Source organism: Anopheles moucheti, chromosome 3 (genome assembly GCF_943734755.1).
Source record: "Anopheles moucheti chromosome 3, idAnoMoucSN_F20_07, whole genome shotgun sequence".
In the NCBI taxonomy this organism is placed as follows: domain Eukaryota; kingdom Metazoa; phylum Arthropoda; class Insecta; order Diptera; family Culicidae; genus Anopheles; species Anopheles moucheti.
In genome coordinates, this window is record NC_069141.1 from 57,088,176 (window position 1) to 57,376,533 (window position 288,358).

The 288,358-nt window shown below is 42.1% G+C and overlaps 1 protein-coding gene across 5 annotated transcripts; it reads right to left on the reverse strand.

The window, feature by feature from the left end:
* Nucleotides 1-11,814: 11,814 nt before the first annotated feature.
* LOC128305629 (collagen alpha-1(XVIII) chain) lies at nt 11,815-226,993 on the reverse strand. Of its 5 annotated transcripts, XM_053043173.1 has the most exons (24): nt 226,968-226,993; nt 169,726-169,817; nt 168,037-168,578; nt 95,311-95,385; nt 85,338-85,403; nt 64,182-64,415; nt 64,032-64,046; nt 63,234-63,395; nt 62,957-63,148; nt 62,676-62,705; nt 60,127-60,291; nt 57,969-58,376; nt 56,480-56,593; nt 56,265-56,333; nt 49,930-50,179; nt 49,582-49,659; nt 46,123-46,262; nt 43,537-43,629; nt 37,611-37,736; nt 34,404-34,430; nt 29,478-29,608; nt 19,138-19,317; nt 14,243-14,470; nt 11,815-14,084 (listed from the first exon to the last, which is right to left on the reverse strand). In XM_053043173.1, the coding sequence occupies exons 1-24, from the start codon at nt 226,970-226,972 to the stop codon at nt 14,021-14,023; spliced, it is 3,486 nt and encodes a 1,161-aa protein (XP_052899133.1). In that variant the 5' UTR covers nt 226,973-226,993; the 3' UTR covers nt 11,815-14,020. The 5 variants fall into 5 exon arrangements, with proteins under 5 accessions (XP_052899133.1, XP_052899135.1, XP_052899134.1 ...); XM_053043175.1 differs by lacking the exons at nt 85,338-85,403; nt 95,311-95,385; nt 168,037-168,578; nt 169,726-169,817; nt 226,968-226,993 and adding an exon at nt 153,424-153,570 and having other exon boundaries at nt 49,582-49,656; XM_053043174.1 differs by lacking the exons at nt 85,338-85,403; nt 95,311-95,385; nt 168,037-168,578; nt 169,726-169,817; nt 226,968-226,993 and adding an exon at nt 153,424-153,570.
* Nucleotides 226,994-288,358: the final 61,365 nt, after the last annotated feature.

Consider the following 288,358-nt stretch of genomic DNA (forward strand, 5'->3'; position numbering starts at 1 on the left):
AAGCAGTGTTTCGGTGGTTTTCGAGCAAAATTGCTGTACTAGGTGCTACCTCTTCCATGGTATGCTCTCCTGGTACTAAACATTCGAAAACTGGTAGTTTTTGAAGCAGTTTTTCGGTGGTTTTCGAGCAAAATTGCTGTACTAGGTGTTACCTCTTCCATGGTACGCTCTCCTGGTACTTCCATTCAAAAACTGGTAGTTTTTGAAGCAGTTTTTCGGTGGTTTTCGAGCACAATTGCTGTACTAGGTACTACCTCTTCCGTGGTATGCTCTCCTGGTACTAAACATTCGAAAACTGGTAGTTTTTGAAGCAGTTTTTCGGTGGTTTTCGAGCAAAATTGCTGTACTAGGTGTTACCTCTTCCGTGGTATGTTCTCCTGGTACTAAACATTCGAAAACTGGTAGTTTTTGAAGCAGTTTTTCGGTGGTTTTCGAGCAAAATTGCTGTACTAGGTGCTACCTCTTCCGTGGTATGCTCTCCTGGTACTTCCATTCAAAAACTGGTAGTTTTTGAAGCAGTTTTTCGGTGGTTTTCGAGCACAATTGCTGTACTAGGTACTACCTCTTCCGTGGTATGCTCTCCTGGTACTAAACATTCGAAAACTGGTAGTTTTTGAAGCAGTTTTTCGGTGGTTTTCGAGCAAAATTGCTGTACTAGGTGTTACCTCTTCCGTGGTATGTTCTCCTGGTACTAAACATTCGAAAACTGGTAGTTTTTGAAGCAGTTTTTCGGTGGTTTTCGAGCAAAATTGCTGTACTAGGTGCTACCTCTTCCGTGGTATGCTCTCCTGGTACTTCCATTCAAAAACTGGTAGTTTTTGAAGCAGTTTTTCGGTGGTTTTCGAGCACAATTGCTGTACTAGGTACTACCTCTTCCGTGGTATGCTCTCCTGGTACTAAACATTCGAAAACTGGTAGTTTTTGAAGCAGTTTTTCGGTGGTTTTCGAGCAAAATTGCTGTACTAGGTGCTACCTCTTCCATGGTATGCTCTCCTGGTACTAAACATTCGAAAACTGGTAGTTTTTGAAGCAGTTTTTCGGTGGTTTTCGAGCAAAATTGCTGTACTAGGTGTTACCTCTTCCATGGTATGCTCTCCTGGTACTATCCATTCGAAAACTGGTAGTTTTTGAATCAGTTTTTCGGTGGTTTTCGAGCAAAATTGCTGTACTAGGTGTTACCTCTTCCGTGGTATGCTCTCCTGGTACTAAACATTCGAAAACTGGTAGTTTTTGAAGCAGTTTTTCGGTGGTTTTCGAGCAAAATTGCTGTACTAGATGTTACCTCTTCCGTGGTATGCTCTCCTGGTACTAAACATTCGAAAACTGGTAGTTTTTGAAGCAGTTTTTCGGTGGTTTTCGAGCAAAATTGCTGTACTAGGTGTTACCTCTTCCGTGGTATGTTCTCCTGGTACTAAACATTCGAAAACTGGTAGTTTTTGAAGCAGTTTTTCGGTGGTTTTCGAGCAAAATTGCTGTACTAGGTGTTACCTCTTCCATGGTATGCTCTCCTGGTACTAAACATTCGACAACTGGTAGTTTTTGAATCACTTTTTCGGTGGTTTTCGAGCAAAATTGCTGTACTAGGTGTTACTTCTTCCATGGTATGCTCTCCTGGTACTATCCATTCGAAAACTGGTAGTTTTTGAATCAGTTTTTTGGTGGTTTTCGAGCAAAATTGCTGTACTAGGTGCTACCTCTTCCATGGTATGCTCTCCTGGTACTAAACATTCAAAAACTGGTAGTTTATGAAGCAGTTTTTCGGTGGTTTTCGAGCAAAATTGCTGTACTAGGTGTTACCTCTTCCATGGTATGCTCTCCTGGTACTATCCATTCGAAAACTGGTAGTTTTTGAAGCAGTTTTTCGGTGGTTTTCGAGCAAAATTGCTGTACTAGGTGTTACCTCTTTCATGGTATGCTCTCCTGGTACTATCCATTCGAAAACTGGTTGTTTTTGAATCAGTTTTTTGGTGGTTTTCGAGCAAAATTGCTGTACTAGGTGCTACCTCTTCCGTGGTATGCTCTCCTGGTACTAAACATTCGAAAACTGGTAGTTTTTGAAGCAGTTTTTCGGTGGTTTTCGAGCAAAATTGCTGTACTAGATGTTACCTCTTCCGTGGTATGCTCTCCTGGTACTAAACATTCGAAAACTGGTAGTTTTTGAAGCAGTTTTTCGGTGGTTTTCGAGCAAAATTGCTGTACTAGGTGTTACCTCTTCCATGGTATGCTCTCCTGGTACTAAACATTCGACAACTGGTAGTTTTTGAAGCAGTTTTTCGGTGGTTTTCGAGCAAAATTGCTGTACTAGGTGTTACCTCTTCCATGGTATGCTCTCCTGGTACTATCCATTCGAAAACTGGTAGTTTTTGAATCAGTTTTTCGGTGGTTTTCGAGCAAAATTGCTGTACTAGGTGTTACCTCTTCCGTGGTATGCTCTCCTGGTACTAAACATTCGAAAACTGGTAGTTTATGAAGCAGTGTTTCGGTGGTTTTCGAGCAAAATTGCTGTACTAGGTGCTACCTCTTCCATGGTATGCTCTCCTGGTACTAAACATTCGAAAACTGGTAGTTTTTGAAGCAGTTTTTCGGTGGTTTTCGAGCAAAATTGCTGTACTAGGTGTTACCTCTTCCATGGTATGCTCTCCTGGTACTATCCATTCGAAAACTGGTAGTTTTTGAAGCAGTTTTTCGGTGGTTTTCGAGCACAATTGCTGTACTAGGTGCTACCTCTTCCGTGGTATGCTCTCCTGGTACTAAACATTCGAAAACTGGTAGTTTTTGAAGCAGTGTTTCGGTGGTTTTCGAGCAAAATTGCTGTACTAGGTGCTACCTCTTCCATGGTATGCTCTCCTGGTACTAAACATTCGAAAACTGGTAGTTTATGAAGCAGTTTTTCGGTGGTTTTCGAGCAAAATTGCTGTACTAGGTGTTACCTCTTCCATGGTATGCTCTCCTGGTACTAAACATTCGAAAACTGGTAGTTTTTGAAGCAGTTTTTCGGTGGTTTTCGAGCAAAATTGCTGTACTAGGTGTTACCTCTTCCGTGGTATGCTCTCCTGGTACTAAACATTCGAAAACTGGTAGTTTTTGAAGCAGTTTATCGGTGGTTTTCGAGCAAAATTGCTATATTAGGTGCTACCTCTTCCGTGGTATGCTCTCCTGGTACTAAACATTCGAAAACTGGTAGTTTTTGAAGCAGTTTTTCGGTGGTTTTTGAGCAAAATTGCTGTACTAGGTGTTACCTCTTCCGTGGTATGCTCTCCTGGTACTATCCATTCGAAAACTGGTAGTTTTTGAAGCAGTTTTTCGGTGGTTTTCGAGCAAAATTGCTGTACTAGATGTTACCTCTTCCGTGGTATGCTCTCCTGGTACTAAACATTCGAAAACTGGTAGTTTATGAAGCAGTTTTTCGGTGGTTTTCGAGCAAAATTGCTGTACTAGGTGTTACCTCTTCCATGGTATGCTCTCCTGGTACTAAACATTCGACAACTGGTAGTTTTTGAATCACTTTTTCGGTGGTTTTCGAGCAAAATTGCTGTACTAGGTGTTACTTCTTCCATGGTATGCTCTCCTGGTACTATCCATTCGAAAACTGGTTGTTTTTGAATCAGTTTTTTGGTGGTTTTCGAGCAAAATTGCTGTACTAGGTACTACCTCTTCCGTGGTATGCTCTCCTGGTACTAAACATTCGAAAACTGGTAGTTTATGAAGCAGTTTTTCGGTGGTTTTCGAGCAAAATTGCTGTACTAGGTGTTACCTCTTCCATGGTATGCTCTCCTGGTACTATCCATTCGAAAACTGGTAGTTTTTGAAGCAGTTTTTCGGTGGTTTTCGAGCACAATTGCTGTACTAGGTGCTACCTCTTCCGTGGTATGCTCTCCTGGTACTAAACATTCGAAAACTGGTAGTTTATGAAGCAGTGTTTCGGTGGTTTTCGAGCAAAATTGCTGTACTAGGTGCTACCTCTTCCATGGTATGCTCTCCTGGTACTAAACATTCGAAAACTGGTAGTTTTTGAAGCAGTTTTTCGGTGGTTTTCGAGCAAAATTGCTGTACTAGGTGTTACCTCTTCCATGGTATGCTCTCCTGGTACTATCCATTCGAAAACTGGTAGTTTTTGAAGCAGTTTTTCGGTGGTTTTCGAGCACAATTGCTGTACTAGGTGCTACCTCTTCCGTGGTATGCTCTCCTGGTACTAAACATTCGAAAACTGGTAGTTTATGAAGCAGTGTTTCGGTGGTTTTCGAGCAAAATTGCTGTACTAGGTGCTACCTCTTCCATGGTATGCTCTCCTGGTACTAAACATTCGAAAACTGGTAGTTTATGAAGCAGTTTTTCGGTGGTTTTCGAGCAAAATTGCTGTACTAGGTGTTACCTCTTCCATGGTATGCTCTCCTGGTACTATCCATTCGAAAACTGGTAGTTTTTGAAGCAGTTTTTCGGTGGTTTTCGAGCAAAATTGCTGTACTAGGTGTTACCTCTTCCGTGGTATGCTCTCCTGGTACTATCCATTCGAAAACTGGTAGTTTATGAAGCAGTTTTTCGGTGGTTTTCGAGCAAAATTGCTGTACTAGGTGTTACCTCTTCCGTGGTATGCTCTCCTGGTACTAAACATTCGAAAACTGGTAGTTTTTGAAGCAGTTTTTCGGTGGTTTTCGAGCAAAATTGCTGTACTAGGTGCTACCTCTTCCGTGGTATGCTCTCCTGGTACTAAACATTCGAAAACTGGTAGTTTTTGAAGCAGTTTTTCGGTGGTTTTCGAGCAAAATTGCTGTACTAGGTGCTACCTCTTTCGTGGTATGCTCTCCTGGTACTAAACATTCGAAAACTGGTAGTTTTTGAAGCAGTTTTTCGGTGGGTTTCGAGCAAAATTGCTGTACTAGGTGCTACCTCTTCCGTGGTATGCTCTCCTGGTACTAAACATTCGAAAACTGGTAGTTTTTGAAGCAGTTTTTCGGTGGTTTTTGAGCAAAATTGCTGTACTAGGTGTTACCTCTTCCGTGGTATGCTCTCCTGGTACTAAACATTCGAAAACTGGTAGTTTTTGAAGCAGTTTTTCGGTGGTTTTCGAGCAAAATTGCTGTACTAGATGTTACCTCTTCCGTGGTATGCTCTCCTGGTACTAAACATTCGAAAACTGGTAGTTTATGAAGCAGTTTTTCGGTGGTTTTCGAGCAAAATTGCTGTACTAGATGTTACCTCTTCCATGGTATGCTCTCCTGGTACTATCCATTCGAAAACTGGTAGTTTTTGAAGCAGTTTTTCGGTGGTTTTCGAGCAAAATTGCTGTACTAGGTGTTACCTCTTCCATGGTACGCTCTCCTGGTACTATCCATTCGAAAACTGGTAGTTTATGAAGCAGTTTTTCGGTGGTTTTCGAGCAAAATTGCTGTACTAGATGTTACCTCTTCCGTGGTATGCTCTCCTGGTACTAAACATTCGAAAACTGGTAGTTTTTGAAGCAGTTTTTCGGTGGTTTTCGAGCAAAATCGCTGTACTAGATGTTACCTCTTCCGTGGTATGCTCTCCTGGTACTAAACATTCGAAAACTGGTAGTTTATGAAGCAGTGTTTCGGTGGTTTTCGAGCAAAATTGCTGTACTAGGTGCTACCTCTTCCGTGGTATGCTCTCCTGGTACTTCCATTCAAAAACTGGTAGTTTTTGAAGCAGTTTTTCGGTGGTTTTCGAGCACAATTGCTGTACTAGGTACTACCTCTTCCGTGGTATGCTCTCCTGGTACTAAACATTCGAAAACTGGTAGTTTTTGAAGCAGTTTTTCGGTGGTTTTCGAGCAAAATTGCTGTACTAGGTGCTACCTCTTCCGTGGTATGCTCTCCTGGTACTAAACATTCGAAAACTGGTAGTTTATGAAGCAGTGTTTCGGTGGTTTTCGAGCAAAATTGCTGTACTAGGTGCTACCTCTTCCATGGTATGCTCTCCTGGTACTAAACATTCGAAAAGTGGTAGTTTTTGAAGCAGTTTTTCGGTGGTTTTCGAGCAAAATTGCTGTACTAGGTGTTACCTCTTCCATGGTATGCTCTCCTGGTACTATCCATTCGAAAACTGGTAGTTTTTGAATCAGTTTTTCGGTGGTTTTCGAGCAAAATTGCTGTACTAGGTGTTACCTCTTCCGTGGTATGCTCTCCTGGTACTAAACATTCGAAAACTGGTAGTTTTTGAAGCAGTTTTTCGGTGGTTTTCGAGCAAAATTGCTGTACTAGATGTTACCTCTTCCGTGGTATGCTCTCCTGGTACTAAACATTCGAAAACTGGTAGTTTATGAAGCAGTTTTTCGGTGGTTTTTGAGCAAAATTGCTGTACTAGGTGTTACCTCTTCCATGGTATGCTCTCCTGGTACTATCCATTCGAAAACTGGTAGTTTTTCAAGCAGTTTTTCGGTGGTTTTCGAGCAAAATTGCTGTACTAGGTGTTACCTCTTCCATGGTACGCTCTCCTGGTACTATCCATTCGAAAACTGGTAGTTTTTGAAGCAGTTTTTCGGTGGTTTTCGAGCAAAATTGCTGTACTAGATGTTACTTCTTCCGTGGTATGCTCTCCTGGTACTAAACATTCGAAAACTGGTAGTTTTTGAAGCAGTTTTTCGGTGGTTTTCGAGCAAAATTGCTGTACTAGGTGCTACCTCTTCCGTGGTATGCTCTCCTGGTACTTCCATTCAAAAACTGGTAGTTTTTGAAGCAGTTTTTCGGTGGTTTTCGAGCACAATTGCTGTACTAGGTACTACCTCTTCCGTGGTATGCTCTCCTGGTACTAAACATTCGAAAACTGGTAGTTTTTGAAGCAGTTTTTCGGTGGTTTTCGAGCAAAATTGCTGTACTAGGTGCTACCTCTTCCGTGGTATGCTCTCCTGGTACTAAACATTCGAAAACTGGTAGTTTATGAAGCAGTGTTTCGGTGGTTTTCGAGCAAAATTGCTGTACTAGGTGTTACCTCTTCCATGGTATGCTCTCCTGGTACTATCCATTCGAAAACTGGTAGTTTTTGAATCAGTTTTTCGGTGGTTTTCGAGCAAAATTGCTGTACTAGGTGTTACCTCTTCCATGGTATGCTCTCCTGGTACTAAACATTCGAAAACTGGTAGTTTATGAAGCAGTGTTTCGGTGGTTTTCGAGCAAAATTGCTGTACTAGGTGTTACCTCTTCCATGGTATGCTCTCCTGGTACTATCCATTCGAAAACTGGTAGTTTTTGAAGCAGTTTTTCGGTGGTTTTCGAGCAAAATTGCTGTACTAGGTGCTACCTCTTCCATGGTATGCTCTCCTGGTACTAAACATTCGAAAACTGGTAGTTTTTGAAGCAGTTTTTCGGTGGTTTTCGAGCAAAATTGCTGTACTAGGTGTTACCTCTTCCATGGTATGCTCTCCTGGTACTATCCATTCGAAAACTGGTAGTTTTTGAATCAGTTTTTCGGTGGTTTTCGAGCAAAATTGCTGTACTAGGTGTTACCTCTTCCATGGTATGCTCTCCTGGTACTAAACATTCGAAAACTGGTAGTTTATGAAGCAGTGTTTCGGTGGTTTTCGAGCAAAATTGCTGTACTAGGTGTTACCTCTTCCATGGTATGCTCTCCTGGTACTTCCATTCAAAAACTGGTAGTTTTTGAAGCAGTTTTTCGGTGGTTTTCGAGCACAATTGCTGTACTAGGTACTACCTCTTCCGTGGTATGCTCTCCTGGTACTAAACATTCGAAAACTGGTAGTTTTTGAAGCAGTTTTTCGGTGGTTTTCGAGCAAAATTGCTGTACTAGGTGCTACCTCTTCCGTGGTATGCTCTTCTGGTACTAAACATTCGAAAACTGGTAGTTTATGAAGCAGTGTTTCGGTGGTTTTCGAGCAAAATTGCTGTACTAGGTGTTACCTCTTCCATGGTATGCTCTCCTGGTACTATCCATTCGAAAACTGGTAGTTTTTGAATCAGTTTTTCGGTGGTTTTCGAGCAAAATTGCTGTACTAGGTGTTACCTCTTCCATGGTATGCTCTCCTGGTACTAAACATTCGAAAACTGGTAGTTTATGAAGCAGTGTTTCGGTGGTTTTCGAGCAAAATTGCTGTACTAGGTGTTACCTCTTCCATGGTATGCTCTCCTGGTACTATCCATTCGAAAACTGGTAGTTTTTGAAGCAGTTTTTCGGTGGTTTTCGAGCACAATTGCTGTACTAGGTGCTACCTCTTCCATGGTATGCTCTCCTGGTACTAAACATTCGAAAACTGGTAGTTTTTGAAGCAGTTTTTCGGTGGTTTTCGAGCAAAATTGCTGTACTAGGTGTTACCTCTTCCATGGTGTGCTCTCCTGGTACTATCCATTCGAAAACTGGTAGTTTTTGAATCAGTTTTTCGGTGGTTTTCGAGCAAAATTGCTGTACTAGGTGTTACCTCTTCCGTGGTATGCTCTCCTGGTACTAAACATTCGAAAACTGGTAGTTTTTGAAGCAGTTTTTCGGTGGTTTTCGAGCAAAATTGCTGTACTAGGTGCTACCTCTTCCGTGGTATGCTCTCCTGGTACTAAACATTCAAAAACTGGTAGTTTTTGAAGCAGTTTTTCGGTGGTTTTCGAGCACAATTGCTGTACTAGGTACTACCTCTTCCGTGGTATGCTCTCCTGGTACTAAACATTCGAAAACTGGTAGTTTTTGAAGCAGTTTTTCGGTGGTTTTCGAGCAAAATTGCTGTACTAGGTGCTACCTCTTCCGTGGTATGCTCTCCTGGTACTAAACATTCGAAAACTGGTAGTTTATGAAGCAGTGTTTCGGTGGTTTTCGAGCAAAATTGCTGTACTAGGTGTTACCTCTTCCATGGTATGCTCTCCTGGTACTATCCATTCGAAAACTGGTAGTTTTTGAAGCAGTTTTTCGGTGGTTTTCGAGCAAAATTGCTGTACTAGGTGTTACCTCTTCCATGGTATGCTCTCCTGGTACTATCCATTCGAAAACTGGTAGTTTTTGAAGCAGTTTTTCGGTGGTTTTCGAGCAAAATTGCTGTACTAGATGTTACTTCTTCCGTGGTATGCTCTCCTGGTACTAAACATTCGAAAACTGGTAGTTTTTGAAGCAGTTTTTCGGTGGTTTTCGAGCAAAATTGCTGTACTAGGTGCTACCTCTTCCGTGGTATGCTCTCCTGGTACTTCCATTCAAAAACTGGTAGTTTTTGAAGCAGTTTTTCGGTGGTTTTCGAGCACAATTGCTGTACTAGGTACTACCTCTTCCGTGGTATGCTCTCCTGGTACTAAACATTCGAAAACTGGTAGTTTTTGAAGCAGTTTTTCGGTGGTTTTCGAGCAAAATTGCTGTACTAGGTGCTACCTCTTCCGTGGTATGCTCTCCTGGTACTAAACATTCGAAAACTGGTAGTTTATGAAGCAGTGTTTCGGTGGTTTTCGAGCAAAATTGCTGTACTAGGTGTTACCTCTTCCATGGTATGCTCTCCTGGTACTATCCATTCGAAAACTGGTAGTTTTTGAATCAGTTTTTCGGTGGTTTTCGAGCAAAATTGCTGTACTAGGTGTTACCTCTTCCATGGTATGCTCTCCTGGTACTAAACATTCGAAAACTGGTAGTTTATGAAGCAGTGTTTCGGTGGTTTTCGAGCAAAATTGCTGTACTAGGTGTTACCTCTTCCATGGTATGCTCTCCTGGTACTATCCATTCGAAAACTGGTAGTTTTTGAAGCAGTTTTTCGGTGGTTTTCGAGCAAAATTGCTGTACTAGGTGCTACCTCTTCCATGGTATGCTCTCCTGGTACTAAACATTCGAAAACTGGTAGTTTTTGAAGCAGTTTTTCGGTGGTTTTCGAGCAAAATTGCTGTACTAGGTGTTACCTCTTCCATGGTATGCTCTCCTGGTACTATCCATTCGAAAACTGGTAGTTTTTGAATCAGTTTTTCGGTGGTTTTCGAGCAAAATTGCTGTACTAGGTGTTACCTCTTCCATGGTATGCTCTCCTGGTACTAAACATTCGAAAACTGGTAGTTTTTGAAGCAGTTTTTCGGTGGTTTTCGAGCAAAATTGCTGTACTAGGTGTTACCTCTTCCATGGTATGCTCTCCTGGTACTTCCATTCAAAAACTGGTAGTTTTTGAAGCAGTTTTTCGGTGGTTTTCGAGCACAATTGCTGTACTAGGTACTACCTCTTCCGTGGTATGCTCTCCTGGTACTAAACATTCGAAAACTGGTAGTTTTTGAAGCAGTTTTTCGGTGGTTTTCGAGCAAAATTGCTGTACTAGGTGCTACCTCTTCCGTGGTATGCTCTCCTGGTACTAAACATTCGAAAACTGGTAGTTTATGAAGCAGTGTTTCGGTGGTTTTCGAGCAAAATTGCTGTACTAGGTGTTACCTCTTCCATGGTATGCTCTCCTGGTACTATCCATTCGAAAACTGGTAGTTTTTGAATCAGTTTTTCGGTGGTTTTCGAGCAAAATTGCTGTACTAGGTGTTACCTCTTCCATGGTATGCTCTCCTGGTACTAAACATTCGAAAACTGGTAGTTTATGAAGCAGTGTTTCGGTGGTTTTCGAGCAAAATTGCTGTACTAGGTGTTACCTCTTCCATGGTATGCTCTCCTGGTACTATCCATTCGAAAACTGGTAGTTTTTGAAGCAGTTTTTCGGTGGTTTTCGAGCAAAATTGCTGTACTAGGTGCTACCTCTTCCATGGTATGCTCTCCTGGTACTAAACATTCGAAAACTGGTAGTTTTTGAAGCAGTTTTTCGGTGGTTTTCGAGCAAAATTGCTGTACTAGGTGTTACCTCTTCCATGGTATGCTCTCCTGGTACTATCCATTCGAAAACTGGTAGTTTTTGAATCAGTTTTTCGGTGGTTTTCGAGCAAAATTGCTGTACTAGGTGTTACCTCTTCCATGGTATGCTCTCCTGGTACTAAACATTCGAAAACTGGTAGTTTTTGAAGCAGTTTTTCGGTGGTTTTCGAGCAAAATTGCTGTACTAGGTGCTACCTCTTCCGTGGTATGCTCTCCTGGTACTTCCATTCAAAAACTGGTAGTTTTTGAAGCAGTTTTTCGGTGGTTTTCGAGCAAAATTGCTGTACTAGGTACTACCTCTTCCGTGGTATGCTCTCCTGGTACTAAACATTCGAAAACTGGTAGTTTTTGAAGCAGTTTTTCGGTGGTTTTCGAGCAAAATTGCTGTACTAGGTGTTACCTCTTCCGTGGTATGTTCTCCTGGTACTATCCATTCGAAAACTGGTAGTTTTTGAAGCAGTTTTTCGGTGGTTTTCGAGCAAAATTGCTGTACTAGGTGCTACCTCTTCCGTGTTATGCTCTCCTGGTACTATCCATTCGAAAACTGGTAGTTTTTGAAGCAGTTTTTCGGTGGTTTTCGAGCAAAATTGCTGTACTAGGTGCTACCTCTTCCGTGGTATGCTCTCCTGGTACTATACATTCGAAAACTGGTAGTTTTTGAAGAAATTTTTCTCGATTTACGGGAAAATTAGTGTCCTGGTCCTGGTTCAATTTCGTTTATTCTTTAAAGTCACAAAGTCGATATTCTTCTTTGCATTAAACATAGCAACAAATTATTTTGATAACGGAGGAAGATATTTTTGTTTCATTTTTTTACCTTATTAATAATTTTTTTTGCTTATAATTAATCTTGCTGTTAAATTCGCAAAATTCGCACAATCGGCACAAATTGTTTGGGGCCCCCATCACGGCGAGGCCCTAGGCGACCGCCTACTCCGCTTACCGTTTGATTCGCCGCTGCATCGAAGTGTTTTATTATTAACACCAAACTGTGATATACACAGCATTTCACACTCGAAAAACTTTTCATTCCATTTTCTTCTGGTTGAATTTCATTTTTATTACAGCAAGTCAAATTTTCCGCTTTTGTTTTGTCCCCGAATCCAATTTGTAATTCCCCTCCCAAGATAACAGCTTCTTACACCCAGAACGCCTGTGGTTCTCATATACTTCACACAGTTAGCTGTGTGGAAAAGATCTTCCTTCCCTCTCGTACCACTGATATTGACAAAAAACGCACTTTGAAAAACAATAGTTAAACTCATTACCTACGTAATTTGCAGAAAAATGGATCTCTTTCTGTGTTTTTGTTTTTGTTATCCTTGTGTTGGGTTTTGTTTCATTTCCCTCTCCCGTTGGCTTTTAATAGTTACCGTTGTTAGTTAAATAGCTTATTATCTATCGACTTTTGTTTTTAAACCATCGCTACCGTCACGTAACACACGCGCCTGTTTGCTGCGCGTGTGCACCTTCCTTAAGACTACAGGTAATTACTTATCTTATTACATTATTCTGTCCGCCTGCTCACCGCTGTACTCATTGTAAATGACACAAACGTCTCTGGCCTTGATGGTATTTCATCAGTTGCATTGAAATTCGTTCACTCCGTGTAGATTTGCAATGGTTTGCTGTCAGGAGCGCGCGCGTTAATCAATGTAATAATTGTAACAAATCGAGATTGCAACAATTCTACTACGGAACAATGTGGGGATCAGGGTGGAAAGGATCATTTGTGAACTCTGGTGGGATGTGATAGAGAGAGTTGGGTAGGGTGTGTGTTTACAAGTACGGTAAGACGTATTTCTTTCCCCAGAATGGTTCGTGTATGTGTTGTTGTGGCGCTGTACACAAGTGAGTCTGCTGTAACGCTGTGATTGAAGGTATTTCATTTACATATCTAAAAAAAATCCGACTAAAAACCACACACTGGACAGTGCTTTGTTCAATGTGGTCTTTACAGATCGCCTACCGAATCGCTGTAGCACTGGTCACATACTATTCACAACACGCGGTTTTTGTCGTCGTCAAGGTAACACTAGTGTGCTCCATTTTGGTATTAAGTTTACGTTTTGCTTGCGCTTGGGACTTTGTCATCGAGTTGTGGCACAGTGCACTAGAGTAGAGTTAGTGATGATGATAGGTAGTAGAAGTAGTAGTAGTGGTAGTGGTAGTAGTAGTAGTAGTAAAGACAGTAACAGGACAAAAGAAAACACAACGTTGGTCTAGAGATTGGTAAAGGGAACGCGAGTTCTCATCCATTACGTTATCTACCAGAAGACAAAAGACAGCATGGCATTTGCACATCCCCTCACACAGGACTGCCATTAACCTAAGACAGATCCACTAAGAGCGGTAGTAGATGATCAGCACAACAGTGATGCAAACTGATCGGCATTGAGGCAATGATTAATTTGACTATCAACATGACGAGAGTTCGGTCGGGCCGTGTACAGCCCACAATTTGACTCATACTTTCTGTGACATATGGCTAATATGGTAGTTTGTTTTGTTTGTTCTGCAACTGTTTTTTCATGTGTTGCGTTAATTGAATCTTGTTACCTGTCACTGCTATCGTCCACTTAAATGCTAACCACATGACGCTTCATGTTGTACCTTTGCTTACGAGCTAACGAGTTTTGTGTGTGTTCTCATATTGTTTTACATTAGTCACTCGGGTCATTCGCACACACTCCATCTTTTACCGTATGTTACAATTGCTAAACAACGAAAGTAAAGGTAAGGGTAAGTAAACAAATTAAACAATTCGTTAAAGAAAAGCGTAACTACTCCGTCGGACTGTCTGCTGTTAAAATTACTTATTATCATTATTTCATTAATTCAGTTGCAGCGCTGTGGCTCTCCGTCTCGTTGCCCGATTAGGGACATCTGTTTTGTTTTTGTTTTTAATCTTTTATCTTATTTCTTTTCTCTGTTTTTCACCTTTTTCTCGTTTTCTTCTTTCCTTTTCACATTGTGTTTTCATGCTTTGTTCCAAATCTATTCTTCAGCGTTTTTTTGTTCTTGTTTTTTCTTATCTATTCTTTAGTTCCTATCTTATTTATCATTTGCATTGTGTCTGTGTGTTTTTTTTGTTTGGGATCAATGGTTTCGGATATTTCGCCGAAGTTGTCGATGAAGATGATGATATCTATCGAACGGTAGTACGATGGGAAGATGCTATTTATGCGATGTTCTGAGTATTGTGTGGTACGGGAGACTTCGGGTCTACTCCTATGATGCGCGTTTGCGAGTTTCTTTACAGTGCACTGATACTTTGCAAATATTGGCTGTACTCCTTCTCGTTGGCAAACTCGTGTTGGCTGGAATGGTAGAATAAAGTATACGGATTAGTATCACGTCCGTATATCATCTCCGGTGAGGGAAATGAATCCTTGTGGAACTAATCTTGTTTTAAATAATTTTGTTAGTTGTTCACTTATTAGTCTTATAGGTTTTTAAGGAACAAACTAAGACTCACCTTCGGGTGTCTCTTCGCTTTCGTCTTCGGTCCTGCGGGACCGCTTCGACGCAGAGTACCACGAACCGATTATCACAGGAGTACCGTTCCTGGTCTAGCAGTTTGTTACCGAGTAAACTGCTGGCCAGACCGACCTTGTCCGGCATTAACGAGTGCCAGGCATCGCAGTACGTGTCTATCGCACGCTCACCGTGCGCACTGGAACCGTGCCACACCAGTTTCTGGGGCCTGCGGAAAACAAGAATAAAACGAAGGCAAATATTAGCGACAATGAACTGTTGGGAGACAAAAAAGGAATGCTTAGTTTACGAAGAATCTTTCAAGAATTTAGAATATTTACGGGTAAAGCAATTGTGTTGCCAATTCTTAGATGTCACTGTGTTATTCTCACAATCTTATGGCGCCTCGTTGGTCCAACAGACTCAAGAGACCAGAAAGCCGCGAAACCTTGAAGAGTGATATCATACTTGTCCGAATGTTGAGGACTAAAGTCATCCTAATCTCGGATTGTTGAGTACTTGCCATAATAATATAGGAGGTATGAAAACAAGGACATAACAACTACTGGTGTGTGGGGCTGACCAACAACACAATCGATTTACCAAGAGAGACCAACAAATCAATGACTACTACGATTAAAAACCACGCACTAAATCGCAGTTTTCCGTTGTGAAATGATGAAGTATTGCGCTCTTTCGTTACCGTTCCGTTCCACTGCTACAGTTATAAACGGATTTGCTGTTGAATAAATATTCCATGTTCGCAGAAATGAAGATGGACCACCAGCGTGCAATATTACAGCAACTGAAACCTTAATAAATACCGCCAGTATTATGCCTGGAATTCTTCAAAACTGACCTTCGAAATTTGATTGCAGCATTGATCGTACGGATGGAATAATAATGCAAAATTAATCTCTTCTCTTCATGTTCCGTTCCCTGTTTCTCGGCAGTGCGAGTCCCGGACCCCGGAGTGGTCCACTGGCTGGCTGTTAAATACGCAACCCGATTGGGATTGGGATGTTCAAAAATGCCGAAATGCGTCCCGAAATTGGAAGGATATTGAATTTTCATTACCCATCGTTACCGTAAAACCTCTTAACAAGATTTCATTCCCAGATCAGCCCCCCGGTGGCCAGCATAAATTGATCCATTATTTATTGCATGCTTGCATGTGCTGCGTCTGGGATTCCCTTTTGTGGCACACCCGTGCCATATCCCGTCGTCGTGCTCGACCTCCAAACTGTGAGGTGCAGATATATGCGGGACGTTCATTATTTGACTGGAACGAAATGGAACGAAAGTATCGTACCTTATCCTTATCCTCTTTCCTATCTCACCATACACCTCCCCCCGCTATTCTTCGTTCGCCCCAAGGCTTGTGAAGGATGTCCCGTTATCAAACATTTCGATCCAATTTTCGGTGAATCGGTGAATTCTTGATCCTTCATACCACAAACGTAAACTCGCTGAATGGTCCTGACCGACAAGCCGGCCACTGATGTGTAATAATATTTTCTTCCATCCCATATTTTGCGTACCATTCATGGACAGGTGAGTGTCGCTGCGACAAACGGTATAAATTTAGCATTTTTTTTTTCTTGGGAAACTGATAAATATTGGACCATTTTGTGTCAAGGGAAAGAAAGGATTGACTGTTGAGAAAGAGATGGATTCCCCTGAAATGCAAAATGATGGAATTCTACTTAAGAAGAAAATTGAACAAGTAAAATAAAAGAGAGAGAGAGAAAAAGACGAAGGAATTGAAAATAAAATTCCGATTTGAGTCGACACAAAGCGGCGACGGTTGTATGAGAAAAGCGTGATTGACGGGAAAGCATATTGAGTAGAAAAATAAACCTGTCACACAAGTCAGCTTTTTCTTTGAGGGTTTTCCGCCCCTGTCTCTCCCCCCCCCTCCCTCACTCGTACAACCCTTTGCTGATCAATAGCCCCGGGTTCGGTGTCTTCTGGAGTTGAATTTGGTTTTGCGGATCTACGTGTCACTTGCGAGGTTTGATTGATAAATTTGATTTGACACATATTTTATTCCATGTCCATGTCCGTGTGTGAGTGTCTGTATACTCGGACGAATACTACACGCACTTCCGCTGTGGCAAGGAAACCATTTAAAAGGGAAGAGAATCCGATCGGCATTCATTTTGACGCCGGAAGGTTATGTTATGATTGATACAATCTGGCCCCAAAATTGGATAGATATGACCTTTCGGTCGATACCTGTTTGAGTATGTGATATGCCGTAGACATTTAATTGGATTCTAGGGGCAAACGATGCTCGGTACATACCCGGCACCCTGGGAACTGAATGTTGTGCCCTGAACAACAAAAAAAACCCCTGACCAGATGCACAAGAAGGCATGTTTATTGCATTTGCTTGCCGGCCAAAGAAGCCGAACAACGTTACGGATGCTGTCGTTTGGGATTTTCGATGTGATTTTTCTTCCAGTTTCATGACGTTCTGTTGAGGCTCCCGGCTTCTCCCCATCAAAAAGGAAAAAAGCTTGCCATTTGAGAAAAGACTGACCAAACATCTTTCCGGGCACCACCCGGGGCGAATAAATTATGGGCATTGATGTGATAAATTGCAAATTATCATGAGAGTCATTTACGGCCTTCCAACGATAATGGACGTTTGTGTCGGCAAGGATGCACTTTTACCCAGGGGTATCGTTGATTTTGCAATTCGAAGCACCGGCCCCAATGTTGCTAGCAGCCCCTTCCCTCACACATTCCAACATACAGACAGACAGCTTTGCTAGTAATGAGCGACTGTGCCACTTGTCGGTGCCCCAAAAGAATGAAGAGACGTGCAGCAAATCGGAATGGGACGCATGGCATGCGAAACATCACCATCAAACAGCAAACCCCAATCAAAAATTAGAAATTGATTGAATCGTTTCGATGAGCCGGGTATGTGCAAACAACAACTTGGCCACCATCGACCAGGAGCAACAGGAGCGCCCGGGTCTTAAATCATTTTAATCATCCAAAAAAAAAGGGAACAGGATGAATAAATTGTGTTTCTGTTGCACGGGCCCCCAAAAAACCCCACCGACCGTGGCACATCGTTGGGATCGTTATTTTGTGCACCTGCATGGAATAATTCTGAAGGTTCCGTTTTCCACCCTTTTCACCCTCTTAGAAGAAACAATCGATCTTAGTTGGCTGCTGATGCGGGTTGCATATTTAACAGTTTTTATGCCACCTTCGGTAGATGATTATTTCGATAATAATGCTTTCAACGGCCAGTGGTTGTTCCAATTCTCCTCTGGGAGGGAGGTTTTTATTTCGCAGTGTGTGCTCTGCGTATACACAGCACACATTTTCACACTTCACCGAAGATGTGGTGAACACGTTAAAAACTAATCCATGTAGCCTCATTATATTTTGACACTAATGCCTTCTTAATTGGGTCAACGGTCACTGGACGGGTACGACTGGATGGCCGGTATCAGGCACATCACGATAGTACGCCCTGTGTCTGATCTGTGGCGAACTGTCCATAACTACCCACCGTCCCGCTTCTCCGCCTAGCTCCCTTTGGGGAATAAGAGAGTGTGCCGGGCCGTGCCGTGTGCCTTAAGCCGATGACAAAGTGACATCTTTGCGGAGGCTGTGCCCGTTCTTTGACGTCATATCTGGGGGAGGGATCATATATTTCTGTGTATGTTGGTCGCCATTTTCCTCGCTAATACCTTTTGTGTCTAATGGTACTGACGCGTGATGTATTGTGTGTGATGAAAGCGAAACTACATTAGTGGTGCGGTACCATCGGCACATATAAGCCCGAAGAAATATATGCGTTATCCACCCTGCATCATACACACCGCAAAATGTGTTTGCTCCCGTAAGCACAGTGTGTCACACGCGAGCATGGACATGGTTTGGTTTTGAGTTTTAATAATTATATTTTATTTTTGTATTTTGCTGTTGTGGTTTTAAAATTAAGTCGACTAAGTCGACAATAGGCTTGGGAGGAATAGGAGGCTATGGAATTTATTAAGTGAAAAATATTTAATTTGTGTCGCATTAACTTGTTCCGAAAAAGGTATAACAAGTTTTACTACTTTCATTAAATTCAACAACAAGAAACAAGGCGACGCTCATTAAACTATGCTTTTGGGTGTGGTATAAAGCTACGGAAATTAATTGTGTAAATATCTTTTTGAATGATAACTTTGCTTGCTGATCCGTTTTTGCGTCATTTCGAGTGTAATTTAATTAAAAAGGGCTTAACATATTGTACAGTCATTTCCCAAGTTACGCGTGTCACATAATTTCGCGTAATTTGATTTTTCGCGTAAAAATAAAAAAACTACTAGAAAAAAAATTACCCGCAAACAATGTACATAATAATAATGTACAAATATAATTGTGAGATGAGTTCAAAACGCCCGAAGGTATGCAAACTGAGGCTTAAAAGTACCGTATAAAAACCTTCAAAGATACCAGTCAAATAGTATAGTTAGTAATGCATAATTGTAAAACAAGCTCGCATTGAGTGACGAACCATACATTAAATGGTCGAAAACGTTCAAACATTTGACGAGTTACTGAAAGACAATCTTTGAGAGCAGCAATCGTTAGTAATCGTATCGTAAAGAAGAATAAATTTCCCAATTTGCATACATTTAGGCGCATGTCAGCTATTGTTCTCGAACACATTGGTGAATATTTTTCTTTCTTTCCACATACCGTGTGACTGCCCATAGTCTACTTCGATTCGTTAATACAACAAAGAAAAAAAGAAATGGATGCCAATATTTTGTCGGCTTTCGGTTGACATAAAGTTACGCGTTCGTTGTAATGCGTCTGCGAACACGTACGTAACGTTTCTTTTCTGTGTGTGTTTTTTTTCGCTTTATCTCTACTTACCACGCCATATCGGTGAGCACATTTTTCCCACTGAAGCTGTATATCCGCGGTGCTTGCGAGAAGAATCCACCCTGTCCATTGAAGATGCCGTTCCACGAATTGAACAGGACGTCACCGCGGGTATTCACGACCGGCAGTTCACGATCCGCTATCCGTACGATCGAGTCTAGATTTTGTATTCTGTAAAGCAGATAGAGAGAGAGAGAGAGAGTGAATGAGAACAAACAAGAAAAAAACGAAGGTGGTACTAATAAAATACAATTTACACCCGCTGATGAGTTCATTAATGGGCGGAAAATCATTTCAATTCAATAACATTTCACCCAATTCGGCGGTACGCTTTCGGAGACCGTTACGAAGATAGTACGCGATTTTTGCACGCACGGAAACTCCCATGTGCCGGAAGTTTACCACCTTTACGCCGATAGGGCATCGGTATGGTACCGGGTGCCCGTTAATAAGCAGGTCGCAAAACTTTGTCGTTAAACTTTGTGCACACGCACTGGGTCGCGTGGTGCGTGCGCGAGAAGTTGGAATGTAGTAAAATGTTTGCAAAGTAGCAACCATAAAGAGCATAAAATGTGTCAGGAAACACATCACTGGCACGCATACGGTGGGCACGTGGGCCGCACCGTGAGTGTTGTAGAAAGTTTTTGGTTGAAAAGTGCAAAAAAAAAAACAGGAGGAAGAAAATAAATACCGTTCAACAAAACGTCCTTATGCTATGCACATTGCCTACCTTTAGGCGCTCATTTTTATGTTCACTTTTAATTAGCCCTATTGTGACCTCGCCAGTCTCAGATTTCGCTCAAGAAAGATATGCGACTATAAAAGTCATGTTGCCCTAAACCCCCCACCCCCCCTTACCTCGTGTAGGGGAAACTCGTGGGTATGCTTAGTCTAAATTGGTTCATTTTTGGGATTATATTCGGATTAACGTTAGCACTGGTATTAAGTTTGACGGTTTCAAAAATGTAGCACCGTGCGAGTGGTTGTAGGGCGGGGTCGTAGTGCCAATTAACAGTGCTCCTTTCCGAGTACTTCCGGTCATTTCGTTTGGATGATGTGTGTGTGCGTGTGTGTGTGTGTTGATTTTGGAAACCAAGCAGAAAGCTATGAGGTGAAGTAGCAGCAGACAAGGACGGTGTTAGCATTTTATGCTCGGTACTATGTATCTGAGAGGTATGTGAAAATTGAGTAATAAAACCTCCCCTGTCGTAGGGTGGAAAAACGTCCATCCCCATGCACCTTACCACGATAAGGGGTTTTGGGTTCTAGTTTGTATGAACTATGCTCCATTTTTTGCCCCGTTGCTGATGCTTTGCCTATTGCGAGCCGCGACGCGCGGAACAGCCAGCTATGAATAATGAAATGTTTCAAATGCATTGCTGAAATATTAAAATTGGGTCGAGTTTTGCTTCCAACATGTATGACCCTTCCGTACCATGCCGGCACACCTTGCCCCACAACAGCCAGTATTTAGCACAGCTCAGAAGACCGCGTAACCATTGCATAATGCATACACGGTCGTACCGAACGTGACCCCAGTGCAAGAGTGGAAGAGTGAGAGAGAGAGAGAGAGAGCGAGTGAAAGAAAGAAAGGAAAAAAAAACACAGATTAGACCTCCCGGTTTTCCCGGTTGGAAATTCGAAATAGTTGTATTCGGTAGCGTTTTGCCACACACGAAGCGAGACCCATGGTACCTGGTGTCTGACTGCTTTGGAATGTTTTCAGGAACAGTACACCACACGGCCTGCTACGATCTGAACTTGCCTAGTGCAGACAGTTGCATAGCAGCATTTTTTTTAGTTGTTGTTACTTCTTCTTCCTCTATCTTTGCAATACAATTTTCTCCTCCGCCTTCGGCTCCCCGTTTTCCGTCTGACCTCGTTTTTCACACACATGGCACAGCGGGTCAACGCGGCATAAGCCCACCATAACACCTGAGGCGGCGCGAACGGATGTCGAAGATCGGCTTGAGCTTGTTGGCCGTCGGCGTACGGTCAACCACTTGGTAGAAATGCAAAATGCAAAAGTGCATTCCGTGCTTTTGCCGGCAGTTTAATTTTCTCCCCGGACAACCTGTCGTGGCAGTGTGGTTCTGTGTGTTTGTGTCTTATTTTTTTGTTGGAAGAGCGTTAAGAATACCGGAACAGTTGGATGTGAGGAATGGAATTCGTTGCTGGGATGATATGTACATGGAGCTTGTGAAATGCCTAAGATTACATCCATTCAGGTCCGTTTAGAATGTCCTGTTGGTTCGCTCAGTGTCAGGAGATATTTTTAATTCGTCGTTGATTGGAATTGAAGGACTTAGCTTTCCGCATAGATTGTGCTGAGGAATTTGTGTCAAGATTGAAGATTGACCTGAAATACCTGGGATAGTGAAGATATATTACACCATGAACTTATTGGTATTGTTTGAAGTTGATTATCAACTAATACGGCCTGTTCGCTCTTCGTGAATTGAAACATAGTTGATAAGTCAACAAATTTTCCACTGAAATTGATTCCGATTGACTCTCGTTGTCTCTCGAATGAGGTGAATTATGGGAAATACAGGCCTTCGTTATAATTGAGGACTTGCTTGTCTCTAAATATCTTTATATATTCATACCGTTTATAGAACTTTTATTTAAATTATTTGGTATATAACTCGCATGTCACGCCTGAGGTGAAGAACATCCTCACGACGAACATCCTCAAACAGTGTCGATTCTAAACACTTATCAATTCAAAGCAGAGAAACCGCGGTCGGAAGAATCACGCTCGTGGGATGGGTTTTATCGCGAGACAAAACCGCTACCGGTACCGGAGCAGGTCGGTCTATCGGTCGGTTGGCCAGATAATTTGCATTTTCATCTTTCACAGCCGTAGCTGCAGTTCTCACGGCGAAGAGCATGCACCTCGATGTCCTTTTACTTCCCGCCTTGCGAGTTCCTACTCCAGTTACTCCTACTCCTGCTTCTTCCCAATTTTCCAATAAACTGAGTGTTTGGTTTAATTTTGTGGTCGCTTTTTCCCTGTACGTCAATCGATTTCTCCTGTGCGGCATCTTCCAGGGACATTCGAACCGCGCGTGTTTCTTGTGGCGTTGGCCCATCCTTGAAGCGAGGGAATGAAATGGGCAGAAATGGCAGTTGTGTTTTGTCGCAATAGATCCGATACTAGGCCAAAGCATTTACCGATCGTTACTGACGGGCAGTAGTAGCAGTAGCAGTAGCAGTAAGTGGTTCGACGTTCGATGCCCAAAATTGCATCCTAATTGGATTGACGTTGAGTGGGACTTTGGGTTCGGTTTCCGGTTGCCGTGAAACACATGAAAGCACACACACACACACACACACACACCAGTGGGTAGAGAAAGGCATGTTTCGTGCAATGGAAGACCCCTGTGGTTAGTGTTAATTTTATTATGGTCAGTCAGTTTTTGCAGATAAAATACGGCCTTGTCGATAGTGCGGTAGCGGGCACAATCGCTCCCCGTACGGTCATATATAGGGCGATGCCCTGCAGCCTAACGGCCCCCGATACTTATTTACTCTTCACACCTCGTTGGGAATGAAGTGCTGCATCCCTTTGGGGTGTTGCTTTGGGTTTGGTTTGGAAATCGAATCGATCGTACGCAGCTGAAAGATGGTACCGCCGTACGCAGCCCAATCGATGTTGGGCTTGGCAAGAGGTTGCCATGGAAATGCGCATTTTCCAGACGTAGTGCAAATTGAAGAGGATCAGTTTTAATTATTTTCCCATGGATCGTTTGGGTCGTTTGTTTACGAAAAGTGTGTCGGCATAACCATTTGTGTGCATTTTATCGATGTAAGCTACCGATTTGTGATGAATTTCATACGTGGCAACGGACACGACACGACTGACAGTGAGAGAATACTGTGATTTTGTGTATTTATGCTGAACATATTAGGGATATTGTGTCGAACAGTGTGACAGTTGAATAGTTGTGTATAATTTAAGGCAATCCAATTTAGATGTATGGCCTGGTCGTTCTAACGATAATAAAAAAAAGAAATCCAATTTGTACATCATGGCATACTTTATGCACTGCTTTTGTGAAAGTTAATTAAATGGTTGTCATTTTTTTCATTTTTTTTAAAGGCACAAGAAATAAATATTTTCTTACATAATTCGTTTAGTTTTGTCGCAAACAAGCCACGCTGAGTTAATGAAGACAACGTGGAGTAAAAAGTCGAGAAGGAAGTTTCATTCCCTATCCTTTGTTATTCGTTGTGTGGTCCTGTTTTAGCTAGAGCTATTTTGAAGCCGTTGAGGAAACGATCTCCTTTGACAGGACAGCATCAAAGCCGTAACAATAGCACCAACACACAATCACAGCCGAGCATGTCCGGGATAAGGCAAAGCACAAGGAGGAAATGCATTGAGAAATTTGTACTCTCCTCATCCAATATATGGTTAATAATACGGCAATGAGCCGTTAAAATGTTAAAATGTATAATAAATAAAAAACCTCGCTTAAGTTAAATCGACTGTTCGATTATTTTTATACGATATAAAAATCATATTGAATATATATTGCATCACCGCTGGAGCACGGTACTGTATTTGGAAGCGACGCTGGTCTCACCAGGTAGGAATAGCGATGGGAGATCCTGAGTTGATTCTCTGACTCAGATGTCTGGAATAAGCAGATTCAATTCCGAAAAAAATGAGTTCGGATATGATAGTATAGTTCGGAGTTGACTTCGGAATACGGTTAGCTCCGGTGCTTAGTCCGGCGTTAGCTTTGTTCGGAGTATTGCTGATACTCTAATTAGGAGTGCATTCCGTAATCAACGGTGAAGTTAGTTCCAGCCTTGACACCGTTTTTTATCAGCAGTGTTTAAAAAAAAAAAAAAACAATCAAATGAGCCTTTTTGAATGAGTGTTCCATAGTTGTTTCTAGTAGATTTCCTATGATTTGTGTACCGATGTTCCATATACTTTTGCATAGCATTGCAACGCAAGTTTGTGCAAGTTTTTTTTGTAATCTTCTTCGTATTTTTGTGAGTACAGTTTTAGAATTTTAGATGTCTTGTTTGTGTTAGTTTCACAAGATTATTGGTTGCATTTCTTTACGGTCCTGGTGGTTCATCCTGAACTATTATCCAGGAAAAAGGCAAAATAAGTTAACGAATATCAGAAATCGTAGCCATAAACCCTGCCAAGAGGTCGACACACAGTTATTAAAAATAATATGACTTTAAAAGTAAAAAAAAGTAAAGTAGAGTAAAAAAACTTTAACAAACAACTCAAAGTTTATTACTGCTACTTTTTTTTCTAAGCAATCAAGCTGTGCAATGAGAAAAATAAATAAAAATTTAAACGTTCAAATAGCATATTTGACCCTCACACAAGTTTTACGCCTAGATGTAAACAACAACCCGAACCAGGGGGTTTTTTTAAATTTTATCGAAATCTAAATTATACCATGCACGTAAAAATAACTTAAAAATAAAAAAGTGAAGTTAAGTTAAAAAAATCTTAAAAACTCACAACAGTTAAAGTTAAGATAAACATCATTATGCAGATGGCAATTTGGAATCAATAGACAAACAAACACTCATGGGCAATGAGAAAGGTGTCTGAAAACGGTTCCCTCAAACGTGCGTGCTGTATGTGTAATAAATGTTCCGCTCCAATGGTCGGACAAAAAAAAACAAATGGTTCCTTGTCGCTGAGAAAAGAATTACTTCCCTTCAAGTGACTTAGCACAAAAGGAATAATTTTAGCTCCACCAAAAACCACACTCAATAGGTGTGGCCGGTGTTTTTAGCAGGTGCCACAATTTCCACGCTATAATATTTTGCACCAACCGTTGTCGGTGTCCTCCCTCCCTAAAATGTCGCCCACATTTATTGTATCGTATTGCATCGTTTTTACCTTAAAGCTTCAAAAGCACGTCTTGGCAGGATGGCGAACATTTGTCACGAATTGATATTTCGTTTTCTGATGCGGTTTGATTCATTCCAGCCATGCAATAAGCGACCGCATTTGTGCAGACCGTCCCGTCACAGGCGCTACAGCCAGAGCCAACCCGAAACTTAATGAAGCCATCCGGTGTGGTTCGACGCTACGGTGCGGAAAGCGTACCCGAGGACAGTTTCGTCGTACGCGCCGTCATTCCTCATTTGCGCGTACACTGCTGATCGGTGCGCGCTCTGGTGCAGGATGAAGTTTTCCCCGGGTGTTTGTGGGATGGGCAAAACAATTCATCTCCCGTCCGGTTGTGTGTGTGTGTTTGGTGGGTGTGGGAATTTTGTCTATAAATTCAAACTGTTTCTCCTTTTGTGGGATGAAAATAATAATAATAGCAAAAAAAAAAAACCCGTCGAAACCAACCAACCAACCCAGCCCAGTTTGGTGTTTTGCTCACATTCGACGGATAATCTGTTCTGTTCGCTTGCTGCCTTGGACCGTTTGTTGTTTGGGGACGATCGTCCACGGCATCCGTTTGTGCTGGCTGGGTGTACCGGGGCTGGTTGTGTTGTTGCAAAATAGCTTATCCGTCTGGTAAACGTATGCTGAACGAGCAGTAACGAGCCTGGCCCGGCTGGGGGTTTTGTGTGCACGTGTGTATGTTTTTCGGGGGGCGGTATTTAAATCTGTTTTTCCCACCATTTCCCAGCGAGCAACCAAACTAAACGTGACACTGTGGGCTGTCGTCCCACACGGAACGAACGTTTCTGCTTCGGCAATGCAAAATATTCGCTAATTTTAGCGTAAGTTTCTCGCGCGAACGCTTTGAGACGATGCGAGATCCGGTCGGTACGCCGTGGGCGGGCGGGGTCCCTTATCTCACGTTTTCAATTTTCCGAAAAATGCTTCACGAAGGAAAGGGGGCGGAATTGGAGGAATTTACATTCGACAGTAGTTGGGTGTGGTGCGGTGGCGGAAATGGTGCCGATTTTGTTTCCCCGACCCAACGAGTCGAGTGATTAACATTTTGTTGCAGTGAAAGTTTATTGTTGTGCGTCGCATGGGAAAACAGCGTTCAAATAATGTGGTCTGTTTAGGGGAAAGTTAAATCTAACTGTGAGCGCGAGCAGAGAACGGGGCGTCTAACTAGACGAAAATGGATGACATTAGCAATGAGATTCGAAGGCAGTGGGAAATGGTAAATGAGTTTAATTGAAATTTCACACAAATGTTGCAAATTTTAAAACGAAATTGAATAGCTTGCGAGTTGAAGCTACCGCACCGCAGCTATTCGGTGGGCGAATGTAACTTTCGCAACGAAAGTTAGCTGATCATTTTTTTCGCTAGGAGAAAAAAAACTACCCATCGGACTACGGCAGTAACCGTACCCCAAAACCGGTCCGTTGATTAATTAGGTGCCGGGTTTTGGTTCGGTCGACAGGGAAATCTCATCCTTTCCCGTACTCGTCCTCGTCCTGCGCTGATCGTTTTTGCCTCTGTTTTGCACTTGTAGCTGTCGAAAAACGACCTACGGGAGTGCGATGGAAAAGGATTCCAGTGGGGTAGGTTTGGAAAAAGTTGAACTCGCTTTTTTCTTGCCGGCTTAATATGTATTCCCCATCCGGTCCGGGAGGGGAAAAGTATGGGCTTGAGCTTGATCGACATCATGCAGCTGATGGTAACACCAACAATGCGTTGAAGTTTAATTAGAAGAATGAGTTTTCCCGGTTCATTTTCCTGGCTTACTCTCCCACCGCTACCTTTCGCTGCCCACTTCGCAAGGGAAAGTGGGTGAGCAGGAAAAAAAACAAGCCGTAAATTGGTGAAGGATTAAAATACATTTACGGCTCGCATCGTAGCGCATTACGGTGGGATTATCATCCGTAGCAGGAAAAAAGAAATTAGCCGGTTATTGATATTGTGCGCTGTGTGTTAATCTAGTTAATTTCCACAATTTAACTGTGGTTACCGTGGCGTAGAATGTGTGTGGCGCTGTTTGGTACGGTTTTTTTTACGCTGGAATGTCTACATTTGGATAGCAATAGTGAGCAATTTGAATGAAATGTTTAATTTTTTGTGTAGGATGCGTTTTTCGTTTCGCAAAATGTAGAGGATTCTGCATCGTTGTTCATACATAGTTGCAAAAGGTTTTTATCAGGCGAGGGTTTTCCTGAGAAGCTTAAAATAAGTTATCTATTGTGCTGTATAAAAGAACTATTATCAAATTGGCAGATGAGAGAAAAAATATAATTTAAAAATTTAAAAGTTAATGTTTTATAAGCGTGGTTCAAAATCTTCTTTTTGTGATGCAGTTAATGCGAATGATAATTTAGTAAAAGTAATCAAATGAAGATGATACTGCTTCAGTTAAAAAATTTAATATATCGTGCGTTGAACAGGAATATTTCAAAGTAAATGTAGATAATCATAAATAGTTTAATTTCATCAAGTGTTATTCATTTTTGTATAAAATTGTTAAGTCACAGAATTTTATGAACTTCTGGGTACTGATTTGTCTTTAAAGTTGTGATTTATCCTGGTGGTGTTACGCTGGTTCCAATTGACAAAAACCAAAACTAAAACTAAAACTCCAAATGACAAGTACCAAAACTTGTGGCTGTCTATTCAGCTACAGGTAAATGAAGTAAAAAAAGCAAAAAATGGCAGGTTTATGACTGTTTATTCAGCTACAGGTAAATGAAGTAAAAAAAGCAAAAAATGGCAGGTTTATGACTGTTTAGCTTGTAGTGTTACTAATGAGTCCGATTTAAACATGTGCCTGTTCACAAGAGGAAAAGTTTACTTGTTTGGTCGTACTAATTTGTTGATGAGTAGTACGCTGATAGTACGCTACAATTGTCTCATTTGAAAAGAGTACTGTAATTTTTAAATGTAACATATTTCCAGGTACAGAAAATACGGCATTGCCGTCATAATATAAATTAAATAAATATTTCCAGGTACAATTAACAAATGGGTTATAGCCACATAATTTGAAGAAAACAGGAGAAAATAAAGTTGAAAATAATAAAAAATGCAAAGGAGGAAATGCCTTATACAAATTCTGCACTATCGTTGTTAAAAATACGAAAAATGCCGTCGGGGTGGAAAATGACCAAAATTTAAAATATTAAAAAAACCTATGCAATAAGTTTCTTACATTTTTCTCTTGGTTTTTATTAACGACAATTTGAATTGCAATATGAATGGAGACGCCTGGTTATTTACAATTATTTTTGACAATTTAATGGAGACGCCTGGTACTTGACAGTTGGAAGAAGGAGTGTCGTTATCATATTTAAGTTTGTAAAGTGTTTGTTTTTCTACTTTTTTTAATTAAAAGGTATCTAAATTTATAAGAGTGTCACAGTTTTTCTCAATTCGTTCCAAATGAATCGGTATTGTGAAGTAGTATTAATAAAACCTTCGTGTTTTTTTGGTGATGGAACATTTTTAAAAACCTCCGATGTTGATGGAAATGGAAATTTGTTTGCTAATTAACAACCAATATAGCACGACAGAACTTTATTTATTGTTGCGCCTGAAGAATTTGACACGCTGGTATGCGATTGATTAACGAAATGCCTTTGTAGGCGTTAGTTCTGTAGAATCGTTTTACTTGGTGAGAATAAAGCGAACTAAATTATTTCCAGCCGAACGGAAATGTCAAACCATTGCAGCTATTAATGTTGGTAGGCTTTTACAATGGCAGTCGGCATGTGGATAATTGCGATGGGTCTGCCGTCCAAGGTGAGGAATGTTTTAGACTGCTTCACGCTTCTTGAACATTGTGTTGTTTCAACCCTCGCGCATACCGATACACAAACGATGGTGATTCTTAACAATGGTATTTTTCCCTGTCCTTACAATGAGCAAAAAGTGGAATAAAATCATACACACAAAAACAGCCATGGCACACTTGATTTGCGGCATTAAGCTATGAAGTGGTGTTTAAATTTAGCCACGTTGAGCTTTCGAGTTAGAAAATAGCGATTGAACAGATGTGAACGAAGGGAAACAAATAGACTGATAGAAACACTTTGAAAATAAAAGACATTCGGCTAAAATCGCCCGCACAGACATTCCAACTGGCTGGCGTACGGATTTTATTTGATTTACGTGATTTAGCGTCCAGCAGGGAGAATCCGCCCCCGGGCGGTAAGAAAGCCCACCCAGGGATTTCGATGCTCTCGATGTGATTGCGTTAGAAGTTTCTGTGGCGATTTTGGAGCAGATCCAAATCCAACACAGATTGGCGAACGAATTTAGTTTTCGCGCGATGGAAAAACAAACACCCCGGCGTCGAGGGAGTGCGAGGAGGCATTTCTTAAACGTTCTGTCCGAACTGTACGGTGTGTGGGACGTGTGAATAAGGATGGTTGGTGCGCAAGGAAATGGACACACTTACCTCGACGAAAGGAAAGCCCTAAACGTTCCCAGGAGACCGGCTCGGCGCGCTTGTCGATAGCAGGCGAAGTCCGCGCCACGGATGCCCTGCATGTCGCCCGGGTACGGTTCGTTAAGTGCTGCCATCCGCAACTGAAACGTGGTGAATGGGAAAGAGAGAAGGAATTAGAAGAAAAAGTCCACACACAAACACACAGGGTCGCAAGTACACAGAAATTGACCGACCGAAAGGCCAGAAAATTAAGTCAGAAAACGCGATTGCAACGCAGCGAATAGTAGTAGACAAATAAAGCGTACACTCCAACGTGAAGACGCAGAAAACGGACGATTTAAGAAGTTGCTATCGAGGTGGCTCTTGAGCTGTAGCTGTATGTGCCTGGACAGTGTGCAAGAAGCACACTTGGAATAGGCAATCATTCGCTTACTGGGAAGAATGCGGCACAGTTGTAGGACGAAAGTGGGAACCGGAATCAAGGACTCAGAAATGCAAATAAAACGAAAATGGGAGATAGGAATGAAAGACTTTTTTCTCCTTGAAACGGAATAGAATTCCGTTCCACTTTACTTTCCCTGCCTTCCCGTGCTCCCAGAACAAGTTTCAAGGAAATAATCAAATTATCATAAAAATAAAGATTTTAAAACGAACGTCAGGGTAAAGCTTGACAACTCGGACCTGGGGGCGATACGAAACGAAGAAAAAAGGGCAAGACGAGGCCGAAAACAAATAGCATCCACCCGCTGTCCACGTTTTTCCACTGTCAGAGCTGGATGAAAATTGACCGAACCGTTCTGGGTGGATAAGAGCAATCAGCATTTCAGCCAATTCAATCGATCCGAACGTTTTGCAGCTTCAATCATAATGGGACCCCGCGGCTGGTCTCATCACTTAGTCTGACCTAAGCAAAAGAGCGTGCAGTTGGTACCGGAGCACCGTCAAAATTAGGAACCGATTCTGTTTCGGTTGGTGAGATGAAAAATGTAGCAACGGTAGCAAATTGTTGTTTTACACGATCGAAGATGGCGATGGATCGGTATGGTAGGATCCGGGGTTATGAACATTTTGTTAAGGATTGGAACGTTTTTAACGATGCTCTATTGTGAGCACTTTGATTTGGATTATAATTTAATTACAGTCCGTTATATAAAATCATCATTACGATTTGATTTTGAGGTTCATGTAAAGGTTAAGTCAAGATTGTAATTGCGATGCGAAGCAAATTTGTTTTTATATCAGTAATTTTAGCAAACCTTTCAGATTTTGATGAAACAATCCAATGATGCAGCGATTACTATAATCGCGATTTAAATAATTACAACTTTGTACTGAGAACTACATAATTGTTTTCAATGATTTTAATTAATTGTAACAATAATTTAATTATTTAACAATTGACATTAATTTATAAATTGACATATTAATTAGAATACATAATTGTTAAACGTATCGGGGTTATTTAGTATTTTCAAAGGGATTATAATGTACTTGATAGTTGTTAATTTCATAATTTAATAATAATTTTATTTACAGATTGTAATTGTTCTAGTTTAACGATGAATTCATTGTGATTGTGATGTGAAATAGTGTGATTTTCTTATGCTATAAAGGCAGGAATGATAATAAGTCGGAAAAGGGAATAGGAAAACGATGACAGACGATCTACGATAGAATGAGCTAGAAATAAAATTAGTGGGTAGTATCGATTTGATCCTCAAAAAATGAACATCGAATCTTTTATTGTTACATAAATATGCAACGTAAATAGCTTTTGTTAAGCGTTTTGCATCATTGACTGTGCCTACAACAAGTAAAAACTATGAAATATTTTTAAGGTTAAAAGGGAATAAGCCCTAGTTTTAATTCGAACATTAGAAGTTACTGTAACACATTGAACGCGGAATGTAGTAATACTTTGACGTGAAATATACTGTCCTAATATAAGATTGTAATGTATCTAGATTCGCTTAAACGAATTCTTTAGCACAAGAAATTTAAAATAGGCAATTAATACCTCGTTTTACTTTTTAAGAAACATGGGCCGAACGTTCTTATGGAAATAAAAATAATTAAATCTTGTTCACAGTTCTGATAGTAAAAATTTTCTTGACACCAAAGGAAACATCCGCGTAGATCAATGACGGAAATTCAGACGCCTCCATCTGTCTTGCAATTTTTCTTTAAATTTATTTTATTCGTATTTATTGTAAATAAATAGAGGTTTTCTTGAGCAAATATCGCTTAACAAAAATACCCAAGACGATGGTGGATAGATTGATTGGATGACAAGGACAATGGGGAGTGCGCAATGCAATGCGTATCTAATGCAGTACTGCTGCACGTTCGTATAAATCCTTAGAATGGCAACAAGTTTGATTTTTTTTTCAAAACTAATGTAGTAGGTTTTGTTCGCGAATAAATAAGCTAAAATTTTGGTAAAAAGAAATCTCAAATGCTCAGTTTTTTCGATTCAGAACTTACACGATTTGGCCATGAAAAAAGTGCCCAAAATATGAGAGAAGGTAAATAATTATGCAATTACCTAACTAACAATCCACAGTATATCAACTGTGGTGAGGTTTGATAAAATTATCTCTCATTAAATAATCGTGTATTTGACTTGCAGAACCACTGGTATTCGTCCACTACCCTTTGGGGATCCCATTACCCTTTTGTCAAAGGGTAAGGTTGCTCTTTCGTTCGCGACAGTCAAACATTGCGAACGGGTTAATGATGTTTGTCACCGGGAATTGAAAATTGAGAACACAATTCCACAATGGCAAGGTTGAGTTCAGTAATGAAATCGCATTTAATTAAAATTGAATGAAAATTACATCCATTCTTGTAGGGCGGTGGTGCAAAGGGTTTCGAATCTGGGTTGCAAGTAAGAACAAAAAAAACCGGTCCACCACTCGTTCCACTGCGCGTGTCAATGGGTAATTGCTCATTTTCAATTATGCGCCAAGCACAGTTGAATCAGTACGAGAACCTCGGGGGTGGACGGTTGCCCCGTCTTTAATAATGTCGCATTGTGGATTGCTTTTGAATGCAATGAAATGTGTAAAAGGAATAACAGTAATCGATGAGCACATTATTTAACACAAAACACACATACATACGAACGGTTGTTTTGCCGTGCGGTTAAACGCTGCATTGCGTTGTAATCATCCGCTCTCGTCTGGTGGAAAAGGTAATCATCTCCCGGTACTTTATCTGTTTCGTAGAAAGGGAGAAAATAAATCATCCCTTAATCGCCTATCATCGTCAGCAACAGCATCCCGGAACGATGTGAACGTCCAACTGTGGCGGAACGTACTACCTCTCGGTCGAAGTAGTCTTTGGGTTTTCGAAAAATTGTACACCACCACTCCGAACTGGAGCCACTCGTGGTGAAGCATCGCGTAAAGCAATACGAAATACGGCACACGATTTCGGTTATAAAATTACGATTATTATCATAAATTACGATGGTAATAAATGTTGCGGGCTGTGCAGGGAGGAAGGATACCGCCCGTACAGATCGTTGCCGGGCAAGTGGAGTATGCTAGCCATTTTTCTGCCCAATATCATTCCGCACTCGACCCAAAGCACGCTGCTGGCTCAGTGCTCCAGATCGTGTGCCTGGAGGTAGCGAAATGATCGTTGCCCTGCACTGATTGTCTTTCAGTGGTGGACGCGCTAGACTACTTCCAAAGAGGATGTTTGCAATCAACCGAATCCCGTTGAAGCACGGAAAGGAAATGGAACAATGACGCACAAGAAATGGCAAACGAAATGAATCCACCAGCTACAGGTCAGCATTAGCTGCCGGGATTTCTGTAGAGGGTTTGTTTTTGTCTCTTTAGTTTTGTGTGTTTGTGTTTGCTTTTTTGCGGTTTGTTTGCTTGTTTTTTTTGCTCGTCTTCTTAATCCACCTAATGGGGGTACACACTTGCGCGGATTTATCGACTTGTGCATTGCTGGAAATGCTTAAGCCAACCTCACCGGTTGGCCCTAACAAATACGCGAACATGAAGCATTCAACTATTCTAATAATCCCGAACGAAGTGAAGATTTGTTTAAAGCTAATTTAAGTGCGCGGAATTCTTCTCCCGCCCTTTTGCCCTGAGGATGGAAAGTTGGAAATGCATTTTGCATGGAGCCGCCCGGTCGCTGGTAGAAATGAAGTACTGGGCGCCTCCATTTCTCGTCCGTTGATGTATCGGGTATATTTCATTAAATATTTGCGCAAAGTTTATCGAAGGGTAAGAAATGTTTTGTGCAGCAAGCGTGGTCGAAACTAACTTTCCTCGCGCACGTTGGCCGTTGGAAAGCGTGTAAATCGTGCTGCTGTTAGGGGTCGGAAGGTACAGCACAGCGCATGAGGCAAGCCCGTGCAAACTAATCAAACAGAAAGCGAACGGCAATAATCACGACCACCAGGGGGCATAATGCTATTATTCGGCATGGAGCAAAAGAAAGAACGTCCGAACGCTTTCGCGAGCGGCAGTAGGACAAAGGCAAAAACAACGAGCAGCAAAATGGAGGCGCCTGGTTGTTCATCGTCGTACGCTGGTGAGATAATATCGAAAAATGGATGCTTGAATAAATAAAGCCAAGTCAAGACGGCCAAGAAGCGAACGGAAAGCTCTGCTGGATGGTGTAGCTCCACGGAGGAAACATTAGAATGAAGAAACAAAGAAAAAAACCAGTAGAGTAATGGTACGAAATCGACAAGTAATCGGTGAACAAGTCACAGTCTGGATGAGCAAAATAGAGAAACAAAATGGGGAGGAAAATATTTTGCGAACACTTGAGGTTCTCCTGTTTGCAAGATAAATTTTGGTGGAAGCGAGTAGCAAAGGGGTGGAACACAACGAAGGAACAGAAGATACCGAGCATAGCACACGCAAAACCCCGGAAAAAAGGGAATCATCTTGGGAAAATATTTACCGACTCATACTCCGGCGTGGCGGTGAACTGTGGTACCAGCGCGGAAGCAACGATGAGCGATGACAGCCAACGGAGCCGACGATGTTGTTGAAGGTGAAGGTTTTTATTTCCATCGTATACATCCATGCAGTTAGTTAGTTGTTGTTAGAGGTATGCCGTTGAAGTGAAGTCGTTGTTTTATTCGCAGCGTTTGCCATGATGGGTTTCGTTGTCGGGCGTTAGGTTACCGCGTTCGTTAGTTAGAACCATTTTCGTTTATGGTTAGGATGCGTCACGGATGGATGGGTTAGTGATACGATTACGAAGATGGTGTAAGCCGAGGCCACATGGAAGAAGAGTAAAGAAATGAAAGTGGGTAAAGTATTAGTTAAAAAGGTCCAAGTCGATCAAGTTCAGATTGTCCGGGGTTTTAAAGGATTGGACGAAAGTATGATATAGTATTATTACATTTGTCTTGGTAAAGAAATTTAGTACGAAACAGGATCATCTATTTAGTCGCGAACGGACGGGAAGCTTTTACCCCTCCCAGGAGGGAGGTTATGTTGAGGTTTTCTTGTTTATGTGGGCAGAATTCATACGCAACAGAGTAAGGCATGCCGGAGAAACACTCACAACATGCGAAATATACGAGCCGAAAATATAAAAATATGATACCAGCTTATCGGTTGTGTGTGCGAGTTTGGCACACACACACACACACACGCATACACATAAGCATGAGCAAGAGCGATGGTGTCCGCTGAAGGATGTCTCTCGGTCACGATCACCATGGGAAGGAATAGGGGCAAATTGTACAAAGCAATTGCTGTGCTTTGCATTTGAACGAAACGAATGGGCACTCGAAGGGAAGAGAATGTAATTTTTATTTACAAACTGCTCAACAAGGCAGAGCTTAATGGTACCGGTGAGCGTCTTGTCTAGCAGCGCACTTGGGTAGTTTGTTTATATCATTTTGGCGATGGTTTAAATCAGGGGTGAACAACTGGACTTTTGAGTGTTTTGATAAATTTTAAATATGTGAATATCTTAATATGAATCTTCAATGAATATCTTCATATTTATAGTATGAAATCTAACTTTTTTTTTTAAAAAGCTTCATATAATAAAGCGTTAAACGGAAGCTCTTTAAATAAACAACATTATGCAACACGTAATGTTGCCTATCCCTGATAGACGGCTTTTCTACTGTTCCGTCAGCGAGAGTGAAACAATCATGGTGGTTCTAACCAACTTGATAATAGAAAAAAAATCGGCGAATATACAATGAATAAATAAACCAAACAAAGACCAGCTCTATTCCATCTCTTTATCGCTCCCATTCCCCAACACACAGCGGAGAGAAACACACAAAAGCGCAAGTAACAAATTCAAACGGAGCATTCGCGTGAGAACCATAGTATAATGAAGAGCCGTTTTAAATTATAAATATTGGATTATTATTCCAGCAAAAATGGAACATAAATTCCAATGACAGCGATTGCACAATAAATTTTCCGTTATACTGCCCACCGTAGTCAAACGTGTTTGTGTGTGTGCAGTTATGTGTGAGGACAGTCAGCTTCCGGGACATGCTGAAAATGAATTGTTTTCAGTTCCGTATTTTTGCTTTTGTGCGATGAAACGGTTTTGTGCACACGGTGACACAAATGTTTTGTTTGTGCCAGTTTGATGCGCCTTTTGTTTGATTGTCGAAAACGATGAGCGGTTGCACATAAAGCTCGCACATTTTGAAATTGAACGGCACGGGGGAAACAAAACAGAAAACACGAATGCATTGATCCATTTTGACATGTGTGTGCGGGTGTGTGTGTATGTGTGATTAATCCGTTTTCGTTTATGTGGGAATACTAGCCATAAAGGATACCGTTCATCCAGTTACAAAACCTACTAATAGTACTCACAAAACTGTTTAAAAGCGAAGACTTAAATTCCATTAAGTTTATAAAATTCTGTGTTGTATGAGACCTTAATATGGCGGTTATGTTATTGACAGCTGTCAGATAGGTGTAATGCAACATAAATAAAGGTAGAATGTAGGGCAAATAGACGAATATATCGACGAATATATCGAATAAATATAGATGAATTCATCTATATTAGATTGATTTGTTCGAAATATTGTTTGTCGTACGTGTTTTATGCTGTCTGATGAAGCAACTTGATAAAACTCTACGAATTGGTTCTTTCGTGCGATCTTGTGACTCTGTGCGTTCCATGGACTGAAGCGGTGGTCAAAGGATTGCAAGCAAAAGCTTTGTGTTGTCCACAAAAGTAGGCCAATCTTTTCTGCTCTAAAAAAAACAATTGCTATCTCAGCTTGAATACACCAACACATGCAAAAACAGATTTGCAGAGGGTGAAAAATCGAGCTCGAATGGTATCCAGTGAACGCTCCAAAATTAAGGAGAAAATTTATAAAATTAAAAACACTGTTAATAACTCTAGATTCACTTGTTTTGAAATGGCCGTTGAGGATCCTTAAATAGAATGAAAAACAGAAGTAAAATGTGTTGTTTACAGTAATGATTGAGTTTGTTAAACATTCTAACCGCTAACCTCAGATTTATATGAAGAATATAAAATGTTATAGGTTTTATTTCGGATCCACGACTGTTTGCCATACAAGCAATGCAACTTGCTAAAATCCATCATAGTAGACTGGATTTTCGTAAATTAGCACCAAATGAAGGACACAAAAATGAGTGCCATCGAAGCAAAACTTCCCGGAGCGAACGAGTTGCATGATCGCACTGTTTTTCGTATGTCTTATCCCTGTGGCATAGAACATAGAACACTAAGATACTAAGTTGACCACGGCAATAGTTTTATTAAAGCTTCCTTCATCCTGTCATAATAGATTTTCTTAGAGTCTTCTATTCAAACATTATGAAACAGGTTCTAACTTTATCCGGATTATATTACTAGAATTATCAAATACACAAAGAAAATATTTCTATTTAAAGAGTGCTAACTGACATTCGCTTTTCAGTGTTGCAACCGATGTTATGTTAGACGATTTGATAAAGTTACAAAAAAACGTTTTGTAAATGTTTCTCTAGAAAACCATGTTTTTGTTTGAGTAGTCTCGTAGTCTCGTTACTAGTGTGAGTAATTGTCCTATGATTCAATTAGTAATATTAGTCTATTGGAATGAAATGTTATTTGAAGCTGCTGTAAATAACCATTCTGCAGTACACGAAAACTTACCACTGAGCCATCTCCCGGTTGTGGAAGATTGTGGATGAGATTCGATGCTTGCAGATCGGAACGCTGCGGTGGTACGATGGTGGTGGTGGGCGGTGGAACCGTTGCAATTGGCACCAGCGTTCCTAGCTGCAAATGAAGGAATGAAAGCGTTGTTTATCAATAATATTACCAAGTGAAAACAACCAATCCGTTACATGGGTCAATCAACGCTGATTTGTGGGCATGGGGAAAAACTTTCACGGGGTCGGGCGTAAGGGTGGTTTGGGGGTTGGCAATTCGCTACCATCGGAAATCGAATCAAAACAGTTTATTTATTTATGTAAAATATTTATCGATACGTAACGGGTCAACGGTCGCCCGATCGTAGCCACTTGATTAGAGAACGTTTTGGTCCGCGATGCATTCGCATTCGCAGCGTTAAAAGCGTTGCACGGAAAAGAGTGCCGTAGGTAAGGTAGACCGGGAAGCTGTCATGACTAATATGGTTTCCATGTTGTTTATAGGCGCATGAATTATTCACCAACCGGCAGTAGCAATAATTGGCGTGTTTGTTTGACTTGTGGAAAGTGCAAAGTTTTGCTGTGAATGGTTTTCTGCTATCTCCACGATCAACCACTGCTGCTGCCTGCAATGTGTCAATGTTGTGCTTAAAAGGAAGGTATTGCAAAACCTCCCATCTCGTTTAAAAGTGTGTGCGATTTTCTATTGTTTTGCAACTACCTTTTTGAGAGCGCTAAACAATGTTTAGTGAGTGCAATACTAACAATGTCTGAAGCAGTTGTTTCGATGAGGCAATGACATGAACATGGAAAAGGGTCCCGGAAAGATGTCAATAAATTAACATCTGCATTTTGGTATTTTTAAAGTGGAATTGATTGGCACCTTGGCGATCTTGTCACGTTTTTCACTTTAAACTATCGTGTCTATTAAATATCATGGCACAATTACTAATATATATCCATTCAGAGTCTCATTTGAAAGTGTCACAATTTTGATTAAAGCTTCAAGTCATAGGAGCCATTGGATCTTTATCAGTATAGACACGTCCGATTTGATCAGTTTGTAAAGGTTTAAGGCAGCTTAAAGTACGAAAAGGTACGTTTAAATTGATTTTAGCTAATAATTTCTGAGAATCGATCACTCCTACAATAATTTGTGTAACTAAAGCATTTTCACAAATACAGTTTCCTAAAGTCACCTAAAGCTACATTTGCTCATTTCCTCTTAAAATTCAGCTTTAGGTTTTGGTTTTCGTTTCTTTATACTTTATCGACAATACTTAACCTCTTCATTGCAGTATCGGAATTATTGGAGTAGATACTCTGGTCAGAATTGTTATAGCGTTCTCATAACTTTAGTCGTTCATTCATCTTTCGCGAGAGTGTTCGTCTCTCGTTGGTTCCTCTACGTAATAGGGATAATGGGCCAACACTCGGATAAACTCAGACTTGGATCTTTATGAAGGCCACATTTTCGAAACTTTTAGTTTGATCTTCCCAATCACCGCATGTTCCGATCGAAAGAACATTTTTTTTGCAAAGACTACTATTCACAAAAGTGCTTTGTTATCAACAATGCTAGTTGTATCCTATTGGTGACTATCTGCAATGTAGTAGACTTCCACAGGCACTTGAAATTTGCACTTAATGCCCGTCATGTACAAATTTTACTTCACTTACGTATTGAAAAAATATCTATTTTTTAAATGTTTAAATGTCAAGACTAAAAAAGCGAGAAAAAACAATAACATGGGGATATCATGACGAACCGTTGTCTGCAAATTTTCCATACATGAGAAACCACTTCTGGGAATCGGAATGTCCGTGGACAAATATTTATGGATTCTGTGCTTTGGCTTCTGTGCTTGTGCCACAATTCTTCCGCGAGTTTGCGTTGGAATGAATGTGATTTTAAAGATTATAAAAATAAATTTGCATTCTCTTTCGTCCATTCTATTGTTCTCAGTAAATGGAATATGTAAAATGCGAAAAATAAAACAAAAAAACAGATGTAACTCGAAACTCCGTACATTACCCGTGGCCTGTACCAGCGCCATTTTTCTTGTGCTCTTTGTATTCTTTGGCAATTTTTTGTATTGGTGGAAATGCACATTTACACCCATGAAAGGGGGGTTTTGATGGGGGGGAAAAACGGGAAATCATGCTCCGATGGTTGTACGTTACAAACAGTTTTTCCCTTTGTGCTGCTCTTGGCCATTGCACATGGAAGAAAATTGCTCCGGTTTACGTGCAATCATATTTTTTTGTCTTCCATTAGGGAGGAAAATACCCCGAACGTGTACAAATTGGAGGTTTATGATTTTCTTGTCAGCGAGCGAATTTCCGGCTAGTGAGAAAGATGAGAGTAGGAAAGGCTTAGCCGATCTATAAAAGGAAGCTTTCCCGTTGGGGCGCCCATTGCAAAGAGGATTTTAGATCCATTTGTTTTTGTGCAGCAAGAAGCGTGCACTATACATGCCGTGTTTGGTGAGAGCATGTAATGCAAGTTTCGCTGAATCCATGATGAGAAAAGTGTGTATGGTTGGTACTAGGGGTTTCCATACACCCAAAGGGAAGCGTGCAACGTGATCTTTCATCCGCGAGCACTGTTAATCTTCTGCCGTGCGCATGTATACGGCTGCCAGTGGTTGTTTAATGTGTTGGACCACGGGAAGACCTGTTAATTAGTGTTCTCCGGGCTGCAGACTGAGAGGATTAGTGCCAAAAATATGGCCAACGAATCTGAACGAAGCGGTACCGTTGGCGGAACAAATGTGGCTTTCATCTTCACTGCGAAGTTTGAAGCCTTTTTGAGTTATGCTTTTTTTTCTCGACGGGTACATAAGAGCCATTTGTGCTGTGTGTTATCCACTCTTTTGGGTGTAACTTGGAAGGTGTGATTAGTGTTAAAAGGGATAAAATGGAAGCAATAATGAAATACATAAAAGCTCAGCTTACGAAGATAACGCTAATGGCAAGCCTTGGACAAAAGGAATATTTGATGCGTCAAATGAGAACTAACGTTCAAAAGTGTTCATTTCGTTGGACTTTTGTACTGATTTTAAAATTTTGTTTCATAATAAATCGTAATGATCAACTCATTCTCATCTGCTTGACATTTGCGTTTGACAATAGCTTAATTTCCAAAAACAGGGTTTAATTAAACACTCAATTGTTTAATACTTTTGTAAAGTATATTAAATAAATAAGAGAAAACAATTGTCGGACTTCGGACGATATTTTATTGCACAATTTTAACAAGTCGTGGTTTTTTTTTACACTTGTTGAAATTTATTGCCTCTTAATGTGATCAGACCGTATAACAATCCGTATATTACTCGTAAATATAGATCGCGATCGCTATCGTCCTCTATTGGAACTAACCGCTACTTTCTTGGCATCCAGGGGCGTCAAATTGCATTGACAACAGTTGATGAATACAATGAGTGTATGTTAGGATTTGTTAAGCATTGTTGTTTAAAATATATTAAGCAGTAGAACAAAACAATAGGAAATTGAAAATAAAATTAAACATTTCAATACATAAACTACTTAATTAAAACTATAAACAAAAAATATAAAAACGTAAGACTGAATACGTTTCATGAAACCAAAGTAAGAGCACTTGGCATGTACTCATGTAACGAAATAAGAGTGAAATTAATCAAAATGGTTATAAAAACAAAATGAATTGCATTGAAAAGAGTACTCCGTTGTGCTATTGCTACCGTACTTGAAATATAGTTATTCAATCTTCCGTCGATTGCATGCACGGAGTTATTATGCGTTTGTTTTGCTGCGAGTGGATCCTGCATCGACCCGCACCGAAACCACACGGTAGATGCGTTTTTATTCGATTTTCTACCATTCGCTCCCAATACAGTGCCCCACTTGCAACAAAAAAAAATGTTTTGCAATTGAATTACGTACTTTATTCATGTCAAAACGATGATTCTCCGTCTCGTGGAAGTGCCATCCGGCCAACGCACTTTCGGGTTTCGTGTGCTATTTGTGTATGCTTTGTCAGATTCATTTTCATTTATTTCCAATCCACTCTGTGTGTCGGGGCGTTGCGGGCGGGGGGAAAAAAAGCCACTTCTCGGTTTGCGAAGGCCAGAACCACCTTTACGCAGTTTCCGTTTTGTGATTTTGTGTGACGCCGCGCGGAGAGCCGGCTCTCCGAACCACGAAGTGCAAAGCGTTGACGGGTTTGTGGGATGAGTTATTATTGGTGGTACAATAAAAGCCCATAAGGAAGAGTGAGAAGAAGAACTACAACGAAGCAAAACAAAAAAAAAATCGACAAACTGTCCCAGCCGGTTCCGGTTCGCTCTCAGGTGATGCAAATAAAAGCAAATTTAATTATGCTCCACATTCCAGCATGTGCAAATTATGCGCAAACTGTCCCCCGTCACCGGTAATGCAATGATTAAGCGGTAAGGGTACTTCAACGCTGGTGTCTACGTTTCCGCGAATCATTAAGCGCTAATGGTGTTTCGCTTTCGGTTATTTTGAAACAATATTAAACTTAAATTAACTGTTTAGATCGATTGTTTCACTGCCGGGCATCAATGTTGCAATGTTGGTGTGATGAAGCAGCGTGGTTAGGAGGATGCGGACGAGTGGACGCGGATGTGGTTAAAGTATTGAAAGGAGCAATACAAAATCCATACTGTGACAGACAGGTTTTTTCAATTAAGCTCTCTACATGATCCGGTGTCAGGTTGGCTCATTATGTAGACAAGTATTGATGTGGTATTGTGTGGCCGACCTCAACACTGTCTATTTTGCTGGGTGGCAGCAACAAAACAATAAAAAAAACGCTCATAAAGCCACAAAACCGTCAAAGGAGTGCAACAAACTATTTTGTACTTTTTTGTTTTGGTTTGTATTGTATGCAGGGCACGTAATTGAATGTTTTTTTTCTCCCATCCAACAGGATACAGCGTTTGCATGCGGGTTGCCACAGGTGACGAATAAAATGCGACGATCAACCTGTTAACAAAGTGTCATTGTCATGTACATTGCATAACTTTAGGGCGTATAGAGGATGGGAGTGTATGTAAATAGTACGTAATTTGAGCAGTTGAAGGGTATGTTACAATGTTCGTTTTTAGACCATTTTAATCCTTTAAGATATTTAAATGTTTAGTTATAAAATTTGTATATCACGTGTTGGTTATTCGCTGAGTTGTTTGTATAAGCGCCAGAAGGTATGCAATAGTTGATTTTAATTCTATCAACAAGTTCTTGCAGTATCTCTAGGACTTTGTCGAAAATATATCAAATATTAATTTGACATAATAAAAGCATGATCAAACAATTTTCGCACATGTCTTAAGACACTTTAGTCATCGATGCAAAATTAGCTATGTTACCATCATTAGCAGCTTATGATGATCAATTCATGTAAACCGTCCCCTAGAACGATTCCCATCGGACATGTGAAACTATTTGGAATCACTCCAACGCTACCAAATACAGTCCACTGGCTACGGTGACGAACGGTGGCGAATGGCGAATAATCAGTGTAATTTGTACCACATATAACCCTCACGTTGCGTTTCGAAGTCCACGTGGAGAAGAACGTGTTTGATCGCTTGGTTGGTAGGAATTTGTGTGCAAGGAAAAAAGGGATCTTTTTACGCTCCCCAGGATGGACAGCCCACACGACGGGCCGGTCATTAGGCTAAGGCTCGTAAGACATGGAATTACGAGCTGGTCGGTCGGTGCAGTGACAGACGCGACAGGACAATTGATTTCGGTTCGGTGGCGAAATCGCCTGGGAAGAGGGCTGGTCGGCCCGGTGGAATTACACACTGTGTTTGGTGCGAGTGATGGAAGAGGCTACGTGTTGGGACGTTTGGGACGATGGAACGCTGGAAGATCGTAAGGGCAACATAACAAAAGGGAAATCGTATACTTACTGCAATGTACTGCCAGCCCTTGTTCACTCGTACCAGAAGTGCTTCCTCGTCAATTATGTAAGCGAGCGTACCGACGGGAGTCGTGGAAGACATCTGTGTGAAATAAATTGGAAGGCAAATGAGTATGGGGGTACCGGGGGGGTGGGCTTGCGATCTGCTGCCGCAAGTGTTGGAAAAAAGAAGAATTCAAATGAAAGAAAAAAATACAGTCACACACTAGATTTCTTGCAAAAGTTTCATATCTGTTTTTTTTTTTGCTGCTGGTGCTTTCATTTTCGGGGCCACTTCATCGGTGTCCCTGTGTAGCCAGCCGGAGCAGAGCAATAACGTGGATAACCTAGAATTAAGTATGATGCAGGAGAGATTTCGTGTATCATCTTGTTCGTTTCCTTCCGTGCACTTAACCGTGTCCAGAGTCGGGGCCCGAGTACCGACCATGAGCAGAAAAACTGGCACTGGGAATGGTCCATCACGGGGGCCCATCGGTACTCGATGCAGCACACGAATGGTCCGCACCCTTCAGACCGTGGGGCGGCGTGTGTCTTAGCGTTTATTATTCATGATAAGGTCTTATTTATTTGGGGGTCCTTTGGCTCTGCACTGTACACGCTCCGGTTGCAACCGAAAGCCGAAACGATGGCGCTTATACACGGGGTGGCCCCCGTGTGAAGGACAGCTGCTCATTTTCCCACGAAATTCGGAACGACCAAACTGTGTCGGTTTGCGTGTGTACGGCACGGCAGCGAACAATGCGTTCGGGGTCGTTGTTCTTCCAACATTGTGGCAGGTTCTCTCTCTCTCTCTCTCTCTCTCTCTCTTTCGTTATCATGGGAAAGTGGTTGGTACGAGCATGGCGATAAAAAATTTCCAACATTTTTATGTCCCTTCGTGCATGAAGTGAAGTCTTGATGCAAAAAAGAAGTACAAGGAAAGAAACTAAGCCACCCAGATGAGCAGAAGAAGGACAAGGTACTGTGGTGCATGTAATGCAGTGCGTGGTATAGAGTAACAAATTTGGTCTAGACCTTTTGTTCGAACTGACCTTTCGTAATGTTTCTCACCGGGACTGGGTTTATGAAAAGTGAATAAATTTCCATTTTCGTTTGCTTGCTGATGCAAAGGTTAAATTTTTCTTCCTTTTTTCCTGCACAGCGTTAAATATAGCAAAAGCTGTGTTTTGTTGCTGTGATGAAGCGTCAAATGCATGATACTGTTCAATTAAGAATGTTCAGTTCAGCATGTTAGGAAAAGTGTTATCGATTATTAAGAACAAGATTGATAGCCATTTCAATGTGAGTAATTGATACTTGAACTAATGAACTCATAAAATTAGCCTGAAGGTAGGCAATTCGCTTCACATTTCCTCATTAAATAAGCTTTTTGCAGAAATGTGTTACAGATTATTGCCTATTTCTGAGTCCTCAGTGTGACCCACAACGCTATGGTTACTCTTAATTTAAAAAGAGTCTGTCTTAATAGAATAAAGTTTAAATATTTTGTTATCGTTCAATAACTGTTGTTCTAATTAATGCAATTAAAATGTACAATATTTTTGTCAATGGCTCTTGAGCTACCGGGTGGCTTTCAGCTCGCGGCCTAAATAGTTTGTAGTTAATCGAAAATAATTAAATCATACTAATAATAGAGACTCCCTCCATTAAGTGTAAGACCTCCATTTTCTAATCAATAAAGGTTCTCTATAGATTACACAAATAATTTTCGTACATTTGGACACATACCCACGCAAAGTAAATGTAGCATTATTTAGTTCAATTTACTACAATTTCATTTCACCAGTCATCAACGCATCCATTGCATCGTAGTATGCTACGCCAAAATTAGCTAATCGAGCTTAGCACTCTAGATTCGTTTGACCGAGCAATGCAAAGAACTCCCTTCACCAGACCGGTTCCAGCTTGATGTGAAACCATTATGAAACCGTGGCACTTGAAGTCCCTTTGCCATGTGGCCAAATGGAAGATTGTCGCACCGGGTTTGGAAGTTTGTTGGACAAGTGCAAACAAGTGCAGTCGAGAGCAGCGAGATTAGCATCCTTCAGCATAAAGCGATGAACGTGGAGCGTAGTGCGCGACAACGTCGGTCACGTCGTTTTGCGATGGCGATGGCAAGATTGCCCTCTAGCTTTACCTAAGCTACGCGGGATGTGTATGTAACTCTTCAGTACACAGTGTGAAACGGGTGAAATGACAATGTTGACGATGATGTTGGTGATGATGATGATGACGATGATGTGATGGCAGCTCATCAACTCTATTTGCGTACTCTATTTTTTTTTCGCTTCGAAGTACACGCACAAGAGTGTGGAATTTTTGCAGCGGAGAGAAAAGAAACGTGGTTCGGGGTACATTCCATCTTGCAAGTGATTTGCTACGGTGATACATATGCAATCGACGACACGAACCGTCCAGGCAGGGCGACGAAGTTCGTCGTCTGATGGGCATAAATAATTGATACCGGGCCACTGCGACTGGTAGACGGATTTGTGCCAACCGAGCGACTGCTTCGAGATCTTTTGCATGATGGTATGGCCCAGGTTGCAATGCCCTATGCTCACCCTAACCTTACCTTCGACATCGTTTCTGCATTCTGGAAAGTGACGGCTCCGGGCACGATGCGAACGTTGGCCCCGTAGATGTTCGGAATCTCGTCACTGTCGTGCAGTGGCCGTCCAGCCGGTCCCGGCGGTCCTGGCGGTCCGGGCGGTCCTGCGGGGGGTTGATGTTGACAAATAGAAATAGAGAGCGGCGAAAAAAGAAAGAGCGACACGCGGCACATTAGAGATTGATTACGGTAAGTGGAAAGGATAATTCTTCCCGCTAGTGCTACGCACTCAATCCCCACAGGGGCGATAGGGAAAGTGGCTGAGGACAAATGTACGGTACTGGGTTTCTTGTTGCTCAGAAAATGGAATTGGTGGATTAACGGTTTGGCGAGGGAGCGTACAGGAAGAGCAAAGGGAACGCTGGACGGCGGGGCAATTGTGCAACATAAACCCTGAGTTCGTAACCTTTGCGTGATGCAATTTGGATTTGATGCGAAAGGGTAATGTGACACAGTAAAATATGAGTGGAATGGTTGGGCGAGCAGTGGGAATGGATTATTATTGCGCACAGTAATGGTGCAGATTGTTGGCTGCATGAAACCCCATTAGGGTTAATCTAAACCTTCGCGCATGTTGAAAAGCAGGACAGTGCGAACGTGGTACGTGTTTATAGTAGCGTAATCTAACTACGATAAGTGCTAATGGAAGCATTAAGGCATTGGATTATTACTGAGTTCAAGTGATATGGTGAGTGTTCACGTACTGTTTAATAATTGCGAAGTATAGTTATTAGAGGGACTTATATATTTAATGAAATTTAAATATGAAAACATAATGAAATGCCTTACGCTGTTTTCTGAATTAATTTTAATAAAAGATGAAACGAAACAAACGAAAATAACTTTATGCAATTACTATTGAACGTATCGGGGATTTAATTTTGATTTCAAATTAGAAATCCATACTAAGGCAATGATTTGAAAAATTTGAAATGATGATAAGGGATTTAATAATTGCATCAACATAGAAAATTGTCTTAACACTTTGCGGACGGGCACATCCTTATTCCACAGAACTGAAGGCTGTAATCGTTTACCGTTTTTTGTGCTTTGTCACTTCTAATCTTCCATTCATTCTTTCATTCTAATCATCTAATTGTGAGCAAATGTCAAATTAAACTCAAATTATTTTTTTTTATGTTATGGCATATGTCATGAGTAGAAGCAATAAACGAGCCTGTACAGGAATATGTAATATGTTCGTCATCCGTCAACAGAGTGTTAAAGTTTGACTATGGATATTATTGGGTGGTGCAACATGTTGTACAGATGCCTGAAGTCTGTATAAACATGAACATATTTGAATTTTAGTGATAGTTTAGCAGAATTGCTAAAATTCTCATCTCAAAACTGAATCAAAATGTTGCCATGATGACTGTACTGTTCCTAGTATTTCGCTATAAGTATCCCAACTATTGCTGTACTCTGTCTTCACAGCAAACATTTGATTCGTGCTTTGCAGTTGATAGATGGCTGTTCGGTTAATTATAGCGTTTCCAGTGAAGCAATATATTAGTATCATCTAAACTTCATACCAACGAACCTTATTTCGCGTACTGCCATAATTGTATCTTCGAAATTCAATTGCAACAATTATGAACATACAGGAATAATTCTCTTTTTTCGAAGAAATACTGCAATTTATTTGTGAAGTGGTAAATAATATAATGATTATCGTTTTAGTGTTGTTTTTTTCCCAGCTTGAATAATGATTGCAAGCTCAATAATAGTTTATATTCAACGGTGTTGTTCTTCGCAAAACATAAATAGTTGTCAATCATTCTAACGACAATTTGGCTATTTTACATATGCATGTTTCCAGTTTAGAATTGATTATGCTAAAATGTTAGTACAGGCAGTCCCCGAGATACGCGGTTCCTCTTATACGTGGATTCGGAGATACGAGGTTTTTGGAAATTTGACAGATGAGCTAGTTTATAGCACAAAATCTAAGCAAAAAGATGAAAATTGATCGAAAATACCTCTTTTTTTGTCACATAAAACATTTCTTTCTAACTTATTTTAATGTATTTTTTCTTAAAATCGCCTGATTCGGTGAAAAAATTATGTCCAGAGAAGGAAGTCGACTCTGTGACTTTGAAGTATAAACGAAATTGCACCAGGATTCGACTTACTAGAATTTTTCCTGGATTATAGCTGTCCGCTATAATAGCGTATCTCGGGAACTGCCTGTATATATTAATATTTCCGTAATTTTAGGATACGCATAATTCATTTGAGATCTAATATAAAATCAATTATATCCATCATTAGTAGTAAAACCATAATTTTAGCATCGATTTTGCAGAATAGAACTGATTTCAAACATCATATGCAATGGAAATGTCTATCATTATCGTTATCAAAAATCAATTTAAAACCAATTGAAATCACTGATATATAATTGAATCATTTAAGTGTTATTATTATATAGTATAGGCAGCCCCCGATACACGCTATTACAGCGGACCGCTATAAACCGGGAAAAATCTGCGTATCTCGAAAGTCGATTCCAGGTACAATTTCGTGTATACTTAAAAGTCACAGTGTCGACTTCCTTCTCTGAACTTAATTTCTTAATTTTAACGTTCTTTAAAGATTACATTAACATCAAATATAAACAATTGTTTTATATTAGAGTGGAATGATATTTTCGATTTTTGCATCCATAAATCCGCGTATAAGAGGTACCTCGTATCTCGGGGACTGCCTGTATTATGTAGTTTCTTGACATAAATAAAATCAATATTTTACTGGAATATACCATCAAATTCTAAACCATCATTAAAATAAACGATATCATATCAAATGTCAGCGTTAGTTAGAGATGATTTGTGAACGATTATTTTCCTTTACTTGAGCACCTCTATAAAGCAGAAAGATCAAAAAGAACGTTAAACAATTGGTGTCGTTGGATTGCAATGCTGTTTCTTGACAATTAGTTTCATTTACTTTCCACTTCGAAGCTTTCGATACTGAGTGTCATGCACAGTAAAGGATCGTATATTTTTAACTGGAAGCAAATGTAGCTTTGAACTCAACCGTAAACGTGAACCATATCAGTTGTTTCTCATTAGTGTGGCATATCGAAAATAAAATACAAAAAAAAAACATCTTCATTTTTATGTGCCACAATTGTCACGCAAACAAACGCGTGACTATACAGCACACGTGGTAAAAGGATACGGTACATGTGATGAAAATGGAGATAGAAGGCAAACACGAGCAAAAACGCAAGTCGTCCATTCATCATCAAAGAACGGAAAACACTACCGTGTGGAAGATAAAAGATGAGAAACAGAAAAAAAACGAGTGTGCGAAGAAAAGCTAACCCTAAGGATACTAAGATGGGGAATAGAATGAACCACACCATGGCGAATGAAAGGAAACTGGGAGGAAATCAATTTTCTTGCTTTTCTTTACCGAGCGTGCTGTCTTCGTAATCCTTGTGGTGTTTGAGCTCTCGCAGCGCCTTCAGCTCGTCCAAACTGGACCGACCTCCTTGTGGGCAATCAGGGATAGAAGTAGTAGTGAACGAGATTTAGTGAGACAAGGGGAAGAGCGCGTATGTGTGAGCGCACGCATTTGCGTGTGTGTGTGTGTATGCCATGATGGTTAATTATGGTGTGTCCATGTTGATATGCGATTAGTGTCCCGGGTGTTGAAGATTGGCATGAAAGGATGGTTTGCAATGAGTGGGAAAAAAAAGAAACAGAAACCTAGAGCAAAGTTTGTATACGCAGCGAGTGGTTTGCGAGCGGTGCCACTTACCCGGTCGTCCGTAGTATCCATGCTGGGAATCACTGTAGAAGGGACTGCGCGAATCCATTCCCGGATCACCCTTCTCACCGACGATGGACAGCCCGGGTGGACCGGGTGGTCCCGGTTGTCCCGGTGGTCCCGGTGGGCCCGGCATCGGGATGTACTGTACGCCTCCGTCGCCGGATGCAGCTGGCAGTCCCGGCGGTCCCGGTAGTCCATCACGTCCATTCATGCCACGGTCGCCTTTATCGCCTTTCGACTGGAATGGGTGAGAGTGCGGCAAGAAGATGAAGCGGGAATTAGAAAGTTTTTAATCCTTTAAAACGGGCACAAACACACACAAACACACACATGACGTCACACATTAGTCGCATCTCAGCGCCTCCATCTGGCTGCACTACTTTTCGCACGGGACTCTTACTCTCGGACCAGAAAATACACTTTTCACACAAGGGCACACACCCGCGGAAAAGTTTGACATTGTTTATTCATTCCACTTGTGTCGGGTGTGCCAGCCCGTACCACCGAGACACGGTATTTTCTCAGGACTTGTCCGTGACAGACCGTGGCCGTGGCGAGATGTCTAGGTCGTGGTATTATTTGTAGGGAATGTGTCAACTACAAATGAAGTGGCTTCCCCGATCCACGGTTTTACAGCAGCTTGGGTTCGCTACCTTGCACTGTACGACCGGGCAGCACACAGGACGTCAGGTTGTAAGCCGTTCGCACGAACGCAAGTGGCTGCTTGAGCGTGTGACCCTCGGGAAATCGGGTTGACAAGTGTGTGTCGACTACGGCGACAGAGATTTGCTTCGTTAATTCTGCATAAGAACGAACCGTGTGTCACTGGTGCAAAACGCGAGCCACACACACTCGAGTGCCTTTGCGTCATTCCGGGCACTAGGCAAGTTCAAGTCCAACCGTGAATGGGTCTTCAAATGGCGCCGAAGACGACAACTGTCGCTGGTATGCGCAGTACTGCACCCGTGCAGCCTTTTAGCGCTGGAACTAGGGGCAAACAGTTTTCTGCGAGCATCTCGTAAATGAGCATTCCCAATTTTATGTGATGCATTATTTATGGCAGTACATTAACTTCTTCTTTGGAACAAGTTTTGCCGGAGTTTGACGAGTAGTTAGTGCCTTCCAAGATGCAAAGCATTGTGCGCGGGGTTTTGCTAAACAGTTTTCTTCGTCATGCTGTTGTATTGGGTTGGATTGGAGCTTTGTAGTGTGTAGTGTGTAAAGTTGGAGCGTAGAAGTAGCACAACGAGAAATAAAATTGACGACAAACATTTGACAGTGACAGTGCAGTTGTGCTGGTGGCTTATAGCTTAGATGTACTTTGGGAGAGTTTTAGCGGGTAAAGTGCTGTTCCCTTTTTGAACGAAGTATTAGAATCTGTGCTTTTGAGAATAGTTATCGATTATACTGTTGTTTGAAATAGGGGATAAAGTAAAGTTTTTCCTGTTTTGTCTGTTTCGCAGATTTTTAAAGCAAAATTCACAACAGACTAGAGAATTTAATTTAAAGTAAGTAAGATTTTAAGAAAAATTTCTTCTACCATCTAAGAAAAAATAGCAATCTGCAATTCTAAATCAATTCACTTTAAAATCTTACTAGACGTGAAATAAATCATTAAAATTCAATTACGATTTATTATGAGTTTGTTATGAAAAACTGATTGCTAGTTTTATATTGGTATGTTGTTAAATTACTATTACTACGCGACGGTTGTCGGTTAATCGGATAACACGGATAATAGAGAAATCTCTTTTTATGATAAAAATTAACGTATGTTGTATGTTGTTAACGTACGTATTTTTTCTATGTCTTTAATTGTTTAATAGAAACTTTAGCTATTTTTTTAGAACATTTGCTCTTTTTATGTCATAAATTTGGGACTTTCATTTCTTGCGTCAATGATGTTTCAGGAAATATATGTGAATTATTTTTAAACTGTCATTTCCAAGCTGGATGGATAATCAGACACCCGGAGTTAATCAACGCTCCACTGTTTTTTAATTACTTTATTTCTCCAGGATGACCGCATAATTTACGGCAATAGTTGTTTAATGACGATAGTATATAAGACTGGTATTTATAGTTCGTTTCATGATAAAAAATTAATGTGTAATATTGTTCATTAATGCCCATTTAACGCATTTTAAACAATGGTTATTATCGTTTTATTGTATCTCTTAAACTGGAGGCCACCTCAATTTTTGTATGTCGGTAGCGGCACCAGACTTCCCCCGTATCAAGGACTGACTATGGTATTGATACTGAACCATTTCAAAACCGACAAGGCTATGGGGTAAAAAAAAGTCTAAATAGCAAGATATGGTAGACATGACCTAAAATGGCGTACGAATTATGAGACTAATAAGAAGAAAAGGAAGCAGAATAAAAATAAGAATAAGAAGAAGTACCGAAGTATAAAAACATAAAGCAAAATTAGGCGAAGTAGGCATCGTAAACCCCGAAAGCTGAATGTAAAAGCAAATGTGTTCGTCAAATTCAAAAAAATAAATAGTCTTATATTTATGTTCATCACTGTTCTTCTTCGTAACGTAATGACCTACTAGATCATGTCTGACATTTCTCCCTTACTAGACTTATTTTAAACTCGAGTAATCGGATAATCAATTCTTGCTACGAAGGCACGGTCTGGATAGGGTTTTAATTCGGTCCTGTCGTATGGAACAGTTGACGCTACAAAATACACCACCGGGGAGGACCCCTGTATTACAGACTGTTCTCTCTTTTTTCCACGTTTATTTTTTTTCTAAAATACTTATGGCTAGATTCCATTAATATAATTTATTTTTAGTGATATTTGAATGACTATTGACGACAGGAAGAATTAAATGAATCCAAACACGTCTTTATACTTTTCCAACAACTTGGAAACACTAATGTGAATAGAATAAAAAAAACCGAATTCAAAAGTAAAACTTAAGAACGCTGAGACAGATAATCTTCCACCATGTCTGCGCTTTACCGTGCATCGTATAATTTAATGCTAAATAGAACATGAATTATGTGCGCAACCCAAAAGACAAAGCTCTTTTCATCTTGTCAAAACAAAACTTGCACAAAAAAAACGCAAACCCCCCGCCAAAAAAAAGAAAAACACATCAAAACCCACAACCAAAACCTCAACCTTCGGCCGGGATTGAGGGAGCGTAAAATGTTGCTAAATTTGTAGTGTTTTCATTTCGCCCGTTGCTCAACCCGTTTGCTCTGTCTAGGTGAACTTTAGCGCCGCAGCGAGGAGGAGCAAAAAGAAAATGAAACATTTAGAAGAAGAAAAGTTCCAAACGACACGGGCAAAGTGTGGCACGCAGCACGTAGGAAGGCAAACGGGGCGAAGCAAAACTTCGGACCCCGAAAACGCGGCCAAAGAAAGCGATTCAAATAATCGTCCCATCGCGGGCTAGGATAATGCATCGTATCCCGGTATGGCGGTCCGTCCGGTCGTCTGGTGTGACTCTGCTGGCACCTTGCGTGGACTGGCATTTTAGGAGGGTAAAATTTATGACCTAGAAACGGTAGCGATTTCAGGAATGTAGTCGCTTTGCTGTGCTTTGCAAACGGTACGGTTCCGCGCACAGCGAAAGGTTCCTCGGATGCCTTGTGTCGGTTGCAGCACATTCAGCAGCGAAACAGTCCACCGACCGGCATGTACACGCCGTATAAAGTCACGGGAAAGATTCCGTCCGATGGGAAGAAAAATTATCGCCCTCGAGTTCCCGCGGTGTGGAAACGTTGGGGTGAAAGTTTTTCACTGATTTGCAGCGCATGTCCGTCTGCCTTGGCTGGGTCAGTTTATGCACCGTCAGTCAGGGCTCGGGGAGGGGACGGCGAGTAGCGGGCGGTGATTTTTTCGTGGCGTTCCTGAAACGGTTCCGTTGATTTGTGGGACGTCCTTGGGCGACGGTGTTGAGCGAAAGTTTTGCTCAGTACGAAGGACAAGAAAAAAGAATGCAACAAATATTTTCTTACGCCATAAGAAATGGCCGCAGACGGGATCGATTGTTCGGCATTGTGCTGTTTTTTTTTTCAAATTTAAGTATCATGTAAGATTACATCGTTTCCGTTAGTACATGCTTTTGCAAAATAACTCAACCACACACTGAAATTCCGTGAACACATTAAAGTAAAGCTACTTTGTCCGCGTTTGGGTGGGACGGATAATGAAGTGAGTGTAAAAATCAGACCGAATCCATCCATTACGAGCTGTCAGTGTTGGATGGTGTGAAGAAAAATGGAGATTGGTGTCCTCCTTTGGCGCCGTGAGCGGGGTACCGGTGCCAGTTGTGGGACAACTATAAACTTTCGCTTTAAAATTTACACCATCACCGCGGACAAGGGGTTTTAGCCGGTCATGATTAATTAAGTACTGCACTATGTGGTAAACTTTTTCATTTGAACCGTGCTACAGTTGCAGCTGGCTTACACAACGTGTACCGTCTATGCGTGCTGTTCGAGTAGAGCCTTGGTGCGCAAATGCACACCATCATGATGCAATGAGCTTAAGGTTATTACATTTGCAACTCCTCATGGCTGGTTTTATAGAATTATTAGTATACGGCAGAGAGGGCTTTTCAGAGAGCTCAAGAAAATGAAAAGCTTTTGATGTAATCTTCGCCCTCGACATGTTCTCTATTATCAATGGAATGCAATTAAGAGCATTTCAATGAATACGGTTCAAATGAATGTATGTTATCTTGCATGATCGCTCGATAATAACAGCTTTTGAATGACTATGAAGTGTACTTGGTTTCTTGGCAGCGTTAGGAGCTTTGCAGAATTCTTGCCTTATCAATTAGTCAAATATCAATCTAGGGATAAACAAAGAATTTCCTCAGGGTAAGAGAGGTAAGTTATTTGCACTTCAGAAAGCCACGAGAAGGAAGCGCTTACTTGGTAATTAATGTTGTATATTAAAGATTTATTGAATGCTATAATTGACAGCTTTACGAGAATGAGTTCTCTGTGAAGTATCATACACATAGAATATAGTGTTAATTTGGCGACTTATGCAACTATTCCCTTTTACTTGATATATTGGAGCGGTATTACTTTTTTGTGATAAATCATACCTTACCAAATCTCAATTGAGTTTCTTCCATAAAGTAAACCATGTAGTACTGGTTATGGTACTCTTTACAACAGGGAAATCTAAATTTGGGCGTTCCACGCCTCCTTTGTCCATGTGGACAATCTTAATGGACTTTACGGGCTGGGTCGTCCGGTATCATTCTCATGAACTGAGAAGTACGAATAGAGCTCGTCATTGTAGTGGCCTTCACTGTCCTTTTCGAACGCGGCTCAGAGGGTTTCGTCAGCTTGGGACAACGTCCCTGTCTCAGAGGATTATGTGAGTACTGGCACTATATAAGTTCTATATTGTCCCTGCTTTGTTCGTAAAATTTTGGACGACTTCAAAGGCGCAATAACATATCTTCACATCAGCTTTGCGTAAATTAGGATTTGTTAGCATAGCCTCTGATTGTGCCACCATCAATCCTCAGTTTTTGCCTCGTTAATATCCAACCCGAGGTTTTCTGTCACCAGCTTCATCTTTAGAAAAGCATCCGCTACGTAGGAGAGTCGTAAACCTATGATGTCTATGTCATCCGCCTATGCGGATCCTAGAAGATGGCCCCTGAAGTCTCCACCTCCATGCAGCGGATGGCTTTTTCTAGCTTTGGATTGAAAATTAGACAAGCCAGTTCATCTCCTTGGCGCAGATACTTGATGGTATGGGACTCTCAGGAGGTAGGAGGAAAATTTTCCATCCACTATTACCTGACATTTGACGTTGGTCCTTATTATTCATAGTAATAACGCAGTTACGCATTTATAACATAGTAATGGGTAACGTAATCCAATGCGCATATGAATTAGAGGTCTGGACGACTTTTGTGCCTTATAACAGTGGCGTGATATATCAAAAGCTAATTTTATGCTCAAGTTTCGTTAGTCTTCGGTAGCATGCTAGTATCGAAAACTTCCCTCAGGCAACTAGATCTGTCAATTACTCTCGGTTTGCTACACAAAGACTCAAGAAATGAGGATGCGAGGTCCAGTCTGATATGATGTTGGGCTAAATAGGATCACACTAAAGTAAAGCTCCCAGGACGAAAAAAATTTCCAATCTATCTCACATTTAAAATTTAACTACCTTAAGAACAATCTCAGGGCCAGTTTAAGAAAAATAGTTCTCTACGGGTTCGAACTTACTTTAAGTTATTCAATTCAACCAATTAAATTTTCAATTCGGTTCATTTTAGCATATTTAACTTAACCTATTAAATAATATAACGTACAATACTTACACCTCGCATCGCCATGCTATCTCCTTTCTCTCCTTTCGGTCCCTGATCTCCCTTCGGCCCCGGTCGGCCCTGTAAGGTGACGGGAAAATGGGACATTTAAATAATTATATTTATTACGCACGTGGCGATAGCCAGTACGTGCCACAGTCAATCTGTGGCATTATGTTTATAAGATAAAATGAAATGTAAAAAGCACACAACATATTTCTACTTACTGGCCATGTTTCACCCATACCGCCAGGTTTCCCCGGTGGTCCAATCGGTCCCGGTGGGCCCGTCTTCCCCCGGCGTCCACGCTGGCCACGTTCGCCTTTGTCGCCTCTGTTAGCCTAGGGTTGGAAAGTGAGACACAGCATGAAATGACAGCAGCCGGACGACACGCATGCGAACGCGTACGTATGCAAATGTGAACGTGAAAGATGGGCAGAAAAACATGTGCAAGAATTTTAATCGTCAAATAATTAGTTTTCCCTACGGGGTGCAACCCTACGAGTCCGGGTGGTTTACCATTGTGCTTGAATTCAATTATGCACATTTCTACAGTGCGCATCACGATGCAAAAGCTTTTCCGCGCTCGTTATTCGCTCGGGCGCACGGGCGCAGTGCATCGGTGTAATTCTTCATTCAGCTAATATTTTTTCAACTCGTTTAGCTCGTTTTATGTTACGTATGTTTTTTTTTTGCTTTGCTTTGCTCTCTCCCGTGCATGCTGCCGTGTCTCTCAATGAACCGTTCGAAAGAAAATGTTATGAAATGCTATAAAAGGATGAAATGTGCACGAGGAAGAATGTTGCATATTGTGCGCTGGAGGTTAGCAGGGTTTTTTTTGTTCTCATGCCCCACAAACCCCCATCGGCATGGGAGCATGGGAGACTGCACGGTGCATCGGGTTGCCATCCCCATCTGCGCCTGAATGTATGCATCGCATAGTTTGAAAGGGATCGTTCCCCGGAAGGGAACAATGTTAGGAAGCTAATAAAGTACAAACTGCAACAGCAAACGGTGTCTAGTCCCGTCTTCCGTTGCCACACGCTCGCTCCGGCCATTTACCCACCACCACGTGTCAGTAAAAAATGCATATGAGGAGAAGCGATAGAAAAAAAGGGGGAAAAAAATGGACACGTTGATGTACGCCGGTGCAAGCGTCCAAGCAGCAGAAGTGCAACATCATTTCGTGCCCGGCATCAGTGTGCCCGACCAGACCGGGCATTCGGGGCATCTCTTTTGTTTGAAAAGCAGCTACATATCTTCGCGTCCGTTCGTTCTCGGTTCGCATCTCCCGGCTACAGATGGGAGACAGCACTGCCACAGCCATCCACTTGCATACATTGGGTGACTCGTTTGGATGGTTGGTTCTGAGGGGAATTTTTTTCCGGGTACCACTTGGGTTGGGCTGGAGGGCAGTTGCAATGCTTCCAGATTGTATGTTCCTTTCGGTCTGCATGGGCACATCCACTCCCATTCCAACTGGTACCATCCAGCAAAGTCAAAAGCGGGAATGTGAACGATGTCACATAAATTGTCCAATAAAGTTTGCACCGGAAGCGCAACGGGACGGGCAGGTAGGGTGCGAACCGGTACCGGCGTGTGATGTGATTTACCGGCTGCGTTTTCTTCCAATCGTGCCGGCTTAATGGGTTCCTGTGTGTGTGTGTGTGGGGAAAGGGAGAAGCAGTGTCTTTTGGAAAATGATGAGTTACTTACCCTGGAGGAGTTAAATGCCGCGTTTTCGTTGATGATGAACTCCGGTCCTTTCTCACCCTTCGGACCAGGAAGTCCGCGTTCGCCTTTGTCACCGGGCAGCCCCGGATGTCCGGGAAGTCCGGTTTCACCCGTAAGTCCGGGCGCACCGTCGTATCCGGGTGGGCCACGCAATCCCGCCGGCCCGGGCGGTCCCGGTTGACACTGACACTGATCCTGCGTACCGTTGCGGGTACCCTCGGCATGGATTACCATGCCGGGCGGACCGGGTGGACCGGGTGGGCCGGATTCGCCCGTGTTGCCCTTATCACCCTTCGGTCCCGATGCACCCGTTTGGCCCGGAAGCCCTGGAATGCCGGGTGTGCCCGGAGGTCCTTTCGGTCCCGGTTGTCCGTGCGCTCCTTGGTGGCCCTGGGTGGTGATAATGGATTGTGATTAATTAGTGTGCAATTGACATGTAATTGGATGGATTCCAGAGAGAGCAAGTACAGTTTATTAGTAGTACACGCTGTTTGTTAGACTATGGTTATCACATTGTTAGCGGAATACTAATTCTGATGGTTGTTTATCATACATAAACCTTTTTTCTACATTCTACAAGACAACCAATTGTTTGGTTACTAAAATTACAAAGATATTAGGATTTTGCACGTAAAACTCCTAAATGTATGCTATTTGCAAAACTTAATAATGCTAATAATTCTATTTGGAAGGTAATGAAGCATTTTTTTGTAATAAACTACACTTTAAGAAGCGAAACCAGACATCCTAGTAGTCGTTTTTGTAAGGAGCTTGTGCTGATTACACAAATAACTCATATTCTATAGCTACGGGCCTCAATACGAATACAAAAAAGAAGAAAATAAATAAATACCCTGTAAATGAAAACTTCTTGTAGGAACAGGATGGAAAGCAAAAGTAATAGGTATAGCAAGCAAAGTGCTTAAAAGTAATCGACATGATCTGCTGAAACGTACCCAGTTCTTCAAAGTCAAAATTGATTTAAAATTCATGCATCAAGTTCAAATATGGCAAAATAATAATAACGCTCGTCGGGTGAAGCATACGATCGACGAAAGCAAAGTACTGAGGATGAAACGAGAATGGCAAGGACGAAACCTTAGGGATTACGTATTCGGGGAGATTAGTCTTGTCTTTTTTTTTATTTTTGGCCACGAATTATAAAACTTTATTCTTTCTACCATCCACACAACTTTCGGAAGCTAAATCGCACCCTACAATACCACGGTCATGCTTTACAATCCCGCGGAGGGTGCACATAACGCCCGAAACAACCTCGTTAAAATAAAGCAAAACAACATTTACGAAGCAAAACTTTGGTTTTTTGTTGTCTTCTTGTTCTTGTTTCTTTGCTGCCTTCGTTTCGTTTTCCTTTCTCTTTGGGTGTTGTGATTTTTTTTTCTCACTGTTGTGTTTTATGTTTGCATCCCCTCTCAAGGAAGGTCAAGTAATAGTTTTTGTTTTACCGGTTTGTTGCTTTGCTAATGTTGTTTTGCATTAGCGTGTACGTCTCGTGGGACAGACATGCTTTTTCGGTGACAGTTTACCGTAAAGCGAGAAGGAACGTGTAAAAACCGGAGTCGGTTTGTTTTACCGTTTGCGATGGTTGCGAAGTTTGATGCAAAAAGAAGTAAAAGTGGAGTTCGCTAATGAAGATGTTGTGGGAAAACCCACAGCATGCTGTGCCGGGCGAACTCCTATGGGGTGGTTGTTGTGGAAACCAAGTGCAACTACAGGAAAGGGTCGTCTCCATAGAGACGTATGGAGAATGTTTTGGGAGGTGTTTTTTTTATATTCACTTTAGCACCGCCCAATCGATATAGAGTTAAAAGGAAAAGGTTTTTGGGTGAAATGGAACAGGAAAAAAAACATTGAATATACAGTCAGACGCAAAACCAGTGAAAAAGACATCAATATTCATCAATGCTACTGCTGGCAACTAACTAACAAGCCAATAAAATTAAACTGAAATCTCGCAAATTTGATGGCCTGCACGGGAAGCATAAAATCAACTCTCTACCAAAGAAAAGAAGGGTATTGAAGAGGTACACCACACAAAAAAAGAAAGAAAGAAAAAAACAATCTAACATTTTATTTGTGGGGTTCATTTCTTTGCATAAAACCCCATTTTTTACCGTACCCTTTCACCTTTGGCACCTGTCAGACCCGGATCACCGCGGTCACCTTTGGTGCCGTGTTCGCCCTTTTCGCCCGGGAATCCGATCTCGCCCTTCTCACCCGGTTCACCCTTCAGACCGGGTGACCCGCCACGCATTCCTTGGATCGGTGCACCGAGCATAGATTCCTGTGCCATGGAACCGGACAAGGTGTTCAGAAGGAATAGGAAAGTGGATGGTACAAATTGGTAAGAGAAAAAGGAAAAAGAGAGAGAGAGAGAGAACAAAATGTTCCATTTCGGTTAGAATCGGTGGCGAACTATTGGTAGAAAAACTAAGAAAAAGATAGAACAAAAACAAAATGCACAGAAGATTGTTTCTTGTTCCTTCGTTTCGATGATCAGACGATGAACTTTCCTTCTGGTGCTGCTTGCAGCAACGCTTTTGTCGTAAAGTAACGAAATGGAAATTTACGCTTCCTTTTTTGTCACAATTATCCCATCTTGGTTTTCGTTCAAATGAAAATTGAAACAAAAAAAAATACAACAAAAAAGAAAAAAACATACAATCCCACCCGAAAACCAAAGGGCAGAAAAACGAGCTCGCAGTTGACAAACAGTGGCACAAAGTAAAAACTTTTCTTCACACTATATTTCTGGTCCTCGGAACGCGAAATGTTTCGGTAAGCGCTTTACCGCACCGTGAGGTAAGTTATTTCGTAGTTCCCCCAGGGCATGGTGGATAACAATAAAGCGTGAAACAAAACAGAAAAAAGGCAATAGAAAATCACGTAAAAATGTTGATAACGATGTTTTGGCCGTCATTTGCACACTGTTTTTTTACATTAGTAAGGTACGCTTTTGTTTGCGTTCGCACTGGAATAGTGCGAATAGTGAATAGTTTTCTTGCGCTACCGAGGAGACCGAGCAAATGTTTTTTTTAATTTTGTAAAAAGAAAACTAAAAAAATAATATTCCTTATTAATTAAAATTATCCCTTTTTTGAATGAACTTGTATAGAGTTGTGAGCTATAATTGTATGAGGCTCCAGTTTTGTACTGTTATGATTTTCCTCTCTAGTTGGGAAACATAACGCACATGTGTTTTTTCATCTGTTAGCAAATGTTCAAATAGATACAGCTTTTCTTTTTAACACGAAGAAACACAGAAGAAGCATTATGGCCGATTGTACATTTACACCTTCGGTTGGAAGCGTTTTCCTTCATGTTACATTCTTCCGGCGTAATCATGGCAACCTCATTGAAACGATGGATGATGAACGTGATGTGAGCTTTTTTTCTTTGCCTTTTTTCCACATTTCACAGAAAAAAAATGTTGCACTACATTGTACAACTACAGCAGGTGAGAAGCATGATGTAGTGCCTGCAGTGTCTCCGTTGATTGTGCCGTGTAACCGCTTGCCGTTTCCAAGGCAACCATTTTCCTGCATTCAATTGTACGTTGTCGCTATGCTGTGTTTTTATCACCCGTTCCGCTCTCGAACACCGCTTCGTTGCCCCACAGTTTCGTTTAATAATGTTTTATTGGAAGAGCACACGTAAAACACACCAGAGTTCAGGACGGGCGGGTGTATAAAACACACTCCAGGCTGCTTTGATTGCTGCCTCTACAATGGTCTGGAGTCATTCTACACTGGGTAGGGTGGACAACCAACATTGGTCGGGTTCTTCCACTGCTTGGATTACACAATAACTTTTCTTCATCTGTCAAAAGCTTCAGACCCCCCGGGGCACAACCCCAATCCGCAGGGGGGCAAATAAAATGCACAAATTGAATAAAATTAGATTTGTCATATTGGTAGTTTCTGCTCCATGTGCTTCTGCTGGAAATTTTTCTTTTCCATTTGTACCGTAGCTGGCCGTAAGGGAGACTGTTTGTCTTGCTGCACTCTAACCACTTAATACGTTCGATTAGCTTTTCTCGATTGTTTCGCTGGCAGTGTTTGATGCACTACTGGCCGAGTTTTTGTACTGTCTTATTACAACGCTTAAATTTAATTACCTCAAAACAAGCAGCTAGCAGCATTTTGCTGTTGGACGGTACTTGGTGCACCATTGCACAAAGGGCCGCATTATGGTCCTTTAACCACAAATTAAATTTTATCGAGCAATAAGAAGCTTCAGATGCGTTTACGTTGGACGGGTTAACCATCGTCCGGGGTTTGGAAAGTTTCCATTCGGTCGCAAATTTACACTGGATAGGAAAAGTTTATCGGTTCTACCGGTGCTCCGGTGCTGGGTTCAAAGGAAACTTGGTCTATCCAATTCCGGCTCTTTCTTACTGAAAATTAGTCACATTCACCGGGCAACTCGGCACGGAGACAATTCATTGTTGGTTGGTTAGCCTGGAGTCCGAAAAGTTTCGGACCTTTCGGTAGCATCCAACAAGTGGTCTAAATTTAATTATGGCGCAGATTTAAACCGGGCGCCCGTAACGCACCGGGGAGCAGAAAAGTAAAAGCAAAGCATAAAACATAAAAGCATAATAGAAAAGTACAACCCGTTCGTTCCCCAAATGGTAATACCCCACACGGTCCCATTTTCTCGTTATACCTTGAACATCCGCGACGGATTCCAATTAGTCTAGAAAAAATAGTGGATAAGTTTGGAAAGTGGTTATGATATAAAACACAGAGATACAGAGAACGGATAGAGAAAGAAAGATAGAAACAACTCGTACGTTAGTGATCGCGCTGCAAGGTAAGTTCGGGTTAGTGGCTGATTAGTGGCTTATTAACGGTGTGCGGCACGGACACCACACACCCACTACAAGCAGTGGTCAGTGGCAAATAAGGGCGTTTTTTTTTTTGCTTGATAGCCACTCGATTACTTACATCATAGTTCTCTGGAAGCCCTGGAGGACCCGGCGGTCCGGCGGGGCCCGGTACACCGGGTGCCCCATCCAGACCCGGTTCCCCCTTGCTTCCGTGGAGGCCCTCCGGTCCGGTAGCGCCCTGGTCGCCACGGTCTCCCTTGTCACCCTTAGGGCCGGAAGCACCGCGTTCACCCTGTGGACCAGTGACGCCCTGGTGGAATTGAGAGAGAAGAGAAAGCGAGAGAGGCACATTAAACCCTTAACCGACGGTTCGAGGATGGTATGAATCGGCTTACCGTTAGACCCGGAGAACCGGTCTTTCCCTCTTTGCCGGGCATGCCTTGAGGGCCGCGAAGATACTCGCGCAGTTTGCTGTCCATTTTGAGCTCCTCGATGATAAGGGAGGCATTGCAAAGGCATTGCCCTCCGTGTTTTTTGTTTGGCAGTGTGTCGTAGAGCTGTTGGGGGAGAGAAAGTAGCAGGCGTTGAGAAAATAGCTCCTAGCTGTGTATACTGTCACAGATAAAATGAATCGGCACCATTGTAATGTTTGCTTTTGCGCCTGGTAGGTAGGCACAAATTAATCCGTTTAACTATGATACCGTTTCTAAGGACTCATCTTATTGTTTTAAAATGGTGTGGTTGTATAACTAGAAAATACTGTTTCACAAAAAATTATTCATGAAAATTTTCAACAGTTGTTTGTTTATCGAAGAGAAATTACATAACATCTGATTTTTTGTTATTTTATGTTTGACTTATACTATTTTTTTTAAGATTATCCAACGTCAATATTTCGCATGAAAAAACGCCTAAAGTTATGCAATTTGGAATAAGTTTGATGTTTTAGTATTTGTTTAAAGAACTTTTTCTTTACAAATGGAACGAAGAATTAGTGCTATTTTGTTACTTCAGTTCTTTAAAAATAGCAATACGGCCTGGCCGTTGTTGAATAAATAAAAAAAAAAATCTTTAAAAGTAATGCATATATTTGTTGAATTGAAGCATAAAATTTCTCCTTGCGCGTTGCAAGCAACGTGAATTATTGTGTGTGTCAAGTGATACATGTACAAGTACCCAAAACTCATCCTTACCTGTGATAATCGTTTCTATTGGTATGTGTAAGCCATTTTTGTTAGCACCCCAAAGGAAAGCGTTAGAAAAGAATTAAAGCATGTATCTGATTAGAATTAAATCCATCACCCATTAAGCAGTCGACCATTGCGTGGCTGAAGACAACTTACCATCTCATCACCAGAGCCGTCACCATCGAAGTATCCGCCGCCCTTCGGTCCGACCGCACCCGGTGGTCCTGGCGGACCCGGCGGTCCCTGGGGGCCCGGCGGTCCCGGTGGCCCCCGAATGCTTTCCCCCTTAACGCCCCGTTCACCCTTATCACCCTTCACCCGGTAGCCATACTCGGGCGGTGGTGGTGAAATCATCGGTGGCTCATTGAATCCATCGTCGTCACCACTTTGCTGTGGAAGAAAGAGCGAGAGGCAGAAAGAGCAGAGTGTTAAGATCAAAATGTCGAACTGAGCGGGAAAAGTCAAGCCCAAACCGGGCTGGGATATTAATTTTCACGATCACAACCCCTAAAACAATGGGGCTCCTCGGGGAGTCCTCGGTAGTGATTTTAATCAAAGCATTTTAGGCGGAAAAAAACAAACAAACCAAAAACAAAGAAACAACCACGATAACGATATTGTTTCGCTGCGAAGCGTCTGTCCCTTTGAAGGGTGCGACTTTGAAGCGCGTCATCGTTTTCGGTCGATTGAGCAGATGAGCGGCAGAATTAGCGTGATTAGCCGGCGATATTAATCGTTCGCCGGGTTTTTTTAGGAAGTTTTTCGTTCGTGGGGTTTATGGAGAGCAGAAACAAATCCCGTCAGCTTTGCAGCCAACTCAAGCGAACGTTTTCATTGCAAACGGGAAGGAAACGGTCCGATAATTGCTTTGGAAAAATAAAACCACTGCCGGAACTGCGGAATGCCTGGGCTGGGCCGAACGATGAAAGATTGAACCATCCAAAAAATCATTCAATCGTGGAAATCAATGCTGTTTATTTGTGTGTAAGTATTGCGCGATTTCGTGTGCGTGTGTGTGTATGTTCGTTTGTGTGTGGTTTGGAAGTGGAAACTTTGCCCGTGGCCAAACGAAGGTTCCGCTTAATTTATGCTGATTAGTCCATCATTTTCGGCTGATTGGTTTGCTGTTTGATCCTCATTTCGGGTTCGATTTGGGGGGGGTTGGTACCTTAGAGGCTAATGAAAACGATTTCCCCGCTACGTGCTGATTGAACCGGGGGTGGGGAGGTTTTCCGATTCGCCCAAGACCCCGTTTCCGTTGATTGGTAATGGCCGAATGGGACAGGCCCCCATTCCCCAGCCCCCGAAGTTTGGGTAAGAAAATTACAATTTCCATCCATTTCGGCAGTCATTTGTGGGGATAATGATGATTATGTTTCAATTGCGAATTTCGGTATCGATTGATGAGAGGGGAAACTTTTGTCCCTCGTGGGCAAAATGGTAAAAGCTCTAACGCAGATTTATTGATTTGTGTGTAACGAATTTTTAATAAATAATTACGCACAAACGTGTACGTGGTGCACGATCCCAACACGCTTTGGTAAACGTTGGAAAATTAAATTCCTGTCTTATAAAGGTTTTTTTTGCTCTATGGGTTTCTAGTGTGCTTTTGCATAATCCTCGATATCCTTCTCGGAAGGTGAAGCGGAGCCCCTTAGACGCTTGCAAACAGCCGACCGGAGCAGACGTGTTTTCACCCCGCTCTCGACTTGGTTAGGAGTTCTACGAAGCTTTTTCTACCCTCGGCCTGCCGTCGGTAGAAATTAGTGAAGTGCTCTAAGCAGTGTAAATCATCGACCTGGAAGTGAAGTCAGTGCTTGTGTGTGATCGTGCGTACAACAGTGAAAAGTGCCGAACCGTTTTCATCAATTGTGTATGTGAATGAGCCGGTGCGTGAAGCGTTGTGCGTTGTGATCCAAGTGAGCGTTTATTCTGCCGACTGTGACTGTGATATTGCCTTCTGCATTACGGTGTTTTGCGTGCGCCTTCCGTGTCACGCCGCCGATTTTAATTGCCCTTATAAAGCCGATTGTCTTAAGTTGCCTTCTGCGACGTTCTGCCGACGGCTTTTCATAAATTTTGCTGTAGCTTTCTTCCGTCGGCATATCCTTTTCCGCTCTTGGCTAAATAATAAGTAATAATTAAAATTTGCCGTTTTGTTGTTTCTCCTTCTTTCGGCGGCATTCTAATCGCCTTCTGCGAATAACGGCTAAGCTTCTTAAAACCCAGCGGCAGAATACAGTGATTTTGTTCAGTGCAGTGCAGTGCAAGTGGGAGGTGTCCGCGTTTGTCGATCGCCATTGATTTATTGTCTTCTACAATTAAATACTGGATAATCGACGGACGGCGTAGACACCATAAATTGGTACGGCCTTTTGCTAAACCAGTCCCATTTTAGTGCGTGCTAGTGCCGTGTTTTTGTGTGCGTGTGTGTGCTGCGGAGAGCTGTTTTATACGATCGCGAGAAGATTAATTCATCAAAGCGACGAAGCATCCTCCCAACGCCAACACCTCACCAAACGGCAAACATTTAGATAATAAGAAGTAGAAAATAGCATTAGCTTTCCCACATCCCAAAAAACCCACAGCCCCTTTGTACGCTACCTCCCATTCTTGAGAATATTGTCCCGCTACCGCACAAAACACCCTAAAATAATTACGCCCACCACACCCTCGCTATTTGTTTTAACATACAATTCCATCACAAAAAGGTACATAGAATCCCCACACACCATTCACAAAATTGCGGGCACCCCCCGGGATATTCCCCGTAACCACACAACACACATCGCACAACGTACCTGGCTATCTGCCATTTCCCCTCCATTCACACCTGCACGCACGCAGTACCCGCTACCTGTCGGGATATTCCATACCAACAATAAAGCATTTTCCACTCTTCTACCCCGACCGCTAACGCTTGCGCGATCATAATTCTCCGTTCATACCCACCGGGATATTCCCGCATCCACACACATCCCTAATAATAAACCACACATTTTCCCGCCTTACCCGGCCCCTGATCACACTTTTCATTCATAATAAGTTTTTCCATACCTATCGAGATATTCCCCGCTAAAACACACACCCGGCACACTGTAACAAAACGCACCTGTACATTGGTACCACCTTTACTTACCCCCGTATTAACTATCTTCTCCGTACCCATTGGGATATTCCCCGACACCAGACACAATAGTTACCACCCTCCTCATTCTGTAAAAGTCATACTTCGAGCTTATCCTTCCGTCGGCAACTCAACCCCTTCTTCACCAAATCAACACCTACCTTACTTTCTTCTACTTCCTTTTCCTTATCCGCTATACTTGGCTACTTCTCCTTCTTGTTGGCCAAACTTCATCCCTCCTTCTATCTCTCCACACTATTTACTGCTTCTTCCTTACTTCTTCCAAACCCTAACAAACTAACTAGGCCATGCGCACTCCCCTATTAAGAACCTAGCTTTCTTCCTTCGAAACTAGCTATCTACACCTTCTTCTACTTATTCCATCCTTATCTATTTCATTCTCAAATATCACCTAAGTACGGAACACTGCCGATCTCGTTACTACAATTCCCACTCCCCTCAGGCTCTAATACTTCCTCCCGTTCTCTATCTACCAAATCTCTCCCCTTTCCACAATCAATTCGATACTACACTCTCCTCTCGTTTCAGATTTTAGTTCTCGTTCTTTTCTCCAATCTTCTCCCTTTTATCAAGCTTCAGTTCTCCCGTTCTCCAAACTTCTCCCCTTCCCCCAATCAATCCTGTACTACACTCTCCTTTCGTTTCAGGTTTTAGTTCTTTTTCTGTTCTTTCTCTCCAAATTTTCTCCTTTTCTTTTCAGGATTTAGTTCTTCCTTTCGTACTCTTCTCCAAATTTTTCCCCCTCCTCCCTCATCAACTCGATACTACACTCCCCTTTCATTCCAGGTTTTAGTTTTTTCTCACGTTCCTTTTCTCCAATTTTCTCTTCTTAAGGTTCTAGTTCTCTCTTCCGTCATTTCTCCATAAATCCTCACCTTTCTCCCTCCTCAACTCGATACTACACCCTCCTCTCGTTTCAGATTTTAGTTCTCGTTCTTTTCTCCAATCTTCTCCCTTTTATCAAGCTTCAGTTCTCCCGTTCTCCAAACTTCTCCCCTTCCCCCAATCAATCCTGTACTACACTCTCCTTTCGTTTCAGGTTTTAGTTCTTTTTCTGTTCTTTCTCTCCAAATTTTCTCCTTTTCTTTTCAGGATTTAGTTCTTCCTTTCGTACTCTTCTCCAAATTTTTCCCCCTCCTCCCTCATCAACTCGATACTACACTCCCCTTTCATTCCAGGTTTTAGTTTTTTCTCACGTTCCTTTTCTCCAATTTTCTCTTCTTAAGGTTCTAGTTCTCTCTTCCGTCATTTCTCCATAAATCCTCACCTTTCTCCCTCCTCAACTCGATACTACACCCTCCTCTCGTTTCAGATTTTAGTTCTCGTTCTTTTATCCAATTTTCTCCCTTTTATCAAGCTGCAGTTCTCCCTTTCTCCAAGCTTCTCCCCTTCCCACAATCAATCCGGTACTACACTCCCCTTTCGTTTCAGGTTTTAGTTCTTTTTCAGTTCTTTCTCTCCAAATTCTCTCCTTTTCTTTTCAGGATTTAGTTCTTCCTTTCGTTCTCTTCTCCAGATTTTTCTCCCTCCTCCCGCATCAATTCGATACTACACTCCCCTTTCATTCCAGGTTTTAGTTTTTTTAGTTTTTTTTTCCCACGTTCCTTTTCTCCAATTTTTTCTTCTTAAGGTTCTAGTTCTCTCTTCCGTTATTTTTCTATAAATCCTCACCTTTCTCCCTCCCCAATTCGATACTACACTCTCCTTTCTTTTCAGGCTTTAGTTCTCCGTCTTCTTTCTTTTCTCTAAACAGAATATCCTTCAACCTCCTACAATGCCGACTACGACTAGAAGCACAACCAAGTCCCGACTTACACTGACCACGACCCCCAACCCCCAAAAAACACTGAACCGGAGAACCATTCCGCGCCTTTCAGCTCCCCCGAAGATGACAGCCAGGCAAGAGACCCTGTTCACTCGGCGAATGACACGAGGCTCTTCGTCGACCGCCAACGCCCTTCCAGTAGCGGATTCCACCGCACCTATGGAGAAATCTCCGAAGGTTGGAATGGGCCCAGCTAAGCGGTTGACGATGCAGCCGGTCATCGAAGAGTGCGCGGGCCCGTCGGCTACATCGTCGGTCGAGAGCAACGGAGGAGCCTCTTCGAGCCTGTGCCAGAACGACAATAGACCAGCGGATCCGGCACAAAGGGCAAGCTCGCTGCTAACTGGCCTTGTCCGCACCATTCAGGACGGCCAGAAGGCTAAGGGTTTTGCCACCCTGCCGCGAGACTGGGAGACTGTCTTGGGCTCGGCCATTAAGGCGCTCCAAGAGATTCAGCAGCGACCGGAAAAGCGGAATGCGACAACGCAGACGGAATTTGCCGAGGAAGCACCAACGGGGGCAGAACGCAAACTGGACCTCGCTGCGGCGCTGGTAGTGCGGGGGCGCGAGGGAAACGGTGGGGAGGAGACCGAGTCTACCTTCATGGAAACCCGGTCGCCTTCCGAGCCTCTCACGACGCTTCCACTCCCCAGCGCCACAGTGGAGACGACGGCGAGCGAACTGCAGTTGGCTACCATCCTCATCCAAGCAAACACGGAAATCCTGTCGAAGCTGAAAATCTTCAAACAGGTACAAAAACAACGGAATACGGACGTCCCTAACGACATCACTACCGCCACAACAACAGCAACATCCAATGCTGGAACGGACGCCCCGACCAGCACACCAGACCACCAACACAACACCACAACCGCAATAGTCGAAAACAAACAAACAAACACAAACGAAACCAACAAACGGCGACGGACCAGGAACAAAAATAAGGCAAACGAGAACGGACAACAGGAGGACCATCCAAAAGAACCGGAATCCGGATGGACGAAGGTCCTAAGCAAGCAAGCTAAACGGCGGATGAGGAAGAAGCAGCGGAAGCAGCAGGCAGCGGCAGAAGTTGGTCAACAACATCAGCAGCAGCCGGAGCACCAGCAGCCACCGACGCAGCCCAAGAAACGCGCATATCGAGTCCCGGACGCCCTGGAGTTGGAGGCGATTAACGACACCACGCCGGACGAGATATTGCGCGTAGTAAAGGAGAAGCTTGGCGACGACAGGAAGGTAGTGGAGCGAGTGCGGACCAACTTCCAAGGGAATCTTCTCTTGGAATTGTCCTGCAAGACCCACACCGAAACTCTGGACATGTGGAGAAAGGTGTCCGCGGCGCTCGACGGCAAGGCGAAAGCCCGTCCGCGGACCCCCACTGTTCGGCTCACCTGCACAAACATCCCGCCCAGCTGCTCTAAAGAGGACATCGCCACGGACCTTAGCATCGCCTTGGGAGTAACCATCTACGCGGATCAGGTCACGACCGTAAAGTCGAACTACGGTACGTTGGTCGCGTTCTTCGGTTGCCCAGAGGTGGCCGCGACGGAGGAGGTGCTGCAGACGCAGCACGTCATCGGGCTAAGTCGGTGCTGCAGACTCCGGAAGGTGGAGACGAAGCGCCAGTGCTACCGATGCTATGAGTTTGGCCACATCGCCACCAACTGCCGCGGCAAGGATCGGTCCAGCAGATGCCATCGATGTGCTGAGCCTAAGCACTCTGGACCGTGCACTAAGGAGCGGAAATGTCTCGTCTGCAAGGGCCCGGACGCAATCGGACACTCGTTCGGCCAGCGCAACTGCCGCCAAGTAGGAGGAGGGGTCATCAGCCGGCCCTGCAATGGTTAAGGTACTCCAGCAGAACCTCAACCACAGCCAGCTGGCCCAGGACATGCTGCTGCAAACGGCCCGATCGGAAGGCTGCGACATAGTGCTGATCTCGGACCCATACCGGATCCCCGAGAACAACGGCAACTGGGTTGCGGATCCGACGGGCAACGTGGCAGCAGTATCGACAGGAAGGTACCCCATCCAACGCATTATCGAGAATCGACGGGATCGCTTCGTCGTGGTCGAGATGCGTGGCATCGTTTTCTGCTCCGTGTACCTACCACCAGTGGGTCCCGATTCGACTGTAGAGGATTTCCGGCGCAAATGGACAGAGATTGCGTCGGTGATACCGCGGAACCGGGACACCGTGATTGGCGGCGACGTCAACGCCTGGTCAAGAGCGTGGGGCATGGAACGCAGAAGCAACGATGGAGAGCGGGTGCACAGGGGCGCGGTGGTGATGGACGCAGCGGCGTCGCTGGGACTGGTCCTGTTGAATCGGGGCAACCATCCAACATGGAGCGGTCACAGTGGTCGCAGCTCCATCGTCGACGTATCCTTCTGCAGCCCGTCGCTCATGGGAGACAACGACTGGCGCGTCTGTGACGAAAATCCGAGCGACCACAACACCATCAAGTTCACGGTCGAGCGGACGACGGCACAACAGAACCTGGGACAGAGGGAGCAGCAAACGGCGGAGTGTAGGTGGGCGACCCGATTCTTCAACAAGGACCTCTTCGTTGAAGTCATGGGCTCGCTGGACATCCACAACCACACCCTCTTGGCGGACGAGCTGACGCAGGCCATGACAACCGCCTGCGACGCGACGATGCCGAGATTGCCTGCGGCCCGAGGAAGACGACGATCGGTGTACTGGTGGAACGAGGAGATTGCCCAGCTACGCCGCAACTACATCGGGATGCGGAGACGGCTCAGGAGAGCACGGACGGACGACCAGCGAGAGGAACGACGGCCGGCCTGTACAGCAGCCAGAGCAGCATTGGAGCAAGCGGTCAAGCGAAGCAAGAGGGAATACGGCGAACAGCTACCTGAACAGCTAGGGCCCCACGGATTCGGGCCGGGTTACAAGATCAGGAAGCAGCAGTGGACTGGAGCGCGCGTACCGATGGAACGGGACCCAGCGAAGCTCCAGCACATCGTCGGCGAACTTTTTCCGGAGCGACCGCCCATGGAGTGGCCCACAGCGGCCAGATTGTCAGAAGAGGACATCGACCGGGATCCCGTCACCGAGGGGGAGCTGTTGAGCATTGCAAAATCGCTCAACCCGCAGCGAGCCCCGGGCGACGACAATATCCCGAACGTGGCCCTGATAGCGGCGATGACGGCCTTTCCCGGTGTCTTCAGGAGAACGTTCCAGCACTACATACGGACAGGCTACTTCCCGGACGAATGGAAGAGGCAACGGTTAGTGCTGTTCTCCAAGACGGGGAAACCACCCGGGGAACCGTCGTCGTACCGGCCAATCTGCCTACTGAGCGTCCTCGGGAAAGTACTGGAGCGACTCATTCAGCGCAGACTCACGGAGCATCTTGACGCGACGGGTGGTCTGTCTGACGCCCAGTACGGATTTCGAAAGGGACGCTCTACGATGGACGCCATCGACAGGGTGCTCGCCAACGGAAAGATCGCGCTCGACAAGAAGGGCAAGGGCGACCGACTGTGTGCGATGGTGACAATCGACGTGAAGAACGCCTTCAACACGGCCAACTGGACAGCGATCGGAGAGGCTCTGCAGCGAAGGAACACGCCACCCTACCTCCTGGCGATGCTGCGGAACTACTTCGAGAATCGCACGCTCCACTACGAGACGGACGAAGGATTGGTCTCGCTACCAGTGTCGGCGGGCGTGCCTCAGGGTTCGGTTCTAGGGCCAACACTGTGGAACGTCATGTACGACGACCTTCTCCGTCTGGAGCTGTTCGGGAAGCGTGCGGACATCATCGGGTTTGCTGACGACGTGACGTTCACCCTCGTTGGACGGGACACGCAGGACATCAGCGCCCTTGCTACGAGGAACCTGGAGACGATCGAGCGTTGGATGGGAGGAGTGGGATTGCAGCTGGCCCATCACAAGACCGGCTACATGATCTTCTGCACCCATCACACCCCGCAGATAGGCCAACTACGAGCGGGGACACACACGATCGAATCCACGGAGACGCTCAAGTACCTCGGGGTTGAGCTCTGCCGCAAACAGCACCACGGTCGACATCTAGAGGAGGTTTGCAACAAGGCGACTCGTATCACGAACGTCTTGACCGCCCTGATGCCGAACAAGTGTGGCCCAAAAAGCAGCAGAAGGAGACCCCTGGTGAACGTCGGGAATAGCATTGTCCGCTACGCTGCGCCAGCGTGGGGACGGAAGCTTCTACAGAGGAACACTCACCGCACCACAGTCCAGAGGTCGCATCGCACCGGAGTGCTTCGAGTGGCCAGCGCATTCCAAACGGTTTCATACGACGCCGCCTGCGTGGTTGCAAGCACCATCCCGTTAGTTCTCCTCCTAGAGGAGGACATCCGCTGCCACGACGAAAAGGCAGCGAGGGGAGGTCCAGCACCAGACATACGGAAGCGGCAGCGAGAAGAGACCATGGAGCGCTGGCAACGCCAGTGGACAGCCGGCGCAGAGCAGCAGAGTTCGCCAGGTTTGAAGACAAGGAGGCTGATCCCGAACATCAGTTCATGGGTTGGCCGCAAGCACGGGGAAATAGATTTCTATCTTACCCAAGTCCTAACGGGACACGGGTTCCTGCGGAGCTACTTCGTCAACAAAGGTATCCTGGAGGGCTCGCCTAACTGCCCGGTGTGTGAGCATGACGTGGAAGACGTCGACCACGTGATGTTCCATTGTCCACGGTTCGCCCGAACACAACACGAGATGCAGCAACAGAGCCACACCCGCTTGACGATGGACAACCTTGCCACGGAAATGTGTGCCAGCCGCAGCACATGGGAAGCAGTCCGGACGGCCGCACGGACAATCTTCAAAAGCCTCCAAGTGAGGTGGAATGAGGAGAGTCCGCCGACGGTCAGAAGACGACGGCAGCAGCGACGAAGGAACGCGGATCAACGGAGGCAGCAATAGCGGCTCCCCGCCACCAACAACACCAGGACAACGGAAAACAGAAGCAGCAGCGGTAGCGACGAGTAACCAGAGCAGCAGCAGGAGCTAGGACCCACCCGAGAGTGGCGGCCACGGACGGATGGATTCTGAACAACAGCAGCAGCAGCAGACGGAAGACACGAAGCGGCAGCAGCAGCGAGGACAACCAGGAAGGACGACGCAGCAGTGCGCAACAGCAAGGGTGCTACGCACACACGACCCCGCATGGAGTACTACGCACATCAGCGCATCGGCAGGGTTCGGATCAGGTCGAGGAGTGGTTTAGTGCGGTCGCATCGGTTGCTTGACTCGCTTCACGGGTCAAGCTTCATGATGAATCCCACATAACCCATCTCGAGGGGCGGTGTCTAGCCGCGATATGCCCCTCTAGGTGGGTACCTTTTGAAGGTTCCCTCCCCGTTAACAAAAAAAAAAAAAAAAAAAAAAAAAAAAAAAAAAAAAAAAAAAAAAAAAAAAAAAAAAAAAAAAAGGTGAAGCGGAGCCCAAGCTAATCCGTTCGGTGCACGAAGGTGTGTAAGGTTTCTGCCACGTTAAAAATATCTTAAGTACGTAAAACTCTCATCGCATAAGCTTCTGGTTGAGCTTAGCATTCATTTCTGCCAGGGAAACCATACACTTTCGTATCGAGCGACAAGCGACAATAAAAAAGCAAGTGGATCGCTCGAAAAGAGAAAAAAATCGGATAAAAGGGGCATTTCGGAACCCGATGAATTCTTGTTGTAATCGTGTCGCAACAAGCGTACAGGAGCGGCGCAACATTAACGCTTCAATAAATTTAAATAGCTTACCGAAAGAAACGGAGAAGCACCGAGCTGACGTTAAAAATTGTTGCACCAGCTCTGTGCATGGCGATGGCGGCGAGAACGCGAATATTCTTTGGCAAAAGTGTCCGCATGTTCACGCGTTGCTTTAGTTACCCCACGCTCATTGGTATGCAGCCGCTGCAGATTCAATTCCGTGCGGAATTGTCTTGCCTTTTGCCTTAAACCGTTTTTCGGTTTTTATTGCTACCGGGTTTTTCGCTTGGCTCAGCGCGGAACGCACAGGGAATTATTGGTCTAGAAATGGAGCGCAAAACGTTCACGACGAAAAAGGGGCATTGAAACCGGACACAACGGACAGGACATTGAAGCATCGGAACAGGAATAGTGTCTTTCCGCCAGGACACGTTCATTTGCCGGTACACAACGCGATGGTTGGTTTTGCTATTTTGCTCCGGTTTCTTTCCGACTGCATCCAAAGCAATCGCGGGATTATAAGGTTTAAAGCGCCGTCTCTGGCAATGACAATGACCAGCACGAGAAGAAATTAAGAAAGTGTCTCCGTACACGACCGGAGGTAATAGCATCGTCTCGAACACATTGCCGGAGCAGAAATGGAGCTACGAAACAAATTAAAATCCAAGCTTCCAACAGTGAGTGTTTGGCAGGACAATAGCCAGCGTGTAGTCAGCATGGATTGTCACAAGAATTGGCAATTAAAAAACTCGCTGAACGGCTTCGGTTCGGTTGAAATTGAAAATATCTTCATTGGACGATGCGATGAAGGAAGAAATATATGTTTGATGAACGGGTGTGCAAGTCTCACCCTGGCGAAGGAACGCAATCTGTGGATGGCAATCTGCGCCGGAACAAAGTAAACCTCCCTCCCACGGGCCGGAACAAAAGCTCCCCATCCCGCAAGATCGCTGTGATCGTTCGTCCGTTCATTTTTAATGTTGGTCGGGTTTGGCTTTCAACTTCTGTTCCGGTTGTCCGGATTTGGAAGGTTGAGAGTTGTGAGTGTTCCCGGGCGCCCGTCAAATATTTGCTGAAGAATAATTAAAAGTTTCGTCCAGCAAGAAGAAAAACCAAGCTTTCGTGAAGCTTTCAAGCGAAACGACACTTTCACAAAGGTTTTGGTTTTTGGAGTTTTTTGGGTTTGGAGTATTGAATTTTGGGATGGATTTCGTATATTAAGCAATTTTTGTGCCAACCAACCATTTGACGACCGGCACTCACTCCACGCAGGACACGTTTTCCATAAGGATATTGTGTAATTTAATTCGGAGTAATATTGCTCCATTCTTTAGCTGGGATAGTGGGATATCATTAGCACTGATCGGAGCCTACTGGAACCACGTCCCAGCTCAAATCAGCGTTACTTTGACAGACCCATAACCCGTGGAGACATCTTCGCGCAAATCTTTGCCCAACAGCAGACGCTAACCGGCACCCGTAAGTTGGTGGGCGAAGTCTGGTGTGAGAGCCAATACCGCGTAGTCCGCAACGAATCCTTCCGAGAAACCGGGTCCACGGCACGAACCACGACGCTGCGGTTGTCCGCAAAGCCGCCTTTTCGGTTCGACCGGTCCCAAACACTTGTCAACACTTATGCTAACGTCTTTACCGGCCTCATCGGGTGCATTACGAAGGAACCAGGGGTGTTCCTTTGTGCAGGGGGTGTGGGCCGGTAGTTTGTAAGTGTGTTGAAATAAGTTAATTAAACTCGCCCGCCGCGTGGGACTATAAAGTTGTTAATTTAATTTCTTCCCTTAACCACCTTTTTGGAGAACTTCCGGGCACCGGGAGCTACCGTATTACCGTCTGCTGCTTACGGTTGAGGTTGAGCGGAACCGCACATTTTTCTTCCGAACCGTACGCTTTTTGCTAGTGGTGTGGAAGCGATGTAAAAGGATTATTTTTTTTTCGCTTGTATGCTCACTACACATACCCTCCCACCAATAAAAGGGACAAATGGAGGAAGAAGAACGCTGCTAGGGGGACCGGTACAACTTATTTAATGTATGAAGCACAACTTCCGACCGCATCCATTTATGTCTCGGGTGTCCTACATCTTTTCGAGGACTTCACTGAAAGTGACTGGAGGACGACTGTTCCTGCTCCGCCGGGGGAAAGAATGTGCGCACATGTGTTTTGTGCTTATTCGACGTTAGTAAGTACACCCTCGTGAAACTGTAACGTAGTTCGGGGGTGGGGTTGGGCTCGTACTTCCATACGGTCGGACCGGAAGATGAAGCTCTGGAGTCGAGCTGTCATATTTCTCTGTGCCACTATTCTGTATGTGCCTCCGTAATCCACGGTGTGCATGTGAGGTGTTGAATTTGGGGCTGAGATAGTAGAGAGCGTGGAAAACTGGAGCCAACGCTCGTAATGGTCGTATTTCGTTTTGGACGACAGATATGAGAATGTACTGGAGGCGTACAGGTAGAGCTCACAGATCACTTTTAAAGCAGTTGTCGTTAGCAGTAGCTGTTCATACGACGGGGTTAAGAAATGATAGTACATTTTTAAAGCACTTGCATTATAACTCTTCTTGGTACACTCTCGTTGACAATGCACGTGTCTTTTGCATACTACTGCGAACTTCTTGGTAATGGCGTTGAACTTTAGAATTGCGGTCCGAACTGTCGTTTTTGGATCAAACAGACAATGCAATACATCGAATCGGAATTCTTCATAGTTATTTAACTCATGACTATATTCTTTAGCTATTTTTCATGTTTTAAATAGTATCATGTTAATACAGACACGCATTTCGGTAGACTTAGTATACATCCTGGAAGACTTCAAAGTATATCACATTTTATATCATATCACATGAGCTTATTGAAGTTTGTTAATCATTCTAGAGGTATGGATAGTATATTATGCTAAGAGATTTAATACTTCTGAGGATATTTCTGAGAGATACTTAGTTTGTTGAGGCTTGCTTATCAAGGTATCTGATATTGAAGTGAGTTATACAAAACATGAATTAAATAACAATATCAAACAACAAACTAACTTTTGCCAAGATCTCCACTCATTAGAACAGTTCTTTCATTTCCCATTGTGGTGAAGGACAATAATAGGTATTTCTCTTGACCAATTCTTGCTCTATTTGACATGAAGATTTAAATCAATCTTTGTCTCCAATTCTATGAAAACTACAATAAGATATTTTCAGAATTTGAATATGCACAAATAAGACCACTGTTCCACACGGAAAAGGCAATGATAGTAGATTTAAAAGACGGCCAACGTAAAAGTCACCTGTTTCTACATCACAAAGTACGGGCGATGAGACCTGCTGAATTACCGCTCGAACACGAGACAGTTGATAGCGTTTGGTCCTTGAAACCTATCTTCACTCCCGATAAGGTTCGTTGACAAGCTTTTAGTGTAATGTTTCCCCATCAACGTAAAGCGAAAGGGGTAAAATGAGTACCACGGCAACAGGGTTGTTCTGTGCCACTCTGTCCCACTCGACCGCGCTGCTTGGCTTCCTGTGGGGAAGATCCCTTTTACTGCCTATTATCGAACAGAATGCGATATACTGTGCATGTCGAAGACGGGCAACATTCCAGGCATTGAAGTCTGCGTGAAAGGGTTTGTGGTGGAGGTCGAAGCGAAGAATGCGCTCAACCTTTATCTAGCGGTAGTTTTGTGGTAGCGGTGATAGTCACTTCACCGCACATCATTGGACGGAGGAATGTAATGAAATTTGCCGAAAATTGGCTCTTGCTCATGCTGGCGCTAGTGGTAGTTCTTCCTTTAAAACCCCAAAAACTCGGGGCATGCTCCAGCCGGGTGCGTGGGTGCGTTTCTTCGTAATGGTTATCTCGGGGAAGTGTTGGAGGGGTGGCGAGTGTCGTGTAGATTTTTGCAATCAAAATCTACAACCTCAAATGTCAAACGATCCTATACTGTCGTATCGCTTGTTCCGTCTCGCCGGGCAACCGTGCGTATCGGTTACGTCACGGTTTACGAAAGCTTCTGTCAGCATGTCAGTAGGCTGTGCGACTACTTCTTCGACCCTGTCACAGAAGAGCTGTCAGCTTAGAGAGTGTTTTGGGATCGGCCAAGGTTAAGAAGCCATAACATGGAGCGTGATGTGTGTGAGTGTGTGTGTGTGTGTTTAGTGTTTTGGGATGATTTTGGTTAAAAGTGAGGCTCATCCGCACGTTCCATAGTAACGAAGGTAGCAGACGCCCAGAGCCCGCATATTTGAGACGTGCAAAAGAAGGCTAGGGCGGTGCGGTATCTAAAGTATCAGCTTCCTTTGGAACATCTACGTACTTCTTTGTCTCCTCCGGGAGCACTTATCATTTGATCCGATTTGAAAGTGGCGCTGTGTGAGCGTGTGTTTGGGCGGGTATGTCAAAAGGTAAGAAATTTAATTCAGGTACACTTTTCATGCCTATCTTCACATTTGCAGACAGGAAGCACCATCCCGAAACGGTACGAGCTGACAATGGATGTACGCCGGCGGGTGAAGGTGGCTGCAACTCGTCAAACCACAGCCAGCGTGTTCGTGTATGTGAAGCAAAAACAGAAGAAGAAGAAAAAAAATGGAGCAACGGTTGATAATTTCCGCGAATCATGACGTCCTGCGATCACGCTCACGGTAGCGCTTTTGCAGTGCGGCATCGGCTTGTCGTTTGGACGGAAACCCGGAAGTTGTGCCGACGGTTCGTTTAGGCTGCAGTCATGCGCTGCCCGCGTGTGTATGTGTTTGTGCCGCAGTATCTGTATCTACCCATCGACATCGACATGTACTGCTACTGGGGCCGGCGCAAATGCCGGGCGCTTTTCTGGTGGAAAGGTATAAATTTTATTGCCCAGGTCGTAAATCGAGCATTGCGTGTAGTGAAACCGTCGTACTGACGTAAGCAGCCCAGTACGTACGAACCGTTCGCAAAGTTCAGCCGTAGGTGGGCACGGTGCGAATGATGGTAATTTTTGAGTTTTCTTCGTAACACACGAGAGAGGAAATTGGATCCCTTAAATGGTGCTGTCTAAGCTTCTTTATGTCGCAGCCGTTTGCCGGGCAAGGGCAACGGTGCTGCGAGTGCCTGCAGAACGAACATTGTACCGAGCGTGGTTATATTGCCGGCACGGTTGTACATTGTCTATATAACAAGCGTGCAAGTTCTGCCGGGCATTGGTGCGGTGGAGCTGGTGCGTAGGCTAGGAAGCGAAGGCTAATGAAGCAGGTAAGACAATTTTGAAGAAATTTGTACTAACTTCTTCGCTTACATGGGTTTCGCCTATCGGGGTGGAGCTGAAGATGGCTGTGAGCAAGCACTTCGGACGGCACTTCGGCCGAACGGTATCAGAAACATTATATTCTTTCCGCGCAGAGTTGCAGCTCACGCTCGTGTCAAGCACACCGGCGTATGTGTATTCGTACCGAAAGTTTTAAAGTACGTAGGAAGAGAAATCACGGGTCTGCTGGATTAATTACACCTTTACATAACATTTTACGAGTGCAGTTACGGCCGGTATGTAGATAAGGTAGAATACGGTTGGCAGTTTCTGAAATGGGATAGTAGTTTGCGGTGGACTGCTTGTTTCCCATGTTCGGTTTTTGTTTATTCCAGGCATCGTACAGCGTTTGGTTTTTTCCAGCCGGGAACCAACGCAGTGGGCAATGTGGTCCGGGGCTCATTTGTGAAGTTAAGTGGATCCCGTCATCCTTTTGACCGTAGCTTTATCGTGTGGTACATCACGCATCCGGAAAACGAAGCGAGCTGATCCTTCAATTCCACACCAGTGGGGGGGGGGGGGGGGGGGGGGGGGCGTGGGGTGCTGTGTGTTTGTGTCCGCCTGTCTGGGGGGGTGAATAACAGCAGGGTGGTGGGAGTTATTTTCGGATCCCTGAATCTGTATATTTTCGTGGCGGTAATTGGAGATAATCCGTTGGATTTTTTTTCCTGCCCCTCCCAGGGTTTTGCTGTTTGTTGTGATTTTTGACAGAGCCGGATTTTTTTTATTGTTTTCTTTCTTAATTTATCGTTAACTGCCATGCTTTTTGTTTTTTTCCGGATCCGGTAGATAAACGGAACGCGGTGGGAGCACAATATGGCACTATTTATTTTGAAGGATTTCGGGAGGTAGTTAACTGACTGCCGTGTGTTGTGGTTGGACCGCTTGAAACTCTCAATTGCATGGCTTTTTATTTTGAAGCACGCTTCAGGGGTACTTCATGAAGATTACAAGTGGTACTGTATTTTGATATGGAATTGTTTCACGATAGGGGCATGCTTTCTGGCAGAACCAGTTAATATTGAAATTTGTTAAAAACCTTTGCCACCTTCAACCAGCTCGTTAAGCTCCAATTTAATGAGACACGCTTTACGGCAACAAGAAAAACCAGCCTCCACAAACAGATGGATTGTGTACTTTAATGAAAGGCAAATATAGCTCCGTTTAATCTTCATTATGAATTGTGTCCACTCCTTTTTTGGTTGTTTGTTTGTGCCCGTAACGAACAGCGAAAAGTGTTTTTCCCCCCCTGCCTGACCTTAATCCACCATTCCCAGGGTTGTTGATAGAATTGAAGAAGCAGAAACAAAAGGAATATTACAGAAGGTGAACCATAAAGCGAGCTCGTTACGAAACGTTGGCGAATGGTGATTTCTACCAGCAATTACTTGCTGCCCGCCCTAATCCTTAAGATGGTGCATGACTACGCATCATTCCTTGTGGTGGGTGGGACAAAACCGGGACAGTGAAAAGGGAAATATAAAAACGCAATACAAAAAAAAGGAGGGTGCAATAAAACGGACCAGAGAGCTGGTGCCTTTTTTTTGCTTCGCAGCCATTCCTCGTGCATTCAAATTATCACCCAAAATTCCTTTCCAATCCAACCGTGCGCTTGTGGAAGCCAATGCTGGCCAACTGCCTTGCCCTAGTGGTGTGACGCGTGTGACAGTTGGTGTAAATCGTAGCTTGGAAGCATTTTTGTTTCGCTTCGTAAAGGAAAAGAAGGAAACTCGAAATGAATCGGAAAATGGACGTTTTTCCTTTTTCCACCGATCGTATCGCGTGAACTGTTCGAGCCAGTTCGTAAACAGGTGCTTAAGTCAGGGGAAACCGTTGATGGTTTTTGCCCGTCGCTTCGATCGGAATGTGAATCGTCAAGGGTCAAGGTTGAAGGTGTTTTTTGGATATTTGCTGGGTTTGGCGTTTTTTCCCCGTCTGTATCGTAGCATATTTTCGTACGATGTGAGAGAAAAGTGATCATGGCGTGCCCACCACACAGCTCGCAGGATGGTCACTAAAACCGATCCTAGCGGGATCCCGGGTGATGAAGGTGTGGCAGAGAGAGAGCTGATTTTATTAATTTTTCGTCCTTATTTACGTTCCGATGCGGATGCTTGAGGTTGAGTTTTTTTTTGTTCGCTTCTCTCATTTCCTCCCCCCTGTCGAAGAGGGGGCCCTTTCGCTGAAGGTTTGGTTTTATTTTGGGCACCATCAACACCCAGCAGAGTAGAGAAGGGCTCGGAACATCTACACATTCTGTTTTTTTTTTGTTGTTGCTTCGCTTCTATTTCTTTGCTACAATGACCGATGGGCTGCCTTTTGGTCAGAATGGGGTCTAATATAAAATTGGGAGGAACCTTTTGCAACGAGGGTCTCGCAACCCGTGCCCAGGGCGCGTTGGGTTGTCCTAAACAAATTTAATTAACTTCGCCCATTCGGCGATGGAGCCACCAGCAAGCACAACGGCCCCGAGTGCCGTTCGTACGGTGGGGTCCGCTGCGCTGGCCATTTCGGGTTTGACGAACGAGGTGTACCCACCCCAAAGCTCGTGTACGGACGGAAGTGGATGACCGTGGTATCGGTGGTCAAAATCAACGCACCGTATGCGTGTCCACCGTCGTGGAAAACAGGACCACAGCGGATGCGGTCGAAGTAAAACAAACTGCGCCCGGGCAGCGTAGTGATGAAATACAATGGAATGAAAATGGTCCCAGGAATTATTGAAGGAAGAGAGCAGGAAAGAAAAACCCAACGGCTAGTGGTGTATCCAAATAAATGACAAAAGCAACGCTTTGCGTTAGTGATGCCGTGCGTTTTGTTTACGCACGCAATTGACATGCTGAAGGACACACCGTCGACCGGGGAATGGAAAGGACCGCCGCACAAAGGAAACAATCTGGAAGCTCATAATTTGGAACTGAAACATTTGAGTTGCGATAGGACGGTTGCTGAGGAATTAGTTCGCTAAGAATTATTGCGTTTGATGGAATGAATTTGATAATTTGTACCAATGCGACATTTCAGAATGGAATTCTGCAAATTGGGTAGAAGCGTTGAGGCCCGCCTGAAGTGAGCATATTGTGCGGTGCGGAATTTAATTTGTGGAATGCTACCAGCAAGCTATTATTGTGTACAAGGGAGAAAGTCGTAAAGGGCATCGAATAGATATGGAATGTTTAGTTCAGTAAAACAGTTAGAAGTTGTTCCTATGGTTTACTGATATACGTATCAGCTTGCACATGACAAAACTGGTATTAAAGCTCATCCATACCGCAGAGCCCTAGGGCGTTAGGACAAAGCGTGGGCAATTCTTAAAAGAGGCAATTGAATATCATGGATTATAATATTATAATGTTATATTAATTATATGTGAAAGTCCATTAGACATTCACAACTAATTCTCAATTCCTTGAAGCATAAGTTGTGAGTTGACCAAGTTGAAAACACGACATTTGCGTATGGACAAGTTGCGACATTTAAAAGATCAATTCAATTGAATTATTATGTTTTTCTCACGGAAATAGCATCACATAAGTATCATAGCTTCCAAGGATTTTTTTCAAAGAATTAGTGTGCGTTGGCCACAACCATCTAGCTTGAGGGAAATAAAGTGTGCAAATGCCAGAATTATTAAACCAGCACGTTCTGAGGTTCTAGATTCAAAAAAGAAAAGTTATAGAACAATTGGAGTTATACGATATTCGAAATACAGGATCCTACGATCATGATCATGATCTCATCCTAATATATTTGTTTTGTCAAAGGTTACGTACAGCAACTGTTGGAGATTCTTTACAAGTATTTATTATCGTTATCCATTAAAATGTGTACATTTATTGGTACTGTTATTTATCTTTAAACAAGATAAGACATGGCACATAAATGTCATTTTATATATTTTTAAAATAGTAATATATGTATAATCATCTCCTTTTTATTGTAGATTTTATAGTCAAACAAAGTGATATTTTAATTTTATTGTTTTTTGATGTTTCATTAGTGATAATTTTAATCTTGTGTTTAAACGGTTTACATCTTCCGGACGATAAATATGTGTACCTAATCGACTTTAATTTGCTCAAAATTATCAATTATCAATATCAATGTGTAAAATTAATTCATTTGAAGCTTCGTTGATTTTTTGTAAAGTATCGACAATAATAAATCAACATTAGTTCTGGTCCATAAGCTCCAGTGTAAGCCGCTTACCGACCGTTATCAGTAGCATTGTGCTAGTTTTCCGATTAAATTAGCGTACCGTCATTATTAAAAAAGCGAAAGAATTTTAAATTATTCGCGTGCGAAAAAAAAGGCGACCACGGTAGTTGATTTTTTCCTTCACCGATGTTTCCCGCTACCAGCTTATGATTGAATGGTACCGGTCGATATAATAAACCCTGCTCCATAATTAATTGACACGTTCTGGTGCACGGCAATTGAATGATAACTAAATCGATAAAGTTAACAAACAGGGACCACCCGGCGGTACAATTTAAGTTGAACCTGAGCGTGTTTGCTTTGGCGTGCATTTAATTCGCTGTTTGATAACTGGCGGCGCTGGTATGAAGTTTGCTGCGAAGTGCGTGCTGGCACAATCCATTGCGTTTGATTGCGTGCGATTGATAATGACACGCCTGATGAAGACGATTTCGTCAGTGCCGGTGTGAACACAATTTGATCGATCGATTTAAATAATTGTATCGCTTTGTAAGAGTGTGTGCACCCGTGTGTGTGTTTGGTTTGTTTGCGTGAATATAAGGTCAACTTTGTTTGAAAATGATGAATGCAACTATGTAAATTTCATCAAAAGGGGGAAAAAATGTTAAGCGGAACAATGGTAACTGTTGATTTTGTGGTTGGAAAATTTTCCACCAAAACGCTTTCATTGGAACCATTTGCAGTTATTAGTAATTGCAACAATGCCAATGAATAATAGTTTATCTGCTATTGTTTCTGCGAATTGATAATGTTATTTTGTAGCAATGGTTAAAACTACAGTAATGTTTAATTATAATTATCAGATTGCAACGTTTCATGGTAATGGGATTTTATGCACACAAATGATTCATGTAACAGGAAGCCATCTTGCGCAGAAATGCAGCTGGCCTCTTGAATCTGCTGCTGTTCCATTTAGATAGAATATTTCTGAACGCTTGCCAGCAAGGTTTTCGAAAGCCATTTAAGCTAATTTTAGACTAATGGTTACTGGAACCTAAGCAGCTTCTTCTTTACTCTTTTTACGCATGATTTATTGTTAGTAGTGAAAGGTCAACCGATGAGCAAAAGCCATTAAACGGTCTGCAATGCATCCGTATGTTGCATGCAATTTACTTACGTCATACACCATCTCGGAATTAAAGTCATCACCGAACTCATCCGTCGTTTCAAACTCTTCGTCAACCTTCAGGTATTGTGGTGTGTACATTTATCGTGTGCAACACATTAAACATAAGAGCCATGAAAGAAAAGAAAAAAAAAAGAAAAGTGCAAAAAGAAAAAAAAACGTATAAATAAATGAATAAACAAAAGAGAGAAAACAAAAACATAAAAGACACTAATTACAAAAAGGAAACAATGAATATATTAAAAAAGAAGAATCAAACATTTCACATTAAGTACATTATTGAATGAACTTAGAAATAGATAATAAAAATTATAAATAAGAATTCAAGTACAGCGAAAAGACTGACCAAGATATATCTAAAGCATAATATTATTTAAAATAATCATCTCCATGAGTCTTCCCTTGGTTTGATGCACATATTCTTGCCCTTTCATGTTCGCTTATGCCATTTAGTGTGGGTTTAGTGTAATCGCAAGGATTGGCACTGGCCATTGTCGAAGGCGTAGCACTGCGAATGCAACCGACAGCTGAAACAGGATCGTTTAGCTCATTTGGCTAGAAAATCGTACCAATCGGTGCTTAAGCATAAGCGTGCGGCTTACAGCAGCTTATTCCATCGAATCGAATTAATTGTTCTGCTTCGTTGAGGAAGCTGCGTACTCGAGCCGACTAACGAGGATGGTTGTGTTTTGGCCTACAACTATTCCGACCTCTCTTGCAGGGCCAACGATTGCTGCCGGCGTAGGTCATGCTTGCAGTGTGCATGTGTGTCGCAACTTCGTTTCATCACAGTGTGTTGCAAACTCAAAACCAATACCAAATTTCCCCAGACCTGTAAGGACCTGTATTGGACCGAGTCGGAGGGAAGTGGCCGGGCTAGAAAAGCACTAAGAATTGTTCGTCACAATGGTAGTGTTTTTCATCGTTGGTGTTTTTGTTTCCTTTTCGATCTCAGAACTGCTGATGTAGGACACGATTCCAGCAGCGTACGCTCGAAATCGAAATCGTTCCACACTCGACGCTGATGTGTTCCTGATCACGAGAGCGACCGGAGAAAAGGTCAGCGTCTTGCTGCTGGGTGGGATTATTTTCTGAAGTAAATTTCGAAGAAAAACACACTCTAACCGATAGTTTACAGACGGTAATATTTGTCACGGAACAGAGGATCGAAGAAAGTGTGTGTGAGTGTGGGGTTGAATAATCGCAGCTGCCTGTTCGCCCTCCCGCTTATTCCTTGGCAGGAAACTTGATAGTGGCCGTCCATATATTACACCGATGCTGAACTTAAGTAGAGGTTTGCAGCATGGCTCAAGCAGCACGAAGGATATCATGCGGTATACCCTCAAACGGGGCACTAGTGGTCAAGTCATGGGGCCAATTTTCTTTACTGATGGTTCGGTTCCGATACGGTCGATGCTCGTCCTTGCGGTAGAAAATGAAGTGCAAAAAGTGCCCGACATCCAATCGACGATACCCGGACCACGTAGCAGGTTAATGGGTTCCAGGCCATTGGAAAGAACTTTATCACACTTGCCACAGATGAAATATGTTCCGGTAATGTACGCCCGTGTACCGTGCGGGTGTGAAGGATATCCTTGATCAGTTTAAGCTAGAACTCTGCTAGAACGACGTTCGGTTTTCGGAGGTGCCACTGAGTGGCTCAGAAGGGAGGAAATGAGATGATTTTTAAGAAGGATTTTTAAGAAAGATTTAGTCTCTTTTTTAATTACATTTTTGTAAGTTCATTTGAAAGTTCATTTGAAAGTTCATTTGAAAGTTCATTTGAAGTAAGTTTAGTTGAATAGTTCATTTCTACATATAAAAATCTCAAAAATTAAGTAGTTATAACTTTAAAAGGAGTTAAGTTAAAATAGAATTGCTCCACAATCAATATTACTTGAACGCTTCTATTCTTTATGGATTTCTACGTATGTCGTCCATAAACATAACCTTAGCTTTCCCTAGCGGCAGTAATCTTTGCACCGAAACGATATGCCCAATGCTAGAAGAGAGCATATTTGAATGAACTTGGCCAACTTCAATACCGCAAGTTCGCACACGTTCGTGGGTCTTTCCGGGGTGGAAATTAAAATATACTTCCCAAAACTGCTGAACGCAAGAACGGCACCGGGAAGACAGTGAGGAAGAAAATGTAACCAAGAAAGTTGATTTGCTATCGGGAAGGTTAAGGGTTCAATGAAAACTTCCTTTTGCCTTCCAACGTAAGCACGAATGCAAAGTAGTTCGATTGTACGGAAAACTTACAACCACCCGACTGGGAAGGCAGATGAAAAATTTCACCTTTTCCAACTGCTGCTTGGTTGCCGCTCCATTCGCAATCAGTGCCAGAACTAGCTGCAAAAAGGGGAATTGAAGATATTTTTTTTTTGATTGGGTAGGAAAAGTTGGGCAAAAAATCACTGCCCGGATGGAGTGTGGGGAAATTCGCACAGAAATTCATCTGCAACAACATTTCCGATTCATCACTCTGGGGACCGAGGAAAACGGGGAGGAAGTGGTAAAGGTGCCGAAGCAGGTTTGCTTCGCATCACACGGACACGTTTCCCTGCTCACAACTAGCGATGCGTGTATGACCAGACGGCACATCCGGTTTTATCGCTTCTCGACTACCGGGTTGAGGCCAATGATGGCTACCATCCGGGAAACGGATACAAATGATGATGGAATGGATGAATGATTTTCCTTCACACACACACACAAACATATCATTTCGGTACAAATGAGCAGAGTGCACATGTGAAAAGTTTCGCCTCATGAATAAAAACACTTCCTGCTTCCGCCGGGTCGTGTGGTTTCGCGTCGCATAGCAACGCGTCCAGACACTTACTTAAGGTAAGAAAAACGAGTTAAAAGAACGATTTTTTTTTGGTCGTTCCTCGTTTCGTGTTCCCCTCAAAAGAAAAAAAAAACAAATTATGTACGAGATGAAGGATTTTTTCTCTCCCGTTACCCGTCCTGCTGCTGGAGCGATGGGAAAGCCCCCCCTCGGAAGGGAGTGAAAGTGGAAAGCGGGAAAGCGTAGTGAAATGAAAAGCTCTTGCCGGCACCGCTCAAGTGGCGGGAAGGTATTACAAATCTTTGGCAATAAATTTCACTCCCAAGTTGTGTGCCGGTGGTGTGGTGTTTTTTCTGTGTGTGTGATTTTTCTCTCGCTTGTAGGCGTGTGCTTTCGCGCTTCGTTCGTTTTTTCCTTCTTCTTCTTGTCCTTTCATTTCCCAAGCAGTGATTTGCAAGTGGCAAACATTGCGGGGGTAAAACTGTTCGGCAAGACAAATGGAGTGTGAAGGGCAGATACATAAGTGAAGGATATTTTAATTTGCTACAGTTTCTTTCCTGCTGGCTACTTGGATCGTTGTGAGCCTTTAGATGGTTGGCTAGGGGGTTTGGTTTCCATTACGGTGGATCCAAGCATTAGTCATGTTTGCAGATGATGGAACGACTCAACCAGACCACCACCACCAGGCAGGCAGGCGGGAGGCGTGGGAAGCAAACAACATCAGCTCAATGATCGTTAGCAAAGATGATGATGATGATGATGATGATGAAAGGGGAAATTTTCTTTCATCCGTGAATGATTTAAATCGAGAACCGTTTTGCTAAGCCACTCCGGCATCGGGTGCGGGTTGTGGGTACCACATGAGCCGGAGCTCGCATATGTGTAGCAAGCGCAGCACAAGAAGAGCACGAAAACTGTGAGCAATTTCCACGTTTCCCCTTGAACCCAGACACTTTCCATTTTTCCACAGCAGACAAGCTCTTAAAGCCCCGGTGTGCCACACTTCTGGGTGTGGTGTGTGTGTGTGTGTGGCTGGTGCGGCGGGGAAAACGAAATTGAGAAAAGTCGAGTGTTACAGGGAAAACCACTTCGCGAATTCGCGTGAGATGTTAAATCGCGGGAAAAAAGTACTCCTGTGAGACGATCTCAGCTTCGAGGGGGAGAAGGAGATGTTTTTTTTTTTTGGTTGCTGTTCCTGTCCACCCGTTAGACGTCGTCTTCGATTCATCATCGTGTTTCCAGCTAACTTTGTGTGCCGTTCTGTGCTTCGCGCGAGCCTCACCAACACCGGCGTGCCGGCACTTTTGTTGACTGTATTGCTTTTGATCAAAATTAAATTTCACGTCGTGTGTACAAAGCGTCACCGGTCTGGTAGTGGTATCAGGTATCAGGCATTTTTGTTCCGCGCTCTCGATCTCTCGAGTGGGATGGAGTTGAATTAAATAATATAGATGGCGCATTTGAGATGATGCCCCCCCGGTAACGGGCACGAGTGCAAATATTTTATGCAAACGGAAGCAATGTTCAAAGTTCCTGGCCGGGAAGTTGCTTTGCGACATTGCACACAGCCGTGTGACTTTCTTCACTTCAAACTCACTTCAATCTGCAACGTTCGCTATGGTGAAGGGTATGAGCAAGGAAACACTGTGGGGTTACTGGTGGTCATATTGTGAATCTAAATTTTAATGTCGATTCATTTTTAAGTGATCATAATAACTGAATAAGATGACATTTACCGTATTTTAGCGTGTATAACAAATCCCTTTTAGGTCAAAAATGACCAAATTCTAATTAGGGCTGTCGTTATGCAAGGGTAGAAACTTTTTCGTTCTAACTTTATGAATTAAAGGTTGTTTTGCTTAAATAAAATCTATGGTTATGGTGATACAATCAAATAAAATCTATGCATCTATAGTTTAATAATGTTTGAAACAAGAGACCTGAAGCTCTTATGAAAAATCAGCAATGCTAGTACTGAATGCATTTAGAGGTCATCTACCAGCAGAAGTTAAACAAATTGTTGCTCAAGCAAAACGTTTCTGGGAGTCATTCCTGGAGGTATTTGACTCCTTCAGGAAGAATAAGAAAAACCCACCATTCCAGCGATCTGACAATGGGTCATTACTGCATAGCCAGGAGTCAGCGAAGCAATTGTCGTCAAATCCTTTCAAAAATGCGAAATCAGTAACAATCTTGATGGGACTGAGGATCATGCAAATTATGAAGATAGTGATGACGAGGATGATGACAATGAAAATGTGTTTGAAAACACCAGTGAGGACGATATGAAAGAGTATTTTCAATTTTAATGTTCAAAATAAAATGAAACAATAAATTTTTTCCAATTGTTTAAAAAAAAGAAATCAATTCTTTTTTCCAAAAATTCTTGGATATTTCATCTAGCGGGTCGTTATACAGGGGGGGTGTCGTTATACACGCTAAAATACGGTAATTTAAATGAGAAAATTACGTTTTTTATTTGATAAATATAATGTTTGCTTTTTGTACTACAACAACGTCTATTATTTTGCGCTGTTACAAGAGGTATCAAACAAGAAATCTTATAATCTTCTTATTATTATTATAAAATCAAGTTAAATTTCCTTTCAAACTGTTCGTGTGGAAATGATCAAAAGTTCCAATTTTGTTTAGTAAGTTCAAGTAATTGTCAATATCTTATTCATTTATGCCTAGCAATTTTTCTGCTGTTAAATTCTTTAATTATTCCAATGTTCGATATTGAATTATATTAAAGTGTTATGTTTCTTTAGTCCAAATCAGTATCAAATTTAGTATCATTTAATGTTTTTTGTTTAGCAGATTTTCATGTGAGCAACGTTTTTAATTCAAGTTTTCCAACTGTCATGTGGTATTGAAGTATTACGCCATGAGTTTTGAACCGCCCATTGTTCGCTAGATTGCAGATTTTTTATCTCTTGTTTGACTGCAATCAGCTTTTTTGCTTTTGCTTAGCTTCAAATTGTTCCCGAATCTGTTTGGTGCTGATTTTTTATTTTTCCCCGAGTGTCCTTCATGTCACAAAACAAGCATAAAAGGAAGAAAACATTACCGTTCACTGACAACGGAGGCTGGCACGATTCCACGTTTCCTGTTTCTGAGTGTTCGCTTGTTCGAATGAAGGCTGTCAGAGAACGGAAAACCATTTTCATACTTTCTTTTGCTTCGTTTTTTTTTCTGTTCCGTACGGCTAGGTCTGCCGTGCTGCGTCCAGGAAGGAAGTGAAACCCTCATGGCAAGAAAGGAGTTCATTTTATAAATTCATTATTTTCGCACATCACTTCCTTCGCGCGGGATAACACCGCGTCTTGGGTGAGCACGAGTGACGAGAGGCATAAAACATGGTTCCGCCCGGTGGGCTTGATATCGGAGACCAAGGGATTCGTGATGAGGTTGTGCCACTCGTAGCAGGATTTTTTACCCACGGTCTAATGAGACTGGATGAGATGTCAAGAATCCCGTTAGCAGCTTTCATGCATTTCGTTTCAAATGCATACAAAATGAAAGCCAGTATAATACTGTGCTACTTCGATCACAATGGGTTGCAACAGGACCAAAATAATAAGAATGTACATTGAAGAGTTCCCTTTCATGACATACTTAAATTCGGGATAACGAAGTTCGGACGAAGAATTCGACATTCAATTTATGTTGCAGTGCCAGAACTCATTGCAATAGGCCGGCGCGCCACGGGGCTTGCCAGCAGCGAATGGATGGCGAAATAACACATAGAATTCTCTATGTGTAGAACATAGAACATAGAATTCTCTTCTCCGCAAATCGTCCACGTTTGTGCCATGGCAAAGAAAATACAAAGGTGCGAAAGAAATGGCCGATGCTAAAATGCGAAACTTTCCCATGTTTTTGTTGAATGTTTGCCACATCTGGTGGAAGAGACTTTGGGGACGGGTTTGGCATCAATTCCGCACGACAGCATAAATTTGGCATTTTGCGAGCGGTCTCATTTGCCTTTGCTGGTGTTTGGTTTTCCTCGCTTGTAATTTTCTTTATGATCGAAAATGTTGTAAATACAATTTCACCGATCGGTTGGGCGTTGTGGTGTTGCTGGGGTAGGATAATATTTTGTCACACTTTAGAAACGCTGTCAATGGGATATGATGTGGTGAGGATTAGATTCTGTATATTTTTTAAAAATTAAAGTGTATAAGGATATCATTTTTTTCATCTCTTTCGTTATTTTGCAATAAATTGTTTCCCATTTTTTAACCTTACAGTTTAACAATAGTTTTAGTGAAGGCATTGTTCATGTTCTACTTCCTTCTAGTAGTCAATCCGTTTATGTTGTACATTTGTTGTGAAAAAAACAATTTTGTAGAAAAAAATGTTAAACATATTTTTTGCTAGTCTATTAATAAATCTTCACAAAAGAAAACCAAACCAACACCACCCAATAATATAAACAAGGAAAATGCTACGTTTTTGTAACCCCCGCAAAAGGGGCCCAAAACATGTGCGCGTGTGTATGTAAGTGTGTGTAGGTGCACACACACACACACATACACGCGGGAAATGTAATTAAAAAGTTTAATTAAAAACTTATATTCACTTCCGGTCACCAGCAGTGGCCCCATTTCGGTGCTTCCGCCGACAGAGAGCACATTAATCTCCGCTGCATCGCCCTAATGACCTGCCCGCGCCGAGCAGGTGATTAAGCGAAAGCAGTACCGATGGTTGGGCAAATGCAATGGTGGTACCTTTTACAGTGAAACAAAAAAAAAAGCAGAAGCAAAATTCATTTTTACCCATATGAGTGCTTCTTGTTTTTTAGAACTCTCCATGGATATGATATGATCGGGGGGTGTTTTTTTTCCACATCCTAAAGAGGAAAGTAGAACGTCGGACCGGATGGCTCGATCTAGCTTATGCCGGATGTTGCCTGATTCGAGAAAATCATGCTCCCCGTGCAGCACAGCACACGTCATGGAGGTCATTTTTCACGCACGTTGTGTTAAGAAACAAAACGTGGGAAATTGGATCAGGTGTGGGGAATGGAGGGAATTTAATAATCATCCGCATCCGCCAGAGTTGTGCGCTAGTATCGTTCATGAAAATCGTACTAGAACATTAATAATAAAATCATGATCTACGAATCAGCTGGATAACACGGAATTGAATGTTATCGTTATATTTGTTTTTTTTTTTCGTCGGAAACAACAACCAGCAACCAACTACTTCCCTTTACAACTGTCATTCGTGTAACACGGGTGATTTTGTACGCTGTTCAATCAATTTGCCGTAACGGTTAGGAAGCAAGTAGTAGCGAGAGATTTCGCTACACCATCTGCGCCCCCAGTTCTGGTGCTACAATTGCAATGCACGACATTAGAGCGTCACCGAGCAAAAAACTGCTCGGTGCAAATAAAAATATACAAGTCAGCATTTTCGGATGGCAAGAAAAGTGTCTTCCGAACAGACTCGCGTGCCCGAAAAGACACTTTGGAAGTTACGAATGAGGTGGAAGACAAAAAAAAACCATCAACTCCTATTCGCTTCTCTCGTGAAGTAGTACATTCCTGAACATTCACCGTTCGATGACTTTGTTCAGTTTGGTAAAACACACACACACACCCACCCACCCACTTCCAGTGGACGATGGGTGGAAAGTGATACAATGTGTTTTCCCCAACAGTTTCTGGCAACGAGACATCCGATGCATGAGTGTGCAGATTGTGCTGAAATATTAATTCGGCAGCAGTGGCAGAGATGGTGCGTCTTTAAGAGGTGGAACATAGCTTCTATTTTATCTGTGTGTGTTTGAAGCTGTGTAACATGTCTTAAAGAAATATCGTAAAAACATTGTCCAACACAGCAAACTCTTGTAAGTTTGATAGCAACACCTTGTTTTGTTGCATTATATGTGTTCGTCTACCTATTAATACTAACCAAAATAGCTGTTATAGTTCCGAAAGCCATTCGAGCTTTGCAAATGTTGTTGAGTTAAACAATCATTAAACAACTTCATCATTCAATATGCAGGAGTTGTAATCTCTTTTTGAAACCTTTAAATCGATGCTTTTTAACAGTCTTGGCTTTAAGGTTTGCTTGAAGTCTTCTGCATGGCAAAGGTGGTTATCATGGAACTAACTTCATTGATATGATACTTCATTCAACCATTTTCGGCTAATACTCCCACGATAAAAATAAAATATCAGATTACCGTCTATTATGGTGCGGTGGTAGATCTTCATTTCATCGTGCACTGCTAATAGAACCGTGTTTTGATAGCAGACGAATAGAAGTTGTTTAATTAGGATCACTTTCAAGAGCTCTATACTCCTGTTTTAGAACCGTTTATACAAACTCAAAACAATAACAACGCTTTTAGGAGTTTGCTTTTGCCGATAGCACTACGGTAGTTTTAAAGTACGGTTTGAGGAACTATTGCGTTTCTTTGTGCGAGGATTTTTTGCTTAGTTTTGTGGTACGAATTTAACCGAAGTTTTTTGAAGTCTACAGTTTTGGAAAGTCTCAAAACTTGTCTTTTTTGTGTAAGGGGGTTTAAGAAAAACATTGAACCATTTTAAACTTTCTTTAAATTTTACATCAAAATTATTCGACTACAAAATGTTTAATTATTTTTGATAGCAAATTTTCCAAAACATTGTACGAATTATAAAAACTTTCTATTGCAATATTCTTTTCCATAGTAGTGTGATTACTGGAGATTTTCAGTTAATTCAAGAGCATATAATTTCATGAAATAATAAGAAAAACATTGAACCATTTTAAACCTTCTTTTTAACTAATTTTACATCAAAATTATTCGACTACAAAAAGTTTGATTATTTTTGATAATAAATTTTCCAAAACATGGTACGAATTGTAAAAAGCATGAATTTTCTATTACAATATTATATTCTATAGAGTTATGATTACTGGAGATTTTAAGTGAATGGAACTTCAAGAGCATATAATGTAGCGAAAGGCTCTCAGCTTTGCTTATCATTTAAACTCATTTGAAACTGTCTCAAATCATTTACTTCCACTGGCATTACCATCAGTGGTTTCGCATAACTACGAAACACCCTTTTTGGCATTCCCTAGGAAAAAAGCGAAAAAAGCTTTCACCATCACCACCACCACCACACCACCACTAATAGCACCACACTATTCATTATAATTACTTACGGGTAGCGACGTTCGGTTACAGTGCGTTTTCACGATTTCCGGATAGCCGTAGATCTTCAGGAACAGAAACGTTCCCTGGATGATGAGGAAAATGAAAATTATTTTTGACATTTATTATAGCACGGTGCCGCCCTGCGGTACGGTGGCAACAGTGGCTGTATATATATATATATATATATATATATATATATATATGTGTGTGTGTTGGAGCACTGGAGCCGTTGTCCGGCTGAAGTCATTCCACGCTTATGCTGATCGACACACTGCACACCGTTGCGTGCAGTTCTGCTTTGTTTTTTCCGCTTTTCCGAACACACGGACACACACACTGACACACGCTGAGGGGATTTTACGTGCGAAATGTTTAAATGGGTTTAAAATGTACACTGTAAAGTATTCGCTAGTAGGCTCTGGCGTTGTTCTACATGACGAATCGATATGGTGGAAATAAATATAAATAATATTTAATATGGAAATAAAATAATACATAGATTTTTATATAAATAATATTTTAATCAGCTGATGTTTGAAATAATAATAAAAGAATTAAACATAAATATAAATAAATCCTGGTGGGGTATAATACCATTAATAAATAAATCCGAATATGTTCTTAGACAACGTTTTAGAATATGTTGTGAAGAAACGTTTAGTGTATAATAAATCGTTGGGTATCACAGAAATTTGTTTGAATGCTTAAAGTTGAGTAGTTTAAATAATTTGTTTACGTTCTTTTTTTCGTAAGAAAGGCCTGGCTGTATTAACATATTTTAGCACGTAGCCGGAGAGTCAAGTCCTTGCAATGCGTCCGGATGGGATTTTGGCCACCGAGCCGCCCCGTTTCTTAACGTTTCAAACAAATAGGATTAGTAATAATGTGACTTTAATTAAAAAAAAACTTCCTCTACAGTTTGTTGAGGACATTTTAAATGTTCATCTCACATTCCCACTATCTGTCAAATACACTTCAAATTGTAACCGGCAGTCAATTACGATAATAAGCGCAGAATGTGATCACCTGATGGCAATTAGTTCGTTGATTAATTTATGACCGGAAGCACTATTTTGACTTGTCATTAATCAGAAACTCGAACCATTGCACACTGCTGTTGCATTTTCCTGTTTATGATGTATGGTGGGTATATGAAGGACAACATGTTCAGCGGAAGCAGACAGATGAATGAAAACAGGAGCTCAATGTCAACTAGATTGCATCGTGTGCTGAAGTGCTTGAACCTAGGACAGCTGTATGAATAGTCCGGCAATAATAGAAAACCTGTTTTCCTCCCCCCCCCCCCCCCACCCCCCACACGAACAAGTGTCAGAAAAAGGAGCGAAAATTTGCATAAAATTTCCAACTGTACTTCAGCGCCATTCAACTGTACCTTCATGGCTGGCGCTTATGTTTTATGGCACATGCTGGACATTTTAAAATGGGAGTCCATCAGGGCGTTTGTTGGTTTTTTTTGTTCGTTGTCCTGTGGCTGTGTGGCGTTGAATTGTTTCTCAACTCGGGCACCACATTCCCGAGCGTGGTGAAAACTCATCCCAGTGACCAAACTCACCATTCATCCGGTGGCCGCGTTTCCTGTTGGGGTTTTTTTTTTGCGTTGTGTTGTTTTGTTTTGCGAAACCGTGAATAGATTGAAGTGGTGTAGAAATTCGAATCAGGTGCATTCAGTGCAATTTTTTCCTTTTTGGGTTTTTCGATATGCCTATACTATAACGCTCTTTCCTGGCAGCGGGAACTGACAGAATGCAATTTCACAATGGCATATACCGGCTTCGATACGATCACCCCGATTCCTAGCCCCCTTTCACGGAGGGATCTCATGCGATTGCGGATGTTGGTGGAAACCCGAAGAGAGCGATAAAACTAAGGGCAATAAAACCGCTCCGCAGCACCGTCAGCTGCATTGGTGCGAGTGGGGCGATAAATGTGTAAAATAATGCAAACAACCTAGTCCCCATAATCGTTTCACGATCGTTTCAGTTTGTACAGCGAAGGAAGGATGTTCATGAAATGCACAAAACATATCGGTCGGTCGGTGGGTTGGGTCATGGGTGAAGCGCAAATATTTGTTTCCCTTCGGCAGTGGCAACATAAATTGCAGAAAGCGAAACATGTTTGGCATACGAGGCATGATGATGATGATGCTACTGCTGCTGATGCTTCTGATGATGATGGTGATAGTCAAATAATTAAATGCCAATGTCTTTGTTGATTTTCCTCTCGGCGAGGTGTCGGGGTTTTTCTATGTTACTGTTGTTTGGGAGTGTGAGAATTGGCTATTGGCACAAAGGCATCATATTGAACAGAAAATGGGGAATTTAGCTTCATTCTATGGGGTGTGTGTTTGCGCATTGGGGAAAAAAAATAAAACACAGCGGAAAAAGCGGAAAATAGTTCATTTTTCCGATGCGTGTGTACGGCCGATCCGATTTTACTTTTTAGCGGTTATTTGCATCAATGTGGGCTTGATAAATAAAGGTTGTTTTTAATTTTGATTCCGAGAAAGACAAACAATGAGGTATTTTTAATGAGTTCATGATATTGACAACAGGATTCGGAAAGCTTTACAAAACAGGATATTTTAATGATCTCTGGAATGTAAAGCAGCATTAATTGAACGTTAATTGGATGTGCGGAAAATAAATATTAAATTTCCCTGTAAAACGCACGAGTTTCGAGTACAATTATGCCTCTTTAGCAGAGTATGACTCACTGTCCATCATGGAATAATGCTAACCCGTCTGATGGATTGTACAAATTGATTAAATACTAAGGTGGGTGTAGACCGGGCACAAACAGCATGAACCGGTGAAAATTAGCACATTCTGCACTCGAACGCGCACGTAACCGGTTCTTGGCAAAACTCGTATTTTGGTCCAACCTGTCACATTTCGCACTTGATTGCGAGATTGGGCTGTCTTCCCTTCGGTGCGCTCGTGAAACTCAATCATTGTCACTGCCGAAAGCTTCATTTGTCATACGCACACGCACACGCGGTAATGGAATGAGCGAAGAAGACCTTCAATAACATATTCATAATCTCTCGGCCATCACATTGCCCCCCCCCCCCCCCCCTCCCCCCACCATCACGATAATGTATGCCCCAAAGTTCCAGAAACAATGTCACTAATTTCGGTGCTTCCTGAACAGGGAACGAAAGCAGAACAGCTGCATAACTCGGGAAATGCAAATTGCTGGCTGCATCGTTGTTTTAATGGGTGTCACACATACACAAACACACAAACACACACAATCACACATGTGCACAAACATTTGCTTAATGTGACAGCTTCGTCCTTCGTCCATTTCGCTTCAATCGGCCAGACGGAGCCCTGCGTCCGGTGGTGGAAATTCGGGAAAATTAATTTTCAATCCAACCACCGAAACCGTACGTCCGAGGTTTTATGGCACTGAACGCACTTATATGCACACACTACGCGTTGGGGATGTTCACCGGCGCACACGGCCGTTCGGTCTGTGGGATTGAGTGTGTGTCCGCACTGGTTGACCGCGACCAACTGGTTTTGATCGGTCGTCGAATCGGTCCGATGTTGGCTTCCTGACGTCACACGTTGTGTTGGGGGAGTCTAGCAGGACTGTTTCAAAAGCCGGCAACCGCACCGCAGTGTTCAAGTGTTCAAAAACAATTGAAACCCCTACCCGGGAACAACGACAACAACAAAAAAACACACACACGCATCCCACTAGTGCGATGCAATGCGGACAAGACGTGCGGTGTAGACGTCAGCTGTCGGTTGTCGGGCCATTTCTTTCCGAGAAGAAGGGATAAATTGTGTCTACACGATGTCTACACATCAAACAACAGGGCCCAACAGAAGTATTGCGGCAATTGCTCGAAACGCATGTGATTCTTCCCGCTGGAGATATGTTTATGCGTTGATTAAAGTGCGTGTCAATGGTACACAACAAGGGCGCGGCCAGATTGTACGGTGCCAGAACGGGGGATAGGGGACGACATCTTTAAGCGAGATGGCGAGAGAGGCGTCACACGGTGTGTACGAACGAAGCGCAAACAAACCGTTTCGTTTGGATAATCAATTCGATTGCATTCGGGCATTAGGCTGCCGGTTGGCAGTGGAGTGTATGATCGTTTTCGTGTGCGTGAACTGTTGGGTAACGGACCGTCCAAAAGTCCACGGCCACCAACGGCAAACACCAAACACGGGGGGCACGGTGCATTGCAGGGCGCGTATAAATAGACATCTTCGCCTCAAGGAATGCTTCCGTACGGGTTGTCCAACGCACGGGAGTGGTGCTTCGCCATTGTTCAACAACTATCGCGATAGTTTATGAGATGAAGGATCGCAACAATATGGTTGGTTTGGTGGTTTGCTCTCAAAATTCAATGGAGTGGCATCAATAGCCAGGTTGAAGACGTTACTTTAACCAAAAGTCGGCAGTCGGGTTGGTGGAAATGATGTTGTCAGTTCTATTCGCTTCACTGGCTACAGATATCGGTAAGGTAGGTACGCAACGGCACGGAATATTATTGAGTATTCAATTAAATTTACTACCCCAACCATACCACTTTCCCATACTCCGAGCCAATATCCGTCTTCTTAAGCGCCCGATGAATAATCAACGCAGAGTTCAAGATCCAGAAATCTTCTGCACATCAATTAAAACCGAACCATGTATCGTACCGTTCGTTTGTCAACTCTTGCTGCTGATTGATACAAATCGTACGTAGTTTGTGCCGTCCCCCATACCATAAAGCTGTGTAAAGCTGATATATTAAATGAAATCATCAAGTAGTCTGCGAAGCGAAACTGACACTGACGTTCGCAGTGAAAGTGGATCAGTCAGAAGACAGATGGGGGGTGGGTGGGTCTCTGTCGTCTGTTTAACCGCAAGTCAGCAGTAGTTGGGCATGGTTAGGTCTCGGTCTTGGGTAAGTCATAATCAATCGACTACCGTCTTCGGGTACCCCGGTCGACTCGGGACATACTTGCTGGTGGTGTAATTCTATAGTGTGTACACACGGTAGCTGTCTTGTCTGTCCTCCAGCTTGGCTGCACGCGCAAAAGAGGGAAAGTCAAATACAAGCCCACAACAGAGATATTTCCCGACGTGCCCTTTCCGGCACGATGCAGATATGGTATTGGGAGATACTAGGGCCACCATCCCGGACATCCCGGGTTCTTCCTCCGTAGCGCTAGGGATGCGTGCGAGCGTACTCGTTAGCATTAATTTACTATCATCATCACTGAACTATGGCGGGCGGCAGAACCGAAAGGGGCCAACGGTGAATCAATTGAGGTTAGGAGCGATGTTATCGACAGCGCATGAGAGGCGCAAGGATTTCTGGAACTCCTTCCAGTGTGAGCGAGGGATGGGTGATGTGATAGGGGGAAGAGAATAGAGAACCCTTAGAACCACACCGGAGAACCTTGGATTTTGCAGCGTCAAGTTCGGAACTCGATGCGAATGGTTAAACCATTTGACCATGTCGGTTTGCTAGTAGCAGTGGGATCAGCTTATCGTCCGGCCGGTTTGTTTGTGCATTTCAATTTACCAAATCAGATTACACACACGCAAAACCGTGCCTCGGAAGCGACCATTATGCCCTGGCCGTGCGTGCAGAAAATGCTTCACTGCGAGCTGGTGGGCTCGGCGTTTTGGTCGTCTAGTCTACTCGCTGGAAGTTGGAGAATTGATTTATTCCCGTTCGTTGATTTCTTAAGCGCTGTGAGAGTACGTATACACGTACGAAAAGTGCACGCACCGACGACGACGACGAACGAACGAATAAATCTTTTCTCCAGGAATGCGGGCGAATCGAGGAAATTCCATTTCTGTCGCATTCTGTCTCTGCATCCCACAGCCATTCCGTTTGTGTGCGAAAGCTTTTCTCATCCCGCACTCCGCCCTGACTCGAACGTCGAAACGTGACCGAAGGCGTTTGCAAAGGATGAGTTTGTTTTAGAATTATGGCAGAGGGCAGGATAATAGAAAATGATCGATCTGATAGCGCGCCATAGGAATGGAGATGTATATATGATACAGCTTCAAAGATGGTGGTTCGCTCGGCTAGACAGTCGATTGTTTGTTGCTATCGGTAATGACAGGGATCGCCTTTGACAGCGCTGGAACGCCCAACGGCTAATGAGAATCATATCATCGAATAATCATAATTGATGGACAATGGGTTTTGTTGGCTTTAGGGCAGACTTATGGTCTTTTGTCTTGACGTTTTGTGTAATACTTGTGCAATGCTGTCTTAAATGAAGCATTCCGATTCCGAATGTTGCATCATGCGAAATAGCTTATTTTGTCCTTTATTTAGACTCTTAATGGCTAAATAAGTATTAAAGGTAATAGGAAATGATTTCTAGCTTAATTTGTTATCCTTTTCTATTCTCTTTCTACTTAATTTTGTTATATTCTACTAATCTGTAAGTTTTAGTGTTGGATGAATCCGAATGAATCTTTCAACTGAAGGAATGAAACTGAAATGAATTCATGGTTTCTCAGCGATCGAAGGATCCTTTGAGATGAATCAATTGCACCTGAAACATGATTATGGGAATATTTGTTTCGTTTTGCTACTAAAACGGAATTGATTTTTACGGATGAAAAAAATATAAGTTTAGGTGTATAGATTAAATATGTTGTTAAAATTTCAATATGCGTAATAATTTGCAGTAATATGGTTTTGAAAAATATTGCATTAATATTATTGAGAGTTTAAAATGTTTGAAATATGATATACGCAAGTTAAATTCATCGTTGTTAATATTTCAATATTTATAGTTTATATTTATAGAGTCTTTTAATTGCCCCAAGAGTAATCGCTGTTTTGTCGAACTTAATATAACGCTTTCAGGGTTCATGAATCCTTTATTAATTGAAAACGTTATTATTAAAGTTAGTAATTTAAACACGTAGTTAATCATTTGTTGAGACACCTCTAATGTTTATAAAATTGGTGCACGCAGCATGTGCTTTATGGAAAACAAATATGCTTCCCAAGCTATCCTTTGTTCGCCCCTTTTAAAAAAAAGCTGTCGAAAAAGTTAATCCCACAAGTTGTGTCTATTCTGGCCTACCCCCAAACGTGGAAACACTCAGTGGACTACAACGGTAGACCTAAAACACTCACCACTCACACATTTTTGTATTACCAAAAACCCTTGGCCGAAGCTTCAACCCCGTGTGCCATTAGTGACCATCAGAGCCCACGACCGCGCGCTGCCCGAAGTTGGACAGCCAACGTTGTTTGTCAACGTGGTTGACACGTGCCAACGTGCGCATGAACGGTTTTTTTCCCGGAGCCCGTGAACGTCATCTCCGCCGCCGTCCGGTTTGGGGTTGATTGCGAAAAAATCAACCATCCGTTTTGTTGGCTGGGGGTCTTTGTGTGTGTGTGTGTGTGAGTAGAAGCGACAACAACAAGAAAATGTAGACGAAGTTTATCCCAAGCGACCGTACTTAATACGCAACTGGCAGCGCATACACTCGGTTGTTCGGCCCGTTGTTCATCTTGATGGAACGAAAGGGACGGCCACACGGTTCGGTCGTTGTGGTCAGCGAGATGAAAACCGGGAACCCCTCGGTGATGGGGTCAGCACAACCTTGCTTCAAGTGCTTTGTAAATATGGTTGGCCTGATGGAATTATGCTTCCCTCTCCGCCCGGTGTGTGTGTGTGTCGTCGGAAGTAACCAAAAAAGAAAAAAGGTACCGTCAGTATCTTCCCGGTGCAAAGATGTGTTTCTTTAATGCCTTCGGGGCATTCGACACCGGCGGGTCGGGTGTTGAGTGGATGGATGGGTCAAAAGGCTCGTCAGGAAAACATTACACACGGGTTCGGGTGCGTTTTACTGGGGGACAAGGGGGACAAGGGAATGAACTTTTCTGGCGTGGTTTTTGCCCGTAACTGGAGCGACATAAGTTTTATCTCCCGGCGGTCTTTCGAGTCCCGGGGCACTTCTTTAGCAGGTAGGTGGTGAACCTGGTGAGTGACAGTAATGCCAGAATTCCCATTTTGTTCCCGAAGTTCATGCGGCTCACACAAGTCCATTCGTTCCGGGATGTTGACCATTTACAAGATAATTTTACGGAAGTCAATCAAACGACACGCAACTGTTACTCAAAATGTTTGCAAGCGAAGGGTAAGAGGTTTTTCCCCGAGTAGCGATCGATATATTATCACGTATAGCGCGAAGCAACCAAAATGTGTAGCCACCAGCTGGTGACTGCTCATCTTCAGAAAAAAAGCGAAACAACACCGTGCTGCAATCATTTAAGCAGCCCGAAAACTCCACCGAATAAAGTTGTCACAGAGCGCAATTGAATAGTAGCGGCTCGTACGCTACGATCGTACGAATTGAAAATTGTTGTAGCTCATAAAACCCGGAAGCTGCTCACAAAGCAGAACAGGGGCGGAGCGCAAGCGGAAGCTTACTTTCTCAATTGCAATAAATGCCTCCAAAAAAACGATGGCATCGTAATAACAATCGGCTGATAATATTTATTTTCCAGACGACGGTTTGTTTTGCCACTTCTTTATGCTGTTCCGCGCCAAACGCTGAATAGCGCAGCTGGTGTTACGTCGTAAAAGTTTTTTTTTGCTTCCCTCTCGCGCAAAGCACCGACTGAAAAGAAGTGAACGAAAAAAAAGCTCTTTTCCCAAAGCAAGTTTTCATGGCAAGTTCACGGAGTATGCTTTGTTTTTTTTGTTCTGTTTGAGTTTGTTAAAAATTTGTCCAATCCCTTTTTCTCCTAACGCCTCACTCATTTCTGATTGAGGCTGTGAGGCTCTCTTGCTTGCGGCCGCACAGTATGGTACCGGATTTCGTAGAAAGGAATCTCGTTTTGTTTCTCCTTCCCCACCGGAGGATATGTACATGGACCGGTCTGTTCGCTTGAGACATTTTCGTTCCGTTTCGAGCCATGCATTTTGATGCGATTTCGATTCGCACATATGCGACGAATGGTTCGGCCATTGCCGGAACCGGATATGTGTCACAGTGAGAGAGACAGAGTGTGTTCAAGCACGTAAGTGTTGCTTCGGGGTTCGGTGAAGTTCGCTGTCACCGGATACATTACACTGCAGCACGGGTGTCCGGAGAGGGGAGGGTCCGAGTTGCGATCCGGTTGAGTATTAAATTTTTAACCCATCGCGATGGCAGTTGGGCCGAACTGGTGAACCGTTCCAAACGAATTTCCGATCTCCGACCCGTCGCAGCAATGTTTGAAAACTAAACCGGAGTACCATTAGGATAAGTTTTCGGTTCGTTGTACCCTGTTGCCCGCTGAATTCCCAAACATCTCACCGAATGTCTACACGTACTGTCCCCTGCCGTGGGTAGGCCAGCCACATACGGCCAGCAGCAGCAAAGTGTCGTATTTCGATGAGCTTCACAGCGCGGCGATGGTTTCCGAACCGAACACCCGGGCCCGAAAGGTCAAGATGTAACGCTGTACCGCTTTGCGACATGGAACCCGGTGTCGGGGATCTAAGCCTGAAGCAGCCAGACACTTTTTGCCCGACCAGAACGCAGACAAGATAAGGCGACATGAGTCGTCAGTATGGAAGAGCCACCGTCTCGTTTGAACCATTTTTCCATTCAAGTTTTCTGGATTAGTAAAACGGAGGCGAGGACAAACAGAAAAAAAGGGGGGAAGTAGAGTAAATAGGGGAAAAAGAACACATAACGACACAAAAGGACACAAAATGGAGCAAAAGATAAGTTTGTCCGTTGTGCTTGTGCTACCGTTTACATTTCCTTCTTCGCTGTCTGCCCTCGAAGCTTTCGTTCGTATGCGATACGCCACTTCGGGACTTTCATGGCATGGATTTGAAATTTGTATCCAATCGACTTTGGGGCCGGTAATGTGCCATCGGCCGAGCTTATCGATTCGTCGTGACAGACGGCACTGTTTGCCCCGGTCGAGCACCGGTGCCGGTGGTTTGGCTTTTGGGAAGAGACAATTTTGATGAGCCGTTTCGTTATTATGCAAAACGATGTTTTATTCAAACCGATGGTGCCGTGTGAATGATGATTCGTTAAGAGATGGAATCGCTTTTGTCGAACCGATCGGGGTTTTGCAATTTCGATGGGAAAAAAGAACGAATTCACTTCTGCACGGGAAAGTTCCGAAAACACATCAGAACTGAGGCGAGCTTTTGTTTTCTTTTGTAGGACATTTCTGTTTTGATGGGTTTTGGGGTGAAATTATGCATTTGATTCGTGCATCGTGCCGCAAGATCGATGGGTGGCTAGGAGAATGAATGATAATGGAGGGCAATTTGGCATACAATGTATTGTTTTATCGAACGATCTCTTGGAATTGTAACTGTTTTGTGATTGGTTATAGGTTTTTGGAATTTGTTCTACATTGTTCAATAATGAAATGAATTTTTTTTAGTAAGAGATCTTACATGCATTTCAAAATGCCCCTAGCTATGGATGCTGGAACAATAATCGGTGGATTCATATGCGTACATGGAATTATGTTATTTTTCTGCTAGTACATTTTGTTTAATTTTACAAAAATGAAACCGTACACGTTTCGATCGGTACAGTATTCCAAGAAGCCAATAAAATATCATGAGCTATGGGAAAACTGTTGAATCTATAATACGCCTCTCTTGTATAAAAGGTCTTTTTGTGGCATTCATTGAATCTGTATTGCTACATTTAATAAAAAAGTTACTCATATTATTATCTAGTTGCCCCTTGGCTAATGTGGGTTGTGTGGTTACATGTAGCTGTAGCTGTAACTGAATAAAATTCGTGTTACAGCATGTTGAGCGACATAACAAAACGCCAAAATTGATGCAATCCGCATTACAAACTATCCGTTTGCCTTTTCCTATTAACTTGTTCCTTGTTCTAACAGCAAATTTTATTTTATTCGTGAGTTTTGCATGAATTATTTTGCATGATTTATTAAATCAAATAATTGTGTGCAATTAAGGAAAATTCAAGTAAAGTTGCATGAAGCTATTTTTTGAAAGAGCAACTTTCCTAAATGTTTAATTCATACTGTTTTTTACATAAAAGTGCAAAGTGCGAGTAATCGCATACACGTACACGAAAAGTATGTGTAAAAACGTAACGTCAAAAACGTAAAATTTTCATGAAAGTAAGTTTCATGAAATTATTTATATGCTTTTGTTAACACATTAAACTGAAGGAAACAAATGTTGATGTTTTTGTTCCTCAAGGACGACTTGATCGTGTTGCTAAAATGGTAGAAGCTTAAGCTGCCACATATTTCAAAGGTGACAGGTTTTGAAAAAAATATCCATTTTCTCTGTTTTTTTACATACTGGATGAAAATTTATTTTTAAAATTAGGAATGAAAGAGTTTTTACAAATGTCTGAAGTCATAAGTTCACCATAAGTAAAGCACGAATCAGAGGGTTCAATCAATTAGATTCAGAAACAAAAGTGAAGTGTTTTAATTTCCTTTAAAATGTGGTTAGGAAAAATTGTAGTGAAGTGATTTCGATAAAGAATTTTCGCTGCATGAATATATCTGCCTTGGATATTACTTGTATCGAAGCTGTGTTCTTCACGTATCGTTTAATTACACATAAGGAACAACTTGAACGATTTTTAATTAGAAGCAGCATGAAAGGCCTTCTAGTTAGTCGAAATTTACCTCTTTGGCTGTGTTTGACGTACATTTTCCAAATCGATTTCAACAACCATTACAACACACTTGGTATTGAATGAAAAATCAATACCTTTGCCCATTTTACCTTCACTTGCATGGTAATCTTCTAAACCAAAATGTACCAAAGCATTGATTGTGCCCCAAATTGGCGTCCAGCTTGCCCTTCGCACCCTTTTTGCTCCCTGTCGATGAATAATAATTAGTAATCAGAAAGCTTCCATGCTCTGTTCTACCACACCCATTGCCAGCACCATTCTTGTGCCGGGCTTTCGAGCTGGTTGGAAAATAATCAGAACTACTAAAAAAGCGGACCGGAAATGGGATTATACGTTCGGTTAATTGAGCCCGTTCTGGTGCGTGCGGCAGTGGCAGAAGATGAGCGGATGCCACCACCCGTTCGCTCCGAATTACATCTGATTTCGCTATCCATTGTGGTATCGGCGCGGGGGCTGTCTGTTTGTTCCGGGTTTTGCCGTCCGTGCCGAGTGCCGAGTTGGTGACTCGCCGCCGTACGACGTGTTTGTCTAACATGGATGATAGTGTGTGGTGTGGTGCGCTTGTGTAAGCAATGTCGAGCTGCTTAGCAAAGGAAACGGAAAGAAGCGCCTGATGGGCGCCAAACAAAACAATAGGCACTCTCCGGTGTGTGAAATCAACGGTCCTGTTCCCCGCCCGCTGTAACCCACGGTACGGAAAGGATCGCCAATCGAGCCGTGTACCATTTTCCGGCGCTTCCGGTGACGGTGTTCCTTTCTGCGTGGCCCGCACACGGACACACGGTAATTGATACGATCTTGTCCGAGGTTGTTGCTCGGTTGGATTAGGTTAATGACGATGATAATGCCCTTTAGTGGGTGGTGCGTTCCGTAATCAACTGCATGTTGGTGTACGGGGGACACTGGTTTTCTGCTTGTGCTTTCGGGCGAGTTCGAACATGAGGCTTACTATTGATTTTGGGTGCTTGGTGTAACTAGGAGGAAAATTCCAAAAACTATTAGGTGGGTATGTAAGTTACAAAAGGTTTGGAAGTCGATAGGACTATCCGAATTGTGCGCTTTCGTTTAGAAAAAAAACCGTATCAAAATATTTGTTTTTTTGATAATTGCATTAGATGATTTGATACATAACACAACGCCAGAATTGATGCAATCCGCATTACAAACTATCCGTTTTCCTTTTTCTATGAACTTGTTCCTTTGCTCTAACAGCAAATTTCAATTGACTTTTGCGTTTGCATTCATTTAATAAATCAAATAAGTGTGATGATGCTCATCACCACATCATATCAAAACATCACCAAAATCAATAAGTAAGATTGACCTGATCTATCACCAAAGCTAGTAGGATATTAGGATACATTAATCATATCTACTAGTGTGAGCCTATGTGTTTCAAATCCTTTGTCGTCTTGTGCGTCTAATGGTTGAATACTACCAGAATTATTAGGTTTGAAAGACATCAGATAACTGCTAGGTCTTGACACACTTGAATGCCGAAGGAAGCAATGGATCTTGTCGGTATCAAATAGTTGATTAGACTCATCGACGCTCCTGATTTTTTGTGTTCGTTAAACATTTATGCACCAAGTATAGTTTTAAGATCTCTACCATTTTTAAATCATTACTTTGTAACGACTGATTCACTGTTGCTAATATCTAATACCTACTTTAATGTTATCGATTTGTTCATTCTTCACAATTTAAGTGAGCATCATGTTACGTTTAGAGGGATTTGGGGTAAGTTTTAGTTATTAGGCTTTGTATAATTGCTACAGAAGTAGGACGTAGTAAAATACAATGATAATAGTAGTAGTAATAATAATAAAATCATGAATCGGGTCTGTAATGTATTGTAGTATACATTACTAGTACGCATACTAATCTTAATAGTAAGAAATACGGTATTCACTAACAGCACAATACCATTTGTATTATAAAAGGTGCTCTCGCATCTGCAGGAGGATCATTACCGATCGTGAACTAATAAACGTAAGATCACTAGAACATCACATAGTTTGGCGACGAACGAGGAAAAAGGCAACACGTGACAGCCTTCTCTGTCTAATATACGTATACATTGATCAGTGTCGGGTTATTCTTCAGTAGTCAGTCCATCTCAAGTCAGAGGTTGTGAAGTGAAGATACTGAACATCCGTTCCAATGATTTGATTAGTAGCATTCGTGCACAAGACAAAGCTTTTTTGATGATGACAAACTGTTTGACTGAAAGTTTGTAGAGTTCGACAAATTTAAAGACAAAACGACTAAAGATGGAATCCCATCCGGACCAATCCCCCATACCAAGGACAGTGACTATCCGGCTATGTGGTAAAATTAAGTGTAGTAAGCCAGAAGTGACAGACGTGACCTAGTAGGTTGTTAGACCAAGAAAAGAGAAAGAAAATGACTGAAGATCATAATTAATAATGCGTAGTTCTAATAACACTGCCATGAGCTCTATGATTTTAGAAAGCCACGAACGTTTCTCATTTACTCACTTAATACACTATGACTCTTATTGTGTCGTATGTCCTAAGATTGAGATAAGATGCTCACATAAAAAGAAAACATTAATGCTGCTTTGCAACAGATAAAATTAAAATTGTCTGTAAGCTTTCCCGTATCCACTGTCATAATGACACTGATGGCTTGCATGTCAAACGTTTAAAAACTTCTTCAGCTGCATCGTCATCGGCTAATAAATCAACTAATCACACTCTGTCAGGTTGATTGCACCGACAATGCCGAGACGAGTGGATGTCCCGTTTTTTTTTTTGTTGCTCTTCCCATCCAATTGCTTCATCATCTTCACTCGGCAAGATTTATTCATCTTCATTGCATGCAAATTAGTTATCGCTTTCTAAAACCCCGCCCGGCCAGCCGGGTCTTGCTCGGATAGTTTTCTCCCGCAGCACCATTCATTCTTCATCGAGTGTGATGGGTATTGGCGGCGGCACACGTCAATCAAAATCAAAATCCAATCGCTCTAACAGGATATATGGTGCTGGGACCGTATAAAACCGCGCCCGTTCCCGACGCACCTTCCGACACGTTTCACCCCTTTCCGGTGCTTTCCGTTCCGCGTAACATGTCGCGTCAATTTTGTAACCAAATCCGTTTCCGTCCGCCAATCACGTCACGTCATTTATCATTTCTGCATGCTGCTCGGTCGATAGCGTTTTTGCGACGCTGATGGACGTGCGGTTGTAAACGTTAGTCGGTCCGTTTCTTGCGCCAACGGTGTGTCTCGGTTCCGGTACGGAGTTTCCTTCGAGTGACAGTAAGGCTTTCATTCGCTGCTAGCTTTGGCTTTGGAAATGATAATTGATTGTAGTGAATTTTTGCCCTTCGCCAGTAAGGCAGTGCACTTGTTGGGAAAATTAATACGGAAACACGTAACGGGGCGGGTGAATTGTGGAGAAAAAAAAAGAAACAACGTTGAACAAAACAAGAGGTATCGTTTGGTGTGCCGTAACATTCAAAAAGAGAATCGTGAAATAAAGGCACATTGTGCTAATTTCGCATCCATTTTCATGTTCATGCTGTGATGAAGTGATTTGTTTGAAACGAGCTAAAAACCTTCCCGAGTATGTTTCACAAACATTTGTTACCCGTGACAAATCAGACGGGGGTTTTGCTTTTAGTTCCACAATGTCAGCCAAGAATGTAAATCAATACGATTATTATTCATAACGGTCTGCTCTGTCTCGCGCTTGGAAAGCTTTTCTATTATTCACGAAACACCAGGCGTCTCCATTCGAAGGTGAGTCGGCTATGGTCGGAGTGCAGGTGGAGGAGTGTAAGTTTATTTATTGGACCTTAACGATATTAATGTGTCGTGAAGTTGAGCAGAAATGAGTTATTACTTCCTCACACACAAGCAACGTGATGGAACGATTTTCGTTTTGATTTTAAATTAGTTTTCCCTACTATATACTAAATGTGCCATAATAAATTATACGAACTGGCGGGCCATTTTTGCACGCTTCTCATTGTATTTCGCGTAATGTATATTGAATATTAATAATTCTATCGATAATTTGCTTTATCTGCCATGGTTTACATTATTCGCGCTACAACTGTCATGGTGAGAAACTTAGTTACCATGCAGCGCCCTCTGTTGTGAAATGATGGAAGTAACTGTAACTGCTTATTGAATTGACATTTTTCTTCCTAACGGGTAAAAATGACTAAGCAAACCCCTTCTATTGAAATCAGCGAACAGTGAACAGGAAAAGGGAAACAAAACGACCTGTAGCTGAGCTTTTGCAAAATGATTTTCAGTAACATAATGCTGTTGAAGAAAGAACTTCCGGTGGATTAGAGAGCACCAAAGCAACCCAAACAGAAACGAATTTCAGAGTTTCTGAGAGGTAGAAGCGATAAGAGCACATTTCGTAGGAATGGTGCGGGTAGATACGAAAATTCAATCATCTTAGACACATTTCCAGCCGTTACACCAGGCACCAGGGTGTAAATGGCAGTACAAGCAGGGCACACCGTTACATTCTTCCTCAACCCTTGGCGCACGGGAAGTGACAACACAAAAGGGACTCCACCGTCAATGGGGAGTCACCGGCAGATCACTTTCTGCGGAACTGTCTGTTAATCGACCGGGCGAGTAGATTGTGCCAGTGTCGCCCGGTTGCTTCAATAGATGTGTAAATTGGTTGTGACGGTAGACCGTGCCAAGGTAGAGGTAGTCTCCTCCTTCCGGTCGAGTCGATTTGGCTGATATATTCAATGCAAATGATAGCTCAATGGTAAGCTTTCCAAGCGGCGACGAGCGAACGAGCGGACGAAAAGCGATCTTCGTCGCGTCTTGCTTCTCTGCCCGGTTCGAAATCAAAGTGTCGGTGATGGTGTAAGATGTCCTCTAGGAAATGGCGAACGAGGATCGAACAGAACAGACACCGAAGATGACGATGATGACAGGGGACAAGCGACAAGCGAAACGAACCGGGTCGTAGATGATGATATCGCACAGTTTATTAAATTATTCCACCTCATATCGTGTCTCCGTTCCGGCGGGGAGGGACCGTGGCATCGTTGTACCGACACGGGTTATAATGCCCTGGCAGTAATAATAACGGGCAATAGTGGTTGTAGTTGCGGTCGTAATAGTCGCCATACACCGTGGCAAGTTTTGCAGCCAGCCAGCACATGAATCTGTGATCGGGGTGCAGCAGTGGCAATAAATAGTGTAATACTTTTATGGGTTGGAATGTGTGTGTGGCATAGGTATTTCAGGTGTGGAAGTGGACCAGTTTTTGAGGGTCATAAAAATAGAGGCAAACAGGCGTGTGCTGTCGGGTGCAGCGATGGGTGTTTAGCATGTTTCTGATCGGTGATGATTTAGGGAAATGTATTCAGTTTAAAGTGGCAGTTACTTGAAACGGTTGGCCATAAAGGAAAATGGGCTTAAATTAGGGGAAACTTCCAGAAAGATAAGAGTGACTAACGACTCAAAGTGATAGGTTAGATGAGATTTTATCACTATTAGGTTTTCCTACTACTAAGAATGCAACTAAGTTCACATACTCGGCTCAGTTGTTGAACAAATGTGGCATCTTGTTGCAGTTTATAATTTAAGCTTACTAACAATTGTTTGGCCTAACACATTTATTGCGCTAGAAGATTTATATCCATATCATATTTCGTTTTTATTAACCTTCAAACGAGTTCTGTCCAAAATTAGACAGCACTTGGACAATAATCTAGTAGGCTAGAGCATTTTGTTTAACGCAACTTTTGTGTTTTGAGTAATCATGGAAAAGACGGAATTTCGCGTGTTGATAAAATATTGCATTTTGAAGGGGAAAAATACAGTAGAAGCCAAAAATTGGCTTGATAAAGAGTTTTTGGACACTGCTCTACCAAAATCTACCATAAAATATTGGTATGCTAAATTTAAACGTGGTAAAATTAACTCTGAGGACGATGCACACAGTGGAAGCCCAAATCAGGTGGTTACAGACAAAAACATTTAAAAAAATCCACAAATTTGTTAAAAGCAACCATAATGTGAAGTTGATCGAGATAGCTGACTCCCTAAAGTTGTCTTAGGAACGTGTTGGACATATCGTTCACGAGTATTTGGATATGAGAAAGCTCTGTGCATAATGGCTGCCGCGTGAGCTCACATTTGACTGAAAACAACAACGATTTGATGATTTGGAGCGGTTTAAGCGGAATAAATCCGAGTTATTTCGTCAATATGTTACCATGGATGAGTCTTGGCTACTCCACTTCACTCTGACATCCAATAGACAGTCATCCGAGTGGATAGGACGCAATGAAACTGCTCAAAAGCGGGGAAAACGCAACAATCAGTTGGCATGGTTATGGCCACAGGTTTTTGGGATTCGCAAGGAATAATCTTCATCGACTATCTCGAGAAAGGAAAGACCATTAACAGCAACTACTCAATCAAGTTATCGGAGCGTTTGAAGGATGAAATCGCCAAAAAACGGCCACATTTGAAGAAAAAAAAAAAGTTTTGTTTCATCAAGACAACGCACCGTGCCACAAATCAGTAAAAACAATGGCAAAAAATCATGAAATAGGCTACGATTTGCTGCGCCCCCAACGTATTCCTCAGATATGGCTCCCAGTGACTATTCCTATTTCTCAGATCCCAAAAGGATATCCTCTGAGAAGAAATTTCCCCGGATGAAGAGGTGATCGCCGAAACAAAGGCCTTTTTTGAGGCAAAGGACAAATGCTACTCCAAAAATGGTAGCCAAAAATTGAAAACCGGCCATAATCGGTGTAACACCCTTGAAAGGATGTATGTTGAATAAAAAACAATAATTTTGCAAAACAAAGTGGTTTACTGTCCCAGGCCAAACAATTATAAGCCCACTGCTTACATTCCAATACTCCTAAAGTACTGCCATAAAATGTATAAGCAATGCATGGCATGAAAATGTGCTCTCATTTCACTTTATAAAGTTTAAAGATTAATACAACAATATTCAAAAATATCTTTGCCAAGTGTTTCCGCATTTATCATTGCTGCCAGTATTCCCATTCGTAAAGAATTTCCTCATCCACCTTTTGTAAAACTTTCTCACAAAAAAAAAAACGACAAAAACTCTTCCAAAAAAAAGGTGCTACGAAGCATTTGTCGCTCAAATCCATTCGTCAGCGCACAAACAACTTCAAAGTCTGCTTTGCATTGTAGAACCAGTGCTTTTACGTCCGGCGTGGCCCAACAACTCCGTAAACCGTCTGGCCGTCGGGTTCTTTCGCTTCAGGCAATTCCTGGGACGATGTTGCAAATTGAAATAAAACTTGACTTAAGTCTCGTCCGTACCACCGCACGATCTCTTTGCTGCCAGCTTCACCAATTCCATCACCTCGCCTGCCAGAGCCCGGGCTGTTGATATTTACACTACTTATGACAATATTTTCCCATTTTTACTCCTCAACGTAGTACACACGGGGATGCATGTAGGGGTGTGTTTCTAGAGCGGATTGTGTGTATGTGTGATTTAGCTTCCCGTTCTTGTTATGCCATTTCCTAAGCATTCACATATTTTTCCTCCAACCACTGGGCCTCGAACGTGTGTGCCGGGTAAGCAGCGTTAGACCAGCAGCCCTGGGGGTCTCAGACACACGGCGGCCTTTGTTTCAGTGCATACAAACAATCAGTCAGTCAGGACTGATGGTACGCACTTTTGCAGGAAGGAAGAAACGAGACAGCGAGATGGCAAAAAGTGAAAGCAAGACCGACAGCAACCCCCAAGCCCAGATAAACGGATGCAAAAAGTTAAACCTTCTCTAGAACCAGGTTGAAAAGACCTGTCCCGTGCGTTCGCAAGGGCGACCCTGCACGGGAGGAAATATCAAAAAATGAATATTTAAATACTCTCCGCAGCACACAGCCCTGACAGGGTGGCTTTTTGTCTTGAAGGTGGGTCTCCGGCTCCGGTAGACATCGAGTGGGCCTTTCCATCGGGCCGTTGAGTGTTGTTTTATCGTTATTTGAATTTTACCGCCCTTTTTTCGCCCATCACGGCCAATCGGTTCCGTACAAGCAATGCCGTTTTGTGAAAGCCATCGGGCAAAATGGTGTTACGATCCTTTGGAGAATGTCTCCAACCCGGGGAAAAGGTGTGCTCAACTCCCAAATGAAAAATTATGTCCATCCGGGTTCCACCAGCTTCCCTTCCACCCCACAGGGGGGGGAATTTGTTTGGGGTGTGGTTTGATTTGATGCAACACGACAACTACGAAAAGGCAAGTACCGTAGTCCCTGTACCAAAAGTCATTGAAAGCTATTCTTCCGATATGGGGGTATGAGTGTGTTTCTTCGTTTCCATTCCAACCAATCTTGCTGGAGCCGGATTCATGGCCACGTTCCGTGGCGAGAGTGGCCACCCCTTTGTGTTGTGATTGTACATTTTCCGTTTACACGAGAGGATAGCCTTCTTACCCGTTGCGTGGAAGTCCTGACCGGAAATGGAAGTGAGATAAAGCTGAAGACTAATGGGCAAACTGTAAATCGGTTCACTTTGCACATCGGTCCGCGTCCGAAATAGATTTCTTAAGCGGGGGGAAGCTCCTTTTTTTTCCTCGTGCGCACTTTTGAATCGAAACAGCGCAACACAAGCGCCAACGAGGGTGGAAAACAAATGTGCCTGTTCTTCGTGTCCGTTTTTTTTTGGGTTTTGGTGTCTTGCTGTAAAATTTCCAACGTAATTTTGTGCTGTCTTATTATTTTGGCTCCGTTTTTGCTTTCGGTTCCGTAAGCTAGCTCATGTCTCGTTTGCTCACTTTGCGCCCTGCCACTTAAGTTGCCTATGGTGGTGGCAACTGGTTGGCTACTGGCAGGGAAAGGTTGGAAAAGTTACGAGCTTTGGAAGATTTTCGGGTGGTTTTGTGTGGTCGGTGTTCGTTGAACGGTGCCCGACTCGGGCATGTAATGGGAGATAATCCGTGTAAGAAATTGCATTGTTGAAAGAAAGTTCTGGAGATGATATCACCGGGCAGGGACGATCGAATGACCGGGTTTTTCGATGCGGTGCTGGCGAACGGTAACCGCTCGAAAGTTCGCCCGTAAGCAAACTGGGTTGTGTTGCGGGTGTGCGGGTGGCGGTGTCTTGGCTAATGAAAAACTAACATTTTCCGACAGTGGCGTGGTGAAACTGGTTGCAAAACCACAGCTGAATGAAGGTTCGATCCACTGTTCCCCGCTCCCCGATAACCGAACGGAATGGTTGGTGGTTTTTCGTCCTGAACTGACCATTCGTAGCGGTTGTTGCTTAGTGTTGTGGCTTTTTAAAATAATTCGAAAATTAAGTGAAGGCAGGGGAGGAACATAAATAGTGTAAGATTTACTTCATGTTGCATGCATTCAATTTTCTGTGCTGGGAAAATGGTTCATATGGCGAAGTGGAACCGCTTTCCCAGCATGATTAAATTAAACGTGTGCCATGGGGTAATTACTTGGGGAATAATTTTGAACGAGAACATTTTCTAAGATTAAACCGAGAATTAGTTACACGCAACTGAAAGAAAGCAAGAAATAAGTAAACGGTCTTCTCTTGGTTTGCATTTTGCATACATTTAGGCGTTCATACTGTGAATATAACGCACCCATTCCCTAACAAAAGTTTGTCTTCTCTTGTTTTGCATTTTGCATACATTTAGGCGTTTATATTGGAAATAAACGAATTCATTCCCTAATACATGATTTGTTGAACAGAATGAACTTTATTGTTTCTAATAGTGATTTATAAATTTATTGACTTAAATTAATTTAATATTGTGTTTGTGCAAACTTGTCTGTGTGTGAAACCAACCTCAACCAAATTAATTGGTTTTACGTCTAGGTTCAAAATGATTTGTGTTATTTTTTAATCACTTTATGGTACCGAAAAAATCATTACATCTGATTCGATTTAACTGGTTTCGTTCTGTGGCTGTGGCTAGAGGTTCATCAAATTTAATTTGAAAAGTGCTCGTAAAACAAGCATTTTTGTTGTTGTTTGTTGGTAGCCCTCACACACACACACTCTCGCACTGATTGGATGGGGAAAACCAATTTCTCGTTTGTGCGCTTTCACAAACCGATAAACAGAAACATTTGGCAGATCATCTAAATCGCTTTGATTTGATAAAGCGTGCGTGTGTTACGATTCGATCGTTTCGAGTGTGATCGAAATCGTCACGAAATCGGTTCGCTGTGGTGCGAAAGTTAACAAAGCACCCGCAAAAGCAGCAAACAGCAAGGGGAAACCCCGATATCGATAAGTTAGGACAGTGTGCTGCAACACAATTCCCAGCGGGCGCCTGCACAAGTGGACCGGAACAAACCAACAACCGCCAACCAACGGTTCGCTTTTGTGGGGGCAGTTCGCAACCCAGTTCGCTTATCGAACACATCTTCCCGGGAGCCCTGCCACCTAGACGTTTAGTGCGACTAACCGAGGAAAGGCACGCATCCGTTTGTGTAGAAGCGAGAAAAACAAAGCAACCCGGTTTCGGGTTTTGGGTTGGGGGCCGGACGGGACGCTACGCGAGTGCGCACGGTGGTCGCATTGAGTGGCAGCATAATTAATTGTGATGTATGGAAAATAAAGCGAACAATTCCCCGATAGTGCACGCGGCACGATACCGGCTCAGTGCTATTTCGTGTTTTATTCCACCAACCTCGGCTTTTGGTAAAAGTCAGGAAAAAGATAACACGGTTAGCCGTACCCGATTGTCTGTCGCTTCCGGCACGCAAACACGGATGGACAGTGAGAATGGAAACGTGCCAGCTGGAAATAGATGGTCCGATCATTTGTCAATTTGGATCCGATTGTGCCGGGGACCGCCGGTCGGTGTGACTGTGAAAGGTGTCGCTGATGATTAGTCATCGTGGATGGAGTTATGTGTGTGTTTTTTTGTTTTGTGCCGTATCAGTTCGTCCTTCAGTTCGACCAGGGATGGCGTGGGTGGGCTCGGTGCGCGCTATCGCTTCTCACCATGTGTTAAAAGGGATGAATTTTTAAACGTCAAACTGTCCACAACAAATGAGCCACCCGAAACTGTGCTGCGAGTAAATGACAGTTATTTGTGTGGTAATGATGGCCGTTTAACGTTCGAACGGGTTGAAAGGGGGTGGGTGAATGTTTGTTGTTGTTTTTTTGTGCTGTTGTGTTGCACACTGCCGAGGGAAAATGTTTGTGCGATTGACAGTTGAAAGCTGGGCAATTTATAATGAATACATCGTAATCAGCTCCTTGGGTTTGGTGTGGCATTAATTTGCAGTTTCGTGTTGTATTGCGGCCAGGTCCGAATTATCTAGCCAAGTGTGAAGTGCGTGAATGGAACTGGAATGGAAAATGTGTCGATGTTTATCTACTCCGAACAACCCAACAGTAATGAATCGTTTTCGATTTTCTGGAAGCTCATCGTCGTTAAGAAAACGGAACAAAGATGGATTGTTATGACATAAGAGCAGTTGGCATCACTAGATTTTGAGTTGCAGATTGCATACATTTAGGCGCAAAAGGTCGGAGAATTTCAAAACGAATGTCTTTACGCCTGCCAATAGCAGCAAAGGAAGCGAAACAACAAAGGATATCAATCAGTGTGGTGATGCACAGTAAACAAGCTGATAGCAGAATATGATAATAATAAAAAAAATGCAATCATTTGTGGTAATGGTTAAGAGTAATAATTTTTGACAGTGATTGGCACAGCGGTACGGAAATATCCCGGGGGTAGTTAAGTACTTCGTACATTATTTAAATGTCGTCCACACAGTGCTAGCCGGCAAAAAAAACCTCCATATGATAAAATTTCTAAGGACAAACCGTAACAACGGAACGAGCGGAGTATAAAAAACAACTGGGACACTTCCGCTACTCAATAATATAATATTCTCCCAACTCCCTCCCCCCATCGCACGGATGGAAGTGACAGGCCGTTTTTGTTATTCGAAAGTATATTTTCTCACAAATTTTCCACATCCTGTGCAGGCGATTGTCCTTTTTTCCCCAGTGCTGCCCCGAAAGCATACATAATTCAAATGCTGCGATGATTCAACAGATGCTCACAGTGACGTTCTTCATTATTTCAATAAATAGACATCCCATGAAATATTGGCCCATTTTCCGATGGACATCCGAAGCGTCGGAAGAACGGAAAGGAAAAGGAGACCGAAAAGGTCTCCTTTGCCATATGCTTTCCAAACGAATTATGTCCAAACGTCCGACACGTTCTGAGCGGTTTCCTTTTCCGGTGCTATATTCGAAGCGATTTTTTTTTGTGCTCACTTCGTTCGGATTTATTTTCTCTGCCCGTGTAAGGGGTTAATGGCAAGAAAAAAAAGGGATCGGCTAGGGGGAAGCCGAAAAAAAAACCGGAATGCGTCTTCTAGGATGCAAGATTAGGTAAAGTCCCTCGGTACGGGTGTCAATTTTCATTGCCTTCCAAACAGGGATGCGTACAAACCACCCCACACAAACACACACAAAAACGAATGAAAGTTCCAGCAGGGCTCGGGGAAAAAAAACGCAACCAAGCGAAAATTGGCAGCTGGAGCTGTCTCGCAAACCGATTCCGAGTGGATTTTTCCGATCACAGAAAGGGCTATGCCAAAGCCCTTCACTTTTGTGGCAACCCCAATGGCAGATGGGTTGTGGGTGAGAAAAAAAAAACACAAACAAACAAAAAAAAACCATCCCCCGCGCAGAGGAGATCATCGGGAAAAATGGGAAAATGGGGGAAAAAAATGTGTGCTCTCAAACCAAAAAAAAAACCCCAAAAAGACAAGAAAGGATTCCCATTTCTCACACAGCGCCGGGTCCATCATCGTCGTCCGGCAGAAGCCAATTTCGATCGGTCGTAAGCAGTAAACGAAGGCCAGTGCGCTGCATGGGCCCGTTTGTTCGGACATCCTATCGGGTCGTTGATAGTAGCAAAAGAATGCTAAAAGACAGTTTTTCTCATTTTCATGCAACACCATTGCGGACCGTTTCCCCGCTTGCGTTACTGCAGGGAGAGAGAGAGAGAAAAACAAAACCAAAAAACAACCGGCACTACCACTGCACATGCGAATGTGGTGTGGCAAGCAAAACTGCATCCAGGGATGTTGTGCAGAAAACGGAAGCAAAAAGTCCCCCGCCACCCCACCGCAAATGTATCCCCATAAACGGTACGCTGTTTGTGGCAACTGTGCTTCCGAAACGCCAATTGTGGCTGACGATTGCAGTTTTATTTGCGGGCGCGCTCAATTTCATCCCCCTTGCGGGCAGTCGTGTACAGCGTGTCTCAAGTTACAGCGACCTAGGATGGAACCGGACCACGAGGAAAACACGTGGCGCCGAACACCGAACACACCACGGGTAAAATGGGAAGTTTACGATCGTCCCGGAGCGTCGATCGAGAGGATTCTGAAAGGTGGTTCAACCAGAAACAAAAAAAAAGCGGAAAAGAAGGAATGTGGTCATAAATTATGGTACCAGTGTGGGTGGAGATAGTTTAGGGGTTGAATCCCCCCCCCCCCCCCAAAAAAAAAAAAAACAAATACCGGCGAATGAATGATTGCTGAGGTTTATCTTTCCCAACGCTGGGAAAAAGGGTGGTTTTGCTGCCGCAGTATGGAAAGATTCCCAAATAGCAATAGATTTGTTGCTGTTTCGAAGTAACGCTAGTGCAGTGTATGCAATTTTCCTCAGCTGTTTTTTTCCTTCTTTACCTTCCACGCAATGGTGTTGGTGTTTTGCGTTCGAGCATCATCTTTGGCAAAAGAATGCGAACGAATGTGAACTGGTTTTTGCGTATGGTGTTGCAATGGTTGCAAAAGATAATTGGCAAGTTTTGATAGCCCGAAGGAATGGCATATGGGATGCACAGTGGGATGCTCAATGTAACCAACTGTGCCTTTTTTATTGCTTAGCACAAGTCTTTAGCACATGCTTTATTGTATTTCTGATGCAGGGTACAGACAAGATACAACTTTCCAGAGTATAAATGTTGTGCACATCATCTTACTTAGTTAACAAAAGACTTGGTTTGGAAGAAGTTTTTCGTAAAGGAAATTTTGAAAACATGTTGACATAACACTTTTTTTCTAAATTTGAGAATATATTTTACTTCACTAAATTGAAGGGAAAGGTTATGCTTAATGAATTATTTGAGAAGAGTTGTTATATGATTTATTGTAAAGATTTTTTTTTTATTTATTCATGGACGGCCAGGCCGTATTGCTATTTTTTGTAAAGATTATGATTGAAGAATCACTAAGCCTCTTCCTTATGTTTGGCCCTTTATGTTTTATGTTTGTTTATGTTAAACCTTTATGTTTTGGAAAATTTTAGATTGTTTTGAAGATTTATGTACCTGCAGACTTAAATTGAACAATATTTAATATTGTAATTCTTAATTGTCAAAGCTTCCAACAAGTACCATACATATCGTGCACGGGATATATTTTATCTTATTTATATATAAGGTTATATATATATTTATATATAAGGTTCGAGGAAAGTCAAAAATCGCTTTTCTACACCTGTTGAGAGTGTTTTCCAGCAAAAGGAATTGTTTTTGCTGGGAAATTTTTAGAATTTCAGGAATTATCGGATATTTATCATTGCTAGGTTTTTTCTAAATTTTGATTTTTTTTTTGAGTTCACCAAATATTTCGAGGATCAGAAATGTACAAAGATTTATACATATTCGTATACTTTGGGCGGCTCAGTGGCATGATGGTAGCGGAGCCGGTCTTCACACGAACGGAGCGGATCAAAATCCCATTTGGGCCAATCTCCCGTAGCAAGGATTTACTTATCCGGCTACGTGGAAGAATAAGTCGATAAGGCCAGGCCGTACCAACGAAAAACAATATTATATACAATGATTAATAGGGTTTACGACACGTCTCTTTAGTGATTGGAACAGATGAGAGCGTAACATGTGAACTTTCGTTATTGCATGAAACCGACATCCACATACATGCATGCAGGACATCGTTTACAATATGTACTCCACTACTTAGTGCTGTGGTTATGCTATACTCGTATACTTATTTATAAATCTTATCCAAAATCATTAGATGTTGGTAATAGTGCCAGTAATTGGTAAACTTCTGTCATTTAATGTAGTTTTAACTTCAAACTGATTAAACTCGAAATTGCGAAATTGGAAATTGAATTCCGCATTCCTGTCCAGCATCCATCCCACAGTGTAATGCTGCAGAAGCCTAGATCGGATTAACGCTTTTTTGCAGCCTTCTTATCAATCGCCACGAGTAGCTTCACACTTGTTCGCCAAGGATTGTGCAGCATACCATGTGGAGCAACGAAAAAAGAACGTCTAAATCCAAAACAAAGCAAAAAAAAACGGCTGCGGTTCGCCTCTCTATGTTCCCGCTCCTTTGGCGTTGTCGCGCCCATCTCAAGGGAGTTGTGTGCTTCGTACATTTCGCCGTTTGTCGTGTTTTCGGTACTCGCAAACTGTTTCGGTAGCAACTATCCCCAACAGCCAACCCAGTAGATAGTTTGCACAACTAAACCAATTAAGGATGCGCGCACTGCATTGTGCGGCTGGCTGGACGGACTGTGGCTGTGCAGTGGCATGATTGCAGTTACATTCATTTTTATGGCGCTTAGCTTTGTAGTCGCGTAACCGCGGCGAGGATGCTGCTGCTGGTGGCAGATATGGGTCGGTTTAGCCCTCGACAGATAGACGACCGTGACCGGGTTGGTTGGGTGGTCCATTCGTTTTAATGGCGGGTCAGTCGATGTAATGCGATGCGATGTTGCTTTAAGCGCTGTAAGTACTGACAATAGACAATGGGTGGAATGAAATTAACTAAAAGTCAGTTTGTTAGCATTGTGTTGGAATGAATGGAATATGCGAACAAAAAAAGCTCAGTTGATGTGGAATCATTTAGCGCCCAATGTGTAATGTATTGTAGAATGTGATGCGCTGCCATGTTAGATCAAACTATTTGAACAAAATGGTACTTTTCCAAGTAATCACACAACCCGTTCTTTGCAATATTTAACGAGCTGCCCAATTTCAGTTTCAGCATTTTGTTACTGGAGGTGATTTGAATCAAATAAACCTCATTACTGAACTTCTGTTCGTGTACCTAAAGGGCTAAAAATTTCCATTCCAAATCAACGTACCACCTGTGGTATGTATCGAAGCAAACAATACGTTAATTAAGCGCTAGTTGAATAGTTGGCAGTTTGAATAACATTTCCCCCTACCCGTTGCTACGCACACAATACACCAAATTCCGTGTTGCTAGGATGCGTACACTATATTTGAAACTCCATTTTGAAACCCTCCGTGCATTGCGGGTTGCCGCACTGCCAGGCGTTGTTTGACGTCGGTTGTCAAACGCCCGGAATAAAAGCACATTTCACTCGCTCGCGGCAACAGCGCGCTAAGGCGAATTAGTGAAATGTGTCAAACAAGTGACAAAAACGCGACAAAAGGAGGTCAACAAGTTCAATTGAATATTCACACCAGGGCAGTGATCACCGACTGCTGCCGACTGGTTGAGTTTTGGGTGTGAATTTTGTCAACACCAGTACCTTTCACCGTTACGCGGGGAAAACTGTACACCGGCGTTACCATAATTTTCCCGACGACGACGGCGACGAGTTGAATCGATTGCGACAGTTGCCGCATTGTTCGTGCGCCAATGGGAGATCCGGTAGCGATATCATAATGAGCGACTCAAGTCAGACAACGTTATTACAGTTTTTAATTGCGTTTGTTTTGTGCCACTTGTGCGACAGCGAACGGGGAAGCGACCCGGGCCAGGCGGGTGCTAATCGGTCGCGAATGAATTTTTCCCAGTGCGATTTTTCGTGCGCCAAAAGTGCAAACTAGCTAGCGGCTGCGGGAAGGAGAGAAAGAGCACCGAGAAGGTAGGCGTTACACTCCGCTCTAAAGTGCAGGCGGACGAACGTGAACCAAGGCCAGATGGTGGCAGAAAGTTGATTCTCGCTTTTTCAGCTCCAGATGGTCGACAGCGCGTGTTTTGGCGCTAAGTTTCCTCGTTGAGTGTGACGAATTCTTAATTGAAGATGCGAGAAGAGCGAGCGGCAGGAGCAGAACGTCGCGGGCGTGCGCAAGTGTCTAGTGTTCCCGGAAGAAGCTGACGGCAAAGATGTAAATTTCCATTGCAAATAGTAAGTGGAAGGGTTTTTTTTTCTCTGTTCCAGCCAGAAGAAGCGTTGCATAGTAATGCTATCCGCCGTAAGATTTTCTTGGCTTTTACTAAGGAAGGAGCAAGTTTTTTTTCCGGTGTGTATGCAGAAATGCAGTGAAACCATGCTGACGTCTTGAAGCTCACGAAAAGTTCGCGGTGCATGGAACAAGAGAGGAAGCGGATTAAATTTGATAGCCATCTTGGGTGGATAGTTTTCATCTCCGTTGCTGGGAAACAATTTTCCAAACAGAGCATGAAGGAACAAAAAGGATGTCAGAAATGGAGTAACCGACAAAAAAAAGCCGGACGATATTAAAAATAGATTATGCAGATCACATAACAATCAGGCGCCGTGGAGATAGTGGACGGTGGTGGGTGAGTAGCGAAAAAACGATGGCATAATTAATGCATCAAAGCCTACGTCAGGGTGTACCGCGACGAGCTGTGGGGATAGTAAACCGACTCCATCGACCGGGTTGCACTGGGCACTGGCGCAGTTGGCGGAAACGAAACAAAGTGATAACGAGCTCCTTAGCCAAGACACCTCGCGATTGTGGCTAAATGGCTCTGTTAGGGATGCAAATGTAGTTGTAGATGGCCCCCTCCCCCCATACATCCATTCATTTTCCTTCCCGTTCCGCAAGCGATTTGCTTAAGCTTTAAATTAGACTCGGTGGCACTGATTGGCGAAAAGTGGGCTGGGTACATATTCACGCGCGCGCGATGAAGTTTGTTGCATTCGTTTGCGTTATGATGAGAAAATGAACATTCGGCCAGGGAGGGGGGATGGCAATGGGGGAAAAAGGAAATTGCAATCACGCAAACCCCGGACTAGTGCTAACCCGTGCGGATGCCGTGCTGATGCCAAATATTTAAACAAGGTGAGCAAAGTTTGCGCAACACGAATACCGGAACCCGAACTTCCCGCATCTTGCCCCGGTTCCCGGTGTGTTTTTTTTCTAGACGAAGCACTACCCAAGATTTGGCCGGGTGTTGATGATGCAGGTAAGGGCAAAATTTGTAGCAAATTGCCACTTGATAGATAGTGGCTTCCTATTTGCGAAGGGAAGCAGTCCCTAACCGCACCTTCCCGAAAAAAGGGATCGATGCAGAGCATGGGTTGCGCTTTTTTAATTTCCGCCCGCAGCCCGGATCGAGTTGATCGTGGGTAGGGGCACATAAATGGCACGGGCGGCAATTATGTATGCACCATCGCATGAGGTGTTGAGTGCAAGTATGTGTAAGAAATGTGAATGTGAAGAATTTCTTGTCTGGAGCTAATTATTTTGTTCCCCATCATATCACGTTTGATGGGTTGGAAATAGTTACACCTTATTTATTATAACAAGTAAAACTTTACATGCACGTCCGGGGTTCTCCGAATGAGTTAATAAATAAGTGTTTACATTTTTTCATAACCTAACGGTGTTGAAAAGTAGTGAATATTGTTTCGAGAACAAAATAGCTTAATACGCCGGAGGGGAGTCTACTTGGAAAAACGTTTGACATTGCATAACCTTTGGGCGTTTACAGAAATAAGCTACGCAAAGCGTTACGAAACGTTACGTTTTAAGTGCGCATTATGACATTACACCACAAATAAAATCATTTTATCACATTGTTGCATTTCGATAGATTCATTGTTTAACAATCGAGCCCTTTTGTTCGAGAAGAACTAATTTCTAACCACTAGAACTGCTAGAATGTTTTTTTTTGTTTTGGCAATTCAATGTGAACTAAGTACCCGGTACTAAACGTCGACAGGTCGTACACTACTGTACGGTGTTGTGTTGCGGGCTTTGCCACGCTTCACATACACACGTCAAGAGCTATTCCGAGCACACCCAACGATAATAGGTTTCTTGTTATGAACCCGAGTCTGCTACCATTGAAAGAAGTTGATAAATAGTTTATTTCCCGTCGTCACCGCCTCTTAACGGCCCGGATGAAGGGGTTACCGAAAGAGCTCATTTTCCATCCCACTTGGTTGAAGGCGCCCCATTCCCAAACCAGCGAGAGAAAAACGAGTTCGTAGTCGAGGGAAAACGGATAAGCTTTCCCATCATTTCTGGTGAGTTTTGGTTGGGGCACACACACACACGCGAACACATAGGCACACACCTCCAGGCACGCTGTGGGTGGGCCTGCATGTGAACAATATGCTTTCCAAACTAACTTCATGTTTACCCTTTTTCCTTGCAAGCGTTTTCCTGCTCGGTTTAAAAGGGCTGGAAAACTGTGGCAAATTTTCCACCCACTTTCCATTCACCATACATACATACATACATACGCACACACAGGCACAGTCACATTGCCGTTCATGAGCACTTTGCTGAGGCACGGCCTGCTTTTTTGTTTGTTTTGGTTCTTCCGAGAAATGAGCACAACCAACGGCTCAAACTGAGAGGTGTGTGAGTGTGTGAGAGAGAGAGAGAGAGAAAAAGAAAGAAAGAGAGTGTGTGTTTTTTTTTTGCTTCGTTACCGTTTAATTTTCTGAGAACATTTTCCGAGAAATGCCAGTTGGGAAAAGCTCCATCCGTGAGCGATTGGAATGGGACGAATAAATGGTAGTCACCTGTAAACCGTCTGGCTAGGATAGATTTTAAACCCATTTTCTCTTTACGCTTTCCAAACTCTTGTACACACACATACACCCGGGGCAAGTTCTCGATTTCGTTTTTTTGTGAGGAGTGCCTATGTGGGTTGGAGGAAAGAGAGGTTACGCTATCGACGATTAAAAAACCAACACAGGATAAAAAGGTTCCGTTGAGCAAGAAATACATTACATTGCATGTGGAATAACAAAAAAAAACCATCTATCGTTCATCTTTAAAATAAGGTTGGGATAGGGACAGCTGAGGGGAAGTTCTTGGAACGATGATGAACGTTGCGAGTTGGCAAAAGCTTACAGCACAATTGATGTTATCTCTCTTTACCGATAATCTGTAATAATAAATGTAATCTTTGATAATTGAAAACGATTGATCCAGGTTGCTTGTGCAAGCTTTTTTGTCATATTGAACAATTCGAAGAACGACGATGGAAAACAAAGAAGGTGCTCGTATGTTGTGATGGTTGCATACTTTCTGGCAGTATTTTTAAAGACGCCTAAAGTTATGCAATAGCTGAACAAAGTTGGCTGGTTGCGATTAATTATGAGATTCATGATGTTACTGTTTTTTTTTTATTTGGAAGAGACGGCCAGACAGTATTGCTTATAATAAGGATAACATTTTGATCAGGAATTTTCCACACCAATACTCCATAGCTTCTAAGTGAGAGCTAAAAATGGTAGATATTGACATATTATTAAAGGAAAAGAACAAAAAAAAAACCACTGACGAGACATTGAGAAGAAGCACGACAATTTCTGGTAGATCATCAGCAAATAACATATCGAACAAAAGTTGTTCCTGTATTTCTTAAAGCTCCTCCTTACCCAACCGTTTGATAACGATTCTGTCGAAACATCAACATTTCGGTGTCATCGCACCCAGGAGAGTTGTGCGCTAAAGTTAAACATCCCATTACGATGGAACCGTCAACATATCTGCACCGCGGTGTTTCTTAATATGGTAAAAGTTGATATCGTTTCCTTTAGACGAAAAAGTTTCAAGACGCACACACACACACGCACGCTCGCGACCATTTAACAGGAATTAGTCACCGGCCTGCGTGACAGATGGTTGATTCGATTTTGGGTCTCACTTGGAGCGTTGCTGCCCTGTGCCGCAATGCCAAAAACGGAAGACAGATGGTGAAGTGGACCTGTGGGGCGGGAAAACCGTCCCAAACGTCTATGACAGTAATCTAATGGTGGCTCTGTTTTGTCCCAAACGCGTTACTTAACGAACAATATAAACGAACCGTTACGTGGAACATGATGATAAGCGCATGAAACACAACTTCGTGATGGCGATAGTACGTCTGAGTGGAAGGTGGGTCATGAAGAAACGGGCCGGATGAACGAGATTAATCTTTTCTCGCCAAACATAATATTACTTTTCCTCTACCGGTGCATCCCGCCCGATGGAATGATGTATCAACGGTTATCAATTTCAGAGGAATAGGATCGCCCCACCAAAAGACACCAAGGGCAGCTGCAGGACGTTCCGATACTTTTTCTTAAGGTAAGCTTTTCCTTAGAAGAAGCTAATTTTCCTACCGCCTCCGATGAAGCTAGCAACCGGTGGTATAAGCTTGAGTTTTCTTTTCTTTGCATATTGGAAGTTGCGTGGAGATTGTTTTCTCCTCAGCGGATGTTGCAAATGCACATCGTTTCGGAAGGAAAAAATAAGAACCACATCCAACGAGCAACTTCATCGCTGCAGCTGCAGTGCAAAGAATTCTGATTGCCGTTGCAGTATCAGTGAGGTAGAAAAATCGAACGACGGTGGGTGCGCTGAAGTGCTTTAAATTTAATCACATTTCCAGCGCAGCTTAATGTCGTCCGTCGGTTGGCTTCCCACCTGCCCATTAGCTTCTTGCGTTCTCGACGGAGCGTTCCGTTCGTGAGTAATGTTTTGCGTAGGCACCACGCTGCTTGAAGGCTTTCCGTGTGGCTTGTGAACACATTATGGACCCGGTAGCAAAGCAAAATTGCGGATGAAGATGCTCGTGATGCATATCTAATAAAGCTGATAGCGATAGGATACAAGCTGCGCTTGTTGGCTGAAGTTATTTACCTGGGCATGAATTATTAAGCAAACTAAGTGAAAGGTTTAATGCCTTGTTTTCGTAAATTTGAGAAGCATTTTGCCACAAATTATGATTTTATCAAATATGTACAATACAGCACAAATATTCCTTTTTAAAATTCTAAATAATAGTAAGCATAAAAAAGATTGTCTACCAAAAATAATTTTATAAACACTTCTTCCAAAAGTAGAACAATTCTTTCCCACTGTGTGACGTAAAGCTCCTTTGTGCGTAATGCTGTCTATAATGAGGCCTATTTATGCGCAGTGATAATAAATGAATGAAAAAGCTCACGGCTAGACCCGTTGGGAGTAAGTAGCTTCGTTAAATTGCATCCCATTGACACACTCGGTTTGTGGAAACTTTTACTCCCGCGAGGGATAAAAAGCGGTAGAAAGAACCGCTTTAGTCGAGAAAAAAAATACACAAAGTCCTTAGCTGCTAAGTACATGGTAAAATAGCTTCACTTTTACCCTCTCTAAATAGCACATTCAACTATAATTAACCAGTCGGAGGGGAGAGAGCGTTGCCAACAACCAAACGGTAGTGAAGAAAATGGAAAGAAAAAACGAACGAACTTAACCCTTAACTTTGTGCAAACTAGCAGTTGACGCTAGCGAATGGTGTCATAAATATGGTATAAATCAACAAGGATTAACTGCCCCTGCTGTAGAGCAAAAAAAAAAGGAAAAAAAAACAAAGCAGCCAAAGAAAGGGAGCAAATTATGATTTGTGACCATAGTAGGCAGGATGTTTATATTATGCTCGCTGGGTTGAAGTTGACTTTTCTGCCCAGGTTCCCATTCTAAAAACCACTCGAATTCGTACATAAATTAAGTGTTGATTCCGTTGCGTGAAACTCGTGTAGCTAATTTCTTCATCAAATATTTAAATACAATCACATACACACACAAGGCTAGCCGGACGCCAGCCTGAGAACTGCGGGATCAAAGCGAGCGATGAAAACTGGCACCGCGCGCATTTTTGAGTTTTTTTTCCGGGTGAAGAATTTTCCATCATTTAATCTCCTTTCGAGAGATTCCTGGTTGTTTTGGATCGGCATGAGATTGTTGATTTCTGTGGCCGCCGGAACCCGCGTTCTTTCGCGGGTTTTCGTGGAAAAATGTTGCTTCAAGATTATTTAACACACTGGCACACTGGAAGGCAACGGAAAACCAACGCAAAAAGCAAAAAGCACGATCGTTTCCGTTTGAAAAGAATCTCAATTTCGAGGTGCTTTATTTCCATGCCGGAGTTTTATATTCCCTACACACGTACACCGGAGCCGGAGTTAATTTCAAGTGCTGCCTGCTTCGGGGGGAGGGTGATGATTTTCGCCTGCTGGAAACATTTCCAAGTGCAGAAGTTTGTGGCCTACACCCAATTCCCCACTGCTCGCCTTTTTTTCGCAACTTGCTTGCTCGGTCACACCGTTACATCCGCTGCTTGTGTGGCTTCCGTACGGCAGCAACAAAAAACAACACGATAAGAAGCACACTTGTGAACATTTTTAAAACTCTTTCAACCGAAAGCAACTCGAAAGGCAGCAACTTCTTGGCAAGCCGTTGTGTTGTTGTGTTCGTGTGCGTGCAGGTGCAGGAGACTACTTGTGCGATTGCCAAAGTCACTGTGAAGCTCCGTTTTGTGCCCCGGCAAGGCTAGCGGGGAATCCGAATCAGCAAACGAACGTATTGAGCTGTATCTAATCTCTTTTGAAGATTTACGCTAAAGTTTAGTCAGCCCGGGCGCTTGTTTCGTGATTCGTGGGGAACCGGGGCAGTTCCGGGAAAGTGGCGTACCGTTCGGTTGGGAAGTTTGCAAATGGATGCTGAAAACTCGGTCCGGGTGCTGATTGCAGTCGTGTTTCTGTATATTTTTAAAGCAAGTAGCAATATTTTAAACAGCAGCTACCATATTTTCACACAATAGAAGTAGGAAACTGTTGCTTGTCGGTGAGAAGGTATACCTCTACAGCTCTTACTTACTGCTTTCGAATTTTAGAGCGTAGCAATAGTTTGTATAAAGCTTCGATAAGAGCTTAAAAAAGCTAGAGTTTTCCATCAAACGTTCCTTTCCAGTCAGCTCTTCTAAGGCTTTAAAAAAACTATAAAAATCCGAATAGAGGATTGAGGAATTTTCCGGGCAATGATCATCAATGTTCCCTCGGCACGTGATGGGGAGTACTTATTGTGAGCTCCTCGACTTTGCATCTCACAGATCTTCTATTGTTGCTTCACAATAGACAGAGTTTATCATGGATAATATGGAAATTCAAACCTTGCATGCATTGGTGATAATATAGACAAAGCTTCGAATTGTATATTGTTGATTAATGGCGTTGGAGCGGCCCGGTGGCATGATGGTAGCGGAGCCGGTCTTCACACGAACGGCCCGGACCAAAATCCCATCCGGACCAATCCCCCGTAGCAAGGACTGACTATCCGGCTACGTGGTAAAATAAGTCGATACGGCCAGGCCGTTCTAACGAAACAAAAAAAAAAAAAAAACTAAAATTAAGTTGGCTTGTCATTAGAATTAGAGTTGGGTCGAGTGAACTGAACTTGTGAAGTTCGGTCAAACCCTTTAAATGAACGATCGAACTTATTTTGTTCAACGATGTTACTGCATTTTTCTCCGAAGGACGAACTATCCGTACAAACAGGTCCGTGGAATTAAGCTTGCTTTATAAAGAAGCGTCCAGACTGTAACCATAACATATGTTCGAATGGTTTTCGAGCAGAAAATCAGCGTTTCTGGCAACCAAATTGGCATCAAATTGCGTTTTAGGACGATTTGGCAACACTGAACGGACAAGTGTGGACGCAAAATCCATCGCGTAGTGTAACAAGAATTAATTTTATTGTTGAAATACATTTTTTTCGAACAAAGATCATGTAAAAAAGTTTAATTCAGTGCTTAGTTCAACCGCCAATGTTTAAAAATTGTTTCCGTTGCAAAACAACTCGATTTTGATAAATTCGAGCATATGTTATAGTATGGACCATTTCTCTATTCTTTTCAACATTTGGCAATTCTGTTTTTGTTACGCGTAACAAGTATAACATAACAAAATTTTGTTATGTATAACTGTTATGAACTACAGTCTGGACGCTCCTTAAGAGCAGAGGGAAATAGAACGGTAGGACAGAGCGAACTGCCTGACGAGTAAAGTCAGCAACAATATAACAAGCGAACTGGAGTGATAGATTGAGCGAACTGCTCGACGAGTGTAGAAATATTTGGAGAGCGACCTGGAACGACTGGTAGAGTGAACTGCCCGTCGAATGTAGGAACAATTGGTGATCAGCCACGGTAGGTTAAGTGAACAATATTGTTAACGATATTTGTAAGGAAGGATTTAAATTGGCGCTCGTTTCGTTTTGATTCTAAAGCAATACTAATCTATATTTCTCTTATTGCTATTCTTAATTCTATTTCCATTCGGGTTCGCTCGTGAGCGCCGTTTACATACTCCGCTTGGCCACTTCAGACCGATCCTATCTCAATTCTTAACAAATATGAAAGAGAGAAAAGATGTGAGACACTTATTTAATGCGAAACTAAGCTATCAGAGTTGGCATAGCAGTTGTTTAAGAGACTCATGGAGGGTGTCCAAGTCAACTCTGTTGCTGTAGCGATATGTAAGAAAAACACAAACCTTCCCCGTCCTTATCCTAACTCCACTTAGGCGTCTTCTGACGGATTGTAGATCAATATTTCAGCACAGAAGTATACGCCATTGTTATTGAAAGATATTGTGAACAAATGTTCAATCATCAATAAAAAAGACGAAAACTGCTAGAGTCCTGTATAAAAGACATCACATGTTGGACCAAGGATTCCGTAACAATGAAACGCTTGACACGCCTTGCGTGCTAGTATCATGAAACTTCCAGCCGAGCTTAATTTACTTCCCGGAGCGTTTATGAAGAATTGGTAGAACAAAAGGCAACTGCGCCAAAATCCTGCCAACCGATCGAATAGGATGTGTCCCGCATTCGAGGGCGAGAAATAAATAAAAAAAACACGCCTCCAGAACCATGGCCATAAGCGACAGGAAGAAAAGTCATTCTTTCGGTATGCTTTCTTGCTGAGTGTGCGAAAAGTTGGCCATAGGCCATAGCACACCATTCCGGTACGCGCAACCGTGTGTACGTACCTGGTGCGGATCGATCGGCGAAAGCTGCATACCCGGCGTATGCCGAAAATGCGGCATCAACAGGAACGATCTGCGGTGTCGTTAGTCTGGCCGCCACCTGGGAAGGGAAGCTGCGACGGTGAATGCGCAGGAACCCGCTCGGCATCGGCATAATATCGATAAAATATGTAAGAAGATTTGTGGTTTCCCATTGCGATTTCCTTCCCACGACCGAGCGCACTGCAGGGCCAGGTTCTAAAACGGCCAAGCGATGGGGCAAGCGAATGGGAAACAACCACTCCACCGGCAGTCGGGAGGAAAACGGAAAGAACCACGAGATCAACATTCGATTTGGCAATTGGGATACACCTCCCCTGCCCGACGGATGAGCGTTATAAGTGTGAAAAACGAACAAAAAGGAAGCAAAAAAAAAGCCCGGAAAATTGCTCACTCCGCACCTGGACCACACTTGAAATGGGGACACAGAGGAAATATAAAAAAAATTGTACCTTTCGCAGCATCACAAAAAAAAGGTAACTGCAAAAGCGTGATGGAAAATTGATGCTCATGATGGCGATGGAACCACACAAAGAAGCGGCGAAAAAAAAGAGAAGGCGGCAGCGTTGTGGTTGTGGGAAAATTCTTACTTCTTTTCCGTGTCCCGAGAAATGAAGACAGACGAAAAAACGAAAGCAAACATGAAAAAACAGGACATTGGGGTTTTGGGCGTGAAGGGAGGTGGCCTAGGTGTGTGGTGTGTGTGTGTGGGAAAATGGGAGCAATTTAACTTTCGCTTATAATTTGCACCGACTGAAATTGAATGCCGAATGAGACGGAAACGCCGACCGGGTGCGCACGCTCGCCGGCTGAATAAATGATGTGCAATTTGCATGACGGCGGAACGCACCCGGTTCACCCGGGAACCCGCGGCATCATGCGCGATGATGAAGGAAGTTTTCTTAAAGGATTTAGCAGCCACCGCTCGCAGGTTTTGGCTCGGTGGAAGATAAAGTAGGCATTAGTGGATTGTGGTTGGTCCCGTAGTTGGTCCCTTGGAGGCCTTGGTGATGGTGTTGGCCCGGGGTACGGTTCCGATGGCACGATTTGAGCTAGTTCCCTCTGCCACATTCGATCGATTTGCTACCAGTCGGTAAGCTGAGAAGAAATGCTGGGAAGTGCGATGTATGGGAGTGTAACGTGCGAACCTGTCTCGTGTGATGGATGTTGGCGACTTAGTAGTTACGATGAAGAGGGATAAAGCGGGGGCATTTGTAGCTTTTGTGCTGCATAATGGTGGAATGCTTAAAACCCGCTCATGAACTTCGAACGTTTAGTCTTCATAAGGGCTCATCCAATTATTACGTAACGCAAAAATTGTCAATTTTCGACCCCCTCCCCCCCTATTGGAACAAAACGTAACACTTGACGCAACCTCCCTCCATTAATTACGTAACATTTCGTTGAAATTTATATGAAATTTTCATAATTATCTAAGTAATTCAAACAAATGCAAAACGAAACAAACAAATTGCCTAAACAAATTACTACTCAGGCCAGGCTGACTTGCTTAATCGTTGCTAATAATTTAGAAGCGTTTTTAGAACATTTTTCAATCTATACAGCTACGATAATGCATACGATATTTCTTTAACAATATTTGTTAGCAATGAACAATGGCTGTCCGTATCTTTCATCAATATAATTAGGATAGGTTCTGGATAAAGATATCAATTACCGGAAGACGCTTCGTATACAAGTCCACATTCACCTCATTCCCGAATGTAGGACCATTATTCATTCACTAATCTAATCTTAATGAAACACAGATTCAAAGGTTCTAAAAAAAATGGTGAAAGTATAACTACATTTTTTGGTAAAATAGATTTAGTGAATAATTTTCAGTTAAACGAAGCTGGGAGTATATACAACTTGAATTGCTTAACACCCAATGGAACATCAGACATTTAAAATATCAATAATTGTTAGGCATTTGGTTAGGCATTAGGTTATGGTGGTTGGCATTTGGTTAGGAAAAAACGGTTTAATTGAATCGATAAGCTTCTTAAAATTCAGCACCATTAAAATCAACTATTTTAGCTGGTATGCTGACTTCAAACACGGCCATACAAGCACCGAGCACGATATTGCACGTTCTAGTTGGCAAAAGTTATTCATTTTTCCGTAAATGAGCTTCCGAGCACTAAATGATATCGAATAATGAACTGATGTATGATTAATGATTGATGTATGATTGCATGAAGTTATTAAAGATAGTGATTAACTTGGATGCAACATTCTGAAACTGTTTAGAGCTCTACAAGCTCAATGTAACAAATCGTAACGCTGGTACTGACCCCCTCCACTCCCTATTAGCGTTACGTAATAATTGAATGAGCCCTAAGGAAACGTCACTGTTCCTTTGCAAATTCTTTTATTGAATGCATATTACCGTAAAATGCTGTTGTTTTGCTACATTTTTTCCAGGTTTGAGCTACAATATTTAAGGTTATGAACAATTGAACAACAAACATATTGTTATACTTAGTGGAACTCTTAAAAAAATGGATTGTTTAAGCTAATTTTACTTCCAACAGTGCCATTATGGGCGATGGAGTTCGTAGAATCAACTAAATTACCTGTAGGTTTCCTTTGCATTGATCATGTAAAATGAGGTTTTCAAATACCAGAACTCTTCAAAGGGTTGTCCAAATATTCAAATCATAATACCCACGCGTAGAACCATGAAGCCGCTTTCCACTTTGCTGAGTAAAGGAGCTTTCGAAAGTAGTGCTCAACCAAACACAATGTTGGTTCCACTAAATACCAGCCCTGCCTTGTTGAATCTACCTGGAACTGTCGGCACGGGAAAAGCGTCGAATAAATCGCCAGAAAAGAAAAAAAACGTTGCACTGCATTTTCTGTTCCGCCCGTGTGCACGGTGTCGTAATGATCGAAAATGGTTTGCAGCTTCTGCAGCACTGCAATCACTGCACCTGGGTGCAAAGTGCATTTAGGAGTTCACGTCCCAGCGGCTTGCTCCCTCAAAGCTTTATTGGTGCCAGATCGAGTTTTCGAGCGAAACGCGTCGGTGTTTCTTGGAAAACACTGTGACTGTTGGTCGGTTATTTCGGGTACATAGCGGCCCCCCTGGGGGGATCGGTCCGGTGCGCTAGGACGCAGACGGCAAAGCATTTTCCGGAACCGGAAAACACCGGTTATTTGTTCGACTGTCGGGGAAAACAGATTGCTGAGCGTGTGATGGTGCTTATGGGCTGTGTTTTGCGCGTTTGAACCGTTTCCATCTTGCTGTCATAGCAACTGGTAGGGCCACTGTGTGTGTCTGTGCTTTGCTGTGTAGTTCTGCACCGTAAGGACGGTTCCTTTCCGGAAGCGAAACATTTGACGGAGGTCTTTCGAAGGCTGTACTACGGAAGAAAAAAGCAACAGGGAATTGGAACGAATTCTCCCTTTACTCCACGGCAGACCCGAAAGAACTTAAAAGATGAAAGAACCGTTTGAAACGCGACAGAAACGCCTAGACGTAAGAAAAACAGGAAACGAAGCAAAAACAAACTGTAGCAAGAAGCGACACAGTGCCAGAAGTAAAGATGTACAAATGGAAACTGTCAACGCTGAAGACAACAATCATAGTAGGTTCGTTTTTTCATTCTCATTCTCTCACGAGTGGTTCAAGTTGTACCGGTTCCGGTTTCCGCCATTGCCAGTCCCAATCGTACGCGACAGTTCGGGAAGTCATTTTTATGTCAAAAGAACGTTCTCCAACCGACGGTGTCACTACGGGGCGGTATGATTTACTTAGATTGGCGTACAAGATACCGCCATGGGGCGTACATTGACCTACTGGGGAACATACGTAAATGAAGCTCTGAAGAAGCTTGATAGAAGATAATTATTTCAGTCTGTGCGAGGTTGCAATCCCATCGCACACCTCAATGCAGGGCTGCTTTGGTTTGAGTTGGTTTTCAACTGGTGCTCTTTCGCGTTACCATTGACAACTGATTAAAGCTCGAGAGAGGACATACATCAAAGCAATGCGGTTGAAGGAATGGTAATGGGAGTTAAAAATAAGAGGTTATGTTGAATTGTCGTGAATAGAAAACCGCGGTACTGATTGTCGTTATGTTTAAGCTAGCACGTGAAATGTTGGTGAAGGGTTCACTACAAGCAAGCGCATTCAACCATGTAGGAGTAGTAAGTTCCAGTGGCTTAATTATCAAACAAGCTTGTTTCTGTTTTTCATGATTCTTTTGGTTTGTTTGCATGAATACAGAAGGAATTGGTTCGTTAAATAAAGTGCTTCTTAAATTAGAAATATGGACTTAATTAACAAAGACATGACTGAGTAAACCCAGCTTCAATCGCGTTTATTGCATAATTTGAAAGGATTTACTTATTTCTACCAATGTTTATTAACTTTATCTGAAGTATTTTTAAGGAAATAAGTTTTTATGAGGTCAGTTGTATCAAAACTGAATCAAATGTTGAATTTAACACAAATGTTAAATTAATATTTGCACATAAATCGAGAAATTAAAGAGCAGCATTCACAAAAGCGGAATGTAAATGAATGAATGAAGGGAAGTTAATAAGAAGAATAACCCAACTAATAGAACAAAAAGGTAGAGAGTATTTGAATTATTAAGGTACAAAGTATTAAACGCCAAATTGTGATAAAATAACCCATCTGACAGTAGCAAAGAGAACAACAGAGAAGCAGACTTTAAAGATAAACCAAAGTGTTAAAGAATGTTATTTTGTATCACTGAAAATATTTGAACAAATAAATAATATTTATCATCAGAGAAGTTTTACTATTTTAGGCAGAGAACGAATATGTTTTATTTTTGGTCTCTTTATCACATTACTTTGTCGAAGAATAATATATCGATTGTTGTTTGTCTTTGTCGTTTCCTCAATGGAAACGAAAATAAGATCAGACCAAAGCACTTCAGCATTTGATCCTGAAGCAATTTCACATTTATTGCAAATCCAAGAGGCTATTCATCATACGCTATTGCTTGCTTGACCCACGGCTGGACCGCGCCTCGTAAGCAAAAGCCCTTCAAATGCTCTTCTCATTGTTAAAAATGACAATATTGTTTCATTCTGTGTAAAAAGCACTCCACCAAACAAGACAGCGAACGTCTCGCTTTTTCTTGCACTGGGCGAAGTACAGCAAAATAAAAGTAACGAAACACAATTGCGTGGATGTTCCGTAGCACCGACGCCGGTTGATTCCGATGCGAGAACACTCTCTCACGATGGTGCGCTAGCATGGTGGACCAGAGTATTCGGTCGCTTCTGCACTGATGAAGTATCCTCTCGAAATACGACAATAACTTTCACTCGAAGTGAGTTTATCGGTTTATTTCCACCGCACCGCCAGATATTGGATTGGTGGCCGAACGCGCCGAACAGTGGAAATGAGCGCACACAACCGACAATGGGACCAGATTAAGCCCCCGGACTGGTCTCCGTTTTTCCGGGGTTTTTCCGGGCTGGTGGAGCAAAAAAAGGATCCCCTCCGCCGCAAGGTTGATGTCCGTGCGCGCTATTGATGCGAAGGTCTTTTGTCATTGACCATCAGTTCAGCGTTCATGGCGGGGTGCCGGGGGGTGGGATCTCGCAAAACAGATTCCCAGAAGCGGTCGTTTAGTTGGGATGATGGAAAAGAATATTTGCGGAACACAACGCGGCCATTGGAATTTTTCCCATCTTGAGCGATCGCTGTCATTTTCCCCTAACACTTGGTGGGCTTGTAAAAAGTCTTGTCGCCAAAGTCACCGCTCAATCATGCTACGGTATCGTAAATTTCCCCAACAACCAACAACCAAATTTTCCCGCCCGGAACACCGGATTCAATTACATCAGAATCACCAAAAAACCGTCCAAAGCCTTGTTGAGTTTATTTTGCCCACCCGTCGGGGGCGCTGTTGTTCGGGAGGCGGTTTCTTTTACGGGACAAACAACATGGCAACAAAGACCGCTGTAAAAGTAGCTAAATTGTAGCCATTGCATGGTACCGGGACTCGGGCGTGACAGGAAAAGCGGCAGCAGCACATTAATTTATCACCAAAGCTTTAAAATAATAATTTTCACTTTACAAAGAAGCGTGGGGCTTTTTTTCCAAGAGGGGGCGAGAGGGGCGACAATACTGCCAGCAGGCAACGGTTCGGGCAGGGTAGCTTAAATAGCATCATTTTCCAAGTAGTACCAAGGAAAAATGACATCGATTCCGAACAACTGCGACTCATTGGCGCGCTTTACGGTTGTAATGTACCCGTTCGTTCCGATCCCTACCGTTCGTTGGGGTGGGACCGTTTTGTCCCCGGTTCTTTGCGTTTGTGATTTCACCCAGCCAGCAACACCAGTTGTTGGCGTGTTTTACCATTCCACCAGCCAGAGCATTGGTGGTGGGACGAGCACTGGTAGGAGGTGTCAACTGCTGTCCGTGGGACAGCCTCGTAACAACAGTGAAGCAACGACTTGACGGGAAAATTATTTATTATCGTAAACTGTTACCCCGTCGCTGCAACGAAGCTTTGCTTTGGAACATTTTCAACAAACAACCCATTTTTCCCGCCCGGCCTCGGTCCCGGTGGAAGTGAGATTTTCCAGTCCGGTTTTTATTTCATTGCGGACGGTTGGCCGGGTTTTTGAGTGCTTTCGGACTGCCGTAAAAGCGTGCTTCATGAGTTGTGTGAGTACCAAAAGAAAAACAAAACGAAGAAAAACACACACACACACTTTTCCAATATTTTGTAAAGTTTTACTCCTGGTGGGGGAAGAGGAAAAATTCGCCCACCCCCAAAAAGCTTGTCAAAAGCGCTTTTCCTGGCGCTCGGGGTTTTTTTTTTTTGTGAAAGTGTGAAAAAGCGCCACACTTGCGAACCATTGCGTTTTCGTCAGAAGCATAAACCGCCTGCTAAATAGGTCTATAATTGGTGAAATAATGTCATCAAACAAACAAACAAACGCCTTTTGCGCCACTGCGAACCGAAGGGGTTGCCGGGATTCGTGGTAATGTCAGCCTTTCCTCCTTAGCACCAATTAGCACCCGCCGGGGTCCTTTACGGCGGTGCGTACTACTAATAATAATAGTACGGAAAAACATAACGCATTACACTCTCAAGCTCATTAGCGGTAGAGTAACACGGGTCGTGGTCGTTTTTTTCTCTCTTTGAGTTGGTTTCGTTTGTGCCGAAAGGTAGCGTGAGAAAGTTTCCCTAACCGTCGTCAGACGACGTGCGCGTGGAAAATCCGAGGGACAAAACCTTCCCCATGATTGACGTAATGGGGGGAGGGGATGTTGTGTGGGGTTGCCGCAAGTACCTACCAACACACACACACACGCATACATTCCGAGTATTTGCATAAAATCTATTTTTTCAACCGTCCGTCCATTGGGTGCCTGAATTCCATTAAACACTTCGTTATTTGTCAGCTTGCTTTGACCGGGTGGGTAGTATGGCGAGAAAAAGCCCTAACTTCCTTTGCCCTTTTTCCAGACCGGAATCGGAAATGACGTGAATCGGGAGGCTTTGGAATGGTACTGGCAAGAATAAATAATTGTTTACCATTTTTTTTGTCTGTTTGTTTCGTTTCGTTTCGTTTACCATTCCTCTGCGTTTGAAACCATTGCGTGACCATGGTGACGCCGGTGATGGTTGGAAATAAAAATAAAAGCTCAGCAAGGCAAAAGTCACCCAGCGTTGCGTTCTTGGGCGGAATGAGAAAATTAGTTTCGAAGCGATTTCAATTAATGAATGTCAAAAATCACTTTTTTGTGTGCATGCCTGCCCATCGGGAAAATAGGGAAAAGAAGGGAAATAAATCATAAAAAGCAAGAAGCATAAACAAAACCTTCAAGTCCTCCATTTTAAGCTCAGTTGATGATATGAACACGCACACACGTGTGGGCGAAAGGCATTCAGCGGGGGAGTGGGTGTTGTTGTGGTACATTAAAGCGTCATAAAACTTTACACATGTATGGCCGGATTTGCATATAAAAAAGCTGCAGCATAAACGTCATTCGGTAGCTGCTTTCGTCATTCATCCGCTCATGGTTGACGGTGGTGGTGGCCGGCTGTTTCGCCGGGTTTTGCTGACGTTTGTTGAAGCACGAGCAATTGCTCGGGTGTGTGCTCGTGAATATTTTAGCCCCAGACCAGACCCAGGGCTTGGGTGCGCTGGTACCGGTAGCCGGTTGGGTGACAAATTGGATTGTGAGTGTGATTGGAGCGTGTGCACAAAAAAAAAATGTCGTCGAACGAGTTAAGCTTCCAACGATTAAAGCAATTTTCTCATCAAAAATAAATCATTTTTACTTCAGCAGCGGTAAATTGTGAGCAATGAAGCTTTACCGTCGGCTGATTGATTGTAATTAAAGTATTTATCCAATTAATTGCTTGCAGGAGGAATGCGACGGTTAACATTGATAGGGAAAATTAATTGTAAATTATCTAAAGGATCGTGAACAGGGCTATTAAAAGAAGGTAATTACCTCACTTTAATTGAATTCTAAATTATAAAAAAATATGTTAGTTTTTTATGTTTAATTATGTAATATAGCTATAGGACCGAAGTTTTAGAACGATAATATTTCACTAGGTCATGTCCAGCAACACCTGACAGCATCTGATGTGGGTGAAAGTGGAAAACAATCACGTTCACACCGAATGAACACGAATGAAAGGATTCACCCATCAGCCATGGCACACTTTGTCTCACTTCCAAATCAAACAACAAAAATGACACCATACCCCAGTGGTTCCATTGTTGTTGCCATTCGCGTTTTATGCTATGGTTGGGTACCAATTCCCGGGGGTGGTTCTTTCGGAAGTCATCGTTACTCTTTTGTTCTGCACGGTCGTTTTCGTGATGTGAGATGCCACGGAAATCTCCCTTCGTTTCGATTCCGTACGATCATTTTGTGCTTTTCTATGCTTTCCCCACTCGTTGGAAAACCGTATGGTAGGTTATCCCTTGGTAATGGGGGGTAAAGGCAATAAGAATGGCCAAACAGCACGTTGTCGGTTCAGTGGGACCAGTAGCTGGGAACAGTAAATTGTTTGGAAGTTCTGGAGGAAACGGCACAAAAATAGCAGCAAAAAAAGGGGCTTTTGGTCGAAATCCACCGATAAGGAAAAGCAGAACGATGAATGGATTAGTGCAGGAAAAAAGCCTCATAATAATATTACTACTGCTGGAAGTAGAGCTTAACAAGAAATAAGCTTACAGTAGGCTGTGCTTCAATTTTTATCCAATAATCTCTATTGAATGGAGGTACTTTTGTCATTGTCTACTGGCACAATTATGAAGTAATGAATTACGTTAATGATTGCCCGGAGAAATGTAAAGGAAGAATGTGTACAGCTTTATTGCTTTATTTTCGTCGGTCCATTATCTAATTATTTGACGTGAATAAATCGTTGCAACCAGTTTTCTGTGCTTCCCCGAAACAAAAACAAAAACATCCTTACGGGAAATCGTTTAGTACCGAATTTGTCTGCCAAATATTGCCATACTTTTTTGTTTGATTTACTTTTTTTTTCAACGTCAGTTTCAACCAAACAACTAACACACAACGCAAGCAAATTGCTTTACCGAGGCAGAATGACGCAGCCCCCGGTTACCGAAACAGTGAAAAACTGCGCCGCAATCTGATTTATCAGCTGGAAATCCATTTTTCACGCAATGTGCACACTCGTGCGCCCGACGAACGTTCGCAAAATAACGAGTGAATAATTTTGTCCACTTGTTCCCGGGATATAACTAAACCATTCGCTGGGGAACTACAGCACCCGGGGACGGAAAAGAAAAACAAAACAACCAGTCCGAGCCAAATAAAGCACCACCCGATAGCCGGGTTCTGTGTTCTACTGTCGAAATCTGTCCGTGTCATCATCATCATCATCATCATCATCGCTTGCAATGACCACGGAGCTTTTTTGGTGTGGAAGCGTTAGCAAACCGAAAGCGGAAGCAAGGTTGTGTTTTTTTATATTATTTTTCCACTTTTGCTCTCTCTCCTTCTCTCTCACTCCCCCCTACATCAAACAGTCGAGTTGGTCGATCAACAGAACCGCCGTTCAGTGGAGCGAAGTTTTGCGAAGCGCGTACTAAGACAATAAATGTACAGAGACGGAATTTTCCCGACCGATGCCGGCGGACCGATGTCCGTTTGGTTCATGAGGGGGGGATGGATTTTTATTTTTCGGTTATTGTTATTTATGTTGCATATTCAATGCCCCGTTTCTGTTCATAAAATTGTTTCCCGCGGGTGTGTGTTTGAATTGCACTTTGGAACGCGGCACGGAACCTAGAGCGATGCTTGCAGTCGATGTGGCCGGCGAAACACGAATAAATGGCGATCAAAGCTTTGATGGGTGAAATGCTGGCAGTGAAGATGAATGATATTTTCCGTGGGTTTTGTGGAAGTTCCACTGGACCATGTTGTAACAGTTGCGTTTAATGTGAGTTTCAAAGATAATTATCTCGTTGACTTTTCGAAAGCTTCCGATGAAGAAGCTGAAGCACAGAAAACCGAGAGCGTTTCTATGCAACCACACTTTTTTGTAAAAAGAATACATAAGATCTTATTGGAATTGCTAGGGAAATCATCTGCCATTTCACTTATTTCACAATGTTATAAAAAAAGGCAGATCAATTGTCAAGAAAGAACCCTTCGAAAAGATCCGTTTATGATAAGCTCATCCAAGCTCATGAGAAATTACCTTCCAAGCACTCTCTGTATTTGGTACTGGTACTTTGGCTGGACATGTGGGATATTGTTGAACATCAGATGGTTTTGTATTCGATCACCCTTCAAAGTGTTGAATATTAGGAATCGCGAAGATTACTGATCTCAGGTGTATGAATTTACCATTGAGTGAACTCCACCAGTGTACAGGGCATATCGACTCCAATGTATGTGACTGTGTGGTAGAATTAGACGATTTACTTATTTTTCGGTCCGTTTATAACAATGCTGTAAGTTTCTAACAGTTGATCGCAGTGCAAATTATAGCAAGATCCTTTGTTATCTCGATTCGTTACAAATATAGCATACGTGAGGGTGATTTTGGAACTTTGTGTAGTGAATAGTTGGCCTGTATGACCCTTGCTCCTTCTCAGATCACAATGTTTATTCTTTGTGCCATACGTGAAGTTGAATTTCTCTTGTACAAATGAGAAGCTTTAAAGTAAGTGTGGTTTGTGGAAATTAAGGGTATAGTATGCTAGGATCAGCAATTGCAAATTCGAACGAACGTTCTAGGAGACAATAAGAAAGAAGAGTTACATAAAATCTTTCGACAGACCTTACTATTAACCACTTAAACCACTAAACATCGATATCAACCGAGGCTCATACCGTCGTTAGAAAAGGAGACCATTACTGTGTCTTGGACGACGGAATGGCACGTAGCAATGTGGCCGAGTACACTTGGAATGAGATACCCTTTCACGGAGAAGGAAATGTCTCCCAACCAAAATGATTAGTATGTAGAACAAGACATCCTTTGACAAGACCTGCCAACTCCCATACCATCCGTATCGTCATCCGTATAAAATCAGTGAAAGTCAGAAATGGCAGATGATAGTAACACTAAAGAAGATATATTCTGCTTTAAAAAATAAGTTGAATCTTAAAATATTGCTTGATAAGTGATAAGTGGTCTCTTCAACATACTCATAATGTATTGCCTAAATATTCAGCTTTATTTCTCACAAAACGGCTTTAAAGTTTACGTATTACTAACATCCTTTTATCGTGTGATAAGCATAAGGTTAATTCGTTGAGTGTTTTGCTTGGTTCACAATAACACAACATGCAATTTACAATAAGATAACCATCCATTTTGCCAAAGCTTCCAATAACCTCACATTTAATCACGCCGAAAACAACCCCTCTCAAAATGTACACTTAAGTGAGCGGAGGCAAAGCAAAAAAAAAGGACGTTATTTCCGCGACAAACCCAGAAAACAACATCCTGAACAACGCACCATCCTCAGCGTACCAGTGGCATCCACACGTGCCTACACAAGCACAGGAAGGTGAAGCCAAACATTTTCCTTACCATTCTTCCCATCGAGCAATTTACGATAGGTCTCCATTATCGAAAACCTTCTAACCTCCGCTCGTTTGTGGGGGCGACAGTCAATATTTGAGCAGATGACATTATGCTTTCCGGTCCCGGGTTGCTGTGTGCGGCAGAGTGCAGTGGTTTTCGCACGGGGGCACCCCCCCCGGTTATGGGAGTTAGTGGTAGCGTGGTACGTGTGAAGAAGTCGACAGCCACATTGACTACGTATGGTGCAAGATAGCACCATTGGGGTCGAATGAAGCGGAGCGATCCTGTAAAATGGGTTGAGCCGGTATTAAGGATGGTTTTACGTTCGCCTTAGGCTTACTAGCTTCTTTCCATTGACTTTCCGCGCTTCTCGGGGTGTGCTCCGTTTTGCGAAAGTCGAACATCCATATGTTCGAGAGGCAAAAGCGAGGAAAGTAAATCAATTTCCGGTGGAAAAGTGGAAGCGTTTGGAAGGAAACTCTCGCATGCTTCCTAACCACCGTGATAAGGAAATTTGGTCCGATCGAGAGGCACGGGAAGGTTTGCCTCAGTGCTAACAGTACTGCTCTACCATAGCCCATTATTGGAACATATTTTTGAAGCTAAATTTTTAAACGCTTTTTGATTGGGTTTGTGAAATAGTTTAACTAAAGACAAAAGGATTCTTGCGGGAGGATTTTTTCCCTAGCGTTTGCACGCTTTTCTCTAATCGCTTCAGGATACGCATCAGCGGATCTGAAGGCGGTGGAAAGTGAGTTTCCCTGGAAGCACAATCCTTCCAGCGATTGCATCCTTTCAATCGTCCGATAAAGCTGCCGTTACGATTTATACCCATTCGGACCTTTCCCGTGCAGTGTCCTTTATTTCGGGCCCTTTTCGGTGCTGCCGGTGAAAAACGAGCATCGAGTCCCTGTATCCACCGCAATCCACCGAAACCCACCGAAACATCTTTCAACGATTTGTCTGTCAGACAATCAATTTCTTTGCTTCTGCTGCGACATCCGGGCTTTCGTGAGCCCGTGGCGCCCAGCGGTGGGTGTATCGACCGGGGCCGAAAGGCTTCAACAACCACAACCCTAATGGCGGTTAGGGCAACGGCACTGCTGGTTTACTGCTGTCGATCTTCAAAACCCGCATCCAGAGATATGAGGAGCGAAACTTTTGGCTGACCCAAGGTCACCCGTCATCTCTGGTTCGAACCAGTTGCAAGGCGGCTTTTTGGTGGGATTGTAGGAATTTTCCAAACAGGGGATGCCGCAGTGGAATGGATCACGTTGGCACGATACGAGGGCTATATGTCATTGGGAAAAGACACACCAAGTTCTTAGCCACGAACACACACCCATTTCCCATTCAAACACCATCGAGCGTGTCCTGTTTGTGTGGTTTCTGCTGATGGCAACATTTTCCGTTCCGGTGTTTCTTTTTTTTTTTTTGAGGAAACTGGGAAGCGAAATTTGGTAGAAAAAAAGTTTCCAAGCCCGGCCATGCAACCCCGGTTGCGGTTACCCGATGGGAGGCACCTTAAGGCAGCTTGTTTTTCTTTCGGAATGTTTGAATCATTTTTAAAGTTTAATGCTATGTTTTATTTACATTTTTCCCGCCGAGGGAAGCTTCTCCGATGTGGGCTGTTGTAAACTATTTGCCAAGCGTACAACTTTGCTGCGGGTGTTTTTTTTTTGGTGCGTGTTGAGGAAATGTGGTCAAACTGTGTAGGAGACAGTTGTTACGGAGAAATGGTGTAGCATAACCATTTACTCGAGGAGAGATCGTGTTGATGCATGTGGAATATTTTATTTTTCGAAAGGGAAATCAATATTTTTTAAACTTGAAAATACAACCTGAGTGCACACAGTATGTAATGTTTGGTATGGGGTGAAATGAAATTGTATGCTTTAATGTTTTCTTTAGAGTACAACACTTAATTTAAATTATTTAATTAATTGTACGTGTGAACTATTTTTTTTAAATATTTTTCCAACTATTTCTTATAACTTACTGAAAATATTTGTTGATTAATTTAGACAGGGTTAAGTTTTCCTATTTCAGCAAAATTAAAAATAAGCAATTCTTACTAAAATGAAATTTAGATTGTCATTCACCCCAACTTGACTTTATTGAAGTTCAGTTTTTTTGAAAAATAAAATTACTTAACTTGAAACATAACTTTTTATAATAACACAGGCACAAACTACTGGGCGCCTCCATCAATTTAGCTTCTCAACACCTCAGCGTCCATTCCATCCATTTTGTATCTTTTCATCACAATTTAGAAAATCATCAAAGAAAGACTTCAGATGAAACATTTGCTTAAACGGTTTAGTTTATAGCAGTTAAATGTTTACTGTTGTGCATCAAATCACACCTCAACCAACCGACTTTCAAAACAAAACTATTCAAGGGATTCCTGAGTGACATTAAATAAATCTAGTAAGCAATTGCTGTTGAGTAACGGCATGGTTGACGTGCCATGAGCAGTATAAATAAACTGGTTTGAAACAATACTCATAATTTATGAGATGAAATCATCTTTAAGCTTCCAAGTCTTGCTTCAAAAGGTTTTCGATACGTCATAACTATTGAATTCCTCTGCGGCTCTTATTCTTCTCAATGCGACGAACAAGACTGATGCCATCGTTGCTCCCGAAGAATTGACGAAATAAATATTAATCATTAATAGTCTTAGTAAACATGGAGTATAGACATGGAGTGCTGAATGATTTATTGAATAATTGAATAATTAAAGTCCAGTCTGAGCAAAAGTTAACAAATGCGGATGAAAGCAGAAAGTATTAAAATACATGGAATCAATTCACAATGATCAGCTTGGAAAAGTTTCACGGAAAGTTTCACGAAACTGACAATCGAAACAATATAATAACAAACGGGAGAACGGCTCAAATTACGGCACGGTTTTTCTATTTGCCCAAAAACTTATAGATCGCAATCAATATGAAAGTGAGAATTTCTCACAAATACTCGAATCTTGATAGAAAAAGATTCACGTTGAAAGAGTTTTCCATACACGTGCACAGCTAAAATTGCACCCCCGGAAGTTCACTTCCATTGCAAGTGCTTTCATTTAGCTAAAAGCGAGCCGCGTTTCTGTTCGCTTCGAATAAGTGATTAGCGGGAAGCGTCGGTGGTGTCGCGATTTCAACGGCATAGTTTGCCCATTTCAGCCGCCAAAGGAGTCATGGCAATAGAATAGAACGTTTTCGATAGCTTCCGGTATCGTAAACCACGAAGTCAGCATTAGAAACGAGACTCGGTCAGAAGGTGTGCCAACGGAGGGCGGATTGTTGCTCTTGTTGTGTTGGTTGTTCGTTGTGCAATGAATCAATTTCCGCACCGCTCTTATTTCGGACAAAAACTGATCACAAAAAAAACACAAACGTTTCCGACCGAACATGCGTGGACAATGCGTGCGTGCGAGCATATTGTTCAACCTGTTCGGTACACGTTCTTATTGAAATGGAGCTAGTGGGCAGCATTTCACTCCCGGACCAGATGCGAGTATATAATCGGTTCGAGTGTTTTGAAGAATTCAGTAGCATTTGCGATTTCAGTAGATGAGCGGCAGCGTGGCTGTGTTCGGTACGGGTCGGTATCGGTTTTCGGGACACCGGAATGCGTACCGTGAAGGGTCAGCTCGGTGGAAAATTAATCGATATTTTGTCGAGTTTTTCAACCTTCTAATCGAGAGCGAAGAGGGCCAGAGGATGTGGGTGATCGGGTAAAGGGGCTGCCCACTGAAGCCTGTTGTTTCGTGTCGGTACAAAAAGTTAGTGTTGGAAAACATTGATAATGTTGAACGGGGCGGGCATGTTTGACAAGCATGAGTGGTTTGGAAAATGGTTTGGCCTTTTCCTGTTAAGTTTGTGTTCGCACAGTGCTGATCGTGAAGCTTTACTAATCATTTAGGGAAATTGAAAGCTTTTTAAATTCTTTAGAACTTTGCTTTGTACAACGATGATGAAACAGAGAAAAAAATATGAATGAATAATTAATAATGATAAATTAATAATGATTAATTAATAATGTCATTTTAAAAATGTTATTTTTGTTCTTCTAGAGTTTGAAATGGAATTTAAACAGCAAACTATAAAATTCAGATAAGGAAAAATAAGTAAATCCTATGCTGATAACGTGACTCAACAAATGTAAAAAATCACTAAACAAATCAAAGCTTTCGCATTCGCTCAAAGAAAGGAAATAATAAAGAAGAAAAATGAAAAAAGAAAAGAAGCAAACCGATCGGTTGTCATTGTAAAATAACGGTTTTTTTAAATAAATAAAACATTTCACATGTTATTTGTATCAACCGAGCATGTCCGAGATAAAGCCAAAAGACAATGAGTGAATACCTAGAGAAAGTTGTGTTCTTCAAAGCCATTATTTTTCGAATAAAATATATAAATAATTAACATATTAGATGAAAATTTTAAACAAAAATAACCGCTTTGTTTGGACATTTATCGAGCAGCTAACCGAAGCTTTCATTAGAAGAACAATTTAACCCTCTATTCTTCTATTTGGTATTGTAATTTGTACGTCAAACTGACAGCGGTTACGCAACTCAAGCTGTCAAAACGCAGTGAGAAAAGCTTGATGAAAGTATGATCTACCACGCTAGTTATTTGAACCGGAACGACTAGCCGGATAAAACATCAGTTCATACCTCATTCCTCTTTCTTTGGTTATAATTTTCTCCTATTCCTTTCGCATTCCACTTGCAGAAAAGATAGCTTTGATTGCCATTGACAGAGGAGCAGGCGAGAAAGGTTCCTGAGGGTGTTCTCAATCGCACTGTGACCGCTTCTTAAAACGGAAATACCACGAAGGAATCAAGTTTCCTACCGAGCTGTAAGCAGCCGCGCAGTGAATGCTGCCAGCTTGAATCCCTAATCAAAGGATTCTCTCTATCGCTTGGTTCACCCGCTATGGGGGCACCGCCTCGTTCTCCCGGTGCTTGTCCGTCAAGCTTCAGCGAGATCGTGAAGAAATGATGGAAATTTCTTTGATATTAGAATCTCTTCAATTACAGCTCAACGGCTAGCTTTCATCTTTTGCAGCGCGCTCGCTGGCACAACTGGGTGGAAAGGTTGACCAGCAGCAGCCAGTAGCAGCAGCAGCAGCACTAAGATGCGTCCACGCTCCGTAGGGTTCATCCTGTGAAGCTGTACAAACAAACATCGGCCCCAGACTGGCTACGAAGGCAATGGGAATTCGCTGTGAATAGCACTTTACCCCACCGACCGGAGAAATTGTTGTTAAATGCGGGCGAATGGCGTAAGAAAAGGGATGGAACGGATGCTGCCCTCGCGCACCGGACTTGAGTCCACCAGGCAGGTTGGTGCGCGTAATGGTGATTTTTGTGTGTTTGAATTAAAGATAAAAGGATAATTTTGTTATGGAATATAAATCAAATTATATCATCTCGGGCAGCAGGCGTTGTCTACTGCTCTGGGTTCGGTAAGGTCTTTCACCAACACGGGCACGGGAATGGTGGCCATTTTTATAAATGTTAGCAGCAGCGTTAGAAACGTTACCTTTTCCGAAAGGGTTTCTTTCAAAGTTCGCGATAAGAAGCGATAGCAGAGCACACACCCAGCCGTACCCTAAAGGAGGGAAGGTTAATTAGGGATGATTAGCAGTCCAGTGCTGGTGCTTTGTCCGCTTGCAATGCGGACCGTTTATCCGGCCAATCCGTTTATCCGGCCAAAAGGAATGGTAGCGTTTCTAGGGTCATAAATTATGCTGTATGGTGATTTATTGAATTTTGATAGGTCAAGAAGCAAATCAGAACATCGTTCGTCGATGCGGTCGATGGTGTGAATGAGATAAGCTTTAAACACCGCACACAAAACCTCCTTTCGTTCGCATTCGATCGCATTTGCTACAGATGCGCAACAAAAAAAAGCTCTACTTGAAATTCAAAGTTCGCTCTGGACAAATGTTTGTCGCGGGGCCTGGGAAGGAGAGGGGTGGGGGGTGGTAATGGTAAAACAACCCCCACCCAGAAGTGGCGGTCGAACCACTTTTTTGCGTTTGGAAGAACAGAAGAATTTGGCAATTTCGATGTAATGTTGAGTGGAATTCCAACGAAACCAAAGCGGTTCTGCCCTCCCCCATCACGAGATAAGGCGAAGCATAATTTTAAGCCAAAGCGATAAAGTTACCTTTCCTCGGTTGGTACGCGCTCGGTTTTTCCCTCACCACTGCAAACCAATCGTGGGCGAACGAGGGTGTGGAGTGGAGGAAGGTGAGATAAAGTTGAAAATTATTTTTCCACGGAAATTGCCTCCATGGGACTACCGGGAAGGTCGAACAATTTATCGGATTCTTAGATGTGGAATAATAGTATTTCAAACGAATTTTGGAAACCCATCACATGGAAATTCATCGCCAGGAAATGCTGATGATGTAGTGCTTTTACCGTGTACTTGCGATGGTGTGAATGTGGTTTGCGGATTGTTTGCTCAAGGGCATTCCAATTTTCGGTAATGAAATATTTTCAGTAGCTCTTTAGAAGAAGAACCCGTCAAACTGTCAGTCCATGAAGGGTAGAACATGTTGCAATATGAAGCTTATTGCCAAAAGAGGATTTTATTTTATTTTGAGTATGTATTGTTCTTAAAACGTTGTGGGAAATAAGAGAAAACAGTAACATTGTATCTCATTTTTAATGAAAAATTAACTCGTCATTAATAAATTCTTTGCAATATCAAAGTTTTGAAGGCATTGTAAGGAATGTAATGTATAACTGTACTGTGTCTCAAAATTATTGATCTTTTTGAAAAGATAATTCAATAAAAAAAAATTGAGACCTCAACCACGAGCTTTTTATTCTCATTTAATGCATTCTATATCCGTCATGTTAAACGGTGCGTTCAGTAGCTATGCCAAGATTGTTTTAGTGGCTATGTTAATATGTATAATTACTAAAATGCATATCAACAATTTAAGACAACTATTTTAAGTATATTCCTGAGTGTAAATTTGATTATTCTCTGCATCGTTATCAAAAAAAGTCTTGATATTATTAGAGAAAATAAACGATCATTAGATTATATTTCCGCATGATCACTCTTTCGTTGCCGCCAGTAAGGCAATAAAAAATAATACCTTCAACCATCGGAAATTCGCACAATGATATTAATATCTTGGATAATCATAGGGAATATCAATTCCAGAGGTCTATAAGCTACCATCAATTATCATTATATTGAAGTCTACCGGCTATCTACTCTGAAACACCATGTTTTTCGGTTTTCACAGCATACTTTGTAATCACAGTATACTTTGGTTTTACTTTCAAATATTGCGTTATAAAAAGCATTGCTTAAAGGCACAAACATATATGTTACATTTCTGAAAAACATCCGATGCTTTGTCTTGTCCCCGAATTACATAAAAAGGGTAAGGTTGTTATTTACTTGATTTATTTTTTTGAAATATAAACTAGGTGGGTTGTGACATTTTCAGTTAAATGCACATGATGCACCTGAGGGCTACCAATACTGAGCCCTACTTCATGGGGGCTGCTTGTTGGATATCGGATGGATATAAATACCCGTTGAATGGAAAAACATGTTAAGCATTATTACCTTGAAAAATATTGTTTGTCAGTATATTAAAAGCTCTCAAAAAGCTTTATCTTTATCTTATTTAAAAGCGTAATAAATATGAGATGGAAACAACCATACCTCGCAAACCGATTGGGAAAAGATTTTGTTTGCTTAAATTCTGATGAAAATGGGAATTTTTAAGAATACGAATACCCCGCACAGAATTAAATGCAGTACCGAAGAATGATAAGTACCGCGTACGGTTCGCAATGGTGACAAGGACACGGTGGGTTTTGTAATTATTATCGTTTTTAATTTGTTGGTTGACTACCACTCAATCGTTTTCGTAGCATTCTGGGGTGAAAAACGATTTCGATTAATGACGTGGTTCCATACCGGCACAAAAGCCCATAGCCCTGTCAAGCCACGAGCTTTAATTAATCTTGCCAGCACCGTGTCCGGGAGCCACTTGAGCCCGAAGTGCGCCAGGATTGTGAACCATCAGCAGAAATCAAACAGTGTACCCCTCGGCCAGCGTAAAGATCGTGACGGGTCGCTTTTCGGCATCGTCCGACGGATGGTACCCTCCCCCTTCCCCATTATAGCGTCACGCGTTTCAAAAGAACTTTAATTAAATCCTGTCCCAAAGCCCCTTGGTAGGTTCCCCGGTTCGGTTCGGTCCCGGGGTTTTGTCCGGTTTCGCTTTAATTTGTCGACACGGTTCGCTCGTTCGCGTGGACGTTCCACCCAACCGGGTGTGTGGTTGCGGTTTTGCTGCTTACCTGTACCCGTGCGGCGACCCGTTCGTTGTAACGCATCGGCACAAACCAGCCCTTGGTCGAGCCGGTTACGAGCACGATGCCGAGCAGGAAGAAGCACACAAAGGCGGCAATGACGGCCTTCGCCCGGCCGGATACTACCATCGCCATCTTGCACCGGGCGGGCTTTGTCAGATGTTTTGTCGTGCAGGGAATGCGGTCAGATATACGGTGTGTGCTGCCCGTTTGCTGCTGCCCGCCCCAATACTGCTGGGTTTTGTGCGTTTCACAGCACAATGGAGCCTGATTGCGGGCAACGGTTGATTTAAATCTGTGCTCTTTGCTGGCCACTGGCAGCACGGATGGTCATCACGCTTCGACAAACGGTGGCGTAGGTTTGTGCACCACTAATTAAGCTTCCCATCGAACTGTGGCTTTTGGGGAAATTTTCCAAATTCCAAGGAAAATGCACAATTTTTCTTAGGGCACGGGATGGGTGCTGGTACGGTTTCACCTCTCACAACACTTTTAACGCACGGATATGATACTTTTCTTTGCGATATTTGAGGCCCTTCCTTTTTTGATATGATAATCGAACAACACTTGGAACACAGACAACGATTTTGAAGCGATCGGAAAATTGTATCGCACCACAACACATTCACCACAGCACGAACGCCTTACTTTGCTACTTAATAATTACTCCACAGCAACAAAAAAAAAAACACTTCTTTTTACTTTGTACTTCCAGCTCCAAACTGCAACCTCTCCGTTTCCGTTTACGGTTTCCGGTTTCCGGTGTACGGCAGCAGTTTTGCGTCCCACGATATGATGATGACGTTTTCCTTTCAGAGCTCAATCCACCGCAATCAAACACGCCGCGCCACGGGAACGCGATGGTTGATTTGTTTGTTTGTTTGACTGTTTGTTTGTTCACACCTTTCGGCGCATAAACTACACGTACGCCAACTGCAAAACGCCCCCTCACCGAACGCGGTTGTCTTCCTCGTGGTAAAAGCCGTGGGATTTGCTTTCTGTTACATGTTCGTGTGTACGCTGCAAGCAAAATCGTTCGCTACTGGTGGCGGTGATGAGCTTTCATGCTGGGTGGCAATAAAGTTTAAGCCGCTTCCTTTATTCGGGCGCTTTGTTTATATATCCTCCGGTGCGGTGGGATTGAACGGGGAAAAAGGGGCAACAGTAGTGTGTAGTGGAGCGACTATTTTACGCCCTTTCCGTAATTTTCCCTTTGCTATCACCTGTTTGTGCGCCCGAAAAAAAACCAAGGCCTTGCGAGTAATTAATGGTACGCACTGTCGGCCGCCAGGTGGCGCTTGCTGCACGATCGCTTGAGCAGACGGCTTGCTTTGATGTAAATTATGTTTCACCACACGCAAACGCAAAATGCGTGTAACTGTTCGTTCGGTGATTTGTAATGCGAGTGCGGGGAAAGATAAGCCCTCTGGTGACCATTGCTTGTTTCCCGATAACTTAATTATTTCATCTCGCACGGTTTGGAGGTGATTTTAAAACCGGGGGTTTCTTTAACGGGCAATGAAGATTTCACACCTCGAAGCACACTAGTGTCACTCCAAACTTAACACAAATTTCCACCAACAGCGTGGTTTATATATTCTTTTATCTTTGTGGGTACGTTTCGGGAAAAGCTGGAACACATACCATCAATGCAACAGTTTGTAAACGGAAACGAGCTTCCCGTGATGGCTTGCTGATGTTGTTGTTATCCACCGGAAAACTAGCGAGCCAGAACCTTCCGCCGTAACGATGCCGTTGCCTTATCACAGAACGTATTGATATTGGCGCGCTTTGGCGCCCCCTCTCGCAGATGCCACAACAATCAGAACAACGAAACGCGAATCGCGACCAAAACAACCCGGAAAGAATCGCGCGCGCACACGACACCGTAAATACGCACTCGAACCGCGGAAAAACGCGCGGATTGGATCGGTTAACGGTTATGCGGTTTGTAGTGCGGTGGCCAAAAATAAATCCATAAACATTCCTTTCCTGCTTTGCTACTTATCACAACACGGCATTTACGCGAAAGTCGCCACGAAAGCTTCATAAAATCAACAACCGACCCTTTAACAACCCAGCTGGACCAGCCTTTATACGCACTGCACTGGGTCACGGGCGCGTGTTTTGCTGCGGGACGATGGCAGCATTCGGCCTATGGGCTTGTGGAACCTACCGGTGGCCAAAAATTGCGAACCATCATAAATCACGCGCAAAGCATCGTTTCGCACTTTTACCTCGGGTGGTATGAGTTCTCACCCTTCGCCGTGTTTTTTGGCGCCCTTGGTTTTGTTTCGTTGCTGGTGTGATTTGCTGACGACGTTGTGTGAAGCTTTTTGCTTGGCGTCACAGTCCTTCACGTGCAGGAGGAAGTATATTTGTACCGGTTAAAGAAGCGCTCCTTTAACCAGCAAACAACTTTATGCAGGGTGGAATTTGTTATGAGCCCGTTAAAGCACCACCGAAAAGCAATGCCTACTGAGACGACCACGCTTCACTACGCGAGCGGTAACGTGCACGTGCCTTCACCGTCCGTGTGACAGTGGGTGTCTGTGTGTGTGTGTGTTTGTGTGTATGAAGCTGGGCACGTGGGAAAACTTGAAGAGGGATCGGGAACACATTCACATTTCCTCTTCCTTGTGTGCCTTGCAGGACGATAGTGACTAGGCAATAGCGAGACCACGGGCCCTGGTCGAAGTGTTATATTCAATTATGGTAATTATATAATCCTCTCACGAACACGGGCAAGATAACGTTATGCTTTCCTGCGTCTTTTCGGCAATTCACCACATACACACACTACGCGTTAATTCATTTGCTGCTGCTGCTCGAAGGTTTCTGTGCTTTGTAAATTTTCCGATTGGTGGTTCAAACTGCCAAAAAACACACACGTCGCGTCGCGGGATTAAAGACGGGAAGCACTGCCACGTGAAACAAAAACGTCCCACGAAACGGCCTCCTAGCAGACACACGCTTGAACGTCACAGCGGCACGTCCGGTTCATCTGTTCGAGCAACAGTGCGCGTCTGTTTGGCGGTAACGGTTGCAGCACGCACTGGCACCGGGGCGTACAAGAGCGATGCTGGCAACAGCGAGAAACGAGAAACATAACACACACTCAAACACCGCTCGAAAATATCAATATTTTCCAAAATACCGGCCTAAGCTAATGAAGCTGAATCGGGGGCCCCGTTTACCGTGATGCGATGTCAAGTGGAACGGAGATATGTTTCGTCGCGATGGTGATATGGCCACTTTACACGATGGCGATGGTGGTGTATAGGATATGTAGAAACGTTTTTTTCCAGGCCGAAAATAACACGCCAAACGCGCATAGGATATGTTTCTTTCCTCCCGCGTCGCTCCTTTTTTTGTGTTGGCTTCCGAGCTCTTGTTTCACTATAATTGTGTTCCGCCGATGCCTAGCCCACCGGGCACACGCCAACAACGGACCGGACCGTTACGGTACGGCTTTTATTCACGCACGGTTGGCAGACGGATTGCATACGGTGCAAGGCGTACGTAAAATCGCGAACGGCACAACGGACCCGAAATCGATCGAACGGCAACGGTGACGACAACGACAACGACGACGACGACGGCGGTAAAGACGACGACGACGACGGTACGCAACTCGGTTGAAGTGTGTGCAACTTCATCGCGGGCCACCAGAAAACTGAACTCGTTTCTGCGTTCCGATACGCGTTCGAGGCGGCCAGCAGAAGCTGATCCGCCGAAAAAGGGCCAAACCTGCCGAACCCGACCCGAACGCTGCAGGGAAAACGAACGCTGAGTTCACGCGTTTTGCGACACGGTTCTTATCAGGTTCGTTTAAAAAGCGGGGAAAATTCACCCCGTTTTGTTCGGCGGTTTGCATACCACCCGGGGGTGTAGGGCGGGAAAGTCGTGCCAAAAACCTTTCTTTGTTTAAATGACTTTTCCACCCCTGTGCAGTGTGGCGCTTTTGTGAGAAGAGAGAAGGATAGAGCGAAAATCGTGTTTGTGTCCTTGGAAATCTCGGCTGTGTGTAGTGCACGATAGTGCGCATGCTCACAGGGCAACCATTTTCCCCTGAAAGTTATGCAATACACAGTACACTGTACAATGCGCACCGGTCCCGCAACACATACGCATCAGCACGTTGTGCTAATGTGCGTGACGGGTACTGGTTGTTTTGACGGGGCCGGGAGGACCAAAGTCTGTAGGACCAAAGTCCCGCACTACCCGGCATTCGTGACGTCACCGTTTAAAGTACGAACGAAGATGAAAGTTTTGGGGCAAAAAACACATTCGGCCGAGATTGTTGCAGAAATCCTGAACGGCTAAAAATGGGGCTAAAAATGGCATGAGACCCCTTTTCTAGCACTTGTCCTCCGGAGGACTCCTTAGGAAACCACTCCCTAATGGAGCAATCCTAATGGTGCCTGGAGAAAAAAAAAGGTAAACTGTTAGGTTAATGGCATTTCGATGATGGGCTTTTCCGATAGCGGCACGTGGCGGCGCGTGTGAAAGTGAACGGCCCATTTATTGGACGGCCATCGATCGATCGGTGGCATTTCTTTTCATCTTCCCGGCGGTTGGAATGGTGTTTTGAATAGGATTTTATCTGTTGCTATTTTGAATTCGCATTTGCCATTCATTGATTTGTGGCAATGGCTACGTGCTGGCGGGCTCGGCTTGAGGGGGGGGTTTTCACCCGATGCCGGGGCAGCTGATAAGCCGAAAGCCGGGTGCGGAGTGTTTGAAAATTGTGCGACAATCGTGCACATATTAAATGTGTTCCATTTTGGGGAACTGTGGAGCGTGAAAGTTCGCTTACTGAATGCCGCTTTTTGCAGTAAGGAATTTTCCCTGCTGTACCTTTGCACGGTCACAATGGCAAATGGTGGATGGGTCTTTATGGTCGCCATAGAACGCAAACCTGCGAAACGTGCAATTGAGCCGGTTTTTTTGGGGCTGTTTGCTGTTGTGCGACGATTCGATAATGAACCGCCCTTTATTGTCGATGAGTGAAAATTGGCCGTGAAAAGTGGACGTTAAAAATGGATTTCCACTTCGAAAGTATCGCACGGAAGTGCTTTTGCCATGGTTGTTGAGGGCAACGGGGTATAAACTTTAATATGCTGTTATATTTTATTTCGGCCCCAGAAAATAGCACCCGCTTCATGACAAAACTTAACTGCGAATTAACACATTGTAGAGGATTCGTCCCATTTGAAGGCACAATTTAATTAAAACGATGCCCACTTTAAGTGCTGCCCATTTTGAATCCATAAACTGCAGGCAACGGTTACTTCTCAAGGGGTTTCCCTATTGTCCGCAGGACGAACCTTGGCAGGCAAATCCATCAATCTCACCATTGTTCATCGATCAGCTACAGGGGACTCTGTCGCCTAAACTTCAAAAGAACACCCGGAGAAGTTAATCATCGGCACCCCGATCAGAACGGCGTCCTGAAGGGACACGGCTACAAATTGGCTACTAAATTGCACTCACTTAGTTTGCCTTTAGTCTAATGAATAATCCAAATTCCTTCCACGAGGATAGACTGTGTCAACCGTGTCCTTACGGTGGCTCGTGGCCCGTGCCGTGAATGCCAAAGCGCGATAAATGGGATGAAAAAGTTGGCACAAAATAAATACGGACCCTGGCGCAAGGTACGGGTTTCCGAATAAGCGCCGCGCGAACGATGATTTATCCCTCTACGTGTAGCCTGTGTATTCCGTTCCCCCGTTCCTGTGAGAGCTTTTGCGGTTGGCCACAACGCAAAACCTTCGCCCGGATCATGGGTAGCTCAAGTGCTGCCGTAACGATGCGGGACGATATCGTCGCTCGTCATAAATCATAAATCATTTTATTTTCCTACGCTCTAAGACGTTTGTCTGCTCTTTGCCACCAAACGTCTCCATTCATTTCCCCACCCGTGGTCCGTAGCCCGTTCTACCGACGTATCTGTTGCAGAACGGAATGAAATGTCCTTGTTTCCCATCGTGAAATGAGGATCGAGCATATCGAAGCAAAGGTACAGCCTACAAAAAAAAAGAAATGTATCCAAACCCTCGACCGAAGGACGAAACTGAGCTAATGAAGCGGAAAATTTGTCCCCATATAAAGGCGCGCACGGGCCCACATCTGACCACTTTTCGGAAAATTCGCGCATTATTTCACTCTCACGATTTCTTGCCTGGGATGGTGCGAACGCGACCAAGTGATGTTTTCGTTAGTTGACGTGAAAAACGGAACATTTCTTCATCCTTCATTCTTTCTTATTCGCTTAACGTTTCGTTTTGCATGAGAATGCACAGCAAGGCGAGTTCTGCAACGGCTCGACGGTGCAACCGGGCTGTTGATGCTGCTGATGAGAATGTTGAGCTATGATACACTCCGCGACATATCCGCAAGGGACGAACGGGATGTATTTATAAGCTAAGCCAAAGCAAAACTTTCCTTTGAAGCTACGAGAATGTTCGAGGGAGACAATTTTCTAAGCAAATTTGGTGAATAGTTTCATTTAATTTTTTTCTTTACGATGGAGCAAGCTTTGAGAGATTTAGACTTAGATAACGTATATCGGACAAGAGGAAAGAAGTTAATCCAATACAATTTAAGCGAAATTGTTTAACAATGGTTGTATAGCAATACCGCGAAGAGAATGGCTTTTGGTTTTTTTTGTAAAAATTTTCCTATTCATTATTCAATGCATTCATTTTGGTTTCAAGAACAATTTGAGTTGGGATTTTCAATATTATTAAAGATTTGTTTCATGTTTTGTAATGTTTTAATCATTCTTACGCACCTGTGAATTGTGCTGATTTCACAAATTTGGTGCTTTGTACTTCCATGTTAAACTTTTAACTATTAAATTTTATAGAGCATAATTTCATTCTATATGCTGAAAATTATTCCACAAGAAACACATTTCCACCGTACACATACGTTGAACTTGTAATTATACAGTGTGCGAACTACAAACTCCAGTGGTCGTCAAACTTCTTGGAGTGATGAACCAAGTATCATAAATACACACTTGCAATGAGTTTCAAAGAGCCATAGATAAACGAATATGGAAGCGTTATCCTGGAAGCGGAACTTTTAGCTTCTGATTAGGCTTCATACAGTTTTCTAAGTTGTTGATCTATAATTCGCTATAATATTCAACTGGCAAATAATTCTTACCGTGACAGCTGCACGATTCGTATGACGATATCATTTATATCATTGCGCTCTCAAATAAAAAAATATGCGAAAGGCGAATAGATTCCTGTTAGTTAATTATTTAAAAAAAATAGAAGTACTTTTTTAAATAATAAATCATAAAAAGGTTCTACTGTTTACTGAATAATTCTGTTTCCTTCGTCTCATACTGCTTGCATTGCGAGCATTTTACTGAAAATCTTAACGAGATTATTGTTTTTGGAACACCATAATTTAAAGGTTATTTTGTATATTTTTATATAATATATATATATTTTTCATATAATGTTTTTATTTGTTGTATTGCCTTTTATTCTTATAATGAAAAATATTAATTCAGTTTACTGAAATATCAGTCAAATTATTGAAAAACCTTCCAATTTTTCTTCTTGGCACTAAATAGAAAATAGCTGAATCAGACTATTATTATGGGACGGTGTAGTGTTGTAAGGTAAACGATACAATAGAAAAAAAAACGCTTGTTCTCGAGTAAAATTTCAATAATGTGTAGAATTAATTACACCACTCTCATTCACCTGCTATCTAGTTCAAATGCAAATGCAATTTGTGGTAAAATTTGCAACGCGGTTTGTTGAAGAACCAAAATGAAAGGGCCAAAAGGTCGCCGTTTGTCGACCACTGCACTAACCGAACCAATGGAACCTTTTGTTTGATAAAATTAGTCGTCGAGTGTAGTTGCCATTATTTGATTGTTGTAAGAATCAAAAACACAACGATTCAGTTTTGCACAAATTTGGAGATTTAAGTGGAAGTTTGATGTAGTTTGATAGTAAGTAATTTTTCAACAAATGAAGTACAATGTCAAAAATGAATGATTATTTAATAAGAAATTGGTTTTCTTTTCATCGAACACATTATATGTCTTGTATAATTGCGATGCCAAAACACAACAGATATGAAGTTTCGTATCGACCTATCTACCTCATCCGCATCGTATGAATTATCGATACTGACATGTCCTAGTCCAGTTTTTCCAGGTGAAACATGCTTCAACAACGAGTTGGCAGTAACCTTTAGCTAAGAAATTAACCCTCCATCTTCAACCTCCACCCACAGTCGAAAGCTCAATTCACTGATACACCTGCGAAAGCACCTTCGCAACAACAAAGCAACAAAGCAAAAAAAGCTTCCCAGAAGTGCACACAACACAACAAATGCAAAACTTTCCTTAGACAGGTTTCTTGTTTCACTTCTAGTGCAATAGCAAAACAACGTACAAAATGTCCACCTACCCTGCTTCCCTGTCTGGCCGGCAGAGTGCAGTGCATAATGAGGTGAAAAATGAATTATGCAAAATAGAAACTTCTTCCAGCAGCAGACGTATGGGACCTTCGTCAGTCTTCTGCGGTTCCTGCGGATACCGGAGGTTGGGTAATTCCCAAAGTTGAGCAGATGTTTGTCATCGTTTGTCTAAGCGGATGGTGTGTCTGATTTGCGTGGCATAGTGAAGCAACGGGGCCCCGTTTTGTTGTCGGGATAGTTTGAGAAAAATGGCAAATTGGATATCGGTCGGTTCACTGCGCCAGTGAGTGAGGAATCGTGTATGCAATCACGTGGGCAGATACTGTGTGAGTAGCATGTGCAAAATCGTTGTTGTTTCTCTGCTGGCAGAGTCGCATGCATAGGTAATTTTTATTTGACCTCACCTCTATGGTTTTCCATCTCGTGTTTTTTTTTTGCCCATCTTATCAAACAATCAGTGTCACAATTTCTTGCCGCATATCATGCAACGTATGCCCACATGCCTGATTCTTTGAACCATAAGCTACCATTATCGATAAGGTTGAATGGGTCCTTAGTGCACCTTGCAGAAGCTTGAAGAAAACATCTCACCACACGAGTACTGATCGAAGCCTAAAGATGATTGCCTTCGGGTAGTTGCCGAGACTAGTTGCATGCATAAACTTTTCCCGGAAGAAGCTACGTATAGCTACGCTCTGTTTAGTGTAGGTTGTTTGCCGATGCTGAAAGCGTAATAAGTTAAATTGCTGGAATGCATCGTTACGGGAGCACAATGAAACGATTGAGGCTACAAACCCGAACAGTGGAAACATTGCAAAAAGCTTGCAAAGTCTGTAAATGTGCAAAAGTTTACAAAAGCGCCCTCCCGTTAATGGGGAAGCCTGTGCGTTTTGAAGAAGCGGTTTCTAGTGAGTAGTTCTCGTTTACTGTAGCAACTGTAGCACTGGGGAACGAGTACAACGCTATTTAGTTCCGCTTAAATTTCTCGCAAACTTCCGGTTAACGTTGCCTGAGAGCAACGGCTTAATTGAGGATAATTTATTCCATCACATCACGACATTAGAGCGTACCTTTCCGGTGCTATTTACGTACCAAAGAAATTATTCTCCAGCTCCTTCACGTTAATCTCATTCACTTGAGTTTTCCGTACAGCATTACGATGCACGATGCAAGGGACAGAGAGATGTCACATAAGAAGATCTTCACCTGAGTAGGCGTTGAGTGCAGTATTTAGGGTACCGTTCTTGGTACTTAGCAACCGTGTCTACATGATGAAATCTTAACACACCCAATGTCTAAGCCTACTTTTTTGAAGGCTACTTTAGTGAACATCTTATGAAAAGGCACCCGTTGGTAGAATCGTGTATATGAAGAGGCGTTTTCACAATCCGACATTCAAGCTATTTATTTTTGTTTAGCCCCTAGATTGCAAACAGAAATGGCACAATACTGATGCGAACGGATTTTAGACCATTTAGCTAGAGAGTTCCATTATCCCGTCCACGGATGGGCGAAGAGAGAGCAGGTCATAAAAATTGCCCCAAAATAGAACGTTTATGTGGCGTTTGCTAATATGCTCAAGTTGGCCAGTGGTGTGGTAAGGATTGCGAGGTCGGCTTGGCTAATGAAACCGTACAAGATGACCGAACCGGACCGGGCATCTTGGATGGAATTTCGTGCGTTACTTTGCACTAGAAATAATTCTCAACGATGATGCGATTGGGAATGGATGGGATGAGGTAATTTTGTGGGTGGATATGATTTTTTTTTGCTCCGTTGATTCTGAGGTGGATGGATTGCATTAATTTACCCCGTTTTGCTCAAGCTGACTGAGAAAAAAAAAAATTAAACCTCAACTTCCTTCCCTGCTAGGAAGTGGTCGCACTGGGCACATATAAACCTCGATCACAGCGCAATCTGAATGTTTCCCATTATGTGGGTCACAGCATGGATATGAGAGGTTCAATCAAAAGCGTGCGCTACGATGCAGAGTTTCCGTCTCGTTTCGTGCAACGGCTCTAACACTAGCGGTTGGCCCTTACAAAACTCTTGCCTCCCTCGGGCTACAAGCGAGCCGGAACGTTTGCCAGGCACCCTCGCCATCTGGTGTTCGCGATTTGGGATATCTGGGATTGTGGTATTAAACGGCGTTTCCCGGCAATGGAAGGCAGAGAAAGAGAGCGATTGGGAATCCGTGCTGCTTAGGGATAAGTTTACGCAAATAACCGATTGCATCTGGCAAACGGGAAGAAACCTGGCACCGGCGAGCACTTAAGTCGTGCGTGCACCAGCCCTACACCCAACGCATCTCTCCAGTTGTTTGTATTGCTGAGTGGGTCTCAATCCCGTGAGAGGATGAAACGGGCAATGGAACGCACTCGAGCGGAATATCGGTGTGTCACTGGCATTTGTCACCTGTACGTAAGTATGGGCGGATGGTTCTAATCACTTCCTTCGTGGGTATTGTAGATGGGATAATCGCTTGTAGAGCGGATACCGATATACCTCACCCGGAACAGGGCATGGTAATGAGAAGCTGTATCCGGTACAGCTCAGGCTTAATGGGATTGTGGGATCCCTATTAGGTTGTTCAAAAAGTCGCTGCGTCCTTTTTCATCAATCGAAATTGTACTTTACTTTATCATTGTTTGGCTAATTGATGTATTATTTCTTTATCAAAAGATGCAATAATTTTTTTATAAATTATAAGTTAATTAAAAAACAAATAACTCGATACACTTTTCCCGTAGCTTTAAATAAATATAATACTTGTTGAAAACATTTATACAAAATGCTTCCTCATAAAACACTTAAAAGGAAATAAAAATAAATAAAATGAAGCTCAAGCTTCATTCGTCTCTGTTTGCGACACTTTAATTTATTGCTTTAATACTGTTGAAACGAATAGTTGAAAAGAATATTTTCACAATTGTTAATAGACCATTCTGGAACCGTGAGCAATACCGCAGGAGCATTCATTAAATGCTACCGCCCCGTATCAGCTTATTAATTTGTGAACTAATTTGATACCTCAGCCCACAATCGCTCTGTGCACAATCATCCCCAGCGGCGGTAATGAATATGGAACGGACGAAGCAACCGATGAATATTGAACATTTTACTGCAGCATTTTAATACCGCCGTCCCCGAGCAGTGATCAAACAACGGTGAAATAAAACCTAACGCAATGATCCCCGAAAAAGGCCTATAAATGCGCCATTAGCCCTTTAAGAACTCTCTGCTTCAAAATGGGGTGGAAATGAAGGCAAAAAAAAAAGGGAACATAATTGCCAGGTCCAGGTCTGGTCGTTTAATTGCGAAAATGTGACAATTTGTTACCGAACGGACATAGAGGAACACACTCGCAGCGGCAATTTAATGTAAGAACTTAACAGTAAAGCGTGAGGTTACGGGTTGCTTGAGGTGATCAATGAGGTGGAAATGACTTTTGAAAATGACACAGATCGGTGAATGAGGGGTGGCGATCGATTTTTACATTGAAACCTCGTTGAGATTTTCTACAGTCATTCCGGCCTGACTCGATAGAAAAAAGAAGGAAAAGCAAGAATTTCAATCAGCAAACGATTCCAAACTAAAATTTGGCCTCAAAAAAAAAAAAAAAAACAGGCACGACGTGAAGCTCAAGAACAGGTTCAAGTGTTGTTCGGGTGACTCGCGGCAAAGGGCCTTAGATAATGAATATAAATTCCACCTTTTTTTAGCACTTTAGCACAGAGCGAGAAGTACCCCATTTCGTTCGGGGTACTTCCCAAAGGAAGTCGTTGAAATACACGCCTTTCGTGCCTGATTTGTGTGCAGTAGCGAGAGAGTGTTGCAATCCCTTCTCATCCAGCACCAGCAGCCTCGGAGGTTACAGAATGCGAATGTGAAAAACAGTGTGAAGTGTTTGAATGTGGCACAAAAACGGGGGGAAAAACACAAACTAGGCCACATCCAGAAAACTGTCCCCTTGCCCATCATTCCGGTGCGGCCACCGCTGTTAAAGTTTTACAGGTGAAAAGCGTGGAAAGCGTGGAAAGGTTCATATTGCATCCGCTTCATTCCATTTCGGATAGTCCTTATCGTTGAATGTTGGCGAATGAAATTTTAATACACACTGCCGGTTGACGACACTGACACTGTTTGTGGTGCTGCTTTGTTTTTCTTTTTTCGTTTTCGTTTGCAAAGTTAGTGTGCACTGTAAGTGTGAAATTCTGTTGCCCAACGCGATAGGGGATGGTGGGTGAAACATTTTGCAAACATCGGCAAACAACTTTTTGGGAATCAGCACCGAACAAATCTCTGCCTGTTGGCAATTGAGACCCATTAACGGTGGTTGTTGTTGGGGGGGGGTTGTAGAGATCCTTACAGCGCTGTGTGCCGTGATGGAGGTGAGTGACAATTGAATTGATTATTATCGTCCAAGGAATGTGTAGAGTTGATAATAGATACACAAACAATCTCATTATTGGGTTCATTTCATTATAAAAATGACGTTAACTCAACACCTGTATTTGCTGAACAATTTAATAAAAGTTGGCCACTGTTGAGATAAATTATCAGTCACGATTATTACTGAGTGTCGAAAGGATCTTTAATTCGACACCAAGTTTAAGAAAACCTTGCGAATTTGATTTTTGCCATGTTTATTCGCATGGAAGAAAATGATCATCGGAGGTCTGATTTCTTGCAATGTGCCCTAAAAGGTCCTTTTTCAAAGATCTTTTTAATTCGAAAAATCTTGTTTAAGGATCACTTCTAAAGTAGTCCTGACAGCAATTGAGCAGCCATATATAACTCCCCATCTTTTGCAAGTACATAAGAAGTTGTAAACTGTCTTATAAGCCGTTGCGTTAGTGGACATAATGAATGGACTTTATGTAGTGTAAGACCATCTGGAGTTAAGCATTTTCCACCTTTAACAGAATGTTGCCCATGCTTTATCAAGCTATCTGGAACAATAGACTGTCCGGTATGCTAAGTAAAAGCAAAGTGGTCGAACGACCAGTTGCAGGCTTAATTTTACTTTCAATAATTAAATTCTTCATCAAATCACTCTCATTAATAATGCTTTTTTTCTTAAATAGTAAAGCGTATATTCTTTAAGAAATGGGAAAATAAATCAGTTAATTATAATTAATAAATGTAAATTATTATGTAAAAATTATTATGTTAATGCAGATATTACGGCGAAAGCCGTCATCATGGAATAAATAAAATATGATGTGAATGTAATTATGTAAATAATTAATAAATAGAAATTATTTGCGTTAAAGCTTCCATCCAACTTCCAACCCGAATTTTACATATAATGTAGACATAATTTTACATAACTTTTGTAAAAAGTGTTTTTTTTTTAAGAGAATAAAGAACTAAATCGAGCAGTGCAAATGAGTAAAAAAATCATGACGTATCCCAGATTATTATATTAAAATTATAATGTAAATGTAATTATGGAAATAATCAATAAATAGACATCATTTGTGTAAATGCTTCTTCCCAACTTCCAAACGGAAGTTTACATATAATATATACATAATTTTACAAAACTTTTGTGAAAGGTGTTTTTTAAAGAAGAGAATAAAGAAGTGAATCGAGCAGTGCAAATGAGTAAAAAAACTTCATGACGTGTCCCAGATTATTATGTAAAAATTATAATGTAAATGTAATTATGTAAATAATTAATAAATAGACATCATTTGTGTAAATGCTTCTCCCCAACTTCCAAACGGAAGTTTACATGTAATATATACATAATTTTACAAAACTTTTGTAAAAGGTGTTTTTTTCAAGAAGAGAATAAAGAAGTGAATCGAGCAGTGCAAATGAGTAAAAGAATTTCATGACGTATCCCAGGTGTGTGTGGCTATTTTATGTATCGCACTGTAAAACGGATTCGTCACGGATTCAAACTTTTTTTTGTCATTATCGCGTAATGGTTCAGTAAAAATATTATAATATTATAACACTTAACACTTCGTCACGTTCAAATTTAGTTCTTACTCAAGCGTAGATTAGTTTTGTAATTTCATCCGGTGGACGCGCCGTTTTTCGGTTGGTCGATCTTGTCGATTCAGCAAAGCGTGGAATGATTGTGCCCGCTTTTACAGCCATTTATGCATTGATCAAACAAACTGCACTTACCTCGAATTTCCGCTTCAATATTGGGCCAGCCTGCCCGATGTACACCGTGGAGGCGCTATCAAACACTAACTTACGTGGTTCCTTCTTCACCGGCACGACGCCCGCCTCCAAACAGTTGTAATAGAACACCACCTGGTCCGGTAGCACTTTAAAAATCATCTTCATCCAACTCTTCCCGTACGGCACCTGGAACGATGCCAGCGGTTGGCTGTGACGTTCCTTTTTCGCATCCGTGTAGTAGAGCGTCGCGTTCCATTGGTCGCCGGTAGCGGTCGGTTCGAGCAGCAGCCCCAACTGGACAACGGTGTCGAGCGAGTTGACGACGGAAAACACCCAACCACCGGAGCTGGACTGCGGTCTGACGGTTGCGATGATGGCAAAGTCCTGCAGGTGGTCCGACAGGATCAGCTTGAACGGTGACTTCAGGTCCGCCTCGCTGGTAACGCCAAACGCCGGAAAACCGTCCAGTCCATCGACGAACTTGACACCGTTCTGCAGCGGTATCTGGATCGCTCCCATCAGATCGCGTTCGGCGAGTGCATCTGAAAGAAAGATGAACCGGTGGGAACGGTGTTGATGTCCAGCTAACCGTAATTTGAGCGATGCATGATGAATAATTTCCGCCGCATGCAAGTTGCACGCTGACGTTTCGCGTGTGCTGCGTATTGCATATCTCGTAGGGGCAAAACCGCTCCAAATGAAGTTAAGCGTTAAGCGTTTGTAGCAGATTGTGCTGTTCTTTGAGTCCCATTTAAACATTTTTAAAGCATGTTTTTATGATCAAAAAAATACAACAAAATTTTTTTATTAATTAGGGATTGTGCTAACGTGAAGGCACTGGTATTCAAAAATAGGTAAAAAAGGTATATAAAAATACAAAAAAAAAACGTTAAAATATCCGATTGTGCGGCTTCAATTCATGGAGTTTAATCGAAACTTGAATAAGGGAACTTTAAATGAACAATTTTTCAAAAAAACTTGAAGCTCATAAGACAAATAGATATGAACTTCAAGAATAAAGCATCTGAAAAGAGCTCAGATAAATATCTTTAGCTTCACTAGAATTTAGAAAATAAATTCTGAAATTGATTGATGCTCGGATTGTAAAACGATTTTATAAAATGATACCGTAATATCCTTTTCTCCTACAATATTTATTCTTGACCATTCAAAGATGTTGGTTTGAGTGAGTCATCTTTGGATTGTCGCCTGAACCGGATGGAATAGATCGAAACACTATTTTAACAAATGTGACGTTCATCTCAACCGATGACGCCTTCCAAATTTATTAATAATCATTCGCTTTAGTCCACTGGATACATTTCCGAGCTCCAGCAAGGTTTCAGCATAAGTTATTCCAAAAACTTGCCCACCGCACCTAATCGCACGATGAAAATCTAAAGCCGAGAACGAAATTATCGATTCACACCGGAATGGCAGAAGCTCGAAAAAGCTTTCCCGAGAAATTTGCAATCATGTTTGAGCGCGTGGTAGCTCACTACAGGCCAAGTGGTGCCCATGCTAAGTCTGGTTTATGTATCACCATTCACTGACCCGAAGAGGGCGCGGGTTTATTCTGTGCGATGGGAGATCGCCACCGTGGCGTACGCGGGGACGGGTGATTCCGATCGAACCGAACGATAAGCCACCATTAGGAAGTGGTAGCAGCATCAGCATCATCACACTTACCTCTGATGCCCTGACCGCCAAATATGTTCAGCTCCGATGAGGTCACTCTGTGTGCGATGCAAATCAACGTCACGACCGTTCCGTAAAGCCACCTGCGAAGGAAAGCAGAGAATTGGGTGAGCGAGGCGCGTGTGTTACGACCAAAATTAGATATGAATTTAAATCAGGTGTGGCGTGCGTGTGGAAGGCGATGATGGAGTAATATATGGTTGCGGGATACAGTTCGGACCCATAAAGGTAAAGGTGTTCGGTCCCAATAATCGTGCGCTTTAAGATTAGACAGCACGAAGCTCGGACGGTTTGACATCGGATCATCGCGTGCTTCATTACATGTCGCATCATTTAGTTGCAATTTATTGCTCGATTTGGTCTCGCGTTTCTAGAGGACGCTTGTCAAACTCATTAAGAGTCGTTTAAAATGCAGGGTTAACCTTTCGTATGGAGTTGTAAAACCAGCGCTATACGCAGATGTAAGCATCATTTGATTTCTTCAAATTTTTTACACGATTTTTTTGTTTTAAAATCCGTAAATATTTGAAATGATTCGAAATTTGATGTAGTTGCTTGGGGGAATTCATTGAAATTTATGTCTATTTTACTCGTTTATTTTTCTCCTTTTTTTTGTTCAATTTTTGGTCTTTTATTCGTTTTATATTCTTCGTCCTATTTTATAGATTTTTCTGTTTAGTTTCTTTATATATTTAGATTTATTTTTATGTTTTGTCCCTGGTTTCCGATTTATTTATCGCGTTAACTAATGTTGAAGAACCCTTCAGAAATAGTTTTGGTTTTCGATGCCCGATTTAAACTTTCCCTTTTTTCAACATTCGATTGTTGGACTCGTTGTTATCTTAATTCTTCGCTTATGTATTCATTCCGATTGCATCAAAAATCGGTCTTCCGAATGTCAAAAAAACTTTCACTAGCAAATTTGTCACTTGACACGTGTGTGCCAGCTGGACTCACAGACACGTGGCACTGAACGGCATGCAATAAAACAACAGTGCTCATTCTTCGTGTAACCCGGCTTATGATTTATATAAAAATGAATCGGCCATGGTAAGGAACGAGTGCGGAATAAAGCAGAGACACAGACAGTCGGTGCCTATAAATTGGCCCAAAAAACCACCATCCGACGAATGGCGGTAAAGAATGTATCGGTGACAAATGAAAATCAACGAGATCCCTTGGGGGTTAAAACGTTTCTTTTCGCGCCGACATTTGCATGCCCCCGCATAAGCCAGTATGTGCATCGGAAGAAGAATAAAACGGTACACGAAATGAGCTGTGCGGTGAAGAGTTTGAGTGAGTGTAGTAAAATAAAAAAAAGTGTCAACAAAACTCGTCACCTTCATACGGGGTTGTGGCATATGGTTTTATGATCCATCATTTCAACCGAAAACACAGCCCGGGACCGAAAGGGAGGGAGAGTGAGAGACGAGGCACAATCTAGCCCAAAATGAATCTGATTCCCAGTCTGCTGCTGCAAGCCGTTACACAGGTGTGCCCAATTCCAAACTTATATGCCGCCAGCCAGCGTTTAGGGCTTGGGTAGGCTCTTGACAAGCTGATGCCGACCGGGACCGTAAAAACTGATCAATCATGCAACCTTCACCGTGACAGCTGATGAAATTTTTCCGTGCGTGGTAGAGGAAAAATATTGTGTCGTCGGAACGCTTTTCCCGTTCATAAATTTTCCACTGCCACGTTCGTCATCGTCGTCGCCGAGCGATGAGTGAGTGCTTAGAATGCAAGGTTGACTGTTACTCTATGTGTGTGTGTGTTGTTCTTGCCGTGGGTAGGAGAATGTTTGCAAATGCAAATCGAGCGCTTTTCCAGCAAAGCAAACAGCCAGAGCAAATGAAGCCAGTCACAGATGAATGTAATAAAAATACGACCGTTGTCAAAATATTATCATTAAAGCACGGTACGGCTATGTGGCTTTTTTTGACAGCAAATGGCATCGTTTAAATTGTTGCCAACTGCAATTTTGCTACCATCCATCACACGGGCACACGCCGTACGGAAAGGGAAAAAGCGTAGTATAATTTAATAGTGAGGAGCGTGTGGGAGTGTTAGATAAAAATGGTATCTAATTGTGGAACATTACACCACCGTGCAAAGGGAAATTTGGGGAGAGAAATGAGACGTTCATGTGTTTAATACTAATAAAATGAGCAATTACTTCAAATGACTTGTCCAAAATTGTGATGTAATTTAGGTGAAAATCTGAAATAACGCATGGGTAAATTTGAAGCGATAGATAACCAAAATCTTCGCTATTTTATGTAAATATTTCCATGTTTTATACAGCAGTTTGATTGAAACTTTCACCGCTAGGTAGTAATAGTAATAGTAATATTAGTCAACATGCAAACATTTTAATCCATTTAGGAGGGGTTTCGAAAGAGCAAACTTTCATTTCATTTCATTTCATATGTAATTTATTGTATACCTTGACGGTTTAACTATTTATTAAATAACTTATAACAAAACGAACTTAGGCTAAACTGACAACAATGAAATAAGAAATCACGTAAGAGGACAAACTAAAACAGTGTTTTAGAAGGAAAGAAAAAATAATGAAGAAACAAAGAGAGAAGAAAGAAGAGAAAGTAGATGAATGGAACATAAAACATATTAATAAAAGAAGCAACAACAGAAGAAAAGACAGAGCCAATTTTAATGTTTCAACGATAAACGATGGAAAATACGACGATATCCAACATCCGTCATATCAAATTTAATGAAAAAACTCACTATTTAGTAATTGCACCTATAATGGTGATATGGATCCCATTGTGTTGGTATCGTGTACCAATAGTGGTGCCATTTTTGTTCATCACTTTATCACTAATACTTTCCCCATAACACTGAGGCAATGATCCAGATTCGTTTTCCATCTTCCGTGTGACCTGTGTGCCTTTTTTTCGAACTTTAGAGGTCAATTTGTTCCTCAATTGCAAGAAACGATAGACTGTTTCATCCCGTCTAACTTGGCTCGTTCACTGGTGTGTTTTGCAAAGTTCAATCCAAGTAGCCTATATTTGGTTTCAGCAGAATATAGAAGCATAGAAGTTTTCTATGCAAATGTTACTACGACCACTACAGGAACATGCCTGTTTCTGGTTGCTATATTGGCACTATGGTCAAAATCAACAAAGAAAAAAGCACTCATATTCCCCTAATCTGTAAAAATAACATTTTTTTGCATATTAGTGAAGACTCCATACGATTTTGTTAATTTTGTTGCTATTCATAACCTTAAAAAAAAGAAGACTTTTATTATGAAATCCTAAGACATTCTGATTAATTTTGCTGTCTGCTTGAAATAGTTGAACATTTAAGCTATTTTAACATAGAATGAGTCCGTTTGTGTTTTTAAATTATTCATAGAAGACCAGAGAACATATTGTATTACTAGAAATTTCTTTGTTGCATTTAGTGTGTCGTAGGGATGATTTTTTTCCACTTCCACAAGTTCTGTAATAAAACCGCAATTAAACCACCAGGTTCATAACCTATTATAAAGCACAGTTGAATGTACAAGTAGAATCAAACAGTCGTCTGAAGATATCAACATAGATATCGTTATTCATTTTCTGCACACTTAATTTCGTTTCACCATTATCAAAGCGAATTTATGTAAACACATTCATCTACATCCTATTGAATGGTGTAGCAAAACATAATAAAAGCCGTTCCCCTTAAATTTACGTTTTTGTTTTCGCGAATGGTTTAGACCTGACCCAAATTAAAGCAGATGCCAATTTATTTTAATTTCACACCAATTTGATTTAATGTTGCCATGCTTATGCCATGCTACACCGAAGCACGAGCGCTCAGATATTCCTTTCTTCCAACTACAGCAACAGACTGTAAACATTTTCACGAAAAATTATGCCCTTCTCAAACACGGCGCCACGGTTCATTGGAAAACGCAAAACACATTCCATCCGAGAAAAAAAAAATACACCCAAACAAAGATCAGCAAAAAACCATCAAACGCATTCGTCACCAACCAAGTGCCACTTGTTTTGCCTTTTTCCCTTGCTCCGGAACCGTCTTTCTGGCCCGCGGAAGAATCAAATTCGGTGCGAGTACGGAGTCAGTCGTGGAAGCTACAGTTGCTTAAAATTTATGACCTTCGCAATCTCCGTCAAAGTCCCTGGTTTACGTCCGGCTTCCCCAACCCCCGGGGTGTGTTGGCTGCCATAATTAATAATGAAACTATTGCCAGACGTAACGCTGCCAGATCAGATCTGCCTCCGCCGGGAGAGATGGGGCGCGTGTACGGGGTTCGATCCGTTGCAGATGTTACTACTCCATTTCGAAGCACTCTGGCAAAGACGCGTTCGCGTTGGTCCCAGAGTACGCTAAGTGTGTCTTTAGTGGGCTAAGGGAACCGCACAATTCATTCACCACATCGCCCATTGGCTTTGGCCATTACCACCCTTCGGAGGGCGATAAGCGCGGCTTCGCTTAAGCAACAATTCATCCAGCCGTTTTGTTTTATTCTGTGGTGCGTGTTTCAGTGCGTGGCTGTACTCGGATCCCGGTCGGTAGCAGTACTCTGGAATGGATGGGTTTAATTACTTATTGTGCCATTGTTGCCGTTTCGTTGAAGCGCAGGAAGGTTTTACTCTGCTCGCAATGCAGGGGCACACAATTTTGTGAGTACTTGAGGTTTAGCATTTTAAGATTATATTTTGTATGATTTTCTTAAATAAACTTTGCACGACTTACATCCAAACATAATTAAATAATCACAATCTGCTACAGGATTCTTGAAGAGTTGGTAGATATTATTTTATGTTGCATGTTTTAAACGATTATTACTTCAAATAAATTGTTAATTTAGCTGATTGATTCTTAGCTGAAACCTGATAAAATCAGGTTTTTGAAACCTGGTCTTGAAATAGACACTGGGTGTAGAATTGTAATAAGCCCATGAACACTCCCATGCCACATTTAAACAGAATTACCACAGAATAGTCAGGTTTATTGAATTAGAAATAAATATAAACAAGTCCCTGCAGCGAGTCGTTTTGTTGACTTTTTGACACATAAACATTACAACAATAATTCAAAAACAAAGTTTTCTGCTTGTGTTGCAGGGAAACGTTTATTCATCCCTGGCCCCTGGCGTAGCGTCATAATAGGTTTGCCACTCGCAAGCAAGTGTTTTATGTGCCACTTGTTGATTCGCCCTAAGGCAATGTTACCTTTTCCTTCTCATTGCACATAAAAATATTTTCTTCATTCGAAGTATTTCCTTAAACTTGTACGAAAAGTTGCAAGCAAACAAGAAAAATCAAATGATTTTCTTTTTAAAATTAAATACATCCCATTTCGGGTTCGTTGCCCTTAGCGACGGAGGCAAACCATTTTCCTCTCTTCCTCTTGTAACTTTTCCACCCGGCAACATAGTAGCCGGGGCGAAAGTTTCGCTTTCTTCTATGTCCTTCTGGCAGGCAAGTTGCACATTCATTGATCAGCCTGGCGCGTTGGCGATTGTCCCAATACCGTTTGATGGGCAATGAAGCGTTCGCCGACGACAAATTGTGAACACAAAATTCAAACCAAACAAATCGAACAAAAAACTCCGGTCCAGTCAGATGAGCGCTGGTTTCGAGGAAATCGCCGCGAAGTTACGGTATGTTTCTGATCTTACGAATCAATCCCACCGGATCGGAACGTAGAAAACTCTCAGAAGGTAAGATTACCGTGGCAGGGGAAGGGAAGAATATTATCCTAAAGGCACAACAAGGTCTCCATTACGCTGTGGTTTCAGTTTTCCCCTGTGCTGTTCTGTTTGATGTTTGATCTAGGAGGTTTTCTATCTATCCGGAAGCGACAGATGAACAAGCTTAATTTTCCACCGCTTTTCATGGACTTCTCGCCCAGCCTACTAAGTTTGTCCAATATTTATTTGCATTAACTCTGTACAACAACGTTGACTTGTGTCGACTGTTGATGCGACTGTGGGGGGCATTTTCGGTTCCGGTTCGGTTTTGATGTTTATTTCTCTTTATTTGCAACAACAAATGCCATTGATCGCTGCCGTTGTCGTTTGGGGTTATCGTTTTGTGGGGGAGATTTTTCAATCTATTTTACGCGTTGGTTGGAAATGTCATAACGTTGTTGGTGGAAATAAAGAAGAAATGTTGTAAAAAAAAACACTGAAACGGGCACTGTGACCGAGCATCATGCAAGGTATATCACCCCATTTAGTATGCTAGAGAGGGAATCAAAAGTGATAAATATTTATATTTGTTTTCTCGGAAGCACAAAACGTCCGTTACGGTAGTTTTATTGAATGTAAACGCTTCATCAACACCGATCAAAAATGTAGGTTAGATAAAATTCCTTTAATATCTGTATCCTGAGCTTGATGGAACTATTTAACATTATTGTTATTTATTTTTATCTTTTTAGTTTTTTTTTATTTATATTTTTTTATGATTATTTTGGCGATCCTGCCAAATAATATGCAGATTTTTAGAGGCAACGTGCATTTTTTAAATGAATTTGTACTTTTATTATAGATAAATTAAGCGCAAATGACCAGTAAAAATTCGCTTTTTCATCTTGAAACGTAAAACAGTTCATAATTTTTAATATAGGAAATTTGTAATCCCTCTCTTCGAATGTCTCTTCGCCTTATAATTAATTAATTGTTGATTTATTTATTTTTTTATTTTTTTTTATTTATTTATTTATTTATTTATTTATTTATTTATTGATTTATTTATTTATTTATTTGTTTATTTATTTATTTATTTATTTATTTATTTATTTATATATTTATTTATTTATTTATTTATTTATTTATTTATTTATTTATTTATTTATCTATTTATTTGTTTATTTATTTATTTGAAATGTTGTTATGCTAAATGCTTTATTTATTTTTCATTTCTATTTATTGTTTTTTTTCTATTTTTTTTTGTTATGCTCTAGAATTGTTGTCGCTCTTCGACTTTATAGTCCAATGGTTGACTGTCTGTGAACTGAATAACTCACAAATATATGATTGACTGCGAATGAATAACACGGAGCACGGGACATCTAACAAAGCATTGTGAAAAAGATACTTTGTATTGCACGATGCTTTGTAGGTAGTTGTACAGCTGCTGCCGCAAAATATGCATCCACGAACTGAACCTACATTGTGTGTACTGTGAGCAGTAAAGTTAATAATAAAATATTTGACTTCGTTTTGCATTCCGTGCTGAAAATAGTGCCTGCCAATAATTTTAATATCGAACAAACGAACAAACGAACGAACGGTTCCCAGAAACATTCGATGAGCTGATTCTTTGAAAGCAACCGGTGAGATGTGAAATATTTCACCGAAACAACATCGACTTCAATAGCAACTAGCAGCGATCGGTTGCTAGTTTATGTCCGTGCAACATCCGTAGCTGTTTTGCGCTGCTGAACTTTCCACGGAAATCGGAACTCGATCCCCTTGAAGGGGTTTCCTTCGATGGAAATTTTCCCGGTTTCCGCAGTACCCGGTACCGCACGGGTAGTCTTCACAAGAGTTGTTAATTTTTGCATAAGTTTTGACCGCTTCACTCGAATCTACGCAGTTCGCGCGTTGCACGACGAACATTCCGCAACAAATTACAAGACATCAAACAATCGTTTCCGCGTGAATCAGTTTCTATTTTACTTTCCGCGCTTCTTGTTCTTGTTGTGTTTTTCTTCCCGATGTGTGCGCATGACGTCGATGCGATGCGGTGGAAGTTATTGCGTGGATTTCCCCGGTAGATGGGGAAGTAATGTAAATAGGGAAGACCGCTTTTTTTTCGGTGCTGCTATTTTTCCGTTTACCGAGAGGTGTATAGTGCAAGCAGTGAAATGAAGAAGAGCTCTCATTGGCATTCCGTTTGCTTGGCTCGGTGCTAATCGAATGATGGTGATCTTATGTTTGCCTTCATCTCTGTCCGGTTAGTTGAATCATACTTCAAAGAGCGCCCACGGTATGACTTTGTTTTATTTACAGAAGCGGTTACTAAAACGGGTACTTGCGAAATAGGCATCACTCATCGGCATGGCGCGTGCTGGAGGGTGTTGTGTTGGTTAAAATGTTGACTGTTTAATATTTCTAATCTGAGCGAAATTTCATTTCATTCACAAGCGATAAGGAGGTTGAACGTGTGTTGGGGAAGAAATATCATGGATATTCTTTGGTTTTTTCATACTTTTTTGAAAGGAAATACATATTTCAATGTTTTAATTAATGTAATGCAGTAAGAGCTACTAATAACTGATGTTTATTGCTTGATCCTTCGAAAGTCTTTCTTCTTACTGGGTTTTCCATTCATAATTAGAGCACACTTATTTAAAACCAGTTACCTAGTCCTGGTATATGTTATAGCCTTCTTTAGGCTTGTAGTCATTTTTTCAAATAAAATATTTACAATTATTTCTTCAAACACACGAATTCGGTCCAGAATGATATATTAAGTCGTCAGTTGATTTTTGCGAATAAATATTCTTCCCATTCTCTCTAGCGACTTCAGGTCCAAACAACGGATAGGCCTGCTCTAGTCCTGTGTGGCAAGTTGCCAAATAAGCAGTCAACTGAGACTAGCAAAGGTCTGTAGAGTTGGTATCATTAAAATTACCCTTGAAGACTGAGTCCACTTCGTATTTATAAGGTGTGTACAATTATTTGGAGCTCTCAAATTGAAGTTAAACCATGGCTATGATGTGACCTTAAAAAAGGCCTTGAATAAGTGACGACGGCACTCGGTGAGAGAAGAGTTAATTATTAATTAGTTACAACAAGAATTCTTCTTTCGTTCTTTTCAGGCAATGTAAAGACATGTTGAGAAGGAACAGAAAGCAGAAACGATCCTGCATCCTGCTTCCTGCATCCAATCCTTGCTCTACTTACGCCACTACTCAAAAGTCACTAAATAGATAAAACAACTTGCCATTTGATTCAATCTCTCCATTCCAACTCGCGTCAACCATCAGCTGTCCAGCAGTAATTGGATTTAAACGCCACATGAAAGCCACTCGGTGTGTAACATCAATTCGATGCTGCTTAACAGCAGCACGAATCGTTCATGAAAGGTCCAAATCAGGTACACAACATAGCAAAATGGAAGCAAAAAAAAAGGGACCATCACGCTCGTAAAACCAACCGATTAGCGCCACCATCGCGGTTGATTAGATTCCTTTTACACCACTAAATCGCATTCGGCTGTCGGCTTTGCCAGCACGGTGGTCCGTTTTATCTTGCGCTTGACCAAACGCAAAATAATGCTAATAAAGCTATCCAACGGTGCAGTAGTTTGCAGGTGGTAGAGTTTATCGCACAACTCCCCCCTTTGAGCGTGGAACCCCGGCCCCCGGAGGTTGTGAGTCTGGTTTTTTGTGGCTGTGGAGTGGTCGCACGCAAATCATGCAACAGAAATGGGAGAGTGGCTTACAAAATGCATGCAGTACACAACGTGTAGCAACAATACAACATAAAAAAGCCCCACTCCCAGCCCCGTAGATGCAGGTTGTTCGGAGTGAATCGAGACGGGAAGTCGTTAAAAAAGCTAATATAAAAACGTGCCTTCCGTGCTTTGGAATGTTCTGTTCTGTTGGAAGGTACATGAGTAAATTCAACCATAACAAAACACCACGCGGTTAATCTCATCGAGGTTTGGGTGTTTTTTTTTTGTTCTGTCTATATGTCCCTTTGCAGTTTGTGTTATTGTTTGCTGCTGCTCGCCGTTATCCACTCACCCCATTCTAAGCGATTCTAAGGGCGCACGAGATGCACCATACACCACCGAATTCAGGGGGTTCTTCGGTATCTTGTTTTACCGTTTTATTGCAACCATTTATTCGCGCCATGTTCTGGCGATTTGTTTTGGGGCAGGTTTTTTTTTAAGCGGCCACCCAAAACCGAAGCGTTTCGTTTGAATAATTGAATATTTATTGATTTTTCTTCCGGCAGTACACCCCGGCGTGCCACAACGGTTATGCTGCACCTTGTTTGTGGTGATTGGAGGAGCTAAAAAAAGGTTGCCCGCGAAAAAAAAACAAGGTAGGCCATGCTTTCCGGCCTACTTGCGCCCTTCAAAAGATTGGGTGGGATATGTGCTCATGTTTTATGGTGTGTGTGTGTGTGTGTGTGTGTGAGTGTTTTTTTTTCTTTGACAGAAGTTTTCTTTCTCTTTTGCTGTGTTTTGCTTTCAAAATTTGTACATCGAATGCGTGCCGAACACTAATTGGTACAGAAGCTCGCCAAAAACACATTTAGCTTCCTACATGTTGTGTTGCAACAACATATTTTTATGTTTTTTTTTGTCTCCAAATTTGAACTTCCCATTGTTGTGCCTGATTCAAACCACACCACCACTAATCGTGATAGAATCGTGACATGTGTGGCAACATACGCATCGGGGCTAGATTAGGGCGTGCTGTCAGCAAACAATCCACTTGCATGATACATGCCCTAAACCCCCCGTAATGTATGTTTGTGTTTGTGTGTATTGAGTGTGGAAAATGGATTTCAACTAAATCTTTGCAAGCAGGGAAAATCAATACCGGCTGTTGGGGACGGCTTGCCAAACATTGCGGTGTGCAAGGTACACGCTGTTGTTGGCGCTTAATCCGCCGTTCGTGTTGCGTTCGTGTGGGCTGTGCGGTGAAAGCGTTGAAAGCGGGCGGAAAGTAGAATTACAAGTTACCAAGAAAAACAAGCAAACAGTGCGAGAAATGAAATTAATTTGTTGTTTTCCCCTATCGTTTCTTCGGTAAGAACGTAGCGTATGTAAGAAAAAGCAGATTACAGGAATGTTCTTATAGATTACACTGACACTGCCAGAATCGATAAAGGGAGAAGAGAAAATGAGAGTTGGAACAAAATAGGAAGATAATACAAATTAACAAAGAAAGTACAGTCCGTACATTACCAGAACGGAACAAAACAAAAACCCAATTGAAGCCGAATCGAAATGAAAAAGAAGAAAAATAGAGTAACAATTTGCTTTCAAAAAAAGAAAATCAATTTACTTCGCGTTAGTCGATCGATTAGACAAATTCTACACCGTTTCTCTTACGCCATGCACCCATTGTCCATGCAACCATTTATCCATGCTGCAACATGTGGAAAGATAACGAGAATATGATACGCAACCTTACAAGCATCGTACAGTTTCGTACTGTTTCGATGGCAGGCTTTTTCCATTCTAGCCATATCAAACTTTGCTTTTACAAAACAGATTACCTTATTAGTGTCTTTTGGGTAGGGGCTTTTGGGTTGTTCGTAAATATTTAAGTAAAAAGTTTTCCCTCGGTTCATTGTTTCTGATCCATTGGTCGATTAATTCGTTTGTTGCAACTGTTGGATGGAACAGAGCGGGAAGTTTTAAGCTTGCGCATTAACTTAAGATGGATTTAAGGTGTTTAATTCCATGAAACTTTCACACTAAACTTGTCAGGTTTTACTGTTAATGTAGCGTAGTAAAAGTAAAGCAATGCAAAAGGTTAGCCTTAATTTCGATTTGGTTAGATTAAATTTTAAATATCCCAATTTTCTCTTCAAAATTCTATTTAACTTATATCCTATGATTAACACAAAAATAGAGTTGGCTGTGGTGAAATATAATTTGATTACTACACTACAAACTATTAAACAGAAAACCGAAATTCAATACAAAAAAAACCTTTTAAGAAGGTTTAATTTGACTAAATGATGTTCACTTAGATAATACTTTAGATATAAGTTTAGTTAGGATAAGGTAATTTTTTTTTCTCTAGAACTTGTTGGGTTTTTGTCTGTAAAGTTTTCCCACTCATAATTTTCCGTACGCCTTACAGGTAAAGCAATATTCGTGATACATCACAATGCAAGCGAAGTTATTTAGTTTGCGAGGAAAGACGTAAAAGTCGAACCCGTTTTATGTATTAAATGTAAATTACTATTGAAAAACAAAATATTCGTCTAAATATATATCACTACTACTATTACTACTACTAAAAAAAAGATGTTCACTATAAGGTACAGTTTAGTTATAGAATTCTTATAAAATCAGAATCAATTACAAATACAACCATCAAATGGTTTTTTCCACCGATTTTTTAATGCTTGATAAAAGGATTGTAATCACCTGTTCAAAGCAAAGGACAAGAAACATTCTTCCATTGATGCATCTGTCTTTCCTTTCAATTGGAGTCCCATTATCCAATTAAGCAGTGGAAATAGAAACAGAAAAAAACGAAACCATTTTCAATGAAAGGTGCAAATTAACCAGCATCAAGCTGCACTTCTTTCTTTTCATTCGTATCCATTAAGACACCCATCCACCCACCCACTACATCAATTACAAAAATATGCTGCTGATTACGCCTCCATTTCTTTGGTGCGATTTGATTTAGCAAAACGTCTTGTGCAAAACAAAAGGAAACGTGTTTACGGCGTTTGTTTTTTTCCTCCCATTGAAGGGGATAAACATTAAAAGGTCGTTTCGGAATCGGAACACCGATTGCAGTTCGTGCTGGCACTGCCAGCGGAAAGACAGTCAACGCTGCACCCTTTTTCCATTCCATTCTCTCGTAAATCATGCTTTATCTGCCGTCTGGTTGTCTGCCTGATTTTTGCTTTTCTGCCATTGCCTTTTTTCATCGCGAAGAGAACGTTTGAGTGGGTGATTCTTGGGCGAGATTTAAGATGTCTTCACTTTCTGCATGCTTTATGGTTTTTTATGTGTGTGACTTTCTGTGGAGTCTCGAGTGGCGAAACTCCCGGGGAAGTACGCTGGTGGCTAAGAAGTTAGTTGCTCAGAACGATTATTTCCCAAGGACCTGCGGACGCTGCGTGCAAGTGAATGGTAATGGGGTACATTAACGTCTGGTGACGCTCTGGAGCAAAAGACTGTTTACGTTTTGTCGTTTTTACGTTTGTTTCTCCATTTTCTCCACGCGACCCACATCACAACGGCGCGACCCATCGGAAGATGCATATAAATAGCATTTCTTTGGCCCGGCGTTTCCCTTGCAGCACAGCTGAGCGTAAGCAACACACTGACAGTGACCAACTTTTGCCGGCCAGCGGGATGCAATCGACAAAGAATCGAGCCGGGTGACAATATTTACCCAAAAAAGCGCAATCGCGTCTGCATGCCGCCCACTGACAGATGATGATCGCACCTACTCACGGTGTCCATTTCTTATGCTTCTTCTCCTGCGCGACCGTGCTGCGATAGAGCGGTAAGAAAGTTCGAGTTGACAATCCACTAATCCAGGCAGCGAACGATGCTGGTGCGGTAGGTAATGGGCAGTTTGAAGTTGAAGTTTGTTTTACCTTTGTCTATCCACTCCCCGTTCCCCATCACTTCGGAACCGGCATCGCGACAGGTGGTCATGGCGCAGACCATCAAACGAAGTTTGATACATGCTACATCACTGGGTTCGGCACTGGAACTGGATGGATGGGGAAAGCCGCCGGGGAGGGTTATATTTACAAAAGTTAAACACTAAAACTCGTCATTCGTCTATCCTTTTTCTTCCCCCGCTTTCGGGGTTTTGCATTAACTCCATCAAAGGATGAGCGCAAGTAATGCTTTCCATTCGAGCGGCAACATGATTTATGCGCGATTATGAGCTTTGGCTGTTCGGGTGGTTGCTTTCGATCGACTTTTGACTGATTGCGATGGGAAAAGTGAAACCCACGGTTTCGCGACGCGTTTATATGCACACCGGGGATTTATGAGGCGATTGATGCAGAGTCGCAGAAAACGATTGGCAGAAAAGTTGGTCTGGTCTAGCGAAGTGAATGATCTTCGCAGAAGTACGAATGATACATAAATCATTAAAGTTTGTCTGCATTATTTATGTATTGCTTTATCAATGAAACATTATCAAAATAATACGTCTCAAAACAATGCAAAAAAATCGAAACAAAAGTAAGAGTAATGCAAGAATTTTCAAGAGGAATGCAAGAAGGTTGGAATTTTCGATGTGAGTAAAAACATTGATGAATGAAATGAACAGAATTGTCTTCCAAAATTGAAGAGTGTGAAATAATTCTATAGAGCAATTCAAATTCAATTTAAAGCTGCAATAATCGCTCCTATAAACATTAAAAATATCAAAAAAATGAGTAAATTAATCGTTATATAACATAACTTATAAAAGCCAGTGTAGTAAATTTGGTTGAGAACAAATTCTAAAGCTAATATGTTAAATAATTGTTAAAAACAATTTTTAAGTAACGAAAAATTAGGTAAGCTAATTACATAATAATAAATATAAGCATAATAATATAAGCATTATATACATAAATAATAAAAGCTAATTTAAAACCGACCAAAAAGTAAAAATAAATGTGGTACAATTCATCTAGATGATAGATGCACACTTGACAAAGCAAAACAAAAGCTTATAAAGTTAATATGCAAAGAAAATAGAAGAAAAATATTTAGGAATAATAATAATAACACGATAATAACATATAAGGAAATAAGAAAACATTAGACAATAATACAATAACTATTAATAACTGTTAAAAACAATTTTTAAGTAACGAAAAATTAGGTAAGCTAATTACATAATAATAAATATAAGCATAATAATATAAGCATTATATACATAAATAATAAAAGCTAATTTAAAACCGACCAAAAAGTAAAAAAAAAAGTGGTACAATTCATCTAGATGATAGATGCACACTTGACAAAGCAAAACAAAAGCTTATAAAGTTAATATGCAAAGAAAATAGAAGAAAAATATTTAGGAATAATAATAATAACGCGATAATAACATATAAGGAAATAAGAAAACATTAGACAATAATACAATAACTATTCAACAATATTAGAACGATTTTTTCAACTTTTTTAACAATATTATAAAAATAATTCTAATCAACGTATTCTAATTCTTGTAACGAATGCTGTGCATAAATTTTATTCTCGATTGTTTTAAAAATACATACATTAGTAAACTGTCATTGCAAACAAAGTGGCGAATGTATGAAAACTAAACGTAATCCAGAAAAGAATAGTTTAAATTATCATAATTTCGATGAACTTACAAGTGTATCGATAAACCCTGTTTAGCATAATATTGCAGTATCGTCCGTATCAAAAGTAAAATCTCTTTACCTTGACCTATTACCCTAGACATTCCCCTCTAACTATGCTGTTTCCTCCCCTGCCTTCACAATCCACTGTCAATCGAAAATGTTTGCGACTTACGAAACATTTAGACACACCGTGTGACACACTCACTAAGCACTAAGTCAACGAAAAGATGAGCTTTCGCCCACTGACATTGATCCGAAGATACATGTCAGGAGTGTTGCCGAGGGAGTGTTGCGATTGATTCCGAAAACTATACGTGAGTAGCAAAACTATTAACCGGCTCGTTCCGGCATCTCTCTGACACCGACACTGACGGATCGACGCGAGTCGGAAATCGAAACAGGAAACGGTCGCGCGCGAGAAGACCGGTGCATGTGTCACCATCAGCGTCAGCGATCAATCACACGGTGCGGTGCAAATATGCCATCCGAGATGGGATATCGCATATGTTTCCCGCCGAGTGGCAAAGACCGAAGAAAAAAGAGAACACTGTCAGGGGAATAATACCCGCGGACAAGAAATCCGATTCCCGCAGCATCCGTCTTCCGTGGCGCAAACGAAACTGGCGAAACGAGCCCCGATAGCGGGAATGTCGCTCAACGTATTGACAGATTTTTAATTGAAATCAATATTCTCCAGAGATGAAACCACGGATTCCGTTTCGCAATTCGGCAATCATGCAGTTTATTATCGTTTCCTTCCGTTGACATTTGCTGCTCAACGGGGAGGTTTGTTTTTTTCTTTTGTTGGTGCAATTTGATCCGCTCTGCGAGGGTTCAAGAGTGGCTTAACGCTGTGTGCCAAATAATGTATTGCTTGTACATCATTTAGCACATGTCAGCTGGCAGCATGCCAGCACTGTTTGCCGCGTTTTGCCGCGGAGGCGTTTGAAGGTTCGATTGCAACCGTCAGGTGAAGTGCTGCGTAAACTTGTTAAAATGCCGAAAATCGGTGTTAATTGACAAATGAACTTTTGCATCATCGAGAGACAGAGAGAGATAAACGACTGATGCTGATGCTACCAGTTGAAATTGGATGTTTATTTATTGTTGAACTTTATTGTTATAAAACAAGGAAAAAAACACACACATGTACTTCATCGGAAGAGGAGTGAAGCACATATTATAGCTTTTCGCTGTATCGTGAAGTGTGTTCCGTTTGTGTTCGATAAACGCTTACAGGCTGGAGAGTCGTTAGCTGCTAAACAATCGTCACATGAAACGAAACGGATCGATTGCTTCAGGAGTAGCTACTTGAGTAAATCGTTTAACAAATAGCCCACGAAATGGTAGAAGGCTTTGTTTATTTATGGAAATGTTAATAGGATCGATACAGCTCACAGCTCAACTAATTACCCTCCCGTAGTAAGGGTGGGTAACGAAACGAATCGATTTGATCGTTTTTCATACCATTGTTCGCGCTTTTCTTTTGCGCTATATGTGGCAATCGAAGGGATACGTGTGGCACGAGTATTTGAGATGGCTGTTCAAGGCACCAACAATTACATAAAAATCCAGAAGGCAACTTTATCTTATTTTTTTTCTTTTCATGCTCTTCTCAAAAAATAAAATTGATATTCTTAAAGAAAAGTTTAAGTTCAGGGCCCTTGAAGTCTCCCTTCCCTAGATTTAAACTTCGACATGTATATAAACAACATTCTTGGCTAGGATTCATAAATTATTTTTACAACCATGGTTGACAATAAAATTGTTTTTTGATCCTATAAGAAGCTGGTTCCGTAACGATTGAATTATCAAGTTTTTAATTTTTAGAATAATTTATAAACAATTCTATTGTGACCAACAATCTGCAACATCTCATCCTTATATGGAGCATCAGTTTACTTAATAGATTTCTAGACATACATGTGCTATAACCCTGTGAACTCTGCAGCCAATTAGTCGTTATTAATGGGCGATCGATGCTGAATGAATTCATGGCATACTATTCACGAGCAGGCCATCAATCATCCGCAGCGTAAGATTGCAGCATCCGTTTCAATTCTAGTGTCAGATGCACCTCTTAACTTGCAACAGGGTAAACAAAGATTAAGTTTAACGGCAGTAGTAGGCCGTGAGTAGTGGCTCGAAAGAAGCGTCGCCTCATGTGGAACGTGTTTTTAATAAACCATTTTACGGCCATCGGTTGAGTGCGTCACCCATAACCGTTTAAACCACACGGTGGCATTAGCTGGTAGGTGGTCTATTATCATATCAGAAAGCAGCGGGCGCATTCGCACAAACACGCCATGGTGGCAATAAAGTGGTCGTTTTATTTGTTTGTGTGCGATAGATCGCCAACCGTTCGGTCGGTTGGAAATGGGGCCAGACGAAACAGCGATACGCATCTCGGGACGGTTCCTTTCGGTGAAGCGTTTTAAGTTGTCTTAGGCAAATCGTTAATCGCTCATGATCGCGCCACGGTAGATAATGGTTCGTTTTAATTTGAAGGACATTTTGGATGAGCATTTACCGAGGAGAAGTTGATAGACAATGGGAATTGCGTTGTGATGAGTCACAGCAGGCCTTGGCATGTGGCGGTGTGGAGTAGGCCCACCTCCCTCCCCAAGGATTAATGGTTCTGAATTCAGCTCCCGTTTGAAGTGACATTAAAGGATGTATATCGCCCCAGGTCTTCTGTAAAACAACTCACATTACCACTATTCCGGTTGTCATCGCACTGCAGCTTAGTAGCTCTGTTACCTAATCCGGATGGTATATTTAACCATTGTAAGCTTTGCCGTGGTACGGCAGCAGCATCTAAAACACTCTCCACGGAGGATGTCTCCCCAGAAGTCTCAAAGGACCTTGTACGTTCGTTGAAGCATCCGTTAATTTACGCTCATTTGCGTTTCACCTTTCATGGGCCATGCACACAATGAAGCCAACGCTCGCTCTTCCGCTAACAGCATGTCTTAATTTTCGCACAAGCAAATCCTTCCCACGTGGACGGATAACACGAACCCACGCGGACCCATAAATCATCGTGCCGCAGAGCAAACAGCACGCTCTCTCTCTGTTGACGCGACAAAACCTCCGGCCTTCCGTTGTGGCCAGCCACCTTTTTCGTGTACACCTTTGTTTGGGGTACTACCGATTGTCATGTGTGTGCGGTTTGAGCATTAGATGATGGTACGGGTCCAGGGTTAATAACGTACCAGCGTGGAATGACAACGCTCGTTGGGCGTTGCCGTGTACCGGTGGTCGGTGATGAAGAGGATAATCCCTCCCCCTCCCCAACTGTATCGGGTCAGTACGTAATGTTGCCCTCGTTATCCACCGATGTCCGCTCGAACGCGACGGAACGAACGGATCCTGCTGGGAGTTTGCAGTGCGTGTTGCAGCCATTTAGGGGAAAGTGCGTGTGCCAGCATAAATGAACTCTCAAAGTATATCATTATTATCGTTTATGATTGTTTATGTTTTCTAACCGCAAAACCGGGTCGCACACACGGGGAGCGAGCGTTGGCGTGCCGGGATGTCGGGTTGACTACCGGACAGCCGTGAGCCGGGCATAATTTGTCATATCTTGGCCCTTCGGCCGTCCGTTTACCTTCAGTCTGGCCCTTCTGTCTACCTTTTCACGAATTCTTCCCGCGAGCTGGATGTCTTTTTAGACCGGTCGCACTGGCGGAGGGCACTGGCCGTGTTTGGGGTGGTGCGAAATTTATCAATTTCAGTTCGCTTATTAATGGAAAGATTAGACGTTGCTTGCGGTGGCATTTGATTGTTAGCACCTGAGTTGTTAGCGGAAATATAATAATTTCTCAACGATAAGTGGGAACGATCTGCTTAGCCAGCCAGCGTCGTACGGTAGAAAGGGGGAACAGCTACACACGGGTGTGTTGGTAACTAGTATACTCCGAAGTGGTGGATTAAACGAATGATAAATGATCGGATCATTAGTTAGGCCTTTGGTACGGCCTGACTGTATACATCGGAAAGCATATACGCTATCCACCAACAAGTGCAGAACTATCCTTGTGTAGACCAATCATTTGGAAACCAATAGAAAGTTGTCTCTGGGGAAGCTTTGAGTTCAAGTTACTTTAGGTAGAAATAATTTAAATGTAATTTAATGTTTGAGATCATCAAGGCGATAACTACGTATCGAGTTTCAACGAATATCACATATTTCCGCCTAAATAACGTAATTCTGATTCTGACTAAAATCGACAACTTCATGCTGTCCTAATTCGAACTCTATTTGCTTTCGGCATCCAAAAACCAATCCGAATACACCAGTCTAATGTCTAACTCACATTTGCTTTGTATTTAGAGTTCTTCTAGTAGGTTTGGGTTTCATTGGTTAAATTGTATTTGTAGCTGCAGTCGGTTTTATTGATCTTCTTTTTACTGTGGAGTATACTTTTAATTAACTTCAGATCTAACTTCGAATCTACCATCCATTTTGGATGTCCGAGAGGAGAGAGTGTTCGTATTTGACCACCAAATTTTCCATGGCTCGGGTTTAACAAAGAGGACATGCTTTTAAGGTGATGAAGAGATTTTTTTTTTCAAAGTTTATGACGCACAACTGATAATTTCCTACGTATTCCGAGTATTCCGAAGCACCAGAGCCGATTCTGGTTTTCCAGCATCCGAAATGGAATTTACAAATCCATTCAGAATTTCCCATGACCAGTTCGTTGTTATCAGCTGCAGGAGCATAGGTAGGGTAGAGAATGTGATTCCCCATGTTTTTGACTCTGGTTTCAGATTCATTCACACAAATATCGAATATCTTTTTCCCGATCCTTCGCGGATCGTATTTCTGATGTATATTTAAATTTAGCGCAGAATTACATAAAATGCAAAAGGTTAAAACGCTAAATAGTGCAGCGTATAGTATGTAGTAGTATGAAGAGAAGTTTTTCGTTTGCTGGTAAACTGAGATTTTTATCTAATTGTGTAAATCTGAACGAAGTTCAATCAAAAATAACCATTTTCTGCGTCTAAAATACAAATATATCGCTATGCGATGTGATTTGTACATTACAGGGTATCCCTCAATTTTTTGACAGTTTCCCAAGGTTTTTTGATTGCATCCCACATATTTTTGAATTCGTCGCGAGGTTTTTTGACGGTTTCCCATATATTTTTGAATTCGTTCCGAGGTTTTTCGACAGTTTCCCAAATAGTTTTGAATGCTTCTTTAAATAAATTGTCTTTCGTTTAACCACAGTATCCTGCAATTGTATTGAACCACAGATAAGGGAGAGAAGGTCACAGGTTCAGATGCGTTCATGGAAACCGTTGGTATGTCATCAAGCTCATCGCCAATGCTTGATTCACCTTCAACATCTTTCTTTCTTGTATAACGGTACAACAACCTCAAGAGGCTGTGTACAGAAAATTGATCTGGATGGAAATTGGACTGGTCCTGTCGAGTGAAGACCAGTGCCGATACCTATACAACACCAGAGCGCCCCAACCAAAAAACCTCAATTCGAACGGAACGAATTCAAAAATATCTTGGAAACCGTCAAAAAACCTCGGGACCTAAATCAAAAATTGATGGGACGCAGTCAAAAAATTGTGGGACGAATTCAAAAATATATGAGACGCAGTCAAAAAATCTTGGGACGGATTCAAAAATTGATGGGACGCAGTCTAAAAATTGTGAGATTAAAAATAAAAAATTTCCTTGTGAGTTAAGAAATATTTATCATTCCTACATTACAATCTACTACTTCAAACTCATCTATATAACAACCGACACTTTGTTTTTCGAACAAACATTTGATTCAAATTGTCGCTTCATCTGATACTGATGTCTTACTAAAGGCAACATTAAATCATGTCGGAGGTTTTTCAACTAATCGGGAGCACGTTTACAATTGTCGAAATTCATTACTGTAACAACATAGACAGACACCATGAATCTTGTTGCAGTACCGATAATTCCCGTAGGTTATCGCAATGTTAACTAGCCATTGCAAAAGCCGATGTTTACTTTTGTTCAGCTTTTTCGCTGATAACAACACGACGCTCGGCTGCTCTGCAATTCTGCACGAACTGTAGCAAATTTCCAACGGTAAATACAGCCCTCAAAATCAGCTGTAACTATCATTTCGGTTCATGGCTTCTGCCTAATTACTGGCCCAGGCGTGTGTTGATTTTCAATTTGTCTGCCACAATCCGTAACAACGAACCCGACGCCCTTCAGTTGACTGCCAACTCAGCCCCGGGGGGAGACTCATCATTCAATCAATGGGCGATTATTTTCCTGTCATTTTGCACCGAAAAGCATGTCCTCGACACGCTTTCGGCGCGGTGTAGAGTACGGTACGGTACAATATCCCGTCATCGTTGAATCACCATCAATCGCAACACCAATCAATCCGAACCACTCCGTCCCTTCCCGGCAGTGGATTGAAGTGCAAATGCAAAAATGCAACACACATCAAAGATGTGCAGCACGCGCAAAAGCGAACAGCACTTGAAAAGCGATAAAATAATTGCCCATGTTGTTCTATTGTTTTGCATGCGAACGGAACAATGTGCCGTGGTGAAGAGAATGAACTTAAACAAAAACGCATTAAAAAAGCGAGAACAGAATAAGCCACTTCACTGTGGAATGTGTTGCACGACGGTAAAATACTTTTCTCCGGACAGAACATGCAACGCCTTCCTGTGCCTTCGCTGCAACCGGGCGCCAATCATTTGTTGCTGTTAATCGACCGTTCCGAGTGCCGAGGATTATTAGTTGCATTTCGTGATGAAAATTTATTTAGCTGATTGAAGCGCACATCACCACCATCCCCTCAAATTCACTGACGAGCATTGGGAGTTGGGTGTAAACGAGCATGATGATATTGTGATTCAACATCCAGCCCAGTCACTCCCGGTGTCCCGTGGTTCCGCGGTCCGCCCACTGCAACACGTTCGGCACTGAAACTTTTCAGCGCCACGGATCGTGACTCATCGCAACATTTTGTGATTTGCATTAATAGCGTTGAAAGCTCGCGTGAGTTGAGCACAACAGTGGCGGACGAGTGTCGTTCGCTTCATTCACCATCCCGGCATCCAAGTATGCTGCGTCCGAGCTTGAATGAGTGTGAGCGCTCGCCAGTGATTAAGCACTGTAGGAACGTGCTGTGTTTGTGTGCGCTGCGTGTTGATTTTACGGCTTTGATTGGTTCATTGAATTTTGTCAAACAGCAAATTGAGCGTTTCGATGATGACAAAATTAATGCTTTTGTGCCAAAAAACAAAAAAAAACTAGAAATGGAATTCCGCTTCTGATGAGCCATATTTAGCAATATGCCAATGTTGCCGTGCTACATCGACTTTCTCGCAATGAAGCGTGATAATTGGGAAGGCATGTAAAGTGTTTACCGTGCAATAATAAAGGGTGTTCCACATCGAATTGCAGCAAGGAAGATAAAAACGCTGTAGAAAATTACTTTGTTAACCGATGCTTTTTAAACTTTCATTCAATGAGTCATTTTTGAGTTAGTTTTTGGCATATTCGTTCGGCAATTTGAATGCTTAACTCATTACATTCTGTCTGTGTTCAACATTTGGTCGCAGTTTCTTCTGTACTTCCTTAATTTCTGCTTAAGATTTCTGCTTGGGATGTGCTTGCCTTATTCATAATAGCCTTTTTTCAATGGGGCTTAGTTGCGGTACGTTTGGGAGATTTCAAGTCCTTGGAAAAGATAGCATAAGCAAGTTGGTTTCGTATCACTCCGGGATATAAATTGAATATTGCCATGAAACCAGATCAGGTCGTAATGATCGTACGGCCCTGAAGCAGATGCATCTGTAGGAACTAACGAACGCGCACTACTTTGTTTGAGCAGATCACTTACCAAATCATGTATTTCTTGGTAAACTTTGAAAGGTGCTCCTATCTTACTTTCTCCAGAACATCAAATTTGTCCTTGGCGGTGAAGAACAATAGCTTCACATGACGGTACAATGAGGCATTGTCAGCATCTGACTCTGAGGCCATTTTCCACGTGTTTACACAAAATCTTTTCGTGCCATTGTTGACACCCCCGTATCTTATAGCATTAAATCTTTATGTCGGTATTTTTTTTAAGATTGTTAAATAATTTGTTTTTCGGTTGCTGTTCATATGATAACAGGTAGGCTGATCATTCTTTGGCCTAAGATAGTAAAACACTTTATTCAACTTTTTTTTTTAATTAAACATACATCCCTTCAAGGGTGATACACCGATTATAGCGGTCTTTCAATTTTTCGATACCATTTTTGTAGTAATATTTGTTTTTTACCGCAAAAAAGGCCTCAGTTTCGGCGATCACCTCTTCATCCGACGAGAATTTCTTCCCAGCAAGCATCCTTTTGAGATCCGAGAATAGGAAAAAGTCGCTGGGAGCCAGATCTGGGGAATACGGTGGGTGGGGAAGCAATTCTTAGCCTAATTCATGAATTTTTGCCATTGTTTTTACTGATTTGTGGCACGGTGCGTTGTCTTGATGAAACAAATCTTTTTTTTTTTCTTCAAATGTGGCATTTTTTTGGTGATTTCTTCCTTCAAACGCTCCAATAACTTAATATAGTAGTCGCTGTTAATGGTCTTTTCTTTCTCAAGATAATCGATGAAGATTATTCCTTGCGAATCCCAAAAAAATTGACGCCATAACCTTGCCAGCTGATTGTTGCGTTTTCCCCCGTTTTGGAGCAGGTTCATCGCGTCTTGTCCACTCGGATGACTTTCTTTTGGACTTTGAAGTGAAGTAGAGAAGCCAAGACTCCTCCATCGTAACATATTGACGTAAAAACTCGGATTTATTTCGGTCAAACAGCTCCAAACACTGCTCCGAATCATCAAATCGTTGTTGTTTTTGGTCAAATGTGAGCTCTTTTAAGCGTCCACTGTGTTCACCGTCCTCAGTGCTCATTTTACCACATTTATATTTAGCATACCAATATTTTATGGTGATTTTGGTGGAGCAGAGTCCAAAAACTTTTTATCAAGCCAATTTTTGGCTTCAACTGTGTTTTTCACCTTCAAAAAGCAATATTTTATCAACACGCGAAATTCCGTCTTTTCCAAAACACATAAGTTGCGTCACACAAAATGCTCTAGCCTACCAGATTATTGTCCAAGTGCTGTCAAATTTTGACAGAACTCCATACAAGGTTGGTAAAAACTAAAAAAAAATGGATTTAGATCAACCAGCACGATCTATGCGTTAGGCCAAACAATTATTAGCTCACCTGTTACATTAAGCTCTAGCTTACAATACAAAGAACACATCAAAATCGTGCATCAGTTTTGTTTAACCTTAAAAATAAATATTGATTGCAAAGCTGGATAAAATATCGAATCTCATGGTACTAGTGTTAAAGTTTAGCTAAAAAAACAGCTAAAGTAAAGAACTTAAATTAAGTAGTATTTTCTATGCGAAGATAATGGGAAGCAATTAGTTATTATCATTTGAACTATTAATTGACTTGTATTCTTATAATGATAATATAACTCGATCACTTGAAAAATAGAATAATAGAAAAAAAAAGAAATTAATAATAAAAATAGAAAAATAAAAAAGAAATAATAAAATTGAAATCGTGTTATTCATATCTCAACATTTCGATAACATGAACTAAATACCGAAATCCATTAAATCTGTGACAATAAAACGGAACGTATTGTACTTTACAAAGACCAACGCACTTTACATTGATAATGCTACCAGGTTTATTCTTAAGTTTTAATTTACTAAGAGGCTTAACAAATCTTTCCCTAAACATAGCTCAGGCACGTCCCATGACAAACCAAAAACCGGTTTCGCGACCTGTTGGCGGGATGCTCGGGCTGCAACACTCTTTAATGAAAACATTTCCATTCAAATGTTCCCTTCGTTTGGCGTTACATCGAAAGTCTTCTCCCGTCCGCCCTACGGTCCCCCCTTGCCACAGCAAATAAAAACCGATTCCTCAAAATTGCAGGGAAGTGTCTGAGGAATGATTCGCCGCGCTTCGTTCGTACGTTAAAGGCTTGCGAACGGTGTCAAGATGCAGCCGACGTTCGACACGGCGTCATTAACGATGCACTCTGTGCCAACTCATGTGCGCAGTCAACATCAGCATCACAATCGCAAAAAAGCGCTGAAAAGAAATAGGAAAGCAAACCCGCTGAAAGCCGTTCACACATTGCCGTTGGCCACTGCGGGGCACTCGTTGCATTTGCGTGTGGCAAAGAGGCAAAAAAGAAACAGATATTTGGGACGGGCATGGTTCCCGCGGTAAAGTTACCATCCATCATCGCAATATTTGTTGTTGAGTGTTGATCGCGATGCCGCCGGTGGTTCCGGAAGACATTTGGCAGTTTTGGGCGAAATTTTGCCTCCCCATCCCCAACACATTTCGCACACTTTTCGTGACAGTCAAGTTGCCACGAAGCAGACAGACCTTTCCGATGCGATTAAGAAGCGATTAGTGTTGGAGGCAAAAAAAGAAACACAACTCCTCCTTGAAAGCACCTTCAAAGCATAACATCCATTATTCGTGATGCCTCAATAACTCTTCCAAAAAAAAACGGCAGTTTCGATTAAAATGTAACCAGAAGTCCAATCACGATCAGTATTAACCGGCGAAACAACACCAAATCAATGTTTCTGCACCGAAGTGCTACAAATCACGACAAATTGCCACTGCTCTTTAATTGCTCGTGGTGATCCTCGTGGTTCTGAAAGCTTCCCCAAAGTCTCCCCGGTTTTTCAGTATCATAAGTGTAAATTGCCGAAAATTCGACGCTCGTCTCACGACGGCATGTTAATGTTGTCATTGCGGTTCGTGCACTGCCAAAGGAATGATGTTGGTGGTTCGGTTTTTTTTTTGTTGCTCGCCAGTTGCCCAACGATTGCCAGAAAAGGAAACGGAACAGAATGGAACGTGGTACGGACGACCACGAGCTGGAATGAAGATTTATCACGTCAGTTTGCATTTAGGTTCTGCTGGAGATTTTGGAATTTGAAATGTGTTTTTTTTTCTGTGTTCTGCCTCGTCCACGAGTGCAACTATGCTGCTATGCTGAGATTTTGAAACCAAACCAAATGGGTTTGTAGATTAATGTGTTATTTGAATGTGTAGGACCACTGGCGGACGGAAATGAGTTTATCGACTCGGTAAGGTAAGGTAAGGGATGTAAGGGTAACAAAAAACCATTAGCTCACATGTAGAGCGTTACAAAACTCGCTTAACTGATAAGGATTTTATCATTTAAAATGACAATCTAAAATGTCAAAATAAATTTCATTAAAAAAATGTTATGATGAAGAAAATTGGAAAAATTGAATTAAACAATTATGAAATACAAAAAAATGTTTTAATTAATTATTTAAAAATAAAAGGGTTTTTCCTTTAATCAACAAAAAATCAACTTAAAAATCAAACAACACAACCAAATAATACAAATATTTCCATATTTTTATTTAATTTATATTAATCAAATATTTCCATATGTGACATTAAATTAGACACAAAAAACCTTTACAAACAACTTTCTCAATGCAAGATCAACTAAGATGGATGTGGCCAACCTGCCAGCCTCGTGCAATGTAACACGAAACCCCAACACAATTCACGCACGTACGAATCCATGCATGCAAATCCATCGACAACTCTTCCACCATTTCAGTGGACTTGCACACCGAGCTGCTCGTTATAAATGATGATGATGTATCGATCGATCAATTGCCCAGCGCGTGTTGACACGTTTGTGGGTAGAAAGTTTGTATTTTTAACTGCATTTCTGCCTGCTTTGATCGAGTTTTCGGCGACCGGAGGTGAAAAATTACCCAAAAATCGACTCCCTATGAACGTTCGCTCATAAATCAAAGCACACGAGCGGTGCAGGAAAATTGAGATATCCGTTGGCTGACTGGTGATTATTTATTTCCCTCCTTCGACTTTTTATTCAGAGGCGTATCGAAGCGTGTGTTCATGGTGGAAAAAGGATTCATGTTTTAGTGTGCTGCACATTTGCACTTTCGGCAGCTCATGACAAAGTGCTTTCGATAATTTGTTGCCCGATTTGTGTGTTGTGTGCGGAGCAACGGGTTCAGGAGGGGATGCATCAGGTTACTCAATTAAAATGGCAATGTAAACATGCCGGTACGCCCACAAATGCAGGCTGCAGAAATGCGTCTGCGTTACGAAGCTGTGCGAGTGTTCACTAATGAGAGAATATTCGGTCCCGGTACGAGCTGCCGTAGCGAGAGCACTGCACTTGCTGACCTCAAAAGTCATTGCATGTGACAACGAGACGAAACGATCGCTTCGCTAGCCGTCGGTCGACAGCTGTCGTCTTGCAGCGAGCGCTTTGTAGCGGGAAACCAGGATAGTTCAAAGGATATCTTTGAGGATTTGAGTGAAAACCGCAGGAAAATCCCATGTTAATTAGGGGTTCATTGCAGTGGAAGTAAACTATTTTGTGGTTGGGTGAAGATGACAATGGCGACATTGTTTTGGCGAGAGTTACATTCATTCGCTCGTTGGCGTGGGTTTTGTAAAGTTTCCGATGGAGATGCAAATCATGACGGTTTCGTGAGATTTGCCGATAAGCTCCAGCAACTTCAGTTTCCGACCAAAGCAATGTTGAAAGTTAGCTCCAACAGTGTTTCGAATACAGATCTCGCTGATTCGATCATTCTAACTGTTTTGCAGAAGGAATTTGGGAGTTTGGAAATACATAAAATTCCGATATTTATTAATGTCAGCAGCAGATTAAATGGCGATTTGATATGTTCCAAGAAGAGCTGCCCGATGATGTATATAGAATAGCTACGCGAATGACAATGACAAGTCAGCTGGGTCATAAAAATCGCAACAGGGTAGCGGACCGTATGGATCTGGCCAGCTGAAAAGCATAGTGTGCCGTTCGTTACTTCAACAACGAAGGCAACAGCGATAGATGCACGGATCTCTTAGCCAGAAGAAATCTCATTCATTCAACCTGAAACCTGTTCTACCTCGCCATAAAACATCCAGTTTTGGGTTGGAAATACGCGGTGCGAGAGTCGCTGTTTTGCCACGCATCAGCAAAGCTTCAGATTTGTGAAATATTCGGTCATTTTTTTTGCATGTTTTTTAATTAACTTCGGATGCATTCGCACCGGGAGATGGTGGCTTATCGGCAAATAAGATATCAGCTTATTGATATTTAATCTCCTATCTCGGTTGATTCCGGGTTTCCTATGGGTTAAGCCACAAATCGTGGGACGCAAAGCACGAGAGTGAAAAAATCAATTTATTTTGCAAAAAACATGCTATGAACAAACATACAAACCTATCCAATTTATGGGTTCCATCAGAGGGCACCAACAGAAAATGGGAAATAAAACATATCTGAATTGGCAAATAAATTTGCTTATCGTTTTATGGATGTGGTATTTTGTATCTTGGATGCTGGTTCACTCTCACTCAAGGCTGCCAACCTGCTCTGCTCTACCGCCTTCTGACGTGAAAAACGGACTGATATGCAAACATGATAGTGCAGCACCGTGCCAGGATTTGATGAAGGTAGATATACGGGAACCGAATCAAATCTAGCGCTTCTTGTGAGTATTTTTCAGACACAAGCTCACAAGCCACAGCTCAACATTTGAGCAGTAATGGGGACCGTATGGGAAGCCGCATAAAACGCATGATTCGCATCGGTGCCGACGCTGGCTCAGCATTAGCATTCATGGCGCACCAGGTTGCCGTTGTCGTCGTCGTTGTCTACATTGCTTCGTCTTCAACTTATCGCAGAACTCGCCCATGCTCCTTGTTCTTCCCTTCCCCACACAAAACTGAGTCAGAATTTTTATTTATGAGATTTCCGTATGTGGTTTTTGTTTGTGGATCTCTTTTCATGGTTGGTGCTTTCACCGGATCGAGTTGCGGTGGGGAACCATTTTTACCCACGCGCAAGCAATGAAACCCCCCCACGGGGTCACGGAGCATGTGTTGCATTATGATCCGATGTGGTGCGTTTCGTTTTTGTTTTGTTCCTCTCCAAATTGCTGTAAAATGGATGAGATTCTTCGTAAACGGATTGTTTGCGACCAAGTGGTAAAGCAAGTGGATGAAAACGTGAGATGACACATTAAATTGACCGAAGAAATGTGCCACTTGTGAGCAAGCAGTTCGACAATGAGTAACCCTACGGAGCTGTTCAGGACGATATGGGAAAGTGGAGTAATGGAATTTATTCGTTGACGGTGGGTGATAACATAATATGCAATGCAATGGCGTTTGCTTTCATTGCGGTTGCTTAACGTTGACAGTGGGTTTTGGGATGCGATTAAGAGCAGGGTACTTTGAAGGCGGCAAATCAACCGCAACTGAAGTAAGCTAGAAGGATCTGTTGCTTTTTTAATGTGGAAATAAGGGTTGGAACATGAAATGCAACAAGTGGATGCAATTGTTCAAGTTTTGATTACTGGTACTGGCAGTATTAGTGATAAAACATTCTTATCAAAAGATGATGTATGTAAGTCCAATGTCTTCAACAAGTTCTATAAATCCTCCCATTTATTAGTAGATTATTGTATTACGCTTCTACATGTTTTACCTTTCCTTTGAATTTGTTTAATTGTAAGCGTTTATCATATGTTGATCGTGCTTTTGACAGATGCCAGTGCCTTTTTTATAGTTCTTTTTTATATTGGGTAACTTTATTTACTTTGTTTTAAGCTATAATAGATTGTTTTACAAACTGATTGAAGCTTTTAGAATTACAAAAAATCCTTGACCCAGTTTTAAAATATTTTTAATTTTTGTAATTCAAAAATCTAGTTTCGTGTTTGAAGAGCGAATTACACATTTATTCGTTAAGGATCAACGTGGACAAAATGGGCTCTATGCAAATTCAAAAGTGAGTTGTTTGGGTATTATATTAAATTAAAGAATTGTTAACTCTTGTAGTAATTCTGATTTGATTTAATGATTTCATAATGCTTTTTTATTATATTTTGATTTTTTTTTTGTATAAATTCTACTATTCCATTGTTTTTTTGTTTCTTTAGAACGGTCAGGCTTTATCGACTTATTTTAAGCACATAACCGGATAGACAGTCCTTGCTACGGAGGTTTTGGTCCTAATGGGATTTTTTCCTCGGACCTGTCCTGTAGAGGCCGGCGCTGCTACCAAAACACCAGCGGACCGCGCCACTTTGCCATTGTTATATAGTTTAGATTTTATTATACTAAGGACCTGGTTATCGAAAACGCTCTGATAAGGCTTTGATAATTCGATTTATGAAGGTTTCCACAAGCTACTCGAATGTTCCAGCTAATGAAATTAAATAAATACTCGGAAGATTTTCATTTTGAATATTTCATTATCGCTAATAATGTGTATGATTATTTGATATATGTAAGTAGTCTGATACTTAAAGAGGTAAATCTTTTTAAAATGCAACTGACGCTTGTAACAAAAAAAACTGATGTAGAGAAAAAAAAACTGATTGAATTAATATGCCAAATTTAAAGCAAAATTTTAAACATTCCTTAACCCAAGATCAGCTAATCTGCAATCTAACGCCACAAGTGATTTTCAAGAGCCGTGGCGTATGATACGCTCGATTCATGTTCTATATTTGTTCCACTTCTTCAGAATTCTCAGCCGAATCATCGAATGCCCGCGAACAAGTGGGCAAGAGATGCGTTACAATTTATCAGCTTAGACCACTTCTAATAACTGACCACAACCGCACTGGTCGTTGTGTATGTGTGAATTACAAGCTCATCAGTGAGATCACCCAGATCACCCAGAACAGCAACAGCACCAACAGAGCGCTCGGTGTGATAACCTTCCCCGGCTCCGGAAACGCACAGCTCCAATTTGTGAATGAAAACCTCCGCCCCGCTGCGAGGTTATCGAGGACAAACCGACAGACAAGGGAGAATGCGAGAAACAAGCGATTTGTTCTAAAACAACACATAACACACAAATGCGTGTGCCTTTATGTATGCGCACCTACGAGCACCGATCGCCGTCGAGCTCCGGTTATGACTTTGCGGCGAAAGATTAGCATTGTGCCCGAACGGTGTGCCCGATCGCTTATCGCTGGCGGCTTAGCAGACGTCAGTCGCGATGAATTTATGCCATTCGCGCACACACGCCACACCATTAGTCATAGGAAATTCGAGAAAACGGTGCGAGTCCGGTTCCGTGAGTACGGTCTGCTTGGCGCCTGCCAATTTAATTCCATCTATCTTCGGGGGAATGGGCCGTGGAATGTTCCGCTGCATGGGATAGAAATTTCAGGTGTTCAAATGTCGCCATCCAAGTAGCCGGTAAATAATGAATGGAATGTATGCCGGCGAAGAAGTTTGCTGAGATCTTATGAAAGATGAATGAATGGGGCAGAATGCAAACCGAGACATTGAGACATTGAGTGGCAAATTCAATTAGCAAAGGCCGCATAAGGGGGAGATAATCTGTGCGATCAGCGTGAGTGTGTGCTTAGCGTTATGTTTGCCGTACAAATAAAACCCATTTCGTGCTGGGCAATGATTTAGAGTGCATAAAATAGCATTCGAAAGGCACTCACTGGAAAAAAGGAAGACACAGCAATACAGCAACGGTACGTAAGCTGCTGCTGGTCCATAAAAGTAAAGCAATAAAAAAAGCGGAATTTACTTTACCGTGCTCGGAAGTCGTCGCAAACAAGTTTATTTTACATTTATTACACACGGTGTACGAAAACACCCATCACCGCCCGCGTCGTCGTAATTCGGCATCGTAACGGTTGCGAAGGGGAGCAACAATTTTAATTAGAAAACCATTCCTCAAGACACTCCTGGGTGCCCTGGGTGGTTGGGGGGGGGGGGGGGGGGGGGGGAGTTGGGGGGAGGTCAAATCGGCGCACTTCAATCATGCGTGCCACGGAAGAAAACAGTCGCCTCCGATCCGGTCCTGCTGCTGCTTCGTGTATCGGCAGCCCGCTCGCTTCGGCAGCAGAAGCATAATTTATTATCCAATAAAACATTAGACCGCCCGCCATTTGGAACCAAGCGCAACAACCGGCCATTCGCGCATTAATGTGTGCTGTCGCGGATGGAACGGTATGGAGCGTGTGTTTGGTCCAGCGATGTCAAACACTAATGAGCTGGTAAGCATTAATTGTTTTTCTGTGAGGCTGACATTTGACAGCTGAGAATGGGCGATTGATTTCTTCAATCATGTACATATTTATCTTTATCTGGTTACTTCAGCTAATTGGGCAAGAACGATCATTTGTACGCTGTTTGACACCTCTGGCGCACCCAACCAAACGTGCGAAAAAACGAAACGAGTTTAAATAACACGACTTCTGCTGCTAATGTTGAGCCCTTTTGCCTTTTCTATATGGTTTTATTTACATAATTCGTAGGAGGATTTAACCGTGACCATACGCGCCAAGCACAAAACACCAAATATGGACGAAATAGACTTTTCCGAGCGTTTCGAGTTCTATAAATATGCGAATCCGCTTACGGGGAAGCGTTCGGTTTTTTGTCACGTCCAAATCGGTCGCTAATCGTGTGACAGAATCATTTTTACCATAGATGAGCCGCTTGGTGCTCGCAAGCCTCGGCAAACATAAAGTATGTTTTGTCCGGTTGGTGATGGCTTTAAAAAAATGAGATTCCGTATGTGATATGATCACGTTCTCTTCTCCATGGTAAACCACCAAGTATGAGCTACTGATGGTGGTAGCGATAAGGTTTCGCGCTTTATGGTGCCCCTGGACACAATACGTGCGATATGATGGAGTGATGTAATGCGATACGAAACGGACCAGCTTCAAGGTAGCTACAACTTTCAAAAATTTGCTTGTAGTTGTTTCTGCGGAATGATTTGTTGCTTTGGTACGTGCATGCCATAAAGGTTAGATGTGTTAGGCCCATTAGCCATCGGCAAACTAATGTCATTGGGATGCTTGACGAGCATGGCAACCATGGCTTATTCTTCCTTAAAAAGCGAGATTTAGTTATTTCTTAGTCCTATGTGGTCTAGTGATGGGAAAAATCACTCGATCCGATCGATCCGGATCCGCCTTGGGATCGATTCTCCGAATCCGATCCGAATCCTACTAGATTTTCTTATGACCACAAAAAAAAATCTTTGCTTTGTAAATGATGAAAATGCATAGTGGATATGCTAATACGACATTTTTTTCTTGAATTAAAAAAGTGGGTTCACAATTGAGCTATTGTTAAACAAAAAAAAAAGAGAAAAATCAAATTTATTTATTTTTATTCATTATTTAAAAATTCATATTTTTAAATTCATTATTTTCAGTATCGATTTCAGTATTACTCAACATTCATGAGACTATCATTTTTCAGCATCAGCAGATTATCAGCATATCACGATTTTATCAAAACAAAAATTATCCAATTATATCTATGTCCTCCTCGTTTAAATTATGCTTTAGAAACATTATTTCATTCATTTTTTTGGGAGTAGCCTATTTCTTCTGTCCGTGTAAATTTGTCCTGCCTTAGAGAAAATACGTTTACATGGAACAGAATAAAAAGGCAATAAATCATAAAATATCCGCATCCGAAAACAATCCCTACCACAATCCCACATTCCAATCATGACAGATCCGGATCCGGGATCTGGACTCTTGTTTTGGATTTCGATCCCGGATTCTCGTATTGACGAATCCGGATTCTGAAGGATCCGAATCCGGATACTTGTTTTGGATTTCGATCCCGGATTCCCGTCATGACAGATCCGGATCGAAAAGGATTGTTTGGGATTCCAATCCAGAGGATCCTGGATTTAGGATCGAATCCGGATTGATCCAATGAAGGATCCAATCCCAGAATCCGATCCGATCCGATCCGCCCAACACTAATGTGGTCCACATAAGTGTTGGTTGTCTAACGACTTGAAATGTTCTTAGTCGAATTATGTTGGAACTGGTCCAATTGAGATTGGAAGTCGCTGTTCGTTGTTGATTTTTGCTACACTGTCTGTACAAAACCTGTTGTAGAAACTCTAGTGAGGAAGTCTCATGTTGTCATACGGTTATTATTACTTTAGACTAATGAAAGTAGTAAAATAGTATTTGAAGTTTAATTATAATGATGTAAATCATTCAAGTAAAGGGTGTCCCCGAAAGTATAACTACGATTTCTAAATGACGTATCTAGTAAACGGAGGGCGTAAAACAGCTGATTCTTGATATGCTTGATTGTTTACATTCAGAGCTACTAGCTAGTGCATTAAAACTATTTTTTTCAATAGCGTCTGTTGAAATGCGAGGCATTTCCGTCGAAAAGCGTAAAAGCATTCTGCACAAATGGTGCTCGACTCCTAACATTTCGCTAATTCAATTAGCGAAATCGGAAGGTGTGAGTATCGGATCCGTTCGAACCGCCATCCAAAAGTTTCGTGAGGAGTCCAACTTTGAAGATCCAACGTGCCAAAGCAAGATTGAGTTTAAAAACGTATAAGAAACCAAAGAAACCGAAACGGAGTACAAAACAGGCCGCATGCGTTAAACATCGGACTCGGAAGCTGTACGACAAGCTGCTGTGTCGCCAATCCTCATGCATCGTGATGGACGATGAGTCGTATGTAAATTTCGACTACAAAACTCTTCCGGGGAGTCAATATTACACCGTGCCTGAAAGCCAGGACATCGAAGAAGTTGACAAATCTATTATTCCCGAAAAATTGGGAAAAAGGCGATGTTATGGCAAACCATTTGCGAATGCGGTATGATGTCCGAACCGTTTAGTGACAACGGAGACGATGAGGACCGATTCCTAGGATTCCGGGAGTGCTTGAATCGACGTTTGCTGTTCATGATACGAAATCATGCTGGTCCAGTAATGTTTTGGCCAGATTTGGCCTCTGTACACTATGCCAAAGACACGATCGCATGGTATGAACAACATGAGGTACGGTACTTGCCGAAGGAAATGAATCCTCCGAACTGCCCTGAAGTCAGACCAATTGAGTTATTTTGGGCGCTAATCAAGGCACATTTGAGAAAGCATTTTAAAGCTGCGGAGGACATCGACAGTTTTCAAAAAGACTGGAAAAAGTATCCAAAATCATTCGGGTCAAGTCTGTGCTGAACCTGATGGGAGGCGTCAGATCAAAAGTGCGTTCATTGGCATACCATTTTTTTTTTTGGGGAAATAGTACAGAACACTCCATAAATTCTATTTATCAAATAAACATTCAGTTTCTGGAACAGATTTTAATTTTTGTCTAGCTTTTAAATCGTGCTTATACTTTCGGGAGCACCCTTTATTCATAAAAATTCGATCCCGTAAAGGATGTATGCTTAGCGTCACATCATCGTTAGAACACCTTGAGATTTAGTACGGTCCATCTGTACTGGACTCAAATGTCTAAGCAGAAGTTAAGGTAATTTGCAATTGAATAAATAATTTCATCAGATTATAGATTAGAAAGCCAACAACATGATAAATATATGTTCCAACCACGAATTTTGTTCATTCGTCATTAATGACCTTCACCTAATTTCTGGATTTGTGCGTACCCATGTGGCCCATGAATTCCAACAAACATTTAAGATTCACACGACGAAACAAATTCGAACACGAAGTTTCACAATGCACAAAAGAGCTCCAATAAATTACAACACCCAATACCGGAAGGACACGATTTGTTTGACAAACATCTAGTGGCGCCGCAGCTCTGTGTCAATAGGCCGCCACCCGACGGGACAAACACGGAGCGGGAAAACAAATCGTCACTACTGATGAATGAAATGCCCCTATCAGCCAGCAGAAGAGGCGCCCTCGGTAAAGTGATTCGCCTGTACGACTCATTAACCCCTTACGCCCTTGGTAACGCGAACATAGGCGCTTGCTGGATGACTTCCAGTGACAACAGTCCTCTCAGCCGCTGAAGTGTATTGCTGTCAACTTCGTCTGCCTGAGACATTTATGGTCCTTTGGCATAATCGTCCGTCCGCTCACCCTGAGCTATAAATCGGTTACAATTACATCAAAGTTCCGTAAACCTTCACCCACGGGTGTCTTACAGGGTGGGTCGAAAAGATCAAGTGTTTGACACTCGGCCTGCGATAATTTTTTCGGTTCTCTCTCTCTCTCGCTCTCTCTTTCCGTGTCACCATCACTACACTTGTTCTTACACAAAACTGTAGATGAAATACCTCGTGGCATAATCTTAAACGGCAAACAACGCTGGCGGAAAACTTTGTCTACGGCGCAATGTTGGCTAGTGTGTTTTTGCTAATTATCTCGCCCGTCTCGTTTGGTGGAGAATTTATTCGTGCGTTTGACTTCAACGGGGTCGAACGTTTAGTGGTGCCCATGATAAGACCCGCGCATTGATTGGATTGCTAAATGAGCCATGCAATGGACATGTTTTGGGTTGCGGTGTATGTCGCAACGGGTGTGACGGTGGTTTTGGGAAGAATTATTACCTCGCTAAGGGAAGAAAGTTCTGTTGGGTAATGAGCGATAGATAGCACCTAAATCATTGCGGATAATATGTGACAGCGATTTCCGGAGCAAAGTAGGCTGTGAGCATAGTTTGCAAAACAAATGTAATTATAGGCTGGTAAGGAGGCTGTGCTTGCGTTCTGGTGAATGATTGGTTGGAAATGGTTGTTACTGTCAGTGACATTACGACTAGAGGATTTAAAATTGACAGATTACCTAAACGACCAGTAAACAAGAGTAAATAGCCACATTTAATATTAAGTAACACAATATTTAAAAATGTAATAACAAAAATGTTTGCAATTATACAAGAAGAAACATCATAGAAACGTCGATGGAACACGATGAAAAAAACAATTTAGTTTCAGTTCAGTGTGAGAGAAATTAATTTAGATTGCCTGAGGCTTGATCTTTTTATAAATTAATTTTTATTTAAGTTTGTGATTGTTACCTTAAGCTCAAGTCAAACTTAAATAATTATAATTCTATTATAAAATTTTATTTTAATGGAAAGTTATTCAATTTTGTTTACCAAAACAAATTAATTTTTTTTAATTTGTTCTGAGATGTTTTTCAAAATTGTTCTGTAAATATTTTTTATTATAATTCGCTTAATTTCAAATTATTTTGACAATACGGCGTAATATCATCATACTGTAATGAGTGAATAAAGTACGTTTCTTACTGTAAATAAATGATTACAGAACTGATCTGAAGCTGAAAACGATTCTAGTCTAATCAAATGCAACCATGGCGTTTAATTTCGTCGTCTATCCATCCCCTCCCGATAGGTCCACAACGGCCTCATAAATATTCCGTGTCAAATTGAGTCACCGGTAAAATCATAAAGACCATCTACCAATTTGATGTTCACACTCTGCTCTCGTTGCGGAGGAGTATGTTGATACACAAACGACCAGAACGGAAGTTATCGAAGGGAATAAAAACACGCGATGGCGATAATTGATAAGTCGAGGCTGATTAAAAGTGTCAATACGCGGCAGTGCTCGAAAACGGGCGAACAGTGTTATGGTACGGGCTGAAAATAAATTGAAACTGTGAGTCTACACACTCACTTCTTGCCAGTCTGTGCATTCCGGCGATGCTCCATACGAAGCGTATGCTAATAAATTTTAATTAATTTACAGCGATGAAAAAAAAGAACTATATTATCCACCCGCAAGGGAACCTATTCCGGGTAATCGGAACGTGGTGGAAACCACGCGCTGCACCAGATGACCGTCGAGTCTTAGGATGGTTGGAATCCTTGGAACTCGAAGGTAAATGAGTTTCACTACGAAAGAGGTCACCACGATCATCGCGCTAGAGCAGACGAGCTTTGCCGGTTAATTCTCATTATCGGTCTGTTGCCACTAGCAACGATGGAGAACGCAACACGGGTCACGATCGTAGCGTAAGAATTTAATTTCTATTAGAAAAATGGAATATCTACTGGAAGTGGAGCAAAATGAGATAAAATTAACATTAATTTGTTTCTCCTTGAAGTCATTCTTCCAATGGTTTTGATGTTGGTGATGCTTTCCGACGCAAAGACAATGTTGGTTCAGGGGGTTTCTAGAATGTTTTGTCCTTTCTTTTTGCGAAGTTAGAGGAATGCGCATGGAATTTATACTTGATGGTATTTATTCAAGGAAATTATGAAACATTGGTATTTTTAAATTACGTTCCACAATTCCAACATATAAAAACAAAGCTAATTATTCTTGGAAAAAGTGAACGATTTTCGTTAGAAATCACCGGACTATTTGAGCTTTATTTAATTGTGTTTGTTACGGTATCGATCGCTTCTCTGAAAGCTATCAATGAAATGCAACAGAAAATCAATACCAAATTCTACCACATCCACTCACCAGCCCATCTAAACGGATCGGATTTTGACCCACGCACCGGACCGCACTCGCAGTGCTTATGAATTGCTGGTGGCACTAAATGAGGCGTGTAAATTTTGCCAAACCGCACAACCATCGCCATCACACAAAACCCAACGCAAACTCGTTGATTAATCTGGCGTAGAAAGAGAAAATGCAAGCCTTTGTGTTGTTGTGTTGTGTTGCGTGCGTTCCGGTTAGGAAACACGATCGGTTTGTGCATAATTCCCGGTCTTCCCCCCAAACCGACAGCCCTGCTCAGAAACACAAATAACTGACCTCAAACCAATCAGCTCGTCGTTTAATCAAATCGGGCGGAGTATTTTGAATAAAATTAACCAGCTCATCAAACCGCTTTTTTGGAACAGGAAACATATGAATGAATTTTCCGGCCAACTTCGGTGTGTGTGCGTGAGTGTTTAGCAGTTTGTTTGATGCGGATGACAGTGATGTAATCGGTAGCATTCTTTCCGGGGCCGGTTTTTGGGGCGCACTGTGTGCAGTTAAAATGGGCAAATATGAAGTAAATGTATATGAGGGCATTTAATGGAATTTTGTGCGTTGAAATGTAAACTGGGGCGCGATCGAAATATCGATACAGCATGCAATCAGTGCAATCGATCAGAAACAAAACACAGACCCGGCAGGAGATGAAACATCCGTCGTAGATCTTTATCTAGTGTGCCATGACCTTTCATAAATTAATGTTTTAAATGTTTTGTATGAAGGAGCAGGGCATTTTTAATTTTTTTTGAACATTTTTTTTTGTTTTTGTTTAATAAATAATAATAATAATAATAATAATATAAAATATTTAAAAAAACTAAAATATTTACAATGGAAAAAATACTCATTTTTTAGGCACACTGGAAATATGTTTTTACACAGTGAGAATAAAATTTCATTCCAAATTGAACGAAAAATGTCGTAAATATTTATGTATTTTTGTTTTTTTTTTGGCAAACTTTTCAGTTCGGATTCGTGAACAATTTTTTATGTCGGTTCCCGATTTGCATCCCTTTTGGCAGGGTTGTAAATAAACCAAACGAAGCGTGCAAAATTGATTGAGTCGTTTCGGATGTGCACAGCCTCCGGGTTACCAGAAGCAACCCAGAGAAAGCATTCGTCCATCGTCGATGTTCGATGGTGCCGAAGATTTTTAACACCCAAACGTATGAAGGAAGAAAAAAAAACACTCACAGAGATTGAGCGTGAGGGTTTTGTGCATCGAAAAAGATGCATACGATCGATACGTTCCGCAGCCGTACGAATATATTGCAAAAAGGGCCCGGGGGTGGTGGGTTCGAAAGTTTTTCTCTATCTCAGGAAGGAGAGTTTTTTTTTCGCGTCACATCGTCCATCGATGGAAGCACAACAAAAAAACGGACACGTAACCAAAGAGCTAGCTTGGGATCATATCGCCCAAGAGTGTGTTAGTGGCCAGATTGTGCCTGCCAAACCATTGCAGCGGTGGACATTTATTATGCTGTTCACGATTCACCGCCTCCGACCGTTTGGGTTAGTTCGAGGAGAAAGACGAGGTGGAGAGGTGGAGCAGAGCGGGAAAACAACAGTATGACAATTTTCACGAGTAACGGTGAACCTCCATCGAGAGGTGTGCTGGAATCGTATTTAACGCTTTGTCGATCGGGTTAGACCACCCGTGAAGGATGGTGTAGGAGATGAGTTTGCAGAAGCAGGCTAGAGTTGGAGCTAGTGCTGATGTTGATGGCTTTTATTAATATCCCCATCGAGACGGGGACACATGAGGTGTATTAGGGGTTTTTTATATTGCATTACCTTCGAGTACCCCTGGGATATTGCTTATTGCGCTTGGTAGTCAATCTGACTGTTCGTTCGCACGCTGGTGTTAACTCTTAAGCTTCCAGCATTTGATACCTCGAGTTTAGTATCACAAACTTACCTATCTCTCGATATATTCGAAGGTCTAAAGTCATACAAACCAAAATAACTAGACAACTGAGTAACTTTTCTCCTCAAGGGTATGTTGCGGAGATGTCTCGATGTATTTGCGGAGCTAAAATCATCACAAAACTGATATTATAAGCAGTGATATTGTGAAATAAAGCATGTTTCTAGTACTATCTTAACTGACGCAGAATACATTTTAGAATTAACCTTTAGACGAACAGTCGTTCTGGTCCATTCCTTGGCGCAATCATTGCGATTCCTTAGGGTAATTTTCAATGGCCTTTTGACCAACTTTTGACCCACACTTCAGCAAGCCAAAAACATTCAATTCCTTTCATAATAATAGCCATCCTTCATCTGTTTAGCCCTTTAGGCATGCATTTTTCATGCTGACCACCGGACATTTTCCACTTTTCTCGAGCACAACATCAACTTCTCGAATCGCTAGTTCCACCCGGTGTTCGAAAGGACACCGTGCTACTGTGGACAGCCGTGCCAGCAAGAAAGACGGCCTTTTTCTACTATTTAATCATTCCCGTGAGTGTCGTGAATTTTTGCATAATGACTTGAAACAGCGGAATGGTTTTAGACTTCAATTAATTCATGCCCCGCAGTGCCTCTCGCGTCTCCCCCAACGGCCTACGCCCTTTCCTACGGTCGCAAGGAACATGGTGGGTAAAAAGTCACCACCGGAATGCACCGATTGTGGATAAAGGGACATTTGCTTACCCCCGTCCCTTCGGAGATACATTTCAAATTCCCACCGAATTGTCCACACAAAGACAAGCTTTTCGCCACCGGTGGCCGAAAAAAAAGAAAACTAACCACACGCTAGAACGGAAAGAAAAACTCACAGTTGCGTGAAAGAGTGAACCGTGCAGAACAGAAGATAGCGTTCGCACGCAAATGGACGTCGCACACCAGCACCAGCACTACTGTGGTGGCAGATTGCTTTGAGGTTGTCTTCCATTTTGGCAAATTCCGCAAACAAGAAACTGATAGCCCCCGGGGCGGTTCAGTCGGACGGTTTGTTTGTTTACTTATTTAATTTTGTTTTTCAATTAACCACACGCTTGCGGATTGCATGCGCACGGGAATGGGAATGGAAAACGCAACACGCAAGGAAGGAAGGTTTTCGGCGAGCATCCGGTTTGGTCGGTCTATTCCTTTTAATAGAAAGCAATGATGATGGGCAGGGCGTCGAGAGCGCTATGGAGGTTTATGCTATGGTAATTTTTGCAATCCCCGTTTCTTCGGGGTTGAGTTGAAGTTTCCTGAAGGGAAGCCATCGAGGTTAATTTTAAACGACCTCAACCGAACTTCTTCTGGGTGGTGGTGGTGGGACTACTTTTAATATCGAGCCTTAACGCACTGCAGTTGAGATAAAGGATTCACCTGTTGGTGGGTGCAAAAGGATGGAATCCGTAATGGTGGCAAAGATTGTGCGTAAGAGATTAGGAAAGGAAAGGTTTCCTTGAGGTGGAAAGATAAGTTAACATACCACATTGATTTGGGTTGTAAAATTCACTGACGCAAGATTTTCTAGCAATCGTTAGAACATTTTCGTTTTGCTTTGTTCTAGAACTAAGAAATCTTAGAATTTGGGATAAAGTTATTCGTACCAATAGATGACCTAATGAAAATTCGTAAAAGAATTATTTTTTACTGCTTCAGCTTATAAGCTCTACAGTTTGTAAAGTCGACATGAAAAAATAAACAAAATTAGTAGTAAATGTTGTGAATATCTCCCCTGATATATTTATATATCAGATCAGATCAAAATTTATATATCAGATCTAACACCTATGAATAATTGTAAACAATACCTATACGCTGACGACTTTGCCATCACATCGTCATCAAAACAACCAAAAGCAATAATAAAATCGCTAAACAACGCGTATAGTAAATTTTGCAACAAATGGAAACTGAATGTAAACGGAAATAAATCAGAAGCTATTTTCTTTACTAAATACACCAGTAAACGAAAACTTCCCCAACGTTGTTTAAAAATAAATAACACCGACATTCCATGGAAAAATCATGTAAAATACTTAGTTATTACCTTGGAGCAACGCAATACATTTAAATCACATTTAGAAAATTCTGTAAGTAAAACTGAAAAAAAAAACCTTTAAATGTCTTTACTCTCTAGCAAATAGGAAATCTAAGCTGAATCTGCAAAATAAATTGCATTTTTTTTTTGCATGCTTCAGGCCTCTATTAATGTACGCCGCCCCTGTATGGAAGAGTTGCGCCAAAACTAACTTAAAGAAATTGCAAATTTGTCAAAATATATTAGCAAAAAAACCTTGAAGAGTGCAGTCGTGGACATCGGTGGAATCCCGGATACACCGATACGAGATGTTTTGGCTGGCAGGGACCTGAAATACATGAGGCTTATCTTCCGCTTCGCCAGGGACAACGGTCTTCTCCTTTGAATCCCATCCTTATTTCCACGTGAATCCTTTCATCCCCCATCCTTCGTTATTCGTTGTGTGGTCCTTGAAAATAAATGTTTTTTGTTGTGCCATGTTCAAGCCGTTGAGGAAACAGTCGCCTTTGAGGACAGCACCAAAGCCGCAAAAAGGGGGCAGACTTATAGGTGTATGCTTGTAGTCCGTCTTAATCATTTGTTGTCTGTTTTGTTTCAGTTCCGTCAAGGCTTTGCCAATGTCCAACACCGAATGTTGTGTATGTGAAAAGCGACGCAGTCACCTGCCAGCCACGCCCCGAGCCTCCATGTGGTTGCCAAACCACATTAACAGCCATCACAACCACAATCTCATCTACAACAATAGCACCGGACCAAAATCAACACACAAAACAATAGAACAGACATAACGATTACAACAACGATAGACAAACCGACAAACAACACAGACATACTCTAACATCCAATACAACCGAGTATGCCCGGGATAAGGCAAATCGCAAGGAGGAAATGCCTTGTGACAATTGTTATTATCGCTCAACACAAGCGGTGTTGAAAATACGGCATTGCCGTCATAATTTAAATTAAATAAATAAATAAATATTAGCAAAAAATTATTTTAAATGTTCCACCATGGTATCGCACTAGTGATCTGCACAAAAGAACAAACTCCCATCTCATTACAAATTGTATCGATCTGATTGCGCGAAAATATTACAACAAATGCCAAATGAGTGCAAATTCATTTGTACAGCAACTAGCTGGATAATCTAGGTAATTTAGTAGATAATTTAATTTAGGTAGATTAGGTGTTTCTCTAGATGTAAGATAGTTAGTTTTTTTCTACACGAGAGTTTTTTTGGAAATAATTTTTCTCACATGATTAACTCCAACGACCAGTATAAAGATTCAACACCGGTTACGCTATAGAAAAGCATACATCATTGCGGAAAGATTATTAATCGAACCCACTACTTTAAATTACCATTGTGACGTCACATCTAGAAATTGCAAACAATAAAGATATACTTTAATTAATTTATACTTTAAAGGCATTAACTGTACAATGAACCAATAGTGCTTTCAACCTTTAATGCTTCCGGAGGAGAGTATGATATATATAATACAGTACTGCTCACTGACTTTACTGTTGTCATTATTTGATTTGCAAGATTTTAAAACCAATCTCTACGAATTATACATCATTAATCTTGAACAAAAGCAAAATATTCCATTTAAAATTGACTCAGTTTTAATAAAATTTAACTTACACACTGGAAAATGGTTGATATTATCTTTGAATCATCTTATAATTTTATTATTTGTAATCTCATAGCCTAGGTGCTAGATTTTGTTGCAGAAAAATAAAAATAGTACAACTCCACATCAACCCTGTCGAAACCGGTTAAGCATCTTCCACATCATAAAGGAAAGCTGTCAACAGCAACAGACGCTTTGCCCGATTTCTAATCCGCCCACCAGACGGTAGGTAATATTTGGGGATTTTATTCAATGTTTGCTCTCCGAAAGGTTCTACCATCCGCAAAAAAAGGAGCATCTCCAAGAAAAGCTTCCCCTGCAGACGTTATATTACAGCGATGGTTGTGGGCTGGATATGACTGTCCTGTCTACCTAGTCAGTTTGATCGATTCGAGGATGCTTAACGCCTTCGGACGTTACTGTGTTCCCCCCAAAATCACTCTAATCCATATGTAAGCGTAGTTCAACAACGAACATCCGAATTACCATTTAGATCCCTTTTTGAGTGTTCTCGGGCGTAAAGAAAGAGCAACGAGTAGGACGCAAGTAGTATACGAGCTGCAGTCTGATGCTTGTTCCTTCTTGTTTGCTACAAAGCGTAATATTTGATGAAAAAGTTCTCAACCAGGAAGAGGTGACAGATCGATCGATTCGGCGATTTGGGAGGCTGAATTCGGCATCTGCCCAACGCGCCAAGGGTGTGCCTGAACACATGGAAGCATCGCAACGGATTATACCAGCCCAATGGTTGAAAATCATTAAATCGGTCTAGGTTTACTTTACGCTCGCTTTAGGAGCTTTTGATGTGAACCGAGATTAATGCAAGCAGACTATTGGAAATGATGGAGAGATGTTTTCTCTCCTCTCTTGTTCTATTTTATATTACATACCAGTGTTGCAGTATGGTTCGATTTTTCAATTGAGCCTTTTTTTTCGGCTGACGTTTTCCCCAACTGATATCATTGTAAATTTGAAAATTCGTTTCTCGCTTTCTTCAAAAACTCCGAACGTGTCTGTAGAGCTAGCAAATCATCATCATCATCATCAGCCTGCCACAGTACAAATCGACGATAGCAACGATAGAACGGGTTGCTTTGTAGTAATTTTGACACAGCACGGAGCTTTTTTGTCATCGTCTTAGCAGTAGCATCCAAGTAACTGGGAAAGTTTTGTAACTGCGAAAAAAGAAGCGGTAATCCTCATACTCGACATGCTTCATGCAGAGATCATCAGCACAGAACGGTTTGCGCAGTTCGATTGGCGAACGGAGGCAAATGGGAAAACTTTCGCTACCAGCTTTTTTAGTCTCGTTTTAAATCTTCTCTCTCGTTGCTATCGCTTGTTGTTGTGCTTTTTTCTTCTCGTTTCCATTTTTGCATTCGATGATCCGTCTGTCTTACTTCCACTTTGGAGTTGTGGAAAGCCAGCTTTGTACGAAAATTTTCGCAACAACGAAACCGCCTCCAATAATGTTGCGCTGTACACGACGATCCACCCTCGGATGTTGATGATTATTACAGCGGCAAGAGAGCGAGCGTACAAGAAATGTAGCAATTTCTAATAAAAAAAAAGCAGCGAAACACCTCACACATCCACTTCCCAGATATGCCGTTTGATGGTGCCTTTTTCAGCTCGGTGTGCAAAGAAAACTTTTTCCGGGTTTATGTTTAAGCGGCATTGCGTTCGTGCGATTATCTAAATCAGCCCGTACATCCACCGGTTCCGCACTGACAGGGCAGCTTGTTTTCTGCCGGCGTGGTTCAAGATTTTGCTTTTGTGGTTATGATGAATTTTGGGAGTAAATACGAAACATTCAAATACGAGGTCAACACAAGGCATGGGGAAAGTTTATTTTTATTTTTTTCACCACAAAATGGTTCTTGGAGAATTAAAAACGAGTGCGCGTTGGTTAATGGATTTGGTTTGACTTGAGTTTTATAATGTTGAGTGAATGCTTTCTTAAAATTAAAAGTTTGCTTTAATTTCTTGCACTATGAGTAAGTTTTATCTTGGTGTGAATATCAGCATTGCTTTAATGATTGAAAACTTGGAATTACGAAATTTCTACAAGCGCCAACTTTGATGCATAAAAAGTATCAAATAGATTTGAGTCAGATTTACATGTAATTTACAGTTTTTTATGTTTTTAATTCTAATGTGAAGTTCCTGCTGGCGCAAAAATATAAAAAGTGCATTGTGGTGAATAAGAAAAACAATTTCATTTATTATCACCACCACAAAATTGTTTTCTAATGATATTTGAATTCAAAAATCATAAATGTCCATACTTTTATTCCGCAAACCGGATTCCGATTTTGTTATCATTTATAACGGGCACTACAGTCCTTAGCAGAGCGTTCATGTTCCTTTTTATGTTTTGGTAGCAGTTTACTTCTCAGCAGTATATTTATATTTTTGGAAAGATTTTTTTGCATCATAACTGTAAAAATTGTGGAATCAATACATGCAAATAAATTACATAAATTATAAATTTGTATATTATGCTTACGATCACTATAACTATTTGAGAACTACCATTCGTTATTTCAAATTAATTAAATTAAATTGATTAAAAAAAATAAATTTAAAAAAGTTTACTAAAAAAAATGAACTCTGTAACATTCACTGCAGTTAAAAACTGTTTGCTAAGACTAGTACTAAATTACTAGTAGAACCCTATTTTTTACCCTATTTTGATATTATCATATGCACTTGAAACACCAAATATTAGTATAAGAATATCGCAGGGGTTTTGCTACATGAATAACAATATTTCCAATAATGTACGTCAATATCTGCAAATGTTTTACAATAATACGTAAAAAAACGTACATGTGTTATTGTTATTTTCAAATTTTCCTTTTATATTATAAAAAAACTGGTCTGAAATTTGTGTTGTTTACTGTACAGCTTAACACATTTCGGGATGGTTTTTTTGTAGCATGAGATTACAATTTTTAAAACTGTGGCACATGTGGCACAAACATTTCGCCCATCAGCTTTCGTTCATACATAACTAAAACAAATCTTTTGGTTGAAAACTCCCGCAGCAGGATTTGCTTCTTTTATGGATGAAAATATTTAAAAATTTGCTTGCCAAACGACTTCAACACCCCATATCCCATCCAAAAACTGGGACAAACAATATATTCATGAGTTGGTTTGGAAACGATTTGTTCTGGGAAAAAGGATTTTAAACCCATTACATTGCCCAATGTGACAGCGTTGGAAGTGCTGGCTGCCCGAACGTGGCACACAATTTATGCCTCGTGCAAGCAAATAGAAGAAGAAAACCAACAAGCATTCAAATGAATGTTCTTCCTGTTCCGTTCTCGAGCAACAAAAGCCATAGTGGCGCTGCACGCGGAGGTACTGCTGTGTGCGGCCGACTGTGCAGTTGCATCAAGCCCTCGGTGAGTGATTTACACACGTATGACAAAAAGCGAAGGAGGAGGAGGAGGAGGGGGTGGGGGGCAAATGAAGAATCCTCCCAAAACAAAGCTTTCCAATTCCTTCCTGTTGCATTCAGAGGGGAGAGTTGCTATTTGTTGCTGTTGTTGATTGTTATTCGTTGTGTAAGAATTGTAGCATAATTTAAGAATAATTCTTCCACTTGACAACTGTACCGTGGCAGTGACATTGAAAAGTGTGGCATTTAATCTTACCGCCTAAGCAAGCCATGATGTTCTTTCTTTCTCTTTCGGTCTGTTCGCTGCTCTCTTTTTGGTTACCATTTTTATTATACTCTCGGAAGGAGCGCGGGAAAAAAAACAATTTTCCCACAATGGAGTGAAGCCAGTGAAAAAGGTTCACCTTTTCGCTTTCCTTTTTTTCTCTGCAAATTATATGTGCATCAGATAAAAGAACAAACAAACCGCACAAACTTTAAAGGGAAAAACCAATTTCAATCTTCTGTAAAACATAAACAAACAGAACCCCCATGCCGGGGTGGGCTGTTTTCCAAGCAGGAAGACCTTGTTTTTTTTTTGCAAGGTTCCCAACCACATGCATGCATCGAACGAGAAAAAGGACTCAATCGGAACCCCTTGTTGGTGATGGTAAATAACGGACACGCCAACACATAGAAAAACCTATGATAAAGCGGACATGTTTTGCCCGGTGCTAAACGAAATCCTTCTTCAAGGTGGATAAATGGTCACCGGAAATGAAAGAAACTGTCCCCAAAACTCAAAATCCAGTGAGTGGGGAGCACAACAAAAAAAAAGGAACCCCGCAGTCCTAACAAGACAATAATCAACTACCCTAAATCCCACGCCATTACCGTCAGACTGGTAAGTAAACAGACCAGAAAAACAACCCAAGATACCCTGAGCACCGCGATGAGAATCCACACATCTTGCACATTAAAGCGGTGACTTTCTCGGGCACGAGACAGAGACGGCCCACGGCTAGAAGTTGTCCCTTTGGCGCTTGTCGTTGAGAGTTAATCACACCCGTGGGCCGGCGAGTGCGTCACGTTGGCGTGCAGTGGAAAGCGCGACCAAGGAAGAGCATAAAAGTGAAGCAAGTGTATGAAATGAAATTAAATAACAATTTTGCAACCCAAGTCCGGCACGGAGGCCAGAAGCAGCAGTGGACCAAAAGAAGGTGCCATTGAACGTTAAAAAAAGAACCCAACGCTGTGGCGTGTCTTGTAAAAGCGGTTGTGGCGTGCGGCCAAATCATTTTATTTCACCATCTTTTTATGTCACTTTTCCCACGCTTGCTGTCTCCCTTTTTTTGTCACTCTCGCTCTTCCATGCGAACACGTGCAGTGGCGGGAGGCATATTCATTTTTCCCTAATTCCTTTACATTTATGACCCATCATGATTGGAATGACATTTCTCCTTGTTGGTTCTTCTCGTCGGTTATGGCCGTACAGTGTCTGGAATGTACTGGGCCACCCGTAGCAAATGGCAATGGTTAGGCACGGAAGCAGCAAAAGTGCGGCAAGTGCGTTGGCTCGTATACCGACGGAACAATTCTCGCCCCGAGTTCGTGGGCACCGCTGCGTGGTCGGCGAGCGATCGTTAGCAAAAATCGATCCCAAATTTAGCACTATGGAATGGAATGGTTGGGCGCGTTTTTATGATTCCATTCACTTCCTTTAACGGTGCAATAAAATCTAATTTGATGAATCGACATGTTCCCGGTGTTGTTACGAGCGTGTGTGTGAGCTTTTTTGTCGTCGTTTTCGGGAACCGTTTCTCGTTACAAAAGACATTGACTGTCTAGCTGTGATTTTTGGAAAGGGACGTTTGAGTAGCTTTTTTGTACTCCTCATAGTTTCCTTTTTAAAAATTATTAATATATTGTGAAAATTATTACATGTTGATACATTGTGTAATATATGATTACTTTTACGCAAAAATTCAGTTTAATACATTTTCTCATTGGTTTAAAATTATCACAACAATGAAAACAATAGAAAATGACTTAGTAGTTATAGCAACAATTCTGGCAAAATGGTCGCAATCATCACTGGTTCCATGGAACGGACGGAAAGTTTGACTTTCTTTGTGGTGTAACGTGTGTAACGGGTGTAACGTAACGTTTAAAAAATTAAATATCTTCCAGGAAAATGCTTGGCTTAAATACTCAGAATAAATGGTAAAGAGCTGGGTCGACATGAGAGCAAGTGATTTGAGATTTCTAGTAATAAATTATAAATCTTATATTATCAACTATTTTATCAAGAAAATTAATAATTGCAGATTAAACTATTTTCTTGGTGAATTTTCAGAACAACCTTCATTTTTTAATTGCTTTTTTACGCATTTTATATAAAATATTTCACATATATTCAATTTCCGGTACATGATCAAGTACTGGAGAAACTTTGAAGAAATATTATTCTTTTGAGGGTAAAAGACCTAGTATAACTATATAAGTATATAATCCACGGCATAGGAACAAGCATATTATTAGCTCAATTCTGGGCTGAGTCATAAACATAAGACTTCCTAGTAATAAATTATAAATCTTATATTATCAACTAATTTATCAAGAAAATTTATAATTGCAGAATAAACTATTTTCTTGGCGAATTTTCAGAGCAACCTTTATTTTGATTTGCATTTTTACGCATACTACAACTATTCAATTTCCAGTACATGATATAGTTCTGAAGAAACTTTGAAGAAATATTATTCCTTTAAGGGTTAAAGACCTAGTATAACTATAGAAGTATATAATCCACGGTCTTAAAACAATCATGTCCTTAGCTCAATTTTGGACTGTGTCATAAACATAAGACTTCAATTTTACTATGTACCTGCCATAGTTCTTGGCATAGGGAAAATAAGTTCTGGAGAGGTGGTTATGACATTTTTAGGATACAAGACAACCTAATCTTCAAAGTTCCTGTTTTGAAAACTCCATCATTAAGCGTACTAAGCCCAATTTAAGATGAAATCTAGCTTCCATTGTGGTCGCGAATACGCGGTTTAGAAGACTCTTGCTGAAGATTTGGGATTGGGGATGGGTATTTATAAATAACATACAGCAAACTTGGCTTGTCATTAAGTATAAATTAAGAAGAACTACCCGAGTTCACATGCTTCTCAAATCAACGATTGAAAGGTAATGCCCACAGAATTGAGGTTTAACATCAAATAAACAATACGTAGCCACGGGATTCTGAGTACGGCAGATCTATTTGAAGTACGCCCCCCACCTTCGTTTCATATTCTTTGCTGACAAGAACACGCTTATTGCTCGTAAATGTAGCTGACTTATCTCATTTTCACAGCGAGAAGAAGATTTCATTTCAATCTTGCACAATCCTCGCGTAAATCAACATCCCGTTAACGCACAGCCCCTCCGTAATCTTGTGATGTCATTTTTGCCACGTTCTATGGAACAAAACCCCTCCTCCCCTTTAGGGTTTGACCTTCTGGCGCGCACGGCACCGGATGAAGCTAGCACGGATTTGGCCCGTTATGCTTTCGCTGCTTGCCGTACGAAACTCGTAACAAATGTGGAAGAAAAACAAACATCGCTGTCTACCGTGCCGTCAGCCTTGACTACAAAGGGCTTTTGCTAGGTAGAAGGAAAATCCTTTTCATCACCATTTCCACTGTTTCCGCCATTGTCCTGCTGCATGCAGCGTAGAAAGCAAGGAAGGAAATACTATAACACTGTGTCCGTACACACTTTTTTTTGTGGAATCTCTTGGTTTCACATCTCTATTCGCTGTGCTAGAGTGTGGAAAAAAATGAAGATAGCGTCAATTATTAACGCGGCCTCGTTAATTCTTTCGCGGGAAGATTTTTTCTCGCGTCTGCACGCTGCACGGTCGCAAACGAACAGCATCAAAGCGAAGCGTACCGTTTTTACTTGGCCCCCCCGCGTTACCATGGTGAAAGCAGCAGAACGAGCACGGGCAAATGTAATAAAGCTCACATTTATTCACTGATTTTCTTTGACTTTAAAAAGGGAATCGTTTGCAAAGTTCTTGGTAAATGGTGAAGGGAGAGGCCGGAGAGAAGACATTGTAACTGGCATCGAGAGGGTTGACATTTAGTGTTGACAACTTTAGACGAGCTCGAAGCAGCAAATTGACTGTTGTTAGCGGAATTGCGACAAGCACTCGTTGAACTTTGTCGGTTGGCTGAGCAGTAAGGAGCAAACTTTCGGATTGTTTTGTGCTGTGCAACGGAATGGAGGTCGCTGTGAGAACACGTACAGTGCGTGACACAAAGTAAAGGCAAAGCATGCTTTGTTTGAGTTTAATTTTTATTTGCGTTTGCTCCAAGGCACTTGAATTCGTTTCAAGCTACATAAAAAAAACATCAAGTTTTAAACAATCTTTTTGGGTTTGTTTTACTAAGCTTGGGACAATCCCTTGATCGTTTGCTCTTTGTGAAAAGAGCTAAAAATAGGAAACAAACATAGGAAAATACACAGATAAACTAAACGTTCTTAAAAAATAGTGCTTGCGAACATACGAAGCATCTATTGGGAAATAGGCGGAAACCCTAACCCTGATTTTCCGAAAGAAAAAAATAATATAATCCCGTAGAATAACAGTGTCTCGCTTTTTTTTTTTGTTCATCACTGTATTCCATAGGCAGCTTACCTTCTTTTCCAATTCTTTAGATTCTGTTTCCCATGCGTGCGCTCGTGCAAAACAATTTGCAACATATTACACCTCCCAATCCGGGTACTAAGCCATCCGTTTAGTATCCCATCGAAACTGTTCGACCGAGCGTTCGCGGTAACGCTGCACTCCGCAGGTGGAGGTGGAGTGCCAGCTGATCCGATTACGTAGTGCGCTAATCTACCGAGACACGGACTGGCTTCGGTTTGTTTACGAAGCCATTGGAAACGCATCCATGTACGGTGTCGAACGCTTCGGGTCGTAACGAATGGTGCAAAATGAGGATGAAATGGTTGGAAACCAATGGAAAGGGATACCAGCAAACAGCCTTCCGCAGTTCGGATAAGTGGATTATTGTTCAGGTTCAATTTTGGACTACCGAGCGATACTTTGAGGATTGTGTAAAAGGTATTTGAAGCACTCTTAGGATAAGATAATCGTTTTCAGGCCCTAATAAACCATATTTTCATTTTGAACAAAAGTTATAAGAAAAAGTTTGTGGAAAGGTATAACGAATGCTATAAAAACAAACATTGAATACTAAACTTTCATTCAGAACCAAATAATCCTCAGTGTCTAAATACGAATTTTAGACGGAAAGAAGATTATGGCTTAATCAGCTTTGTATTTATTTGGGTGCATAGCATCGTAAAATGTTTGGAGCTTTTATCTGCCAAGGAGCTGCTCGATCAAAGATAAGTGTTTATAATTTATTTCAATCTCAAAATCTACCTGACGCTGTAATCGTAGAATGAAACTTGAAAGCACATGTACGCCAGTCGAATACAAGGGCTAAGCAATCTTCCTCTATCGTGTGAAAACCATTCAAGATAGGAAATGGTTAGTCTGTAGCTCGATTTACAACAAAGCTTTGGAAAGAGATGCAAAAACATAAACCCTTAGTGCTTGTCCGTTGTATCAAACTAGCTGGGTAGATTGTGAAGATACATCAAATTGAATGCAAATTGGTTCTAGGAATGGGAAACAGTACACCTTTGCCAGTGGCTATACAAATATTTCGTTCTATTCAGGAAGCTTTACAATTACTAACTTTACTTAAGAGGAAAAGCGTGAGCATTGCAAAGAACCCTGTCACGAACCATTTGTTATTGATGAAGCGAGTTGGAAGCGAAAACTGCTAATTTGTAAGCATCGAAGTTCACAATGCTAATGAGTCTTTAAATTCCTTTTACAAAGATGCGCCTGCTACGATGCTGAATGCTCGGTGCGAAATGATTTCTATAGGGAAATAATCTTTCCCCTTTTCGTACCATGCCCAACGACGCCGATGGAGACGCCTGGCCGCTGACAGCTTGTAACTGGCTGCGTACTTACCGCCCAGTAGGGTTTGTTGGTATTGCAGCAGAGTTTCGAGTTGCGGACGTGGGAAAGCTTGTATCAATGTTGACGAGCGTGAAACGACCTTCAGTGTCGATTCACAACCAATTCCGAAAGTTTGTCGAACCGAATTGTTGCCGATGGATGTTTTCCACCTTTCCAGCCGAGCGTTACGTACCGGTTGTGGATGATCCGCGCAGCACTATTCCCAAGCTGTTCCATTTTCTTGTTTCCTCGTTGACTTTAGCAAACGAGGGATCGATTTATATGATGGCTGTGAGCCGTAGGGTAGGGTTTTCTGTAAAGCAAACGTTGCAGAATATGTTCGGCACTGCTTGCTTCCGCTTTTGCCCCATCCGCAAAACCGCCCCCCCCCCCCCCCGCCCCCCGGCACTCGGCGACGTGAAAATCTTTTTCACAAATTGAAATTTTGTTGCTTTTTCTGCTCCCTTGTTCTTTGCCACTATTCTATCACTGAGCGTAAAAGAAGATCTCAGCGTCGTCAGCATCCATTCCCGGCTAGCCATTTCCAAGTCATGTCATGCGGTTTCGCAAACTGGTGATGGAAAAACTAACCCAACCACAGCAGAAGCGAAGTAAAAAAAGAAAGTTTCCTTCCATCAAGTCACTGGGCAGAACGAACGCGTGGAACATGCTGCCCCGAACAGTGATGTTCACTCGCAAGTCAACTGAATGACTATCGCGGGTTCTGGTGGTTCGACGTGTCGCACTAGTTTTGTATGTGTGTATGGGGGTGTTCATGTGTGTGTGTTGCTGAAAAACCACACGCAAACCTGGTGGCAAATGGCGGCAAATGGTGCAAATGCTTTCCGGCGATGATCTTCGATGATATCGATAATAGAAAATTGTGAAAATCTGGTGACGTTGCGCAGCGGATCGTGGGATAGCGTAGGTCAAAAGGCTCGTCACCAGATGGGCTGATGTTACCAGGGTGGATTGGAAAAGTTTCTCCATTTGGGTTTTTTTCTTCTCATTCTATTTTGTCACGGTAGGAAGGATAGTGAGATTCGATGGAAAAAGATGGCTGGAATTTTACTAACTGAAATCAATTATTTTTAAATGAATGAAAAAAAAACTAAAAACGTTTAAAAATGCAAGAAATTTGTGAATTCATCAAATAAAGACACTATTTGATAACAGTATTTATAAGAAATGTCTTATCACAACTGTTACATATTTATAGATGTTCCTGGCAGCACTGCCCTACAATATCTGCCAGAATGCGAGTTACGAATAATAGATGGTTCTGGCAGCACTGAACTACAATAACTACAATAAGGATAGAAAGCGTCAGTCGGAAATGTGGAGAAAAAACAGGCAAAAGCAGGTATCGGAGTAACTGTTAATCATCTGTGTAAGATTACTAAATACAACAACAACAAAAAAAGGTTACAAAATATTAAGCAATAAACCTTATTCAATCCCATATCTAAAGCTTATTGGTAGGTAATTTGAGTACATGAGATTTATTAAAACAAACTCAATGTCTTCATCTCATTGTGCTACTTAAACCGGTAGAAATTAATCCAGGATCGAAAGGTTATTTTTCCCACCGACCGTACGAGTACATCCCTTCGCTTGTCGCCCACAGTGAACTCACGAAGACAGACGGAACCACGGCCTGTGCCGTGCAGCAGTTTGTCACGTTGCTGCCTTAAGATTAAACTCTCAACCGACCGGAAAGCGCGTGGCGAGAAAAATCGTTAGTGACAGTGGTGGAGCGCCATCAAACTTTCGGCACGGAAGTCGGATGGCAGCTGGTTTGGCTGGTTGACCACTGCCAGAGAGTGGCCGGGACTGTTCCACCGAGAATCGTTTCTTTCGCATAGCCACGAGTACGGAAGAAAGTGGTTAGTGAAAATTCCTCTTCAAGCACCGATCGCCATTTTGCCGGAAACTGCCAGAAGTATTCCGGGTATCCCCGGGTACGGAAAACCACCCCTCCCGTTGTGAAGAGCAGTAGAACATTTGCGCTCGTTGCATTCGTGGCGGGTGCAGTGCTAAAGTTTTCTTTCGTCTGCCGTTTTTTCTACACAATTCCTTCCCCTGCGTGCGACCTTGATCGCATCCGTTTGTTAAAGTCAAGCGTCCATCGGTATCATCCCTTCGGTGGAGAGGTAGTGCCGCGCCGAAACATGGCGAAACGTTCTGGGTCTCGTTCAGGGTGGTGGAAAATTTAACTTTCTACAAATTTTCCACCAATTTGCACCATCTTTACCGTGCACCGTGCACATTCGGAACATCGGCCCCATTTTGCTCATCATTGCCCATTACTTAGTAGCCTTTCCGACTCTTGTAATCTTTGCTAGCAATTAGGCGAGTGAAGTGATGTGTTCGCCGAGGAAGATCGCATTTCATTGCAAGACATCCGATGCAAAGGATTATTCGGTACCGTTCGTTTCGTATTGAAAGGATTATAGAACAAAAAACCACTCACACATTTAGACCATAAAAGGATCATGATAAATGACTTCGCACGCTCTTCGCATGGGTTTGTCTGGTGAGATTAGTTCGGCAAGAGGTAAATTCAGTGTAAGTTCGTTACTATTTGCGGTTTGAAAATATTCCTCCAAAACCACCGGACAGACCTGGTCACCGACGTTGATAAATGATACAGAAGTTGGAAGTTGGGTACGAGAGATGTTCCATTTGAGTCTAAGAATTTTAAACATTTTATGTAAAACCTCCGGAGAAAGAAAGCATGGATCGGGATGGTATGGTGTGATGTGAAACATAAATTTATCTCTTTGCCAACATCAAATAGATTTTTGAGAATTGTCAAGAGTTAGGGAGTTGTGAGTCTGTGAGCTAAGGCTCTTTGCTCTATGGCTCATAATAGATATCCTCAAGATTGTTCCAACGTTGTTCTAAGTGGTTGTTATCCCATTCATGTTAATCCAATATTAGAAGCAGTTTGATATAATTAAAGCATTTACTGAAGCAGAGATGGAATTCTTCTCACTTACACTGACTTATTGAATCGTGCTCCTAATTAAATTCTTTCAGCATTAAGCTTTCTCGGTCAATTTATTATTCACGTGTAAAGCTCTCTCACGCCAAACCGGCGGCATCTGGCCAAAGCTCGTTATAGGTGGGAAGACATACCAAGGTAAATATTCCATTGCAGCATGACATGAACTCTCTTTAAAATTAAGTAGGCTTTGTACCGGAAATACTTTACTAATACAAGGAATCAGTTAATTGCGTTGCTAAAACATTATAAATGAAGCCAAATCTATTATACAGAAGACTATTGTCGTTACATTTTTGAAACGTATTTGGAAAACTGAAACACCTCTCGGTTCAGCTTTACTTAAAATTCTCGAGCCATCGTTTTGTTTTTAGCCTCCACAGTATTCCGTGAAGCCTGTTCAACCCTTCACATAATCGCATTAACCCATTTGGCTGTCGTTTTTGTGGAGCTTTTGCTTTGTTTCTCATTACACCCTGCTGGAGACAACCCATACCGCCATCGACCATCGCCGAAGCAAAACAAACAAAGCCAGCTCCAGTCGCTGAGCTTCATCGCTAACAGACGATGGCCTCTGGGCTTTTTATCATGGTTGAAGTAGGGGAAAAAAACGTGTAACCCAGTGAACCACCCAAAATAAATCGCCCTGGTGCGCTGGTTCGCGTTCGGTAAAACGCGATGGATCGTTCACCGAGAAGGGCCGGCCCTTCGCCGGTCGCCTGTTTTTGCGCTGATTATTTCCTTCAGTAAGCGATTTGTCAGATTAGTGTCGCCGGCTACTTACTTCATTGCAGCATTTACGATGCACTTCCGCCCGAACTTCCGCGCCTCCGCACGCCTTGCTCTCCGCCGCCTCCGGCTTTCGGTTCAGATGATGATGAGCGTTATCTGGCCGTGACCAGACCACGCGCAAAAGAATAGCGCCAGCTGCAACCACGTGAAGCGCAAACAATCAAACTGGATGTATCGTGCTTCTCGTTTCTTGCGCTTGCACTTCCACTATTGCGATGTATGGCGCTTGCTGCACGTGCGCTGGGTGTGTGTTTCGGTTGTAATTTTTCTTTTCGTTAATCTAATCCGATTGGTTTTTCAACCCGGATTGAATTGTGCTGAACTGCTTTCGCTGGAACGCGGATTTTATTTCAATCCACTCAAAATTTGAACACTGACACTACCCACACTCTAGCACACACTTTTTTTGCTTCGTAAACGTAGCGAATGACACTTTCTGTAGAATGACATTTTTTTCCAAAATTCACAATAAAAAAACAAGCACTTACACATATTATTTTACCAATCAAATCGCACACAATTAATCAAAATTCACTTGGCACTTGTTACGGCGGGGATGCAAAGCATAACTTTCCTACGCGGAAAATTGTCCATTTCATTTCCTCCCCCGGAAAAACCACTCTTACTGTTTACAGTACCCTTTCACGGGGGGCGAACCATCTATCATACCGCAAACACGCTGACCATAACGGTTTGGATCGTATTTCTATCATCGATTGCACTTGTTTTGTCGTTGTCACGGTGTTTTTTTTTTTTTGATTATGAAAATAAAACATTTTGCGGAACACACGAAATAAGGCGCGAAAAACTAATCCAAGTGAATAACTTTCACTCGCAGATGGAAAGCACGTCCCTTGCCGTGTTGGCGGTTCGGAAAATGATGGGAATTGGAGGGGCGATGGTGTCAGGAATGGGAGGGAAAGTTAGGAAAATAAATCCTGAATTAAATAAACCTTCGAAATGAGCGCAAAAGCATCATTTTCCATTGGCGATTCGGGTTAGGCGATACTATGGCTTTTGCTCAAGCGTGGTGTTTAATTTGTTTTCAATTAATTAATTAAAAATGTTTCATTAAGTGCACATTTTGCCCTTAAATTAGTCATTGACTCCGTTCTTAAATAAGAATACTAATGTTATTATATAACTTTATTTAGTTATCCAATCAAATTAATTTCTAATTCGAAATAATAAAAAAGCAGGCCCAGGTAAGAGCCAAGAGCATTTAAATTATGTATATCAAACTTGTAGAAATGTAGTATAATAAAATTGTAATAATATTGGCCTAAATCTGACTTCATCGTTAAGATAATAAAAAGATTTATTGAAAAAAGAAAAACATTTCATTACATTCAATACAAAATACTCTACGAGTTTTAGAATTTCACCGATTTTTTTTTAGTTTTTTTAAATAATACAATTTTATAATATTACACAAAGCTACAAAAACCTACAGCATCCTTCAGGTCGCAATTTAAACGAAGCCCCATGCTCCCCTACTCACGCACACACAAAATCGGTATAAATCATGAACTGCCGACTTTTCATAGACAGACGGGTCTATTCGTTACGCGCACAGATTATTATCAATCTCGTCTCGGAAATAGAATCAAAATATAGAAACCTGTCCTTTCCCCCTGATCCCCCCTCCCTCCCATCTTCCCTCTCACCCAAACTACGCCCCACGGTGCGATGTGTGCGCATGCATGGTGGAGTGCGTGTACGCACTTAATGGTATAAGCGGGTGGGTCAAATAAATTCCGCCTGACCAACGAGAACCACGAGGCACGTCTTCGCATGCATGGTTGATGAGAATTCCTCTCCCCCCCCCGCAAAAACGTTTTCTTCCTTCCAATTTCCGACTCACTCTCTTCCCTCGCCAGCTCTAATTAATTTCCACCGGCTGCACACTGCCGGCCGTACTTGCTGCTATCATCGGCAAAAATTGATTCCGTTTGCTGTTTCGGAATGTGTCCGAACATGGTTTCCGAGATTACCATTTGCCACTTTCGGTATGACCAGCTAAGAAAATTCGGGACTTTGATTAGGGTGGTTTTTCCTGCTTCTTCGTGTGTTCTTTCCTTGCTTTTGCTTTCGCCGAACCACGTCCCTGTTTCCCGTACAACCCAGAAGGGAGCGTCCCCTTTGTTCACAGCCAATTTCACATTACATGCCGTCGATTTGATTACAGGGAGCGCGAGATCGTTTTCCTTTCCAGGGCGAGTGAGAGTGTGCTTCCTTTGCAGCAAAGGCACACATACTAACGCAAAAGGGCAAAAGCATGTACACTCGATAGCAATTATGAATAGGATGGACGTGAGAAATGGTTCAGCTAGTAGGAAGGAGCAAGGAAGCATTGTACGGAAGTTAATGTTTTCCGACGCCCCCCCGGTATTGGCTTTTTGTGTTCCAGTTCCGATTTCGATTCCGCTTCGTATACATTCTTCTGATGCACAAACACGCACACACAGACACACCGACACACCGACACGCCGAAACATTGATGAATCGAACAACAATCATGACAACAGCATGCCATCGCCTTCACTCCCGCCTTCCATCCGGAACAGAATTATCCTTCCGCCACAGCGGTACAGACACAACTTGCAACCTCATCGGGAGGAATCGGAATAAAATCGCCCGGAAAAACACGGCGGAAAACATGCAATCATGCGGTGGAGCCATCCAGTGTCCACCGCGAGGTACAAGCGGCACAAACATTTGCACTACACAACACAACCAACACTGCACACACTCACACACACTCACACACACACACTTCACTTTTTCCGTCAGTCAAATTTCACTTTTCCTCCTCGCTCGAAGAACCGGAATGGGGAGGAATCGGATGTTGTGGCGCAGAAAATGAAAAGGCACGGCAATGGACATGACATGTGCTGCAATTTAGAAAGCGCACGGTCGCTGGAAATTATGATGCCGGCCAATTTCCTCGATAGAACATTCTGTTGATTTTTCCCATCTACTACTGTCGGCCCACGGGAACACGGGAAACGCAACTGTCAGATTATCCGATCCGGAGGGAAAGGTTTTCACACTGCCGCCGCCGCAGAGGCAAATTTCCCCGTGTGGAAACAGCAAAAACGTGTTCCGTACCGTAACGTATATGCGAGTTGCGTGATTCGAACGCGAACAATCGTACACCAACCGACGCAGCGACACAGGATCCGTCCGGAACGGCGGATGAAGATGAACTGAGTGAGTGTGTGAGCTGAGACGGTTGTGTTATGCAGCGTGAACCGGCCGCACGGTGAGCAATGGTGAGATATGAGTGGGGAGCGTTATTTAAATGGTGAGAGCGAGAACATGGTGATAAGAAGAGCGTAGTAGCTGTGGCAAGTAATTGTAAACAGGTTACTATTAACGTTAGTGAATTACATAATTATTTATAATTATTATGTTTCAATTGTAATACTAAATGCCATCTCAGTGATAGTGCTACAAAATTATTAAACAAAATAGAGAAAGAATCGCTTACGCTCGCTACGTGTTTGAGTGAGCGCTGAGTTGAGAAGTTGAGAGCAAAACGCTCCGGCTGAGCACAAACGGGACCGGTTCCGTCGTGGATGTGTGCGGGAAGGTGGAAGAAGCGAATGTGGGAATGCGGGTAGCGTGATGCTAAAAATGCCGGCTGTACCATTGTGTGGTGATAGCAACCAGCATAGCAACCGCGTGGTCAATGTTTATGTTTTGCTCGCGGTTCTCACGCAGCGTACGGAACTCACATTCGGTGGTGATGCTGCGCTAACTATAGTGAGAGAAATGCGGACGCACACGCCGAGAATCAACCGGATGGATACAGGAAAGGAAGCATTTAATGTTTTACTTCAAATTCGGCTTCAAATTATTGGTTTTAGTTAATGTGAAGTTAAGAGATGTCTAATTTTCATGATCACGTTAAAATATTGCTATTTAATTTCCTAAGATTCTAAATTACAGTTGCGTCGACGTTGCAAAGCTGTGCTTTTGTAAAATTTATTTAACATTATTGTGTGTTTTTTTTTTAATGTGTTGCTCCTTGAGAACAGCATTCATTACCAAACAAATGTCGTCTGGATCGTCAAAGAGAACAGTTCAGCATCCAGCGCTAGCTAGCGCGTGTTATCTCCCGTTCGTTCACTCCAGTACAGAGCTTTATCTATTATCTATTATCTATTATTTGAAGTGCGTGACATTGTTACCTTCATGGGTAAACGTAAAAGAGAGAGAGGTGCTTCGTCCCTCTCTCTCAAACCCATCGGTGCTCGCTCCAAAAAAACGCTGTGAGAGAGAGAGTAACAATGTTCCTGATGATGCTGATCAGGAGGATGACTTTGTAATGGTGAACTACAGGAGAAGAGTTCACAGTGTAACGGTAAATACTACTTCAACCGATGAAACAATGCGTGCAGCAGCGGCCAAAAGGTTACGACCGCTACCTGTGGTTGTGAAACAACCTGCTGTAAATCAACTTAAGGATGATCTCAAACATATTCCCGGCGTCGGGATAGGAGTCAAAGTGTTCGTGAAATCACTGGATGATTACGAACAACTATTCGAATACCTCGAAGGAAAGGATGCAGATGATATGCATGATATGCCCAAAGAAAAACCGTTCAAGGCTGTCTTATGCGGATTTCCGCTAGCAGACGGTAAAGAAATCATGGAGGAGCTGCGGGAACGCTATACCATTAAACTTATTGAAGTCTTTCGCATTAAGCGAAGAGATGAAGATACGTTTGGGCTACTCTACATGCCTGTATCTAGTGCATTTTGAGAGAGGCACTTGTACACAAGAAGGGCTCAAGGAGGCCCGTACGCTAAATTCCATAAGGGTGCGTTGGGAGACGTACCGAGGTGGACGTCGGCGCAGGACCCAATGTCTTCGATGCCAAGCCTTTGGACATGGCTTCCGTAATTGCCGAATGAAGCAAAAATGTCCCAATTGTGGTGATGAGCACGAACTTGCGCCAAAGAAGCTGTACGGAGCGTCAATTGTGGCGCAAATCATATGGCCAATGATTCCCCGAGTGTCCGCAAATATCGCCTTCTTCGGCAACGCGCATCTGCTAAACAGCGAGGGAATATGCACATTACTCCTACCCAGCCCAAAGCGCTATACAATCCTTCAACACAATTTTTCGACACACTGTAAAGGTAGACTTCTCTTCGACCATGCTCAGCGAGGACATTACACAGTCGATTTTCCGGACTCCCCAACATACGTAATATCAACAGGATCATCTAGTACCACTTGATTTATTCTTAACCAACGTCAGGATCGAGAAGCCAATGACGTTGGACGACCAAATTTTGCGCTGATTACTGAAGCAAGCCGTGGACCAACACTTCGGCGTAAGGACTTCGACAGTGTTAACTGGGCATGTTTTGGGCGATTAGTGTACGGTGAAATTCATAAAACCGTGATCAATACCACTGAGAAGATTGACCTTGCGATTAGCAATCTAGAAGGGGCCATCAATAATGAGGACTGTGTTAGGACGCAGCCCGTTACAGATGAGTTTCTGAATAAAGACCCCCACCCATTACACCTGATACGCGTAACCGATACCGAACTGATGTTTTAAAATGCTGGTGATAGACAGTATAAAATCCCACCGGCCACATTGGCGAGAGTGGGGTCTCCTGTAGGATTACCGACTTTCGGAATGCTAATTTTATTCGTGTAGTTGAACGTTGGATATTAGATCTCCGCCATTTTGGAAAGTGGCTAAGGTTCTAAAGAAGACGCCTAACCCCATACCTCCTTTAGCTGTCAGGTGTAATATTTTGGTCAGCTCTGAAAAAAAGTGCAATGGTGCTTGCAAGAGTGCTAAAGTCGTGCTCATCCTGAAACCTGGGAAAGTTCCTTCGTGTCCGGAGAGTTACCGCCCAATCAGTTTGCTATGTGCTTTAGGTAAACGTTTTGAGGGGATAGTTCTAGACCCTAGGGCTTAGCACTACCTTGATCAATTCCTCAAATATGCATCAAATTGGAATATTAAACCAATGAAACCAAAACACAAGCTATGGTGCTTCCTCATCGTTATAAGGCCAAACTTCTAAATCCTCTTCCTAGGAGTAGAGTGAATGTAGCGGGTGAATCTATCGAATGGTCCAAGGTCATAAAATAATTGGGCCAGGATGCTCTTTAGTGAGCATGTGCAGAGCATCTTGAACAAAGGTCACAAGGTGGGGGTCTTGTGCACAAACTCACTGAAGGAGTGTCCAGATCATGCTTAACAAAGTGCTGCGTATGATTTTGAACGTAAGCAGCTGCACAAGTTGTGTCCATATGTATGAAAAAGCTGGCATCGTGCCTTTAAATGCATTAATAAGAAATATTAATAGGATATTAAAAAACAAATGTTTGATTTTTTCCTACGAACACATTCGTAACATAGGAGATTTCATTTGAGGTTAGCTTAATTTTAAATAGAATAATTTTCTTAAATTAGGTTGTTGCAGTGGGTCTAGATTAGTATATTTAGTTTGTTAGTATAAGACTAGGTTAGTATTGAAAAAAAAAACAAAAACAAATATAACAAATAGCAATCAGATTCAATGTATAACACAAAGTTAGCAAAACAAATAAATAATTATTTAATAATCTTATTATATTACGAATTCATGTTAGAAAAGTAAAAAGGGTGCGTATAGCCAAACAACAATATCTAAAGTTATAAATTAATTTATATAAATTTATGTGTATATATAAACCAAACAAACAAATTTAATTTACATAATTTGGAGCTGCCCGGTGGTGTATTGATAGCGACACTGGTCTTAACACGACAGGACCGGTCCAAAATCCCATCCGAACCAGTTCTCCATACGCTGGGCTGATTATCCGGATTACGGATAATAATAAAGTCACAGAAAACCAGAAATATCAGGCCTAGCCTTCCTGAAGTTGTTGTGCCGATGAAGAAGAAGTAATAACAAAATATAACCATTTATATAAGTTTATTTTCACTACTATTTTTATCTTATGTCTCTTTCATATTTTAAATGATTAATCATTTGTTGTTTAACTTAAGACTTTAACTGTTCAAATCGGATTATCGAGTTCAGTTGTTTCCTATCGATTGCATTTCATTCCATTCCTCCTCTGTATACGTCCCAAAATCGGATGCATTTCAAACAACGAACTTTCCGTTCCATGAAATAAATCACACTTTAGCAGCAAATGCAGTAGCCCAGCGTAACAGCTAGTCCAAAGAAGCAATAGGTCATATTAGTTCTGCTTACAACAGCAGTTATAATTAATATTTAGCACCAAACCTCGAACTCGGCATCGGAACATTCCATCACTCCCGTACAGCCCGACAGCGACGTCCCATTTATACCTGTGCCGAAGCCTTGCCTGAAAATCGGATTTGGCTTCTGTTGCACCGGTTCCAGGTGCAGCACGGCGCTGTTCTTCCGAGGTACCGAGAATGAGGCTATTTTGTGGTTCAATTTCCCCAACCGGATCCCATTACCGTGGTGAAGTAAGGTTGAGCACGGTGAAGTTCGTTACACTTTCACTCGGACAGGGGACAGACGAGCAGGGGTGCGCAAACTTGGAGTGGAATGAACTCTCCGGACCATCCGGTGGAAATACGAATGCATGTGCGTACGCAAAAAAGGACTGAACTACACACACACACAGCCAGACGGTGCGGCGCAAAACAATCTCTGGGTCGGAAAAACGGATGAAAACCCATCCACAGCAAAACACAAGGCAGCATGTGCTGCCAACCGCACCGTGCCCAAAGTTGCGCAAGCCATGTCTCTGCGGTCAGCCGTGTAACCTTTCGCCGGTTGCCGCTGGCGAGCGGCCCGTTCCAAAACGTGTCTGTCTCGGTGTCGTGTAAAGCCTGCGGTTTCGGTCAGCCAGCTTTTCCGCCGCTTGCGTTTGTTTTTCTTTTCCCGGCGCGTGAAAACTGCACCTGCAGTCTGCAACCAATGTGGGGCAGGCCGGCCTCGGACAATGGTTGACCATTTGGGTAGTCGGGAAAATGTAACCCCTTTGGCCAGACACAGCGCAGAAGTATGGGCGAAGAGACAATAAAATATAAAATTACATGTTTACGGTTTGTTATCGTACCGAAAGGCGCGACCGTTTACAGCCGTCGTTTGTCGGCGGTGAGTCGGAGCGTAGTTAAACTAGATCGGGCACACCCGGTGCGTAGTCGAGAGCGCGATACAGGGCCCGGATCGTATGACACCCGCACTGTCGTCACCGTTATCGCGGGAGGTACGAGCGGTCGGAGCCCGTGGTCCCATTTGGTCATCTCGTCTAAAGTCATTTAAATGTTTCCAGTGACCACGCTGCCCCCGCTCCCTTCGACCCTTCGCTTGGGTGGCTCAACTTTCCATGCCATTCCGTGCCCGTGATGGCCATAAAACGGGTCGGAGTTTTCTTTCCGGAGCCGTCAAAAATACCCGCCAAATGTCCCGTAAAACGACGTGCCACATATTGGAAGGGCAGTTTGGCGTGTGATTAAGCGCAGCCAAATCGCAGCCCCATTTCTAAGCCGTTTCCCCGCCGTGTGACATTGAAATGCAAGGGAGCAAAGAACGGAAACGAAACTCCACCGGCGCGATTTACCATTGCGGATATTTTATTATTTTATTGGCGCGTCGGTTGTTGGGAAACTGTTTTATCGCTGGTCGGACCACTTTAAAAGTAATGGAGCTGGCAAATTGTGTGTTTCCCGCTGCGATTGCGATTGCGGAATGACACCGTTCAAGGAGGTGTGGACGATGGGAGAACAAGTCGATACGGAATCGGAACTGGTGGTCCGTTAAATCGAGCGGCATGGATTTCCGTTACGATCGGACCGGATGGAATGGAAAAGCGAGAGTTGTGCGAAACGGTGTGACACATGCACGGTTGCTGTAACACTGGACGACAATCGTAAAGTGCAATTTTATATCCGACCGTATCGACCTAGAGAAGTGTAAGCTTTTTTGTTCTGTCGTTGGAAAAAAATATGTAACTTCTAGCAAAATCCCTAACGGCCTTACATGTCGCACTATCGAAGCACTGTAACTGTTCATGTTGTAGCTACCAATCTCGGAACAACTTCAGATACACTCAACTAATTCTATAGTGCAACTCTAAGCAGATTGTTGCATATATCGTATAAGAAATATTAAATTAAATTCAAACAATTGTAATTGAGTAAACTATGTCCATAAATACAATTGAGTCTCTGTGTATCGTATTAGCTATTTCTTTGCTCACACCCCTATTGGTTCTAACCCGTACACCTTTAAGACCTGTTGAAACCGGTTCTCCTGTAGTATCTGCCTTAGTTTCAGCCATTCTGTCGTTCAAACATCGTTCTTAATATCGAGAACTTAAACGGTTGTACTATTGTGTACAATCTGGACATGAGACGAAGTTTCTAGAGGTGAACTTTCGTTCTTCCCTGAAGTATGTCCGGTTAGCAAAATCTTATCGCGATTGATATACAATAACATGGATGTGATTATACATTGAGTACCGCTAACAAGTAACAAACATACCAGACAAACATGGACCGCAGCACAATTACATGAATTAACATCAAGTCAGTATACACATTCCTGGCCTAATTTCTTACCAAAAAAAAGGTATAGTCTCATACCAAAAGTTTTAGCTATAAGAGCATAGATGGTACGTGTCAGAGTGTTGAAATTTAAACACACTAAACACCTGTCACGTGTATGTAATATTCATATTTGTTTTACTCACATACGTCTGTGAGGTGAGGACTTTGTCCGTTCGGAAGGTATTTCTTATTACAATATACTCATTTGGGAAGGGGATGGTAAAATTGTGCTATGAGAATGATCGACCTACTGTGCTAGAAATTAGGCTCTCCTTGCAACAACCGAGTTACAATTTATTTATTAATATTATGTCATGGCTCATGGAATGATCTAAGCAACCATAGACTACATCCTTCACATTCAAACATTTTTGACATTTTTGAGACATTTTGATATGTGTCAATGGAGTGAAATGCTTCAAAAGGACACAAAGTACGAGTTAAAAGTTCAAGAAGAGCTATAATGAAAACTCTTAAAGTTGATACAATAATGGTCGTAATGTCGTAGAGTTTTGGCTGGCCTATTAATATTCAACCTACCTAGCAGTTCAGGGGAGTTAATACAGCCTTCAAAAAGGTGCTTTGGCAATATTTACGTTGAACGCTGTTGTGATATTAGCAAATGATGCATAAGAAATTCTTTTTCCGCATTACAAATCCACAGTCATGCCAATCACTTGCAATTGCAAAACTGGAAAATTGCATTATTTGCACACTGGAAAAAAAGGGTTTTCATGTTGCGATTGGAGCTACCTTCAATTAAGTTACCTTTTTTTTTTTTTTTTTTTTTTTTTGTTAACGGGGAGGGAACCTTCAAAAGGTACCCACCTAGAGGGGCATATCGCGGCTAGACACCGCCCCTCGAGATGGGTTATGTGGGATTCATCATGAAGCTTGACCCGTGAAGCGAGTCAAGCAACCGATGCGACCGCACTAAACCACTCCTCGACCTGATCCGAACCCTGCCGATGCGCTGATGTGCGTAGTACTCCATGCGGGGTCGTGTGTGCGTAGCACCCTTGCTGTTGCGCACTGCTGCGTCGTCCTTCCTGGTTGTCCTCGCTGCTGCTGCCGCTTCGTGTCTTCCGTCTGCTGCTGCTGCTGTTGTTCAGAATCCACCCGTCCGTGGCCGCCACTCTCGGGTGGGTCCTAGCTCCTGCTGCTGCTCTGGTTACTCGTCGCTACCGCTGCTGCTTCTGTTTTCCGTTGTCCTGGTGTTTTTGGTGGCGGGGGCCGCTATTGCTGCCCCCGTTGATCCGCGTTCCTTCGTCGCTGCTGCCGTCGTCTTCTGGCCGTCGGCGGACTCTCCTCATTCCACCTCACTTGGAGGCTTTTGAAGATTGTCCGTGCGGCCGTCCGGACTGCTTCCCATGTACTGCGGCTGGCACACATTTCCGTGGCAAGGTTGTCCATCGTCAAGCGGGTGTGGCTCTGTTGCTGCATCTCGTGTTGTGCTCTGGCGAACCGTGGACAATGGAACATCACGTGGTCGACGTCTTCCACGTCATGCTCACACACCGGGCAGTTAGGCGAGCCCTCCAGGATACCTTTGTTGACGAAGTAGCTCCGCAGGAACCCGTGTCCCGTTAGGACTTGGGTAAGATAGAAATCTATTTCCCCGTGCTTGCGGCCAACCCATGAACTGATGTTCGGGATCAGCCTCCTTGTCTTCAAACCTGGCGGACTCTGCTGTTCTGCGCCGGCTGTCCACTGGCGTTGCCAGCGCTCCATGGTCTCTTCTCGCTGCCGCTTCCGTATGTCTGGTGCTGGACCTCCCCTCGCTGCCTTTTCGTCGTGGCAGCGGATGTCCTCCTCTAGGAGGAGAACTAACGGGATGGTGCTTGCAACCACGCAGGCGGCGTCGTATGAAACCGTTTGGAATGCGCTGGCCACTCGAAGCACTCCGGTGCGATGCGACCTCTGGACTGTGGTGCGGTGAGAGTTCCTCTGTAGAAGCTTCCGTCCCCACGCTGGCGCAGCGTAGCGGACAATGCTATTCCCGACGTTCACCAGGGGTCTCCTTCTGCTGCTTTTTGGGCCACACTTGTTCGGCATCAGGGCGGTCAAGACGTTCGTGATACGAGTCGCCTTGTTGCAAACCTCCTCTAGATGTCGACCGTGGTGCTGTTTGCGGCAGAGCTCAACCCCGAGGTACTTGAGCGTCTCCGTGGATTCGATCGTGTGTGTCCCCGCTCGTAGTTGGCCTATCTGCGGGGTGTGATGGGTGCAGAAGATCATGTAGCCGGTCTTGTGATGGGCCAGCTGCAATCCCACTCCTCCCATCCAACGCTCGATCGTCTCCAGGTTCCTCGTAGCAAGGGCGCTGATGTCCTGCGTGTCCCGTCCAACGAGGGTGAACGTCACGTCGTCAGCAAACCCGATGATGTCCGCACGCTTCCCGAACAGCTCCAGACGGAGAAGGTCGTCGTACATGACGTTCCACAGTGTTGGCCCTAGAACCGAACCCTGAGGCACGCCCGCCGACACTGGTAGCGAGACCAATCCTTCGTCCGTCTCGTAGTGGAGCGTGCGATTCTCGAAGTAGTTCCGCAGCATCGCCAGGAGGTACGATGGCGTGTTCCTTCGCTGCAGAGCCTCTCCGATCGCTGTCCAGTTGGCCGTGTTGAAGGCGTTCTTCACGTCGATTGTCACCATCGCACACAGTCGGTCGCCCTTGCCCTTCTTGTCGAGCGCGATCTTTCCGTTGGCGAGCACCCTGTTGATGGCGTCCATCGTAGAGCGTCCCTTTCGAAATCCGTACTGGGCGTCAGACAGACCACCCGTCGCATCAAGATGCTCCGTGAGTCTGCGCTGAATGAGTCGCTCCAGTACTTTCCCGAGGACGCTCAGTAGGCAGATTGGCCGGTACGACGACGGTTCCCCGGGTGGTTTCCCCGTCTTGGAGAACAGCACTAACCGTTGCCTCTTCCATTCGTCCGGGAAGTAGCCTGTCCGGATGTAGTGCTGGAACGTTCTCCTGAAGACACCGGGAAAGGCCGTCATCGCCGCTATCAGGGCCACGTTCGGGATATTGTCGTCGCCCGGGGCTCGCTGCGGGTTGAGCGATTTTGCAATGCTCAACAGTTCCCCCTCGGTGACGGGATCCCGGTCGATGTCCTCTTCTGACAATCTGGCCGCTGTGGGCCACTCCATGGGCGGTCGCTCCGGAAAAAGTTCGCCGACGATGTGCTGGAGCTTCGCTGGGTCCCGTTCCATCGGTACGCGCGCTCCAGTCCACTGCTGCTTCCTGATCTTGTAACCCGGCCCGAATCCGTGGGGCCCTAGCTGTTCAGGTAGCTGTTCGCCGTACTCCCTCTTGCTTCGCTTGACCGCTTGCTCCAATGCTGCTCTGGCTGCTGTACAGGCCGGTCGTCGTTCCTCTCGCTGGTCGTCCGTCCGTGCTCTCCTGAGCCGTCTCCGCATCCCGATGTAGTTGCGGCGTAGCTGGGCAATCTCCTCGTTCCACCAGTACACCGATCGTCGTCTTCCTCGGGCCGCCGGCAATCTCGGCATCGTCGCGTCGCAGGCGGTTGTCATGGCCTGCGTCAGCTCGTCCGCCAAGAGGGTGTGGTTGTGGATGTCCAGCGAGCCCATGACTTCAACGAAGAGGTCCTTGTTGAAGAATCGGTTCGCCCACCTACACTCCGCCGTTTGCTGCTCTCTCTGTCCCAGGTTCTGTTGTGCCGTCGTCCGCTCGACCGTGAACTTGATGGTGTTGTGGTCGCTCGGATTTTCGTCACAGACGTCAATTAAGTTACCTTAAATGGATGAAACGAACGTTACAACATTTCGAAACAGTACAAAGCGTATGATGGTACACTTCAAAGCATTGCAATAATAACTCAATAAATGTTGCCTTCATCCAAACAAAACACATTTCATAAGCCTCAATTACAGATTCAGATGCAGATGAGTGCGTAGCAGCATCAAACGTGTGAGTTATCATTATCGTGGTTGATAAATTCAATTAGCATTAAATACCATTTGCATGTGCATTCATCCACAGCGAGTAGTTGAACTTTATTCTGCTGTAATTGTTTCCATCTCTGATAGGCCTCAGCCTCGGTTGAAGGAGATTCCATCGAAAAAATAAATCTGACCTTCTTTTTCGCAGCGAAAAGTTCCATTCGGGTCATGTAAACTCATCACTTTTCCTGCGACTGTCCGAAGCCGGTGCAGTTTTATAATGGTAACGGACTGTCCGGTCCCATAGATAGCGCTACCACCATCATTGAACCACTCGTGGGTGAGTCGGGAAAAGTTGCTTCCCAAGAGAGCGCGAGAGCCACAACCTGCCGGGTGTCCTTTTCTATGTTTCTTTTCCCGGAACAATTGTCAGCACTTTTTGTCACCACAACGAACGCTGACGATGGTTCTGGTAGTGTTTGTAGGAAAAAAAAATCAGAAGATCAAAAATGGAAACCCGGACCACTCTAGCCACAACAGCAACAGGACAGTTCACTTTTATCTGCCCACCCAGAATGGGAATGAAGGTCCTCAAGTTTGACCACTAACTGAGTGTGCTCTCCTGGTGCTCCTGGTATCGTTTGTGGAAGGATTTCGGAACGATCGGAACAATTTCTTCCACGGCTGTGGACCGTGATTCGAGCAGCGCAATTTAAACGCTCCCGGACGAGGAGAGTTGATGGTGAAGAGGGAAGAAAACGGAATGCGAACAACAAACATTGAACATCCCTCGGATGGCAAATGTCGAGCTCTTGATGATGCGAAAGGCTCCAACCGAGTCACATAATGAAATGTCAGAAACGAAATGAGACGTCGTGCGTATACCGCTTCCGGAGCCGGTCTAAATCGGTTTTTCGGGGCGGGCCGCCGAAATATGTCGAAGCCTTGGCCGGGTGCTGTTGCTTTGAAGTTCACCCTCAAGCAGCCACATGGGCACGGATAGAAGTTTGTACGAAAAATTTGCCACTCTCGAACAACGCACAGCAAACACAGTGGCACCAGCACAGACAGCAAACAAATGGCGATGCGATACGCTCACCGACGGACACTTATTACATTAACCTGTGCTGTGAGTACGAAGTAGGAAGGATTCCATTCGCCTGTTCACAAGGTTATCCCTCCACCCAGTGAGGAACTTGCCCCGAACGAGGACAAATTGATGACGTACCTGCAGAAAGGATAAACCCATTAAAGAACACTCCGCACTATATGTGCGACGGCAGTGCAGAGGTGAAATTAAAAGCTAACCCACCAGATGGCACGGTGATCTTGCCGGTGCCGAATGGATGCATTCTCGTTCCGAGTGGCTTCACTTACAACGGTGTTTTGCACACGGTCTTTTGTTTGTCTCCCAACGATGGATCCGCCAGCCGATTGAAACTTGAGCTGATGCCCAGTTTGTGACACGTTCGGCATCTGTGCGCATCTGCGACATCGAGGCTCGCCGAAAGGCTAGGGCAAACAAGCAGCATTTTACTAGAAATAACACACACCCATCTTGGAGCATGATGTCGTCAAAGATTCGGTGTAATGCGAACCTGTGCATCGTAGACGACACGTGGGATGCACTGTATGGCCAATAAAGTTGTGATGATTCTATTGACCAAATTTTCATGAAATGGCAGATTTTAATACTAGTGTAAGTTTTATTGAGGTTTATGTGAATAGCTTAGCAATGATATCAACATAAAACGTGTCCTTAGTAGGATATCGAAATTTCTGAAGAATTACAACTTTGGATTTCGTCTTCAGCATGCACCGAAGGCACAATTCCACATCTACCTAATCTGTGGATGAAATTGAAACTTTTCAATATTTGTCCTGAAAGGTTTCAATTGGCTGAAAGCGTAGATCACCCATGAGTTTTTTTCTGTTTCTTAAAGCATTGTTTGTTTAAATTAGATTTCTTACACCTTTTTTTATGCATTCCAATTGCTTATTGTTTGTATCTAAATTTTGCAAAGTTTTATAAACACTTTTATCTGTTGGGAAACATGTTTCATAAATTCTGACCGCACATACTTCTTTTTCAAACATTTATGTAGGAACGGATATCAAAAAATGCAAGTTCCTTTATTGTAAATGCAACCAATATCGCGCAGTTCCCGAAACAGACTGACTCCGCTATCCTCGCTAGCTACCTCCTGACAACCGTGTTGCCAGCTATCGCCTCAACTGTCTCCAAGCACAGGGTGATTCATTCCCTACATTTACTTCCTGGAATGTACTAGTATTTGAGTAAGAGACCAAATTATCGCTATAATATGTCATCAACATAGAGATTTTATATTTTAATATGTTTATTGTAGGTAATATTGGGTGATGATACACGTTGTGTAGAAGCCTGAAATCTGTAGAATACGAATTAGTATTGTTTTATTTTAGTAATACAGTACAGAGCGCCGATTATCCGGGTGTCTGATTATCCGTGCAACTCGGAAATGACAGTTCCAAAGGAAATTTGACATAATCCGGGCAACACCGTTGACGGAAGATTTGAAAGATTCCATTTTATATGATAAAATAGGCTCAAATTCTTAAAGAAAATAACTACAACTTTTTTGCAACAGTAAAACACACAGGAAAAATAAATTTTACTCTAAAAAAGGCCTACTTATGGCACATTAATCGATATTTTAATCATAAATAGGATATGTGCCTATTATCCGTGTTATCCGATTATCTGGCAACCGTTAAGTCCCGATGAGCACGGATAATCGGCGCACCACTGTAATTGAAACGAATCGCTTTTCGAAAATCTAGTTTCGATATAGCGTCAAAATGTTCTCATGATGGCCATACTATTCCTAGCACTTAATTTGCCTAGAAAGGTAATAGATCGTTGTTGATTAGCATTCCTTATTTTGTAGTGGAGTGAGCTTTTGCCCAAGGAAAAGTTTCCGGATCTTGTTCCAGTGGTCAGGTGATACTGACATTGTTTAATTAAAACTACTGTCCACTAGGGCCCTCGGTAGCCCTGAAGGAGAAGATTTGCCAAGATCAATCATGTGTGTCTACGTGTCAGATTGAAAACTTCGCCATGTAAGATGTGCGGATACTGGCCCGAAAATGTCCCCGAAGGGGTTAAAGTCCATTGAGATAACAACGGACCGGATTACAGCGAGGATTGTTCGACTCATTCACAGATATGATGGAGCAGAAGGTATGATGCAGTTCAGCAGCAGGATATATTCTTGCTACCGGCAACTTCATTCATTGAGCCACCCAACATCCTCAGGTAACATTGTGATGAAGTGTTGGTAAATGAAGCAGACACGGTACGTGTGGTTTTGCGTGTTATCAGTGAGAAACTCCTTCACACCAGCACTACTCCAACATCTCCCGCTACGGTTGCATTCAAGAGAAAGAAAGCGAAACCTAGGCCAACGTATGTGGTCTGTTTGGTAAGAGGAAAACCCGACCACCGTCTTCCTGGAAACTGGATGCTTCTGTGCTCTAGAGTGGCACTAAAAATAGTCTTTCCTGTGTCGAGACGAATAAAGCCGACACACCGACACAGGAAACTGTAGGACGACAAGGCACCAAACTTGACCATGACTCATAACCACGGTCCGTTTTCGTTATCGATCCGTAAGAAATATCCCTTAATCCGCCCGACAGCATCCGGCACACAATTTCCGTGCCGAAGAAGTGTCCGGTGGTTCCGGACACTTACCAGCACGATGAAATTTTGCGCAACATTAATCCAATTTATGCGATCGGTAGAAAATGATAAATCTTCCCGCTGGGAAATTACCGGAACGGAAAACATGTGTGCTAATTATGTCGACGCCTCGGTCCGGAGCTGGTGCGCGGTGCGTCTCGCCGGGTGTTGGAAGCATGGAAGGGCAGAATGGCCTAACGCTCACTCCAGCCAGTGGCGACATCGAGTGAAAACTATGAAAGCGGCAATAAATCTGCTTTTATTGGGGCCACATGTGCGTTTCGGCCGGTTGGCGAACCCGAAAATCGTTAGAACCCTCGGCAGAGGCCGTTCTGCTTCGGCACTTCGTTACTCACACACTGCACGCAATCCGTACTGCAAGCCTGCCCGGGCACAACATCAGAGCACTTTGATGACATCGCCCGCAAGAATGTCTCGTAATTATCGCCCGGGCGGCATCATGATTCAGACGTCTAAGAACATCTATGCGGCCCCGCAAACAGGACGACCACAGGTTTTGATCTCGTCATCTTGCCACCCGGCAAGTTGACCGAGTTCTACCTCTATCGGATGAATAATCGAACACGCGCCACACTCCGGTTCCGACAGTGCCTATGCAAGTATAGTGCTCATTTGCATAAACGATCGGATTGGGATGAAATGCCCCCCCCCCCTCCCCTTTTGGCTGGCAATGGGCCGTGTTATGCGATGATTTCATGGTTGGGCCTGTGCGCCACATTAATGCTAGCAGGCGATACGTTGATGTCATATGTAGATGACGTTATTATTTTTGCGTGAATTTAATGCAAGCGAAATCGGAAATAAGAAAGATAACGAAAAACAGCGCAGCGGCGCGATTGAGTGCAACAATTTATAGTGTGCGGAAAGACAAGGCAATTCGTCATGGTTGTGCAATGTATCAAAAGCGAGCCCTGGGAGTGTGGGATCACGTTCGCGAGCAGAATAGACGTATGGTTTATGACTGTACTGGGGCACCCATTACAAGGCCGCAGAGAATAACATTTTAATCATTGCACCGATTGCTTTCAATTTCGTTCCAGCAAACAATGACGCGATGTAGTTTGGTTCAAGGTGGAGTGAAAATTTTGTCCTTTGGAGAGCTTTGGTATTATGTGCATCACATCATTGTTCAAGGACATCATTGTTACAGGGTTGGCACAGCTATTCGGTCATTCGGGAATTCTCTAAAAGTCGTCATCAACAATCACTTTACTCTCAACGTAAACCCACAATTCGATATCGTCATTCCAACAAAGGCGTTGAAAATTTTAAGTTGGTTTCCTTAAATACCTAATTTGGTCTACCAGATGAATTTTTTTAATAAAAATTATATTTTTAAACGTTAATATTACAAGATAATTTTTTAAAAATTGTGTTAACTTCAAAGTTTAACAAATCCAGTTTTGTTAGAAAATTCAAAACAAATAAGAAAATAATACGCTCTTTGCATACTTGTGCTGCATAGAATTAAACATTGAATTTTGTATTTACTTTGCCAATTTAAAATTAATTCACAAGAATTATTAAAAAAAAAACATATGGATTGTTCGGGGCAGCCAATTTAATAGGCCAGAATTTAAACAACCCGAAACGGCCAAATAATGTGTTTACGGTGACCGATTCAAAGTTCTTAACGCCATTCTTATCTTTACGCCGCCGAATTGTGGATTTGCTGTGGCAAAGTAACTGCAACAAGAAATAAAAAGGTGAAAAAGGTGGTTTAAAAATGGTCATATAAAACATTTCTTTCTAACTTATATCAATGTAATCTTTCTAAAAATCGCCTGATTCGATAAATAAATTAAGCGCAGAGATAAAAGCGTATCTCGAGAACTTTCTATTTAGTTTTACTTTTACTCATTGTGGCGATGGGTATGACAACCCCAACTGCCCAAATTACAATCCGGGAGTGTAAACGAGGTAAGTAAATTAGGAGTACGGCAGAAACACGGACTGATAGTTTAACTCCGCAAGAGTACAGCAGTTGTTTACTCCTCCTCTTATGTGAAATTAAGTTTATTAAATAAAAAGTGATAATAACTGTACACGTTGGTCAACGCAGCACCTATTTTTATATAAATTTTACTAATTTTATCTGTAACACTCATAACAAAATAGAAAAGTTGGTTCTCTTTGCATAACAAAACATAGTAAAACGTGCCAAGTTTCACGACTTTTTCATGTGGAGCCCGCCATTTGGGCATCAGAAAATTCCTTTGCCTATCTGTCTTCATTTGAGCATGAATACTGCGGAAAAATCCCTCAAATAGATTGGGTGAAATAACATGACTCATGATACGCTAAGGGTCATCAATGAAGCGATTCCATGTAAACTGATTCACCACGTACCGTGATGCAACACGATGGAAATTCCACCGGCCAATCATGGACCAACAGCGAATTCCTGCATTCTAGCAAGCATTAACCTAATTTAGAACCACCCGCGGCCCATATAACTAACCTATGCTGCGGTAAACGTTATCGCCTCACCAGCACAGAAACCGACGAAATCTGTGCCGTTGACCCGGGCGCGTGCTTTTTAATTGAAACCATATTCACAACTCAATCTTCTCGCACGCGCATCTATCGGCGAGAAAACAAAACATTCCCACCCACAAAACACGCGTCCAGTGTAATTGGTACGCACGAAATTTACCCATTCATCCGTAGAGAAAGTCGACCGTCTGGGCCTACACCCGGGGCAAACGTAAACATACATCGGGTGGTGGTTCCCGTTTCGTTCTTGTCTGAGCACCCGTCGATCGCCTGTGTTCGTAAGGATAGTAACGAGTACATTGTTGGAAATGTTATTAAAACCACGATTCACGGGGTGTATCGGACCATTGGAGGAGAGTCGGCGAGACGTTGCACTGGTATTCATTAATGCTGCTAGAAGCATTACCTTCGCTTTCAGACTGAATGATTTGAAAAATTGAAACGTGTTGCTGGCGCTGTTCTGCCGGAAGGCAAAATGAAACAAATGTTAGGAAAAAAAACACACAAACACACCCTTGCCCAAGAGTACGTCCGATATGCGTCCCCGTCGAAGTGCGTTAATCAACGTACAAAAGCTCTGCACAGGGCGGATCACCTGGCTGATTTAGTGCAAGGTTGCACCGTACAGAATGCAGCGAAAGATCAAAGAATTCGTAATACCCAATGGTCCATGGCGCTATATTGACACTCGCGTGACGGTGTAATTATGGAGGTTCCGTGTCACACCTGTGCTGTGAATGGACGAATCGACGGTTGATTAAAAACCCTCATCTAAGTAGACGACTGATGGAAAGTGACATTCTTTACACGAGACAGGGACACAGTTTTTTTTATACAGAAATCAATTTAGAAGGATAAGTCCTAAACAGGTATGCTAACCATGAAAAACATATAGACGTTGTATTAAAGAGATTTGAAAATGTGTGACATAAGGTTTCAGAAATTCTTTTCTTACAGCACTTTAATATCTCCATTTATTTTGCTTACATTCGTGACACGATTGAGATTCATGGCAGGAGCCGATTAGCGACCAAACTATCAATTCCATTCAAGGTTATAGGTACGCTAAATGAGCTGATCCATCGTGTATCATCATTAAAAGTGACGTGATCTACCCAACGGTGAACGATTTACTTAATAGAATGCTAACCTTAACCTGAATCAATTTTACTGCATAATAATTAATCAAAAGTATAAGTAAGGCTGACGATAACTGACGATAACACCATAACCGCTTTCTTCACTGCAATAATATTGCATATCCTACCGTCTGTGTCCTTATAAGCCATAACCTTCAGGTTTTTCAATTGCAATTTTCATTTTATAAATAAAAAGAATAAAAGTGAGTAGAAATTATAGTGATGACTTTGTAATTATCATAAAATTCTCTTGAGTATCTGTCGCTATTTAAGCAATCAGATACTCAAGAGAATTTTATGACTCTTATTTTTGGCCTCAGGAAAACGGTCTAACTACTTTAATGACAAACTCTTCCCGTTGTACGATAAACTCACTCCAGTACAGCGTATTAGATTCGTCCAATGTGGTGGCGATGTCATTAGAATGACAACGGACGACCTGGAGCTTCAAGCTCTTTCGGGTCGTCTACATGCACAGAGGAGACATGGTAGACCAAATTGAAATGAGGTAACGAAGTCGATACGTTGAAAGAGGTTGTGACATTGGATTGGCTGGGCTACGAGCGGTTGAAAGGATATTGATGTGTTTATGTATTATTTACAGCACATAGTAGATGTGTGCCAAAAATAATTTTGTGTTACAATAAAACAACAACAAGCTGTTGCTACCAGTCGTTATTGGCGATCTATTATAATGAAGAATCTGTTTGAATTGCTCTTTGATATTGACAACCCAGTAACAACAAAGGACATTCGTTAAACTTTCGCTTTTTTTGTTACAATCGGGTCTCAAATCGATATCATTCAGCTAGTGTACATCGGTTCGATTGGCAATGAGTTCATACAAATCCATTGTGAAATAGGGATTACACAAATCGAATTAAACCATGCCTATTGATTTTCCACCAATTATCTTAAACCACGCAAACATAACAGATCACGTTGCCGCGCGAGCCGGGTTTTGTGCATTCATCCTTCAGCGCGACGTGCCATTTTACCTCAATCAGGTTGCCGCTCTACAATTAAATTGATTAAAGGCTCGTGACAGCAATGTGAAGGCGTCAAGCAACATACCGCGAAGTGCATTGTTTCGTGCCATTTTTTACATTGTTCTTCGCTCTTATTGTAATCTCGTTTGGTTGTTGTTTTGTATTGGTTCGAAATTATGCAAATATTTTCAACGAACCGAACTAAACGTCTCCATAACTTTTGTTTTTTTTTTGCTGAATGCAAATACGCTTTACTGAATGCATTAAAGCGAATAAGATTAAAAATTATTTTTTTAATTAATTCCAAACACAGTGCAATTTGAATACTCCTAAAATCTGTAGAACGTACATGACGAAAGCATGTAAACCGACTAATGAGCTATTTTTGTTAACTGACATGAGGAGGACATGTCGCCATGAGGATGAGTTCGTTTCTCACCAGAAAGTGATGAGCGCTCTCATCTCACCCAAGCGCACTCTCTCACTTAAAGGCTCGTGAGCTGATCGGGTTGTGCGAGATGGTGAGATACTCCCAACGGTTTGTTTAAATAGCCAACCACGTGTCACACCGCAAATGCGCCTAAATGAATGCAAACCACCTAACATGCAGCCGGTAGGAATAATTACATTTTGCTCGCGAATAAAATGCGCATTAGCGCATGCATAAAGGAAGATATTCCTTTTATCCCACACCATCCCACCTGTCGATAATATTCAACCGTGATTTATTGACATCACGATAGAATAACTGCCACTACATGGAGAATTACATTACATGTTTCTTCTTTTTTCGCTTTGTTTGGTTTTGGAACAAAAAATTACAACATTACCACCCGGTAATGTAATTGTCAACCCGTTCGTGTTACTTTTTTTTCCTGCACAAAATTTAATTATCAATTTATTCTGTTCAATCTGCTGGAAATATTGTTCCCATTTTTTTTTATGTTTCGTTAATCGAACGTTACTGCCGAACTGGTGGGCTATTCATATACCAATTGCATCGGCAGTTCATTTGTGAAAACAATCGTAGGCATTTTGCAAAGCGGAAAACATAGCGCAAACAGTAACAGAGAACATGATGTTCCCGCCGATCGCTTTATCGTGCACTTTCGGTCAATTGCTCTTTCCGCCAGTGCGCTTGGTTAAAGGGTGCACAGCCACACGGCATCGATTTCGCATTGCCGCCGGACAAGCTAAGCCGGTTATGGCACAGATTGGTGATAGGCAAACAGCGAATTCAACAACAATTGAGTCATTTATCGATCGAACTGCCGGTGGGCTTTAAAGTCCTCCCCCCCCTGGGTCGGAGAGAAGACTCCGACACCGATTGAAGCGTAATTCAATAATTCATCATCCATCAAAAACCGGACGCATTCGGTGAGTTCCTGTGTGCGAACAGAAGTTTCCTTTCCGCACATCGATGAATAAAACTTTTACCCACCCAGACAGCGGGCGCGAGTGCAAAGTGCTCGATGCAAACAGTGGTTACGGCATCGAGTCCGCTTCGAGTTTACTTAAGGTGCAAAAGCTAAGAATGGTTTAGCACAATCTCTGCTTTTTTTTGGTGTGTTTTCTCTTTTAAAACCCCCGGAAGCTCAAGCCTGCTGCGTTTTGTTGTTTATTTTTCATGACGAAAGTTTGTCGTTATCGATGGGTACGGTTTGTTGGTTTTTGGTACACTTTTGGTTCCCGCAATTGTTTCGCACGGGGTGCAAACGTGGAGGCAGTCCGGTGTGAGTCATGTCTTGGTGTGTGAGTCTTTTTGGGAAGTTTTCGAATAAAGGCAATTACTTTTCGACTATGTTTTGTAGTTGTTTGTTACTGTGCTGGTGCATAATCGGTTTTTGTTTTACAGCTTACGGTTATTTTATTTATTTCTTCTCCTATTTTGTGCTCGACTGTTGGTAGTTTATTCTCGTTGTTATGTTTTATGTTACACAGCTGTTTGATTGATCGGTTTGTTATCATCAATTTCAATCCTTCTGAAAGGATGTGTTATCAAATTTAATAAAACGAAAAACATTTATTGATTGTAGAATACAACATCAGCAAACAGAAGTCCACTTGAACAACGAAATCCATGTAAAAATAATATCAAAGAAGTTGGAAAAAAGAAGTTTAAAGACATCTGAAAATTTCGAACTAGCAACCACAGCAAACTAACCCTCAACAATCGAAGCAACACATCACATCCAATCCAAAGCACGGCGTGTCAAAAAATGCATCCAAGCGTCCGAAGAACGTACAAAGCTAAGCACACAAGCAGCAGCACTGTCACAATATTGGCTTCCAGCACTGATCCATGAGTAAAACAAAACGACAAGACGAACACACTGCACAAGCTGGTGTACAGACAAATAAAACAATGCTCTTCCTACTGGAAAGCGAGTGTGGCCGGGTTGCCAGTATCAAAAAGATGAACAAAGTTATTTTTTAATGCGAATAAACTTTACCAGCAACTGCAAAAGGTCGATTTGCGTTGATTTATCTGCTCGCCGTGCAGTGTTTGGAGAGATTTGTGTTGCTTTTTTCTGCGAGTACTTCAGCGCCAATGGAGAGTGAAAAACAATGGCAGTTGCTAACCGACACACACCCGACTGCATGAATAAATCGGCAATAAAAGGGACGTCTTTTGGATGAGAATTAAAGAAAATGTCGATTACCGGGAAGGGTACGTTTGGAAATGATTATCCTAAGTATTGAACACAGATTTAGCTTCGATACGCATTGGAAAATGTCAAATAATGTTCTAAAAAATCCACGCACAAAAAGCACGTAAATCTTGCACTTGACGTTGCTTTATAAATCTGAAAAATCACGTCCCAACCAACCGTCAGCCGGTTTCGTACGGACGACAATCTATTGAGAGTTTTTGTTATCGTGAACCGGAAAACGAAATAAAGCGGACCATGCTCACACGACAATGACAATGTTGAGCAAATATTTCTGTGGAAAAAAAGGAAAATTTCCACAACCTTTTGTTTCCCTGAAAATAGCGAGAAAAACCCTGCATTGTTATGACATCTGGAGAGTAATATTTATTTTCAATCGAATTTGTCTTGTTTTATTAAACTTTTTTGCTAGCAACAAAGTGTGTTCCATAACAATCTGCTATGCATTACTAGCGTAAAGTCATTTGCAGTCACCACGAAACACTAGAAAAAGCTCCAAATTCGAATTACATGGTTCACTAAACAGCTTGTCCGTAGAAATCCATGTCCATTCCCAACTACCCTCCCACCCAAAAAAAAAGGCGAAACATTGGCCACAATGGCCAATCTCGTCATCGCACCTCGATATGTAAAATATTGCACTCAACGGGATAGGGAATAAGCAAGTCCGGACACGTACGGATGGGTTGATGAGACGACAATATACATACATCAGCCGTTCGGTTGCATCGCCAACATCGGGAAAAGTGCCGACCATGTTCCGGACGGTTGTGCAATTCCGGCGAGTATGTGTGTAGCACCGAACGGTTGCACGAACAAAAACGAATGCACTGTGAAAGAAACAGTTGTCGTAAGCATTTTAATGTACGACGAACAAATATCGTTTGAAATTGGAAATTGATGAACATTCTCTTTCTTTTTATTATTTATAAAGACTGTTCTTAAATAAATTAAAATACTCTTTGTAATTCACATATAATATTACCGGACTCGGGCAAATTTTGGACTCTCATGCTCCACTGGCACAATGTGCAATGAATGTGCAACCGCTTGGAATCACATCTAATGCAAAATCTAGCATAGAAGGACCCGTTCTAAGAAGATATAAATAAGAAATATAGCAAAATAACAATAATGCATCAACTCAAACACGCGCTCTACCGGTACGTCCCGTCAGTGGTGCGACCAGGGTCACGGGAGGGCCTGAGAACCATAAGTCAAATGTCACCATTCTGACAAACACGCTTTGCCGAGAGCAAGAGTTGAGCAAGCTTGGAATAATTTATGATCCACCCCCACATTGGACGGTGTTTTTCCTCCGTATGCCAATGCTCGAGTCGACCGTACGGTTCAATAAGGGGAACCGTTTTTGCTTGTCCCCAGCAAACGTACGCCCCGGAACTGCATGGGTAGCAGTTGGGTTGCAAACTACGGGCTAATCTAGCCGTCCCAGCCAGTGGATTGTGGAATTGGGTTGTGTGGACTCGCAGTTCGATGAATGCCAATCACGCTTACGTGAAGTCTGGTGAGGCACTTCGGGTTCCGTGCTAAGAAGGTGCACACAGATGGAGGAATATTTGAAAGCGAAAGTACAAACACACCGGAATTGGATGCTTGTCTCGATTAGTGCATCCTGACGAGTGAGGTCATTTACAGGGCACCACTAGGTGTGTCACTAGGATGGAGAATTATTTGATGAAGGATGATGCGGTTTGAAGTAATTTAATCAAAGTACAATCTCTGCGATCTAGTTACCGTTTCCATCCGTGTGGGGAAGAGATTGTCAAAATGAAGCGAGAAATGTGTACAACCAGGGTTGAGCAACTGATAAGATTCTTTGTAAAGAGAATCGTACCTACATCGTGTTTTAAATACGAAATCAGTGTGTAATATCGTTATCAGTGCCCTACATATCGCACAGTTAGATTTTAATTAATGATTTATCATAAATATCAAGCTCCTAAGCTATGTAGGACTACTACATACAACACTGCTTTTCATGGTAGAATTCCATGGCGTTGCAGCACAATATGTATATTAAATTAGCCTGTTTGCCCACTGTGGCAGACACGACATTGATCATTCTAGCCGGAAGCGAACCATCCTTTAATTTGCAACACGTCTGATGGTGGTTTTAGAACGATACATGTTACTTTCCTTTTGATGACGACATGGTGCATTGATGAACTTTACAGCCCGCTAGAGGAATACACCAAGCCATGCTTATAGTGAGTTGGCTGGAAAAGGTAATTTTGAAGCCATAATTGACAAGCGCGTTGATGGTTAAGGTGTTGTAAAACGCAAAATATTGAATTTTAAAAATAAAACTGAAATATTCTAAAAGGTTAATTATAAAATTTGTTAAAATTTATCTGCTTCAAAATAAACCTATTCTAACAAATAAATTACTACATTCGTCACTAGCAAAAATAATTGCGAATAGTTTGGTGTAAATCAATTTCCATACAAGCTTTAATTTGTTTAATTATTTATGTACCTTCAGTACTGCCGTGAAATTATCGTAAGCGTGCTTGTTCGTAACTGGAGAGTCAGGAACGGGATATTTAAAGAACTTTCAAACCTATAAAACGTCACTACAAAGCACTTATCATATGCAAGCTTCAGTACATTGCAGAGCAAAAAGTACAAAACTTATTAATTAATTGTTGGAATATATTGCAGTCGTCATAGCTTAGTTATCTAATCAGTTAAATGTTTAAAAGACAAGCCAACCTGAAAGTTTGTTGCAAAATTAAAAGTAAACAAAAGCTACGTCATCATTCCAAACGGTTGAGAGAACAATATCATCCGCTCCTTGTCTCCGTGACGTTTCAATAAAGGGGAACATTTCCCCTGAGGCGGCGTCATGTACTAATACACACGAAGAATAATTTTCCCCTACTGCTGTTACTATCGATTGAATTTCCCCTCAATAGACATGGTTTTCTCTGCACCGATGCAAGCGCCAAAATGTGTTGAAGCGTGCAAATTTTGAACTAAAATTGAAAATTCCCAATTCATTTACTTCAGTTGCTTCTCCTCGAAGTTCATTTTCCCCGTTTTTAGGCACCACGGGAAGCATAAAATGCGGCACATTCTCATGTGAACAGACTGTTCAGTTCCCGTTTTCCTGTCGACCGCATCGCAATGGTCCTGAAGAGTGTGCCGTGTGTAAAGATACGATTTCTTTCAGTTGTTCTCCTCGCAAGTCTCTAAGTTGCCTTGAGGGGTTTTTTTGTTTCTTGCGTTCAAACTGCTACTACAATGTCCACCACGTATGGTAGCAATTAAAACAAAAACGCCATCCCCCATTTGCACGTGAATACCTACAGTACACGAAGCATCACATCATGGCGGTGTGCAATCGACCAACACCACCCGATAACGTTGCGGCGTACTACTTCATAAACTACCAATCTAAATTCTCTCTTATGTTGCGCCTGGCCGGATGGGAGCAGACAAATAAAAACACGACCCAAGGATATCTGTACTCGAGTAGGGCACTCACACACAAACACACACAAAAAACCAACGCCAACCGCCGGCCTATAACACGCATGGAAGGTGTCACAGGGGTGTCGGTTTCTATACCGACGGTGGATGGGGTTGTTTCCTTTTGTTTTGAATCGAGCGGGGTTGGGTCCCGGTGCTGCCCATTGAAAAAAGCCGCAAGAATTTTCCGCACCGTAAATGGTTGGCATTACCTGATCCCTCGGTTTGTTTTTGCAGTGTTCATCTTTATTATTTATGATTTTTATGGCCATTCGAGATTAAACACCCATGAAATGTTATGTTCTGCCGTGCGAGTAGTGCACGGCGAGACATGCCAGTGGCTGCCATTCAGCCGCTGTATTGGCGCTGGGGAGGGCCAAATGCGTGAGAGGGGCAGCAGTAAACCGCAACGTCGCAAACTATGCAGCCGTACACACTTCCTGCTATTGAGGTCTGGTGTGTTTGCCCAAGTGGTGGAAACGAGAGACAGAGACAAAACAAAAACAACGCACCAACACATAACCTTAAAAGTAAACCAGCTTCGGCAGCGACCGTTCTTGAAGTGAAGCGAAACATCCAGTTTACAGCGGAGGAAATGGGGCGTGCGTCACCGGCACTACTGCCGATGGTGGGCTGGTTCCTTCCAAACTGCCGCTTTCTGCAGTGACAGAAAAAAAGATCGTCACACACAACACCTCACACCCCTGTATCGTTCAGCATTTTTGTGGTTTTGTGACGTTTTTCATGTCGCATGTTGCTTCGCTGCGCTGTTGGCCTACTCTCTCTCACTCACTCTCTCTCTCTCTAGCACGCCGTAGTATGTGTGTTGTTGCTGTTGTTTGTAGCTCTTACCATAGATGCTTCACTAATAGTCTAGCGTTCACACCGATAGGGATCGTTGGCATCGCTGCAGGCATCCAACCGCCCCGACCAGGTGTTGGAGACGTCCGATGGAGACGCCCAGCCGTTCACGCCATGAATTTGGCTGCGTACTGTGAGTGTTGATATGCTCGAGCAGTTTGCAAGAAAGGAGGAAAAGCGAACGGTGCATAGACGGTGCGACCAAAAAAAAAAACGCAACTGCTTGATACCAACAAAAAAATAAACACCCACAACCGAAAGCGTTCTCATCGTTTAACACCTATGGGAGGGTTGGTCTACCTACCAGCCTGCCTGCCTGCCCCATTCGCCTTCCATTGAAATCGTTTCACGGGCGAGAATGTGCCTGCTGTCTCCTGTGGCGCCCGAACCCATATTCTTATCCCGACCCATTTTCCCATCAAACCACTGGATCTGGGGCAGCAACATTTTGCAAGCGGAGTTTAGTATGCAAATTTGTACCCATTGGTGAAAGGTACCGACGTCACCAGAAGAGAAACGACGTTCCCCCTGACAAACACCTTGTGCATTGTATTAGCGAGCTTGGGAAGGTGTGTGTGTGTGTTGAGAAAAAGCTAGTTGATTGGAAGTTTCTTTGCAACCACCCGCTGGTGTAGAAAATGATGCCGATGTACGTAAACTATAGCAACGACCTTGCAGGACGGCGTTGCGGGAAAGGATGGGTTGCAATATGTTTCACCACCAACGATGTATCGTGCAGACAATCCGCTAATATTTTATCATGTTTACGGCATAAGTTTAGCTTAGTTTAGCTTTGGAGAAGAAAGGTATACGAAAACAAAATGGAGTAGAAAAACTTCTTCTGTCAAGCTAAAACGATGTATGGGTCCCATTTTTCTCCCGATATTTGTTCGATTTAAAATTATAATACTAAAAATGATGTATTGCGTTCGTTGAAATACATTTTAATAAGAAGTAAAACCATCTCATCTTTTACTTTCCATTTCTCTACCATTTCAAAGCAAAGGTCGTCTTGAGCTCGCATACAAATTAAAATTCAACTCTCAGTTCGCCTACATTTACATTCACTATTCGCAAAAGCACAAACTATCGTTCACCTTCGTGAGTGAAACGGCAAACGGATTTAATTAAATGTAAACAAAACTGTTGCTGCTCATTTCCGCTAGCCCGAAAAGAGGTCAAGCTATCGTTTGCTGGATGGTAAAGAAATTTCCATTTTACATTTTCCCATTCGAAAGCGGGACCAGTGCGGAGAGGGTTCGCAAGGCTTGAATGCCCCTCTCGCTTCACTCTCCCACCGGTTTAACCCTCGGCACGGCCCCGGAGTCGGTTCAGTTTGTCAATCATCCTAAATGGTTCGTGCGCTTAATAGTTTGTTCAATTTGGCAAATTGTATCTTTGCAGTCAACATCCGCCCGGTGGGAACTGGTCCGTCCCACGTCCGTACCCGGGGACCCAGGCTGGAAATGGGGCTACGAGATTGCTTTTTCCGGTGGTAACAAATCGTCACTTCCTGTGCAAGGAACTGTCTTCTGTATGTGTTTTTTCCCTTTTTCTCTCTCTCTCCCTCTCTGCTTTTCTTTATTTCCACACGAAAGTGTCATTCGGTTTGGCCCGTTGCTTCATAAACATGAGGCAACATAACCATCGAAAGTGCAGTCATGATGGTTTTTTTTACGTTGGCAGCTTTTATTTTTATCCTTTTCCCAGTGTGGCTCTACTAGGTTCCGAATCGATTTGGTAGCATTGGGCAATGCGCTAATCCGCTTCAGTCCCTTCTTACTGTCAAACATTGCCTATTGAAATGTACCACTGCCTATAAGGCAGGGCTGAGCAATTTTTCAAACATGTTATTTATAATATTTTTGTTTCATTTGTTTAACTACAGTTGCTTTCAAATTTTGTGTTTGGAAATATGGTGGAACGCCGATTATCCGGGTGCCTTTTAAACGGGAGTCTGATTATCCGTGCAGCTCGGAAATGACAGTTCCAAACGCAATTTGACGTATAACGGCACCACCGTTGGCGGAAGATTTGAAAGATTTAATTTTATATAATAAAATAGGCTAGAATTCCTAAAAAAAGCAACCACAATTTCTTTTTCAACAATAAAACACACAGGGCAAATAAATTATACTCTAAAAAACAACCCTACCTACGACAATAAAAACGGATATGTGTCTATTATCCGTGATATCCGATTATCCGGCAACAATCAAACCCCGAAGAGGACGGAAAATCGGCACTCCACTGTAATTGATTTTAGTTTGACATAATATTTCAAATTGAAATAAGAAATCAGTTTCTTTTAGAATAGAGAAAATCGACAAATAACACCAAAAACTTTAACTTTACCATCTGCAGATGAAGAGCCGTGAAAAGCTTAAGCTTCAATATGCTTCTTATAACCTGTTGAAGAAAGTAAATACCATTCAAATCTATCAATCAATACAATTTTAAGAATTTAAATTTTCTTTCAATATTTCCTAAAGTCAACATGTAAAATACAAGGGAACTAATTAATTTAGTAAGAAACACAAAAAAAAATAAAAATTAATTTAGTATAAAAAATACTATTCGAAAATGTTTTAATTGTAAATCAATCACCTTGTTTTCCTTAATTTTTTTATCACTGAACAACGATTATAATGTTCTTTTATTACTTATTCTATAGTCCTGCCGATATTTTATTTTCCGCTGACAATGTTATTTGCAGTATTGTGTATGCTAACTGATGATAGTTTGCTAAACCCTGCTTTAACACAAAGCCCTTTTTTCACTCTTTCTCGCTTTCTCACACTCCTGGCGCATCACATACCGGCAAACGAATCGACGTGGTAGTGCAAAGCACACTACTAAACATGCATTATACAAATGGGATGAGCATGAACGGCCGGTTCCCTCTTCACACCCCATCCACCATATCCGGCGCCCTCGGAACATAAGGAAAGCTCATCTAAATAAATGTAGAACATCTTTCGATTACGGGGTTTATTTACCACCCCCGTGTCCCGTTTACCCCCGTTCAACAGCTGGGACGAAACGAACGACCAAACGAGTTGGCAACGGGCTTCCGGTTTACCTTCCTCTATAATGTTAGCCTAAGGCCATCGAAATTTCCGTCCGAAAGAACGATTCTTTCGGTAACTGTGTCACTAGCAGGAAAACAGGGAAAAGATCTGCTGCCCTTTGGAAGCGTGTCCCGCTTTCCTTCCTCTTTCCAGCTGTTCCAGCGTTGTACCGTAAGATGTGAGTGTGTGCTTAGTGTGCATACGTTGAGGAGATTTCAGCTCGAAAACTCGAACAGACATGAATCTGGTTTTGCTTCCGGTCGTACATCTATCGTGTCGGAGCTTCTTTTTGTCTGCGTTCCATTTTTTTTATGTGTCTAGACCTCTAATCGCTGCCCTTCCAGAGAGACAGAGAAAGAGAGAGAGAGAGAGAGAGATCATCTCCTGTTCGCTACTGCCACTATGTGCTTTTTATTTTATTGCACTACTTCGGTACCATTTAGCAAATGTTCACCGGAGGCTAGTTTTGGGCTCAGGTATTGAAACTTAATCGTGGGTTCTTTTCTTATTCTGGGCCACTTAAAGGGCTGAAGGGAGAAAAGGAAAATGGGGAAGGGTCGGTAAAGTTCGTTTTATTTCGTTCCGGAAGATGATCTTTATCGGAACACTCCCAAATCTGCAGGATAATATACGTATGGCCGTCAGAAGTTTAACACAGCACAACGCGTTGATTGTTTCGAATAGTGATTCAGTGTGTTTAAATTAACAATTTAAAAGATTTTAAGTACCGAATTTAATGTGTTTGGCGAATGAGTGAAATTTTGAAAAGCCTAATAAAATTAGAGCATAGTTTTTAAAAGTAACCTAAAATGCCATTAAATATTTCTTACAATAAAAATACATTTTCTGTTTGTACTTTCCTATTAAATACCTTTAACGGATGATGTAACTACACAAACCAACGGATCATTCAATACTGCCTGCTGCTATCATGATGGCGAAAAGATGTGAATTCACATGGAGTTTCGGAAATTTCGATAATAAAAAGATTACTAAACAAAGTTAAATTCCATCGCTCAATAATATTTGTTGTATTTATGCTAAAAAGCAATGTTCTACTTCTAGCGATTGATAACTGTGTGTTTGTTGCAGAACGAACAGATGTTAAACAAATTGCATACCTTGTGGCGAATGCATTGCAAGGTATGCAAACCGCAATACACATGAATTATTTCCTTTTTGGGGTTTCAACCAAATAATAGAATTAACTGACATTTAAAAAAAATACTTTCGTTTGAAGTTTGTTGGGGTATTAGGTTGTTGGACTTTGAGTCCTGGTTATAATATTGATTATACTCTTCTCTGGTCACTAGTTAATCTGTTCTTTCAAATATTAAAAAAAACACCCAATAAGAACCCTTTCTGAACAGGTAAAATAAGACTCCATTCTACTGGTGCATTTCCACGAAGACGAACAGCATCGCAGACAGGGAGTCCTTATCCCTATCTAGAGGGATTTTTTTGTGGAATGACACGAACGTTCGGTGATGCACCGTCCAACGCCATGCGGGAGAAGTGTTTTGTGTGCTTTTTGCCGAGGTGCACCACGCTTGCACCTGTCTGCAAGGCACTAGCGTTGCAGCAGAACACTAAACCGGCGCTAAATCACCATAAACCGTGCTGCCATGTAAAGGACTCGCACTTCAAACGAAGATCACAATTACGGCGGCGGTGCTGAAAAAGTCATTCGCAATGGTCATTTTATCGGTGGTACACAAGCGAACGAAATGGGTCATACACAAAACCCGCCTGCCGTCCTTCGCCCGGTCCCCCATTTGCTCTGATGCTCCGATGTACGTGTGCACTCACACTCACCGTTGATGTGCAATTTTCCGAGCAATCTCTTCACAGACGAGATTCCCTTTTTCCTGCAACGTAGCGGCCCGCCCCGCCTGCTAAGCACTATCTAAAATTAAATCTTAAATCTTTGAATTATATCGTCTATCCGCTCCCCCTCCGTTCCATCGCCACACCGATTGCACGATTGTCCCCGTCCAAGCAGCGCACGGCATTTCGGTGCAAAGTGTTTATTTTCCCGGCTGACCCCGAACGTCCCGAGCACAATGGGTGGACACAAGCCGGTTGCGAAGGAACCGGCGCTGCATTTCTACACGAACAACTTCAAACGGACCGACCGGGAGATGAACCAAAAGAAGAAGAGGAAGAAGGGAAGGAGGTGGAGGGGAGGGGGGGAGGGAACACGCCAAAGGAAACGACGACTAAAAATGGTGCTTCTTTTCGAGGAAGTGATAGAAAAAAAATGAAGCACCAGCAAGAAGAAGCCAAACCCATCTTCAAAGGGATTGACGCGGTGGCGCCTGGCCTTCTATGCTGTTGAGCCTCTCCGGTTTTTCAATTTGCTGTACTTGCTTTTATCACTGCGGAACACACTCACACAACACCGTTTGGGCCGTTGTTTACCGCCTTCTAAAAACCTTTCCGCGGAGCGTTTTCTTCAAATTGAATGTTCTTAGATGAACGACGCTCCCGGCGGCAGACGCAGAAAAGTGTGCGCCCTGTTCAGGCATCTTTGCCGATGTCTAAAACAACACCTTACGGCATCGTCAAGCCGAGCCCGAGCCTAGGCCACGGTTTAGAAGAGCTCATTCGTTTAATCAAGTGAATAATGTGAAATTTATATTCAAACAAAGGCACATCATTTATGATTATGAGTTCATAAAATATTCCACTCATGTACGTGCTCTCAATCAAGCACGTTCAGCCGATCGTGCGTGTGTTGGTAGCGAAGACGCACGAGCACTCCGTTTTGTCCGTTGCTGCCGCCCCGGGAAGGAATTACTTTGATCCTTGGAAAACAAAACCCCCGCACACACATATAGCCCGCGAATTGGCGATGTGTGCCTGCGTTATGCGTTTATGTCGTCGTCTTGCGGGCACAGTATGCGCACAGTTCGCACGGATCTCCTCTGCAACCGACCAGAGCAACGGATACGGCCGCGGGATGGCAGTCGTAAAGCATACGCACGAACGCGCAACACAGCGCCACCGTTCGGGCGGGTTCTGATTTCTGGCCTTCGGTTGCGATACAGCGGTACATGATTTGAATTTACCGGCGCCCCCGCATGCACGCTAATGTAACGAATCCGATAGCGCCGCGCGTACGACACATTAAAGACATACCGTTGCACGTGAACCTAGCGAAGGATCAGCCCCCGGACCGAGGTCAGGATATTGCCGGCTTTTGCCAAAAACCGATCCGGAAGACACATCCCGACGCTGGTTGGCTTTCGATGCCGATTCCTTCTGGGCAACACGTGACAGCACATAACAGCGGTCCGAAAAGCCATCACCGTATGGTCGGCTTATGCAGGGCGGAGGAGAGGCTGGCGGAGTCGCGTACGAACGCAGATCCGTGTGCTCTCATCGTATGGATTGGATTTAGTGGATTAGCTTCGTAGCTCTACTGCCGTACGCCGTCGAATGTCAAACCCGACCCGAGGTTCCCTAGGTTTTTGAGATGTCATGTGCGACTGCGAAACGAATGAAATCGATAAATGTATGGGTGTGATAGTATCGAACATCGGAGAACGGGAAAATGTCAGAAGCAAGGTTTTACAAATGTTAGGAGGTACTTCAGAAAATGCTTCGAATTGTAACAAATAGAAATGTATATGTTGATTGTGAGATACTTCCAATCCATTTTATATACTATCAACCTTATAAGACAGTGTAATATATTCAAAAGTTATTGGTTCATTCTTGTCCTTTTAAATAAAAATCTATAAATTCTTATATTCTTTTAATTTTTTTAATTAATACAGGGTGTCTCGCAATGCTTTGACAGTTTCCCATCAATTTTTGAATTCGTTCCGAGGTTTTTTGATTGGGGCGGTCCGGTGATGTATAGGTATTGGCGCCGGTCTCCACACGACAGGACCAGTCCAAAATCCCATCCAGATCAATTTTATGTACACAGGACAGACTATCCGGTTACGGATAAATAGAGACAAAGAAAGCCAGAAATGATATGCCTAGGCCTCTTGAGGTTGTTGTGCCGATACACAAGAAAGAAAGATGTTGAAGGTGCTGATTGAGGTGGGATTGTTAGCACGCTAGCCAAGCAGCTCATCCGCAGCGGTCGATTTTCTATAGACTTTTTTCACCTCAAAGATGACATACCATGAATGCATTTGAACCTGTGACCTTCTCTCCCTTATCTGTGGTTCAATACAATTGCAGGATGCTGTGGTTGAGCGAAAGACAATTTATTTAAAGTAGCATTCAAAACTATTTGGGAAATCGTCAAAAAACCTCGGAACGAATTCAAAAGTATATGGGAAACCGTCAAAAAACCTTGAGACGAATTCAAAAATATGTGAGACGCAGTCAAAAACTTGTGGGACGCATTCAAAAATTGATGGGACGCAGTCAAAAAATCTCGGGACGGATTCAACATATATATAACCTTGGGAAACTGTCAAAAAATTGTGGGATACCTGTAAATTTGTAATCTAAATTTCTCAATAATAAATCTCTCAAACTGAACCTTATTCCACAGTTCTTATCCATTATGATTATGATTTCTCGTGATTATGAAAGAACTATTTTTCGGCTAGATTACAAGTTAGATGAAACTCGATCTACGGTCGTGAGGAATAACTTACCTTAGCAGAGTACCTTAGTATGACCTTAGGAACTTAGGATAATAATCTAAATAATGATCCAATCAATGGTTCTGAAGGCACATTATAGTTGGGAAATCGTACCTACTATAGACTCTAAAAACTCCTACGGGAACACAAGAACATGACACAAAGTGTGAAATTCGGTATGAAAACATAGAATAGAATGAATGAATTATAACAGGCTGACATCAAGAAAACGGTTATGGAAGGGTTTTAATGAATCATTGTGCTTGAACACGTTGGACAAAACCTTGAAATTTGTTGTTCAAAAACAGATAATTCTAGTTATAATGAGTCTGTTCACACAGGATAATATAGCACGAGCTAGCTATATCAACATCATGTATTAGAAGATTGGAGAGGAAAATTACGTTCTGTGTGAAGATATCTTGTTTTGAGCACCGCACGATACATTACCTGGAAACGAACATATTACTATATTACCCCAATAAATCTAGTAGTCCTTGACAACGCTCTCGACATTTTCAAGCGATCGGTGCTCCGTCCAATCGATGGTGGTATTTGTGAGCAGGGTATATAAATCATTGTGTGTGTGGGTCAAAGGCGAATCAAGTTGCTGGGTGGTCCTAAGCCGAACGTAAGTTGACGGCCCCACTAGCAGTTGCATAACTCCTCACATCAACCGACCTGAAGTTTTTTTTATCGATGAAACCCCATTGAGCGGGGCCACTACTGATGTAAACTGTTTCCGGCAAATCTTCAACGTCATTATACCAACTAGGTTCTAGGGGTATCTCTCGTTCTAGAGCCTCTTGAAGCTCAGGAACCCCCGAGGTCGCTCAGCACGCTCTATGGATGATCCCCCTCTGATAAGGATAATGAACCACGAGCTAGCTAAGTTGTTCATCGAAGCACACATCCTGAATTTGGTCAAGCCAGGAAGGATAAGATGGCAGGGGCGTGTGATGAGGATGCCGGACTCTTGTCCTACCAAGAAGGTGCTCACCAGCGTCCCATGAGGCATGAGACGTAGAGAAGCACAGCAAGCTCGTTGGCTGAATCACCTGGAGTTTGACCTATCGGAGATTGGATCTAGTCGTAGGAGGTAAAGCCGCCTTGGAGACTGAAATTCCTGGAAACGGATTGGTGACCTGACCAATGAACGATCCGTGAGTAAGAGAAGCAGCTCCTTGATAACCTTTGGAGAATAAAAACAACCCTCTAAGAAACATCGTAACGGATTAAGTTAAACAAAATTTCATTCAATCATTGAGCCAACGTGCCAAAAATACCTCAACAATAATGATCTGCGCCACTGCGTCCATTTTGTTGAATAAAAATTTCTAGCACTTGGTAACAGTTGGTCATAAAAGGTATTCATCTAACATTCAGCAGGGTCAAGCTTACATTAGACCGAAGCGTGCATAAAAATCTATCGTAGAAAATAAAAATGCGCCTCGCTTCGCTGGGACTTCTTCTCCCACACTTCGGCTTCATTTTTTTTCGCCTCGAAACCTTAAGCACAAACAATTTGTCATACTTAGTCAAACGCCCCATCCGTGGCCCTGTCCCTTAACCCTTTTTGGCCCGCTTGTTTGGCGCAATAAATCTCCTAATGACTTTAAAAATCGAATGGCCCCGAGTGACCCGACCGGTGTGCAAAAAGTGACCCGCCCGTAAAACCAAAATACTTCCCACTCCCTGCACAATGGTAAATTTCCAACAAGAAACGGCAGGTTGACCCCCTGACACCAGCAGTCGAAGTTGAAAGTTGTACCTTATTTTCACCATAACCGGCCGTACCATCCACGTGTAACCATCCACCTGAGTTCCTCAGGTCATCCTGTCGTTGTCGGATGGGCGAGAAGAAACGGCAGTAACGCGGCCGAGCAAAATAATACAAACGCAATGAACATAAAGCACACCTTGTGCATAATTTACGATGTTCGCATCGCATTTGGTTCGTTTGTGTTTTTTTGTTTATATGTTCGTTTGTTTGTTCGTGTCCTTGCATCAAGCGCATACTGTAGGCGAATATTATATTCCAGAAGTTTTTTTTTCCAACCTTCCATACCCAGCGCCCAGCGAGAAATACCCCTTTTCCGGGGTGTTTTATTTTTTTTATTTACCGGAAGTAGGAATGGTGGCAAGTGTTTATATTGCCGACTTGGTCAAAAATGAAACATGCCAGATGGTTGCAATTTAGTATCTTCCCATCGATTACCATCCTTTTGTTACGAAGAAGGTAGAAGATTGTTTGAATTTTGAATTTTGAATGCTTCAAAATGTATGTAAGTAAATGATATGAATAATTCAACAAAAAATCAACCATACAATAAGCAATTCAGTTCAATGGCTAGAAGATTTAAATGGTTTAGTTTACATTGCTTGTCGTTACAATAAAGAGCGCAGATCTGCTTTCTTTTGAATGCATTACTTACACTACGATTGTGAATAAAATTTCACCAGCCCATAGTTTAAAGAATAGATAAAGTTTCTGTAGATTCCAAACTATTTTATACCTTCTCTTTTAACCGTAATCAGGATTTCAACTGCCATTTTGATTGACTATTTCGAAAGGTGAAAAAAGTCGTGCATATGAAGGGGATCGGTCTAGAAGGGATTTGGTGTCGGTCCAGCCGTGTCGCGTTATCATGGTACTACCAGGCGCCTCCATTTAATTCATCATAGCCCAATAATAGGGATTATAATAGTGATAGATTTTGGGATTCAGCAGATTCGTAGGTCCAAGTGTACGATTATCAACATCACTACAGACCGTAGCTACAGTACCGCATGCTACAAAAATTGTTAAATTCTGCTTGATATTACAGGGTTTTATAATTCAGTTCTGACTGGCTGCCCACATTTATTGACTCGTTGCACTCGATGCACTCGTTGCACTCGAGATGCGAACATTGGATTTTCGATAGAGAGCATGTAATTTCATCAGCCCGAAATCATCATAATCACATCTTTTTAGATGTGATAGATTTTTTTTTTTTTGATGATTCGGGCATATGACATTAAATGCTCTTGATCAAAATTATTATGCCTTCATTCAAAATAACAAGCCAATACAACAGCAAGCAATCGAATGCCGCTGGTCAAACAATGTGGACAGCCGGTCAAAACTGAATTGTAAAACCCTGTACCTCATTAGGGTTGACAGAAAGCGCATCCTTCGGCCCTATTTACACCTTTTCTTTGAACCGTCGCCTTTGCAAGCGTATCTTTGATCACGGTTCTGCTCCTGACACCTATAACATCGACATTTATAGGGTTGTTGTGAAAACAACGCGTCAATGTAGTGGTGCGCACGCGGTGACAGCCTAGGTTTACTGCAGTAATAAGTTCACCGTTTGAGGAAATGTCAAGCGAGATAGGATCATGACGAAACAGTGTGCGAGTCGACATTGGAGAAAAATGATGGCCGTTAGGGGAGCGGAAAAATTGTATAAATAGGGGGTAAAGGGACGATTTCGTTCTTTTCCAAACTAAGTGGCAATAAAGACTAATTTGTGGTTGCTAACGATTAGCACAACCGACAAAACCTTTTTTCGCCGTTACTTTTACAACAAGGGTTCTACTACTTATGCAGCTCGACATCGCCATCACGCCCAAGTTCATCAGACGAAGCTTCTTTTATTAATTAATTTCAATTTAAATTTTAGATAAGGAAAAACATGAACTTGTCAATAATAAATACAAAAAAATTAATAAAAAGCAGTCACGACGCGAGAGAATTGTTTTTTGGTTTGTTCGCTCGCGCGTGCGGCGTATGCCCCCCGCTCTCTCTCTCTCTCTCCTCGGTGTATTTTTTATTACTTGCATTCATTAAAGCAAGAATTTGTGCTGCGATTTCATAACATGTCGACAGGAGAATAACAATCTCTTTTATATGATTTAATAATTAAGCCTGAGAGCCTCCGACATAATAGATGTGCGCTGTTGATTGTTGTGTGAGGTAACAATCTTGACCTTTAACCCGTAGAAGAGAACAGACTGCCGGGAGACTCGGAAATGTTTGCAACCCTTATACTAAAAGACATTGTTCTGCTTCTAGCGATTGTTAGCTGTGTTTATTGCTAAATGTAACGATGTTATACAAATTGCATACCTTCTGGCGGATGCATTGCAAGGTATGCAACCCGCGCGTCACATGGTTTGTCGCTAGCAGAAATCCAGAGTATATGAGGCTAATCTTCTTCAGCACCAGGAAGAACAGCTTACTCCTTTGATTCCTATCCCGAAAGGCCGTTGCATCGCCCCCTTCCACATTGTTTGTTACATGATGTTTTGTGTTTGTCGATATATAACATATAACATTCAATATGTAGTGCCGAATTTAAGCCGATGAGCGTACAATTGGGCTTTTGAACCATAACCAGGGAGAAAACGGAAACATGACAGGGGTTATGTGTTGTATCTGTTTAATCATATTTTCCATAAACAATAACCCACCCACCACTTACTACAAACAATGGTACTACAACGACATCACGATATCGTTAGATACCATTGCAAAATACCGTTTTGTGTTCACTTCTCGTGGTGCTAGTCGCAACACCTATTGAACCCCAATCTCCCAGATTTTTTGTTTTAAAAACGTACGAAAACTATGATTGATTTTATGACATACATTTAATGTTGATAAAGTCAAATCCAAATATTGCTTGGTAAATAAAATTACTTGGTTCTTGGTTCGAACTCGAGGTTATTTTTTCTTTCTCTATTCGTTCATCTGACGATCCAAAAAGAAAGCACCTAAAAATGTATACAGTATAGTATGTATGTATAGTCCAAGTACAGTTCATTTCTAAGTTCATTCTATAAGTTCATTTTGTCATTCCCATTATCCGGATCGTTTACACTTCGTAATTAATTTCCTAGCCCCTAGCCTAAATCCTAATAGTTCAATCAAGTATCATATTCCCAAGAATGTAATGGCCTGAAACGAATGTAAATCTTGGTATGATTCCATACCAGACACTGCTAAACCGAAAAAGTCGCTTACCAATTAGGCTAATTAACCAATGAAAATCTTTTGAAATTAAAGGTAGCAAACTGTTAGCAACAATTTTCTTGTTCAATTTCCCAAGCTGTCAAGCATCACCAATCTTCTTTCTCATAATATTGATGGCCCTTTCAATCCTTAGATCGCATCTATGCCCCCTTCCGTCATTTACGCAAACGACTCTCACATTAAATTCCCAATCGGCTCACGCGGTATGGCCATACGTCAAATCCTTTTCTTAAAACGCTGTCGGCTTTTAATGATTCCTATAACCTGTGTTCGACTTCCAAATTCCTGTGTCCCAATCCCGTCTCCTTGTTCGTGACTACCTCGGATCCTCCTGATCCGCTTCTTCGGCCATCTTGTTTTAGTTTTTAAGTACCCTTGGGTTATTGTTTAGCCCTTGGGGCAGACCATACTTGTGTTAAATAAATAAATTAACCCCGAAATCTACAGAATACCTGCGGAATGTTTATTAAACGTTGCTGTACAATCGAATTTGGAAACCATTCACCCAGCCATCCTCAATCCTCGAGTCACAAAATGTGGATAATCATTACATTATGGTTATTAGGTTCGATTTTATTTTTCTATTCAAGAAGAACGGCCAGGCCGTATTGCTTAGAGAAATTCACATTCGTTTGAAGACATTTCCTTTTCCAGAAACGTCAAACGTACGTGTAACAATTCTTAAACACTACTGCCTTCATTGCCGTAAGCTTACTACAGACCGTCTGTAAGCTTACAACAGACCGACCATTAAATAATTAGTTGTGGATCAAATAAGAATTGTTGAAAAATGTAGAAATACATGACACATTAAATGTCCACGATGATACACTAATACAGGTTATTAGTGTCATGGAAAACGTTGTTAGATCTTGTGTTGTTTATGATTTTGCGTATTTAAAAAAATTCTAACGAGCCCGTAGCCGTAAGTCTCTAGGCAGGAAGCATCTATGTCGACCGGTACTCAAAACGATTGTTGTGGGGATTCATGCTGGTAGTAGTAGTCTTTGAAATCCTAATATGTGGTTCCATCTCGACCGCACTGACCGAGCCGACTTTTACCACAAATCTATCGACAGCTTCGCTCCAACAATGAACATCAATGCACGACAATAAAATGATCACCTCGAAGATAACTTTTCGATAAGACGCCTTTATCGTAAATGATTCACAGCCTGCAAGGAGACCGGCAAGAACTGAGAATCGAACTGTACCATACTTCTGTCCAATTATCACGTCACCATTATCGTCTACTACTACGCTACAATCCTGTAAAGAGTAAATCGAAGCAAATTACACCCAAGAGAAAGGATGGGGAAGAATAAAAGCACAATCTGATCTGGTAGTCCGTTATCGGGCCACAGTTCTGGGAATCAAGATTTGTGTTTCACGTTGTCGAGCGTCGGTCTCGCTGTGATTCTCACAATTTATAGCTCGCTTCATCTTGGAACACTTGCAAATGGCAATCACATAGAATGCGGCTGGAAGTATGCACAACCACTGCACCAAGTGTCACAATCCATGGGGAACCATTTTCGCTTTAAACGTCCAACAAATTGAGCGCAGGGAGCGTCGTTACAGAGGATTTCTGTGTAAGCGCTATTTTGTTTCAGACATTTCTTATGGTTAAGTAGCAATTTTATTTAAAAAAAACTCTTGTAGTAGAATAGAATCCCTCGCAGTTTCTTTTCATTCAGTTAAGACGTTCGCAGCACATTTGAATAAAGCTCAACGAAATTTAACAAACTTGGCATTGAAACATGCCTTCACTAACACCAACTATACAGAGCGTTTACTGAAATAACAGCAGCTCGCTTGCACTGTTTTGCAAAAGTTTACTCAATACGTTTAAGCTTGCATGATCTAGTCTCACACCGAACTGCTGGACAACGATGCCTTAACAATCAAGTAACAGTTAAAACATATTTTCAAGCAGGAACTTTCTCCAATTGTTATCACTCTCCAACCAAATTGGCGATGCACTTCCTGCTTCCGAAAAGTGACGACCAATGGCGAAAAAGATAATATTAAACCAAAAAAAAAAAAAACCCCGACCCAAAATCCCAAAATCGACAGAAAACTTTTCGGAAAAAACTCGCACTTCAGCAAGATTTTCTCTCGCCACACCGTAATCCCACTCAATGAATGTAATTTAGCGTTAGTGCCAACGGTACGCCTTGTTGTTTTGCCCCTTGCCATCGGGTTTCCTTTCTCTGTGTGTGTGTGTGTTTTTTTTTTCGGAACAATTTCACCGAAAATGCTGGACAAGTCGCTACTTCGGTATTCATCACCGCAATTCAAATGAAACTTTGCCTTCGATTGCACTGTGAATTTTATTTTGTCCAACTGCCGCCTGCATGCCGCACCGGTTCAGCTGTACCGCACTTGTGCTTGGTCTGTGTTTTTTCACCGTCGTATAATTCAGCGTCCACTTTTCCCATTCCGGAGAGTTCCGGAATTTTTCCACAGGACTTTCGGCTAGCCCGAGCACACGACGGGCAAACTTGTTCGCAACACTTCACGAGTTTGTGTTACTTTTGGGGCGAAATACTCCTTACTGCTTGGTACATGCGGAACGAAACGGGAAGCGCGCAGCGAAACGGGTCTGCTTGCCTGGGCAGTGAAATTTTTAACCAAACTAACACCCAAAATCTCCCACCGATCAGGGGACCAACTTTCATTTCCTTTCTACCATTTTGCACCCGGAGGTGGAAAACTCCAATCGTCGGTTAATTTGAAAATTTTCGCACGTTTCTGCCATTTTGCTGCACCAGTACATTTTTGGCAGCTTGACCGAGTGACATTAAGCGGGCTGAAGTAGGGGGGGAGGGGGGAAGAGGAATGCGGGAACGCTGGCGCTAAGCGACAGAACGGGTCCAAAATTGCTGTAAGCATTTGACAGGGTGGGGTCATTGCAATAAAAAAAAATCGCAATGAATATTAAAATGTGTAAAACAAACAAACGGTGAAAAACGTAACCACATGCTTTGCAATTATTTAATGAGTGGAAGTGGAAAAAAGCAGTACAATACTACGATGATAACCATTTACTTTCATATGGAAACACAATACGTGACAGTATCGTAAAATGAAGTTCATTTAAGATATGAACAATAACAGATGTCTCTCTCTCTCTCTCTCTCTCTCTCTCTCTCTCTCTCTCTCTCTCTCTCTCCATCTCTTTTTCACTTTTCTTGGGGTAACGATCTTCCATCCAAGTCATGCCGCCTACCATTTCTGGCTTACTAGATTTAATTTTACCACATTGTAGTCGGATAGTCAGTCGTTGCTATGGGAGATTAGTCCGGATGGAATATCAGCCCATCCTGTCGTGTGAAGACTGGCGTCGCTACCAAATACACCACCTGCCACACTTTACATGTCTAATGCAAAATGATAAGTAAGGTGATCTTAACAGAATGCATTAGGATGTGAAGAAATCCATCAGTTTTGCATTAAACGTTCTTAATTAAGCTCACTACGGTCCTGACAACTCACTGAAGACGTGGTAAACGTTGTCGTAGAGACGTTGAGATTAATCATCTTTTTTAGTAAGTAGGATCAGAGTCTCAAAGCGGCTTTAGCAATTCGATACACTCACTTTTTTTGAGATTCATCAAACATTACTCACATTAACATTAAAATCACATTAACGAATCACTTTAATTCTCAGATTACAATCCACAAAGGGTAACTAATTTTTGTTTTTACTCATTCAAGAATCAGTCACTGGTCGGCACGGAGAGTGAGTGAATATAAACACAAAAGAGTAAGAGTAGTAAAAGGAATCACAAAATCTCTTCATGTTTAGTCTAATCCATACTCTCACTTGCAGGACTTACTGGATTAACTAAGACTCATTCACTCTTATTTAATGCGCTTATCTCTAATTCATCACAGCAACTGTGACGTTATCGGTGCTTACACTTAATCCAAGATCGATGCAAATTTGGACGAATGGATTATTGCCAATGGATTATTCATTTATTTTGATTCTATGGCTGAAAGGACCCTCATGTGGAATGGAAAGATACACCTTTAAAGACAAAAACTTTCTATGATGGAACACACAATACCTCTTCTGAAACCTCACCACTATTTCTTATCATTTCTGATGAATTCTAACGGATCGGTTGTTTATAGTAGATATCTATACTCAGGAGCATAGAAGCAACTTGTTACAATCGAATTCTCTTCCAGGCACACCAAATACACAGCAGAATATTTAAGTTCTTTGTTCCTAGTTTGGCTCACAATCGATCGCTTTGGCCAGCATGGTTTTTACACAACTTTGTCTAACTTGATTAATTCCGCATCCCCAGTTCACTTTTTTGTAGCAAACATTTTTGAATTGGGTTAATTTCAACCTGTTTTCCAGAGGCTTTGCAGAAGAAAACTCGAGCCATTACTAATTGGGGAGGCAACATCAAGATGCTTTTGGAAGCCAATTTTGTGAAAAAAGTTTTAAACTGTGTTTTGGACGCTGTCGCTAATTTCTGGACGATACTACGTTCCAGCCCACTGTGATTATTAAAGAAGTATTATAGTAATTCGCAAAAAAAAGAATTTCAACCAACCTGTAACATGAAAAAATAATTTTGAAATCAAACCAAATCAATAACCAAAATTCCATCCAATCCCCCGTAGCAAGGACTGACTATCCGGCTACGTGGTAAAATAACTCGATACGGTCAGGCCTTTCTAACGAAACAAAAAAAATGATTACAAATAAAACTAAAAAATTCAAGATTAAGGTGATACATAGAGGAGCCGTCATAATTAAAGCAAATAAAAAGCAAGATAGAAAATTAATAATATCTATCAAACTATTAGAGCTTTGGAAAAAAGTTTTGTGAAACATGATGTGAGACACAAAAATGTCAGATGGGCAATCTATTTAAACAAATTCAAATTCTTACTTCAATCAAATTCAAAATGAATTTATTTAATGCGAGATAAACGTACAAATTATTTTAGAATAACAATGAGATAGCTGCTGCAGTTCATCTCGTCATTTCTTGTATGTCATTCATCTTTGAAGTGTGTTTTCAATTTCTAATCAATATTGTTTCTTCGGTTCTCATTCTCATCATTGTTTTGCAATTCTAAAATAATTGAATTCCTCCTATCTTACCAAACTTATTCCTTTCTTCCCATCGTACCAAACGATGTGTTTCGTGCTGGAAAAAGTAAGGAAATCTCTTATTTCTCTAGATCAGTGAAAGTTTTCCACTTGACCAGTTTAATGGCCCTTAGGTACCGCTTAGATTAAAATGCTTCTCGCTGCTGTCTGCATCAATAAAGAATTTTAACACGATTTTCAGGCGACGTGGCAAATGGCCAACACTCTTTTGAACTACCTAACACACTCACACACACTCACACACACACGAGAATACAATCCTTCGCATACTCGGTTTCGCAACCGATGCTTCACGATTGCTTTGCCTTCTCATCTTTATTCTTGCCCCACTTAATCTACGGTCTAGTGCCTGCTGATGTGCTTCTAATGATGTAACACTAGCTCCCGTATCCGTCCCAACACAACCACATCCGGTGCTGTCGATCGTAGCCTGTGCGCGCTGTGCTTTATGACTCCCGTCAAAAACGGTCTGCCGAAAATCGCTCACCAACACCATCCGCCTTGCCGGGACGGAACAAGCTTACGAGCGTAACGGCTCAATTAAAATGAGAATATGCTGGTAAAATTCATATCCCCGTTTTTTTCTTTGTGGCTGCCACCCAACTCCAACCCCATACACACATTCGGAATGGTTTGTTTTGCCTTGTTCGATAAGCAAGAAAGTAGCAAAAAAAAGGTACAACACGTAAAAATGGTGCGAGAATACAAGTGAAAGGAAATCCCGTTAACCTATCCGCAAACCTTGCGGTGGGGATGATTCGGGATCGAAAATTAAAAGATCTCTTCGGGTTGAATGGCTGCCGCTTGGCTAAAAAGGGTCAATTTAATTGGACCTAAATTATGCCCCATTCAATTAGTGGTTCCCATCTTCAAGGGCAGCAGCCCCTTGTGTACGTGAGTTAATTATTGTACAAATAACTGAGGGTTAGTATATTTGTTCAAACCGTACGGCGTTATCAATCAGGACAGCTATGAATCAAGGGGGTACAGCAAATTTAAAGCCAAATCAATGATGCGATGCTATATACCCAATCATCAACACTATTCATGTGTGATCGGTTCAGAAACGCAAGATAAAATGGAAAAAAAGTTCAAAAATGTTCGAAAACTTTTACTTCTTCTTTCATGCCTTCTTCTTCTTCCTAGTTTGCTTTACTATACGTGTATGGGTTACATCCTACATCGGCAGGTTAAAGTCCGTTCATAAGTCGATATTCTTATGCTCATTTTACGCTATTTAGTCTCTCTACTTCAAGGAGTTCGGTTATATATAACATATTTCGGTTCTAACTACCCACTTCTTGTGTGTTTTCGGCAGTTCAATGTTCTTTCCACCCATTTTGACTATGGCATCTCCCTGTCTTCATTTCGCTCTTGTATGTTACTCTATTCTGTTTCCTCTGTTTCTAATTAGCTATCTTCCTGTTTTCTTTTAGCTTTCTCTTTTTCTTCCCGCTCTATTTACTCTGTTTTGTGAATTGTCCATTTCCTCTTCTATTTGTTTCCTTCTTTTTGTCTTTCCGGTTTAGTTGTACTCGCTTGTTCCTGCAGTTTTCTTAATTTCTTCTTTTCGTTCGGTAGGGTTTAGTGTAGGGCCACTCGTTTAATTGTAATAAAACTAGTTTTAATTTTTTATACCATTGTACAGCCCGCGAGACAAACAATTAGAAATAATAATAATAATAATAATAATAATAATAATAATAATAATAATAATAATAATAATAATAATAATAATAATAATAATAATAATAATAATAATAATAATAATAATAATAATAATAATAATAATAATAATAATAATAATAATAATAATAATAATAATAATAATAATAATAATAATAATAATAATAATAATAATAATAATAATAATAATAATAATAATAATAATAATAATAATAATAATAATAATAATAATAATAATAATAATAATAATTGTTCTGTCCTTGTAATGATTCCAATCAAATTTTCAAAAAAAAACATTTGTACTCATTTTTTAAACACTTTTAACTCATTCTTCTTGCCATTGTATGCCCTTCATGTGCAAGTTGAATTTTCCTAGTACTACGGCTACAATACTCATTTTTTGTATAATACTTTATACATTTTTTAAAATACTCATTTTGATCTGATAAACGCTTTTTTAATCTAAAACAGTCAGAAATGTCAAAATTAGAAACAAGAAAACCAAATTTTAGAAACTGCTTCACAAAAATACTGTAGATTACTCAGGATCTTGACGAAACGTTAGTTATTTACCATCTTTATTATCATTAAGTGCAATGAAATGAGCACTCAAAGGAAAACATTTCCCAACCAACATATTAACTAGTTCTTTTCGGTCTCAAAATTGCACTATTTGGAACGACTTGGCTTTTCTCACTGCTTTAACCCTTGTAGGTCAGCTATTTGTTTTAATTTTCAAAACATTGTTAAACAAGAAGCAAGGTGGCATACTGCATACTACTATCCATACGATCACAGATCTACCTACCATTCGGATTTATAGACGATGTTTTCCTTTACTTGCTACCCTCAATATCCTTGCTCCTTTATAAATCAAATTAATCAAAACAAAACCCCAACATTACCATTTTGATTAGGTCAATACACTCTGATATTTATCACCAGCTCACATTTATGTTTGGTTCTGATGTGTCTCCCACCATCCTCGCAGTCATATTCAAACAAACGGATTTCGATTTCGCTACAGGGCATCAGCCCTGCTCTAGCTGATGCTGTAATGTCTGTTTATCTTCCACGTTTCGTCTGCTGTCGACGGTATCGATTGCCCCGGCGGATAGATGTACATTTATCGATTAATGCGAAAGTCCGATGTCTTATTCAAACGCATACAAAACGCTACTCGGTCGGAAATCGATTGAAGTGATCCGAACTGACTGAGTCGGTCTCGATGATGAGCCACCGGGAACCTTTATGACACAGTGCCATGAGCAGAATGAAAGCATTCCCAACCATTCCCAGCAGCACACATGCAATAAAGTTGATTGCATCTTTATGAGAAATCAATTGACGTTTTCACGCCACCTGTCGCCACTAGCCACTCCGTGAACCGTTTGAAACATCATAAGAATATTGTTCAAACGACTTTTATCAAAGCAGAATCGAAAGCGTGAATTTAAAGGCAAGCGGACCCAGGACACAACTGGGATTGACTGTGCTGTCTGACAGACGGCGCATTTGGGTAACGCCCGTAGGGTGGTCGGACACCGTGTGAGTGTGTGTGTGGAAGAACATCCACAATCACCCATCAAATTACCATTCATCCGTGGGCCACCTGGTCCGCTACACATTTTCCACTTACATCCCTCTCACTCGTGCTTAAATTGGTAAGCAGTCGATAAGCATGTAAATTGTCACCGCCGTCACAGCCATCCACCGTGCCCCTGCGCAAACCGAACTCGGAAGGTGTGCAATAGGAGAAATTCAATTTTCCTTTATTGCAGAATTAAGTTTAACGATTATTTTCATTCACTGTCCCTGCCGTGAGGCAAGCGAGTCGTGTGTATGCGGCGTCCCCAAGCGCAGAACAAGGACGGCACGAGCGAGAAAGATTTTATTGCACGGAATCCTGTCGAAGGGAAATGTTGATCGCCAACCAATAAAAGTACTGGCACTGTTCAAGCCAGACCTAATATTCTTGTTCTGGGAGTTGTTTAAAAAATATGATTTCGTTTGATGTTTTGCTCAGCTTGCAGCTTGATGTTAATATGCAATCGATAAACGTTTTACAAAACGGTTGATAGATTGCGAGGTTTAGGGTAGTTGCCAGAGCACGATGCCACGATTTTCGGTGATTAATTTCCATCCCATTCGACGGGTATGACGTTTCAAAATTTAAACTTCTGTGTGTTTCTGCGTTCTCGCCCGACGTCGTCGTAGGTGAGTGAAATGATGATACCATCGAAACCACACAATCTCACACTTAACTATTCCACAACCGTTTCACGAACATTTCGCAATCAGCAATTTCGCTGCCAACGCCAACGCCGACCGCCATTTGGCTGGTGAGTTGCATTTCATTCCGAATCATTTACTTGCAACTCGTGTTAAAGTTGCTTTATTTTTCTACACAAGAAAATCAATCGCTTACGTTACGTTACGCTGTACGCATGCGAATCGCTGCTGGCAAACAATACTAATGCCAATCAGGATGAATAATGATCCGTAAACCGTGTTTTTCGACGATTTTATTCGAACTCTACTCTGCTAGCAGGAATGTGTGGAGAGAACGTAGACTCAAGCACAAGACAGGTTGAATCACTTTGCTTAAACAAACACCGAACGGAAGGTTTACCGTGACCTGCTTAACAATCATTTCGAAAAATACAAATGAACAACGAATGATTAGTCAGTTTCAATTTTTAATGTTAAGAAAATGGGATTTTCTTTTCTTTCAATAATCAACTCATATCTGATCCAATGATGCAACATAGAAAATTATAGTACTTTAATTTAAAATTAAATAACAAAAATATTACACTACATTCCAATTGTTTTATGAGGATAATTATTCTGATTTACGATACATTTCATGATTTTCAATAAATAATTAACTTGTTCACTTGTTTAACTATAACCAGACAAAAGGGCTTTGAAAGACGCTATGTCTAATAAATATTTGGCACGGAGCAATACATCGGAACTTTGTGCGCTACAGCATTGCATTCTATACTTCATTCTAAATTGTTCCCTAGTACATCGTCTCATCTCATCTCATCGATTTCGTCAGTACAGCGATTCATACTTTTTTATTCATTAATACAAAATTTCTTTAGGAATTTTTCCACTACGCAAACTAAATGGCTTCGGAGCGCTTCGAGGTAATAGAGACAAAAGCTTCAATAATAACTAAAGAACCTACCCCAACTGCAATTCCGGTTAGGGCCTCTAAGGAGCTTAATCCGCTGCTGACTGATACTTTAACTATTTTGATGTAGCGATTTCTGTTTGATACAGATTGGCGCAGATTCGATACATTCTATTAGGTCTATAAAAGTGTTCCTGGAGTTTTTTTTTATAGTCGCCGTTATTAATTAATTCTATTTTTGTGCAACCTGATAATCAGCGGCGGATCAAACGGTAAGCGGAGTAGGCGGTCGCCTAGGGCCTCGCCGTGTTGGGGGCCCCAAAAAATTTGTGCCGATTGTGCGATTTTTGAAAATTTTACAACAAAGTTAATTTATAGCAAAAAAATTAATTTACAAGGTAAAAAATTTATTCCTTCCTTCCTTGGTTATATAAAACATTTGTTTCTATGTGATAAATTAAATGCAGAGAAGAATATCGACTAAGTGACTTTAAAGCTTAAACGAAATTGTACCAGGACCAGGACACTAATTTTCCCGTTGGTCGAGAAAAATTTCTTCGAAAACTACCTGTTTCCGAATGTATAATACCAGGAGAGCATCCACGGACGAGGAGGCACGTAGTGCAGCAATTTTGGTCGAAAACCGCCGAAAGGTATGCAATGTTTAAACACTAACTTTCCTGTTGGTCGTAAAAAATTTATTCGAAAACTACCAATTTCCGAATTTAAAGTACCAGGAGAGCATGCACGGAAGAGGTAGCTCCTGGTACTGCGCCGTAAGGTATGCAATGTTTATACACTAACTTTGCAACCAACTTGCAACGCAATGCGCCGTAAGGTATGCAATGTTTATACACTAACCTTGCAACCAACTTGCAATGCAAGTTTGGTGCATGCATGAAACTTGCAGCAAGATGGCGCGCAAGATGGCGTCCAACTTCGTACTTGCATGCAAACTTGCATGCAAGATTGCATGCAAGTTTGTATGCAAGTTTTGTGTGCAAGAACTTGCATGCAAGTTTGCATGCAAGCTTGCATGCAAGTTTGTTGCATGCAAGCTTGCATGCAAGTTTGTTGCATGCAAGTTTGCATGCAAGTTTGTTGCATGCAAGTACGAAGTTGGACGCCATCTTGCGCGCCATCTTGCTGCAAGTTTCATGCATGCACCAAACTTGCATTGCAAGTTGGTTGCAAGGTTAGTGTATAAACATTGCATACCTTACGGCGCATTGCGTTCCAAGTTGGTTGCAAAGTTAGTGTATAAACATTGCATACCTTACGGCGCAGTACCAGGAGCTACCTCTTCCGTGCATGCTCTCCTGGTACTTTAAATTCGGAAACTGGTAGTTTTCTAAGAAATTTTTCACGAAAAACGGGAAAGTTAGTGTTTAAACATTGCATACCTTTCGGCGGTTTTCAAGCAAAATTGCTGTACTATGTGCTACTTCTTCCGTGGATGCTCTCCTGGTATCGGCAATCTGAAAACAGCTGGTTTTGTATGGAATTTCATACCAGCTAATGGAAAGTTTGAGCGAGATGAAGGATGCTTTCCGTTTCATCCATCTTCCGTACACTAGCGATCGCTCTCACGGGTTTGGTAGTATGCAATAGCAATAGTGATGGGCAAATTTATTCCACACTGCAGGTGTCACCTCTTGAAAAGCATGCTTTCCTGATTTCGCAAATCTGAAAACAATTGTGTTGTTCATCGCCTAAATCTTCAACATGAGCGAAATAGGTTTCTAAGAAATTTCTCTGATTGTTTCCGTAAAGTAAACCGATTGAAAACTGTACCTTAGGCGAAAAATCGTAGCAGGCGCTGGACTAATCAGGAATCGTAAATGTACGTAAATCGTAAAAAATGTGGCGTTATAGTTCTCCTTAGCGCATACAAACGTTTATATATAGAGTAGCTTACTAGGCCCGTTTACAGGGCTACGCAACAGAACTCTGAGATGTACGCAAGGGAGCTTTCTTTCCGAGACTTTGCTGGTGTTGTTAAATCATGTTTGAAGTACATCTCCCTAACACCGATAATGCCGTAGCAAAATTAAAGGTCCCGCTTTAAAAATTCCGCCCTGGGCCTCCAAGGGGATTGATGCTCCACTGCTGATAATGCTACCATTTTTGAAGCGTCATCAAAAGGGTTTCTTTTCTACTAACTGTCATTAAGCTGGAGTTTAAACAACATATTATCTGAGAGCCACTAATATGACAACATGAGTACCGCATAAAGTGTTTTTGCGGGGAGTTCTGCTTCGTTACTTCAGTATGAATAAAAGGACTACCGGAAGTCATCACTGTTTAAGGATGAAGGTTACGTGTTACAAGTGGTTTCTTATTCTTCTTTATCAGCACAACAACCTCAAAAGGTCTAGGTCTGCCTGTGAAGACCGGTGACGCTACCATCATGCCACCGGGCTGCTCCTTAGAAGTGGTTTACTCGGATCAAAAATTTCAAATGTTTGCCTGGTCGAATATTCATGGTCGAAGATCATATTGCGTACTTGGTGGGATCCCCTAGGTGTGTTGTATTTTACGGTGCTATCACCAAACGGAATAGTTGAAGGGGAGGTCTACGGACAAGATTTCTTGCGTTTGAGTCGAGCATTGAAAAAAAAATGACCAAAACACGCCGATAGACAGAGCAAGTTAATTTTACTGCTTGATAATTCTCGTCCACATGTGGCGGCACAGGTAAAAACGTATTTAAAAACGCTGAACTTTGAAGTCATACTCCACCCCATGTACCGCTCAGAAATCGCATCTTCTTATTACCTTCACTTCCAATCGAACATGGCCGAACTGAGCTACACTTTTCCAGTAACGATAAAATTAAATAATGAATTTAAATATGGATTGCGACCGAAAATCCGGCCTTCTTTCGCGATGAAATCCATACATAGCCAAAAAGTGTTGGAAAATGTAATAATTAATAATGCAAAACACTTTAAGCATCGATTGTACACCCATTTCGGCAACAATAAAGCTTCAATTTTCTGCACAAATCCTCAACCAACTCATGCATAGTGCATAACACTTATTAGTTCAAATTGTGAGTGTTGATTTTGCAATGATTGAGCCTCAAACTCAAACATTATGTTTCGGCTTTCAGTTGTCTCAGTCAGTTGTTGTTCAGTTGTTCTGATTCTGCTTATTCTAACACACCAGATTGTCAAAGTACTCTGACTCTCTCCTTGCATTGCCAATCCACTGCTCTTTAATACGAACTAATTCAGTACTTTAGTCTTCTCTATCGGCACCAATAACCCCATGTGGACTAGCCAACCTGCTGCCATTTCTGGCATTCTTTGACTATATATATCCGTAGCTGGGAAGTCAATCCTGCGAATGTGGGAATAGTTCGAATAAGATTTTGGACCGGTCCGTTCGTGTGAAGACCGGCGACCAGTACCATCATGCCACCGGACCACCCCACCATAACTTTAGTATTAATAAATATTACTCAAGAAAACACTGCATAAAATATGCGCTGTGAACATGTTGCTCTATATCCCATCTAATTAAATTAAATTAAAACCATTAGATTAAATGAATAGTGGTAACTAATACCTTTTTTTAAACAGTAGCAGTAATAAAACAAAACGGCTATTTGTATGCTAACATATCATAAAGATTTATTTTGATTTACCACAACCCTGCCACTCTCATTAAGATAGGTGTCATAATCGTAAAATGCCCCTGGTGTCCCCATCGTTCCACGCAGAAGAAATCGTAATCACCCATGCATGCATTCATATCTCGTAAACAACCGTGGCAGCCCCTTCCTGAAAGCTTCCTCATTTTCATTGCGTGTACATAAACGTACACAGTGCTGGCGAAATTTGAAGCTCCGGCATGTGCCCTTCCATTTTGTCACCTGTGCCAAAGTGTTGAGTTTATTCAACATTTTTAACACACCCCCTTTACACGGGCGGCGGAAAATTCATTTTCCAACCATACACCGTCGAAGGTGGACGGGGCGAAGCTATCAACGGTGATTTTATTGCAATTTTCTCGCAACGCACTGCGAGCCATGGCTTGGTGTGAATTTTTCTGATTTCAAACTCCCCAAAAACAAAAAAACAAACAAACACTCGCTCAAAACGCATCCCGCAACGGATGCAAAATGAAACGAAGCTTTACGACGAGATGGAAAAATCGTTAAACTTTCCACCATCAGAGTCGTGTTTTGGCCCCGTACTTTTCCTTGCTGGACTGGTTTTCCCTGTGCACTTCTGGAAACTGTCTGGTCTGATGGAAGCTTTAAGTACACGGCGAGTGGCACCATTTGCACGCCGGTCGAACGTCATAAAATCCATCCCACGGATGCGAACAGTGTGCAAGGGGGGGTGGGAGTTTTTTCCGGCGGACGCAAGGGCGCACAACTGCCACCAAAAACACTGCTCATGAATATTATTACACGAATTAAGGCTTTTATTTGAGATTTTTACACTGCACCATTAACGCGGTCTGTGGCGTACCGTCGTTCCGCCCACCGGCCGCGCTCTCGGATGTGCTTCAATTGTCCGCCCCGAAGACGGCCCAAAAAATGTAAAGCGTGCACACAAACAAACACAAAACAACGGCGCTCGTGCGAAAGGTTTTTAAATTGAACGCGCCCGCTACACTTAAGGTCCTTAACATGTGTTTCGCCACCGGTTTGACATTTCGAGTCATTGTGGTTAACGTCAATGGTGCGTTGGCTTGACAATTTTTGGTGACAGTTTAATAAACTTTTTGCATTCCCGTGTTGGTGGTCGAATGGATGTGCGTGTGTGGGTGAGTGGTGGAAATGCAAACATAATGCTAAAGGGGATTTCTGGGTTGCTGCGATGGTCGTGCTGATTAAAGCACAGCAGAGGATTAAATTTTCCATTCCGAGAATTCCGAGGCGAGATAAGCGAAAGTTTTAATGACAAACACTTGAGTGGATGCAGGGTGTATATATGTAATTTCTCTCAGTGTAATTGTGCATTATAATAAGAGTGTTCGCAATTGCGGAGATGTACGCACTGATGCGAGAAAAAGATAACATTTTAGTTCACAAAATATTATTTCACATATTAAAAGGATGAAACGTAAAATATATCCAAGTAGCATGTTCCACTGATGAATTTGTAGCATTATCTAGAGGCACATGATTCCAAGAAAAGCTGGTAAAAAATTCACAGCCCTGGTACAGCCCAAAGAGTATCTTAATTCCCATCTGAAGGCTTGTGTGTTCAAACGTGGGATATTCTCCGTATTACATCTTGCAAATCGGTTTTCCTTTATTTTTAAAAAAAACTTATGTACCGGTTAAGCTGATGAGAGGTGTTATTACGAGACCTCATTTCATACTCGGTTATTATATGCCAGAAGAGTAACGCTTTAGAAATAAATGCTTAAAGCATAGCTAAAACAAAGTAAAACAAGTACATAAACATAGAATATGAAGCGATCCGTTGAAAGTAAAACAGTGGAAGTTTCAATTATATTTAGCAAATAATGTACAACAACCGAAAATTAACGCGAAGAAATTAAATTACATTGAAAAAACTGTTTAAAATAGCTGGTCGTTACAAATTCAACTCATTAAGAGCTGGTCAGCAATACAGGCAGTCCCCGAGATACGCGGTTCCTCTTATACGCGGATTCGGAGATACGCGGTTTTTGAAAATTTGACCGATGAGCTAGTTTATAGCACAAATTGTAAGCAAAAAGGTGAAAATTAGTCAAATAACTTTTTTGTCACATAAAACATTTCTTTCTAACTTATTTCAATGTAATCTTTCTAAAAATCGCCTGATTCGGTGAAAAAATTAAGTCCAGAGAAGGAAGTCGACTCTGTGACTTTGAAGTATAAACGAAATTGCACCAGGATTCGACTTACGCGGAAATTCGAGTTACGCGGATTTTTTCCCGGATTCTAGCGGTCCGCTGTAATAGCGTACCTCGGGGACTGCCTGTATATTGTTTCAATAATTATGAAATGTTTTCGTTTTCGTTGTTTTTCAACGAAATGTTTTCGATATTTAACTCGTTCATTTATGGCAGCATTTCGAAGCAAGAACAGACTAAGATCAGCTCAAGATTGTTTGCTAAATATCTTCACGGTTCATTGAAATTGTGCGTTTCCTAGTAGACATATTATCCTTTCAGTATTCCAGACAACAGTTCAACATTGGGCAATTTGATTTTTTTTAATTAGTTTGAAATCTCTCTTTAATTTATGTCATATTTATTACGGTAACTTTCCTTTATTATAAAACAAATTCTACCATCATTTCGTCTCTTCCAGCATTCTTGCTTAAACATACTGACAACAAACATCATGATACGCCGTAAATCGTACGCTTGCTTTCACATCGCGCTCATTATTACTAGGGCAACCCCTTTTCGCTTTACCAAAGCAACAAAGTTAATCCTTTTGCTGCAACCCACATTGAACTTCCTACCATCCAATCGTTTTAATTCCCACTGATTCACATTGCCCTTTCGAAGAAGCACTCATAGGGCAGAGATTAGCCACGAACTCTTTTTCTAGTACCGTGATCCCAAACATTCTTCCCACGCCCGAGCAACCTTATCCATCCGCGGCGTGTTGGCGTCTAGTCTAGAAATTCAAATTAGCCAACGACCGTCGGGAAACATTCGGCGCAAAGGCAACACTACCTACCTGCCAAATCTTGCTGTTGACGACGTAAAGCGACAGCTTGAAATGTTAATTAGTTTACATCATCACAACCTTTCAACGGCGGCACAGACAGCAGCTGCCACGGGAGTGTACGCAGCACGGCGACGTGCTATTCTTTTTCGCGGCCAGCGTCGCGAGCTTTACAGGTGACGCGTAGCGAATGGTATTGATCAAACCAGCCCCAATCTCGTAGGTTAATACCGAGCAGCCAGCTGTTCACCAACGGGAGGGAAAAAAAGGGATGGTCATAAAAATGTCCAAGTACCACTAATAGATTTCATTAAAAACTCACCCCTCGCGCACCCGAACTGGCCGCACACTAATCCTCCTCCATTCGACGAATCCGCACGCACACACCCACACCGTTCGCTTCCATTTGCTGCTAATGAAGAAATCAAGTTTGTTCTTTGGCATCGTCAAGAAATCCGGCTGCTTTGATGGGCAGGGTTGGTTCGGTTCGGAAAATGAGTTGTAAACGTTGTGCGAAAGTTTTACGCAACGGGTACGGAATGTTTTTACCCCGTCAGTGTGTTCGTTGTGCCGATGGTATGGATATCTTTGAGCGCTTTCTTTTACGTTTCGCTGACAGGATGAGATGCACGTTTCCTTTGGAAAGTTTTGCAATGAGCGGCAGAGGCAACGGAATAAAAAATAAAACTCTCATTGGATTCGTTTATCTGTCCTCTAAATGAAAAATAACATGATGTTTACAGCAAGATTAAAAACAAATCACCGTTTCTGAACAGTTTTGACAGCTTTAAACCAACTTCCTCGGCAATTAAAATGGAAAACTAATCAGGCGAAAACGCTCGGTCATCAAGATGAAAATAAATAATGTGTCTTTCATTTGCAAATAAAAATTAATTGTTTTTTTTTGTGCTCAAATGAAATTGTCGCCCATGCGGTTAGGCAGAACCACCAACCAGTTTATGAGATAAATTACACATTTTCCACAATAGCTTACTGCTAATTAATAGAAGCATCTCATTTTGCATTCCATAATTCAATTAATGCTCATCGCTATGAATATTGCACGCAGTAAAAACACAAACAAAATGTAAAAACTTACCCACAAGCCAATCAATCGGTTGGACCCAGATATTACAGGCACGTTTTTCCTGCATTACTTCCACACCGACCACCGACAAGCACCCGGACGCGTAAACGCGGGGGGTTTATTTTTTAAACCCGAATCCTGTTTTTTTTTTCTTATCCCATCTTCACCAGCCAAACACGGTCCGTGTCCTGCCGGCGTAATTCATTTACCAGCGCAGTACAAATAAAGTGGAATTTAATTAAACAAAATTAACTCTACAGGCACGCACGCATTAAAATGCCGTCCCGTGCCACATACCCGCAACACCACGCACACTCCGGAAATGACACTTTAAAGCACCATTATTGGGTCGGAAAACATGGTGCCGTGCGATATCGATGTGATCGTACACCCTCCTGCTGGTCTGTATGGATGTCATTTTTAGCGATTAAATCGTTCCACCTAATGCGGCCATTATGACGAGAAGGACTTTTGCGAGCGGAGGGTGATAATACAATTTTCTCGTCGTGATATACTTTCATGCTTCTACACGCTTGGTCGAATCTTGGGAATTTTTCTACAATAAGTCGTCACACTTTCAGCGGCAATTTGGCAGTGTTTCGAGAGCATTTTTTTTGCATTCAGATGAAGATTTGATGAACTTTAGTGCTTGGCGTACCCGAAAATAGATTGTTAGATGTTTTAGAAAGCCTACGCTACGTAACATAAAAGATACATTGGAACATAACTTTGCTAAAAGTAAAAAAAAATGTTAAAGGGAATTGTTAAAAAATAAAGGCCATTTAAACTGTTCAAGAGAATTACAGCAACGATCCGTTAGAACATTCTTTGCAACATGTTTTCATTTGTACATGCTAGCTGCCAAAGGACAACCCACGCGAAGCTACTAAAGTTCAATTGGCCCACACAATAAACAATTTGTTTCCTTTGTCAACCGTCTCATTGTTTTCGCAACAGAGCAAAACAATTGAATCTCGACAATTGCACCATAATTGACTGTTCCACGAACTCATTACCGTGCCCACTGGCCCTGCAACGGAAGCCCAAACAAGCAAAAACAAATGTGTACGACGCAACTCACGTCAAAAATCAATTTCAAATTTCGTCAAACACCTTTGCACTGTAAAATAAAATGCCGCGCCGTGGACAACGGCAATAGGCAAATGATGAGACAAACTTTTATGTAAATACGATTAAATTGTTTCCCAACCTGCCCGAACCGTGCCTGCCCTCCCGTAATGTTTGATCGCCGTCGTCCATGGGACAAGCGCAACACTGCCGGGGGACAAAAGTTCCCGCAAATTCACGTGGTCCCGGTCGGCGTGAAAAATATGCCAAAAGAACAATAAATTTAACAACGCAGCAATACCGTCCACGCAGCATCATTATTCTCGCATCCCTGCAACTCACTATGGGGATGAGATGGTACCAAGTGTAGAAATTGACTGATAAGGATTATCGTAAAATCTTAATTTCAGCCCAACGTTAGCTTTAATTGCACTCATATGAAAACTAAATTAACAAATAAAAATATTGTTTGTAACTCAAAGTTTTTTATACGTTGTATAGGTTATTTTTAAACGAGCATGTTTTAGTTACTACTCAACAATTTTTCACAAATTCTTTTGAACAACATGTTACTCGATTTGAATAATTAAATAATTACATTAAAACTGTATCCTCCGGAAATTTTATTTAAACTTAGATTTTGGAATTTTTACAATTCCATTTTAATATGATTTTAATTTTAATTAATTTTATATAACCCTCATGTTTCTTATTATTTTTTAATTCTATAAATTGTTCTTCTGCTAGCGAACATTTGATTTTCCCTCCCAGCGGTATTCATCAGGAGAAGTGTAGAAAATTATTCAGCAAAGGTGGAGGCGCCCAGTACTTTACTTAAGCGGGCAACACACGGGTGTTCACGCGAATGTGGAAAAGCAAGAACTATTTTACAGAACCCAACATGCTTTTCTAGTTAAATTTGATTATGTAGAGGTAAATGTGGAATTTTTTACATTTTTTATGCATGTTCAAAATGAATATTAATTATTCGTAAGTATCCTCGAAAAGCGTGTAACAAGTGTT

What these genes read in the sequence shown, in the direction of transcription:
- LOC128305629 (XM_053043173.1), bottom strand. An exon ending in ATCCGTCGCGGATGTTCAAG is followed by an intron (nt 60,292 to 62,675) that starts GTATAACGAGAA and finishes TCCATGGCACAG; the next exon opens with GAATCTATGCTCGGTGCACC. An exon ending in CGGCATTTAACTCCTCCAGG is followed by an intron (nt 56,594 to 57,968) that starts GTAAGTAACTCA and finishes TTCCAACCCTAG; the next exon opens with GCTAACAGAGGCGACAAAGG.